A 269,995-nucleotide genomic window follows, 5' to 3' on the forward strand; every position below is an offset into this window, starting at 1 on the left:
ATTACCAAAACGGATAAATCATATAGCAAATGGAATCATATATTTCAAATGTTGGAAATGCAGTAACAAAGAAAGAACATTTTATCATATGTGGTAGTTATGTAAACCCCCTCCTCCCCAAAGTACTGGAAAGAAATACACCAAAGTATCCCAAAAGTTCTGAAAATAAAATTTGAATTAAAACCATAAATATTTGTATTAAGTATGGACCCAGAGAGCCTAAATGATAAGCATCTTAATTTATTAAGATATATGGTGACAGTGGCAAGAATCAATCTGATACATTAGAAAAGAGAAACCTTGCCATCAATGCAGGATTGGGAGAGTAAAATTGAAGAATATGTGGCAATGGAAAAACAGACATTCACAGCAGAAGTCTAACCAAATTCAAGCAGGAATGGTTCCCTTATATACAACATATCATACGGCAAGACAACCTGAGACACAGAATATGGTTTTTGAAGAAAAAGATACTGTTTTTAATAATAAAAATGATTCAAACACACGCACACACAGAGGTCAGTACTGACCCTGGGGACTGCATGGAACAGTCCCTGTGATTTTCTTTTGGGAGTGGTTTGCCCTTGCCTTCTTCCCAGGGCTGACAGAGAGGGACTGGCCCAAGGTCACCCAGCTGGCTTCATGCCCAAGGCAGGACTAGAACTCAGGGTCTCCCAGATTCTAGCCCAGTGCCTTGAACCACTATATGTTTCTTTCTGGTCTGTTTTGCTTTTTTGAACCAATAAAAAAGGTTAAAAAAAAAGACCAAACAATTTCAATAGATTTTTAGATTACATCCTTTTAAGCAAACAGTATTTCAGAAATGACCATATTGCATTTACAGTATGTTGTTAGAGATGCAGTAAACCTAACACTTTATTTAGATATATTGTTCCATTTCAGTAAGAAGCAATTACATGTATAATTCAACCTGAGGTTTATTTCAATCACCTGGGAAAATTAACACATAATCAAAAGACTTATTGTTCAGCATTGGAAACACAAACACATGGCTCCAACTATTTAATGGTTTGCAGAATTGATTAATATAGATCAGCCATGGATGACTGTAATGAGTCAATTTATCTGTATATGTGTGTCTGCAAATATACATTTTGTATGTTTCCTTTCATTTTTTCTTCTTTTATAATTGTACTCTTTTCCTTTGCTTTTTGTATTTAGTTAATTAGAAAAAAGACAATAGTAAGTTCTCAGCCATCTTCAAAGTGTGCCTTAAAACTGATAAGAGGATGTATAATGCAGTTTTTCTACCTGATTAATATATTTTCAGCTTATGGGTATATAAACCTAGTTCATTCACAGTATCTATATATTTTGTGAAGTAGGTGGGAAAAGTGCTAATGAAAGTTTATACCACAAAAGATCACAGTACATCTTGTACCCTCTAAAGTATCTCCATACAGATATTTTACATTTATCACAATTTTGCTCTTTACAAAACCCAAGAACTTTCACTTTTGTCAAATAAAGTGAAGTTCAGCTGGAGAAGCATTAGCAATGCACATCAGCTGGGAAGGTCATGACTGGAGCCAGGAAAACAAGAAAGCAAATGGGAGAACCTTGAGAAGGTTTGGCAGATAGGTAGGAGTTAAGGCAAAGAGCAGGCAAGGCTTCAATTGACTAGATTGCTGTTGTCATAAACCAAACTTAATTAAATCACCTTGTAATGTATAAATCCAGCCAGTTGTGATTTATTCAATAAAAAATGGCTAGACAGATTATGTCTTAGATTGATGCATGAACCTGGTCAAAATGCTGCAATAGGTTATGCTCCTGCTAAGGGCTTCTTCGAATCCCTGCTCTTTCCCAGGATACTTGATTCAATTTGCTCTTTTTCCTAATCATTTTCTAATAGCTTGCAAACCTTGATTTGGCAAAGGTTCTGATTCTTCTGTGTACGGATGGTGATATTCTGGCAATACTGTAGAAGGAGCCTCACTCAAAGAATGATTTCACTGTTACAATAAACTTGCTTCTTATTAATGCAGAAGCATGCCTTACAAGTTTGAAGCAATGAATCAGTGAGGGATTTTTCACTCATTGCTCTAGCGTATATGAAACCATATATGCTATGCTTAACTATACACTGTAGTTTGTAAACCATGGTTTATGCCTCCATGTGTTGTGCAAATGCAGCTATACTTTATTTGGTAAAATATAATTAAAGTTTTGCACGATATGTGAACCAGGTCATTGCTTGCCTGCAGGCTTATAATTTGATAGTCATTATTTTAACAAAACCCATGAGAAGGGTCAGAAAGAGAACAGGAAAATCAGCCAATTGAGTATCAAGTGACAATGGTACATGTACATTTCCCAGAAGCAGCAAAGGAAGCTGAAATGCACTATATTTCTACAAAAATGTGTTTCAGTCTTATAGATCTGCCCTCCAGTCCCCAGCCTCATGCCCTGCAGATAATTTTCCAAATACCACATTGGACTTTTGGTCCAAGATTCAAAGGTGCATGGGTGGGGAAAGCGGCTGTAGCCCAGACTGATACGCTTACAGCATCTTTTTGCAGCACTGCTATACACAAAAGACTGCTCACAGCAGGAGGCTTTGCCGGGAAAGAAGAGAAAGGCACAAAACTAGAGAGATGATAATGTGATTGAGATGATGCGATTGAGAACTTTTGCAGTATGGAGTTTAGCTTCTGCTCTGGACAACCTGCTCTAAAGACACAACCCACGTTCCCCAAGATAGATATTTCTCTCTTCTGCTTCCAATGTTTCCCCTGTTGGGATGGAAATCCTGGTTGTAAATCCAGAAGAAGAAAGAAAGATGACTGATTGATACAAATAGATGACAAGAACTGTTACAAACTGTATGAATCACCATGACCATCGGTCTTTTTCTGCATGTTAATAATTAGCAAGCAAGGGGGTTTCATGCACAGAATCTGACTAGAAACCTGCTTGGTGTCAAGAGCGTGAAAGGATTTATCAGTGTGGACAGGCAAAACCAGAATGTTGTCATTTAGTGAATTACAAGGTTCATAAACTTTATTTGGTAAAATAAGCTCAACCAATCTAAAGCAATTTTCAGACAGTGTTTAGAGCACATCAGGATAGTATACAGATACTTTACATTGCAGAAAACCTGGATCAATAAGCAAATGTCCTTGGCTCCACCATGCTGTTAGGCAATACATATACAGAGCAGCTAATTAGATCTGTACTTTATGTGACCTGGGCTATTATACAAATGAAGGCTCTGAGCATAAATTTGCCATTAATTTTTACTTGGGTTGATCTCCAACCATCAGTATTCCAAGAGTTTCTTTCAGAAAGTTTTCCCATTCTCCACCTGCTGCCAATATGGGAAACCTACCAATTCGCTTTACTTACATCAATGGGGGAATCTTTCTTTAACAAAATGATCCTTTTCGTTGAGCCTGGTTCTCTGTGTCAGGCACAGTCTAGTCCTGTTGGGTAAGGCAATATTCATAATATTATAGTTGGACATTATTGAAATGCTGTTTTGGGAGGCTCAGATTAAATGTATACCCTGGACAACAACAAAAATTATAGAGGATTTAAGTTTCAAATGACCATGTAAAGCTCACCCATAATGTAATTTGAATATTTTTGATGCATGCTTTCTTCTCCAGTCACCAGTACACAAGGCCTTTTCACCTGGGCCTGGATATTAATATTTCTGACTTGGCTCCCTGCCTTGCACTCATGTGCTATATTTATCAGTGTCTGTTTCTTCATTCTCACTCTCTGTGCCTTAAAAAGATTATGCTGGATTCACACATTACACAAATCATTGTTTAATAATGGTTTGTTGATAAACCAAACCAAGTTTATACATTCTGCAAAGCCATTAACCAGAAGTGGGCAACTGGAGCCCCCAAAAGTACATATGCCTCTGAACCTTTTTTTTTGCAGTCCCAAGAGCTATCCCTGACCATAGTTGCTGAAAACTGGTGGCTTTATTTCTATCATTTTGAGCTGCAAAACTAACCGACAATAACATATGGTCCTAAACTAGTTAATATAGCTAGTTTAAAAAACATAAAACTCCCCAAAGTGAGGAAAAATTAAAAATCCCGCCTCTACCTATTGCAGCTCCCAGCAACCTAAAAACGTTAAGTGCAGCTCCTGTCCCTACTGCCTACCTGTGTTATAAACCATGGTTTATCAACCAAAAGGTCTGGGTTGCTATATGCTGAGTGCCATGAATTCATCCGACTGCTCTTTTTCAGGCTCAGAAACTAAGAAGTCTCCATCCACATGCAGCACCATCGGTGGAAGAATCTGGAACTCTTGGAACTCCTCAGGAGAGCTCTGCTGGCGTCTGCAGGTACAGGTTAGCAACAGCCTCCATCCTCCTCGAAGCAGGCTGGAAGAAACATTTCAGAAAGACTCTGAAATGGCTTTTGAGTTTCTTTGGCTCTTTAAGTTTTGGTCTATTTTCTTACGCTTTGACTCAGCTTTGCTATTTCAGCGTAACATCTGGGTTACTGATTTTTTATCTTGATTTATTTCTTTAACTGTACCTTCAGCTCTCATTTTCACATAATGTGTGAGATTGCCTGATTTGATTCCAGACTGTTTACAGAATGCCACGAGTTGATTGTTCTTCCAACTTTGTTAGCTCCTACAGAGTTTTCAGCCTTAGACTGATCAGTAATCCACAATCAATGAAACCATTGCTTAGCATGCTATGTGAATTCTATTAATTGTGGTTAGTTTAAGAAATGGAGTCAACTGTGGGGTAATGGATGATCAGTGGATGATCAGCCCTAGTGTAAGGCACAGGGATGGATCTCAAGCTTGTAGTGGCCAGATTCCAGTGAATTGGTTCTCTTAGGTCACCCACATTCAAGTATTCAGGTCAGGCACTGCAGCATTATTGATCAAAGGCTGCAGTTCCAGTTTGAAAGGAGTTAGCGTATGGTACACACTTTAATAATGTTAGACAATCTGAATCCATCAGGCCTCATACAACTCATAAGGCCAACATAGCTGATTAGTTTTATTTCCATGAACCAATTTGTTTCTATGAACATGTTCATATGATGTACTAAGCCAAGGCTGTGCTATCTATAGCCAAGGCACTGCCCATTTTTTGCCAGATGCATGGCTTTCTAGTTGCCCTTTATGATTGATCCAAAGTTACCCAGTAAGCTTCTGTAATGGAGGATGGACTTGAACTTAGGCCTTCCTGTTCCTAGTCCAACACATTCACTTCTATACCAATAGCGATGACTGTCACCTAAGGCATCAAAAGACTTACATTTCCCTTTAGGACCGATGGATACACAGTTAGAAAAGAGTCATAGAAGATTATTTCAATATATGATTACTGCAGTGAGATTATTATGTGCACAAAGATGGAAAGATTTAGCATTACCCACCATGGAGGAACGGTTGGTGAAATTGACAGAACTTATTGAGATGACCAAACTGACTTCTTTGATTAGAGAAAGGTTATTGTTGACATTCATCAGTGACTGCAAACCCCTTATGGACATTTTGTTTGCATAAAAAAGAAAATGATTTTGTGACTTATGGTTTTGATGATTAGGAAGAATGGGTTATAGAAAAAAGGGAATTATGATGTAATCTGTAATTATGACAGGGAGCGAGAGGTCCCATCCTCAGCCCCTCCTTTGTGGGGTGCTGCAGGGTTCGGTTCTCTTTCCTCCCCTTTTCAACATCTACATGAAACCGCTGGGTGAGATCATCCGTCATCAGGGGATGAGGTATCATCAGTACGCTGATGATACTCCATTATACATCTCCATCCCAGGTGAGGTAAGTGTTGCCGTGACTACCCTCTCGCGGTGCCTGGAGGCTGTAAGGGTCTGGATGGGGAACAACAGGCTTCAGCTGAACCCTGGTAAGACAGAGTGGCTGTGGGTTAATGGCTCCTCTGTATCCGGGACTTTGTCATCCTTGGTGCTGGATGGGGTGGCACTGCCCCAGACAGACCCAGTGCATAATCTGGGGGTCCTCCTGGACTCATGGCTCCTGTTCGAACAGCAGGTGGCAGCCCTGGCCAGGAGGGCTTTTGCACAACTTCGGGTCGTGCACCAGTTATGCCCTTTCCTGGATCAGGATGCCTTTCGAACGGTCACTCATGCCCTTGTTATCTCCCAGATAGACTACTGCAATCCACTCTACATGGGGCTACCCTTGAAGTGTATCTGGAAGCTTCAGCTGGTCCAGAATGCAGCCGCGCGAGCTATTTTTGGGGCCTGAAGAAGGACCCATATAACACCACTGCTTCGCGAGCTGCATTGGGTACCGGTTTGCTTCCAGGTCCAATTTAAGGTGTAGGTTATCACCTTTAAAGCCCTACAAGGCATGGGACCAGGTTACCTGAGGGACCACCTCTCCCCCATGAGTTCATCCCATCCCACCCGATCACACAGAGAGGGCATGCTCCGGACCCCTTCAGCAAAAGAACTCCGACTAGCGGGGTCCAGAAGACGGGCCTTCTCTGCTGTAGCCCCGCCCTTTGGAATATCTTGCCCCTGGAGGTGAGATTGGCCCCCTCACTCTTGGCCTTTCGGAGGGATCTGAAGACCTGGCTCTGCCATCTGGCCTGGGGTGAGGAGGGGGATCATCAAGTGTGGGGTTGGCTAGTCCCTTAGCGGCCTGGAGTTGCTGCCTTGAACCATCGGCCTCCTGGATTTTTTCCCCTTTCATTTTTGTGAATCTGTATTGTTATAGGTTTTAATTATACATTTATTTATTGTTTTAACGTGTTGTGAGCCACCCAGAGTCCCCCATTGGGGGGAGATGGGTGGGGGACAAATTTAATAAATAAATTAAATAAATAAATCTTAGAGAGGTTTGATTAGAATTTATGTATAGCTGCCTAGAGGAAGATCAGAAGCCACTTCTTTATATATTTTTTTCATGTTTTCTGTCCTTTTATTTTCTTTTTTCTATCTCCTTTTTTCCTTGTTTCTTCTTTTCCTTTTTTTCTTTTTCACATTTACTATATTTTTCTTTGAATGTATTTCGTATTATATATGTAAAATCTTTTAATAACTATTTTAAAAAGACTTGAATTTATCTGAGCTGGGCAAAGATTGGATTCTCACATAGCTGAGTGTGGAGGCTTTTGGAACAATAGGGAGATGAGATGGATAAAAATGTGATATAGTCCAACAACACTGGAGAAAGATCTTTGTGGGATTTCTATATTTCTGCAATCTCTGCAGATTGCTCCCTCTGGACTGATGGTCAATCCATTCTCTGTTTAAACAAAATTAAGCTAATGCCTAGTAAGTTGAACTCACAGTAATTGCATTTCTGCTGTGCTGTTAACACAGTCTTAAACTGTTTTATAAAGACAGAAGTAAAACAAGCTGTTTAACAGCCCAAAAAACCTGAGGATGATGAAGGAAATTAAATGCAGGATGTTGCAAACGCGGCAATGTCTGAGTTCAGGGCTTGCATATAGGAGCCAAGGAACCAAAGCCTCTTATCCAGGATCCTGGTTCAACTACAAAGTGGCTCATCCATTTGAAAAATTACAGTATTAACATAACATTTAACATTATTTTAAAATGTTTATTGATGTAAAATAACCTTCAACAATGTTTTAAAATTCATATTAAATAAATCCTGCTGTTAATATTACAGGACAGTTGTTAAAAGGCATGCCATAGAGTTCTCCCTCAGTTGCAGCTTCTGAACCATCCACAAAGGAATTGTATATAAATGCAACAAATAAAGTGTGCAGTATTTTCATTCAAATATTGCACCTTTGTATATCTGCACTTGGATACAATGGGGGTTGACCTGGAGATTGTCCCAAGTGGATTATGCCCTGTGTTCCAGTTCCTTCTGTTTTTCATTGTATCTAATTATTGAAATTTTGTCTTGCTTCTTCCTTCTTTGAATGAATAGGTAGGGTAGCTCCTCTTCTTTATCCTTCAGAATGAAATAGAACGCAAACTTTATGCGCTGACCAGGCCAAAATGATAGACTTATGTAGTGAGCTAAATCTCAACATGCAACTGTTTGAATGTGTTGCAGATAAAAATGTTGGAATAAAGGGAAACAAATATTGGACAAAGGCAGGATGTACAGGATATTAAATGATACATTCTGCCTTGAGGGGTTGGCTATGGCTACACTTTGTGAAGTGGGTCCAAGAGGCCTGATTTCCAATTTAAAATAGGCAAGTGATAGGCTCCAGCTTTTCACTTACTCATGGCCTTGCTTTTCCTGGTTTTGCTTCAAACAATAGATGTTTCAACTCCATGTTTCCAGTGTTTAATACATATTTGGAATGTGGTTTGATGGCAGAGGAAGTAAGCCAGAAAACGTTAAATGCCCATGTTTCATTTCTCTAGTGGAAGTCAAACCATCATTTGGCAAAGGAAAAGCGGCATCCAAAAAGATTCACAGTGGAGACACAGTGTGTAATGTCATTGTGCAGACTGAACAAATTAAATGTTTTTTTTTCTTAATGTTATTTAGCTAAACAAGATTTCATAAATCCTGCATTTCTATAGGGCAGCTATGATTTCTTGTTATATTTCTTGTTAATTCAGTTTACCAATTGCAGCCTTCATGGGGAAATGGAAATATAAGGCCAGTCTCCATTTTTAGAGAAGCTTCTACAAATAATAAAGATTATTTATTTATTTATGTTTTATTTAAAGATTGATGTAGCTACCCAGCTTGCAGAAATGTGGCTCTGGGCAGTGTACAACCATAAAATAAATTACAATATCCCAATGACAACAACAAATAACAAACAAATAACGAATAACCCATTAACAAAAACAAATCACACAATTGGGGCATAGCCATGTAGGCTTAACCTTGTAGGATGAGCCCATCTAACATCTTGGTCCCAAAGCCTGAGGGAATGCAAAGGTCTTCAAAGCCTTCTTGAAGGCCAACAGGGTCAGGGCCAGTCAGTACTCAGGGGCTTGACTACTGTGTCATCCTCTACATGGGGCTGCCTTTGAACACCACCTGGAAGTTTCAACTGGTCCAGAATGTTGCCGTGCAGGCAGTGATGGGCGTGCCTCACTATGCCCATGTAACACCTCTGCTTCATGAACTGCACTGGTTGCCAGTTTGCTTCTGGGTACTATTCAAGGTGCTGGTTGTTACCTATAAAGCCCTTCATGGCACAGGGCCTGGTTACTTGAGGGACTGCCTGTCTCCCATAGTATGTGCCCAGATTGATTCAGTCTGGTAGGGTTGGTGCACTCCAGGTTCTTTTGATTAAACAATACCATCAATTGGGACCCCTGGAAGTGTGCCTTCTCTGAAGCAGCATCTGCCCTCTGGAATGAGGTTCCCCACAAGATCCAGATGGCCCTCATCCTGTGTTTCAAAAGGGCTTGAAGACCTGGGCCTTCACTAACACCTTTGGTGAGGATGAGCGAATCCCCCTTGGATTGTGTGTTTTTTTCCTTTTTCATTCCTGTCCAGTTCTTGTCATCTTTGCTATCTTTCTTTTATTTTTGTCCCTCTCTTTTTAAAAATGTCTTTACTACTGAGCCTCCAGAGTCATTAGAAGTTGGGCAGCATACAAATGTAATAACTCATAACCATCATTCCACAGGCAAGTTCTATATCCAAAAAGGCACAACTTCTAGATCCTGACTGATGGCATTGTTTCAGGGAAGGAACCTGGAGCATGCCCACCCTGCTGGAACATCTGGGATGGGCAGAAACAATCAGAGATAGGTGGTCCCACAGTTAATCTGGTGCTACTGCATGAAGAGCTTTAGAGGTGATAATCAGCACCTTAAATTGCACCTGGAAGCCTATTGGGAGCCAATGCTGTTCACAAAGTAGAGGCATTACACGAAGCCATCTTCAGTCCACCATTTCTTCCTCTGGATGTCTTAATAATTAAAAGGGATATGCAAGCAATAAATCAAGAGAGTGACTTGGATAATTTTCCTATATTGGATTTACAAAAGAGACTTGTTAAAATTTTGAAGAATCTTATGAGAAAGGACAAAGAAAAAATGAAAAATCAATTCTACGACACCGTTTGAATGGACTAAAGATTAAGATTGTTAGAAGTAAAAGGAAGGAATATAAAGTTGCCTAAATTGATCAAGGTTAAAATAGATAGGTTGTCATCTATCTATTTGGTATGCCTTAATGGACTTTTGCTGACACCAGAACTGAAATAACGATGCTTTATGGATTTGTTTATAGATAAGGGATGGGATATGGGAAGGAGAGATAATTTGTTGTATTTTAAGAGGTAATAAGTTATTAAAATTGTTTATAGTTGTGATGAAGGTGGGAAGTCACTTCTCTCTCTCTCTCTCTCTCTCTCTATACACACACACACACACACACACATACAGTGGTATCTCGGGTCATGAACGCTTCTGTTCACGACTAGTTCGGGTCACGAACAGCACCGTTGGCAAAATTTTGCTTCCGTTTGCAAACTCCGCATCAGGTGACGAACAGGATCCGCGGCCATTTTTCCTGCTGTGACACGTGGTCATGGCTTCCTGTAGGGAGGGGGACTCTCCCGCCAAACAATAACCACCTCCCCACCCGCCTTCCTGTCCTCCACGGCTCAAGCAAGGTTAGCGTTCTCTCTCTTCATAGTGTACTGTACTGTACTTTGTGTCATATTTTTGTGGTTTAAAAAAAAAATACATATGGTTCAGAACGGATTAACCATATTTACATTGAACCTTATGGGAAAATTTGATTCAGGTCGTGAGCAAAATCGGTTGGCGACCAAATTCATAGGGGTCAGAACGGATTAATCATATTTACATTGAACTTTATGGGAAAATTTGATTTGGGTCGCGACCAATTCGCGTTGCGACCAGAGTCACAGAACGAATTAAGTTCGTGACCCGAGGTACCACTGTATATATATATTCTTTTCTATTTCTCTTTCTAGTTTTTCCTTTTTTAATCTTTAATAAGTGTGTGTATGTGTGTGTGTAAAAGAGGTAGAAGCATTATGTGGGTGTATCAGGGTGCGCCCATAGCTACCTATACCACTGGATTCTGAACCAATTGTAGCTTCTGGATGGTGTTCAAGGGAAGTCCCATGTATTTCAATGGTCCAAAAGCTGACTAAGGCATGAGTGACTGTGAGCAGGGCCTCCTGGTCCAGGAATGGATGCAGCTGGGAAGCTAAGGGACTTGCAAATCCAAGAGGACCTCTGAATTGTGCATTGGATCTGAGTGGGTGAATGTTACCTCCAAGCCAAAGATGGAAGATTTCCATTCCAGGATGAGGGGTCCCCCAAATCAATAGCTCGTGGTCTTGCCAGGGCTGAGCCAAAGCCTGTTCTTCCCCATCTGGGCCCCAATGGCCTCCAGATGCTGGGACAGCACTTTGACAGCATAAGACTCTTATGTAACCCAGAATCTATTTGGGGAATACTTTAGACACATCTTCTCTAGTGAGATTGTGGATGGATTCATACATCATACTATAGCATTATTTTGTACACACATCAGTCTTTCGACCACATAATCAAATAATAAAATACCAATTAAAGCTATAATCAGTATCAATATAGGTGAAATAATTTTATCACCCCTACAATCAAATCCAACCTATGCTAGGTGTTCTTTCCTTGTCTATATTATGTTATACAGCATATAAAGTGGTGATTCTTTTAGTGACCATATACCATTATTTTAATTAAATTTCCTTGAATAAGCCACAATGGCTGAGTATGTGAAGTCCTTAAATGTGGTTTATAAACTACAGTGGCTGAATTCACAGAATAAATTAAGCTGGTGTCAAATAAAGCACTTTTTGGCTTGATACAATGTGTGAACCTGGTCCTCCTTTCATTTGGGTTTACTTACATGGATATTTACCCATTTAAATGTGAGAAGGATCAACTGTTGCAACCACCAGTTGTACAGAGCAAATGTATAGTTTGGATATACAGGTAGTCCTCAACTTACAACCATCTGTTTAATGACAGTTCAAAGTTACAACAGTGCTGAAAAAAGTGACTTATGACCGGTTCTTGCACTTATGACCATCACAGCATTCCCATGATTACATGATCAAAATTTGGGCACTTGGCAACCGGCATGTATTTATGATAGTTGCAGTATCCTAGAGTCACATGATCACCATTTGCGACCTTCCCAGGGGGCTTCCAACAAGCAAAGTCAATGGAGGAAGCCAGATTCACTTAATGACTGTGTGATTCACTTAATGACTGTGGCGAAAAGGTCAGAAAATTGGGTGCAACTCACTTACCAACCACACCACTTAGCAACAGAAGTTCCGGTCCCAATTATGGTCATAAGTCAAGGCCTACCTGTAGTCAAATGTCTTGACTACAAAAGACTAAATCTTTTGATACCATAGGGGAAATTTTGGTATTGTATAAAAACCAGAAAGGATTATGATGATGTTATCATATTGAATTACAATTTCAACCAATGTCAGTCTAAATTATACGGTATTACATAAAGATAAGCCTTATTACCATGAGAACCCTTTCCTAATTGAAACAGTGTAAGCAATTTAAAGGGACCATACTCTGGCATATAGATTCACCTCATAGTCCCAAACTATTTCTTCTGGCATAGATTTTTAGAGTCAGTGTCTCAGACCCAATCTTTTACCACATCTTTTACTGCAATATTGGATTGCCTTCCTTTTCCTCCTTAAACAAGTGTGTGCCCTCTTTTTCCAGGGATCTAATTAGGGGGATAAGGGGAAAAAGAAGAGGCTTGTAATAATTGTATATATGGAGGTTTTCTTTTTTTAGATATATCTGGTCATGAAAGATTGAAAAGGCTGTACAGTACTTTCAAAGTATTTCCTTTTACACAACTCTATTCCCCTTCACCTCGGATAGCCCTTTCTTGCCATTCTCCACATTTTTCCTTCTTTTAAAAATAAAGACACAGGTAAAAGAGGAATTCACATGGCAACTCCAGCCCATCACTCAACATTTGACAAGATCCATTCGTTGGGTTAAATCAAGGTTGAGAAACATAAGCTTCTGGGTCACACGTTTAAAGAAGATATTGAGAAAGTAATTCTCTGCCTCCTCTGATTCATTCATTGCTCCACGTGTATGAGTAGAAACAAAGCTATTTAGAGTATCTTGAGAGAGGTGATGAAGGTCCAAAGACAAATGTTTATTAAGGAAGAGTTATGCTTTTATAAAACGTACTGTACACACATTTGAGCTTTCTGGCCTTACGGTGAGGGAAAGGAGAAGGCAGGATGTATTCTTCTTATAGGAAACATGCTAAAAGTGAGGGCCTAAGAGTATTGCTCTTCCAGTTGGGAAAACAGAGCAAAGGGAAAAACAAATAGGGTGCTCTTTGGTTGTAGTCTGTATTTCTAATGCCTCTACTTTTCAATAGGATAAAAGATGCAGTCAGTCTTTCTGGAGCTGCATCTCCAAGAACAGCCCTTTCCTACCACTCCCCATCCAACCATAGTTGCTAAATCTTATTGGCAGGTTTCCCATTATTCTGAGGGAAGGGATCCTCAAAAAAAGTAAGGTAATCCCTAAAGTGGCCTTAAGCAAAAATCACAGCCTTCCCCCAGAACACCTTAATAGGAAATAAGCCCCTACTCACTTTGTATCAAACTTTCAGTCTAGCTTTTTTGCCACCAAAAGAATACTGTATCCCCAAAAGGATATCAGTTATGGCGATATATATATATTACTTTTAACTCAGCCAGTGTTGTTTGCAGAACATGATATGTGAACCATAACTTAGAGATGAATATAAGCTTGCCACAAGCAAGGCCCCAAACCTGACAGTTCTAAGTTTTCTAGAACAGGGAACTGTGTGTGTGTGTGAGAGAGAGAGAGAGAGAGAGAGACATTCAGAAGCCTTCTGATGGAATTGCTTTGGGGACTCAGACAGGATTTCTCTCATTTGGTAAAAGCTAGTTCACTGAAGACCTGATCTACCTGTTGGCTTTGATGGAATGGGGGATTTTGGAATAAAGAAACATTATGCTTGTCCCAGAATTGACCTTAACTAGTTGCTAAGGTCAATGTGGGAATAATGTTAACAAGGAATCCCCTATTCCATCAGCATGGGCATGACACTTTAATTCCATTCATTTACCATATCTTCCTTCCTTCCTTCCTTCCTTCCTTCCTTCCTTCCTTCCTTCCTTCCTTCCTTCCTTCCTTCCTTCCTTCCTTCCTTCCTTCCTTCCTTCCACTGAGAAATTGCTTTCTACATCTTGAGAGTTAAGAGTGAACCAAAACAGAAAAATTGCAATTGATCCAATTATCACTTTGAGAAAGTCCAATCTCACTTCACAGAAAATGAGCCTTTAATAAAATAGCTTATTGCCTAAACCAAAAATCAATACAATTAAAGGATTACTGAACATAATTACAGATTTTCTGAAGCATGCAGAAAGCAAAAGGACAGTGAATCTTCAACAAACTCCCTGTGGTTATTCATTTAAACCGTTCAAGACTCAGGGAATGTCTCTCTCTTTGATTATTCATCATGCAGTAACTAATGTGCCCAGATCTGAGTAATGGTAAAGACCAGTCCCTCCAGGCTGAGAGAGCCAAGAATGCAGAATAGAGGCATCATGAGACAGACAGCTTCCCTTGCTGGAAGCATGGAAGGAATACATTTTAACTAACATTGAAAACAAATGATTCACGCTAGAGTAGCTGGATGGAGATGGAGGCATATACTATAGCAGAGAATGCCATGCTAGACTCAAATATTTGGAGGTCTTCATGATGAGTATTTTGCAGTCTACAGCAGTAATCTTCATTTTTTGTCTTCAAAGAATGCTTCTCTTTTGCCCCATCCTGGGATCTCTATTTATTTTCATTACAGTATTATATGACTAGATTCACCTGAGCTAAGCCAAACAAATCACATTTTGGCTTAGTGCTATGTATGAACCTCTCTTTTTTCCTCTCCCCCCTTCCCCTTTCCATATTCTAGTTCCCCTCTGTATTTGTTTCCCTCTCTGGTTAAAAACAGTAACACCCTTCAAAAACAGTTTAAAAACTGATGTCAGCAGTTCAGTCTACCTAAGACCAAGACATGACCAGTTGTGCAGCCTTGTTCTGTATGCCCCCATCAGTACTGATTTTATGTTATTTTACAGGTGTGCATTGGGTTTTTCGTGGTACTTTGTGTGCTTTGTAACAGACAGGCACTAAATACAGTTAATATATTTTCAGCAGAGTAGAAATGTTTCTTTTTCTCTCTTGGATTTTCAGATAATGCTATTTTAGACTGTAGAAATGAAACGAGAATACATCTTTTTTCAATCATCATTTCATTCCTCTTTGTTTCATCAAAATCTAGCTTCACACGTGTGTGCAATATTAAATTAAACCGTCAGATACAAGATATAATCCTTCTTGCCCCTCTCCAGGATCTTAAATCATCTTGCTGCTCTCTTGTCACAGCATCCAGCTTTTTCTGCTCTAAATAGATTAAATGCTTTGTCAAAAGGCCAGCCTTGTCCTTAACCGAGACAGAAAGGAGATGTTTTCTGTTTCTGTACCAGACAGGCCTTCTTCTTATCCAGCATCTCAATTATGAGTCAAAAAAGGGTTATAAAAAATTGAAGTGGTAAGAAAGGCATCTCCTACTTTGTTTACTATTGGCCAGATGGGAAAAAAATACCATATGAAAAAGTTGTTAAGAATCCAATGAATATATTGGGTTAATAAAGTTGTCCAATTGTTATGCGAGACATGGCTGCAAAATGTCCTACATATACAGTATAACATCGATTTATTCCAAGCAGTTTTCACTAACCCTGTCTTGACAGCTTGGCTCTACATATTATGAGTTAGTCTCCTTATTCAAAGGTTTTGTTTTTAAAAAATGAAAAATATAACCTGTTTAACATTGTTTTGATCTTCTGTTGATCTGTTCCAACAGCAAAAGCTGCTGGACAGAAGTGACCCCAACCTGAGTTTAAAATCTTGCTCTTAATGTGGCACTGGAATCAGTCCACATACCTTCAGGTCTACCTTTGGCAGAAACACCATCTTATGTCACAGCTTTGCTAGCATGTATGGCACACCCATGAAATCCTCAAAACTCAAGCTCAACTTGAAGAAGACTTTACTGTTTCATTGTGAATAATGTGATGTACCTATACAGTTCTGAAATTGTAGAGAAAACATTATTTTTCTGTAGGGATAAACGTAGCAAAATCCTAGCCTTGCTTAGCCTTGCTCAGAGTATGGGTCATGGCCCCCCAGAAATGTTGTTAGACAATGGATGGAGGACTACCAGAGTGTCTTCCTTGCAAATTCTTTCTGAGCAAGCTTGTTGGTTTGATGCAAAAGTACATGGAATGGAAGTGCTGTATGAAATCTGAGTGTTCTTTTTTGCTTTTTGCAAAACACTGTGAGTGCTGCCTTTCAGAGGAGGAGTAATTACACCCCAAAGTCACAAAGCTTCTGTGCAAAACTCTATAATCATCTGGCCTGATGTTCATTCTGCAGAGGGAATTATGAGGGAGAGTAAGGGAGAAGAGCTGTCTGGCTGCACTGAGGAGGAAATTGCAAAAGATGAGGGAGGGATTTATAAGTACCAAACACAAGGATGGAGAAAAAAAAGAAGATAACTGATTAACTCAGTGTAGCCACCCTGGGAAAGCATCAGCAGCAATCAGTGGCAGAAGCTAGCCAGTCTTGGCAAATCCTCCCAAATAATTAGGATCAGAGCTTGGATGGGGCACTACCAGGAAATCAGAGGGCTACAGGCTAAATTGGGAAATTGTAAAGTATACCTAGAAAAAGGCAGCTACAAACTCTTGTCTAGAAAACTACATGGATGTAATCATGAAGTCACCAGGAGTTGAACCCCTCCAGTGAGTTGTACCTTTTTACCCTTTTAGAGCTGTGGCTAGAATTCAGCACTCTTAAACTTGAACCAGAGAAAGAATTCTATTGAACTCTCAAAGCCACTATTGTTCTACAAAATTATACTTCTCTTTTACTCTTTTTGGCTTTTAGAGTATAGCAAACATACTAATAAAGAGGTAAACTAAACGAGAACCCAAAATGAGTAAAGAGGAGGGTCAGCATTCATACAATGGGCTTGTGAATCATGCTAAGCTATATAGTGATTTATTTTATATTTTAGCATACAGTACTGTATTAACCCACTCAATGTCATTTGTAAACCATGGTTTATAGCTTGCATAGGAACCTAGCTGTTTGGTTTACTCAATAAATCCTGGTAAAACAAACTAGTGTGCAATCCAATTCATGGACTCTGTTCAATCTCATAATTCTGAATTCTGTGTGAACTCAAATTACTGTATGTACTTTGTAAATTAACATAGGCGCCTTGTGGGGTAAGTATGGTATCATGTATGAAACTACCAGCTTTAGAATAAGGCCAAGTGGTTCCCTCAGAGTCACCATGGATATCCAGGGTTTTCACCCACAGCCATTGTAGAGCAGGATGTCTTAGCACCTGGTATGAATAGCTTTCAACAAGATCTGCCAGATGGGTTTTGATTTTCATCTTCATCAGCAGCTATTTTATAACATGCATTGTTTCAATTCATCAACCACAGAGTATATTAATAAAAGATAATTCATTGCTTGCTTGCCTGCAGAGAAGATTTGTTCCTATTCCCATGAAGCTTTAAAGTGCTAGTGCTTTCAGTTTAAGTAGTGTAACAAATCCTTTTGAACAGAGTTAAAAAAAAAAAAATCTAAAGACTCTGGTACTTGAACATTTCACGGGAACAACAATTTTACAATGTTCCTTTGTAAATAGACCTTGCACTGAAATTACATTGTAAACTACAGTTAAGAAGCACAATCCTAAACCTACATTTCACTGAGTTCAAGGGCAGTTGCTTTTAGGGAACTAATAACAAGATCACATCCCAAGACTGTAACTGATAGTACAGGGTACACTTCACGGATCTTGCTTACACAGCTTACACAGTGCAGATGCAATACTTTCCTGTTTACAGAACTATGTTGCAGAGCAACATTTTGTACAGGTTTTCCATCTGTGTCAATATCAACTCCCCAGAGCCTGGCAATGAGAATGGGGGCTGGAAATGATGTGAGTTGAAGTCGACTGGACCGTGGAATGTGCAGGTTAGGGGAGGTCATTCTTGACGATTCTCAGTGGCTGCCCATTACCTGTTCAACAACTATGAAATTAATTAGCATCCTTTTAATTAATTCCTAATTATCCTAAAATGGACACAGCAGCAAAGCAGGAAACCTCAAATCCTAAATTATTATCAGGTCTATAGATTGCTGGCCCCACTTTTTAATTCCATGAGTTCCAGTTCAAATATAGTTTAGCACTGGATTCATTTGGTACCCGTGGCCAGTTCATCTGTCTTCATTTGTTACCTATAAAACAGCAAACTACGTGTGGATAAGGATAAATGATAGTCCCTCCTAACGATGGGGTGCTACTTTAATTTAATATGGACTATTTATTTATTAAATTTATAGGCCACCCCAATATGTACAGCTAGATCCTTATGCATCAGCCTTTAGCCAGAAGTGTTCCTGCTATTCTCTGACTGGCTTCATACATCACACTTAATGTACTTATTTTGGTTAAACGTGTTACACAGATCTACCCAACTGTAGTTTACTATGTAAGCAGTGATGAAACAAATGATGATTTAACGTAATGTGTGAGACTAGGCACTGTAACTGCAATGGCAATTGGGCTACAACTCCTATCATCTCAATTTGCGAGCTAACATTGATTGGACTTTAACTAAGGGGTGGCTGCAACAGCATATTATTTTACATGTCTTGCCCCCTCATGCAAGCATTCACTTTAGTTTTGACAAAGGTATAGTTATATTTTAGTTTAAGATCTCCATTTAATTTTCTAGTCAAGTTACATGCTCCCCTTTTTGTATTCCTTAAAAAGGTAAAATCTTCTTTAAACTGAGTTCAACCAGCATCTTTATGGACACAACCATGGAAACATTTTGCCTTCTGTCCACACTTCCTATATTAGATATTTGATCATGACTTGTAGCTAATATAACACATGAAGGGTACATGTATTTAATATGACTCACTGATTACTGATTATAAATCTGTTTTTCCTAAGGAAAGGAAGAAATGCTGTTGTAACTGGAGCACAAAAGATCAAAATTGCTTTGATTAGGAATGTGTGTAGATGAAAAGGAAATACAGATTTACGTATAAAGTGTGTAAGCAATGTCCTTCAAAGGCCCACCTTCAGCCCTTACAGAACTTGAAGGTACAATATAAGTCCCTCTTAAAAAAAAAGAAATGCTTGGCCATCAAGGTGGAATGGCAGGAATTAATTTAGATTTTAAAAAAATGGATTTCTTCTGGCAAATTACAGCCAGGGGGCTGAGTAAATCTCCACCCTTACCAGTTAACCAGCATCCAAGCATTGGGTAAGGTCCAAGCACTGGTTGTGGTCCAAGCATTGTTAGGAGCATTTCAGAGTTTTGTATGCTGATTCTGATATAACTGTAAATAATAGTGACATAAATTCCAATGAAATGGACAGCTGGCCTCCAGTTTTGGTGTCAGAGGTAGTTCAATTCAAGATTCCTTGAAGGTGGGTAAGGCCCCAGGCTTTGACTATGTCCTACCCAAGATGCTTAAAATGAACTCAAACTAGAGGGTGCCTCTGCTTGCATCCCTATTTACGTTTATCAATCAAACTGGTCATGTTTGAAAAGACTGGGGGCACGCAATAAATTGTACGAATTTATAAAAAAGGCAGCAAGACTGACCTGGTTAACTATAGCTCCATTAGCCTTCTGAGTGTGGTTAGCAAATTCTATGCTAAACACTCATATAAAAGCTATAAGACTGGATAGAAACAGAAGGTATAATCAGGGATGAGCAGGCAGGATTTAGAGAAGGAAGGTCAAGGATAGACAACATTTTTGTTCATCTTATACAAAAGTACATTAAGGAAATGAAATCCTCCCTCTATATGTGGCTTTTTTAGATTTTATATCCATGTTTAATATTGAGAAATGTCCTTTGGGAAAAACTAAAAAAATATGGCTATTAATAGGAGCCTCCTTTTTTGTTGCAGAATTTATATTTATATTGAATTTATATTCAAACACTTCTCTAAGCGTAATGTGTGAGAAGGCATAACTTACTTGGATCCCACTCCGGTACCATACGTCCGCAAAGAGAAGATTATCAGGGATATATCCTCACCCCATCTTTGTTTAATACATACTGTGTCTTAATTCTATGGTGGATATTCTATATAATCTCAATTTTTGTGCTCCTAAAGTAGTACTGCATAAGATTCCCATACTTCCTTATGCAAATGATACTATTACAACACAGATTCCCACTGGACTTAAAAGAGTAATAATTTTTTTTGTATTTAATTTTTATATTTATGATGTAATTGTTTTTATTCTATTTGTTACTGTTTGCTGCCAGAGTCACATTGAAATGGGTAGCTTTACAAACTGATTAAATAAATAAATAACAGCTATACTTCACTGTACCAAGCAAAACCACGTGGCGTTTAATTTCAAAAATGTCCAAAAACTGGGTTTTGCCAAGAGAACAAAACAACAAACCTGGATAATAGAGAGGAACAGGATTGACCAGGACCTTCAAATATTTTGGGGTGGTCTTCCATTCCAAAGGACCTGGAGCATGCTAGCCTTAAGATCAACTGCTATTAAGTGTTTCTTCTTTATTAAAGGTAGACAATTAATACCAGCTGCATTAAACTTTTTTGAGACCAAATCCTATATTGCACGTAGGTGGGAACTTACGCCAAGAAGGATGCACTGGACCTGGTACAAACAAAATTCTTGAGAATTATAGGGCACAGCAAATGTCCAGGTTAGATTGGAGACAGGAATGCCCAACATTGTTACAAGCTTGGAGGCTGATGGCTAATTATTGGCTTAAAACTCAGTTCTTTCCAATAGGTTTGCCACCTTTAGTTTTTGCTGAAGACTTCCCCTCTCTATCTACTGCTACTTTCTTTTCCTGCTTGAAATGTTTTGGGGCCAGGGTTATAGCTTTGCACTTTCTACTTGTCTTTTTGTTTACTTTGTGGTTGACCATTGTTTTCTGGAATGTTTTTTCAATGTTCACATCCAGCCTACAACTTTGATATTCCATAACATTATACCTCCCCCCCCCCCTTTTCTTCTCTTTAGGAAATCATGCAAAGTGATGCCTTAATTTGCAAGGTATCCAGGTTTAACATTACTTTTCCCCAGTAAAAGATGTCCCATATTTGGTTGATGTCTAATCTAGTGATCTAAGAGGATCCAAAATCTGCTATGTATGAATAATTACAGTTTGAAGATATGCTTCCTTACATTTTTTATGTTATGTTCTTGATATATATTAATGCTGTCCAGGTAAGGCTACATGATTTCCCTAAATCATGTTGCTGTAACAGGACAGTATGACTTTTTATTTTTGCTAAATTAAGCGAGCCTTTTACTTGGTGAAAGGGATGTATGGAATGGGTGGGGGATAAGTTGAAGGTGTATATTCCCCTATTAACTGAGCTTTTTGTTAACATATTGCAGAAGCTGCATCATAGAATTTAATGAGGCAAGATTGAACAGGCATGTTCTGCTTGGAACAGTCGAACAGTTTCTTACTGCTTCTCCACAGTAGGACAACAAATTTACACCATGGATGGAGTCAAAGTAACACTCTAAGTATGCCAACTCATGAGTTGCATTAGAATCAGAATCATCTTTATTACGGTCACAGACCAGAACCACAAACAAAAAATACATTGAGAAATTCATTAAAATGAATTAAAATACTTTAAAATAAAATAAAACTAAACATAATATCTTTGCAGATTGGTGGGATCATCAATGGGCAGTCAACGTCTGCCTCATTTTACAAACAGTGCAACAAAATTTAGCTACATTCAGGGAAACTAAATCATTCTGATCAGGTAGCAACAACCGCACATAAAAAGGATCAGAATTTCCAGGATATTTTACCAGATGAGGAGTGATTAAATGGGTCCGTGAATCCTTGTAGAAAATACAGTATAGCAGGACATGTACTGTAGTTTCAATAGCCCGTTGTCCACAGGGGCACAATCTCAGCTCATATGGGACTTTTTTGTATCGGCCCTCCAAAACTGCAGTACAACGTAATGCTACAGTTAGTGCCCTCCAAAGTTTGGGGATGGTTATGTAATTTAGGTATCTCGCTGGCATATAAGAAAAGACTTGACTGCTCAAAAAAACATTCTTAGGAAGAGCAGACTGGTCCTGCTGGACTTCCAGGTCTTTGATACGCTGTTTGAATTCACTGAGTGCACGCTCATAACCCATCCTTAGCAACGCCTCCCTAGAAAAGCCAAGATGTTGGAGTTTTTGTAAAATAGTCCTGGCCCATACTGATTGATAATTGTCCTTAATAAGGAAAGAACCCAAACCTGTAGGAAAAAATAGTAGTATCAGCCAATGTGCTACAATACAAATCCATGCACCTGTTTCAACTTTGGGCAGCCCTGCCTCCCTCCTTAATACATTTGGAGTGCAGGGGGGTACCTGAAATATGGCCCTTAGGAATTTGGATTGAACCCTTTCCAGAGGAGTGAAGGAAGAATAAGGTCCTAGCTGTGCGCCAAAGAGTAATTGTGTACGAGCCTTAGCTGAATATAACTTCAGTGCTGCTGGGATATACTGTGCTCCTCTGCATGAGTTGCATTATAGCATAAAATATAACTGGCAGGGTTCGCACAATGCATAAAATCAGAAGCCCTGGTTCCAATTTACATTTAGGATCATAGCACACTAAATCACAAAAGTTGCACAGCATTTGGTGGGAACCCAACTGCTGCAGTTTGTGTAAGAAGGGAGGAACTCAGTTTATATGAGAAAAGACAGCCGAGGTGTGGTGGAAACTAAAGACTCTGCCTTAATGCACTATAAGCCTGCCTGTGAATTTACTCTTATAGTTTTCAAGATTGTTTTTATTTCTGTCTAGCAATAAAAGTGACTTTCTTAATATAGTTCACATTTCTTTGGTTTGTCAGTAATGTGGGGCACAACAATTAGAAATCAGAGCATATGGCTTAATCCACTGTACAAAACCCAACCATGGTGTATTCAATAAACCATGATTAGCAAACCACAGTTTAATGTAATGTGCAAGCCCAGTCCACGAAGACTGAGTAGTTGATAGCATTCTTAATCATTTTTATTTGTAAACAAATTAAACATGGGGCTCGACAGTTTGGAAACCAGAGCTTATGACTTAATCCACTGTGCAAACCCAACCATGGTATATTCAATAAATCATGATTAGTAAACCACAGCTTAATGCGATGTGCATGCCCAGCCCATGGAGACTGCGAAAGAGCAGACAGGATTCTTCACCATTCTTATTTGTAAACAAATTAAACATACGCAACAAATATAACTCTTAACTGCAAGCTTCCTTATGAAGCTCTCAGAACTGCCGGCTACTTTTCTTTTAGAAAACAGAAAATCCACAGTTCTGCTCCGAGACCAATCAGAAGCGGGATAGCCGAACGGTCAAAGGAATTTTCTTCTGCGACGGGGATCGCGGCCGTGACCGAAAAATCTTGCCAAAGACGGGAAGCAACTGCAGAAACTCCCGACGCAATTCGGTTTCCTTGAGACAGAAGCCTCGCCCTTCGGCCGCTGTCACCCCGCTGTGGGGGAAGATTCGAGGAAACGCGGACGGAAACTGGCCGGCACCACCCTCAGTCCGCGCGCCCTCGCCTTTACGCTGTGGGAGAAGCCACGCCCCTGCCGCGCTCGCGGAGGCCGGTGATTCCGGTAGTGACGTAGAGAGGAAGCAGATCTCCGAGCGAGAGACGCGAAGGTGGCGGCGCTCGCCCGAAGTCGTGGGAGCGGCAGGAGCAGCGGCATGGTGGATTACAGCATCTGGGATCATATCGAAGTGTCCGACGATGAGGACGACACTCACCCCAATATCGACACCCCCAGCCTCTTCCGATGGCGGCACCAAGTAAGGGACGGAGGCCCCGCGCCCCAGCCCCTTGCCGGGGGCGGGGGACAAAAATTGGAGAGAGATTCGTAGAGCTTCTGGGCGGCTGGAGGGTCTTCTGAAGGGTTGGGTCGTAGGGGAATTTCGGCGGTGGCCGCTTTCTCACAGACGACGTGCTATATAAGCTGCGGGGCCTTCCTCCCGCTAGGCCCAAACGGGGCGGGGCGGGGCGGGCGCTGCTCCCCGGAGCCTTCGCCTGTGAAATCTGCTCCTCCGCTGGCCAGCCAAGCAGCTCGCTGCGAGCAGGCCTTCCGTTTCTTCCAGAGGCACCGCCCCTGCCTCGCTGCGGCTGGCGTGTGGGAGCTCCTTTTCAGAGCAGCTCCTGCGAAGGGATTTCTGCAGTTTCCTTCAGCGCCCGCCTTTCCTTGGCCCAAGCCTCCCTCTGTCTAATTTACAGTGGGGCAAAAAAGTATTTAGTCAGCCACCAATTGTGCAAGTTCTCCCACTTAAAAAGATGAGAGAGGCCTGTAATTTTCATCATAGGTATACCTCAACTATGAGAGACAAAATGGGGGGAAAAATCCAGAAAATCACATTGTCTGATTTTTAAAGAATTTATTTGCAAATCATGGTGGAAAATAAGTATTTGGTCACCTACAAACAAGCAAGATGTCTGGCTCTCACAGACCTGTAACTACTTCTTTAAGAGGCTCCTCTGTCCTCCACTCGTAACCTGTAGTAATGGCACCTGTTTGACCTTGTTATCAGTATAAAAGACACCTGTCCACAACCTCAAACAGTCACACTCCAAACTCCACTATGGCCAAGACCAAAGAGCTGTTGAAGGACACCAGAAACAAAATTGCAGACCTGCACCAGGCTGGGAAGACTGAATCTGCAATAGGCAAGCAGCTTGGTGTGAAGAAATCAACTGTGGGAGCAGTAATTAGAAAATGGAAGACATACAAGACATACACTGATAATCTCCTTCGATCTGGGGCTCCATGCAAGATCTCACCCTGTGGGGTCAAAATGATCACAAGAATGGTGAGCAAAAATCCCAGAACCACACGGGGGACCTAGTGAATGACCTGCAGAGAGCTGGGACCAAAGTAACAAAGGCTACCATCAGTAACACACTACGCTGCCAGGGACTCAAATCCTGCAGTGCCAGACGTGTCCCCCTGCTTAAGCCAGTACATGTCCGGGCCCATCTGAAGTTTGCTAGAGAGCATTTGGATGATCCAGAAGAGGATTGGGAGAATGTCATATGGTCAGATGAAACCAAAGTAGAACATTTTGGTCTAAACTCAACTTGTCGTGTTTGGAGGAGAGAGAATGCTGAGTTGCATCCAAAGAACACCATACCTACTGTGAAGCATGGGGGTGGAAACATCATGCTTTGGGGCTGTTTTTCTGCAAAGGGAGCAGGACGACTGATCCGTGTAAAGGAAATAATGAATGGGGCCATGTATCGTGAAATTTTGAGTGAACACCTCCTTCCATCAGCAAGGGCACTGAAGATGAAACGTGGCTGGGTCTTTCAGCATGACAATGATCCCAAACACACCGCCCGGACAACGGAGGAGTGGCTTCGTAAGAAGCATTTCAAGGTCCTGGAGTGGCCTAGCCAGTCTCCAGATCTCAACCCCATGGAAAACCTTTGGAGGGAGTTGAAAGTCCGTGTTGCCCAGTGACAGCCCCAAAACATCACTGCTCTAGAGGAGATCTGCATGGAGGAATGGGCCAAAATACCAGCAACAGTGTGTGAAAACCTTGTGAAGACTTACAGAAAACGTTTGACCTCTGTCATTGCCAACAAAGGATATATAACAAAGTATTGGGATGAACTTTTGATATTGACCAAATACTTATTTTCCACCATGATTTGCAAATAAATTCTTTAAAAATCAGACAATGTGATTTTCTGGATTCCCCCCCCCCCATTTTGTCTCTCATAGTTGAGGTATACCTATGATGAAAATTACAGGCCTCTCTCATCTTTTTAAGTGGGAGAACTTGCACAATTGGTGGCTGACTAAATACTTTTTTGCCCCACTGTATATAGCCTTTAACTTTCGTTTCAGAAAGGCTCAAGGACCGAGTGCATTTGCATTTTCTCTCTTAAATCTCCTGTGTTCCCTAAAATTTCTGTCAAATTTTAGATTTTAAGTACTGTGGGAAAAAGGATTGTCACCAATCCTTGGGCATCTGTTGTAGCATGTAACTGTTATTATTGAACCGTTGGTTCAAAATGCGGCTGCACAGACAATCTTGGGTGCCCCAAGAACGGCACATATAACACCTTTGCTGCAGGAGCTGCACTGGGGGCCAGTCTGCTTCTGCATCTAATTCAAAGTGTTGGTTATTACCTTTAAAGCCCTACATGGCATGAGTCCAGGTTACCTGAAGGACCGTCTCACTCCCGTCACATCAATCTGTCCCAGCCAGTCAGCAAGAGAATGTCAGCTGGTGGGGACCAGGAGGACAGCCTTCTCTGCCATTGCCCCCACCCTTTGGAATATTCTCCCCCCAGAGGTGCAGCAAGCCCCTACCCTCCTGGCCTTCTGGAAAGGATTAAAGACCTGGCTCTGCCAGCTTGCGTGGGGTAATAACAATCTTACACAATCCTGGGGGTGGCTGGCGCTTTGATGACACTTCCTGAGTGACTGCCAATTTTATATCTATTCTTGGATCTATTTATTTTCTATTAAGAGTATTGTATATTGTAATTTTAATAGATTTTAACTGTTTTGTAAACTGCTCAGAGTCGTTTCAGTGAGATGGGCGGTGACAAATTTGACATGTAAATAAATAAATTAGTCCCTGCAATAGTTTACTATCATTCCTAGTATATGAAGCACTGGAGGTAGTCATACTTACTTTGGCCACTTGCTATGGTTAATTTAACCATAGTTTACTCTTTAATCCAATTTTTGGATTGGTTTAGCATACTAAATCATAAACTAGTCACATAAGCTGAGTTTGAATAGTTCACTAGGCTAAAATGTGGTTGGCTAAATTGTGGATCAGTGTATTGAGCAAACCCAGCCAGTACCTTGTGTGTCAGAGATATGCCTGCTAAGGGTAAGGCAATTATTGCCATTTTGTAAAGGGGAGTGTTCTGCCCAGTATCGTTAGTAGTAGTATTCATACAACACAGTTAACAATCGTAGTATACTCAATCCGGTTTTCTGGTTCCCATGACCCAGCAAATCATTAACTACACAGAACTTAGCACCGCATATTAAGTAAAATGTATTGGCTTGTTTGTGGTTCAGTGTATCATGCACACACAGCCACTGAAAGTATACTGGATGGGAGCTTAAAAAAAGGCTGGCTCTTCAATGGCTTTAATGCCTGAAGTGCTATTACAGGTAGTTCTCACTTATTGACCACAACTGGGACTAGCAACTCCATCACCAAGCAACACAGCCATAGTCACATGACTGCATCTGACTTATGATGCCAGTTCGAGCTGTGGTTGTTAAATGAGTCACCTCAGATCATTAAGCACACCATCGCACAACCATGACTTGTGACATGGAAAAATAGGAGTCCTATTCAACATTTTCAGAAGTAACAGAAAGAGGTAACTCAAACAGGCCCGGTGCATATATGTTCAAGTGAAGTCAGCCAACATGATTTTCAGTTCTTTATCTGGTGGAAAACCAGCATGTCGTTCAGAAAAGAGAGGAGCAAGCAGTTTCAGGAGGAAGATTCTTATTATATGTAACTACTTGTGAGATATTTCAGAGAAGGCAAAATATATACATATGTATCATATGCTTTTAAAAGGCTTCCATGTTTCTAATGGAATATTAAACATTAATTCTTTATAATTTATGCAAACCAGTGAATGGCATGCTTTATTAAACTAGAGCAATGGGTGATTCAGTCTGTAGCACCAAGTACACTACACACATAGCCAGTCACTGAATGTATGGTGCCATTTTCCTCACCCCCCAAAAGCACTCTTTCACTGAGGTTTCAAGCTTACCATATCACTGAAATGTGAAATAAGCCAACATTTTTATCTGTTTAACTTGCATCCCTTGATGTAAGTAAACAAGTTCAAACTTGTAACAAACTCTCACAAACACTATTTGGGTTGAAGCAATCTAAGATGGTAGCTATTTCAAATTCAAAGAATACCATAAGCTAGAAACTCAGTTAAAAAGTAGTATGTAATAAGAAAGGAACTTTTTCTTTTTGGTAAATTTCAATGTTACATTATTCTGTTAACCAAATTAATGGATTTTTTTCATCCTATTTAGTTTGATTCGACTTTTAAAAGGAACAGTTCTAACCTAGTGTTCCCAGCAATGTGCAAATATCCAAAAGCCAATATCCAAAATGATATGGAATAATTTAGCATGGATAATAACTGTGCAACTGTGGCATGTTTTCACCAAAAGTGTACTGTGCAGCCAACTACAAGGACTACATACTAGCCCATCTCCCTTCCTCTGTAACTCCCTGGAATTGAGTTATTTATAAAAATAATAAAGGCGGGATAAAAAAATCTAAAAAAATGCCTCAGTATCTTAGACTCTGCTTTAGTTTCAATGATTTCAGAAGACAACAACTCTCTATACAACAAAAGATTCATACATGTTTGCTGGTTTCTAAAATATAAGCTGAAGAAATAAAAACAGCAAGAATAAACAGTTTTCAGAGCAACATGATCTCTAAAATGCTTATGTCCTAAGTATAAACTATTCATAGTCCATGAGCTAAGAAAAGATATAATCTATTCCGACCTTGTATGTAGGCTGTGGCTTAGCCTAAATTGTATTAGGGCATATATCTTTTACTGGATGCAAGAACCTGTATTAAAAATCTTGCAAGCATGAACTCAGTGTAAAAGCCAGTGATTCTGGAAGGCTAAATCGCAGAAGGTTATATTACGATAAAAAGAAGTTGCTTTTCGCATAGCAAATACTTAATATTCTTCATCTAAATGATTACTTCCTGCTGCTCTTGAATTTAGTTTGACTAATTTAGTTGTAATATTTTTTCTCTTGTACTTAGGAATAATAGTCCTCCTATCTTGCAGATGTACAGTGTTAACAGATCGTTTAGATGTAATTAATCTTGCATTACTGTGATCTACAATGTGATCTGACCTTGATCTAAGTCCTATTAATACATAAAGAGGTTCTGTTAAACAAATAAACAAAAACCATGCAGGTATGTTGAATTATGTCTTAAATGAATATATTGAGCCAACTTTCAGTGTCTTTGTTGGCAAAAGTACACTATGTGAAACTTTAGATTTAGTAACAAGTGCTACCTCCTTTAGCAGCAGTGACTTCAATCAAATATTTCCTCTGCCTGTTGATCAATCCCAACACATTAGCTTGGAGATTTCGGGCCATTCCTCTTTTACAGAACTGCTTCATTTCATTAATATTTTGGGACTGTTTTGCATGAACTGCTTGCTTCAAGCCATATCTCAACATTTCTAATAGATTAAGCTCAGGGCTTGGTGTAGGCCATTTCAAAATGTGAAATTTCTTCAGCTTAAGCTGTCCTATTGTTGATTTAGTAGTGTTTTTAGGATCATTGTATTGCATGACCTAAATTCATTTAAGCTTCAGCGAGATTGATTCTCTGATATACTGCTGTAGAATTTCCTACAACCCAGAATTCATTATTCTGTCAGTGATTTTGAGTGTCTTAGGTTTTGGGGCTGTATACTCCCACTGCCATGCTTCACAGTTGAGATGAGATTCTTTTGTTGTAGTGCAGTGTTTCATTTTCTGCAATCATAACATTTCTTATCAATGTCAGAAAGTTCCACTTCCATCTCATCTGTCTACAGAACTTTGGTCCAATAGCTGTTAGATCATCTACTGGCCTTTGGCAAACCTCAGGTGGGCAGCCATGTGTGTTCTGAAGGATAGTGATTTTCATCCTTAGTATCCTCCCACTCTTGTTCAATATTTTCCTTATGACAGATGCATGAATGCTGATATTAGACAATGCAAGAGTGGCTAGCAGATTCTTTGCTATTACTGTATTGTACTCAGGTTCTTTTCAAACTCTTAGAATATTGTATAACTTGCCGTTGAGGTGACACTTGGACAATAATTCCTGGGGAGAATAATAGTGGTGTTGCATTTTCTCCACTTGTACACTATCTCCTTGACCATGGATTGCCAAAATCTTTGCCAATGATTTTTTATTTCTTTCCAGTTTCATGAGCTTTCACACCCATTCTTCTTAAGTCTGTGAATCTGTCTTTTAATCTGGATATAATTCCCTTCCAAAAACTCTGTTGTGAGGACAGAGTCCAATAGTGGCAAACTGTGTGTGTTTTATAGGGGAGGGCTCCTCAAATTCAACATAATTGTCATATGTTGGATTGGGACATTTGATTCAACTAAAGGAGTTGATTAGTTAATGGCTTCACATAACATTTTCTAACAAAGTTAGTGAATGTTGGCTCAGTACATTCAATGGAGTCATGACCTATTACACTGTTTTACGTGTGTGTTTAACCAGAAGTTCTTTTTCTGTCAGTAAGATTTAGATGAAGTTCAAATCACACTGTTAGGCATAGTACTGCAGGAATACAGATAGTTCTTAAGGGTGCACAAACTTTCTTTTATTATTCTAAAAGGAATTTGTCAAATGGCAGCATTTATTAAATGCATAACTGTCCTTTCGATCAACTGATGCCCATGAATAAAATATAATTAAAATCAATAATACATAACAACATGCAATATAGACAGCACTGTAAGACAAGATAAAAGAGGTGAAACATAAATCAAAGCAACATTTTAAAAGGTAACTGTAATATATAGTTATATTCTCTCTCCCTCCCTCTCCCCAGAGAGATAGATTTAAAAATCCAAATCTTAAATGCTGGAATTACTGTTATTTTGAGAAGCTAGCTATGCATGGTATTTGTTAATGTAAGGTCTTTTTTTTAAGATGAGCCCAGAGGCATTTATAAGAGAACAAGAAAAGTAGTCTTAAAGAAAACCACTATAGTAAAATTAACAATTCTTCATACTTCAAATTAATAAATATATTTAATTACATTATAGGCTCAGAAACATATTCTTGAATACATCCTAAGTGGGTCCTGCAAGGGAATATAAATAATTCTGAGCTGGAAACAGATTTAGTTTATGAGCTGTTGATTTCATTGTGACCACTGTAAATGTAGAGCCAGTTCTTTTTTGAGAACAAGATACTTGGCTAGCAACTCAAACAGGGTAAAAGCTCCTTTTTACAGGCATGTGTGTCTTGTTAAAAAATAAAGATTCTGCAATTAGATCATTTACTAATGTAAAGACTAGTGGTTTATATGTAGTGGTTTATATGTAGTGTAAGTATTCATGAAACCCATTGTATGTTGGCAGATAACGGATGGACGTAGATAGGATACAGTATGTAGCAGTAGGTTCAGGACATGTTTAATGTACTTTTTAAAAACATAATTGTGTTAAGCTTAATGAAAAAGCTATTAGTTTAAAATGTATATAAACTACAGGCCTTCTTTAATACACTTAATGTACTGAAGTTTCAAAGATCATAAGATGTCAAATAATGTACATAATAAATGTTTTAAACATAAGTATTCATGAAACCCATTGTATGTTGGCAGATAACGGACGGGCGTAGATAGGATACAGTAGGTAGCAGTAGGTTCAGGACATGTTTAATGTACTTTTTAAAAACATAATTGTGTTAAGCTTAATGAAAAAGCTATTAGTTTAAAATGTATATAAACTACAGGCCTTCTTTAATATACTTAATGTACTGAAGTTTCAAAGACCATAAGATGTCAAATAATGTACATAATAAATGTTTTAACTTGTATTGTCATTCAGCCTTTCTAGGTAAATTGTACTACTTTTGTAAAATCCCAAAGTTTTAAAAGTATCTTTATTGAGTAGCTGATTAAAGGTAATGATGCAGTTATGATCTCTTATTTCCCCCCCCCCAAATATTACTAGTAATTTTAAAATAAGAATTGCTCTAAAGCATCAATTTCTCATGAGGAAAAATAAAATTTAAATTTCTTATTTTTTAAATTACATTTCTTATTTTTTATTTTTCCAATAAGGTCTAAATATGTCTAATTACCTTTAATGCTGGAAAAGTAACTGATATATTAGAACCAACAGCTTACTAACATTAAAAAGTTGCTAAATAATAACTTTCAAGCTGACCCCACAATGATACATACCCAATATCATTTCCATTCTAATATCTAACTGAGATTAATTAATAAGCCTATGGTATTATTGAAAATCAGGTAAATTAAAACCACCATCAGCATAAGACATAACTTGAACAATGGTCTGATATATTAGTAATTTAGTACATAATTTAGTATAATATATATAATTTGGGCAAACTTTGCCCTATGTAAATCTCATCAACTTTGGCTCTCTTCATCACAGTGAAGTTCGTACTTTCACAATTACTCCTTGTTCAATAGAAATTTCTGAAGACTTCAGTTAAAAGCCATTGATGCTTGCCAGTCTGGAAAAAGTTGCAAACCATTTCTAAAGTTCTGGGACTGCATGATCTGCAGTTGGAGACTTAGTCTTGAAATGGAGAAGATGTAGCTGTCCCATTAAAATCACTCCAAGAGTGGCTGTCCTGTCAAAGTCACTCCAAGAAGGCATCATACATTGTCCAGAAAGTCACAAAGAAGCCTAGAATAGAATCCAGGGATCTGCCTCAGGATCTAGAAAATTTATATTGTTGAAGCATGAATTATGCTTTGTATCAGAGAACATCACCTTGGTGGGATGGTCCAAAATTCATACATGATGTTGTGAAAGACTCATCACTAGTTACAGGAAGCGTCTGGTTTTAATTATTAAAGATAAAGGTTTGTAACCAGTCACTCAATCTAAGAGAGTGATTACTTTTTCATACTGGTACATCATATGTTGAATGACTTTGCTTACAAAATAAGTAAAACAAGTGCCAAGCTTTGGTGTTATTGGTTCACTTTTCTGTTTATGTATCAGTACAACCCACATAAAGTTCTAATAGATTCAACAGCAGAGTTGCAAAATATGAACAGGAGAATTTTTTTTTCCCCACAGAACTCTATATAAATATATCATGGTGTTCCTATTTATCTTCATCCTGTGCTAGAATTTGTGGACTGGTACTTTCATTAGTGGAATTTGTGTTTTAACAGTGGATCACGGAACTTTGAGATAGTAGGGTCAGTATGCTTTTTTTAGAAATTAAAAATGCTCCTTACTTATTAAAATGTGCCAGATGCTTTATTTTCATACTAATCTGGGTAGTAGTTGTCACAATATGAATATCAAAGTAAAGGATATTTTGATGTTAGGAAGATTTATTTAAACATTTAACGTGTTCTCCAGGCCCGAATTGAACGGATGGAACAGTTCCACAAGGAGAAAGAGGAAGTAGATAAAGGATCCCGGGATTGCAAACGCAAGCTAGCTGAGTGCCAGAAGAAGATAAAAGAACTTGAGTTGGCCAAGATAGAGAGTAGCAAAAGTGAGCTGCAGAGGTTACAGACTGAGGCACAGCAACTCAAGAAAGAAGAAAAGAGCTGGGAAGATAAAGTAGAGGAACTCAGGAAGAAGGAAAAGAACATGCCCTGGAATGTTGACACTCTTAGCAAAGATGGCTTCAGTAAGGTGGGTCTTCCTAATTTTTGGTTAAGTTATGTTTCTGTTTTGCTTCTGAACCTTAAAATGCAACTGAGGGGACTTGGTGTGACTGTCATGGAGGCTAAGATATATGGATCATATAGCTGTATATGCTGCCTGTGTTTGGTTATTTGGCAGTAGTGGAATAAAGATTGCTTTCCAGCTGTTCACATTCCCTAAATCCTAAGGTTTCCATGGATAATTTCAAAAGCAAATGTGAGGTTAAAGCAACAATAGTGTTATTTTATGGAGAATGAATGTAGCCATTTTATAAGAAAATATGCTTGGGCTGTCTGGAGCCAGCTGTGATGTAAGGGATTGTGTCTTACTGCATTGTTGCAAGGAAAAGGGACAGTGGGAGGGGAAGAAAGCAGTTTATTTCTTTGCTTTAAGGTAGAGGTGGGGGCTAATCTCTCTAGTTCCCATGGTGTAGGCCACATGAGTTTAGGGAGTGGGACTTTGTCCTCTTGAAACTTCTGCCCTCATCTTCTACTTTCTTTTTGCAGGTGAGGCATGGAGCCTTGAGGGGAAAAGGAAAGGCTCAGGTGACGTGGATCTGATCTTGTTGACACTTCTACAAGAGCACCAGCAGGATTAGCTGCATCTGTGCCTTTCCTTTCCACCCTTAAACATAGGGGGTACATGCAGAGCTGGTCCTGTAAGCTCTCCAACAAAAGAGAAGGAGGCATAGGTGAAGTAGAGGGACTTTGAAGAAAGTCAAACTTTGCTGAAATTCTGTGGGATTGGTGGGCAGAAGTCTATGTCTTCTGGCTGTAAATTTATTTATGTCAGGCAAACAGTCTGTTTTAATTTGATGGAAGCAAAAATGAGTTATGGAATGAAAAGATGAAGAAGCCTCAAGAGGTTTTTCAAAGAAAAGTAGGATATAAATTTAACAAATAAGTAAAATGGGTTGTGGCCAGGAATATTTTGAGTCAGATTACTTGCCAACTGTTTGATCAGGGTAGCAATAGGGTATAAGTTTAACCATTTGCTAAATCCTTTATAGGATTGGTTTAGCTGCCTTGAGAAAACTGGTTTGTTTTCTTAGTTATCCCTAAGACGTTTGAGCTGCTTCAGCTCTTTATTCTTTTGCTACTGCATTACTTTTCAGCTTAGATTGTTTTGGAAATAGTTTAATGATATTGAGATAGTGAGGATTTGACAACAGCGAGGAAACATTAATGTGCAGGAATGGGGAGCCAGTAGCTTGTCATACATTGTTGACTTTCATGGCTGATTTTTAACTCTTCAGCAGTAAGGCTGAAGCAACATCTAGAGGGCCATATGCTTCCCAATTATGCAGTTGTGTCACTAACATGGCTTCCTTTACTATTGTAGAGTGTCTTTAATGTCAAAGCTGAACAACAAGATGAGGAATCTGAAGAACAAAAAGAGAAGAAGCACAAAACATTTGTGGAAAAATATGAGAAACAAATCAAGCATTTCGGTAAATCCAAAACTAGCTTTTTCATTTTCTCTTTCAGAATTCATGAAATATTTCTGGATTGTGGTCTGTAGGAGTGTTTGCGTATATCAGCAAAGAATAATTGTAGGAGAAAAATGCAGTGGTCAGTTTTTTTCCTGGATTACAAACTTGTCTAACTATGACCAGTTGGGACCCATGTAGCCAACTGTACTTGGTTGAAAAAAAGCAATACACATTTTTGGGGGAAAAGTCGCTGCAAATTAGGCAATCTAAATATGTTCAGATTGCATTGGAAAATTATCATAGGGAGTCAGCTGAGTCAGATATTCCAGTCAGTGAGATGACATCCACCATTAAAAGCAAAATATAATGACAACATGTTGATTGCCACTGTAGGAGTTGGTTGTACATGACACAGGCTTGTAGATCATGCCAAGATTAAAAGAGAACTCTCGTGTTCTAGAGAGAAAATTTAACATCATTGTTATTTACTTAACTTACTTACTTAATGGGACATAAAAGCCACTCAGATCCACTCAACAGAGCTGTGAGCAGCTTACATTCCCTTCTACAAACAACAGTATAATAAAATGAAATAATAACAAAAATTGATTGCTCTTTAAATGGTGTATTGTTTTTTCTTCGATTGTTTCTATTTATCTGGTGGTGGTTCCTGCTTATCTGGGTATTAGTTAATAGGTATGTAAATAAGAAGGATGTGCTTAGCACTGTTTGCCCTTTTTAGTTATTTATTTGTCACATTTATATAGCTGCCCATCCCACACAAAGCGACTCTGGGTCACGTACAACAATTAAGGAAACAGCAAATAGATAAAAAACTATCATCATAAAAAGACAAAAAGGAATTATTAAAATGAAATATTATTAAAAAATTTAAAATATACAAACCCCACGAAGAGAGCAGAATATCAAACATAGTGGAACCATCTAAGAATGTCTCCAGTTCCCAAAGACCCCCAGGACTGACGACATTACAAGGACTTGAGGGATTTCCTAAATGATAACAGGGAGGGACTTCCTGAACAACAGCAGGGAAGGGGCGAGCCTCACTTCAGGGAGCCACGGCAGAGAAGGCCCACCTCCTGGGACCCACCAGATGCAAGTCCCTGACCATTGGAACATGTAGCATACTTTCCCTGTCAGACCTAATGGGACAGGCTGATGTAATCAGGGAGAGGCGGCTCCTCAGATAACCTTTTTCTTGACCTGTGCTTGCTACAGCAAACAGCCCTAAGCGCATCCTTCCCCGTCAGGCTCAGAGAACACCATGAACCCAAAAAGCTACATATATTCTCCATTAGTGCATGTCACCTTTTGGTACAAGTCCTGGCTGGGAAAATTATCCACTTTATAGGCTGTAGAAAGAATTGGATTTGATATTGCTACTTTCCTGTTCTAAAGGAATGCTGCGGCGCTGGGATGATAGTCAGAAGTACCTATCTGATAACTCACATCTTGTATGTGAAGAGACAGCCAATTATTTAGTCATCTGGTGTATCGATCTGGAAGTAGAAGAGGTGAGTGTGAAACTGATGAAGCTTGTCCAGAAGTTTCAGATGAAAATGATAAGGTTTGTCTATCAAAAATGGATCTGGATCACTGAAGTGTATGGAGGGCAACAAATTCTTCTAGTGTCAGAGGATTCTGTCTGATCACCAAATAATTTCTGTATAGTGGCTACAAACTTCTGTGAAATTACTTTTTCTGTTACAGAAACCGAAAGCTTTTATGACTTATGATTTCAAAATGAATGAAAAATCATTGAAAAATATTGGTTACTGTTAAGGCAAGCTTTTAAGGATCTTATTCTAATCTGTTCTTCATCTTATGTCCAAATAGCATTTACACACTTAATATTATTTGGATACCAATAATTGCCAGCGTTCTTTTTTCTTGAACCTGCAACTATTGCTTATGGTTACCTAATAAATGGCTAGGGCAATTGTTTATTAAACATAATCTGATTCTGCTTCAAAAGATTAACTTCTTCTGGCAGTAGAATTATTTCAGTTTTGACTTTGTGTCTGGTAGCATAGCAGATGTGCCTTGCTGAGTCACTTGTTGCTGTCTTGCAGCCAGATTACATGCCCAGAAGAAAATACTTGCTTTAGAGATGCCCTCATCGATTTGTTGAAATCAAAAACTGACATATGATAATAGTCTGGCAGTAAAAATTAGGAGGAAACAATGACGACAGTACGTCATGAGCGTAATAATCATAATTTTGGGCCAGCTAGTATCCTATGTCTGGAGTCTGAGAAGGAGATTTGAAACTATTTTGTTTTAATTATTGAAATATTTAATAATGTTTTGATCCAAATGGAATGAAATACAGTGCTCTCTTCCAGTAGTGGATGAGGTAATACCTTTCCCCTTTCCATTTCTCCACATAAAGTCAAAATTTGCTCCAGAAGGTTGGACCTTTGGGAACAAATTTTGGGTGCTGATGATGCAGGAAGCTGCAGTTGCATTTCAAGAACGTATTTTACTTGAGCTCTTAGAGCAGTGAATAAGAAAACACTAAAAGAAATTCAAAACCATTAACATTTCAGAGAGAATTAACTCTATATTTAAATACTGAAGAGAGTTAAAATATCTCCACTGACAGCATAAAACTGAGTGAAAATAACACTGATATTGATTACGTTGAAATGTTTTTTTGTGGGCAGGAAATGCCATAGAAAGATTCCCACATTCCTAACAATTTTAGTCACAAGGTATAATATAAATATGCCAAGCTGGCACAAATCTGATTTTTAAGAATACGGTATAGATGCCTTTAAATACGAGGTTTGTAATCTGGGAGTTCTCCTGGACCCAGCCTTGTTACCAGATACTTGGGTAACTACAAATTAAAAGGAATGCTTTGCCCAGCTGCAACTGGTGTGCCAGTTTATATCTATATGATAAGCAGTGGTTTTACATTATATAAGTCATCTTCTGACTGCAGTACTGTGTGAAGTCTCAAATCACTTGAAATTAAAAGCAGTGTAAAAATATTGCAGCTAGAAGCTTTACTGAGGCATGGGACACCTTTATTGTCTGTTCTGGTTACCAGTTCATTTTCAAATGCAAGGATTATTGCAACACGCTCTACACATGGCTGTCCTTGAAGACCGCCTGGAAGATATACAGTGGGGCAAAAAAGTATTTAGTCAGCCACCAATTGTGCAAGTTCTCCCACTTAAAAAGATGAGAGAGGCCTGTAATTTTCATCATAGGAATACCTCAACTATGAGAGACAAAATGGGGGGAAAAATCCAGAAAATCACATTGTCTGATTTTTAAAGAATTTATTTGTAAATCATGGTGGAAAATAAGTATTTGGTCAATATCAAAAGTTCATCCCAATACTTTGTTATATATCCTTTGTTGGCAATGACAGAGGTCAAACGTTTTCTGTAAGTCTTCACAAGGTTTTCACACACTGTTGCTGGTATTTTGGCCCATTCCTCCATGCAGATCTCCTCTAGAGCAGTGATGTTTTGGGGCTGTCACTGGGCAACACGGACTTTCAACTCCCTCCAAAGGTTTTCCACGGGGTAAAGATCTGGAGACTGGCTAGGCCATTCCAGGACCTTGAAATGCTTCTTACGAAGCCACTCCTCCGTTGTCCGGGCGGTGTGTTTGGGATCATTGTCATGCTGAAAGACCCAGCCACGTTTCATCTTCAGTGCCCTTGCTGATGGAAGGAGGTGTTCCCTCAAAATCTCACGATACATGGCCCCATTCATTCTTTCCTTTACACGGATCAGTCATCCTGGTCCCTTTGCAGAAAAACAGCCCCAAAGCATGATGTTTCCACCCCCATGCTTCAGAGTAGGTATGGTGTTCTTTGGATGCAACTCAGCATTCTCTCTCCTCCAAACACGACAAGTTGAGTTTAGACCAAAATGTTCTACTTTGGTTTCATCTGACCATATGACATTCTCCCAATCCTCTTCTGGATCATCCAAATGCTCTCTAGCAAACTTCAGACAGGCCCGGACATGTACTGGCTTAAGCAGGGGGACACATCTGGCACTGCAGGATTTGAGTCCCTGGCAGCGTAGTGTGTTACTGATGGTAGCCTTTGTTACTTTGGTCCCAGCTCTCTGCAGGTCATTCACTAGGTCCCCCCATGTGGTTCTGGGATTTTTGCTCACCATTCTTGTGATCATTTTGACCCCATGGGGTGAGATCTTGCATGGAGCCCCAGATCAAGGGAGATTATCAGTGGTCTTGTATGTCTTCCATTTTCTAATGATTGCTCCCACAGTTGATTTCTTCACACCAAGCTGCTTGCCTATTGCAGATTCAGTCTTCCCAGCCTGGTGCAGGTCTGCAATTTTGTTTCTGGTGTCCTTCGACAGCTCTTTGGTCTTGGCCATAGTGGAGTTTGGAGTGTGACTGTTTGAGGTTGTGGACAGGTGTCTTTTATACTGATAACAAGGTCAAACAGGTGCCATTACTACAGGTAACGAGTGGAGGACAGAGGAGCCTCTTAAGTAGTTACAGGACTGTGAGAGCCAGACATCCTGCTTGTTTGTAGGTGACCAAATACTTATTTTCCACCATGATTTGCAAATAAATTCTTTAAAAATCAGACAATGTGATTTTCTGGATTTTTCCCCTCATTTTGTCTCTCATAGTTGAGGTATACCTATGATGAAAATTACAGGCCTCTCTCATCTTTTTAAGTGGGAGAACTTGCACAATTGGTGGCTGACTAAATACTTCTTTGCCCCACTGTAGTTGGTTCAAAATGCAGTGGCACAAGCAGTAACAAACACCTCTGAGTGTACCCATGTGTCACCACTGCTATGCAAGCTGCATTGATTGCCAGTCAGCTTCTGAATGCAATTCAGGGTGCTGGTTATTACCTCTAAAGCCCTGTATGGCATAGGGCTTGGATATCTGGGGGACTGCTTATCTCCAGTCAATTCTGCCCGCCCAATACGGTCCAGCAGAGTGGGTGCACTCCAGGTGCCTTCCATTAAATGTTGACATCTTGTGGGACCAAGGAAGCATGCCTTCCCTGTTGCAGCCCCCACCCTCTGGAATGGCATCCCTCCGGAGATAAGGACAGCACCCTCTCTCTTAGAGTTTCAGGAAGCTTTGAATATACAGCCTGTGGTTGATGTTTATTTTTTGTCTAAGGCCCTTTGTTGATTTTGTTGTTTATTAGACCATTTTAGTCTGGGCCCATCTGTCTGATTTAATGTATTCAGCTGTTTTTATGTTGTTTCTAGTTTTGTATGCCACCCAGAGTCCATTGGAGTTGGCCGGCTAATACATTTAAATAAATAAATAAGGTGATGGTTAATACATTTAACTCTTAAGTGGTTTGGGATTTGGCTATTTGATGGACCATTTCAACCATGTAACATTGTCTTTGAAAATAAAACCATTGTACCACTCTTAGGATATGCTTTGCCTTTGAGTCACAACTGTTGGCAGCATGCAAGAGCATGTTTTAGTAATATCACATTGGTAGAACATCCTACAGTAGAATTAGTTCAGTGTTTGCAAGCAGAATAGAATTAATTTCTTTAGATTAGCATTTCATTTAGTTCTCTTTTTTTAAGCCATTGCACTCTTGGTTTTCTTTTTAGCTCTTAAAAACATGATAAAGAAATCCTATCCCTCAAAGAGTTCCAGTGTCAGAGGTTATGGGAATCCAGCATAGTCCTGGGCTCATGATGGAAGGAGGGGATTGGTATTCATGCTGTTTTGGGCATTGGGGCCAGTTTTTCTCCCAGTGAAAGGGACATTTTTTAAAGCAGGTAACCCCATAGTGAAAGATTTTTAGTCCTGCAGATCCAGAATGCTCTCAACCTACTTATTCCATACTCCTTTTTTCCTGTCCTGAAATTGCAGCTGTGTTGTCAGAATGGAGAGTTCCAGATATTTTTCACAGAGTCCAGAAAGAGGAACAAAGATCTGATTTCCTTCCTCTGAAGTCCAAAGTTTTTTCTCTAACCTCCTTAAAGGGAAATCTGACAAGTTCTATGATGCTTGGATGCTCTTCTAAAAACCATGGAATACCATCCACAATGATTTTTGGCATACTTGTGTATCTTGTAAACTGCCTAGAACAACTCCTTTGGGGAAGGGAAAATATGTACATTTATTTTAAATAATTAAAGTTGAAATATTTATTTTTTTCTCAGAAACATGCCCTGATGGAGCAGGTAGCCCATCAGACCATAGTGATGCAATTCATTCTTGAGCTGGCCAAGAGTCTGAAGGTTGACCCTAGAGCTTGTTTCAGACAATTTTTTGCTAAAATCAAGGTGAGTCTTTTGTCCAGGTAGGTGAGAGAAAGTATACTGTTATAAACACAAAGGCAATACAGTAAAACTAAGCATACTTTCTATCATAGCAAAACCTTGCTCACAGCAAGTGACTTCTGATTATGGATGTCCAAAAGTCTTATTGTTTGATACTGTGCAGTCTTGGTGAATGAATCACCTGTTCTTTTTCCAAACTCCATTCAGACAGCTGACCAGCAGTATATGGAAGGTTTTAATGATGAACTGGAATCCTTCAAAGTCCGAGTGCAGGACCGGGCTAAGGCACGTATTGAGAGAGCTATGAAAGAATATGAAGAAGAAGAGCGGCAGAAACGGCTGGGCCCAGGAGGCCTTGATCCTGTGGATGTGTATGAATCCCTCCCATCAGTGAGTAATGCAAGGAAGCTGGTGCTTCTACCAAAATTACTTGATCCTTTTGTTTCATTATGTGTTCATATCTGCATATTTTGTAACTAACAAATACAAAACATTTAAAGCAAATTGCTTTGCCTTCTGCCTTCTTTAACTGCTGTGATGTGAAGTAAAAATACATTATAGTTTGTGTGGCAATCACAAAACTGATTTTCATTTAGTTATGTATTTGTGTGGCAGAGTTAGTTCCATCTCAGATCAAATTTGCTGCATAATTTTTTTTTTGTGGAGCACTGTTCATCATTTTAAAATTAAATTAAAACAATGATTACAAATGCACAGCATACAATACAAGCAGAAACAGTAGATAGCAAAAAGCAGTAACATGATAAAAGGCCTGGGAGAATAAAAATATGTTTGCCTGGTACATGAAGCTGAATAAAGTCCTCACAGCTCAATGGAAGGAACATTCCAAAGCAGTGATGAGGGGGGCTACCACTGAATAGGCCCATTCTCAGGTAGGGATGAATTTAGAGTATTTGTACAAACATTAAAAAAAAAAAGTATCCTTTAGATATTATAATCTTATGAAGAGTTTTATAAAGTTAGCACATCTTGACTTATGGGTGGAAATGAAGTGGGAATCAGTGAAAATTGCATACAATTAGCATAATAGCATTAATTTTCTTATATTTGGTCCATCTGCTTCATTACTTATTGTTCTTCAATTATATATTGTTTTTCCTTCAAAAGCAGTACATAGTATGTGTGCAAGCATTTACAACAATATCATTTAAAACATTCAGCCATAACCCACAAAAATAATATGATCCTACATATTGCCCATAATGTCCAACAGTAATGTTCAAAGGCTAAATTACCCCCAAAATATTCAGGTGGGAAAAAAAATTTTTCAGGTGAACTTATCTGATTTGAATTGTTAATTGAGTTTTACCAGACCTGAGAACGAGTCATAACTCCTTCTTGAAGGAATTTCATAATTGTTGACACTCATCCATAAGAAGACCTTCAGAGGCAGTTCTAGGTTGGATAGTATTGCAGGTTCTCTATTTAAAACACCTTTTTATTTTTAAAAATTTATATGGCTGCCCAACTCACAAAACTGCAACTCTGGCCGGCATACAACCATAAAAACAAATCACAATTTCCCAACAAAAAATCTGCAACAAGAACAGAAGACATATTTGGGGTATACCAATACGTACATCCTCCCAGGATGAGCTTACCTAACATCCTGGCTCCAATGCCTAAGGGAAGATCTGGGGTCTTTAAAAAACTTTTGAAATGCAAAATGTCAAAGTTCAGGAATTTTACTTGTCTGCTCACCCAAGACAAATAAAAACTCTTGGGTGGTAAATAAAAATGAATGGGTGTATTGAGCAGGGCAAGGTGGTCAATATTACCTGGATCTCTGCCCCTGCCACGGTTTTCTTTTCTTCTGATTTGTTCTTAATATTCTAACCCTCCTTTTGAGTATATTGCTAAGATTATGTTTACCCACAGTTTTCTTCCTGTTCCTACACTGTCTACCACATATGTGTATAAACACCCCACTTATCCTGTGTGTCAGCTGGATGAAGACAGTTGGACAAAGACAATATATGTGTACTTGAAAGCATTCTTAGCTATTCTGTGGCTGTCGATAGGAAGGAAACAAAGGGGAAAGAATTACTAGTAAAGGCTATTTGGGGATTTATGCAGCATGCATGGTTTCTTGTTTTCTCCCACCTGCTTGAGAGAGGGAACAGATACCCAGAGATTTTTGTTGTTGGCTTATTTTGAAGGAGTAGGGAGAAGGAGAAAATGACCAGAATGCTGTGCATTTTCCTGAGGTTACTGAAATCATCTTCCGCTTGGCTCACTTTGCAGGGTTATGTGCTAAAATTAAGGGCAGAAATTTCTATTGGTAACAATAGGAATAATCTAAAGGTCCATAAAACATAATAGGGGCTGAGAATAACAAAGGACACAATGGTAATTACATATAAATCAAAGAATGGATTCTGAAAGTGAATGTACTGGCTTACAACAATAAAAATGAGATCTTTTTACATTTTTAGGAACTGCAATTAGAATTTATGATTCATAGTAATTTAATGTGAATTCTGTATTAATACAAGCAGTTCATCCTAATTTATTTACTATTTTTTTGGCATTGACTAAATAGAGCATTGACAAATAGTTATTCTAGTGCTGTTTTGCATTTGGAACATTTATCCTCAGCATTATTATGTAAACAGTTTATTTCTCTCCTGTTTCATGGTGGAAGGTCATGCTGAACCTGAAAAAAAATCTTACCTATGATTTCTTTTGTTGATGCATTTCCTTTCCAATAATATGTAGAGTTCCATTTTCTGTCTGGTTAGTAATGTGAGCCAACATGACTTATGTAACCAGTAAGCCATATAATACCAATTTTTTTTTTAATCCAAGTTTTTTCTTTCTCCGGGCTTCCCAAGAGTGGGGTAATGACTTCCAGTCACCTTTTCTGGAATGTTCCATCTTAGCTATTCACTGCTTTTTTATCCTAGGATGGATTTCACATTTATGATGACTGGACAAAGTATCTCCATGGTTTCCAAAGAGGTTATGCTACTTATGATCCTCTCTCAGCTAGCATGAAAATCACACAGAATAAAATTCAGCCATAGCTACTCTGGCCTAGCACTACACACAATTCTCTCCAGCCATAGAGTTGCCTGTCTTAATTTGTGGTACCTTTTTGGGATCAAAGGATTAGGATGTCCTGTTCTCCTGGCTGCCATTTTCCCTGACACTCTGTTTTTGCATTGCAGCAGATTATGCTGGTTTTTTCCTTCTTCCCAGTTATAGAAGCCATTTAATGTGTCTCACAGCAACTGCCCAAGTTCTTGATTAGGAGCCTTTTCTAGCTTTATTATCTGGAGATATTTTTTAACTAGATGTTCTAGTTAACTTTCCCTGTCTTGTATTTTTGGAGAAGGTTTTTCTTCTGTAAAACGTTGGGTTTAATGCAAAAGTTTTTCCACCAGACTGGAAAAAATTATTTCCTTACAATTGCTTTTTCTCATGCTTCAGAAGAAACTTCATTGTTGTCTTGAATTTTTAATGGAATGATGAAGTAGTATTAAGAATGTAGTGCTTGCCTATGCGGATTCTTTCCTTTGCTTGCTACAATATTTCTTTCTTTTGTCAGGAACTTCAGAAGTGCTTTGATGTGAAAGATGTGCAGATGCTTCAGGATGCTATCAGCAAAATGGAACCCGCTGTGAGTATCCTTGGAACTGGTTTAAGAATTAGGTTCTACATTTCCTCTATGCTACAAAATTTTATTTCCAGATAACTTCAAAGAAATACTAGTTCCTCTTCTTATATACTTGCGTATCTGTGTGCACTCTCTTGTCTGACCAGTGGCTTGGAGATACTTAGGCACCATTGTCAATTATTATTTAACTCTCCCTGTGCCTTGCAAATTTGAAGAGCCTGCAACATCCTTGATTATCCTTACTCCTCTCAATTTCTGGTATGCATCTATGCAAATTAAATACTGTATTCCCTGATTGTTAAGAACCCAGTAATGGAAACAGCAGTTTTTTCTGGTTAATCTTTCTTTGGCAGACGGCATCCTCAGTTCAGGTATTCTTCCACTTGGGTAGATATGGTATTGACTGTGCTTCCAGTTTTCTGTTCATTAGTGCACAATTTGTTGATTTAAAATTGTTCATAGTTCAAAGATACCGAAAGTGTTAAGACATGCAAAGATTGAACCTTGGTAAATTTCTGTATTAGTAATTTCTGTATTAGTAATTGGACTTGATATGTTTGTTGATTACTGACTGTGCATACTCAGAATGATACCTAATGTCCTAAGCTAGAGAAGAAATGTGGGAAAAACAGTAGTTGAACTTCATGAGTTGGACTGGTGTGTTTACTGAAATCAGGAATTTCAGTAAATTTTGGCACTATCACTTGTCTGCCTGTCATATGTTCCTCTTTGAAGATATACATGCTGTTTTTAAAAGATACTACCGCTACTTAGTGTTTTGTTTGAATTGTTAGGATTTCTAATGTGCAATATGTACCTTCAACAGTATATATTTTGTATCCCTTACAGGAAGCAAAATACCATATGCAGCGGTGTATTGATTCTGGCCTTTGGGTACCTAATGCACAAACAGCAGAAGGAGCGGGAAAGAGTGACAGATCGGAAGGTGTCTATGAGGAGGTTAAGAAGGAGAGCTCTGAGGAAGAGAAAGGAAACCCCTGAAGCCTTGGCTACATGTCTGTAAAGCAGATTGCCCCATTATCTTCTGCCCATTCTTTCACATCAAACTGTTTAATGATGATGTGCTTTACACATTTAGACACTTCATGATTGTATGAGCTGCTTCTTGACTGGCTTTCTTGCTCACCCTATGAGAACAGTTTCCAGCTTGTACAGCGTTGTTATCTATTGGAAGCCAACATTTCAAGGGAGTCCATGCAGCATAATGCAGGTCCAAAGGGCTTGGCATAGCAGTTCCACCTTCTGTCTTGCTGTGGTGATGCAAGTCAGTGTCCTAGTTACAAATGTGCTATTAATATCTATCTTTTTGTTTGACAACCAGTGAAAGCTATTGAGCAAATAAAAAGGTTGAAATAGGTGAGATTGATATGGTGTCAATGAGCTGTTGTATTTGTCTCCTAAGGATTCAAACTATTTATTTGGTTTAGTTCCAGTTCAGGTTGTTTGAAAAGAGTGTGGACCTGGGTGTGGTGTGTAATTTCAAGATACAGCCCTAAGCATCTCAGGTTTTCTTGACAAATAGAACTGAAAAAATGTGTCTTTTTGAAACCTTATGAATGTAGCTGGACAACCCTGACTATGGTAGACTGTCTTGGGTTGAGTGTGACAGTGAACAACCAATCAAGGCAGTTTCTTGCATACATCTTGAGAGCTGTTTGGGAACTTGGTAACCACTGTGTGGCATATTTTTAATGTATGGCTTTTTACTGTAATTGTCTAAATCTGCAAGGACGATCTACAGTCTTGGGTGTTTGCTTTCCCTTGCCTTGCCTTACAGGAACTCCCACTTAGGCTTGTCTGAAAGAGAAGTTTCTCTTAGCCTACCTTTTTACTAGTCAGCTGTTAGAAAGATAATGCTGCAATGCTATTTTAAGAGCAACAGAGAGTAGCTGAGTATAGCAACTGCAAACACCAGTATATTGCCTACCACACTAGAACCTTAAAGAACGAAGCTATGAGCCTACTTGCTCTTTCCCAAAATCCACTGATTCCCTGAGTTGTAGTTCATGTGCTTGTAATTCATTCTAATTGAGACTGACAGATACAATACCACATCAGTGTTTTGATTGGACTTTTATTTTATCTATCTATCTGTCCATACACGTTTTGAATAGAACAATAAAAAATAATATCCAAGAGAAAAAAAGAGAGGAAAAAATGAATAAAAAATAACCCCCCTTCCCTCCCAAGAAAGTGACGTTCCACCCTCATCATGAAAGTAAAAACAATTTCCTGATCTCTTCACCTCCTCTTAGCTAACAAATAAAAAACTCTTCATCCCTTAACTTAACAATAGGCAAATCAGATAAGTAATGTCTTCTTCAATCTAGTTACCAGCAAAAGTTCCAAACAGAGCTCAACAAAATCCCATTTAAAAGGCATAAAATGGTTCCAATATCCTGATATAAACAACCCCCCCAAGTTTAACGTAACAAAGACAACATTTCTCCTTTACAAAAGACAAGCTCCCAACACAACATTCCAAATAGCAACTTATCCCGTTCAAATATATATTCCATATCTCCACTCTAAAACTATAAGCAAATGTAAAATTATCCTGGTATCCTAATATAAACAAAGGACTAAAATTTAACTAAGAAAAATAATTTCTCCAAAAATAATTTCTCCAAACTTCCTTATTTGGAATAAAAAGGAACAGTTAAATGCTAAGTCAGTTTAAATACTATAAAGTTAAGATTAATATGATCTTTGATTTGATATAAAGTTAAGATTAAATAAAGTAACTATAGGGGAAAAGTTTTACATCATATTAAATGTAAGTAAAGCCGGTATACCACATTTTTTCTAATTAAGATATCAATAAATCAGAAAGAACAATCCAAAATAACATATCCCATTTTATCCCTGGTCGAATAAACTGACTTTGTAGTCCTTTTTTCTTCTGTACAGGACAGACTTTCTCTGTAATCCATTCAGATGGTTGTTGATCCTTGTTACAGATTTCTTTGGCACTTTAAACAGTCTCTTTTGTAAATCCAACAAAAGGAAATTATTCCAGTTCTCTGGGATTTTCGTTTTTATTTCCTTCTTGATTTTTAAAACCTCATCCAGTTTTCTCTCTATATCTGGCGACAAATTCTTATTCAGAGTCTCGTTCATATTTTCCTCAAATAAATTTTGCTGCATATCCCATTCTGTTACATCTTTGTCTGGGAACAAACTGTTCTCAAGAAGACACAAACATAGTTGACATGAGTGAATCAAATTCATGATGCAGGTCCCTGTGCAGCTCCTCAAAGATGTCTCTAAATGCCATTATAAGTTGCTTGTCTTATATAGGTAGTCCTTGCTTAATGACCATTTGTTTAGCAACTGTCCAAAGTTACAATGGCACTGAAAATAGTGGCTTACAACTGTTGCAGTGCCCCCGCAGTCACGTGATTGTGATCTGGGCACTTGGCAACCAGCTTGCACTTACAAAGGTTGCAGCATCCTGCAGTCATGTGATCACAATTTGTGACCTTCCCAGCTGGCTTCTGGCAAACCAAATTAATGGGGAACCACGTGATTCACTTAATGACCATGTGATTTGCTTAACAACTGCTGCAAAAAAGGTAAAATTGGGTGTGGTCGTGTGATGTTTCGCTTAACAACCTCCCTGCTTAACAACAAATTTTCCGGTCCCTATTGTTGGCTAAGTGAGGACTACTTGTAACTCCAATCTCAAAACAATTTTTCTTTCTCACAAACATACATTTATTCTTTAAAAAATAATGTCAAAGTCTTAATATTCAAAGTCCAAAACTCCATTTTCTGAGTCCTTAAAACTCTGTAGCCAAAACCTTGTCTTGCTTTTTGCTGTTTATTTTAAGTTTTTAAAAAGGTTATAAAAAGAAATCTTCATATTCTTATATTGAGGAATGTTGGCACTCACCTGTTATTTCCAGCCTTGTTACTTTGCAGGTGTCTAACTTCTTTGAAATAATTAATAGGCAATTTCAAAAAATAATTAGCCAGGGCAGTGCACGAACATAGTGTCCTTTGAAGGGCTCCATTTGCAGCTGGAGCAAATATAGTGAATTCCCTCATCTGATTTCCTCCCCCACCTGACATTGCTGTTTTGCGGTATCTTCATGAGGAAGAGGATCAACCATAAGGAGAAACAGCTTAGGCGATCTTGCGTCCGTCTCTTTGATCCAGAGAGAATTGTAGGAGCCGATCTGCTTCAGCTCCCTTGCAAAATGCTGCAAATGTCAGCTCTGCTTGTCCACAGAGCTGTCTACAGTCTGCCATCTTCCCCAGGAAGTGATTGGACTCTTATTCTGAACAGGTGAGTGAGCATTATTTCCTGCTTTTTTCAGTTTTATGTGTTGGACTGGTACTTTTGAATAATATATCCTCCAGCTTGGGGAAGATGAAGCAAAAGTTCAGTACAGTTCTTGATACAGGTTGAGTTCTACTTGCATATTTCCAATTTTGCATGACTAATTGATTAGCTCAACCTCATTCATTGAAATAAATTACAGTTTTTCCTAAAGAAGTTGTAAATACATGTTTAGCATTTTACAGAACTTCTTGTAAACATAAATTCCTACTGCCTCCTCCCCCAAGGAACTGGTTTCCATTCATTAAGTACGATAGACCATTGTACAGCATGCAGACCAATCAATGAAGAATTTGTAACTTTTTTTCCTGGGGCCTAATGAGTGTGTTTATAATCACATCAATCTGAAAGTTTTGTTTTAATTTTTAAAGGTCAGTTACAGATCTCAATCACACTTCAGCTCACAACTTTTCCTGTAAAATTTGCTGAACTTTACTAGACATGTTAAATGTTGCACTCAGATAGAAAGACCTCTAAAACAGTGAGACACTTTATATAGGAAATTTTAAGACTGAGTTTTGAGAGGCAGTGAGGTGTGCGTTTGAACTTAATGCCTAAAAACTGCTAGTATATCCTGTTCACAGAAGGAAGAATAGGCAAAGATAAGTAGGCAGAAAGTGAAACAGGTCTTCTGGGAGAGTTGCCTCAAAGTGGGAGGGTTACAGGATCTTCCACCAAGCCCCTATGTACTGTACCTTCAAAATCTGCTTGGAGATTTTGAGCCTGCACAGAGGAAGCAGTAATTTTCTCTCCTAGTTTATGCTGATGGAAGCAGTTTTATCAGGAAGAGGATTGCATCAGTATTTGCTGAAACTGTCCTTCAAAACAGAGACACTGAGATTTTAGTGATGGGAGCCAGTGCTTCTCAGATGATTAGCAGCAGAACTTTCCCAACCAATTTTGGCACTTTTAGCCAACATCTGGTACGTGCCAGGTTGGTGAATGCTTTTCTTCAAGCATTATCAAGAAACATAAAAAAAAAGAATAAAACAGTTTTACCTTATAGAACACACATTAGTATTAAAATATGAAGCAGAAGAATATAGGGAACAGGAATCAAAATACAAGCAACAAGTTAAAACTACATAACATGTTAAATACCAAAGGATATTAGTAGCTTTCAGAAAGTCCCTGAATGAAGAAGTAAGACAAATGTCTCTTCAGGACAAGGAAGTGAGGATAACTAAGCTGTCAGGTCAAGGAAAGTATATGTTCTAGCTGCTACCTCTTTTTAAAAAATTTTGTATGTATGTAGGATTGGGTAAATAGAATTTGAATGTCAGGGTTCGGGAAGGGTTGGTGTAGTGAATGGGTGATGGATCTGGTGTTGGAGGGATGAAATTAATGATTGGGAAAGGAGGTGACAAATATAACCTTCCTCTAGAATCAATTCTCAAATATATATTTATTTACTTAAAGATTTATAAGGCTGCCCAACACAGATAGTGTGATTCTGGGTGATGTACAATAAATCAAAAAGAAGAAAACCATTGTTCAACAAACAGGCAGTATGTAAATGTAAAATGGCAACCAAGCACACAACAAAACAACCACAGGGAGGACTCCCACTCAACCTGTCCCTAATGCCTGGGGGAAGAACCAAGTCTTAAGGGCTTTCCTAAAGTTGAGAAGAGTTGAGACCTGTTGGGGGGGAGGGGGAGAGAGATCATTCCAGAGAGTAGGGACAACCACAGAAAAGGCACGTTTCCTAGGTCCCATAAGATGACAAGATTTAAAAGAAGGAACCTGGAGCATGCCTTCCTGTGGGAGTGTGTGGGGCAGGCAGATATTCTTGGGAGAATGCGGTCCCTCGTGTAACCTGATCCTATGCCATGTAGGGCTTTAAAGGTAATCACCAGCAGCTTGAATTGCCCCTGGAAGCCTATCAGAAGCCAGTGTGGTTTATGGAGTAGTGGTGTTATGTGGGCATAAGGTGATCTGCCCGTAACTACCGGCGCTACTGTGTTCTAGACCAATTGAAGCTTCCAGATGGTTTTCAAGGACAGTGCCATGTAGAGTGCATTGCAAAAGTCCAATCAGGAGTTGACTAAGATGTGAGTGACCAAGAGCAGGGCCTCCCAGTCCAGGAATGAATGAAACTGGCACACAAGACATAGTTGTGCAAAGGCTACCCTAGCCACAACTACCGTTTGCTTTTGAGCAGGAGCTGTGAGTCCAGGAGAGCCCCCAGATTGTATACCAAGTCTGAATGGGGTAGTGCCACCCCATCCAAAACCAAAGATGGAAACCCTGCAACTGCTAGATCTGGGGGACCCGAAACTGATGGCCACTCAGCTGCAACCTGTTCTCCATCCAGACCATCAGCCTCCAGAGACTGGGAAAGAACCTTGACAGCTTCGTTTGGATGGCCAGGGACATCTGTACAGAGATCTGTAGCTGGATATCATTGGCATATTGATGATACCTGATCCCAAACCGACAGATGACCTCCCCCAGTGGCTTCATGTAGATATTAAAAAGGAGGGAGGGGGCAGAGCCTTGAGGCATCCTACAGAGCAAGGGCCTAGGGCTCGACCGCTCCCCTCCCACTAACACTGACTGAAACGCCTTGGAGGAAGGAGAAGAATCACCGAGGAACTGTTGTTATGGCTGAAATAAAGAGAATGTATTTTTAGGACATCTCCTTTTGCCCCTGTGAAAGTGACAGAGACCCAATCCAGTTCTCTGTTTACATAATCCCACCAGACCTAAGGAAACTACTCCCTTCCCAGGACAAAGCCCCTTAATTGTTTCCTTATAAAAAAAATAAAATAGTACTTATCTTAACAAAGGTGGAATGAAACTGACTCAAGGCAGAGGAGATCCTGCTCCATGTAACTGTCCGAGGCAAACCTATTACAGGAAAAGTCAACAATGTAACTTGGGAAAACTACAAAGATTCTCTGTAAATTGGAGATATGCGTCAAATCCCATCAAGTTCTACCACTTATTAGCAAGGATACAATAGATATTTCCAATGCTGCTGCCACTTCTAAAAAGTGTGTTTCTTCTTAACAATAAAGCAGCTTTCCTTACATAGACAAAACATAATCCTGTTTTCCTTCTATGTTCCCAAAATCCTGATAGGAAATTAGAGCCCTAGAAATTCTCACTCCAAAATTCCTATAAAAGATCTCAACTTTGTGTTTCATTCCTCTTCTTTTGTAAGTTGCTTCAATAAAGGGTGATCTTTCTCCTGAGAGTTGTGTTCCATTTTTTGCCATCCATGAAAGTTGTGTAATTTATAAGTTTCTGGGGAGAAAAAACCCAGTAACTAAATGGACATTGTGACCAAAGACAGTAACATGTATAAATTGGATTGCATTATAATCTAGAAGTAATTCAATTAATATAATTGAATAATTTGGATATAATTTAATATGGTGGAGTACATCCATTTTTATAATTCTTGATGCCTCGCTGAAATAGATTTTAACTGAATTTAATAAATCTAAAATTCTTCCTGTCTTTTAATTGAGGCTTATTAACACAGTGGGAATGGATGCTGTCATCTTAAGGGAAAGTTAGTACTATAGCACACAACCTTACACTCTTGTATAGTTGTGTACAGGACAGGAAATCTCTTACTCTGTATTTTAATATATTTTCACTTATTCGCTCCTTATAGCCTTGGCCTTTCTTCATCTCGGTTGTCTATTGTCTGTCTAGATTATGAATTTCACTAGTGAAGCTTCTAATCTTGAGTATGTGTGGTCTGAGAAAGAATCTGTCCATAATCCCTGCTAGCCTGCTACTATTTGATTTACCATTTTATCTTCCCCTTTGGCAGAATATAATCTATGTTAAAACACTTAATAGTACACTCTGGTTTTCTTTAAATGTCATAGAGTGAAATTTGAAACAAATCCTCTAAATGCTAGTGTCCATGAAAAAAAGTGAAGTAATAAATGCAGGGAGAATGCTAAAAAATAGTAAGGCTGCAGGTCTAGGTAGTATAACTGGGAAATGTTAAAATATGGATATGATTTGCTTATGGAGTGGCAAAATAACCTTGTTTCACACGTGAAGACTGCATCAGTGCCTGATGATTGAAAAAATGTCGTTATTGTTCTGTATAAAAGGAAAGCTACCAAAAGTGAATGCAAAAACTAAAGGGTTTTTATTAAGTGTACCTAGGAAGATGTTTGGGAGAATTCTGATTGAAAGGGTACAATGGTATCAAATCAAATCAGATCTTTATTACATTCAATGAATGTAGAGCCATGGAGGTGACCTTGGGGAAACTAGGCAAACACAAGGATGGTTTCATAAACAAAAGCATGCTTTAAGCTTGGGAAAGAGCAAAAGTGTGAGAAAAAAAGCTCAGATTTCTCCTTCCTAATTCACTATAGCATAAGAGGGAGGGGAAAACTTAGGCTGTCAAGATTCTGCTACTATTGCCTATATCAATAAGTCAGATTTGCGGAGTCTGTTTCCTGACCTGCACTACTTCAGTGGTCTGACAGTGAACAGAAATGTGTACAATTCCAAAAATAATTGAAGCAAATGAATTTAAATACATAAAAATGGGAAGTAAACTTTTAGAATTTAATTTAATTATTCAATTCAGGCACTGCCCAACTCTAGAATGACTCTGGGCGGCTCACAATATAATAAAAGAAAATATGAATAAGAAAAAACAAGATAATGAAGAAAAATAAAGAGCAAGATGCTGAATCCAGTCAACAACATAAAACATATCCCACAAGAAGCTCCAGCTCCCCTAGTTCAAAGCCTGGGAGAACAGCCAGGTTTTTAAGCCTTCCAGAATGCCATCAGGGCGGGATCTCAGGGGGAACCTCATTCCAGAGGGCAGGTGTCACAACACAGGAGGCACACTTCAGTCTCAAAGGATCATGGTGTTTAATTGAAGGGACCCAGAGCACACCAATCCTGTTGGCTCATGTTGGCCAGGCAGACACCACAGGAGATAACTGGTCCCTCAGGCAGCCAGGCCCTATGCCATGTAGGGCTTTGTAGGTTATAACCAGCACTCTGAATTGCACCCAGAAGCAAACTGGTAGCCAGTGCAGCTTACAGAAAAGGGGTGTCAGATGGCCATACCTAGGCATGCCCATAACTCCCCACACCACTGCTTTCTGGATCAGCTGGTACTTCTGAGTGGTCTTCAAGGGCAGCCACTTGTAGAGTACATTGCAGTAGTCAAGTTGTTCTGTTTAAAGGACAGAAACTGATTTGGTATGCTACAGAGATTATTAAGCAGACTGACATTACTAGAACTTCTATGAGAAACAGATGCTAAAATATTTGAATTCTTTTTCCTTATTGGAATGTGGAATTATTTAAATGATAACTCAAGGCATAAATAAATTATGAAAAAAATGGCACTGGGAATAGATGCGAGTAAATTTATTTACTTTCAATGACCATTCTTAAATTTGCTAATCATAAGATAATAAATTGGAGATTCTGTACAGCAGGAACTTTACTAACATTGAGCAGTGATGGTGATTGCGCAAAATATAGCTACTTTCCTAGAGGTTGTTTCTGCGATGTTTACTAAAAGGGAGAGAACAGGATCATCTGTTTTGTGATACCTAGATATTTGGAGTAGAATAATTAAACTTTACATCGATTTGAATAGAAGAGACAACAGAGAACAATTGAACAATTGATTCAATTTCTCCCAGTGGATTGGCCAAAGTTGTGTATGTGTGTCACTGAACCTCGCTTCCAGTAGTGTGGAAGGCAGGACATTGAATCTGATAAAAGTAAAAACTCTGTGTTGGGCAGTAGATGTTACAGAGATACTCCCTAATGTGCCTAGGCTGTAAATTTGGGGAATGGAAAATTCTGTTGTAGATCCAGGTCCAAAGCTCTAAAAGACCTTGCTTATGGCCAGAATCAAAATTAGATTTTATGTGGAGATGTCATAGAATCTTTAGCAGAATTTATTTTGGTAAGCCATGAGGGGTGAAGTTATGCTGCAGAGGCAGGAAGGTCAGGAGGCTTTTGGAAAGAACTAATTTGAGCTAATGTCCTGCGAGACAGGACTACAATCGGGCCTATAGTGAAATTAGCCTGACCTCTAGTCTTATTAAAAGTTGGAGACATCTTAAGGCATGTAAACTAGCACACTAAAGAATTTAGCTTGCATGACTTCTATATGATAACCATACATTTGTGCATCATAGATCAGATAGTTCAGAACCTTGGTTTTGAAGATTTTAATCAAGAGTGACAATGAGTGAAACTTGAAAACTGCAATATGGCTTTATGCTAGGCATAGGATATATAGAAGTGAGAAATGTAGGAACGTATGAATGTTTATCATACTTTATCATAAAGACTATGAAAGAGTGAAAAGTATCCAATTATGGAATGCTTTGCACAAACATGGAGTTTAAGTTTGGTTGCTAAATGCGATAAGAGCAGAATATGAGGGAAGTAAAGCATGCCTGAGAATAAATTGAATGCTTAAATGGTTTAGCATTGAGCAAGGAGTGACAAGGATGTATAATTTCTCTTCTATTTCATGTATTTATGGGTATATAAGGAATGCTTCTAGTAACTTTAGAGGTATGTTGGCTGGGGATATGGATGTAAGTGTCTTTTTGTATACAGATGGTGCCAAGTTGTTAGTGGAGAACCTAAATGATTTGCAGCAAATATTAGATAGATTGTACAATGCAAATCTGAGCATTAATGTATCAAAGGCCAAGTTACTTTTATTTCACAGAGTAAATGCAGTGAACAACTGTATGATATATACAAATGGTGAAAACTAGAACAGGGAGTTGACTTTGTGTACCTTGATAGAATGTTTGCTAATAATTGGAATACTGATGGAAAAATTTTAAGAATTGCAAAACAAACATATGAAGGAAGAGCGAATGGGTTAGGAGGAATAGGAAAACTGAGAAAGTTGTGATTGGATGGAACTGTATTGTGAAAACGAGGTGAAAAATTTAAAGGCAATATATGAAAAGTTGTATGGGCAAGGATGGTTTGCAGATATAGTGAGTGGTGATAGCGTAAAGTAGTTTTACCTTTGTTTCCTTTCTCCTATCTCACGCTTTTAATTTCTTTAGCTTACTATTTCTTACTGTTTTTCTGTGGCTTACATAATGTTGCTTACCCCAAAATGGAATAATTTGATGGGTATATATGTATGTTAAAAACAGTGCCTCCTCTTTGGAATATTTATAATTTATATCAAGGATTAATGGCTGCCTTCGGAGTAATATCTTTCTCACGGTCTAACTATGCAACACAATCTCTTTGGGTGCCTAGGAAGATTATTTAGCTATGTGGGGGTCATAATCCTTTTCCAAGTTTGTGTTTGCTTTGTTTTCAGTCATTTTGGCTTACGGTCATCTCTGCTATGATCTTGTTCTCTTGACTACATTCCCAGTGTTTTTATTAAGTTTCCCACACAAATGCCCTCTATTGGCTGTTCTGTGTTCCTTTTCCATCCATGTGCATTGTATGATGCAGAGTAATATGTAATAAGTAAAAATGATTTCTCCAAAACCTGACAGCATCTGAGCTCAGTAACTAGGTGCATGAGCTATAAACAAAGAACTAATCAAGGTTCTTCTTGCCCTGGCTTTCATTTTCTGGGGTAGCTTTAAGCCAACTGTTACCTCTTGGCCTCAGATCCTTTCATCTGCAAAGTTTCTTTTCTTTAAAAGGGTTGTTTGTAAGGATTACTAAACAAATGTATAGGAAGGGTTATGACTACTGAATTGCTATATAAACAGTTACTGATTGTTGGCAAGATTTTCAGTTTGGCCTAACCTACTCCACCCAAAATGAAGGCAATTGTCACACCAGTTTTATTCAAGGAGTTGTGCATGGCAGTTTATTTATTTAATGGTTGCCCATCTCACAGTCTTGTTTGCCAATCTTAATGGCTGTCAAAGCATAAATAGAACAAAATTCTGTTTATCTTCTTTATGTTGGTGTAACATTTTTATTGCACCTGTGCTCCTATTCAGCATTTGTATTGTCCACAGCCAAGCAGCACTGAAAACTGTCATTGCACAGGTGCATTATTTATTTATTTATTTATTTATTAACCTTGTCCCCCCCATCTCCCCCCAATGGGGGACTTTGGGCGGCTCACAACATATTAAAACAATAAATAGATATACAATTAAAATGTATGTGTTGTTATTAATTGTATAGACAAGTTCTTTTTCTCTAGGAATAGATGACCAGAGTTACGATCACATTGTCTTCGTGTTGTTAGGTTTCTGTGGCTTGCACTCAATATTATTTTGAGATGTGGGATCACCTTAAGTCTAAATACTGATTAGGATTGGGTACATCAGATTTCATTTTGGGGAGAGATTCCAGCTTGTCCTAAAAATATGATTACTTAGGTTTCTGTCACTGAACTAATTCTATCCCGTCATCCTCCTGTACATCGATTTCGGGGTTGGGTCCTCTGACTTGACCATTCAAATAGTTTGACAACCAACGCTGGAATGTAAACTGGAGGATTCAACTCCATCCGGTCACGTTAAAAAAAGAAGCTCCATTTCTGAGCTATTTTCGAGAAGTGTAGCGTATTCTAGACATCAGCACTGGTGCTCTCGGACTACTATTTACATAATTAGTGCATATGCGAATCTATGTCTAAAGATGGCTAATTAAAATTGTATGTAACGTATTAAACCACAGTCATTAAGACTGATAATTGTAGCGTAAATACATGGAAATACATAACGTGAAGCTTCTTTCGGATCGCCACGTAGTTCTCGGGGCTAGTCCGGCTGCTCTTCAGACTGCACTGATGGACGTGCTCTTTCTTTATCGACGCCGCAACTCAGGCGCCGCAAACCATCTGACAGGACTGGGTAGACAGCAGCACGCAGCTACGGCGGGGGCCAAATCCTGACTCGTTCGCGCGCCTCGGAAAGCCAATCATCTTTAAAGGTTCCAACCAGGAGCCTCCAAGGTCGACCGAGTTTTCCTCTGGTAGCCAATGACGAGCCACACACGCCCCGTTCACGGCGTAGCCTGATAGGGAAAAGGAGGAAGCGGGGCAGAACACCAACCAATGAGAGAAGTCGTCTCATGGAGCCAATAATAAGCTTTGTCTCGGTTTGACAATCCAGGCAGAGAGTGAGGGCGGGGGCTGGAGCTGCTTCTCTGGCTTCTTGAGGCTGTTTTGGCCGCGGCGGCTTGAACGTAGGGGAGGGCTTCTCCTTCTCCTGCCTCCGAGGTAGGTAACGTTTGGGACGGAGGAATTGGCGGGTGGGGACTGTACGGTCCCAGTCGAGGGTCCGGGAGAGTAGAGGAACTGGCTGATGGCTCTGGAGGAAATGGCGCACCGAGGGTGCGGGAAGCCCGGAATGACAGGGGCGCCGAGAGAAGCTAAGACTGAAACGGCTTTAGAAAATAGGGGTTTGAACCAAATGCATGGGGAGCCGGGGTGTGGCGAGAGGAGGTCTGTCAAGTTTCTGTCAGTCGTTATTGCTGATAACGGAGCCTCCATGTACTGTATGGAGGGCATGTTCCTTTTAACTCTTTAAATGTTGAGGGGGGGCGGCGGTTCAAAACCGTGACTACTGTAGAAAAATCGTTGAAGGCGGTGTGTTAACTGTAACGAAAATATTACCACAAAACCTGTGGGGATGGCGAGGAAGCCAACCGTTCTTTAAATGTATAGATGTCTTAAAAATCCCAACATCTGTCAAAAGAATGGATACCTAACTCCCTTTCAATGATGCTGTCAACCACACTGATTCTTTACAGCTTTAGGACATTCCTCTGTAGCATAGTAATCGGACAAATGGACCTGTAAAATAAATATTTAGATATTTAATAAGTTACAAAACATACATACATACATACATACATGTATATATATATACATACATACATACATACATACATACATACTGAATTAAGCAACTGGATTTGGTCTGTAAGAAAAATAATTAATAAAGAGAGTAATGTAAATATTGAAAGAAATGTTACTTGTGACACAATTTTAAATTTACTTTTAATGATGGTCAGTTATACAAAAAAAATATATAATTTATAATTATGTGATATGCCATCCAGTTGGTGTTTATGCTTAACAACCACATAGACAGACTTCCAGGGTGATGGATATTAATTTGAATAGATTATTATGTTTTTCTTTTAGCTTTAATTTCTAAATTTTAAAAAGTAGGAAAAGAAGGCAAGATCAAATCTGTGATAGATATCTATCAATGACTATAAATTGTCAAACCCAATCTATATGTAAAGCAATACCTGATATGGTCTTTTAAAAAAAAATAGACCTGTTTGTGAGCTTTGGAGAAAGATGTTGCTGGCTAGTGTTGGAACCCAATATTCTCTCATATGGGTTTTTGGATTGATCCAGCAAAGCAGCCTTTATGAGGGAAGCAGAAAAAGAGATTATGAAAAACTAAAAGTGGGAAGCATCCAAAGGTTAGAAATGATAGAATATATAGGCTTGAAACAGGTGGTAGAGGTGCATTTACCTTAATATTATATTCAGATGACTATTATTTTATAGAGTATCTCAAGTGTCACAAGCAGCCAACAATCTCTATAGACAGTTTTATCTCTGTACTGCAGACAAAATAGTGAGCTCACTGAAAGACTACATTTTAATGGGGGACATCTGGACTTACTTCCTTAGCCAGTATTCTGCCTCAGATTGGGAATGCCAGGTGGATAGGGATGATGAAATAAAACAAGTTCAAACTTTTAAAAAAATCTTATATAGTTAAATACATTTACAAAGTGACTTACAGAAAATAAATATAGAATAGGCTTAATTATTTATACTAATTATCATTAGGTAACATTTCTGTTCTTCAGGAGGCTTAGCCAGCAGGCTTCTCTGGAAGATAGCAAAATTCAGAGCCAGCTGCAGTCTCTTTTAAGAGTCCAGTGGAATGGCTTGCTGTAAAATGTCAGTGATGAGGTAGGTTTATCAGTCTGAGTCAGAGTAGATCTAACTGTACAAAACATTGTATTAGGTGCTTATATTTTTAAGAAATATATATACAGGCTATAATTGTTAACTCAGGATAGATACACCTATGTCACTTGGATTAAGCAGGATAGAAAGTGTTACCTTAAATCAGTACTTGATCCCAAATCAGGAAAGCTAGAAAATGCTTGGTAGCTGGATACGGAAGGATCAGTCTAATAATCCCTGAGTTTAATAACTCCTAGTTAACATCAGTTTCTTGGAAGATATTTATTACTTATTTAGGAATCTTGTTGTAATATATTTCAATTAATATTTATTCTGTTTTAATTAATATTTATTCTTTTTACTGTAAACTGCCCAGAGTTGCTCTGCAGTGAGATGGGTGGTGGCAAATTTGAAATATAAATAAATAAATAGTAATGTACGATCTCCTTAAGCTTAACTTGATGACAGTTGACTATCTTAGTTATCATTTGCTAGGTAGTTGCCAGAATTCCTGCAGTTAGAGAAGATGCTATGTGATCAAGTATGTGATCAGTATGCAGATAATACTCAGTTATACATCACCACTTGGGCCATCCGAGTGATGTTGTAGAGATCTTGTCTTGGTGCCTGGAGGCTGTGGGGGTCTGGATGGGAAACAACAGGCTTCAGCTCAACCCTAGTAAGACTGGGTGGCTTTGGGATTCAGAACCCCCTTGTTCTGGGGACCTCCCATCTCTTCTTCTGGATAGGGTTGTACTGCCCCAGACAGATCCTGTACACAATTTGGGGGTCCTCCTGGACTTGCACCTCCTGCTCAATGAGCAGGTAGCAGCAATGGCCAGGAGGGGGTTTGCACAGCTTTGTGTTGTGCATCCGTTGTGCCTGTTCCTGGACTACGAGGCCCTGCTCAGTCACTCATGCCTTAGTCACCTCCCAATTGGATTATTGCAGCGTGCTCTGCATGGGGCTGCCCTTGAAAAGTATTCAGAAGCTTCAGCTGGTGCAAAATGCGGCAGCACAGTCAAAGGTACTAGTTGTTTGGCACATGACACCTCTGCTCTGTGAGCTGTATTGGCTACCAGTATGCTTCAGGGTGCAATTCAAGGTGCTGGTAGTTATTATTAAAGGCCTTCATGGCTTGGTGCCAGGTTACTTACAGGACTGTCTCTCCCCAGTGGTGCCTACCTGTCCTGATAGTTCTGGCAGGAGGGGCATGCTTTGGGTCCCATCCATGAGAGAGTGTCACTTGTTGGGACCCAGGAGGAGAATCTTTTCTGCCATGTATCTGCCCTTTGGAACATCATCCTCCCAGAAATCAGACTTGCCCCAACCCTGCTGGCCTTTCACTAGGCACTAAAAACTTGGCTTTGCTATCAAGCTTGGGGCCCTGATAGTATGAAAGAGCCCATTTCATCGTTGGTTTGAGTGTTCATGAGTGTTCTCGACTGCTATTTTTATGCTATTTCTGTGGTTTTTAATTTTGGTTGTTTTTATTGTTTTTGCTCTGTTTTAATTGTTAGCTGCCCAAAGTCATGTATATGAGATGGGTGGCCTATAAATTTATTCAATAAATAAATAAGTAACTGTGGCCATCAGTATTCTGTTATTTTGTGTCTGATTCTGAAATCTCATGTTGGGAACATTGAAATCTCTTTGGCCAACTGGTGATGCTGGAGAATGTACAGAAGTGGAGATTACCTTGACAGTTTGTAGAAAGTTAAAAAAGATAGTGTCTGAAAATTAGGAGGGATTTCTAGCTGTAGAATTGAATGGACAATACAAGAGCTGGAATTATCTAGAGGAAAAGTAGGCAACATATGGCCCACCACATTTTATAGACTGCAGTTATCATCTCTCACCATTGGCCATTGTGGCTTGGATTGATGGAAGACCTTATGTTGATTTTGAATGTTATCTTGGAAACAATACCTGTAAGTCTGGATTGACCACTGAACTGGTTAAGAGAGAGAATTGCCTGGAATAGGTTCCCAATCCAGATCTTGCTTCTATCATGACCTCATTCGATCGTCACTTATTTGTTTTGGCTTCAGGCTTTATTTCCATCTCGGGCTGCTATATGGTGATACTAGTTTTGACCTGCTTTACAGGATTATTTGAAGGATTACAACAAAATAATGCAGTGTAAAATATTATAATATAATAAAATGTTAGGTGAGCAGACCTCTGGCCATATCTAGTTCCAGGCCCATTTTTTGTAGCCCTTAAAAATTGAAAAGATATCTGTTTTTTTGTTTTTGTGGGAAAATAGGCTTATTGAAACTTTTAAAAGTTCTAATACAATGTAGAAAAGGAAAAACTAGCTCCAGTGAGTTCATAGTATCCTAACAGCTATTCTCACAATTGCCTGCAATAGCAAAGAAAAAGAAAAGAAGGTGCAGTTTTATCCCTGGCTGCAAAGAAGCTGCCCAACCCTAAATTAAGTGAGAAAAACTTAGTTGTGGGAAGTAGGAGATTTGGGGGCTGGATAGACATTTAGGCAAAGAACCAGTGGTTTGCTTCTGCAAATGTTGACTTGATTTTCTGTGAAGAATAAATAATTGTGTGATGCAGGGTAAAAAACTGGAGGCCTGAGAATTGTCTGCTGTTGGCATTTAAGGAAGCTGCCTACAATTACTCTAATGATTGAGGTGACCTATAAATTGAAGGAATACATTTTGAAAACATTTTTTGAAATCAGTAGAACTTGACAAAAGTATCATGACACAGAATATTTCTGTTAAGGAAGAGGTGGGAAATTTATGGCCCTCCAATATTCAGAAGAGCCATATACTTGAATTGTTGCTGAACTGAAACTCCCAGCATCCCTTACTATTGTCCATGCTAAGGTGGGGCTGCTAGGTATTGCAATTCTGCAAAATCTGATAACCACATGATTATGTATCCTTACTGAGTTGTTAGGAAGAAAAGGTGTGCAGATTAAGTAACATATTTGTTCATGATGCCACAGTGGTACACTTGTGGTATGATGAAAGGAATGTCTAAACATTATATAGGGTTTGAAGAGAGAATAGGAGATTGCATGGGGGGGCTGGACACGTGAAGCTTTTGTTTCACATTTTTTAGTGTTGCTGTTTAAATTGTTTATGAAGAGACTTAACCAGCCCAGTCTGGTCTGTCCTGTAGTTTGTTGCTTTTAGTATGCTAGTATGTTTTTTACTTCTTGTTTTTTTCCTTTAACAAGTACTTGGGTCACCACATTGCAATATTGAGGTTGTCTTTTTATTATTTGGAGAGCATGCTTAGTTTGAAGAGCTGCTCGCTTTCAGAAAATGCCAAGCAAATACCTGCTTTTGTAAGATGATTTTCATTGCCAAAATACAGATTAAGTAATTGCTTGACTTTTCAAATAAACAAGTATGCTGCTAGCAAACATATTGGGAAAGTATAGAAAGTTGGACATTTTGTAGTATTCTGCATGTTTGACAGAGTACTGTCACCTCTTAGAGGGATCAGGATGTAATTAATATCTTTTGCTTATTAGGCAAATGACACTTGGGAGTCTCAGGCCATATAGAACTAATGGTTTGAATTCCTTCCAACAAACTGTAATAGAGAGGGGGGAAAAATCAATTAAGTCCCTTTTAAAGAGGAAAATTACACAGGAGGCTAGCTAGCAGAAATTTGACCAAATTATTAAATAAAAAGATTATGCAGTGTTCTGGCGCTTCATGTCCCCTGATTTTTCAAAAGCCCCTTCCCTCTATTCTGATGCAGTATGCCCAAAGGCAGATATGGGGCAACTAACTCAATTTAGACATAAATTCAGCTCCTAATATAAACCAGTTTTTTGCACAAAACACTTAGTAAGTTGGGCTTCAGTTTCTCATTCTGAGATTGCTAAATTTACTGTGCAGCTGAAGCGAGGCAAACCCTCAAAGGATGATCTAGTCTCTGTTGAATTGCTGAAGGCCAGTGCTAACTGGTAGGTCCCAGTTCTGGCAAATATGTTTACAAATATAGATGGTATGGCTTTGATTTCAACAGAATGGAATAGATCTGTCATTGTCCTATTAAACAAAAAAGACATAAACCACTGTTTTATATTACTGCCCCATCAGCCTGTTTAGCATCATAAACATGTACATGGGAAATTGGCTGAATGGCTGTAGCAGAATATGGCAGAGGAAAAAGCTGGCTTCAGCAAAGGAGGTTCAGCATTGGCCTAATCTTAACATTTAGTTGAAAAGTACAAAGCTTGTCCATATGTAAAACCTACATGACCTTTATAGATCTGAAGACAGTATTTAACTCAATCCCAAGAAGTAGATTATGGGAAAAACTGTGTCATTTGTCAATCGCTGTCTTCTCATGTCAATTATGAAATTGCAGAAGAACAACTGTGATGGAATGGACTTATGAAGGCCAGGCTCAGGGAGATAAGCGTGTTCCTAGCCCCCAACAGGAGCGTGGGAAGTTCAAGATGAGGCTGGCACCTCCCTAAGGAATTCACGGTGTTGTAGCTGGCTGGCTTGGGAACTAGGGTTCAGTCTGGGGAGATTTCTGTCTGGAGGTTGAAGCTAATAAACGCAACAGAACTGTATTTGCATTGTCTCTTGGAGTTCTTTGGGCTGAACCTGACAACAACATCACACAAGTCTGTTGGATTCTTTAGAGTTTCCTGTACTCTTCCCACCAATATCCACCCCAAAAGGGATGAAACAGAGATATGTCCTACTCATGTTATTCTTCTATATTAATTCTTTGATAAACTATTCATCAAGAAAGGAACACCACTTGCTTGCATTGGCCAATAAACCAATCTCAGTTATTTTGCCATTCTTTCTACTACCCAAGTGGGCATGAAGTGATTTCTTTGGGAAATACAATATGAATAAGCTTACCACTAACTGAAAAAACTAAAGTATTCTCAAGAGGTTCCTTTATATCAGTGGTCCCCAACCTTTTCTATGCCCCACATCTCTAGGAAATGTTTGATTAAAGTTTGTACCCCCTACAGAAGTAATATCACATTTGAAGATGTGGTCTCAAGGTACCCTGGCAGCTGGCTGAGTGATGACTCATGACTCATCACTAAGGGACACAAGCTAGTCTTTGTTGCACTCCCTGAAATTCCATCTCGCATCCCCTGGGGTGTGGGCATCCCAGGTTGGGAACCCCTACTTTATATGTTGTCACTCCTGAAAAATTGACATTAGCATAAAAAAGGTCATTTACATATCTAAGAATTCTATTTCAAGCCTTAGTGTCCTGGTCTGAACAACTGATAACCATATATTACGCTTTACTGAATTTTTAACTGTGGCTTTAGGATAATTGTATGCTGCTGTGTTTATTTTTTACTGTTTCTGTTGTTTTAATTGTTGTGAGATGCTCAGAATCACACTTGTGAAATGGAGAGCTATATAAATTAAATAAATAAATAAATACCCCTACAAGCTTAGCATAAGAGTTGCTTCCCACTCAGAGATAAAATAGTGAGTTAAGTGCATTCTTTCCTCAATCAGGAAATAAAATAGTGAGAAAGTTGCTCCCTTTCCTCAGTCAGGAGGCCCTTCAGTTACTAATGTGCTGGTTACCTCACAACTGGATTATTGCAATGTGCTATACATGAGGCTGCCCTTGAAGACTACCCAGAAGCTACATCTGGTTCTCAGTGCAGCGGCATGAGCAGTAATGGGCACCTGTCAGCATGCTCATGAGTCACCACCGCTACACAAGCTATATTGATTGCCAGTTGACTTCCAAGTGTAATTCAAGGTACTGGCTAATCTATAAAGCCCTGTATGGCATTGGGCTGGATATCTGAGGGACTGCTTACCTCCTATCTTTTCTGTCTGCCTGGTACTTTCCAGCAGAGTGGAGTGTGCTCCAGGTCTCCTCTATTAAATGTTGTCGTCTTGTGGGACTGAGAAAGTATGCCTTCTCTGTCACAGCCCCCACCCTCTTGAACAGGATTGCCCTAGAGATAAGCACAGTACCCTTTCTCTTAAGGGTTCTGGAAAGCTCTTAAAAACTGGCTTTGGTCCCACGTCTTAGGTTAATGTATTATATTTTGGGGGGCCTGTTTTGTTTTGTTTGATTTGTTTTGAATTTAGATTGTTTTAGTCTGGGCTGTCTGTGTGGTTTTAGGTTTTACCTGGATTTTATTAAAAAAAAATTGTTTCATATGCCACCCAGAGTCCATTGGGGTTGGCAGCTATAAGAAATTTAATAAATAAATAAAGGTGATCACACAGACCTATAGCTGTTACAATGTGGTCCATATAGAAGCTGTCCAACTAAAAGCAAAATAAAGGGGGGGGTGGAAGATATATAGATATGTATCTATATATAGATATAGATATATGCCATCAAATTTATAGGAATTGATATAATTTATATGATTGTGGAAAGTAAAGGCCAAAGGAGTCCCAGTGGTGATAGGAAGATTTGGGGCTGTGACTCCTAAGCTAGAAGAATGGCTCCAACAGATCCCAGGAACAACATCAGAGCTCTCTGTCCAGAAGAGTGCAGTGCTAGGAACACCTTAGATACTGCACAGAACCCTCAAACTCCCAGGCCTCTGGTAGAGGACCCGAGATTGAGGAAGACACATACCACTTATAGGGGTGAGAGGGGATTTTTGTTTAAAATGTATAGGTGATATATTGGGGACAGATCTATAGTTATCACAACATGGTCCCTATTGGAATTGTCTGACCAAAATTTCTAAAGGTCCTACTTTACATGCCCAATTCTTTATTAAAGCTTGACTTCATTAGAGGCTGAATGCAATTCTACCAGCTGAGATATTAGCTTAAACTAGTCCTTTTTGAAAAACCTCTGGTTTCCTTGACTTTGCAATATAATTTTATTCCCTCATGGCTAACTGAAATAAAGTTCAATTTCATACTACAGATTTTCCACACAATATCTGGTCTTGATGGTCTCTGAGAAAGCTCTGTTGGAAATAAAACAATGGGTTATCAACTAGACTTACAAAAAGACCTAAGCTACTTCAAACATTTACAATTTAGGCATGCCAAGGAGACCATTTGCAACAGTCAAATACCATACCAACATTTTGTGCCCCACACAAAGAAAAGCTTTTATATATACTAGACTTGTTAAAGTCTCTTCTGGAAGGGAGTTTAGTGGCACAATCTATACAAGAACATTTATGTTCATGTCCTTTGGAGGAAATTGAATAAGTTAACTTTTCCTTTTTATTTAAATTAGGTAATAATATAATTACAACTCTTTTAACAACCCAGCACAGCTCTTAATTCTTTCCTTCTTAGCAGATCGTTCAGAAATGACTTCCAGAAGAGTAGCTAAAATCGGCTTAATTGGCATTGCTATTAATTACAAGATCATTTAGTTTCTCCTGTTTATGATTGTATGGAACCTCAGGGCAGAATTTTAAAATTGTAATTTTTGACTTTACAGTGTTAAGTAATTAGTAGTAATAGTTAAATTCATATTTATTCATGTTTCTCCTCCTAAACTATCACTTAAGTAGCTTAAAATCTTAGTCACTGCTGAATTAAAATGTAAATTTACATTGCTCTTTTTTAGTAATTGGTAATCTGTTTAATAGTTTTAGGAAATTCATTAAATTAGTTCTGTCTTTTAGATTTTTAAAATTTATGTTTTATGAGGCTTTCTTTTATTTTGTCGTAAAATTGTACTGAACTTTGGTTACTAACCATAATAATAAAGTACTTATCAATCATAGATGCAGAGTTGAAAGATAAAATGCTTTTGGAATGTGCTGGACTCCAGCATAGATACTCTGATCTGAAACATAGGGAATACTCTCAAGAGAATGAGAAGGATTCCCACCAAGTAATATCTTTTTGACAGGTACTGTTTAAATTATTTTATTTGTACACTGTCTGTTTTAAAATATTTTTAATGAAATCAAGGGGTATTTTTTGGTAGTTTTGGGGTAAGCAGGAATCTATCCTGTTTTATATCATTTGAAGGAAATACATTTTCACTGACAAAATGTCATTATATATGAATAAAACACAAGAGAGGGCTCTTTCAGGTGTTAATGTTAGAATGCAGAAAAATATGCTGTCATAAAATGTGCTGCCCCTATTGCTTATCCTTGTTCTGCAATAACAAAGAAGCTAGTGAAGGGATTGGTGGAGTCTTTCAACTTTATTTCCTCTCCCACCAAGTGTCACTTGCCAGCAGAAAAATAGCCACCATTCATTCTCCCTAACTTGGGGTTAGGTGGGACTGGATGATCACAGGCAGGCGCTCAAAATAGTAGACTTAATCACAAGTAAGATTGCCCAAGTAGCAGGTTGTAGGTGCAGAAGTGCTTTGTGTCTGTGATCAGAATGACTGGCTACTTCTGAACATAGGTCTGACATTCTTCTGAAAGAGCATGTGTATGAAGGTAGTCTGATCAACAGATCTCAGATGCAAAGTAGGGGTTGCACAGAGTTAAGAGCATTGGGAAAGCTATGAGACAAGACAAAGAAATATAACAAGAATGCAGCTTGAATAAAGGAGGTTGATAAGAATAAAAAAGCAAATGCTGCCTCTACAAAAAAGCTGAAGAAACAGTGGACCACCTAGTTAGCTGCTTCAAGAAGATTGCATGGACTGACTACCAACAACGGCATGACAAAGTAGCAACAATGGTATAGTGGAATATCTGCAAGAAATACCATTTGCCTGCAAGCAAGAACTGGTGGACCACAAAACAGACAAAGTAATAGAAAATGAAGAAGCTAAAGTGTTCTGGGACATCAGAATTCAAACAGACAAGCACCTGCCACATAACACCCCAGACTTAACAATTGTTGATAAGAAAGTAAAAAAAGTCTGGATATTGGACATTGCAATACCTGGAGACAAATTAGAAGAGAAAGAATTGAGAAAATCACAAAGTACAAAGACCTGCAAATAGAAATAGAACGAGTGTGGCAAAAGAAAGCAAAGATAGTACAATAGTAATAGGTGCCTTGGGTGCAATTTGAAAACATCTGGAGCACCACTTTAAGACCATCAGTATTGGGAGGGCGGAGCTGGCGTCGCGGCGATACGGCGGGCGATCCTGGGCTCCCAGGACCGCAGCCGATATCTCCTCCCCTGGACGGTCCCGATGGACCTAAGCCGTCCCGTAGAGATGGCGATCGCAAAGGGCGCGTCCCGCGGATCTCAGGGACGCCGCAAGTCCCAGATTGATCCCGGGAGAAGCTCTTGAAGCCGGCGGAGGAGAGGCAGCGAAAATGGCTGCGAAAGCCGGGACAGCTCCAAAGGAAGAAGGAAGAGAGGGGTGTCAACTGGGTGAGATGGACTTTTACTATTCAACTATTCTTAGAGAACACCTTAAGTAACTTAAAGAGATTTTTAAAAGTGAAGAAAAGTGGATTAAGCGGCGAGATTGAGCCTTATAAAAAAGGGGGAAATTTTTTTCTTTTCAACTTTCCCTTTTTAGTGGAATTGGCAAGATGTTTTTCTCTTAAAAAAATATATTTTTAACTGGATTGGCTTTTTCTTTTTAATACTCAATAACTCTTTATCTTAAGCCTTTTTTTTTGACTAAGATTTCTTTATCGTTATAAGAAATTTATACTTTTTGATTTTGAAATGGGGAAAGTGGAGTTAAGAGAAAGTAAATGAAAGAAAGTTGCACTGCCATCCAGAGGCTCGACATAGTGCTTTTTTCTTCTATTGTGACGCATGCTCAAGGACCCTGTGCTTTCTAAAAGATAGTGGGATGTGCATGTTTATACAGGTGCCATCCGTAACTATAAACAAGAAAGCGGAGTTGAAAGCGATTTTGAAAATATCAAGATGGAAAGTTTGAGCTAGTCACAAGAGCCCTGATTAGTGGCAGTAGCTCTTCTTTCTGCTAGAAGCTCTGCTTTGCTCTCCATTCCCCCCTCAGTTGGATTTTTTTAAAGAGACTTAGTCTTTTCCCTCCTCTTCTTTTTTTTTTTCACCTCTTGCTTTTTTTTTTTATTTTTGGCAAGAACAAAGATAAAGAATCCTTTGACTCAATAAAGGTTTATCAAGATAATAAATTATACGAGAAACACAATGCAGAAAAAGATCTTTAAACTATTGAGGATGACTATAAAAAACTGGAAGAAGAGCTGCAGAAATTCCCGCAAAAAAAAAAAAAAAAGATATTAAAGCTAAAATGGACTTAATTAAACATAAAACGGGATCAATGGAAAAGGAAGAGATAGTACAAGAAATCAGAAACATTAAACAGAATTATTGTGAGGCCTATAAACTGAGAATTAAAAGGGTTAATCAACTGATAAATGAAGAGGGACAGACTTGTTCTTGGCACTGAGGGTGAGAAAAAGATTATACAAGATTATAATGGAAAATCGTACTAAGAGAATGCACAAAAAGAAGAAGTAAAACAATATTGAAAGAAACTACTTCAGATGTTTAAAGAAAAAATGAGGGGAATACAACAATGATGGAACTGACAGAAGCTTCAAAAGCAGAATGTTTGAAAGGACATTTATTATTGCTTTCTCTTATCCAATAATATAGAAAAAGGAATAAACAGCTAGATATTTTGGGATATTGAATGAAAAGGGTGAACTCAAAATTATGCAAGCGCTGGAATAAAGTATAAATCTGAGATATATAGTTAAAAATTGTATTTGATTGTAAATGTTTCAAGAGATTAGACTAAAATTTATACATGGTTGAATATAGTAACATATAGATTTTAAACTAGAGACATTTTTGTTGAAACGTGTAGTGAAGAATCTGGTTAGAACTGTAACCCGGTTAGAACTGTAACTGATATTGTAACTGATACTGGTTAGAACTGTAACTTTTAAGAATTGGAAAAATTAAAAAGTACTTATGCAGGAGGAAGTTATTGAAAATTATGGAATGTGCAGAGATGAGTTAAACTGAGATTTGAAATTAGAGTAAGAAGATAAGTAATTTTATATGACACTGAGAAAATATAGTAATGTAATGGATTAGGAAATTTTATAATAGAAATTTGATATTATTATATATATACACATATAATCGATAGATGAAAATGTATTACTAATCCTATTGAAAGTTAAAATTTCTTGTAAAAAATGATTCTATAGATTAGCTATGAATGATTAATAATTGTTAATTGATAAGTATACAAGTATATTTTGAATAGATGATATGAGAATTTAAGATTATGAAAGGGGCACCAACGAGTTGGTAACTGGTTGACACACGGTATAAAATGGAAGATGCTTTTTTTATGCCTTTCTATGTTTTTGTTTGTTCATGTATGTTTTGTGTTTGTTGTAAAAATAAAAAAATATTAAAAAAAAAAAAAAGACCATCAGTATTGACAAAATCACCATCAGTCAATTGCAAAAGCCAGCTTTACTTGGAACAGCTTACATCCTGCGACAATACCTTTAACACCATCAAACAACAACATCTGCCTATCCCACTCATTGAGAAGAACTCAATAGGTGGATAAAAATGCCAAATCCAGTCTAAACATCTGGCTGACTATGCGAACAACAACAACAACAGTAACAACATAGTATCACAAAGTATCAAAATCTGGAAATTGAAGTTGAAAGATTATGGCATAAAGCAGCAGTGGTTGTCCCATTGTTATTGGCACACAGGATACCATACCATACCAAAAAAAAAAAAAAACCTTGGGCACTTAGAAAATCTGCACATTGACAAACTTTCCATCTGTCAGTTACAAAAGGCCACACTGCTTGGATCTGCACATATACTATGCTGATATATTACGGCATCCTAGGTTCTAGGAATTAAGGCCAACACCAGCTAAAGAACTGGCAGCTGTGATTTCACATTGTTGTGTATATAATAATAGAGCCATGCGGGTCCCATCTCAGCAGAAGCAGTGGAAAAGCTGTACTGCACCCTTTTGTGACAAAACTAGCAACATACAGTTGGCAGAACTCAGCTCTTTTTTCCAACTGAAATTGACCTACTATGCAGAATAAGACTACAGTCGTGTCCACTGGAGAATTAGCATTCTTTCAAAAGTGCACTAAACCTGTCTTCATAAAGAATCTTCATAAGACCTGACAAACATTTTCAAAAGTGCCCTCAGGTATTACATGGTAGGCTTCTGTGGAATCCAGGTGTCCAGTCTCTTCTGCAGCCCAAGTCAAAGTGGCCATAGAGGGCAGATCCCAGCAACCAGAGGATAGCAGCCTAAAGTGGCCAGTAAGATTTGGCCAGATTCAGTCCCCTGACTCCTTCAGCATTCGCATCATGGGTGAAGCAAGTCAGATTGGATTCAGGGCAAAAGTTGTATTAGGACAAGAGGAAAACACTACTTAAAACCTGGAATAGCTAAGGATAACTTTAAGCTGCCTTAGCTGATAGAGTGAGGATGTGATGAAAGCAGTCTCATGAGGACAAGGCAGAAATAATCTGTTATTGAGGCACGATTGTGTTGTAGTTAGAGAGAAGTGAAAACAAGCACATAGGCAGTTCTAAACTGAATCATGTGGCAGAAAATATAGCAAATGACTATTTCCTGTTTCACTTAGTATAAAGTTGGTTCTTTGCAGTTTGCTGCAGAACATGTAGAAAAAATTACTGCCTAATCATTGTAGAAAACTCATGTTATGATTAATACATGAAGAAGAAATTGCACAGCAGTAGGACATTTTTTTAAGTATTTGCAGACATGTTGTACTTGCATAAGGGACATCTAATAGTAGATAGAGGGGGAGAAATAAAGCTGCAGGTATTATATATGAACATGTAGAGAATTTGTGGCCCATAAGATGTTGTTGGACTTCGGCTCCTATCATTTCTTTTCATTAGTGAGCTGGAAGAGGCTGATGGTACTTTAAACCCAATGACAACTAAGGGCTACATATTCCCACCCCTCTTAAAAGAACTTGATTTTACAGGTGTATTGGGCTTCTTGTGGATACATTTCTAGCTGGCAAATGAAACAAACATTGGTTACTTAATAGAATCAGCTATGAGAACAACTTGATTAAGGAACTGAATTTTATATACCTCTATACCCTAAAAAAAAGCTTTGGTTCACTGCATATCATTTTTGACCAGGACAGAGAATAGTTCCTTTCAGAAGGACAAGCATTTTCTACAAGCCAAAATTTGACTGTGAATAGTATGATGATCTTCTGCTAAATAGACAAGTAAGAAACCAAATACATTTGAGGCCAAAATACTATTTGAACTCAACTGAAGTGAGTTTTATTAACCTAGTCAAAGTTTCCTTTTGGTACAAGATGCTATTTGTCAAAATATACAGAATTGAACAAGGAATTGGGGTGTGCACTCTAAGCAAAGTTTTGAAGCACTCTAAATCATAATTCCCCATATTCCAGAAGTTATCTGAAAGGCACCTTAGAATCTCATAGTGTTTCTCATTTCTTGTAATAGCACTTGATAGGATCTTATGCCAAAAAGAAACATTATGTTAGGGGATTTCATATATAACGCCTGGAGATTTCCTCCTTGCCTGGCTAGGTGGTAGTAACTAGCTGACCTTAGGTGACCTAAGGGTATACCATTTCTCATTTGTACATGGAGAGAAAACTATCTGGGAAGTTCAGGGCTGTAGGCTAGACTGGAAAGCTGAAAAGACATCTCAGGAAAAGGCAGTGGTAAACTGCTTCCCTATCATGCCACAAGATGGGCATGTATGTCTCCATTTAGATTACCAGGAATTGAGCTTGGCTGAAAAATGACTTTATAGTATTTATTTTATTCCAGATCCTTATGGATGCTCAGACAACTGACAATTAGTAATAGCTTTCAAGGTATATTTCATAGAATCACAGAATTATAGGATTGGAAAGGATCTTGGAGGTCTTCTAGAACAGGAATCTTCAGAGCATCCCAGACAAATGGCAGTCCAATCTTTGTTTGAAAACTTCCAATGATACAGCACCCAGAACATCAGGAGGCAGGTTCTTCCACTGCTCAATAGCTCTACAGTCAGGAAATCACTCCTTATTTTGGGCACATTTGAAACTTGGAAAGCTGAAGTGTTTTGCTGTCTTATCTCCCCAGGTGATCTGACAGCTAATTTGTACTTTCCCTTCCTTTTCTCTGTGTCCTTCATTGTTGCTCTGTGATGGAAGACCTGAGCGAGGAGCTCCAAGGTCATAGGGAGGGGGAGAGGAATCCCTAGCATCTCCTCAGCCCTCAACCAGAGAGTGTGAAAGTGAAGAGAACGAGACTGGCACCACCCTAAGGAATAAGGAGTGTTTAGTTGCTGTCGTTGGGGGTTAGAGTGAGTCTGGCGAGACTGATGTCAGGTTCAGCCCAAGAAACTCAGCGGGACAATTCAGGAACAGTTCAGTTACTTTATTAGCTTACACATATTAAACAGAATCTCTCCAGACTCACTCTAACCCTCAACAACAGCAACTAAACACTCTGAATTCCTTAGGGTGGTGCCAGTCTCGTTCTCCTCACTTTCACACTCTCTGGTTGAGGGCTGAGGAGATGCTTGGGATTCCTCTCCCCCTCCCCCTCCCTATGACCTTGGACCTCCTCGCTCATGTCTTCTATCACATCCTCTCCTTTAATAATTGTAGGTGTGAAATTCTAAAAACCTAATATAGGTAATCCTCGACTTACCACAATTGGGACCGGAACTTCCATCGCTAAGTGATGTGGTTATTAAGGGAGTCATACGTGATTTTATGACCTTTTTTGCCATGTCATTAAGCAAATCACCATGGTTGTTCAGCAAATCATGTGATCGTTAAGTGAATCCGGCTTCCCCCATTGATTGTTGGAAGCCCCCGGGAAGGTCGCAAATGGCAATCATGTGACTCTGGGATGATGCAACTGTTGTAAATACATATTAGTTGCCAAGTGCCTGAATTTTGATCATGTGATCATGGGGATGCTGCGACGGTTATAAGTGCAAGGACCGGTTGTAAGTCACTTTTGTCAGCACTGTTGTATCTTCAAACAGTCATTAAATGAATGGTCGTAAGTTGAGGATTACCTGTATTTTTAAAACACTTGAACTTCTTTGTTTTCCATTTGTAGCCTGTCTTTTATATAGTATCCCAGGGTAAATAACAGAAAACAATATAGAGCAAAACATCAATAAAGCATAATAATAATAATAATGATGCTGATGATGCTGATGTAAAATTGGCAACAAAGAAAAAGGCAAACTGCAAATTTCACCATCTTACAGTAATCTTGGACCCTAACTATTTACAAATGTATGCCCACAAAGCGCATAAAAATAATTCAGATGAGAGTACCTGAGTAAGTCACTGTAGCTAGACTATCTCTTATACACCAGGCAGTGCTGTATAAAAACATTTGGGTGCCACTAAGGCCACTTAGACCTCAACTGTCAAAGCTACATCAAAGAATACACCCAAATTCTCCTCTTTATGAAGCCATACAACCCTCACTACAATGAGCTACAGATGCAATTCCTTAGCCTATGAACTAGTCAACAAAAGATCTCTTGCCTGTCAAGATTAATTCAGAATTGATTGGTCCATATCCAACATATCGTTGCCTCCAGTCATGATCATCTGGAGAATACAGATTCTTACTAACTCAAATGAAAGGAGAAGTAGAACTACCTGTCACTGTAATTTGCGATTCTTTTGCCTCTGAAATCCTGCCTCTATTAAGGTTAATAATTGGAACTTAGAGATATTTTCAGTCAATGTTGTTTGGTACAAGGGTAGATAACTTGTGGGTCACATATGCCCCCACTCCAGTGCTCCATTTGAGTCTTCCAGCGCACTCAACCCTGAGTGAGCAGGATCAAAACTTCCAGTGAGTTTGTGACACAGGTGATTTTAGGGGTAATATGAGTGCCTTCAGCATTTATAAGTCTATCTACACACTTTCTTCTCAAGTTTACCATGAGTTTCAGTCCTCATTACAGTTTCTTCCGATGAAAAAAGTTTGAATAAAACTTGTACATTCAAGAAAGCCAGTGCCGTGTGGATATATCAATTCTTTTTAATGTTGTTTCATTGCTGCCCTAAGAATATCTAAAGGGAGGAAAGTCTCAGCAGATAGCAAATCTGGCTGACCATATCTGGGCTTGGAAGCTAAACAAGGTTTGGACTGGTTTGCATTTGATGAGAGGAATACAACAAGGGCTGTTAGCAAGACTTGGAAGAAAAAATGCCTGAAGAAAATAGTAATGAACCACTTCTATATTACTGCCAAGAAAATGACCTGGATAGGTCCATGAAGTCCATAGAAGAAAATTCAATAAATAATAATAGTGTTGGGTCAAATATGTGCCCTTCGTCAACAGGAAATCAATTATTCTAACTTTTTTCCTTGTAATTTTCAGTAGCAAGAATGAGTTTTTCTATGTAACTCCTAAATTAGGGTGTTACAACAGCCTCCTTTAAGAAGCAGTTCAAACAGTCTAGGGTTATTTTGATGTGGGGGGGGGGGGAGCAGGAGCAGAGAGAAACAGCTGAGTGGACCGAATTCTGCTCTTCCCACCTACTAATTATTAATGAAGAGTTTAGTTAGCAGTGGCATTTTCAAATTGGTGTGTTTGTTTATTTAAATAATTATATTTTATTGCTGGCTTATATAACTGACAGGGAGATTTAACATTCATTAAGATTCCTTGTTTTTATTTAGTGTGAGTACTATAATGGCTTGAGTGATTGGATGCTTGAGCTAATATTATATTGGTAACTGTTTATACTGGCTTCAGAAATATGTTTTTACTGGAAAAATTGGAATCCAAAATTTATGCTTCTGTTCACTTTTAGAATCTCAGCTAAAAAATACTGAATGGAAGCTATAGACCTATTGTTTGGTAAAGATTTCTTAATTTTAACCACATTGCTTAGTCTACCAGCATGATTCTTCTGGATTTTTAAGTAAGAGTCTACAAATATAGTATCTGGTTGCCATTAGCAACAAGCTATTTCATTCTGGTGACATACAAGAACATTTTCTGGTAAGCTTAATTTAGAAATAATATCTCTAAAAGGAGCCATCAGTAGCACAAGAAGATGGCATGCCTTTTTAGAATTATGCCATCTTGCATCTTGAGATAGCAAAGAGAATAATTTCTTTAGAGAGGAGAGAAATATCCATTCCACCCATTTTTTTCTCTGTAAGTTCTTGTTCTGCACACATTAAAAAAGAGAGAGAGATTTGTTTTTTTGTGCAGAACAGAAAATGTGAAAGACTTACCATGCTGGCCACCAGAGTGTGTATTTAGGAAATCCACCCAAATGTATGGACCCTTGGACTTGAGTTGCCTCTATAAACTATACTGGAGTAAGAACATTTTTGATGACCGGCTGGTTCATTTAATATTTTGGGGGTGGTTGGGACCTGGAGTGGATATGGTTTTCTTATGATTTACTCTTGTAAATGTTTTAGATTTTCTAAATGACTTTTTTCCCATTTTCTGTAGCTAAGGACTGAACGTTCGCACGATGCCACTCTGCCACTGTGCAGTAAAACACAGTGAATCAGGCATGGAGAGGTGCCATTTTTTACCTGCTGGAGGCCTGAGGGTATTCTTGCATTGGAAGGGTGAGGCAGAGGAGCAATATCAGACTTACATGAAAGGGACTCGTTGTGCTGAAGAGATCTGCATTGATATTGCACAGAAGATAGGTAAGAAGCAATAGGTTTTGGCTTGTCTAAATATCTATTGTGGTAGACATGTGTAGCCCCTGTTCTTCTGATAAATACCCTTTCAGTTTATAATTTAGAAAACTATGGAGATTGCCTGTTTCACATAAGGAAGAATAGGAGCCACCTTCTTTAAATCCAAGCTTTTGTTGTAATTAATGTGCATTCAACCCTACTGTCTCAACTAATCTCTCTTAAATTTCCCATTAAACTGTATGGAACTATGTCCTATAGACAGGGATTTTAACTTCCCTAAAACAATATGGGACCAATGCTTGCTTTATTTTCTCAGTTTTTTCCCTCTTGGATTATGTCAGTCACCTTGAGTCCACAGGCAGGGACTGTCTTCTCTTTTAACAATTATACAGTGCTCATAAAATTTGTTTTATAAAGATTTGGTTATTACAGTGGCCTTAGCTGGGATCTTCCTAATACTTAATGAATAGGTCTTCTCTTTTAATATTGTTGAAGAAACTTCCCCTTTCTCTTAAATCTTTGGCCTACCTTATTTATATCTCAGTGGTAGGTCATGATAGTAATGTAGAAAAATGATCAGGGGACTGAAGCAATTTTTAGCAGGGTTTGGGGATATTCAGTGTAGAAAAAAAAGGTGAGCTAGAGATGTGTATAAAGTTATATATGGTATAGAAAAAGTGGTCAGGAATAGGTTTTTCTCCTCTTTCTTGCTAGAACCCAAGATAATCCAATGCAGCTGAGTGGCAGGAGATTCAAAACAGAGGAAAAGCAAACATTCTATTTGACAGAGTACCAGGTTAAGTTATGGTGTTTGCTTCCACAGGATGAAGCAATGAGCACCAACTTGGGCAGCTCCAATCAAAGAAATTAGTTTTATCCTCCATGACTTCATTAATCAGTGGCTAGTAGTCAGTAATCAGAAAGTTACAAAGAGAGGACTGCTGTGCTCATGTCCTGCTTTGGGGTTGCTGATAGGTTTCTGGTTGATTACTATGGGAAGCAGGATCCTGGACTAGGTAGGCCTTTGATGTCAGCCAATAAAATTAAAGAGTGACTTCTAAGATTATGCCCAGTATGATTTGATGACAATTCTGGAAGGTTTCTCATTTCTCAGTATCTTTTCTATCTTTTATAGGAATCACACCAATCTGCTTCAGTTTGTTTGCACTCTATGACCCACAGACCAAACTGTGGTTTCCTCCCAACTATGTCTTTGATGTTGATAGTGGCATCAAGATGACTTTGCATTTTCGTATGAGGTAAAAATATTCTTTGTTTCCATGTGTGTTCCACTTTTGTTTGCTTGCAAGTATGGGGTTAACAGCATAGATAACTGATAAGTGAACAGAATTGTCATGGAACAGTATACTGTAATATAAAATTTAATTAGAATGTGGAATTGAGAAGCTTTAAGTACCAAAAAAACAAAGAGCTTATTTGTGTTTTTGATTATCCTCTGAAGACACCTTTGACTTGTGTTGATTATTATACACCTAGAAATTAATTGGAATGCTAGCAAGGTTAAAATAAGGAAATGGGCTTATTTTGAAGGGTCTGAGATTTTTAACTTAACCATTTCACCTTGAAATGATTCTTATATCATTAAATATGTAGTGCTGAATTTATTGCAGATATTTGTAATCTGCAGATACCTATTACATATGACAGTGATGTAATCCACCAAAGTGTTGCATCAGTCATTTTTTGACAACCTGCAAACAACAGTTTTGATGAGAATTTTGTTTTGGTCAGATTATTATATCATCAACATATGAATAGAAAGAGAAGAACATTTTTGCAGAGTAGATTAACTCCCTTGAAGACTTATGGAAGTGACTCTGGAAGTGACATCCTTTTGCTTTCCTGATTTTGAAGGGTTGTGGAGTTTAGCTACACAGGTAGTCCTTGATTTATGACAGCAGTTGGAACTGGAATTTCCATCGCTAAGCGATGTTATAAAGTGCAACTGCATTGCTTAGTGACAGCAATCCCTGCAGTCCTGGTTGCTGTTGTTAACTGAATCCCACAGTCATTAGACGAGGCAACTTCCTGCCAGCTTCCTACAATCAAAGTCAGTGGGGAAGCCGGCATGAAGTTGCAAGTCTCAAGCCAGCAGGCAAGTAAGTAAGGGAGGGTCAGGGAGGGCATGAGGGGGTGCATGTTAGGTGCTGCATGGGTCGGGGAGGGTCGGAGAGGGTGCATGAGGGGGTGAGGGTGTGTGAGAGAGGTGCTGTGCGGGTCAGGGAGGATGCATAAGGGTGCAAGGGGACACATGAGAGGCACTACATGGCTCAGGGAAGGTGTGAAGGGGTGGGTGAGAGGCACTGCGCTGGTCAGGGAGGATGCACAAGGATATGAGGGGATGTGTGAGGGGGTGTGCGAGGGGCACTGCACAAGTCAGGAGGGTGCGCAAGTGGCCAGCGCAGTGCAAGCACAGACGGGCTGGGGGAGCTGCACTTGTGGGGGAGACTTAACCCCAGTGACTTGTGACCTTCCCTGCCAGCTTCGCAAATTGACTTTTGGGGAAGCTGGCAGGGAAGGCTGCAAATGGGGATCATGTCGTGGGGCGTTTGGCAACCTGTCATAAGTGCGAATTGGTTGCCAAGCACCCAGATCACATTCACATGACCGCAGGGGTGCTGGGACAGCTAGAACTCCAAATAATGGTCATAACTACAATTTGTTCAGCACTGTTGTAACTTGGAATGGTCACTTACTGAATGGTCGTAAATCAAGGACTACCTGTAGATTGAGAACACAAGTAATGGGTGCCTTATGCCAAATCTGATAAAATATTCCATCATGCCTATTCCCAGGCATAGTAAATGGCATTGATACTGCTGGTGGTGGTAAGTTTTTGTCCTGCAGCAATTGAATAGTGTTTAAGAAATCTATTTAGGATGATGAAAGAGCCAGCATTCCACCTAAGTTCATAGCTGCAGTGTAGCCTTTACAGACAATAAAATCAGCTGAACCTCATTCTTAGCCACATTTGGAATTAATTGTTCTACAAATTAAGAGAGATTTTCTTCTATGGCAGATAAGATTCCTCTTGGTGAGTTTCGTTTCTTTCTGGACTACAAAATTAGAAGAAGATTTAAAGTTCTAAAGACTAAAGAATACTTGGCAAAAAGCTTAACAAGGGATGATTTAAGAAAGCTTAAAATGGATTAAAGAGATAGTTAATTTTAAATGGTTAATTTTTCTATGAAAGCGCATGGGCAAAGCTGTAATTGAATTAGGCAATTGACTCAGACTATCCATGGGAATGTTTTTTGCTTATTACTAAAGACTGTAGACAATTGGTGGAATTTACAAAATAAAAGGTAAGGGTAATATGAGTAGACTGAGTGCCTGACTGTAACCATGGAGATGTAGAGTTGACATTTGCCTGCAATTACAGCATCAAAGGCACAGGAAGATAAAAGAGGAAGAAAGGGGGGAGGAGTTTGTCTTTCCCTTTTTCCTTGTTTGAGACTTTCACTTTTGGATTGTAACAATTGTAACAACTTGAAAGGCTGCACGAATGGAAGGGAGGTCGCTAGAACAGCCTCCAGAGAAAGCAGTTCCATTAGATTTACTTCAGAAATGTTTGCTCAACTCAGCAACAAACTGGCTAAGTCACTTGAGACTAAATTTACAGCTTTTGAAAAAAAAAAAAATAGATGAAAGACTTAAATAGATAGAAAATTCTGTAAAATAAATGTCTGGAGATATAAAACAAGTCAATGATAAAGTGGAAATTTTGGAGAATAAAACAGAAGTTATGGATAGAGAGTTGGAGAGAAAGCTTTAATAAATTTGGCTTTATTGGAATTGAGAGAGAAATAATTTTGTCTGAGATTTAGAGCTATCCCAGAGAATTCTGATGAAAATATTAGAGAAAAAATTATACAAGCTTTGACAAATTTTTGAGATTGGGAAGAGGAAGACACAGAGGCAGAGATAAAGTTTATAGAATAAATTCAAGATTTGTGAGAATAAGAAATGTTCCAAGGGATGTTTTGGTGCATTTTGTGAGGAAGAACACAAGGGATCAAGTTCTGCAACAGCATTTTAATAGAAGATTAAAAATTGATAATGCAGATATAATTGTCCTAAAAGAAATTCCTATTAGTCTCCTACTTAAGAGAAAAGAATACTCCTTCTTGACTGAAATATTAAAGTGGAAAAAGATTCCATTTTGCTGGGACAAATTAGAGAGTGTGATTTTTACTTTTAAGCAGCAGAGATTTCAGCTGAATTCTGTTCAAAAGGTGAGAGAATTTTTAGAAAAATTTAAAGGAGAACTGGAAGAGGCCGAAATGGAGGTCGCAGAGGAGACTAGACAAAAACCACAGTAGTTGCGGAGGGTGGAGCTGGCGTCGCGGTGATACGGCGGGCGATCCGGGGCTCCCAGGATGGCAGCCGATATCTCCTCGCCCGGACGGTCCCGATGGACCTAAGCCGTCCCGTAGAGATGGCGAACGCAAAGGGCGCGTCCCGCGGATCTCAGGGACGCCGCAAGTCCCAGATCGATCCGGGGAGAAGCTCTTGAAGCCGGTGGAGGAGAGGCAGCCAAAAATGGCTGCGAAAGCCGGGACAGCTCCAAAGGAAGATGGAAGAGAAGGGTGTCAACTGGGTGAGATGGACTTTTACTATTCAACTATTCTTAGAGAACACCTTAAGTAACTTAAAGAGATTTTTAAAAGTGAAGAAAAGTGGATTAAGCGGCGAGATTGAACCCTATTAAAAAAAAGAAGGGGGAGAAAATTTTTCTTTTCAACTTTCCCTTTTTAGTGGAATTGACAATATGTTTTTCTTTTAAAAAAAATATATTTTTAACTGGATTGGCTTTCTCTTTTTAATACTCAATAACTTTTTATTTTAAGCCTTTTTTTTACTAAGATTTTTTTATTGTTATAAGAAATTTATATCTTTTTGACTTTGAAATGGGGAAAGTGGAGTTAAGAGAAAGTAAATGAAAGAAAGTTGCACTGCCATTTAGAGGCGCGAATTAGTGCTTTTTTTTTCATTGTGACGCACGCTCAAAGACCCTGTGCTTTCTAAAAAGATAGTGGGATGTGCATGTTTATACAGGTGCCATCCGTAACTATAAACAAGAAAGTGGAGTTGAAAGCGACTTTGAAAACATTAAGATGGAAAGTTTGAGCCAGTCACAAGAGCCTTGATTAGTGGCAGTAGCTCTTTTTTCTGCTAGAAGCTCTGCTTTGCTTTCTATTCCCCCTCCCAGATGGATTTTTTTTTTTAAAGAGGCTTAGCCTTTTCCTTCTTTTCCTTTTCTTTTTATTTTTCCTTCTTTTTTTTCTCTCCTTTTGCTTCTTTTTTTCTCTTATTTTTGGCAAGAACAAAGATAAAGAATCCTTTGACTCAATGAAGGTTTATCAAGATAATAGACTATACGAGAAACACAATGCAGAAAAAGATCTTTAAACTATTGAGGATGACTATAAAAAATTGGAAGAAGAGCTGCAGAAATTCTCAAAAAAAAAAAAAAAAAAAGATATTAAAGCTAAAATGGACTTAATTAAACATAAAACGGGATCATTGGAAAAGGAAGAAATAGTACAAGAAATCAGAAACATTAAACGGAATTATTGTGAGGCCTATAAACTGAGAATTAAAAGGGTTAATCAACTGATAAATGAAGAGAGACAGATTTGTTCTTGGCACTGAGGGTGAGAAAAAGATTATACAAGATTATAATGGAAAATCGTACTAAGAGAATGTACAAAAAGAAGAAGTAAAACAATATTGAAAGAAACTATTGCAGATGTTTAAAGAGAAAATCAGGGGAATACAACAATGATGGAACTGACAGAAGCTTCCAAAAGCAGAATGTTCAAAAGGACACTTATTATTGCTTTCTCTTATCCAATAATATAGAAAAAAGGAATGAACAGCCAGATATTTTGGGACATTGAATGAAAAGGGTGAACTCAAAATTATGCAAGCGCTGGAATAAAGTATAAATCTGAGATATATAGTTAAAAATTGTATAACATGTAGTGAAATCTGGTTAGAACTGTAACTTGGTTAGAATTGTAATTGATACTGTAACTGATATTGGTTAGAATTGTAACTCTTAAGAATTGGAAAAATTAAAAAGTACTTATGCAGGAGGAAGTTATTCAAAATTATGGAATGTGCAGAGATGAGTTAAATTGAGATTTGAAATTAGAGTAAGAAGATAAGCAATTTTATATGACACGGGATTTGTTTTTATTAATGATTAGATGAGAAAATATAGTAATGTAATAGATTAGGAAATTTTATAATAGAAATTTGATATTAATTATTATATATATACACATATAATAGATAGATGGAGATGTATTACTAATCCTATTGAAAGTTAAAATTTTTTGTAATATATGATTTTATAGATTAGCTATGAATGATTAATAATTGTTAATTGATAAGTATACAAGTATATTTTTGAATAGATGATATGAGAATTTAAGATTATGAAAGGGGCACCAACGAGTTTAACTGGTTGACACACGGTATAAAATGGAAGATGCTTTTTTATGCCTTTTTATGTTTTTGTTTGTTCATGTTTGTTTTGTGTTTGTTGTAAAAATAAAAAAAACATTATTAAAAAAAAAAAAAAACCACAGTAGTTGCAAAAGGAATCTGGAAGAGATAATTCTGAATTAGGTGCTATGGGTATTGACTTTTTAAAAATTTTGGCCTGATTATGGATTACAAACATCTAATGTGGAATATAAATGGAGCAAATGCTCCTCAAAAGATATTTTTTTTCCACTACTTCACTACTTCACTACTCAATCTACCTGAGTATAACCCTTCAGGCTTTCCTGAAGAGCACAAGAGCACAATAAATGGCTTTCTTCAAAACATGTTTATGAGGTCTGAGACATTCTAGTAGCCTGAGGTATTGTTTTGATTTGTAATATAGTGAAATGACTGGGGTTTGAAAACTGTATTGAATAATTTTTTTAATACAGTACTTTGATATACAGAGAGTTTTATTTGCTTTGTGTATTCTGAGTGGCAAGAATATTATGCAGTTGTATTCAAAATCCATAATTCTCCTTTCTTCTAGAAGCATCAGGTACATACTTCTTGATCAGTAGTATTAATTTTCGTTCTTACTATTGTACTGAATAATAAAGTTTTGTGTAAAATTATAATATTCAGTGGCTCAGAAACTAGGCCATTGGTTTAATAATGAAAACCTCTCCATCAAATGTTATTGGAGCTTTAGTTTCATAGCAGTCTTCCTCTCTTAAATTGCATCTGTGTGTTTCTTGGTCAGTGTGGTTTGACCATATGTTTTGACAGAGTTAGTTATTTCTGCCTGAAAGGATTGTACAGAATTAAAAATAGCTTCCTGTTTGCTCTTCTGAATCAAGGACATAGTGGTTCTCAGCTTGGCTTTCTTTCAGTATACCTCTAGCCTACTTTCCACAAGTATCTGCTATACTGAGAGTGTATTTTGTGCCAGAAAACCCTTTTAAGAGGAGCATAATAGAGATGCAATAAGTCTTCCCTCCCTTCTCTCGCCCCTCATCCGAATTTAAATCCTATATCAGTTTAGCCATGCATCTGATAAAGTGAGCTTAAGTTCATGAAAGTTTATGCCTTTTAATAAATTTGTTGATCTGGAAAAAGCAATGTCAGACTCCTTCACATTCTCAAGATGTGTGCTATTATGGTTAGAAGGAAGAGGAAAATCTGCTTCAGTTTGATTTTTTGGGGGGCGGTAGTTGGTCTGGGGTGTAAATCTGAGTTACTGGTATGATTTTTCTGTATTGTAAGATGCAGATAACTAGCAGTTACCGATTTAAAACCAGAGCAGGGTTTTTGGATTTTTTTGACAGAGCCATGCTCTTGATAAAAGCTTTCATTCACGTTTTCTCTTTTCTCATACTTTAGTTTAAAACTCATCAGATTTTCCCTGATTAATTAATAAATCTTATTTTTATACTGCTTTGAAATCATTTTTGTAAGGCTAATATATACATTCCCTAATAAACATTTACTTATTTTTCCTTTGGTTCTAGGTATCATTCTCTTTCCCTGAAGCTATTTAATAAAATTAAATAGACCTTACTGTTTAATATGTGAAGGTAGAATATTAACTAGAATATGTTATATGATTAGGTGAATGGCTAAATGGTCTCATATGTTACTAGCAGAGTGAGTAATTCAGCAGGCAAGTAATGTTGACTTAATGAATCACTAAGCATCATTAGCTCATCTAGTCCTTTGCAGCTGATACTGAGCAGCTGTTAGGGGGATGCTGCTGCTTACTGACTTTCAAATAATCCTACAAATTCCTCATGCTGGAGATGCTTTCCAGTGTCTTTTGCTAATGGGCAGTTAAGGAGTGACTTTTCCTGTGAAGTTGTAGAAAAGCTGATTTATTATGTGCAAGCTCTCTTATAAGGAAGAGAGTAGTGGGTAGATGGCCAGCTCCTGCTGGACTGTTGTCTTTCAGTATGGCCAGTACCACCAATTCTCTAGTAAAGTTTGTGATCTCAGTCTTAACACACAGTAATTTATGTTAATGCTTTTTATATAGCTTGTAAACTTCTTTAGAAGGATTTGTATTTAGAAAGGAGCTATTTTATATACATACTTACATACATATATGTCCTTATAGGTGGTTTGTCCCACATTCAGAACCTTTCATCACTCTTCATTAATTCTCAGAATCTTTCAGCTTAAACAACTGAATTATCATACTACGTATTTCAAACAAACAGGCCTAATTCTAAACAGTTGCTGATCAGACACTACTGTCATTTATTCTTGGGTCTCCGAATAGCCCATTTTTTCTACATATTCTCATCATGTTCTCTTCTATCCATTCATGACAGAATTATTTTTTGCCCTGGATCATATTTATTTAGAATGTTGCACAGTTTTTTCCCCCTAAAACTCAACCTTGTATCTTCCACTATTCATTAGAATGGATATGCAGCTATCACCAACCTATAGATTCCTATTTTCTTATGTATCCATAATAACCTAGATCCCACCAATTCATACTTTCTGACGTACATTTTAGCCCTTTCATTCATAATGAAACCTACACCTACATATCTGAGCTTCACCCTGGGCTCAGAGTTATTTGATTAATAACTCTAGAATGAGGTTCCCTCTGAAATTTGAACAGCTCCCACCCTAAAAGAACCCTAAAGACCTGGCTCTTTCTTCCTTCTTGTTTCCTTCTGGGTTTGCTTTCTTTCCATCATTGTTCTTTTGTCTTGTGCTGTTTTTGTGTTTTTTGTATGTTTTTTTTAACTCTCAAATGTTTTTAACAATTGTAAATCACCAAGAATCTCTGGGAGTCAGTGGCATATAAATGTAATAAATTACCATTAATAATAATAAGATGGGTGGCCACCAGCTCTGTATCTCTTTACTTCCATCTAGCGGTTGTCCAAAATTTTGCAGTCTAATAGCTTCAGCTTAGTGCACTCAGTTAACATACAGTATGTGATGTTAGTGACTTGTGAAGGTAAGCCTTGAAAGAGTAAAGGCATACTGCTTGCCTTATGCCTACTGAAGTTATGTTTAAAGGCAAGCTACTCAGAAAAATAATTGTTGCAGCACTGGGGATGCTAGCAGAATGAGTCATTGACATTGCTCTCTTGCTCTGCTTGGAGACAACTCAACTAAAATCAATGGATATCAGTTTGCCAGAACTACAATATTTCACTCCAATAGCTATGAGAAGTAGCTAAGAGAGTTATTAGGAAGCATTGTCTACTTAGACCTGTGTGCTGTCTTAGGTTTCCCTAGTACATATGTATACGGGCAGCATACTGGTTTCTTTAAATCAGTCTTGTCAAGCAGCCTTAGTTAATCTCTTAGAAGAGCATCAATATTGTTTGCTTGTTCAGGTGCAACAATATATTGTTAAGATAGCTTTGATCAGAACTTTTGAGAAAATGCATTGTTGTTGTTGTTGTTCAGTCATTAAGTCGTGTCTGATTCTTCGTGACCCCATGAACCATATCACACCAGGCCTTCCTGTCCTTCACTGCCTCCCTGAGTTTGCTCAGTTTCATGCTCATTGCTTCAGTGATGCTATCTAACCATCTCATCCTCTGCCATCCCCTTCTCCTTTTGCCTTCAATCTTTCCCAGCATCAGGGTCTTCTCCAAAGAGTTCTCTCTTCGCATTAGGTGACCAAAGTATCTGAGCTTGAGCTTCATTATCAATCCTTCCAATGAGCAATCAGGGTTGATTTCCTTTAAGATTGACTGGTTTGACCTCCTAGCAGTCCAGGGGACTCTTAAGAGCCTTCTCCAGCACCACGGTTCAAAGGCATCAATTCTTCAGCGCTCAGCCTTCTTTACGGTCCAGCTCTCACAGCCATACATTACTACTGAAAAACCATAGCTTTGACTATGTGGATCTTTGTCAGCAAGGTGATGTCTCTGCTTTTTAATATGCAGTCTAGGTTTGCCATAGCTTTCCTCCCAAGGAGCAAGTGTCAGTTTACCTTCCAATTCCAAAGAAGGGCAATGCCAAAGAATGCTCAAACTATCGCACAATTGCACTCATTTCACATGCTAGCAAGGTTATGCTCAAAATCCTACAAGCTAGGCTTCAGCAGTATGTGAACCGAGAACTACCGGATGTACAAGCTGGGTTTCGAAGAGGCAGAGGAACTAGAGATCAAATTGCAAACATTCGCTGGATCATGGAGAAAGCTTGAGAGTTCCAGAAAAACATCTACTTCTGCTTCATTGACTGTACATTTGATTGTGTGGATCACAACAAATTGTGGCAAATTCTTAAAAAGTTGGGGGTACCAGACCATCTTACCTGTCTCCTGAGAAATCTGTATGCGGGCCAAGAAGCAACAGTTAGAACCGGTCATGGAACAACCGATTGGTTCAAAGTAGGGAAAGGAGTACGACAAGGCTGTATACTGTCACCCTGCTTATTTAACCTATATGCAGAGTACATCATGAGATATGCCAGGCTGGAAGAATCATAAGCTGGAATTAAGATTGCAGGGAGAAACATCAACAACCTCAGATATGCAGATGATACCACCCTAATGGCAGAAAGTGAAGAAGAACTAAACAGCCTCTTGATGAGGGTGAAAGAGGAGAGTGCGAAAGCTGGCTTGAAGCTCAACATTAAAAAAACTAAGATCATGGCATCTGGACCCATCAATTCCTGGCAAATAGAAGGGGTAGAAATGGAAGCAGTAACGGACTTCATTTATTTGGACTCCAAGATCACTGCAGACAGAGAAAATGCATATTACCTGTCAACTGAGTTAACCCTTCAGAGCTGTGACACTGTTCCTTTGCTACTACTTAGAATGTTAATTGAAGCAGCAATATTAGTATTCATAAGTATTATTAGTATTCGCCACTGTTTTTAAGTGCTCAAATTTAGATATGATATCCCCTGTTATTCTAGCAAATCTATTCAGTAGACCATTTTAATCTAATATTATTGTTAGGGGTCTAACTGAGACTGCCTGAAGTTGCAAATGAGTTCATGGCTAAGTTGAGTCATACTGTTTATCACTTTGGTAAATAATCTCTCTTGATACTACTTTAAAGTGGTTACATTTAAAATCTTTTGCAAAAAATAAAGGAAGGTAGCATTATAAATTTGTAATGTAGTACAGATCCTGTTAAAGTTATTATTAATGTTTAGATGTATATGATTGCCAAATGAGAAAGACTCAAGGGGGTTTTGAGCTGCAAAAGTTGCAAAAGTATGCTTGGTCTTGTCTGTAACTGGTGCCAAGCATTGTCCTAGACCCTAAGGGAGCTTTGTCCCTGTATCCAAAGTTTCTGGGGAGGCCAGTCAGTTTTGGGTGACAGTTCTTGCTTCCCAGCTACCTTTTTAATTCAATAGGCTTGTGACTATACTGCATGACTTCTTTGGGTTCCTTGTGTTCCCCTGCATTTCAGGACTAACTGTAATCAACCATGTACATATACTTCTTCCAGGTTTCCTTCTTCACTGGATCAGTTGGCCCCAGTGCTCTTTTATATTTGTATCTGAGCAGTCAACCCCTTCCCCATTTTGAAACTTTGAACCATTTTTGTCAGCTGATGTACTCAGTTTATAGATGCTTGTTTCAGTAAGTTAGAAGTAGTGCTGCAACTATTGCTTGCCCTGTTACAGTTTGCTCTATAAAGAATGAGCGCTTTATATTTTCTTGGGACAAGACAAGTTCAGACATGCTGAATTTTCTTGCACATTAAGATATTGCAGTTTTCTTTGACTCCTAAACCAAGTTCACATAACCTCAGTGGTAATTTGGATACCATATATCCAAGTATATTTTAAAATAGTAATCCATAATTCAATGCAATTTCAACATCATAAATGCTCTTCAAATGAGAAGTATTTGTAACAGTTCTTGGATCTCATTCAACATGTTGGATAGCAATCTATTGAGGATGGTGTAGTGAATCCTGCAACTTGCAGGTGGTTGGACTTGACATCTTAAGTCCCTTCCAACTCTATGATTTTGCCCAGGGCTGTTGAGAGTCAGGCAGCATACAAGTTTATGAGTGAGTGAGTAAGTAAATAAACTATGATTTTATGTATGTCTATCAATATGACATGCAGATGGCTCCTCATTTGTAATAATGACTGATTTCTCATATTAAATGCCGTAGACTTCTTTCTAGAACCATTGGACTGATCACACTATTGTTGCTTATACAGATATTATTTCCGAAACTGGCATGGGACAAATGACAAGGAGCCAGCCGTATATCGCAGTATTCCTCGCTCAACTGATTCAGAGGACAAGTCATATAGAAGTGAGCAAGGCAGTGCTCTTCTGGATAAATCATCATTTGCCTATCTCTTTGAGCAAGTATGAAGCTTTTTTTGCTATTTGATCTGTTTGGATTAAATCTGATGTATGGCTGGAGCATCCTATCAGACTTGGTTGTAGTTCAGGAGAAAGTAATTGGAAGAAAGACTCCATGAAATGTAGGAATGGCAGGACTGTACAAATGAGAATGAATGAAAATGGTGGAGGTTATTGGTGAGTTCCACAGATTCAAAAGATGCTTCCACACAGAAGGCTCCTGACATTACCAGTCAAAGGTTACTGTGCAACTGCTTGGTCTCCATCATTAATTGGCTTTCTTTGATGGCTTTTTGTAAAGATTAAAGAATTTGTGGAAAACATAAGAAGGGATGCAAAGGAAAGAGGATATCTGTCTGTTCTGGAATTTCTATGAATGAGCCAGGATATTGCACAGTGAAAACCAAGCCCTCTGAAATAGCATTGAAACAGGTTGTGGTGAAACAGGTCATCTGTCAAACTAGAGCCAGGAAAGTAAGCAAAATGAGCTACATTTTATACAGAGAGTAAAACCTAAATAATCTGATCCTCCCTGAGATACAGTATTATTTCATATTGTAAATATGAAGAATATCTGTCCAATATGAGTGTCTTATTAAAATCCAGTTCAATTGCTTAGTAAATAGTTTGAGCATTCATGTGACCAGATTATTCTTTTCCTGTTAACTCTTCGACCTAGTAGATATGTTGAATACAAGTGAGAAAAGGATTGGAAATAATGTTTGTTTGCACTTGCATCAAAATGGTTCTTCTTAACAATGAAATGGGAAATTGTAGAGATGAAAAATTCCATTGGTGCAAAGAAAGATCTTTACTGAGATGGTATTTGGCAGCTTTAGATTGGGGCAGATATTGCTAGGAAACAGCTGAAACTGATCAGGATTGGATTCCAAATATGTGGCCAAACAGTCATGACTTCTACAGGAGCTTTCTTGTTTGTCTTTGCTGTTGTACATCTATTAATAGTTTCTACAAACTTACATATATCTATCACTCTGTTCCCTTTTAGGGCAGGCTATGATATAGAGTCAGTCCAAGAATTCATTTCCATTGTTGTACTGAACATATCACTACCATTCCCATACAAATCTCTGAAACAGCATTAGTGCAGCATTCACTCACTTCAGTTTTATCTCAACATTTCCATCAACATCTCTGTTCATTTTCTTTGCCCTCTTCTTAACTATTCCTTGCTCTTTTTGGCTACATTCCTAGAAATTTTTTCTCTATACCCTATACACATTATGCAATATCTTTCTATCATGTATTGTCGAAGGCTTTCACGGCCGGCATACTACAACACCAACAGCCACTATACCAGGCTATACCGGGAAGCCACTGAGATTCACAAACACCAGCACAGTTTCAATAAAAAAGAGGAGAGTCTAAAAATCAACAAAACCTGGCTACCAATCCTGAAAAATACAGCCTGCAAAAGGTCAATGAACTCAGCTCAACCACCAGGACATGTGAACAGTTCACACAATGAACTTGCTAATCACCCCCAGCAGCCCCTCGTTAACAATTCAATAGAAGAAAAAACCCTGCCTAATCCCCAGGAAGATACACACAGATTCTGACACGAAAACAAGCAGCCACTTAGTAACCCAACCCCCCCCCCACACACCCAATCCCCCCCTTTCCCCCCCAGATCTCTATAAATACCCACAAAAGGGTCACATCACCCTGGGCACAGAGAGAACTGCTCCTGTCTGTGCTCCTGCACTCTGAAGATGCCGGTCACAGGTGCTGGCGAAATGTTAGGAAACAAAACTTCCAGAACACGGCCACACAGCCCGGAAGACCCACACCAGCCATCTTTCTATCATCCTTATTTTTTGCAGCATTATGTGAAAGCTTAGTAGTTTGTATAAGAGAGAATGCTTTGCCTATGTAAGATTGCTATGCCAATCTGGCAATATTTTAGTTTGATCCCCAGTAATAGAACAGGAATAGTTCCCAAGGAGATAGATCTGAGAACTATTATTCTGGAGAATTCTTTTCCTCAGATTCTTTTGGGTGATTCTTTTTCAGGGGAAATATGACTTCATTAATGATATTGCCTCCCTAAAAGACCTGCACACTGAGCAGGAAATCCACCAGTTTAAAAATGAGAGCCTGGGAATGGCTGTCCTCCACCTGTGTCATCTTGCACTTAAGAAAGGCATCTCCCTTGAGGAAGTGGCAGAGAGAACAAGGTATTATAATTGTTTATGGAACTGCAGCTCTGTATGATGTGCTTTTCAGCCATGTAGCACAAAATTTCTTTTTAGGGAATTGTGTATATTATTTATTGAATTAAAAACATTATCATAAATCCTACATCTGTTGGAATTTTTTCACTTTTGGACTGCTACTGATAAGTGTTTCATGTGTGTTGGTCAATTCAACAAGGAGCCTTATCATGCAACTCCAAACTATGATTCCATTAGAACCTTATCTATCACATGTTTTCTAACAATAGAGAATATCCTGGACAGAAAAATAGCAATTGCATGTATCAGTTGGTGATTTATTTATGATTACAGGCAAAATCTTAGGATAAAGGATGCTCATTTCTCTTAATAAAAATAGGATTTGGAGACAGATCAGGAGAAAGAGAAGAAAAGAAAGGAAGAGCAAACTTGTTTACTTTATTCAGAGAAGGATGAAAACACAGGTTCATTTATTTAAATGTGTAGAATAATTTAAAAATTAATGGAGGGCAACAACTACCTCAGTTTCTACAGTTTGTAGTAATTAGTTGATGTTGGGGGATTTGGGGATGGAATCTGGCTGTCTGGCTGTCTGTCTATCTATCTAATTTTGCCATTTGTTTTACTGAAGAAAGATATTAATGCATATGAGAGCTGCTCTTGGTAACAGTTTGTCTGTGTCCCTTGCAGTTTCAAAGAGTGCATCCCACGGTCCTTTTGCCGACAGATCCAGCAGAACAATTATTTGACCAAGTTTCGCATGAAGAATGTTTTCAAGAAATTCTTGCAGCGTTTCCAGCAACACACAGTGAGCGCTGGCAAGCTTACAGAACAGGATCTCATGCACAAGTACCTAGCTACCTTGGAAAACTTGGCTCCACGTTTTGGGACTGAGCTCTTTGCAGCTGTTTCACTGGAAACAGTTTTGGAGGGTGAGAAGATGCCACTTTACATCAATGGTGGTCATACACATCTGGAGAACTCCTATGCCTCTCCTCCTGGTAGCAGGCCTGTCACCCATGAAGTCTTGGTCACAGGCATTAATGGGATTCAGTGGCGACCCATCCCTGCTGAGGTAGGATCATCTGTGGGTTCATCTTCATGTATTTCTGGAGATCTCAGTGTACTATTCCTGGACACTGTGGGGTACCCAGAGGCATACACAGGAGCGGGGGTTAACAATATCAAAATGGTAGATGTGACCAGGTGATTAAAGCCTTCCCCCACACACACTTTAAAGGGGAGAAGTTTTGGTCATACTGTCCACTTTGCCATCATTGACATACAAACATACGGATACCCTGGGAAGGCCCACAAAGATGCTTAATTTTATTCATTCCAATTAAAAGTCCAAATTTCCAAAGATTTTGTCAGGAAGCTGGGTCACATACAACTTGAATCTTAATTAGTGTAGAATTCTTAATAACAGCCAAAGTCCTGGTTACCAGTTCAAAATAAAGCTTTAAGCAAATGCAATTTAACATTCACTATTAATCATGGGGACTAAAGTATAAAAGGTATTTCTTGAGAAATCTTTTCTTTGAAAGCAATGTGTTCATCCACCGAAATGAGGGTTTGCTGCCCACCCTGTGCGTTTTTTGATTTTGACTGAGGATGGTCCCTTGACATTGTGCCGAGCTTCAGAGGTATTTGGAAAACAATCTGAAAAACATATGCTGAACAGCCTTCCTGAACCTAATGTCCTTTAGATGTGTTGGACTACAGCTCAGAGTTATAACTGCATTAAAAGATTTACTTGCCAGGAACAAAAGGACTTACTGTAGTTGACTTTCAAAAACATAGCTAGGTAGTATAACTCTAGAAGAGAATATATGTAGCTCAGGATTTAACTGTGGAGTCTCTGAGCTTGATTGTTTAATTGCAGACATTTCATTACCCAACGAGGTAACATCATCAGTGCTAGTGGGTGTGGGGTTTGCTCCCTGTCTATATACAGTAGCTTGCCCTGCCAGTGTTGGTGGGGGTGTGGTTTTCTTCTTGGTAGTTCCTTGATTAGGATATTGTTTTCTGCTTGATTGTTTTCTGCTTGATTAGAGTATTGTTTTCTGCTTGATTATTTGTCTGGTGTTAATCCCTGCTTATCTGGGTGTAGGCTCCTGGAGAGGATGTGTTCTGGGCTTTTTGTTTCCTTCTTAGCTTTCTTATTGTCTCTTGAATGGTGTGTAAATGTGGTTTATCTCTGTGTGTCTATTGATGGCTGATGTGTCTGAGTGTCAATCTTCCAGGAATTCCCTAGCATTTGTTTAATGTTTAACCTGGATTTTTTTTTTAAAGATAGAGAATATGAGAAACAGAACAGACTATGCATAACATAGATTGCATATTTGATATTGCTGATAGGCTATTGAAGACTGGAATTTTTCATGGGACTCGTAAGCATCCTTTTCTCTCCTTCCTTTTGCTTGTCTTCTGACAAATATTCAGGCTAAAGACTTGGTGAACTCAAAAACATGCTTATTAGTGTTTTCTAATTTGCTTTTATAAAGGTTTTATGCTACTATTGCTGTTTTGAATTATTCTCCCCCATAATAGGTTAACATTATCACCTGCATTTTTGTTTCTTAATAGTAAAAGTTCAGCAATAGCCCAATGGACAGCTTAGTTTCCAACTTCTAGAAAATGCAGATCCAGCTCACCTTGAGGGCCCAATTTGTAGTGTGTCTTAAGTTTCTGCAAGTGAAGAATAAAGTGAAATTACTCAAATTCTGTAATATACTAGTGGAGTGTATATGCAAGGGAGTGGGTATCTTGATCCTGCGACTAATTGTCTTTGGAAGATGGCATATTATGTGTTAATTTATAGGAAGCATGTTACTATATAGTATCACACAATTATTTTGGAATCCATGCCAAAGATTCCATAACTCACCTTAACATTCTGTCTTGCAGAAATCACAAAGTCAGCCCCATAAAGTTTATTTGGGGAGGAAAGTCAAGACTAAAAACCACAAGTCCAAGCAGTCCTACCAACCAGTGGAGCAAGATGAAGCCAAATGGGCACACTTTTGTGACTTCCAGGAGATCACACATATTGTTATCAAAGACTGCAACGTCAGTATCCATCGGCAAGACAATAAGTGTCTGGTAGGTGTGAGTGTGTCATACTACTATCTTCTTACAGTTTTCGTCTGGAGTCATGACATGCGTTTCTGGTGAATGTTGGAGGTAATTAAAGAACAAAACATCACTATTGAGAGTTAAATGTGGTTCAGATTATTTTTACTGTGATTGTATTGCTTGGCACCATCTGTTAAAATAGAAAAATAAAACAGAAAAATCAGTGATACCCTCAGCTACCAGATACTGGAGCTTGTCACTCTTTTTACCTATGTTAAATTTGATGGCTCTGTATAAGGCAGTGAATGTGATATTAACTGGATTAGAGGTGGGGGGATGTCTAAGCAAAAACATTGGTAACAAATAGCAACACATTTGTATAGGCCCCCTGAGTAAAATGTTATACAGCTTCTCATAGGCATTTATTTTGGCCCTGTAGCTCAGGACTAACAACGGGGTTTCCCCCCGCTTTTTTTTAATACAGGATTTGACTCTTTCATCCCATGAGTGTGCTCTCTCCTTGATTTCGCTAGTAGATGGTTACTTCAGATTAACAGCTGATTCTAGCCATTATCTGTGTCATGAAGTTGCCCCACCACGACTGGTTATGAGTATCCAGAATGGTATTCATGGACCCATGCAGTAAGCACCAAAGCCTCCTGTCACTGTTCCCTCCCGCCCCCAAAAACTGGTTTGGGATGAGGGAGCTTCCACATCATGTCTAAAAGTTTTCTCTTCCTAGGGAAGAGTTCATTTTGGCTAAGCTGAAGCGGGAAGAGCAGGAAGACGGGCTGTATGTCCTCCGTTGGAGTGTCCTTGATTTCAATAGATTGATCCTATCAGTACTAAAGAAAGGCCAGGTAAGAGATGGGAGAATGGCAGTGGGCTTTTTTGATTCTATAGATTAGCCTTCCTAAGCAGGTATCCTCCAGATGTGTACTTTAGTTTCAGAATTCCCAGCCAACAAATATTGCTGAGAATTCTGGGAATCATTGTCCATGCATCTATAGGGTGGCCAGCTGAGGAAAAGCTACTATAGGCTTTCTTTCTAAAAGTGTTGTTTTGATCTTAATGCTCTGTAGATTTTTTTTTAGATGAGTAAATAAAACATATTTTAGACAACTTCCTAGTTGGCAACATGTTTCTAAAACAGAAGTGCAAAAATCTTCAGTTAATGAAACTATAGGGTCAGACAGTTAGTTTTTATAAAACCCAGAATTGTTGGCATAAATTCACAGTAGTTCTCCAGGCTTTCAGGCAGCAGTTTATCTAGCACCATGTAGAAACTTCTGCTTCCATAGCGTGTGCTCTACCACTAACACTGACGAAATTAGAAGTGCGTGACAAGCATTGTCTTGTTTGGGACTCATCAGGCATATGTAGCCACAGAGCTTTCTGTAGGGTTCAGTTGAATTCAATTTCTGGTAGCAGGCTTGAAGATACAAGATACAAGATACAAAATACTTTAATGACCAAGTATAAAATATATACAAGGAATTTGTCTTTGGTGACAAACAGCAAGATCAACAGTGTGTTTGGATAGCAACAGAAAAATAATAAACAGTAACAATAACACTTGAACCCCATAGAAAGTATGCCTGATATTACCTCTGATGAATCCCAAATAGAATGAAAGGTGTCCTGTACTGCCTCTTTGTGGCCAATATAAATAAAAAAACACACAGGATATACACTGTGTAAAAAATAGAGAAACCCTCTCCTTCTCCACTGAGAGTGAAAGTAGAAGTTACGTAAAACCTTGTACATGAGGGCATAATAAAATGTAGCATCTATAACTCTCTGATCTGAGAGCTTCAGAAAAGGAAGGTGGACTACATATTACCATTCTAAAAATCGATACTATCCACTAAGTTAAAGCCCCCAACTATGCATGGAAATGATTGCTTTTTAGAAACGTGGTATGCTGCTTCCACAACTTGCTACTAGCTGACCTATAAATAGGGTATCCATCTCTTACTTTTTCCTTTACTGTTTGTTTTCACCAGAGTGTCAGTACTCAAGGTGCTGCAAGCTACAGACAGTTCCGGATCCAGAAGAAAGGAAATTCCTTTGTACTTGAAGGCTGGGAGCAAGAGTTTCCTAGTGTTCTAGAACTGATGAATGCTCTCAAAGGCTGTACTCTAAAATCTGGAAATGACATCTTCAGTTTGAAGAGATGCTGTGTCCCAAAACCAGGAGGTACATACCATATCACCTTTAAAGAATTGTCTTCCCCCACTGTGTAGGCTAATAGTGAAATTTGTCCAGTGAAGAAGATGGATCAGGTCATAGGGATGTAATAGGAAGAGGTGACATCAGCCTGCTACCAAGCATGGTGCATTTTTTCTACCACAAGCCCTATAATTGCTTAGTGTTGGACTGCAAAAGTTGGTCAAGATATAATAATACAATTCAAATGTGGTGAATCTAAACATATAACTTAGGTAGACTGAAAACCCCTCATCAGGAATTCCATGGAATTGCATGAAGGGTTATTAACTGAATAAGAACATACCCACAGCTCTTCCCATTTCCAGATGTACACACTCATCACTCTCCCATGTAACTTGTCTTACAAGATGTTCAGTGGATGGCCCTATTTTGTGTTCAGAATCTTACACAATCAGGTACATTTGTAGGCCAAAATCCTCACTGTGGAATTCAGTGAATGGAATTCTGTTTTTATCACAAGAGGCTAAGACACCACAACTGGACTATGATACGTTAAATGAAAGGGCTATATAGTTTCAATGACAGGACAGTACCTGGCTCATTAACCTCAGATTAAGTAATCGACAGAGTATTTTGGATAGCAGTGGACATAGCAGCTATAGTATGTTGTCCTTACTGTGGATTCAGTATAAATTTAAACCTTTAGCACATGTAACTGTATTTGCCTTGATTTAGGGAAATACTTGTTTATTAAATAAACCAAAGAAATGTAATCTCTGTCTAGGGTGCTGTTGCTGTCCTTTGTGCATGAAAGGAGGAAAATAAAGCCTCTGGTTTTAGATAATTTTTAAATACAGTTTTTCATTTCTTGAAAAATAATTTCTATAAACTCTAGCTGAAAATATCAAATTTAGGAGGGAATTATATTTGTATCTTGGTTGCATAGCTATGGTTTACAGAAACAACTGTTCCTCCAGGCAGAAGCTATTAGTTATTATCTTTGTGTAAATATGTAGCAAGAATTGCCTCTATTCTTTCTTGCTTTGAAGTTTCATAGTAAGAAAACATCTGTGTTCAGGCAAGTGGCATAGAAGGCCTCTAGATGTGTGCAAAATCTTCAATTTTGAAATATTTTTGAGGATAAAAATTCACAAAATATCCTCCTTTGATTATGAAAGGGAATGTTTCGACCCATAGATTTAAAAAAAGTATTCTGGGCTTCAGACACTCTGTTTCAAGCTCAACATGGGAAAATCTGTGACGTTATTTCAGGATGGGATGTTTTGCACAACCCTATAAGACACCATCTAAAGATCTCACATTGTCTGTCATAGCACAATATCCTGTAAGGAAAGCTTTTAACTGTTTCTTTGTAATACAGTTTTCTCTGCCCATTTATTCTTATTTCATAGGAGAGACACACTCTTTTTTTTTTTAATTTAAGTTTCTGCTGAGGTTTATTTCAGGTGTTTTTCTGTTTGCTTATTTATTTATTTGTTAATCTGCCCAAAATGGTTCTCAAGGGGACTTATAGAGCTCTTTAAAATAGTGACTGAGAAAGTCAATTCCCTTGTAGCCAGACATACCCCCATAGCTTCATTTGCAATGTCAGTTGGAGAAGAAACTTTGAGGTCTGGATTGCCTTGGCAAGCACATATGCTATGAGGGAGGGCAAAGTTGCTAATTCCCAGAACTAGTATCCAGCAAGATGTACTGTTGGACATTAAAATGTTGACAGAAATAGTGAGTTTCAGGAAGAAGTGTTGGTTGAATTCATTTCTGGAACAACTTTTAAAACATCTGCATAATACATTTTTAAACTTATTAAGTGCAGTTTCTAGGGACACATATTTTCCCTAGTAGCGTTAAACAGTTGTTTATGCGTGCTATTTTCTGGGAATGAATAAAATTGCTAAATGTTTCCTTATGTTAAATGTTATGTTAAAATGTCCTTAAATGTTCAGGTTCTGTGCTACTGTTTTACTGTAATTTACTTGATCAGAACTTTTGGACTATTTGTGTTCTGCAGAGGTCTCAGACCTGCTCATCACACGAAAAGTGAAGGACAGCACAAGACAGATTCTGAATTTGACTCAGCTGAGTTTTCATCAGATTCGGAAGAATGAGATTACACAGGTCAGCAGAGTTGTCTTGTATACACTGGAAGGTGAAAGGTTAAGTTTGTACAGGTATCACCCAAAAAGGATCTAGCTTTCTCTGCCAGTTTCAGAAGTGATACCAACTAATATAAATCATGGCTTAGAAGCTACCAATAGATCCAATTTGGTTTTCCTGTGTTTCTGGGGGACTGGAAGTAGACTTTATTTGAGTAAAGCAAGATGAATGCTTGACAGTGGGGATTACTGTCTTCTTTTTTCACCTTTGTCAGACACAGATAGGATTTGAATGTATTGATTTTCAAATAATTATGAATCCAGTTCTTGGCTCTGTGTGGAATTAAAGGATTAAGTAGCTCCTGTGTTGTAAAGGAAAGTGGTTTAACTAAACACTGGTGTATTGTTCTCCAACAGAGAGCACACTTGGGACAAGGAACACGCACCAATATTTATGATGGTGTACTTCATGTATGTGGTGGGGTCAACAGTGATGATGAGACAGACTATTTTTCTACTGAGCAGAATAACAATAGCCGTGACATGCATGTAGTGCTCAAGATGTTGGACCCAAGCCATAGGGACATTGCTCTGGTGAGTAGACATATAGAAACATATGTTTGAAAGGGGACATTAGTAAATATTGTAGGAGTATACTATTTCACCTGTTTATCTGCTCTCTACTGAAGAGTAATAATGAGCTTGCTCCAGAGACTGTTGGCAGTGATGACCATGTACCACTTCCAAGATTAAAAAACACCACATTTTTGACTGCCAATAAGCAGTAATAGGAAAGAGTTGTATGTCCTATTTTAGGTTTACCATAGACAGATGGTTGGAGACTGTGGGAGACAGGACCCTGCCTGATACAGGCTTTTGGTTTTGATCCAGCTTGTCATGAGACAACTTCTGAGCAGCAGCCTTCTTTGTGATGGTGTTGATACTACTCATGCCTTTTTCAGTTTGCAGCTTAATTCAGGCCAATGGTGGAAAACAAGTTCTACATTCTTAAGATATATCTCATTTTTAACTAAACCAACAGTAACTTTTGATTATTTAATTGCAAAATTGTTTATTACCAGCATTTCTAGCCTATCTTATTCCCCCATATTTAAACAGTAACAGTGCCTGTAAATATTGTTTTAAAAATAAGCAAGAGAAATTAAAATACAACTAAACAAGGACTCATGTTGAGAAAGCTGCTTTTATTTTTAAAAAGTTAATAAAGCTTATTTAGCCTAGCTCCTAAAATGAACCTACTGTTCTGTTGTGGAGAAAAACAAAACAGTGAATAAGAAATTAACTCTTGCTTTATAGCAGTAGGTGTCCTGTGCTTCAGCATTAAGCTGAGGACTAATTAGTAGTTTAGGAGCCTGTGGCTGGATTAGGCTGCCCCTGCTCTGTTCCTTGGCCAGTGGCCTGGATGTGATGCCTCTCCTTTCTTCTCTGCAGGCATTCTTTGAAACAGCCAGCCTGATGAGCCAGGTGTCCCATATCCACTTGGCCTTTGTTCATGGGGTTTGTGTATGGGGTTCAGAGAGTGAGTATGAATTGTATCCTTTGAAAGGTTCATCCCTGTCTTGTCTGCTTCTTTCAAATATTTTTCTCTTGCTTCCTCAGCTACCCCACAAGATTCAAGATTATATTCTTGCATGCTTTTTGATTCTTACTTGCTTAATACTGTTTTATCTTTTTTTGTATCTAACAAAAAAGGGTGTTAAACTGACACCACTTACCCATACCCAATTGTGTCTTGACATGGTTGTCTTTTATCTTCAGTTTCTAACCAATAGATCATCTTTCTTTTGGGGGCTACTTTTTGATGGCCAAGAAATGCACTTAATATCTCTGAGATATTCAGGAGCCACAGGGAACTGGATTATTGTGCTAAATGAGTGGGGCTGTTTCCCCCCCCCTTTTTTTTGCAGTAGGAAGTTCTTAATTTTAAACAATTGTTAAGTTTTTGTAGGTCTTACATCAATGATTTGACTTATTTTATGGTGAGAAATAGTGGTTTGAAGGCTGGAAAAATGAGGCTTCAGATGCATTGGCCCTGAGTTTTGAGCATATGCACCTCTGTCTTAGATCTACCTTAGGTATGTCAGAACAATGAAAATAGCCTATTCCCATTTCTGCTCATGTTTTTTGGCCAGTATTACACCTGTTGCTACAGAGCAAAGATGCTAATTCCTTTGTCTGTTTGTTTGTTTCATATTTTTCACCCCTTCTTCTGGTTTGAATTTCAGATATAATGGTGGAAGAATTCATTGAGCATGGCCCCCTGGATGTTTTTTTGCGGAATAACAAAGGACGGATAACAGTAGGCTGGAAATTCACTATTGCAACACAATTAGCTAGTGCCCTGAGTTACCTTGTAAGTCTCTTGGTGGGGATTTACAGTGGGTAGGTCTCCCTAAAAAGTTTGGATGTCATTTTGGCTGATCTCTATTCTGGAGATGATTTAATTTGAATTCCTGCACTGAGCAGGGGTTATACACAGTGGCCCAAAGGACCTCTTACAATTAATGTAGGATTCTGTTTCTTATATATCATTCAATTACTAGTCCTTCACCCCAGAAATCTTTGGAAATGTAGTTCGGTATAGATATTGATCAGAAGGGCTATGCAGTACTTTGGATTTGATTCTGAAAAGGTGCTTTATACCCCGTGATTCCAGGAAAAGACACAACTGCATTAAAGGTTGCGGAAAAGTGCTATATATATATACACAAACACACGTCCATGCACTTCAAAGCATCTTTTTGGAATTAAATCTGAAGTTGCATAGCTATATTGATTTGAACCTTCCCTCAGTTCAAAGAACTGTTTTTCTTTTGGGTGAAGAATGAACAATGAAATAGTTTACATCTGCTTTGTAAGTTGGAAACAAGCATGGGAGATACAAAAAGGTCAGAAGTACACTCTAGAATCTTCAAGTCTCATAAGAAGAAAAATAAACATCATTGGAACTGAAGGTAGTTATCCATTGTGAAACAGTTTAAGACTGCAACTCCTTGTTTCCAGAGATGTGGTATTCTGTCTTGAGGGACAGAACTGAGATGTGGGTGCCTGTGATTCTCAGCTTGAAGAGACAAAAGGGAGCCACACCTATAGGACAGGTGTGACATTATTTTCCCTGATGTATAGAAAAGAAGAGGAATAGACAGTAAATAGGGCTTTAATATTTTGGGGACCACCTTTCTCCCATTGTTTTTGCCCATCTAGCAAGATCTGATAGAGTAGACATACTTCAGGTTCCATCCTTAAAACAGTATCATCTGATGGGACTCAGGTGGCACATGTTCTCTGTTGTAGCACTTGCTCTCTGGAACAGTATTTCCCTAGAGGTTCAAGTTGCTCCAACCCTCTTACCTTTTAAACAATCCTTGAAGGCTTGGCTCCTTCCCCAGGTGCTAAATAGTATGTACCCTTGAGGGTGGGGGGTGGATTTTATCAGTGTGTTAGTGTTTTTCCCCCCAGGTTTTTACCTTCTTTCAGTTTTTATTGTATTGAATGTTGCTTTTAAGTTGTATGCTGCTCATAGTTTTAATGAGTTGGGTGGTTTATAAATGTGATAAATAAATGATGTAGTTACAGGGAGTTTATGTTAAGGAATTCTAAATGTGTTCTTTGGCATAATGCAAGAAAGACCAGATTTGCTTATACAGGAAGCTAGAGATGGAAGCTCACTCTTCTTTTTTCTAAGGAGCAGAACTTTTTTTTCCCCGACACACATCAGATATAGTATTTCACAATCTACCATTGTGTTTGTTTATGTAGGAAGATAAAAACCTAGTGCATGGCAATGTATGTGCCAAAAACATCCTGTTGGCCAGGAAAGGTTTGGAAGATGGCTTGCTTCCCTTCATTAAGCTCAGCGACCCAGGAGTCAGCTTCACTGTGCTCTCCCGAGAAGGTAAACCATTAATATTTGGAAACTAGTTTCCTCTTCACATTTGTGGTCATTGGGGTGCATAGAGGTAATCAAGCTGAATATACTATATAGCAAGGTTGAATGGAACAATTCTGTGAAAGCATATCAGATCAGTAGGGGGAATCAGTATAAATGTTTTTCATACACTATTGTATGGTGTGAGTGCTTGTATGTGTTTGGACATTTTTGGACAAGTATTTTTTAATAGATGATCTTGTATTTGTAGTGATAGTAACTGCCTTATTCTATCAGAAGCAAAGTGGTTTCAAAGGGACCCCTTGGTGCATTCCAAATCTTCTGCAAAGCCAAAGTGAGCATTAGAAAAGTCTGTATTGGTTTTATAGTATCTTTAGCTAACTTTTCATAGGGCATAGTCCTCCGGGAACATTTTTAGCACAACCTCTCATTCATGTTAATAATATTTCCCTTGGAAAATATCCTCTTGGTTATGAACCATGAATTAGATTATACTTCTTTAATGTTTTCTAACTTGACCTTCTCCCTACTATGCTAATTTTTGTGAGCATTAAATCATTTTTCTATGGAAAAACATATGACCCTCTTATGTACAGTTGAAACAGGCATTCACCTCTTCGGGAGATATAGGTGAAAGTCCTGCTTTGGGGAGAAGGCTACCTCAGTTTGCTGCCTCAGTCAGGTCAGCCAATATCATAAAGCAGAGATGGGCAACCAGCAATGTCTGAGTCTCATTTTTGTGGTTCTCAAAACTATCTCTGACCAGCATTTCTGAGAATTGATGAGAGACTTTCCTATCATTTTGAAATTGGCAATAGATAAAAATCACACTTAAAGCCCTAAAATATGCATATAATAATTGAAAAATAAAGAAAACCACCAAACTCCAACTCAGAAACCTAGTTCCCCCACCTACCCCAATATATGATGTGACCCCATTTGTTTTATGGCCTTTAGTCTTCCAAAGAACATTAAGGATGGCCTTTGGGTACCCAACCTGCTATAAAGTTTTATGAGTGCAGTTATTTTCTCTGCTGGTGAAATGATTCAGCAGATCCCAGCCCTTGCCAACAACTCAGTAATTCCACCTTTAAAAGTAGCATGGATTATTTAAGGAGGGATACATTTGTTTGCTGGTTTGTTTAAAGGGACCATACTTGTAAAAAATCAAGTTCAAGCACTTTTTATGCCCATATTTTTACAAAGGAAGAATTGCAGACAGATCTTTATGTGTCATGCTCACATTGCATATTACATGCAAAGGAGGCCTACATGAAACTGCCTGCATGTCACTGTCTGGGTAAATATTTGAACTGTCTTTCTTAACTTGACTGAAATCAATATGTGTACCAGATTTTGCATATTTTCTCTGTTCATTACTATGTTCTCTGCCAGCAGTCCCTAATCCTTGATTTCTTTCTCTGCTTATAAAGAACGAGTTGACCGGATCCCGTGGATAGCTCCAGAGTGTGTCAAAGATGTAAGCAACCTTAGCACAGCAGCTGACAAATGGAGCTTTGGGACCACACTGCTGGAAATATGTTTTGATGCAGATGTGCCACTAAAAGAACGCACTCCTTCTGAGGTAGTGTCTCCCTCTACTTTTCTTTTGCAGTACCATTATATTGCTGCAGACTTTGAGGTAGGTTTCTTACAGAAAGGGGTGGACCTAGTTCTAGCCTGTAAAGAGTGTCACAACTGGAAACTTCTTCTGTAGGAATATTTGGCTGCTCTGCTATTAGTCTAGATAACTTTGTTTATAAATACATAACTAAGTTCTAGATTATTGCATTAAATAATACATTCTGTGTTAAGAATACATACAGTATATTACCTATGGAACTAATATATTATGGTTGGAAGCCATAAAGATCTCCAGGCGTGAACTCATTTTAATATGAGAAGTATATAAAAATTACACTTTAAACCCTAAAAAATGCACATCACCGTTAAAAAATAAGTAGCATTAGATAGTGACTTATTCTCACAATTTCATCTACAAATACAGAAAGATCTACTCTATGTTATAAGATTGGTGAAATTAAAGTGCTTGAATAGAACTGTCTACACAAAAATATTCCACTGAGTTTCACTGAACATATTTCCAGATAAAGGATGTAGGATTTCTGCTTTAAATATGTTGTAGCTATTAGGCAGACGTAATGCAGAAGAAGGAGAAATAGAAATTTGAATTAAAATTGCTGGGAAGCATCAACAGCCTCAGATATGCTGATGATACCATTTTGATGGCTGAAAGTAATGGAAGACTTAAGGAATTTCTTGTTGAAGATGAAAGAAGTGCACAAACTGTAGTAAAAAAACTAATAAAAACCAAGTTTATGTCAGCAGGAAATCCCAGTTTAATGCTAATAGCCAGAGAAGTTGAAGTACTAACAGACTTTATTTCTTAGACTCAAAAATTTACAAGGATTGTGACTGTAGCCATGAAATGAAGAAACATCTGTTACTTTGGAGAAAGACTATGATAGAGCTAGACAAAATATTAAAATGCAGATACATTACTGTGATGTCATAGGTACATATTATCCAGGCCATGGTTTTCTCTGTTGTAACATGTAGCTATGAAAACTCGACCATCAGAAAGGCTAAACAAAGAAAATTAATGCCTTTGTATAATGGTGTTGGAAAAAATTGTTGAAACTATCTTGGACTGCAAAACGAACAAATTATTCAGTACTAGACTGCATACAGAAGCACTGATAATGAAGCTGAAGCTTAAATATTTTGGGCACATAATGCAAAGACAAGAATTATTGGAGAAGAGCCCGATGCTTGAAAAACTGAAGGCAATCACAAAAGAGACTGGCAGAGGACAAGGAGGCTAGGTGCAGTCATTGATGGCACAATCATGAGCTTAGAAGAAATTTAAAAATAAGCAACTGATAGACCATTCTGGAGAAATTACGTTCATTGGATCTTGAAAAGTCAGAAATGAGTTGAGCATTTGACTGAGAGTGAGCAACAATAACATCACTTAATTTGCACCCCATTTCCAGGTAATTTAATAGGAATGGAATAGCTTCCTTAAGGTATTCTTATAACGCAGTGATTTTGTTCAGGAACTGAAATAATGGAAGAGAAGTAAGAGAAATAGGATTCCTGGACTGGATACCAGGCAGATTTTTATGGCCACCTTTAAGACTTAGCTGTAGTTATTAGGCATCTAGATCCCATTTTAAAGCTGGTTGGCCTACAGTGAAGACCAGAGATACCTTGTTAAAAAAGAAATATCAGTGGGTTCTCTATGTATAACCTGATTTCATTTAGCAATATGGAACCCTTCAACCTTAAGCCTCTATTTTTATTGCAGAAAGAACGCTTTTATGAGAAAAAACATCATCTTCCAGAGCCATCCTTCAAAGAACTAGCTACCCTAATCAGCCAGTGCCTAAACTATGCTCCTGGAGAGCGACCCTCCTTCCGGACTATCTTACGAGACCTCACTCAACTGCAGCCACATAGTAAGAATCCAAAGGAGCTCTTGGATAGCAGCATTTTGGTAGCCATATGACAGCAACCTTTTTGTATCCCAAGGCCACGCTAAAAATTAATGGGATCCATAGGACTCATGATACTGCATTTCAGAGGAGGTGGGCTCAAACTTGGGGGGGGGGGTTCCACTCAGTTTGGGGGGGTGATTTTTGAAAAGGAAAAATAGATCCATCATGGTTAGCAGAAACTCAGTGTATACATGTTGTTTCTTTGTTCATTAAAACAAGAATAAATGTGTCACTGAATTTTGACAACTGGATGGGGGGTGCTCCAATGTTTGCAAAAATGGGAGCAATCTCTGTCTTGTGTAATATAATAGTGTTCCCTCACTCCTTTCTAGATCACAGTGGATACAAGAGGCCAATTGTAAAGAGGCCTGATTAAGATGCAGTGAGGATAAGCAGAGACTCAGTTTGTGGCCTGGTGACAACTACTTAAATTATAATACCAGTGGGAGGAAAATAGATGTTAGCCTTAAAACAACAAAAACTAGAAGAAAGAGAGTGTTTTAGGCAAGCCTAGAAATTTGTTTGGCTCAAATAGAGAATAGAAAGTTACGAGGCTATGAAAATTTAGTTCTTCGGCACTAAACTCCAATAAAAGTCACTTCTGATATGTATGGTGTAGGCTTCTGGAGAGTATTTAGTGCTTTGTAACTTGAATTTCTTCCCTTCTGGCCATTGTGCATTCTCTACATCTTCCCTCTTGTTTTCCAGACCCTCTCGACATTAGCTCTGTGAATCCTGCATTCCTTGTATCAGACCCTACTGTCTTTCAGAAGCGCTACCTGAAAAAGATTCGAGATCTGGGTGAGGTAAATTGCCTTTGTTAGGAATAATAACTCATTTTCTTCCTCTGTTCTTAAAAAGTAAGAGCTGAAACAGATGATTCAAATCCCTTTGTGATTTTTTAAATCTGTTCCTGTGATTAACTTTTTCTATTTGCACATTGAGGATCAAATGTCTCACACACCTCCATTATGAGAACCAGACATATTGTCTCCTATCTTTTAAGAAGCAATAAAACAAAGATGTATTCAGTGAACATACAATAGGAAGCAGAATTGTGCTCAGCATTAGTTACAATTGTATCAGTGTAGTCATATGATCAATGTTAAGAATGGGGCTATACATTTATAAATGTACATATTTAGGATTCTTTTATTTCAGCACCCCTGTTGTATTAAAACTGAATGTGCAGTTGCTGATAAGGCATTATAGCACCATGGAATATTTGTCTTTGATTGTCAGATACAGTCTACTCTCCCATCACATGCATGATAGAGTGTTGGTTTCTTAATGTTCTCATCATAAAAGTGAAAAGGGATGTATTCTGCAACACTGATGCTACTATTAGTGGTAATCTTGTTTAGAAACAAGCCAGTTTTATTTCCCAGCACTCTAGTAAGACATGATTTAGAGCTTCTTGGGTGCTATAATACTTTTTCTTTTTTGTCTAGTTCAGTACAGTGAAATCTCAGTTGTACAGATCTCAGTGCAATGGACTTTGCATGCAATGGGCCAAAGTCTGTTGTAATTTACATTATTTGTCTACAGGTAATGCCATAGTTTCCCAAAGGATGTAATTGTGAATGATGCAAATTACATCATTTGCATCAATTTTTGACATTTATGTGATGATGTCATCACACCAACGATGCAAAGATGTAATTGGTGTCATTTGTGTTGCCACAATGATGTATCCTTTGCATTATTGGATTCTGGAGCATAATAGACACTTCCCCCCAACAGTTAATCTGTTAAAATGAGGTTTTACTGTGGTCTTATCTTGTAGGGCTAGCTCTCTCTAGAAGCAGTGCAGCAGTTGTACTTACAGTTCATCAGACATGAAGCTGACCTGTAGTTCACAAACCCATTACAGATCCTGGCTTTTGCTTTTTTACTTGTTAATCACTAGCCATAATTTTGTTACTTTAGTTATCATGCCAAACTGTAGTTTTCAATATCATTATTCAACCTAAGTTGAACCTGAAACTATATTTTCACTTTTAACAAGCCATAAAATATCTTGTTTAGAACAGATGTGCAACATGTCCATTCAGTTGTCCTTTCACCTTTGCTTCAGTTCAACATTTGCTCCATAGTTTTGCTAATTTCATATAATAATCTTACTTTGCTGATTGAACCATGAGAGAAGCCTATTCTGCTTACATATCAGCTACTTGAACTATGAAATAGGATCACAAATAGAGATCCTTCAGTCTGAATCATAGAAAGATTCAAGAATGGAGAAAGATAAACATCATTCAGACTTGATGATGAAAGTCAGTGTTTGATTTTCACAGCATGTCAACAACATTGAGTGAAATAATGGGCAAGCATTACTCATTGACTTGTATATAGCAGGGGATTGTTCTGAGAACATTATTGATATTAGTTCTCCTTCTGAAAAAAGTTCTGTACATCCAGACATTTGCAGTGAATGTTCCCAAAGAAATATAGTTAAGGACATTTGGCTTTTGAAATTCAAAATCCTTACCTTGTTTGTTTCTCTCTCATTCTGTTAGGGCCACTTTGGTAAAGTGAGCCTGTATTGTTATGATCCCACCAATGATGGCACTGGTGAGATGGTAGCAGTGAAGTCATTGAAATCGGGTTGCAGCCAGCAGCTCTTGACTAGTTGGAAAAAGGAGATTGAGATCTTGAAGACACTTTACCATGAGAATATTGTAAAATACAAAGGCTGCTGCAGCGAACAAGGTATGGAATCTGCTGAGTTGATCCCTCAGGAGCAAAACGGTGGCTAGCTTAGCATATGCTACTTCCAGAATTAGGCCCAAGAGCTCCAAGTTCATATCCTAGCTTCATCATAGGCATAATTTTTGAATTAGCCTCTATAATTCTAAATTACATATTGCAAATTTGGGCAACTTTTTCAGGGTGGTGTTCCCATATGAGCAGACAATATGGTCCCTGCATGCACACTGCCTTTTCTTCCCATTTATTCAGCCATTCATTCTCACCCTCACTCAGGTTATAGTTTCTCCTTCAACCACACTATATTCCTATTCCATTGGGTTTTTTCCCACTAATAGCTAGGTCATCTATATACTCTTATATGATTTCTACAGTAAGATCAATCAACTGATTTGTGGGTCAGGCAAGACTCTGCTTCATTTCTGCCATCCTTCTAGAAGCGCATTACCTCTGAGATTATAAGTTCAGTTAAACTCAGCAGCCTAGCTGTAGACCATTGAACATTTGACCTTCTGGGTGCTCTTGAAAACACGTTAGTATCCGTATTCAGAAAGACAGTTGCTGAATCTACCAACTTATTATAGGTTCTCTGGAGTGTGTCAGCTACATTGGCAGCAGGACAGGTTCCATTAACATGGCAAGATAAAGTATGCAAAGTCAGCAGAGGAGAGAAATGGGTATGGCAAGTGGGTCTGATGAACTGCACAAAAGATACCTGAGGATCAAATGTGAACTGCAGGCTCTATATGTGTGCTTTATTTATGCCAGGAGCTTTGAAGACCAAGTAAATTAGGGCAAGCAATGACACTTCTTTTTAAGGTAATATTTCTTGCATTTTTCAATTCCAGGGGAAAAGATTGTGCAGCTTATCATGGAATATGTGCCTCTGGGAAGTCTGAGGGAATATCTTCCCAAGCACAATGTCAGCTTGGCCCACATTCTCCTCTTTGCCCAGCAGATTTGTGAGGTAAAGTTGTATCAGTGTTAGATATAGAATTTGTGTGGTTCTTGACTGAGGGAATACCTTTTTCTTGGGTTATAGTTCCTGTTCTGAAAGAGGAATTGATTCTTATAGTTAAAGGAGGATGGAGAAAGTTGTTTATGTGATTGTTCCTTAGTACTGGGGAAAGATTTTATTTTTATAAATGGAATAGGATATGTGAAATTCAGGATTGCTAGCTCTGCCTTTGGGTACTATATAGACAGAGCTATTGATTGCTTTGGCTTCTCTGATTGCAGAACGCCAGGTAACCTTATTTTCTTTGCAGGGAATGGCTTATCTCCACTCCTTGCGCTACATCCATAGAGATCTAGCAGCTAGAAATGTGCTCCTAGAGAATGAGAATGTAGTAAAGATTGGAGACTTTGGTCTTGCCAAAGCCATCCCCGAAGGACATGAATATTACCGTGTCTGTGAAGATGGAGACAGCCCTGTCTTCTGGTATGTAAACAGTTGCAGTGGTTTATGGATTTTAGATACTTGAGAGATATAACTGCTTTATAACTCATTTATACAGGCATTATACCATGTGGAAAGCAAAATCTTAATCATGATCATGGAGAAAAGGTAGTAGCTGTAAAACAGTTTCTTCCTGTTTAAGTGCTGAGAGAGCAAAGATAAAATCTAAAATAAAGATTTCAAACAGAGTTCAGTGCCCTTCAACTCTGATATTCTTTTTTTGGGGGGTGGGCTTAATGTTCCCAGCTTTTCTGGAAACGAGTGACTATCTTGTTTTCAATAACTCGAGTGAATGATGACAATTGTGTGCTTTTATATAGAAAAGTGCTTTGGAAAAGAAGGATTGCAGTCTTACAAACTTATATAAAAAGTCAGTTGTAAATACCTTATTTGGCAACTTTCAAAGCCATTTGACTGCTATTGGATAATAAAAAGGGAGCTAGATGTACTTTGCTCTAATTAAGGTGCAGTTTATCAGCTCTCTGTTGCTGTTTCTACAGGTATGCTGTGGAATGCCTCAAGGAATGTAAATTCTATTATGCTTCTGATGTCTGGTCCTTTGGAGTGACTTTATATGAACTGTTGACACGATGTGATTCGAGTCAGAGCCCTCCAGCAGTGAGTGAAATTATTATTCATAACATTTATTTAGCAGCACTGGGAATAAGTCAAAAAATTCAATATAACTGTTGCTTGGATGCATTTAAATGACTCAGCCATAGACAGCATAGTGCCCATGTTCTGTGGCACCTTCCTGGGTACCCATCAGCTCCTTCTGATAAAAAATAAAGCAAAGCATCAGATTCTAGCATTATATCTAACAGCAGTACCTTTAAACCTTACTGGATGTCAAAATGTAGATAACATTTTAGAGAGCTCATTTGCTTTCTGCTAAATAGATGTTTGGACCTGGACAGGCTGCCACAGTAGCCATTTTGTAAATGCACCCACTGCATGCTTTCAAAATTCTAAGTGTATTCCTGGCCCAAAAAGATTGCCTATTACAGTGTCTGTACTTCAGAGGACTGCCTGTGCTGTTTTAGTTGTAGTCCATTGTCCAGCATGCTGTAGTCCATGTTGGCCTAGAGGTTGATGGCTGTCAGCACAGCGCTCTTGCATATATCGTTCAGTTCCCATGGTGTCCAGGAATGTATAACATGATACAACATCATCTTGGTATGCTTTTAGATCCTTCTGACTGACTGAATGCTCCATTGTTCAGTATGTCTATAGTATAATTATTTTTCTGAAACAATTTTTCTCAAACCTCTGCTACCTCTGAGAAAAATGCATAGAAGTTCATTGTAAAGTCTTTTGAAGAGAGAGGAACTTTTGGCAAGTGGCATCTTCCTGTTTCCTAGTGAAGACCCCAACTGACTGATTTCCCCATGTTGCTTTAGCGATTTATTGAGATGATTGGCATGACTCAGGGTCAGATGACAGTGCTGCGGCTGATAGAACTGCTGGACAGAGGGATGAGGCTGCCCAGTCCAAAGGACTGCCCTTGTGAGGTAAGTCTGTTCTCCTTTGCCTTTGACTGCCTTTTTATTTTAGAAGCTGTAGTCTAGGGATCTCACTATTTTGCTGCATCCGGAGCTCCCAAACAGAATTAAGGTAACTGTGTTTCTCATCTTCGTGGCATCTGCTGAAGGTCCAGAAAATAGCGTATTAATTGGAAATTATGGGATCATGGATTACTCTAGGATACTTCCCATTCTAAGCTTAAATAGCCAAAAGTAATCAACAGTAAGTAATGCTAATTCATGTCTGATAGCTAAATATGAGATCAGGATTGTTGATTCATGTTTAAATGGATAAAGGATCAGTTGCTAGAGCCAGGGATGCATTTATGCTTTTTGGAAGATAACGATATACAGTAGTAAGCAAAGGAAATGTCTGTGACACTTTAGAAGCATGTTAAGAGTATTTTATAAATGCTCTTGCTACAGTGCTGCATTACTTACTGTGCAGTTCTGTACCTACCTACGTAGAAGTCCCATTGATTCAGTGGGTCTTAATCCCAGGTAAATGGTATTGCACTGCATTCTTATATTCATATTCCTGCACCAATAATAACAGGGCACAATTCAGGTAAGCCTTCCAGTGATTTATAGTATTAGCCAAAATCTGAACGTCACTAATCCATCAGAAGGTCTTATTTGAGGGTGCTTCCTGATATAAATAAAAACAATTCCTAAGTATTAAGGCCTTCATGTTAAATATATCTCAATTTTCTACAAATAACTATGTGAATAAATATGATTCTCACAAGCCACAAAGGCTTTGTATTCTGAAGCAGTGAATGCTGCAGATAATCTGAGTTTGGAAGTTTAAGAGAAATCTAGTATCTCCTGAGGATCACCATTTTACCCATTAGTGATGGCTTTTAGAGCAGAAATTACAGAACAGTATAACTGTGAGACAGTGTCTTCTCTGTCATATATTGATTTGATGTATGATTTTCCTTTTCTTTAGCTAGCTTGGAATCTAGAAAACAAATTCATGGGAACAGAGCTGCTTATGTTTACCAGCAAAGCGATGCCACGTAGTATTGGACAATTTTCTGAGCTACTTTTCTTTTTTTCCCACAGATTTATCGTCTGATGAAAAACTGTTGGGAAACAGAAGCTTCATTCCGCCCAGCTTTTACAAACCTAGTGCCCATTCTCAAAGCTTTCCATGAAAAATACAGGACCCAGGCCCCTTCAGTTTTCAGTGTGTGTTGATGAGAATGAAGAGATTTTGTACCAAAGACCAAAGTCTTATTTACACTCTGTGTCCTAGTGCGCTATATGTCTGGAAAGCCACAGTGCCATGAAAGTTGCTTCCAAGCAACAACATCTTGGATTCTGACTTTTGCTGTTTTGCTGTCCAGAGCAGTGCAGTGTTCCTGCCTCATCTGGGTTTTTTTGCACTTAACAAATGCGATGGGGCATAAGGAAAAGCCCACCCAGTTTCTCTGTCTAGATGAAAGGCAGAAGCTGCTTATAAAACTTTGTCCTTTGCTACATCCAACTGGGACGCAAGTCATCTGTAAAGTCTCATTATGGGATGTCCTGGTACAGGAAAGCGAGTTGCTGTCTTTAATGCATTTAATGGACTGTTGAGCTTATGGTCCAATGCAGAGTGTGCAGCTCTAATTCAAAGAACCCTGGAAATGAAGCCAACGTACTGAAATGCAATATTTGGACTTGCTATTTGAGAAACCCGTTGTATCATATAGAACTGCTTACCAAACAGAATGAAAGGCATCTGGCCTTTATCTGCAGCATCTTTGCAAGGAAATATGCTTTTTCTAACCTGGTATTTGTTCCCATTCACTCTTTTTACATCTCTTTATCACCCATAGTATAGCATTATTTGCACTTCCGCTTGGTAAGGGTCACTCATCTGCCTATATGGAGCCAGAAGCACTCTTAGCTGACTCAGTACTGGAGAAGTAAATATCTGATCACATCTATTTCTACAGAGGTTTTTGTTCCCAAAGAGCAATCCTTACTGTCTCCCAGATTGCTGAAGAAAGGATTCCCACTAATGCGGATTTGCAGCAGCTGCCATGTTTCCCTTTGAACTTTCTAAGAGCTCACCATGCTTTTTAAATGACATAAAACAACTGCATCTTTTCTTGGGCTGAGAACCATTCCCCAAACCATTATTGGTTTGAAATGACCAACCAAAAAAGTTCACCACCACCTATCCCCTGCTGTTTGCCAGTCAAAAACTTTGAATTTGAAGGGAGGGTGGAAAGAAACTGCAGGCCTTAAATAGTACTGAAAATGAAGACAAGAAATGCCTTTTGGCCACTAACTAGTTGCTACCCTCTGACATGCAAGCTTAATGTAGCACAGTAAAGATGGCCTGAGCTGGTAATCCTACATCCTGGGAAAAAACCAGCTGCCATATAACCTCAGAAGGATTGTGATGCCTCTTCTCTGTTGTACTGTTTAAAATGCCATTTTGCTTCCTAAGTGATTGGAGCAATTGTTTTTATTGTGCATCTTCAGGTTATTTTCCCCAAATGATCTTTCAGATGAAGTCCTGCTTTCATAGATGTGTATCAGAACTTGTTGGGAGTGGGACTGCAGGCTCTAGGGTGTGTAGATCTTCATGAAACACCGCAGTCAGTACACCCAATGCCTTCAGTACTGATTTCTTGCTAACTGGTATTCTTGGGTTCCTGACTTGTTGTAAGTGGGATTGATTTTTATCATATTCTGCCAATCTGAGATTGCAGAAAGTTGATGTCACCTTAGAGCAATCGTGAGTCCTCACCCCTGCCTTAGAGAATGGGAGAGATCCAGTCATGGTCACATTGGCTGTATGTAGCTCTCCATCTCTGAAGAATATTGTCAGAATTAAATATTTCTGGGATTATAACAAGCAGAGTGATTTAAAACAACAGTTCATTTATTAGCTGTGCCTTGCCACCAGCCAGAGACTTGGAGGTATGAATTAATTTGAGGTTACTGCTTATCCTTGAGCATTCTATCACCATTCTGCTTCTCTAAGATTAAAAGCAATCACTTCTTTCAGGTTGCTATTTAATTTGAAGTATACTATCAAGAAAGTGATGAAGAGGAAAGGTATAGAAAAAGAACCAGGATTCCTAGAAGTTATTGCCCATTTTTGCCTAGAAAGGTTTAATTAACTGGGGTCCATATATGTTCTAATTCTCATTTGCCTGAAGTTGAAGATGGGAAGAGTGTTTTAAGATACTTAATGTTGGATCTTTATTATTGAGCTTATTTGTATGAGAAAAAAATACAATTGTGCATAATTTTTAATATTATTTATATTGGGGATTTATTTATTCAAGTTGTTTGTTCACCCAACTCATAATGTGACTTTAGGTGGCTGAGGAAGCTGGCAGTCTGAAAGTAATCCTAGATACAAATGGACAAAAACAACCTTTTCTGAAGCCATCTTGATTGTACTCTCAGTTGTACAATAGGGTCTGGTAGGATATAGCTTTGAATGACTAGTCTTTGGCTTGAGGGCCAAATACCTATCAGGTTAATTGAAAGAATACAAATGGGGCACTGGAAATTTTTGTGGAAGTGGGGGGGGGGGGACTTAAGACTTGGAAAAAGCCAATCAAATATACATATCATGACTGCCAGAGGGAAGATAAAAACAGTTTAATTGTTGATCCCTCCCATCTCTAGCAGACGTAAATGTTGAAAGAAGCTGAGTGGCATGCTTTCTTGGAAATGAGCCTTACTGATTTAATGAGCTAAATATATGTGTATACAATTGCAGCTATAGTTTTGTATTTATTGAACAGCATTCCCTCTCTTCCCTATGGTGCATGGGAAACTGCTTTTGATGTTAAAAAAACAAACAAACCTTTGCAATGTGTTGGATTACTTTCAAAGAAAATAACTAAAATATTCTAGTCCACTAGCATATTCAGTCTCTTCAGTGGACCCATTCAGATCTTTGGATCCTGATATGTTAAAAAGTGTTTGTGGCACAAAGAGGTTTTTATCACTTACACTGTGATTCTTTAAAGATATGTATTTTAGTTTTCAAGTCTTTAGGACTACTTGACATAAAAGACAAAAGTGTTTACAAAGATCATAGAGGCAATCAGTTTATTCTTTTGAAGGCTGGCAGGCATGCAGAAACATTAATAAACTTGGAGTGCTGGCCTTAAAACTATTCTTATCTCCCCTGCTTTATACACTTTATTTTGGGGTACAACCTCAACCTGTATTGCCAGCTCTAAGCTCTGAAGTATGGAATAATGTCACATTCTTATCTGGGAAATTATCTTTGGCCTACACAGTAAACTGGGAAACTTCACAGCATTGTGCCTTTTGCATCTGGAACTGCACTGAAAATTTGGAAGGACCCCTCCTTCAATAAAAGCATGGGCAAGCTTCAGCTCAGTGTCCCTTGCTTTTTCTGTGTCTAAAGCTGCTGTGTGCATGCATATGTGAGTTCAGAAAGTGTGTGTGTGACAGTATGAGTGTTCTGTATTGGAACCTTGCTCTGATGTGAATGTATTCTGTCCTAGTCTAGTAGCAGCTAGAATAATATTATACTATCCTGGTAATGTCTTTCACTTTTTCTTCAAATAAATATCACGTAACTTTCAAATTGCTGTAGAGTGTTTCTTCAAAATCTCTTGATTCTAGAATATATAGCTAGAATATGGTGTTACCAAAGCATAGATTTTAAGAATTTAGAGTTGATTTTACTTACAGTTAATGGGCCAATTTATGAAAAAAGCAATTATAGCTATTCCCTACTATGTCTTTTTTTTTTCCACCTGGAAGAGTTCCTGAGGCCTTTACCAGCTTGTCCACTCATCTGAGGCTGAATTTCAATCAGTCCAAAATAACATCTATGATGTAATTGAGGGGACCAATTTAGTATACATAGCCAATATCTTCATTTTATTGTGGAATGTCACTCAGTTGGACTTTTTGGGGTGGAGTGAGATAAGAGATCTATAATTTGAAAAAAACACACGATACTTTTGGTAACAATGCTGTCAAAGTTTAAATGGCTTACTCAAATTATTTGCATTGTCAATAGTTAGATTCCCATTTAAGACAATGCAGAAATTGTGGTGACAAAACACTAAGGATGAACATGAAGTAGAAAATGTGTTTTGTTTCATGATCAGAATACTTTCCAAGCATGTTGCTTTGTACCTGGAACAGTCATAATGGTTGTTTTGAGATAGAAATGGTTTGCAGTTGCATATTCAAATATATGTCTCCCAAGATAGCCAACTTTTGTTTCACACTTGGAACAAAGTTTTTTTAAAAATTGTTTCATGCTTGGAACCCAAAAAGGCTGTGCTGATCTTAGAATGGTTCATGGTCAAAGGATTTCGCATGTTCCTTCAAAATCCACCTAGTTCAGTTAGTTGAGTTTCAGTTTTGAAGCCCAAGGACATAGATGAGATGTTTGGACACATTCAGCTGGCTTTTGGATGCTTGTCCCTCTTGCTTAATTGCATGTCATGGTGTGTGTGTGTGGGTGTGTGTGTGTGGGTGTGTGTGAGAGAGAGAGATATCCAATCTAAAATTAGGAGGTTGTAAGGATCTCTTTGAGACAAGGAGCAGCACCAATCTTTGCCAAAGGGGAAGTGATTGGGCTGCCTCTAAAGAAATGTAATTTGGATCCAAAAAGCTATAACCTGATTGCTAGCATTCCCTTCATGGGTATTGCTTTGTTACTGATATACTTAAAATACTTTTGGGTAAAATTTGATATAGTTCCTTCAGGCTGTTTTGGCTTCTATGAGATGTTCTGCACTGTGAGAGGGGAAAGTGAAATTCATCCAACCTAGCTGGTTGTCTTGAATTTCTCACCACTTTCTGATAATATTAATCATGTCATTCTTCCTTCTGGAGATGCTTTCTGAGGTGGGATATGTGAGTATGGTATTGATGATCCCCCTCCTGTTTGAATAATCAATTTTAGAATGTAATACTGGGGAATTGTACTTGCTTTGACTGCACATATACTGACATTGAAACAATACAGAAAGTTTATCATGGCCCCTGTGCAAGAATGATACATGCATTCATGAAGCATTCAATTATTGATTGATTGATTGATCGATCAATTGATTGAGAGCCAGTTTGGTCTAGTGGGTAAGGACCTGGACCAGGAGTAAGGAAACTTGAGTTTTAGTCCTGCCTTGAGCACAGAAGTCAACTGGATGACTTTGAGCCAGTTACTCTTTCAACCAAGGAAGAAGGCAATGACAAATCACTTCTGCAAATATGGCCAAGAAAATCGCATGGAGACTGACTCAAAGACATGCATGCACACACATACCAAAAACCAACCCTGAGGTATTATTGCTCTGCCTCGTGCAATTTCATTATGTATTCTTTGGGAATTATTTTATTATCTTAACATTTTTAGTAATGTTTTTAATTAAGGTTTTATGTATTTATATATTTTATGTTTTTAATGTTTGTTGTGAATCGCCCAGAGTTCCCCCATTGGGGAGAGATGGGTGGTTGAAAAATTCAATAAATAAATAAATAAAATAAAATCTGTGCCATTATCTGGAAGATTAGAACTGCAGTCTAAGGTGTCATCATCTAACATAGTTCTAACTTCCCTTTTTATTAAAGGCATATTAGATGTGTGCCCAGTCTAGATCACCAACTGAAATGTAATCCACCAAGAGAACAAAATGGTTTGGAGAGGGTTAAACAGTTTGTTTTTTGAATTCATTATCACTAGAACTCCAAGTGACCTGATTAGCTCAGGGTACTTTATATCAGCCCAAGCTGATATGCTACTTTATGATCTTATCTAGATGTTTATGTAACTTTATTTCAGTACCACTCTTCCTCCTAGGGAACCCAAGGTGGTTAAAAAAAAATCTGAAAACCATAAATACTGTAGTTGTGACTTAATCTTGAATTTAAATTATGATGTGCAAAAATTGAAACAAAGTTCAAGTAAATTACATTATTCTCTGAGTCTAGCCCACTTCCTAGTGACTTTATCAGGAGTAAGGGATGGGACGTACCTACTCTCAGATCTGGGCTGCAAAAATCGAGACCGCTAGATATTTTCTCTTTGCTGCCACCTAGTTGGGGTCCGGATTTTTTGCAGCTCTACATAATCGGGCTGTTAAATGCCATTATCTCAAGGCATGCTTACATCTTGATATGCCTAAGATGTGATGTTATTATTTCCTTTCCATAATTAATAGTCTTATTGCATATTACAGCAGTCACTTAAGTGTCACGAACCTCGATGTTTTTCCTGCAAAAAAACGAATACGGCTGACCTTTCAGGTAACTTAGATGATGCGCAAACCTGTCCTGGCCCGAGTTGCTATGTTCCCCTTTTCACTTTCGCCCAACCCTCCCACACTTTTATTTCTCTGACAACTTTTGCTGCTGCCCAGATTTCAACCAAGATCTGCTAAGCAGCAAACACACCCCCGAAGCGCGCGGGATCGACCGCGGCGATCTTTACACCGTTCCGTGAAGAGTTAATTCACACTCGAGCTTCTCATTGGACAACCCATCTAACGGCTGTCCGGGGGGTGGGCGGGGACCTCCTGGACCAATTGGGGGGCTGGCATGGCGCTGACGCCATTCTTTTCCACCTCCCTCTATCGCTGGTATTAGCTTGTAGGGGGGAGGAGGAGGAGGAAGGGGGCAGTTGCTTCCCAAGATGGCGGCAGTAGCGGCTTTTGGTGGGGTAGTTGGTGGGGCAGCCGCCGCTGCTGGGTCGCTTCCAGGCCCAGAGCCAGGCTCGGGCAACGCCCCTGAAGAAGTATTGCAGCTGTTGGAGCCGGCCGAGATAGCGAGTCGCCTGGAAAGAAGCGCCCGACAGTTCCGTAACCGACGCAAGGTGCTCATTCGCGGGCTGCCTGCCGACGTCGCCAACCAGGTAACCGAAGGGAAGGTGAAATGGGGCGTGGAGGGATGTTTGAGGGGGACCCTAGCAAACAGGCAGGTGAGAAGGTAAGGAAGCACAGTGGCTGCCGGCACTGATTCCCATTGGTATGTGCTCCCCCGACGTTGACGGAAAAAAATGCAATAATTTTCTGCGTTTTGTTTTTCCTTCTTTCTTCGAGAACAGTTGTTGTGAACTCTGAAGCTCATTTTACTGTACTTAATGTCCAGCACGTGATAAGATGGGGTCTAGTCTTTGAAAGATTACGCCGCAGTAAATGTATGATTTTAAGCAAGTTGCAAATGTGTTTTGTTGCTTTTACTATACTGGGTTTACTTAGGCATGGTGGTGGATGCATGTGTGCGTGAGTGCTGCTTTCTTTTCAGTTTGGTTTTAATAAAAACCTTTTAGTGTTTCCTGTAATTGACATTTCTATGATAAAATCAGTGAGCCACAAATCTTATGATTGGGGGATTTCTTAGTTTTTTCCAGTATTATCTTCTGTTGCAAATCATGTCTGTACTACTGCACACATGTAAACATATCTACAAAGAGTTGTAAACAATGCAATGCAAAATGTATTTGTGATTTGTTGCATATGACATTTTAGAGTCCAAAGATATATGAATTTATAGAAACTTGATTACAGTTATAGTTACTAATAATAATCACTATGATCAGTGGTTGCAGCTACGAATGGTTCACTTTTATATCTAGTTGGACTTTGTATTGAACCATGACACACCCACTGACACCCGCTGCTGCTTCATTGTACTTGGTAGTATTTATTTTTTTCCAGTTCACGTTTCTTTTCTATAGCTCTCCGTCCTCTAATTAAATACCATGTGATGTATCTTCTGTGTGACCTTTTGTCCATGAAACCTTGTATAATAATAAATCTGCTGGCTTTTAAGCTAACAATAGACTTTTTTTTTACTTTTTGGCAGGAGACAAACTGATACATATCTGTTTTACTGCTGCAATCCAGAGAGTGGTAGAGAAATGTACTGTATTGCTTTTCATAGATACTTGAATGAGCTGAGATCACACAGTGAAGTTAAGTTGGGAACAAAAGGAAGAAAAGAATTTACTTAGACAAATGCTTATGCAACACACTATATTATATGTTGCTGAAGGCTTTTCTGTTTGTACAGAAAAGTTGCAACAATCTTTTAACAAAAGACATGAAAGTACTTACTATACAGTAGTAGAAAATCATACAGAGGGATGAGGAAAATAGAATACTGTAGAAGGAAGCAGTACATTTGTAACTGATCATTTTGACAAAAGAGCCAAAGAACTTAAATGGCGCTTCAGTGGCCAGGAAATAAAGTGAATATGCTCTTTTTTTATATCTTTTCTTATACCTGGTTATGTATTTCAGTATACAGTTTATGTGGAGTTCTCACAAGTAGCCAGTTAAAATTTTATTCTGTAATGCAGTATAAACAACTGTGGGGGGGGGTTTCCTTCCAGGTAAGGACAGTTGATAGAACTTGTACTAAAAATCTATATAAGGAGAGCTGTAACCCAAATATTGTATGGGTTAGAGTTTTGAGAAATAGACAACAGCAAGATTCTTGAGATTCTACACAGTTGTGTCAGAAGATTCCTAGCCCTTTCATTGAACTGAAGCATGAACTGAAATTATAGTGTCAGGTGCTAGGACATCACTTATCTGCTATCAGGAACAGCTGAGACCAAGAAGATGTCCTCAGTCTTGTCAAGGAAGAGCAAATGTAAAATGTAAAAAAAAAAAAAAAATGTTTTACATATCCTGCTAATCAGTAATATGGCTTGTTTGGTTTGGGCTTAGAATATATGTGAACCCAGACATTGTGATTTGTAGTTTATGACTTAGGGTATATTAAGAAATGATTTAGTCAGTAAAATTAGTAAGCAAACTGGGGCTTAAGATGAGCAAACCCAATCGCAGTATTCCCTTGCTAGAGGAGATCACAGCTTGCAGGAAGAAGGTGTATCATGAAGCTCACATATCTGGAAAGTGTCCACACGAGGAAGGCTAATTTATATTTTCCATCAGATAGTAAGCATTTGAAACAACTATTCTAAAGAACCATGTGGTGTGCTTAAAGCTGAAAAAACTGGTGACTGTCTTTCAAACAAATATAAGTCTGTTCAAGACCTAGCAAAGTACAGGTAAACTTAACCCAAAATGCCTTGTCTATCATTTGAAACACATAAAGGAGATAGCCACTGTGAGTCTTCTGAGTAGACTTCCTTGGCAGAGAAGGATTTCTTCCAAGTTCCATTCAAACAAACCTCCAGTAATAATAGGACGTGTTGATATCAGTTCTGGATCTCATGATCCACAGAATCACACAGTAGGAGATGGTCCTTCAAATAAGGTGGTTTTAAATTATTAGCATCTTAAATTTTGCTTGGAACCAAACCAAACCAGGAGCCAGTATGTAGTATTTATTAAAATCCTTTGCACCAAAAACCTTGCTGTTTTTAAAACTTGAGTTATTACATTCCCAGTCAACTGGAAATTCCAAATGCTCTTCCAAGTTGTCCTCTCCTATAGTGCATTGCTGTGAACAAGTATTAGTACTCTTGATTGTAATCAGTTCCCATTTTACAAGCATTTTAAATTATTAGCATCTTAAATTTTGCATGGAGTGTAGTATACGTGATGCATGTCTAAACTGTTCAAAACCATGACTGTAGCCATAATTAAAGCTGAATTCATGAGGCCTCCCAGAAGAGAGTGCATCTAGAACAGACTGTATCCCTACCCTGGGATAGATTGTTGTATGAACAGTGGAGCATCTGTTTGTGTGAATTCAGTCCCTGTTCCTTAGCCTATATCCAATTCATTACTATTTTCAGACAGTGTTCAAGATCTCAGTAACCTCTCTGGAATATAGTGAGAAGAAAGTATATTGTTGACACCATCCTACAAATTTGGATAGTCTCCAGTAGTTTCATGTCGACACTGAATAGCATAAGGAACAGTAGTGAACTGGTAAGACCCTAACAATAGTAGTCCTTTATGGTTGTTGTTTAGCATTTTTAAAACTTACCATCAAGGGAAGAACAGGATTACAGCAAATATGTGCCTCCAACATGGTGGCGCAGCGGCTTAATGGCGCTGAAAGTTGCTGGCCAGAAATGGTCGACACTTCAGTGGTTCAAGCCCAGCTTTGCGCAGCAAAGTGAGCTCCTGCTTCCTCCCCAGCTCCTGTCAGCCCAGCAGCTCGAAAACTTACGAGAGTAGATAAATGGGTACTCTCACCCTGGTGGGAGGAAAAATGCTGGTGGCGACTTGCAAAGGAGACGGGAGCAGTTGCCGATAATGCGGAAGCCGTGCACGCCCGAAAAAGGCGCAAAGCAACAGAAACCCCGCCTCTTGGGCTCGCCAGCTGGGCTCTTCTCTAGGAAGGAGGCATTGGCAAACCACTTCTGAAACACCTTGCCTTGAAAACTGCAGGGACTCGTCCAGGCAGTCACCGCAGAATCAGTCACGATTGAATGAGGATAAAAAAATAAAATAAATCACAATCTGACCAAGTCATGATTGTCCACAGTGGAAGGGGTCAGTTCCCCCCTCTGGTAAACCATAATCCCCACAATTCCAGGATTCTAGCCCTTTCTAAAAGCTGAGATTCAAGGCAACATGTTGCAATTCTGCCTATTTTGTAAGAAAGGTCTATTTCTACTTTTCAGTATTTTTAGCCAACAAGCAATCCTAGTAATTATTAATATACACACTGTCTGTAGAAGAAATTCCTAGAAGTTCTTTTTGATTTTTTTCCCCCTAGTGCGACAGTACTGCTACTTTATAAAACACTCCAGAAATCCAGGCTTTCAGTGAAGCTGTTATTGGATAGTGGTGTATTTACTGAAAAAGAAAAAGTAAGAGCAGAGAAAGACAGGAATTTCCATAATTCTGAACTTAGATCAGGTCCAGATGTTTTAAAAAGTTATGCTGTAAATGCCTGCAAGATTCTCATTGTTACATGCATGTTACAAAAACCAAGCCAAGATGGCTGAGAGATAGTGAGGTATATCAGTTCTGTACAGTAACCCAGGACTGTTAGGTTCATTTGGAAAAGGGGAGAGTTGTATATAATAACCCTGCGGAATACATCCACCGTTGTTGCTTAGTCTCTTAATGTTTGAAGCTTTTTCTTTGGGGTAAAGGAGGATTGCAGTTGATTGCCGTTGTAGTGCAGTTTATCAGTGATTGGAGAGGCCTGTGGTATATTAATGTACTGTATAGTATTAAGAAAGACTTTCCCTTTCTGTTCCTTCTGGGTGAGCTCTATTTCCCTCTCTTAGAGAAGCCTTGATGCTGAGGCAGATTAATATGGGGCTGCTCAGAAATTAGTTTTTTCTCACATACTGTAAAAAACTCTATTGTACAAATATTTACTTAACAAGCAGAGCCTGGAGGAGATTGCATACTAGATCAGTTGTCATGTAGTTGAAGGGAGCCAGGAAAACTACTAATTTATTTATTAGACTTATACCTATATTTTCCTTCAGAATGGCACTTAAGGCAGCTAGCCTTGTTTAATCTGCCTTTGATTAATCAAAAGCATATCTTTCTCATCGAGATAAGGCATCAGTTTATTTTCCTTCATCCAGTCTGTTTTTGATACCAGGTGCTGCTGTAGGACTTGAACAGTTTTCCTGGACTTCAACCTTTGAGGATTATAACCACAGGTAGAAATGTAATGTTTGGATTCTAGGTTTACTGATTGAAATATAAATGATAGGGTCCTGTCAGTTTTTTAGTCAGGTCTGTTTATCTCTGAATAGCCCGGTTAGCAGGTTACAATCACCAGAAAGATGAGAAATTATGGCATTGCTCTTTGTTGCTACCAGACCTTTATTTTAATTTTTTAAAATAAATGTACAACTGGACACAAAATTTGCAGTTTAAGGAGCAAATATTAGAAGAGATGATAAAACGCAGGTACTATGGAAGTAGTATAAAAATATTGCTCAGAGGTAAAATGAACAAATTTGATCAAGTACAGTATTTCCATTTCTCTCCATTCCCATGCAGTAGATAATCCCAACACTGCTGCTTTCTAAAGAATGATTACTGATGTTCCCAGGATAAGGGGAAAGGTACAGCTTGGGGATACAGACTCTGCTTTGTGCCCAGAAGATCCAGTGCTTAATATCTGGCTTCTTGGGTCAAACTGCAGAGATTTCAGTCTGAAATTCTCAAAAGAGTTGTTAGTATAGATGGACCAGTAGTCTGTCTTGTTTATAAGATATTACAAATGTTACTATTTTAGAAGATCAAACTTTTTTCTGACAAATCATGTAAAGTTATCAGTTCTATGAAAAATGTGGTACTACCAAAAGATATGCAGTATAAGATCACTTTACTGTATTTCTGTCACAGAATATGACACTGAGAAACAAAAATTGCATGCAGGAAATAAAGGACAAATGTGTTGTAGCAGCATGTAAGCAAATTGTAATCACATCCTACATTGTAGCTTTATGCTTCCTCCCAGAAAAAAAAAATTACCCAGATGGTTTTGGTATAGATAGTTTAGAATAATACTACAGTTGATGGGGACAAACCATGTTAGATGCTTTTCTGCCTGATTTAATTTTAAAACTTAAAAGTTTGTTTACATCAGTTTTTAAGATATATGCAACTAATTACACTCTCAGATGTGTTATAGATTCAGTTGTATGCCACCTGTTCATGGTACTTGGATTTGCTCTGTAAAATGTGTTGGTAACCACATTAAATAATGTGTTCAGCATAGCAGCAAATTAATCTCTGACTTCCTTAAAAAGTCTGTTTGGGTTGCTATTGCTTATAGCACTTAAGTTTATGTGACATCACAGGCATGCTTATGAACTGCCTGTCTCTTTTGTGGAATAAAACAGAAATCGCCATAATTTTAGAAGAATCATTGAAAAGTGTGAGGAAACCATATTGCTCTGGGGAATGTTAGAAAACAATGCAAACTCTGGTTTGATCAAGAAGAGACTATCCTCAGCTTTAGTCTAGGACTATATATTAGTAAATATTATTTTGTGGTAAGTGTTCACTAAATTGATGAGGAAACTGAGCAGGATTTAACTAATACTGGGATGAAGTTGGTTCAGTATTCTCATCAATATGCATAAATAAGAACAGAAATCAAAGTAAGGGGAGAAAAATCCTACCCAGGCAGGCTTAGGTTTGTTAAAGTGAGGAAAGGGGTGGGTGGATGTATGTGAGTATTTTAGGAACTAAGTGGTCTAAAAGACAGTGGAAAATGGATGTCTGGTCAAAGCCACGTTGCTAAGTAAGGAAGTAGCAAGACTCAAGAATGGAGACAAAATAATGAATTGAATAGATATGAAATAGGTACCTCCCCTATATGTTTGGTTAAAGTCAAGATAATTTCTTGCTCCCAGATATTGGTTTGGAGGAAGGGTATTGAAAAAGTGAAGGGAACATAATTTGATGAGAACCTTTATAAAGAAGATTATCTTCTGTGGTTATGTAATAGAATGCAGAATTCTGTGTGTGTTTGCCTTAAGATGTTGGAAAAGGACAAGTAAACTAAGCTATGTGGATAATGACTAGTGAAATTTTGGGGAAAAAATACAGGGAAAAACAAAATATAGGGAATGCAAACTTAATTTGCATAATGTGAGCAAGTTTTTAAAAAGGTATTCCTCTTTGGTGCAAAATATAGGTTACCTTGGCTCAGAGTCTGCTTCAAATGCAGGAATTTTTTGTCCACTTAAAGCCAACAAGTCAGTCTTTAAATGGAAAGTGTGCAAATGTGTTGCTTTCCACACATGGCTTTAATTCTTCTGCATTTTCTTTGCATTCTGAATGTCAAGGTTTAATTAAGTGGCCAAGGGAGGACATTTACAGGTACTGCAGGCATTTGACAGAGATTGTTTTTCTTTATATCAGAAAGAATTTTGTTTTCCAAGAAAGTAATAATTAAGAGTCTCCTACAGGAAGTCACTTTTATGGAAAGCTCTATCAGTTCATTACAGTTTAAAAAAACAAACCTTGTGACACTTGAAAAGACTAACAGTTTTGTTTCCTTATGGTATAAGGTTTCATGAAATGGACTCTTATGCCTTAATAAAGCTGTGCAGTCATTCCTTTTCCCCAGTGTTAATTATTGCTGCATAAGACAGTATCTCAGAGGATTTGATGGTTCTGCATACTTTCTGAATGCTGTCTTTTATCCCCTTTCTATGATTAGATTTTCTACCTTAATTCTTATATCTCTCTTAAAATATAGAATCCACTATTTACTACAAATTTTTCTGTGAATTTTGTGCAGTTCAGGATACAGATACTATTGTGGGATGATCCTTCCTAAAAAGAAAATCTAAACTGAAAGTGAACTTTTTTTAATGTTGCAGACAGAAAATGTATAGTTCCCAGAAAAATTACAAATGTCTAAAATAATTGTAATTTCAAAGTGCAGAAATATTATGTAAAAGTTGAGCTAACATTTGATATAAAATGTGTATCCTGATAGTATGAATGGGGAAAGGTTGTCCTAGAACTTGAACTTCTCATTTAGAGTCCTCATATACTCTTTTTGTCAGAAGCATTCGTTAGACTCATGTTTTCATAATGTTTATCAGTACTTCCAATACAAAGAGAGAACATTTAAACTGGAATGTGAGGACCACTTTCTTGTTAAATTATCAGTGTTCTGATTTTGTGATAATGTAAATAATGTCAAATATATTGCTGGAGTGCAACTGTAGTAGGCCATATTCTTTGCATGCCAATGGTTGCAGCTTTGACCCTATTTTTTCCCAGGAAGAGCTGTGGGAAAAAAATCATTTGGAAGCCTTGGATAGCTACTGCCATGTTAACAGTGTTGGGCTCAAAAGATCAGTAATCTGACTGAATATATGGCAACATTCTGTGTTCCTCCTTCTGTACATCTGTTTAATTTCCTTTGTTCTCAGTTGCTTTAATAGCCCTCACTCAAAGCTTTGTAGGGGTTCTTGATAGCTCATTAGTTATTGCCAAATACCCAGAATTTTCTTCCATTGTAAAAGCTTCTAAATGTCATTGAATGTCCCATAACATTATAGGGAAGAACAGCAACGAAATAGCATAGGCGTGTTTTAGTGTACAATCAATGCACAAAATACAAACACGCTATTCTGCATTTCAAAATTAAAGAGCCCTGATTTTTTTTTAAAAAAATGTTTTTTTGTTTGTTTATATTTAACAGTAACTGTTCTGTTTGAAATACTGTGTAGTATCCAAGTATGCATGTTTGTCTTTTAGAACTTGATAATATTACACAGCTGTGAATGGGAACTGCTTAGTTGTGACCAAAGATTAGAAGTACATTAAACTTGTACCTTCTGCTTGTTGGATTGGCTAATAGCCTCCTGCTTCAAGATTGAAGTTTCCTGTGGCACTCCTAAGAGAACCAGCTCAGTGGGAGAAGGTACAACATTTCTGCATATTGTAAAAGTTCTGTCCTTTGGTCTCCTCTTTAAGTAGTTTCTGTAGCTGTTAAAAGTAGTTCGAAGTACTCCTCTTCTAACCTTTGAACCTTAAACAAATAAGCTAAAAACAGCTTCCATAACAGTCATACTGAAGTAGAAGTATTTACAATTCCAGACAATGCAGTGAAGCAGTTTTTGATTTTAAAGCAGATCACCCCCAGGAGATGGGGGAGGGGAAATATATTTGGGGAGCAAGAGTGTCCTCATTAAAACTTTAGGTAATCAGATATTTTACACTTTACAGTTTCACTGTTTGATTATGTTGAGGTTATTCTACATGCACATATAAATGTATTAACTAATATTAAGAAAAAGATACAATATTAATCACATGGGTTGGTCAGATATGCTGAACATTTATTAGTATGAATGACCAGACTAGACCTAACCTGAACAGTTTTACCTATAATCTTGAAATTAAAGCTGAACTAAAACTTTTCAGGATTTGACTCTTTAATCCTAATTCTTCAGAATGTAAACAAACTGAAATGAAAGTAGGTGGATTTAGAATTGTCTGGTATTGTGTAACAATTTCTAATTTAAATCAGAAACATTACTTAGAATTTTTAAAATTTTTAAAGTGTCAAAAGATACTCTATTGTAAAAAGTCTTACTTTAATTTCTGCTCAGCCTTAAGGATTGCATTTATATCTGTATAACATAGTGGTTCTAATTGTCTGACCAGAAAAGAGAATCAAATGTTATAGGAAATCCTCATTTTATATATTGTCCAGTATTCCATTTCAACAACCAGAAGGTAAAATTTGACGCTGTGATGGGTCTTCACTGTTTGGTTGGAATCTCTTAATTTCCAAGTTCTATTGCTTTCTGCTGTAGTGTCACAGGGATGCTTCTAGAATTGCCTTTAATTGTAGAATTTGTTTTTCCAAGAGCACAAATAACACTGTGTCCCACAGGGTTGGGCTAGGCTTATGCTGGAGGAGTGCACTGTGGTGTTGTTTCAGATTGTCTATAGGAGGCATATTTCAATCAGGTTTCTCATTTGTCCACTTATGGAGTAGACTTCTGTTTGAAGAATGTTGCCCCATGTCTAGGATATGGAAAAGAATCAACTGTTTTTCAGAAATATGGGCAGTATGACCTTGAGTGAGCCTGACTTATTTATCTGGATTGTCCCATTTGGTATGCGCTTGAATTGTGCAGTTTAAACTTCATAAATTATTACCTGCCTGAGCAGAAAAGTGTAGCAACTGAAAATATGGCAAAGGACCCACTGACTGGTTATTCTTGATGACCTGTGCTGATTGTATAATTTAGTAAATAAATGCAGATTGCAAGATCATCTACAGATGAATGCTTAATTAGTTCTGACTATATTCTTGTTTCAAATATTGTGTCACAATTAGTAACTTGTGTGTGTGCTTATTTTTCACCAAAAACTGAATTATAGTTCCTAACACTTGATGACTATAGTCAAATCTCCCATTTCCCCAAATCACCAACCTTAGTTTGAACTGTATAGGACACAGGATTTTGCTGTGAATCAGTGGAAAATGAAATATTTACATTTGCAGTGTCATTGCATCTATAAGTGGTTTATCAGATCCGGGCTGAAAAAATAAGGGCCATTAGATGACAGCAAAGAGATATAGGAAACAACAACTGTTTGCTAGTGGTTGCTGAATTTCTGTAGTACTAAAGTAGAATATACAAAGGTGCGTGCTAACTACAATGGCCAATTGTTAAAAAAAACCCTCAATGCTTTGAAGGCTGAAGAAATCTAAGGTGATTGTGTATAGGTACTACATTGTGATGTCCTTGTTCACACTCAAAGTTATACTTTTTGTAAGGAATTCATGTACCCTTTTGCTTATCTTCCTTAAGTTTTCCTCATTTAGTACAGAACTCTATATCTGTATCTGCTCTAGAAGTTAACAAATTTGGATTTGTTTCATATCAAAAGTAAACTCCAGTTTCTTGATGATGATACAGAAGTGGTTTGTGATTTCCTTTTATACCTCTACTGTAAAAATAAGCTTGAAACAATTGGCCCCTGTGTGTTTACTTGTGATAAATTGCATTTTATTTGTTTAGTGTTTAGTGTCAAAGTGTAGCATTAACAAAATATTGGTCAGTTTTGAACCTAATATTTAGTTAGGCTACTTTACAATACAGTACAGTAATTAAAACAACTTTCTTAATAACACATTTGCTTTAGGCATTGAGAATCCTAAGAACAAATGTATATGTGATGGCTGAGTCAGTAGTAAAGTGCAGTCATAATTTCAACTTTGATCCAGGGAGATAAAAGTGTATTTCCCACAGGTGTAGTGTTCTCTTTAACAAGAGGTAGTTGTTCATAACACATTTATGACAACCTGAAATGTTGTGTTGTTTGCTCAGTTAATCGTTGTTTATTCAAACCTGTATGTGTTTGGAAGTGTTCGTTGTTCAAAGCACTGATTATGCTTTCACATAATTTCTGCCAAGATTGTGGACATCCCTCTCTTATGTTTGCTATAAATGAGATATGTTATAAATTCTAGCAATAGTGCTCTGACTGGTTTTTTCCCCTAGGCATTGTTCTGTAGACTATTGAAAGGGGAATGGAGTGATGACAGGGAGTCATTTAATTGGAAAAAAGTAATTATTTTATGTTTTTACCTCAGTGTGATTTCTTTTGTTAAATTTATGCAGGAAATTCATGATCTTTTGAGTGACTATGAACTTAAGTACTGCTTTGTGGACAAATACAAAGGAACTGGTAAGTAAAATTGCATTTATAAAGTGCTTTACTATGAATGGTGGGTGGACCTTGTTTAACTCTTGATGGACATGAAATAATCTACTCGATGGACCCACTCCCACTTCCTGAAATAAAAAAAGACATTTCCAGCTAAAGCTCAATGCTAATGGGGAGAGGCTTGTCTAATATTTCATTTTTTTGGCTTGCTTACACTAGTGCAATCATCTTGTGCTGGTGGTGTGTCTTAGTCTTACTGTCTTTGTGTGATCTTTCTTCAGTTTTGAACATTGGAGCCTATTTGAGGTGGCAGTTGGAAAATTAGGAGCCAAGGAGAGTAAATGCTTTGAGGTCTTGTATGCTCAGCATGGAAAGTATTTATTTGTCCTTGTGTGGAAACAAACCCATTGCCTGTGCCTGTTCACTGTTAAGCATGTTTTAACTTTCTGCTGATTGGGCAAGGCTACATTTTATTTGCTACATCATGTAAAGAGTCTAGTATCCTTATGCATTAGAAAGTTTTCATGGACAGGGCTTCTGGTGTGCCCAAGAATTGATTCTAATATTGGGCCATTCATTCCATCAGTCCTAACATTGGATTGGAATGTCATGAATAATGTAGTTGGATCTTCTCACCCTAAGGCAGAATACTCTGTTCTTGAAATGCCCTTAATAAATATCCTTCCTGTTTTTCCATGGAAAATATCCAAAGATTAAATAGCTTTTCGAGGTCATATTTACTTTGGAGGGTTTTAACTGCAGTTGTGTTGTGTTAGGAGTAAGTTAATGGCAGGGGAAGAATATTTTTAAATATTGCCTGCTATGCCCTCCCTAAAATTGAAAAAAAAAATGACTGAGGCCAAGGTATTCTGTACTCTGCATGAGTTTATATCACTAAATTTAAAAAACATTGTTCTGCCTCTCCCTCCCTCTCTGAAGCTGAGTTTTTTCAACACATTAATACATCAGATCATTGTAAAGCATGAATGCATGCACTTCCTGATAAAAAGTTTTCCTTGGTTGTAACAAGCATTAACTGTGGTTAATGCTTTATTGAGATCCAGGGTAAGAACAAGCTGTAGGTAGTCCACAGTTGCTACTCTTTTTATCTAATTGTATTGCACTGGGATGCAGTTTCTGAGGTTAGTATTCTAAAGAGTCTGTCTTTTGCCTTTTCATAGATAGATTTAAAGTTGCTTGATTAATATTTTCTTCCAAAAATAACAAAATATATAGTTCTGAGAAAAGTATCATAAATCCTCAAATTAAGATTGTGTCCTAATTTGTTGCTGTCCATAATAGTGTATCAATCAGAAAACAGAATGTCATATATGAAATGTGCTTCAGATATGTTTAATATGGCAAATGCATTACTGAAAAGTGCATAGAAAGATGAGCAGAGCCTTGTCTCAGTCCACTTTGGTGACCCTTGAGACTTTGCTTTCAAGTGCCTTTAAAATCCAATATGATTATAAACAATAGAAGGGGGAAATGTATTTCTGACTATATTAAAAAAGCCTTTGATAGACTATCTTGTAGGAAGTGAAGAATTTGACATCTGTGAAGTAAAAAATAGATCCTCTTATAGATTGGCATTTTTCTTTTTTGAAAACTAGGGAAACAAGGGCCATGGAAGAGGAAAAGAAAATATTCTCTAAAGTTCTGTGCCCAGATTAATACAATGCTGACAGTTTATATATGTTGTTATGTGCCTTTATTTTACAAAATAACAAGTGTTAGGAAAAGTCTTTACAAGAAGGTAAAGTTTGAGTTTGAGTTGACAAAAGGGAGGCTGCAGATGAAAGTCCCCTAACACAGTTGTCTTCTTGAAATGAACATGATCCTGATCTGATCAGTATCTGGATCCTTTACATTACCCTCACTTTCATTATCATGAAGAAATGAATACAAGTTTGTGTGTAAATAAAGAACCAGGGGGAGGAAAGTGAAAAAAGCAGCCATGCTTGAGAACTTTCTGAAGGTATTTATTGTCCAGCCACTATTAGAAACACAAGGTGAACTTTTTCTGACTAGTTCACCAAGACCCCCTTTTTTAATTGTGTAAATGTTCTGTCAGAAATCTATAAAAAAAAGCTTTGCTTATATGTTTGCTGTGGAGTGTTTTGTCAATTGCCTTTATATCCCCCTTTTCTTGCAGCTTTTGTCACCCTATTGAATGGGGAACAGGCAGAATCAGCCATTAAGAAATTCCACTTGAGCAGGCTGCGAGACAAGGAGATTACAGTGCAGCTACAACCCACAGATGCCCTCCTATGCATTGCCAACTTACCCCAGCTTTACACACAGCAGCAGTTTGAAGACCTGGTTCGACCATTTGGGAACTTAGAGCGTTGCTTCTTGGTGTACAGTGAGAAACAGGGACACTCCAAAGGTTATGGGTTTGTGGAGTACATGAAAAAGGATTCAGCAGCCAGAGCAAAGTCTGATCTGTTGGGCAAACAGCTGGGAACACGGACTCTGTATGTTCATTGGACAGATGTCAACCAGTTGACTCTAGACCTTATTCACTCAAAATGCTTATGTGTAGATAAATTGCCCCACAGTTACAGTGATGTTGAAGAACTGAGGCAGACCTTCTCTGCCATCTCTCCTCCAACATTCTGTCAGGTAAGGATCTTAGTCCTCTGGGAAATGGCTGCTCTTTTGGGGTCCATGTAGTATTCCAACAACTACACATGACTAGCTGACTCTTCCTATGTCAATTCCTTTTACCAAGATGCTAAGTGAGAATAGGTTGTGTTGCTTATCCCTTGTCAAGCTGTAAGCAAATATGTATTGCTCTTATGAATGCAACAGAATGTACACCAGCATGCCCTGTTCAAAAAGGAAGCTTGTTCTCCTTGCCCCAATCTCTTAAAAATCTGGAATTTTCCCAGCTTGAAGAAAATTGTCAGTTATTTTATATTTTATAAATATAAATATTATTTATTTGTCAGTATTAATAATTGAAGCTCTTGCTACAAAAATGGTGGGAACATTCAGCTTCTGGACTTTTTTGCTGTTTGTGAAACCTTTGCATTGTCAAATTTTGGCAGCACAGTACTCAAGAATCAACAAAGAAACGTGCACAGTTTTCATGGAGAAAATCTAGCTATGTGGTCACTAAGAGTTGACAACGGTTTGATGGCACATAATTTAATCAATGCACAGTTTACAGAGTAACACGAAAACAGGCCTAATATAATTTAAAGATCCCCTCCCAAAAATTGGGAACTTCCATATCTCAGCCCTGCCATGTATATAATGCAGCTTTGCCTCACTTTTCACTGTTAAGAGCAGCCCGCCAAAAATCACATGCCCCTGTGGTCCAATAGAGCATACTGCTATATGGGCAAGAGAGGCACACGTTGATGGATGGGGTATTTCACAGAAGCCTAATCCAGTGATTGTAGAAATTCTCATTCTCTATAACTTCTAATTCTTAGCATTTCCCTCCCTTTTTTATGACGTTCACCAAACAGCAGACTTAGAAATTAATCCTTAAATAGATTCATTTTTGCAGGATGCAATGGATTCTGCAGTTGTTTCCCTGTAGTTGGTTTATGTTTGCCAAGCAACTCTGACTGAGGTTACCAACACTTTCTTTTAAACAGAAAATGTTATTGGAGTTACCCTTATGGCCACCTAATAATAATGATAAGGACAGAGTCTACTATATGAGTAACCAGACTAGGGACGAACTTATATGTCATGCTGTCATAAACCATGGTTACATGCCACATACTGAGTTGGAATGAAACAAACCACATTGTTTGAGTGACTGATGAACATAGCATGTTGGTTGCATTATTCTTGGTGTGAATATTCAACAAGGAACTATCAAAGGTTTTGCTTAGGCAATTACATACAAAAAAGATGAGCATTTTGTTTATGTGCATAATGCTTCTGTTGACACAGCAGTTAATTTAGTTGTAGCCCTTGTTGTAATTTCAGTGGCAAAGGTTGAAAAAAACAGGGTTGAAAAGGCTGAAAGACACAATAGCTGTAGTTCAGATGCAATTTCATCTCCTTGAAATATTTTTCTTTAATATTTTATTTAAACAAAATAAATATCTTCCTGGGAATGTTTTGATTGCACTGGAGAGAATTTTGCAGCAAGGGAAGAAGTAGAAGTCAGTTGCAAAATCCAAAAGACAAAAAGAAGATACATTAAGCCAGGAAAGTCTGGAGCTGTTCTCTCTCTAGCCTCCATCTTTCAGAACATGTTTCTTTGAAATTCGTTCTATTCAGGGAGCCAACTATCTGATCCTTTGGCTGAGTGCAAACAGTGTGCTTAGCCAAAAACAAAGTCATATAAACAATATTATAGCTTATGGCGTATGTAAAGTCAGCCTGTTTATCTGTATATACATCCCAAGTAAATTCAGGGAGATTTACTGATTCTATTAAAAACCTGAAGTAACTGGGTCATTTTCAAGGTGCCTTTTTCTTCCCCTTTCACACAGCTGGCATGTGGTCAGGATGGGCAGCTGAAAGGCTTTGCAGTCGTGGAATATGAGTCAGCTGAGATAGCAGAGATGGTTCAACAGGCTACCAATGGCTTTCTTCTTGCTGGGAACCATATCAGAGTCTCTTTCTGTGCTCCAGGCCCTCCTGGGCGAAGTATGCTAGCTGCTCTGATAGCTGCCCAAGCAACAGTAAGGCTCAACTTCCGGTACTGACTCTGCGTATAATTTGTCTCTTGTTGATTGATGCAGTATGCTCATGCTTTGTTATTTTAAGAATTTTATTTTGGCCTAGAGCAGGTGGTGGAATGACATAGGCCTCTTTACTTTCATTGTAGTTTAACAAACACTCTTTTCATCTGTTGTCTTATAGTCATGATTTACTCTTTATAGATGTCACCTGTATTATTCAATATCTTGATGGTGATAATCAGATTTCCAGCCCACCCCTCAAGAGGTAGCACAAAATACATCCTGCAGGAACGAGAAGTCCTTTTCAGTGGTTGAAATAGCTGAAAAATTGCCTAGTGTTTGACATTGCTGTAGTATAAATTAAATCTTCAGTTTGCACATGGATGCCCTCTTCCTGCATATAGGAGTGTGAATGTTACATTTCTTTCTCTGTCAAAGAATCCAGTTACCTTTTTGATTCTGCTGTTATCTTTTCAGGCACTTAACCGTGGGAAAGGACTTCTACCTGAGCCCAATCTTCTTCAGATTCTGAACAGCTTAGGGAATCCTTCATCTCTCCAGCTCTTACTCAACCCCCTTCTTCATGGAGCCATTGGAGGAAAGCAAGGCAAGTCCACATAAAGGATTCTGGGTCTGAAAGCTAGTTTGGGGCGTGACCTATGCGATATTTAGAAACTTCCAGCTTATAAATCCATTGAGAATACTGGATTTCCTCTCACTGTCTGAGTTAGAAAAGCAGTACCGTATGAATGCTTCATACTTAGGAGCTAGGCTTGGTTTCTGATCTTGGTTGCCATCAAGCTAGCTAGTAACATAGCTTAGAAAAGTGAAGCATGGCTTATTATGCCATACAGCACTTTCCCTCAAATTTTGAAGCACTTCAGTCCTTCCTAGCTATACCCAATAGGTTAAGACGTGCCTTCTACTAATGTATAAATTTCTCATTTTTATCAAAGCTAAAACTTTATACTAAACCTCCTTGTTAGGCCACCGAATGTGAGGGCTTAAAACTGACTATCAAGCAATAACATTAAGAGAAAATTTTTTAAAAAAAACAAAAACTTCAAATTCAGTCATCAAAAGCCAAACTGAGTAAAATATTATGAGCCTTCAGTGATGAAGTATGAGCTAAACCAATTTTGGTTTAGTTCATACTTTTTGCAATATTAGGTAGGTTGCCTTGCCATTTTTTTCCCTAATAGGATGAATTAAAAAAGACTCTATATTGGTTTCCTTTCAGGAATCCTTGGAGCACCACCAACAGTATCTCTTTTAACCAACCCAGCTCTGTTCACAGCTCAACTTCAGCTGGCACTTCAGAATCAAACACAAGCACAGCAGGTAACTGTTCTCCAAGGCTACAAGTGGAAAAAGGGTGTTAATTTTTGGTCAAGGAATGGGTTGTTGTACATAGCTTATGAGCTTATCTTTCTCTCAATCCCCCACCATTCACATAAAACAAAATCAGGCACACAGTATATCCCTTCCTTGTCTAAAGTACTCATGCAGATGTATGACTCAGGTCTTTCTCAGAGTTACTTTTGCAGTTGGAAATAAGTACTCTGTGTGTGTGTAACAAGCTTCACAGTGGTCATTGAGCCTTTCAATCAAAGCAGCCTAGTTGTATGTTCAGCAACTGCAGCTAGCTTTGCTGGTTCTGTGGTTTGCAGAATTGCATCTGGTGATAGAAATGTCCTTAGGCACTTGCTTATATGCATAGAAAAAGTACAATGTAAGCTTTGCTTTCCAACTGTCTCTTTCTCAATAGCTTTCCTAGCTTTTAGTGACTTTATTTCTGGTCTTTCTTTGCTTTCTGCTCCAGAAGGCATTTCTTGGAAACTTGCTCTTAGTCCAAAACCAGGTCTGGGCACAGCTCCTGCAGAACAAGGAAAACCAGGCCATATTTCATGTGAGTGCTAGGCTTGGTCTCTGCGTGGAAATATGCTGGTTGTGTGCAGATGTGTGTAGTGTTTGTGCTCAGTGAAAGGTGCACTGCAGTGCCCGTTTTCCAGCTTTTCCCACATTGTGGTCTCAGGGAAGATATTCAATGTAGTAGTGAATTTTTTAACCCTATAATTTCAGAGGGTACAGCCTAGGAATGTAATGGTCAGGGTAGAATTAAGTAACTAGCATGTTTTCTTGCCATAGCCTTTTGCATGTCTTTGTTACAAGTTCACTATGGAGGCTCAGGAAGTAAAGGAATGCTAAGGAGGTCTTAATTTAATATGTAGGTTTACTTTATTATCCGTGTATCTCTTCAAGTACAGCTTTCTGTAGTCAGGAGTATGGTACTTTGTGATTCCATAGATGAAGGATTCTATCCTATCAGCTGGGCTACTGAGGACACATTGTGCATTATATAAATCATATATAGATAAGAGGTCTAACTTCTGTATATTTTGATCCTTCATGGGCTGCTGTTTCAGAAAAATGTAGTATTAGTCCCCCATTTGTGTTAAGGGATGCGAGGTTGTTGTTTTTAGTTTCAGACACAAAAATATCAGACTTGTTTAATTCATTTCCATTTCACAAAAGCCTCCTGGTAGTATTACATCCAATAGGATTGATCTGGTTCCATTGGATTCAAGTAGAACAAACTTTTTTTTCTTGATGCAACCCTGTGTTTTTAATTTGTATTCCAGCTTCCCTAGAAATTACTGCCTTTGTGGTTTCAGTATTCTGTGCTCAACACTTGGATTTTCAGAACAGGACTTTCTAGGTTTTGCCTGCAACTATAAACAGAAGAAACCAGGGCAAATGCCTGATAAAACATGCAGTAGTTTGAGATGAAATTGTAAGGGAGTTGATTAGCCTTTCATCTTGTGGCTTTACATATGGCTAATACTCTTGATATTGTAGCTCAGTTGCAAGAGAATTGGAAGGATCTAGATATAGCTTAACAGTTTGGATTTGAGATACAAGGCACCTTCCTGTTTATTACAGCAGTAGAAGGAAACGGGCAATCAGAACTTTTGGAACTAACTTTGAAATGCCAACATGCTTGTGAAAAACCTGACTGGTGCTGCAGTTCACCCCTTCAAAGTAGTGAAGAAAGTGAGATGCTGGAGTTTTAAGCTAAATACTTGTGCTGTGGAATCCTGTCTGTGTTACATTTAGACTATTTGTGGCAGCTAAACTCAATCAAGGTCTTTCCCTCCACAAAGGGGTTAAAATTTTAAACTGATCTATCAGTCACCAGGATACTTCCTTCCTCCAAATATTCTATTTTTCAAAACATGTAAAGGGGTATTAGCACTGTTCTGCCAGATGTTTTACATAGTATCTAAGTTTACAAGATCCAGTTTCTGACTCTCATAGAGCATCACAGGTCACCCGAGGTATATGTGGCTTTATTTCTTTCTGCTTAGTTCACTTTTGGCATTGCCTTGCTTGACATTAGCTGCTTGTAGCAGGCTTATAGTTTGGTCTTGCTTGATCTTTTTATGTGTATACATATCCTTGCCTTTAATCCGATTTGTTGAAGCCTCTCACTTGTTTGCAGAAACCTGGAATCTTGGGAGAGTCTCCTCTTGGTTCCTTGCAGCACAATGCTCTGGGGATGTCAAACACTCCAGCTTCTCAGGCAGGAAGTCAGTTATTAGGTGAGATGTCCTCAGGTAAGTGCTTAGTTGTGGTTGTCCTATTAAGAAAGCATCCAATCTGTAGTCTTTAAGCAAGAGCTTCTACTAGAAGTTGGGGAACTTTTGTTGGTTTGTCAAGAAACAGAAATGCATGGAAGAAAAATATAGACTGCAGAAGATTCCTGCTGCTTTCTAGAATTAGAAATAGCAAACTAGCTCTTGGAATGGTTCATTTTTTCAGTTAAGTTTTGATTTGCTTTGTTCAATTCAGGAGCTTTTCTGTCTTAAATGAAAGGAGACTTACTTGAGTAGACAGTGGTAGGCTGTCCTTTGGATTGAAGTTAAGATATTTTTTGTTTTGATTTTGCCTTGGATTTTAGTATAATTTTTGCTGCTCTTCTCAGTAACTTAGGTGAGAGTTCTATCGAGTTCTATAGTTCTCTGCCCTTCCCGCCTCCTGAGTGTCTGAAAAAGAATATTGTGCTTTCTGAGTCCAATGTGTAGACTATGAATACAAACAAAATTTTATGTTACTGATTTTTATCCTTAAAAAAGTAAAATAGTAGGTGAATAGATTGTGACTAGAACTATACTGCTTTATCTGTGGCCATGTAGAACTGAGGGTTTTTTAAAATAAATTTGATTAAAAGTTTTAAAAAGAAGATAACTAACAAAAACTAATATAAAGGTAAAAAGAAAAGAAAGAAAAAAGGGAAAGGAAGGAAAGGACAAAGATGCAAAAAGAAAAGATAAAAAGAAATAGAAAGAAGCTTCCAATTTCCTTTGCAGCAAATACAAGTACAGGTAGTCCTCAACTTATGACCATTCATTTAATGACTGTTTGAAGTTACGACGGCGCTGAAAAAAGTGACTTACAACTGGTCCTTGCACTTATGACTGCCACAGCAACCCCTGCAGTCACATGATCAAAATGCGGTTGCTTGGCAACCAGCATGCATTTACAATCGAAGCATCCCAGGGTCACGTGATTGCCATGTGTTACTTTCCCAGGGGGCTTCTGACAAGCAACGTCAATGGGGGAATCTGGATTCATTTAACAACCTCAGCAAAAAAAGGTCATAAAATTGAGTGTGGCTCACTTAATAACTCTATTGCTTAGCGATGGAAGTTCTGGTCCCAATTGTGATTGTACATCAAGGACTACCTATATGATTACAAAATTATCTTACTCTATGGTTACAAAAAAAAGCTCTTTTTTCTATTATCTAATATTTTCTAATCACCAAAACCACAAATCAAAAGTTCATTTTTTTCTGTTTCAAGCAAAACATCTATAAGGGGTTTACAGTCAGCAAGAAGTGTAGATGTTGTCTTTTCTCTAATCAAAGAAGTCAATTTAGCCATCTCTGCAAGTTCCATCATCATCGTCAACCATTCCTCCATTTTGGGTAGTGTTGTACCTTTCCACTTTTGAGCATAAAATATAAAACCTCAAAAACTGAGGTTTTTTAAAAATTACTTATATATCTATATTGGTAAGCTGCCAAGGAGTTCGTGAATAGCCTGTGGAGCCTTTACTTCTAAACATGTTTATTAAGGCTGGAGGATATCAAGGTTTGCCATTAAATGCTCCTCAAAATGCTACCTCCACAAAATAACAACTATGGAATATTCTCTTCTTGTCAGTCAGTAATGTATGACAGCCAATAGCATGGGTTGAGGAAGAGGCAAAGAAAATTATTTGAGAAGATTTGTAACCAAATTAGTTTACAAATTAAAACCAATCAATCAATCAATCCCCAATGCCCTTTTTTTGTCCATTTTCATCAATATTATTCATGAGATTTTGGATCTGAAAACATGTTCGGAAACTCCACTATTCAGTCCTATTAATAAAGAGGGTTTCACATGTTTTAGGATGCTGGGTACCAAAATAAGAGGAGTTGGATGAGCTTTTGTATGCTGGGAGATACCCGTCTCTAAAGAAGCCTACTTTTGCTTTCTCAAACATCCAGAGGTAACATTTTCATGCCAACTTCCTTTTATTTTGCAACATTTGCAGCACACAGATGTTAGAACTCGAGTTTTGCTGCAAGACAAATAGCATTTGGTTAGTTAACCCATGAGTTTAAGGGCAGGTTTCTCTTTTGATCAGTCCTGCACATGTTCCCATAATGGCTTCAGCAACCTTTCAGACAAAGCAAATCCATTGTGCCTCCAAGCTGTTACGTGTTTGCTTCACCATCCAGTAGCATTTTTCAGCTAGTCTACCATCTTCCCCCTAAAACCCATCATTCCAGGGGTTTGATAGTTGTTTCTTTATACAGGGAACAAAGTTGAGATGTCTTTTTCTAAAACATATAAAGTCTTGCTTCCAGGGGGATTCATCCAAAGGGGTGGGGTGAAGGTTTGAGGAAAGCCCTTCTTAGTTGGATCAGGAATATGTTTACCTGAACACTAATGCTAATCATACTACATTGCTTTCAGTGGAATAAGCTTTTGAATTCCTATTGGGATGTGCATTAATACTGTTGAAACTCTAGTTCAGTGTTAATGCTCAGAAATTATGGGTGCCTTGCCCAAAAAAAAAAAGCTAAAAATACTTTAAATATTTTCAAAACTTTCAATAAATTAGATATTTGGCTATGGGTGCAAATTTTGTCATACATTCTAATTTATATTTACTACCACTCCTTATCTAGTTGAAAAGGATGTTTGCAAGTCTCTTTTCTTCCATGGATATCCATAGGTGGAATGAGGTAAGGAACTGGGAGGAAGAGTAAAAATATGGATGTCTTCCAACCTCCCTTGTGTGAAATGTTTTCATAGATCAATGTTGCCTTGTTTTTAATAAAAGTAGGGGAATTGCTGTTGTTTAATTCTGTGAAATTGATTTTTTTCCATTTTATGTTTGAGGACAATGCAAATCAAGATAAAGTGAAGGGTTCTCACCAAATAGAAGGCACATCTTTGCAATAGAAAGAAGTGCTTTGGAAAGCCCTACTTTTAGGTGATTTTGTCCCAAACTTCTTAAAGTAAAAAGGCTACACGTGGTTTGTAGGTTGCCAATAACTACTCCATAGTCGAGTAATCCCATAAACATCTCTCTGACTAGCAGCTCCTTGACTGACAAGTTTGGCAGAAATATTTCGTTTGCTAGATAAAATCAGTATGAAGTTAATATGGAACTCTTTTTCAGAAAATGTGGCTGCTTTGGTTTTGGTTGATTTCTGTTAAAAATTGGATCTGATCAGAGAGGATGTTCTTTGTTGCCCTTTTGAGCATGTATATAACTGTGTGGCTTAGACAGTTTGGGAGGAAAGAGAAGACATAAAAACTGCACTAATAGTGCAGGAACAGCAGGTAATCTCATGGCTTTATGTAGTGCAAATATAGTGAGGGATGCTCCCTCACCACACTGTTTCAAGGAGATTGCTTTTTCCCCTATTTAAATGTGATTGGGAAAGTAAAAATTATGGCTTCAGAACTAATATAATTTGACTTATCTTGGTTTTTTGTGGGAAGATTTAATAATTCTAATGTGTTCCTCTGCACATCTTATCAGCTCTTACCAGGAGGAAGGCCACCAGGTACATAGAGACTCTTAACTTTGTGTATGAATGGTTTTGTTTCACAGACTTTACTCCTTATATGCCACAGAGGTTGATATTAAAAGAAACCATCTATATGTGGAAGGTCTGTGGTTTATGGAATATTTTAACAGTGATGAAATGAGGTGATCATTTGTTCAGTAAATAGACTGATGTCTTAACCCCTGTCATCTAAATCCCATAGCTATCATTTGGATATACTCTTAACTGGATTCATGTTTTCTCCCCAGGTGGCTCTTTGCCAGCTGATGTGTCCCCAGGACCTATGAAGTCTACTGTTCTGCCTTCTGCAAACTTGTCCTTGCCATCTTTTCTGGGACCACTGGCAATGGAGAGGGAAAATGCTGTGATTGGAACACAGGCATCTCAGCTGACTTCACCTGGCCTACAGGGTCTCACTACCTCCATTTTGGGATCTATGATCAGTGGGCTTCAGAAACCCTCTGATAACAGATCAGACAATGGTCCTCAGTTAGCTGGTGTAAGTAGGGCCATCAGATCTAATATTCAGCACATATCTGCATTAGTGAAAATCTGAGCATTTATTTAATGGTATAATTTTATCATTAATTACTGTAGTAATTTAGAAGTATGAGAAACAGGAAACTGTTGTTTTCTGTGAATGGGCTCTTTGTCCTGCATAATGGCTGTTTTCCAATAATGCTCCCCTTTCCCTATATCCCCAGTGCTTGCCTCTCTAATTTCATTAAGGGTTTTTTGTTTTGTTTTGCTTTTATAGTTAAGATACTTGCAGACATTAAAATCTGAGTGAATGAAAATAACTGCTTTCTTAGGGTTATTTATAGAGCAGAGCTGGAATTAAAAATAACTGCCTAGTCTTAATTCTTAATAAGAATTCAGAGTTTTTATCTGTTGCTACTTAAGGCAGTTAAGCCAGAGCCAGACTTATGTGGCTTGCCTTAATTGGAGTAAAACCTATCCAGCAGTCCAGGAAATGGTGATTATTGCAGTTTTCCTTTCAGGTTTCTCTCCTAGGAGAGCCACCAAAAGACTTCAAGATTCCACTCAATCCATATCTAAATCTGCACAGCCTTCTCCCTAGAAGCAAGGTTGGAGGTAAGCAGAAATAGTGCAGGGAGGGTAATAGGAGAAAATATTTGCTCTTTGCCCCTCAATGTAAAATCATGTTTGGCCAATATTTAAAAAAAAAAATTGGGAATTTTGGATGTTACCATTCCCAAACATCTGAAAGATGTCAAGTTGGAAAAGGCTGCGCTGGAATAATAAATATCTTTCAGCAAAGGTTTTTGCATTTACTCTTTGGTCTTCTGTTTTTTCCTTAGCTGTTGTCCTCCCATCCTGGCAAGTAGCTTTCTTTGCAAAGTTTGGGATTACATAACTTATTTATTTAGTTCAATTTTTACTAGGTTTATATGCCGCTGCAATCATCAACTGACTCTGAGTGGCTTATCCTACCATACATAAACAAGATTAAACAACATAAATGATCAACAACTAAATATAACTATGCTGAGGAACGACTTTGGAAATGATGTTGCAGAAATTGGAATCACTGCATAATTCAAAAGGCTGTTTAAGCTATGTAGTAGTTCTTTAGCAAATATTTAAATTTTTTATTTGGATTGTGAAAATCAGATTTGCAGATGATTCAAAGCTGGGAGGAAATTGGCTTACACCTTAGAGTAGGGATTCACAAACATTGTGATACCATGACCGCCTAAAATATTGGATGAATTGTGTGGACTCCCATTTGATAAAGCTACTAATTTCATTAGGGTCATGGCTAGGCAAGAAATAAATATACCACTGAGCAGGACTGCAGAGCCCATAGAGTAGAAGGGCTGGAGATTTCAAACCACCTCTCTCAGAAGCCCTCTGGTTTGACACACGCTAGTCATGCCTCCACCTCCTGCTTTGCATTAGTGACTTAATAATTCTTGCTGCCACCACATAAGCTTCCTGCTGTAGAGAGGAAAATCACAATCTAAAATTACCTTGAGGAGTTTGAACATTGGGACAAGCCCAACAAGAAGAAGCCCAGTTGCAGTATGATATCCTTCATTTGGGTAGGGAAAATCAAATGCTTAATACAGGATTGAAGAGACTTGGGCTGGTGGAAATGTGGATGAGAACAATCTAGTAATATTAGTAAAACACCAGCTGAACATGAACAAGTAATATAATGCAGCAGCTAAAAAGCCAGTGCAATCTAAGGCTGCCTTAACAAAAACATTATATCTAGATCATGAGGTAATCTGGTGTGTGCGAGTGCACATGGGAAAAAATCTGTGCTTATCTTACATAATATGGACATTCTCCCATGTAGTCCTGCATTTAATCTAAAGGAATTCTACTCCCATCACTGCATATTCATGGTTCACTTTCCTTGCAGGTGGAACTAATAAAACATTCAGCCCGAAGACTCGTGTGCTTGGCAATGCTTCCAATCCCAGAATGCCACAGGCGTCCATGGCTGATCTTCTGCTGCCCTCATCTAGCCTATCAGAAGATAATTCTGCATTTGACTATCAACCTGTGAGTATTCGCAAATTACTTATGACTGACAATCTCAGCTGCAACAACTGTGATTATTTATATTTGTCTTCATATACATAAGATGATTTATGTGGGCGAAAACATGCAGGCATGCACAGGTTTTTGCTTTTCATTGGTGAGCATATAAAATATTAGGTGAATGTTTCAGGACCATGTTTGTCTTTAATGGAAGCAATGTTTTCTTGAAAAGATCTGTTCTCTCTTTTATTTCAAAAGGACTTGGTATCACGAATATATCCCCAGGCCAGAGAGACAGCATCCCAGCTAGGTGTATTTGCACATAAGAAGCAAAAGGTAAACATTAATTGAATAAAATCTCTGCAGCAGCTAAAATGGACCAGACATTAGGGAGCTGCTGAGAAGCTGCCCATTTCTGTGTCTGTTCCTTCTACTTTTGATATTCAGTCCATAAATATTGTTGCTTGTGTAGCCAAATGGCACTGTTCTGTGTATGAAGGGACAATAGCAGCAAGATTGGCCAGGGATGTACATGGATCTATTACCAAAATGTGCAGAATGATATATTTTTAGGAAACATTTAAGAGGAGGCCATCATTGGCCAGAATGTAGGAGGAGGATAGAAATGGGTGAGAAGGGAAGTGTAAGGAGTATCTTGGAGAAGGTATTGATCAGGAATGCAGCAGATTACAAGAAGGTTCCACTTCTTGATTTCTACAGTGTCATATGTGGATTTCAAAGTCATACTATAAAGCTCATAGTCATGGTATAAAATCCAGATGCTACGTGCCTGTTTCTGACTGCAGTCAATGAAAAGCAGCAAGTTTACACTTGTATGATTCCTAAATAATAAGAGAGTTTGCATGCAAGCAATTAATATGAACCCAACTTCTCTTTCAGGTCTCATCTCCTGCGTTTGAGCAGAATCATCTAGGAACTCCATTGCCCCCATTCTATGCGGGGTCTCCAACCTCGTATTTCACAAGCGGCCTTCAAGCTGGACTCAGACAGAGCCACCTGAACAAAGTAAATTTCTTATTTTTATCATTAAAGTAGTTTGAAGTTCATGTCACAAATTAACTTTGGATAGTTTTCAATATTACACTGCAGTTGCTTGCACATTGCTCTAAGGTTACTTCAAAATATCAGTGCCACCACCCAGAGTTTTTGTCTTCTGTGATACTATGCAGTTGTTTCTCTGGACTGGGCAATTTTTGGCAACCAGTTGTCTGGTTTGACAATAGCCTGCTTGCTTTTGTATTTATACCTGAAGACAGGGGGTCAAGGTATCTTACCAAAACAGTTCCAGATACAACCAGTAAGGGATACGGTTCTTGTAAAAAGAAAGTATTCCCACGGTGGAATATTTGATATTCAGATTTAAGGAAATGAAAAGTTCGGTAGGCTATTCTCAGTTTGTGCGTGATAGCTGGGATCCAGGATACACATTTACTCATTTCTGTGTGCCTCCAGGAGTCTTTCAGGGTATGTTCTCCAATAACGTCCATGCCCCTCTCCTCAAATTATACATGGTATACCTGAGCAAGTATCAGAAACCTTTCAATTAAATCTGATGTTGGTTTGACTCTTTCCTTATGTTCCAGGCTGTTGGGATGCCACCAGTGGGCACAGGAGAAAGTATCCTGGGATTAGGACCAACCAGTCCGCCCCACAGTAGCTACTCAAAGGTGAGATGATTCAATCCAAAAGGAATTCTGAAACTTGGAGGTCCTCCTGAACTTGTCATTCCCCTGCCCTGCATCTTTCTTTCCTCACCTCGTTTGTCCTTCTTTTGCAGACTCCCATTGGAGGCCAGAAGCGAGCCTTTTCTCACCTGCTACCCTCTCCAGAGCCTAGTCCAGAAGGCAGCTATATTGGCCAGCATTCTCAGGGCCTGGGAGGGCACTACGCAGACTCCTATTTAAAGCGAAAGAGGATATTTTAATCCATTTCTTAGTGAAGCACTCTTCTTATCCTCCCTAGCCCCAGTGTGTACATTGTTTGTAAAAATGTTTTTACTGTTTTAATTTAGGTTTTTTTAAAAAATGCTTCTGTGTAAAAAAACATACTTTCATATTTCTAAGATCAGCTACAGGTCTGTTGTGGACATTGAAGATGGGCATTGGATGTTTGCTCCCAAAGAGCACCACTTTTTCCCAGGTGAAGCTATGTGAGCAATCCTGAGCAGCTTTACCAAGCTCTAGTCAGCTGGACCAAAATCAAACAGAGTGTCTTTTTTCCACGTGGACTCCTTCCTCAGCAATTCCAATTGGAGTCTCCTTCCTGAAAGAGCCATGCCTTCTAAAGAGATAAACGTTCCTGCCTTAAAACTCCTAGAGGAGGCATGTGCCTTCTGGATGCATCACAGTACAGTGGAGTGAATGGTGATGAGGAAGGTGGTGGTGTGATGCCTTTTGTCCACTGGGAAAAGAGTTCCAAACAACTGCAGACTGTCACAATCACACTCCTGGAGTATTCAGATTGAACTGAGTCTTCACCTTCTCTACAAACTTTCTTTTCTTTGGTTTACTTTTAAAGTATGGGTCTATTTTGCTTTTTTAATTATTTGTAAATTCCCTTTTTAAAAAAAAAATCTGGACTTTTAGTTGCTTCTTTTTAATAATAGCTTAGGAACATGGGATCTTGGAGTTGCATCCAAGTCAACTTGAATAATATTTGTTTTAAAGTTTCTGTCCTCTTAGGTGTAATAGTTTCTAGTCTAGACCAATTTCTTTTTGGGATACAAACCATTTTCTTCTGAGTGTGTTTTTTTTCTATTTTGACCATTGTCTTAATGCTAATCCTGTGGTCTGATACCTTTTAGACCAAACTTTTGTGGCTGGGACAATCTTTGGGCATTGCTTTCTAGGGTGACTTGTTTTCTTGCAGTTATGCTCCTTAGTGGCACATCTGACTTTTTGAGAGAACCCAGCTTTCATACTGTGCCAAGCAGTTGGGCAGAACTGCCAAAGTAGGTTCCACTGAATTGGCAGTTGGAAGGGTTATCTTACCCTTTATGCTATGTTAAGGGAGAATAGATAGAAAGCACAACCTCCTCCAACCAGAGTAGTTTGGGCAAGAACCAGGTTTAAACTATTAACAAAGAAGAAGAGCTCAATTAGTTCCTTAAGCCAGTTTAGATTCAGGATAGGCAATATTGTCCATTCTCAGAGGAGACCTATAGGGTTCGTTTTGAGAGAGTGGGAGTCTGTGGCTTTCTCCCCAAGGGATTTAGAGTTCTGCCTTGATATGATGAACTTTTTCTGTTTCATAAACATGCTACAATATTTCTAATGTAGATACTAGCTGGGTTACTCTATTTGTCGCTGGATTTGAAATCTGTCAGCAGCTGGATACCAACTTTCTAAAGTAAAGCTATATTTATACCAAACTTCACCATACTGTTGTATTATTCATTGACAATGTGCTTCAAACTAATGCTTGGTTGGAAGACACTTCTGCCCCATATGCGTACCTGGGCCTAGAACTGCCTTATGTGAAAAGTAATTCCATATGAGTAGAGTTCTGTCATGAATTCTGAAGTTCTCTCACTGGTGTGGTTTAGAGGCACACACACACACACACACAAAATTAAGCAGTTGACCTCCTTTTTTCATCCCAGAGGTTGAAAAGAATATTAAATATCACTGGAGGAGGTCTTTTGCTTCCAGGTGGGTTTCCCTTGCAGTTTCGTCTGGTGGATGAAATTTCATAATTCTCAAAATAACAGTAGTATTTCTGTTGTTGGGGTACCTTTTGAGGTCATTGTTGTTAAAAATCAATAAGATGTTTTAAGCTGCAGGACAGCAGCATACCCTGGCATTTCTTTCCTGCAATGAATTGAGCGTACTCTACAAAGTATGTTGCCTGATATCATTCCCCTCCTATGTAAATTTTGCAAGAGGAGAATTGTGTTAATCTATAGTGGGAAAATAATCAGGAGGACTGGTAGCAACTTTTCCAACAAATGAATTTTATTAAGAGGTATAAGAATTTGTGAGCCACAGCTCACTTCACTCATTGTTTGGCCTCTACGTAACAGAAATCCTAGTGGCAATGCCTTGGGTGAATTCTATTGAACCTCCAGCCATGCCTGGCTATCGTCGTCTTCCTTTTAAAATCAGGCCATTTCTGTACACGTCTCTTGGCTCAGTTGAGCACCAGGTAGCACCAAGCACTGATCAGAGCCTGCAAAACCTCAACAAAGTTTCTGCTCATTCACAGTTCTGCTTTCTTACTATCCACCCTCACCAGAAAAGAGGTCCAAATGTCTCTCCTTCACTCTAATGCTGAATGGTCTGCAATGTTGGATCAGTCAATTGCTGATTAAAGTAAACAGAATTGTCACTTTAACAAAAATTTGTTTGGTCAGCAATCACCTCATTTTTGTGAGACAAACAGGAGGGTTTATTTCTCCAAATCTTCATCTCCTAAACACCCAATGGCAGGAATATTAACTAAGAAGTCTAAATTCTTAACATACTAAATGGTTTAAATATAACTCTCAAACAGCATAATACCATACAGATGAGTGGAACCTGAAGTAGTGTTCAGTGATTTAGATTATTTCTGAATTCCAGAGGTCAACTTTTTTTTTGATTCTCCAAGAATCCCGCATTACCTTGCTGCTTTTTTCACTTTCAAACCCTGGCTGCCCTTCTCACCCAAATGCTGACAGGATTCCTCTCTGCCATCTCTGCTGAGGTTGCTGAAGAAAATCTGGTCTTAGGCAGCCAGAGCGATCCCGGTTGCACTGTGGCTGCGCTGACTACATTTCTTGGAAATCCATAGTCTAATATCTCCTGCAGTTTACCCTCTACATAACAAAAATCCTAGTGGCAACTGCCTATCTATATAGTAGAGTCCTGTTTGCTATCTCAATGCAGTTAGCAACTTGGCTATTGCAAAGGTATCATACATACACTTGGATTACCCCAATCCAGTAATCACAACTATTTTTTCTTCCAAAAAGTGTTCTGTTGATGGAATTTATTACACTACATGGAAAGGCTTTATTTCTTTGTGCTGTAGGAAAAGCAAGTATTGTAAGACTGCTGGACAATTAACAGGTACTTCCCTTTTTACAACATGGAATAGAGAGTTGCCAACCACATAGTTTGTGTTGGCAAAGCTTGGAGCTCTCCTTGACTTCACCTTAACAGAACATTCTATCGGATCTCATTCGACACCAAACAGGACCTGAAAGGGACCGCTCTATAATCCAACTCTGCTATATACAGTCAGGTCCAGAAATATTGGGACATCGACACAATTCTAACATCTTTGGCTCTATACACCACCACAATGGATTTGGAATGAAACAAACACAATGTGTGTTAACTGCAGACTGTCAGCTTTAATTTGAGGGTATGTACATCCAACTCAGGTGAACGGTGTAGGAATTACAACAGTTTGCATATGTGCCTCCCACTTGTTAAGGGACTAAAAGTAATGGGACAATTGGCTTCTCAGCTGTTCCATGGCCAGCTGTGTGATATCCCCTCAGTACCCCAATTACAATGTGCAGATAAAAGGCCCAGAGTTCATTTCAAGTGTGCTATCTGCATTTGGAATCTGTTGCTGTCAACTTTCAAGATGAGATCCAAAGAGCTGTCACTATCAGTGAAGCAAGCCATCATTAAGCTGAAGAAACAAAACAAACCCATCAGAGATAGCAAGAACATTAGGCGTGGCCAAAACAACTGTTTGGAACATTCTCAAAAAGAAGGAACGCACCGGTGAGCTCAGCAACACCAAAAGACCCAGGAGACAACGGAAAACAAGTGTGGTGGATGACCGAAGAATTCGTTCCCTGGTGAAGAAAACACCCTTCACAACAGTTGGCCAGATCAAGAACACTCTCCAGGAGGTAGGTGTATGTCTGTCAAAGTCAACAATCAAAAGAAGACTTCACCAGAGTGAATACAGAGGGTTCACCACAAGATGTAAACCATTGGTGAGCCTCAAAAACAGGAAGGCCAGATTAGTGTTTGCCAAACGACATCTCAAAAAGCCTTCACAGTTCTGGAACAACATCCTATGGACAGATGAGACCAAGATCAACTTGTACCAGAGTGATGGAAAGAGAAGAGTATGGAGAAGGAAAGGAACTGCTCATGATCCTAAGCATACCACCTCATCAGTGAAGCATGGTGGTGGTAGTGTCATGGCGTGGGCATGTATGGCTGCCAATGGAACTGGTTCTCTTGTATTTATTGATGATGTGACTGCTGACAAAAGCAGCAGGATGAATTCTGCAGTGTTTCAGGCAATATTATCTGCTCACATTCAGCCAAATGCTGGAGAACTCATTGGATGGCGCTTCACAGTACAGATGGACAATGACCCAAAGCATATGGCAAAAGCAACCAAAGAGTTTTTGAAGGGACAGAAGTGGAATGTTATGCAATGGCCAAGTCAATCACCTGACCTGAATCCCATTGAGCATGCATTTCACTTGCTGAAGACAAAACTGAAGGGAAAATGCCCCAAGAACAAGCAGGAACTGAAGACAGTTGCAGTAGAGGCCTGGCAGAGCATCACCAGGGATGAAACCCAGCATCTGGTGATGTCTATGCGTTCCAGACTTCAGGCTGTGATTGACTGCAACGGATTTGCAACCAAGTATTAAAAAGGGAAAGTTTGATGTATGATTATTATTCTGTCCCATTACTTTTGGTCCCTTAACAAGTGGGAGGCACATATGCAAACTGTTGTAATTCCTACACTGTTCACCTGAGTTGGATGTACATACCCTCAAATTAAAGCTGACAGTCTGCAGTTAAAGCACATTGTGTTTGTTTCATTCCAAATCCATTGTGGTGGTGTATAGAGCCAAAGATGTTAGAATTGTGTCGATGTCCCAATATTTCTGGACCTGACTGTATGTTTCTATTGTGTACCTACATGTTATTTTCAAAGTCCTGACTGCCACGCCATTCCAACCTCTCTCACATTGCTTTCCCTGCAGGTTCTGTTTCACAGCCATCATTTCAGCAAGAAGGATCTCTGAATTAATGCTCCTTCATTCTCCAGGAACCATCCCTATTAATTGATAGAGTAACTAGGAAGGAAAACACTCAGTGGATTCATACAACAACTTAGGCTAGTAACAAACTGACTTTTTCAAAAATCTGACTATTTTGTACATATGGGCCTGAAGACACAAACGCAAACCCACTCAATGCCCCCACTCTTAGGGACCACCTGCAAATCACGCCCATTCTTACTTCCATGCTTCCAGCACACAAAATCCAGTGATCATAGTAGCTAATTTAAATGTGATCAATAAATAAATAAGCACAGAAGATGTTGCCTAGTCGGGTAACAAAACATTTGCAAGAAAACAACCAAACTCAGAGAACCCCAAAGACTCCACAAATAAATAATTTTCATTTCAGGATCTCTCTACCCACACAAATATGCTCATACTATACTCAAAATACACAGATCTCTTCCTGTTTACTATCTACCTCATCATACTATCTACATTAAATGTAAACACATTTAAATTGCCACTTAGGGCTCCGTGGGTATCTGGAGGCTGTCAGAAACCTGGATAGGGCAAAACAAGTTCAAACTAAATGCTTCCAAGACCAAGTTACTTTTAGCCATCAGGCAAGGCACATTTGCCAGTTTCCACCCATTTGATTTAGATATCTGGAGAAGCCCTGCAGAAATTCTCTTCTTGTGAGTTTAGTAGGAATTGGATGAGGCAGTGGGTCTAGGGCAACCCCCATATTTATCAAATATATTACCCCCAGATGCTAGGAAGAGACCTTCCTTTCATGTATTCTGGAAGATGGTGAAAACCTTCCTTTTTCAGTGAGTGAGTGTTCCAGCTGATTGGTGCATGGGAGTTCCTTCATACACAGACAGTTCTGTTGTATCTTTATTCTTGTTTTATATTTCTATATGTTTAATTTGTTTTTACTTTGTTATACTACCCAGAGTCATAAGATTGGGGTAGTTAACAAATGAGAGTCAACGGGAACTAACAGTGGGAGAAAGTTATTTCCTTTTCCATCTGTAACTGTTTAACAATGGCTGTATTCATGCAACTTGCACAAGGTTAGTCATAAATATAGCAGCTGCAAGTGCCCAACATGCTAAGCATGGTTATTTTTAACCTGTTCCAGGGAGGCAGGGTGAGAGGTTTGGTGTATTGTGTAAGCCCAACTTGCAGTCAGTTTATGGTATGTCATCTCAGAAAATGGATTAATTCTGTGACTTCATTAAACCTGCTGTGGGAACAGATCTTCTCAAATCATATTCTCTTCCAATGCGATAAGACTTTAAGAAAACCTCCACTGATATCACAGTTCTCTGTTACTTGTCAATTAAGTTTTAAAATATTCTCCGGTGGTTTTCAAAATAGGGAAGTTGTTCTTGCATCTCCGGATGGAATGTGTGTATCTGTGTGAGTGGAGAGAGTATGCATAATTGTGCACACCTGCCTGAATGAAGTTTAGGTGAGTACACAAATGGAGAAGGGGGTGTTGTGTATGTGTGAATGAATGCACGTGAACAATTGTGTGTGTGAATGTGTTGAGATTCAGAGATGGAATAGAAGCATTACAAGGAATATTGCATTCCTATAGGAAAGCTATAGGAACTTCCACTGCACCAACCACCACAATCAAGCAGGCCTGTCTTGTGTGCATCAGTAATCCTTTTACTATGTTGGACTCTGACAACCCATTCTTCAGGGACTCCTTCCTCATCCTATAGCTTACCACAGCACTAGTAATAAAGAGTGGAAATATTAGAATGGCATACTCTGAAAAAGAGTGTGTGTGTGTGTAGTACCTGCACATGAATAGATAGGTTATATATGTGTAGGTCCCCTTCATGGATCACTGCCTTGTCATGGCAAAGGGGCTTGCATAACTCAGTGAAGCCATGAGCTATACCATGCAGGGCCACCCAAGACGGACAGGTCATGACAGAGAGTTCTGACAAAATATGGTCCACTGGAGAAGGAAATAGCAACCCACTCCAGTATCCTTGCCAAGAAAACCCCATGGACAATGTCAAAAGGCTAAAAGATATGACTCCGGAAGATGAGCCCCTCAGGTCGGAAGCTGTCCAATATGCTACTGGGGAAGAGTGGAGGGCAATTCCAAGTAGCTCCAGAAAGAGTGAAGCAGCTGGGCAAAAGCCGAGAGGACATTCAGCTGTGGATGTATCTGGAAGCGAAAAGAAGGTCTGATGCTGTAAAGAACAATATTGTACAGATACCTGGAATGTAAGATCTATGAACCAAGGGAAGCTGGATGTGGTCAAACATGAGATGACAAGATTGAACATCAACATCTTGGGAATCAGCGAATTAAAATGGATGGGAATGGGTGAATTTAATTCAGGTGACCATTATATCTACAGTGGGGCAAAGAAGTATTTAGTCAGCCACCAATTGTGCAAGTTCTCCCACTTAAAAAGATGAGAGAGGCCTGTAATTTTCATCATAGGTATACCTCAACCATGAGAGACAAAATGGGGGAAAAAATCCAGAAAATCACATTGTCTGATTTTTAAAGAATTTATTTGCAAATCATGGTGGAAAATAAGTATTTGGTCACCTACAAACAAGCAAGATGTCTGGCTCTCACAGACCTGTAACTAATTCTTTAAGAGGCTCCTCTGTCCTCCACTCGTTACCTGTAGTAATGGCACCTGTTTGACCTTGTTATCAGTATAAAAGACACCTGTCCACAACCTCAAACAGTCACACTCCAAACTCCACTATGGCCAAGACCAAAGAGCTGTCAAAAGACACCAGAAACAAAATTGTAGACCTGCACCAGGCTGGGAAGACTGAATCTGCAATAGGCAAGCAGCTTGGTGTGAAGAAATCAACTGTGGGAGCAATAATTAGAAAATGGAAGACATACAAGACCACTGATAATCTCCCTCGATCTGGGGCTCCACACAAGATCTCACCCTGTGGGGTCAAAATGATCACAAGAACGGTGAGCAAAAATCCCAGAACCACACGTGGGGACCTAGTGAATGACCTGCAGAGAGCTGGGACCAAAGTAACAAAGGCTACCATCAGTAACACACTACGCCGCCAGGGACTCAAATCCTGCAGTGCCAGATGTGTCCCCCTGCTTAAGCCAGTACATGTCTGGGCCCGTCTGAAGTTTGCTAGAGAGCATTTGGATGATCCAGAAGAGGATTGGGAGAATGTCATATGGTCAGATGAAACCAAAGTAGAACATTTTGGTCTAAACTCAACTTGTTGTGTTTGGAGGAGAGAGAATGCTGAGTTGCATCCAAAGAAAACCATACCTACTGTGAAGCATGGGGGTGGAAACATCATGCTTTGGGGCTGTTTCTCTGCCAAGGAACCACGACGACTGATCCATGTAAAGGAAAGAATGAATGGGGCCATGTATCGTGAGATTTTGAGGGAACACCTCCTTCCATCAGCAAGGGCATTGAAGATGAAATGTGGCTGGGTCTTTCAGCATGACAATGATCCCAAACACACCACCCGGGCAATGAAGAAGTGGCTTCGTAAGAAGCATTTCAAGGTCCTGGAGTGGCCTAGCCAGTCTCCAGATCTCAACCCCATGGAAAACCTTTGGAGGGAGTTGAAAGTCCGTGTTGCCCACCGACAGCCCCAAAACATCACTGCTCTAGAGGAGATCTGCATGGAGGAATGGGCCAAAATACCAGCAACAGTGTGTGAAAACCTTGTGAAGACTTACAGAAAATGTTTGACCTCTGTCATTGCCAACACAGGATATATAACAAAGTATTGAGATGAACTTTTGATATTGACCAAATACTTATTTTCCACCATGATTTGCAAACAAATTCTTTAAAAATCAGACAATGTGATTTTCTGGATGTTTTTTCCCATTTTTCCCATTTCATAGTTGAGGTATACCTATGATGAAAATTACAGGCCTCTCTCATCTTTTTAAGTGGGAGAACCTGCACAATTGGTGGCTGACTAAATACTTTTTTGCCCCACTGTATCAAAGGAACGTTTAGTGCAAAGATGGGCATGATAAAGGACAAAAAAGGCAGGGACCTAACAGAAGCAGAAGAGATTAAGAAGAGGTGGCAAGAATACACAGAAGAACTATACAAGAAAGATCTTAATGTCCCTGATGTCCATGCTGGTGTGATCACTGACCTTGAGCTGGACATCCTAGAGAGCAAAGTCAAGTGGGCCTTAGGAAGTATTACTAACAACAAAGCTAGCGGAGATGACAGTATTCCAGCTGAGTTATTTAAAATACTAAAAGATGATGCTGTTAAAGTGCTGCACTCAATATGCCAGCAACTTTGGAAAATGCAACAGTGGCCATGGGATTGGAAAAGGTCAGTTTACATTCCAATTCCAAAGAAGGGCAATGCCAACAAATGCTCAAACTATTGCACAATTGTGCTCATTTCACATGCTAGCAAGGTTATGCTCAAAATCCTACAAGCTAGGCTTCAGCAGTATGTGAACCGAGAATTACCAGATGTACAAGCTGGGTTTCAAAGAGGCAGATGAACTAGAGATCAAATTGCCAACATTTGCTGGATCATGGAGAAAGCACGAGAGTTCCAGAAAAACATCTACTTCTGCTTCATTGACTGTACATTTGATTGTGTGGATCAAAACAAACTCTGGCAAATTCTTAAAGAGATGGGGGTACCAGACCACCTTACCTGTCTCCTGAGAAATCTGTATGCGGGCCAAGAAGCAACAGTTAGAACCGGTCATGGAACAACCGATTGTTTCAAAATAGGGAAAGGAATACAACAAAGCTGTATACTGTCACCCTGGTTATTTAACATATATGCAGAGTACATCATGAGAAATGCCAGGCTGGAAGAATCACAAGCCGGAATTAAGACTGCAGGGAGAAACATCAACAACCTCAGATATGCAGATGATACCATCCTAATGGCAGAAAGTGAAGAAGAACTAAAGAGCCTCCTGATGAGGGTGAAAGAGGAGAGTGTGAAAGCTGGCTTGAAACTCAACATTAAAAAAATTAAGATCATGGCATCTGGACCCATTAATTCCTGGCAAATAGAAGGGATAGAAATGGAAGCAGTAACAGACTTCATTTATTTGGGCTCCAAGATCACCGCAGATGGAGACTGTAGCCATGAAATTAAAAGACACTTGCTCCTTGGGAGGAAAGCTGTGGCAAACCTAGACAGCATATTAAAAAGCAGAGACATCACCTTGCTGACAAAGATCCGCATAATCAAAGCTATGGTTTTCCCAGTAGTAATGTATGGCTGTGAGAGCTGGACCATAAAGAAGGCTGAGCGCCGAAGAATTGATGCCTTTGAATTGTGGTGCTGGAGAAGACTCTTGAGAGTCCCCTGGACTGCTAGGAGGTCAAACCAGTCAATCCTAAAGGAAATCAACCCTGCTTGCTCATTGGAAGGATTGATAATGAAGCTCAAGCTCAGATACTTTGGTCACCTAATGCGAAGAGAGGAGTCTTTGGAAAAGACCCTGATGCTGGGAAAGATTGAAGGCAAAAGGAGAAGGGGATGGCAGAGGATGAGATGGTTAGATAGCATCACTGAAGCAATGAGCATGAAACTGAGCAAACTCAGGGAGGCAGTGAAGGACAGGAAGGCCTGGTGTGATATGGTTCATGGGGTCACGAAGAGTTGGATGGACATGACTTAACGACTGAACAACAAAAATATGTGTAGGTAGAGAATGTTTGTGAAATGCATATTAAGGGAGATTGTGTGTGAATGAACAGATACACAACAATTAATTTGTCAGCATCTCTTTCTAAAAGGAAGCTTTTCATCCCTATCAATGATAAAACAATACCTCTTGATTGATCAGACCCAGCTATGCAGTCTTCTGTTTCCAACAAGAGCCAGTGAGATTTAAATTTTTGAACAGATGTAAAATGAAAAAGAATTTTAAAAAACAAGCAGCGGAAAGAGGTAAGGCAGGAAAAGCACTTGACAAAAGTTACTGTGGCCAGATTCCCAGGATTACTGAAATGAAACTAGCGAGCTTTAGAATCTGCCAATGATTTTTCTTCGTCGATCCCAAGATAACAGACTTCCAGTAGACTCAAGTATTCACGCAGCTGCCTGTGAGCTGCACAAACATTCAGAGAACCGAACTCCTTCGCCTAGAGTTGGTGTCCCCGCGACTGAACTTTGAATCCACAGCGGTGGGCTCCAATTTCATCTCTGCCACAAACTCACTAGGTGGTTGCAAGCAAGTCACTTTCTCTCAGCCCCAACACCCTCTTTCGTCGTTAGTTCCAACTATGGTCTGCCTACCGTGCAAGGCATAGGAGTCAGCGTATGCGAACTGTTCTCAGCACTAAGGATCAGCCTGCTCAGACCTCGTGCTCTCCCGTCCGACGAAAGCAGAGGAGGTCAGGTTAAAGAAGCCTGCTCCGAGCGTCGATCGTAACGGATTCAGCCCCGGTTAGGAATCGCTTCCCAGCCCCGCCCTTTCTTTACTCCGCCCTCCGCGTTTTGTCTCCCTGGAAACCGTTGCCGACCTCTGACCCCGCCAGGCAGTCACGTGGAGCATGTAATGGCGGCCTCCTGGGCTGCGGGTGGCGGCGTGAGTGTGACCCTGGGCTGGGGGTGGCGTCGCCTCCAGTTGCTCCTCGGAACCACCGGGCGATTTCTGTTTCGGGGCTTTCGTACTGCAGGTGGGAAGGCGGCTGCCGGCGGGGGCTTTTTTCTCTGACCTCAAAGAATAGCGGAGGGAGGGAAGAGGTTTCTCCGACAAGCGTAGTTCGTTTCTCCTTGTTTTGGGTTTTGAGAGGTTTTGAACTCCCGATGAAAAGAAGGGTAGCGCAATAACTCTCTTGCTTTCTTTCACGTTTCTTCCTCCCCTCCCCGCCCCAGTCTTCCCTTCCAAATGTTGTCTCCATTTGACTGTGCTTTGCTTAGACTTTTATCTTTTTTTTCCGTTGGAGAATTCAGATTACTGTTAATCTGTATCGTTTCTACCCTCCCCACTCCCACCGCGATTGCTTCCGCAGGTAATCTACACCTTTATTATTCTCCCTTATTGCTTGTTACTGTGATTCTATGAGGTACTTTAGGCTAAAAAATTACAGTAGTTCAAGGTCACTAATAAGACTCTGTAACCGATTTGAGATTTTGAGTTTGAATCTCCCTCTCCAACATATGGGTTACATCAGCTTTTAAGTACATTGAAGGCTAACAAATACATTGTTGAAATATTTGAGAGCCTGAGTAGTAGTCACTATATGAAAAACTGGCTATGTTTGCATAACACACTGAACCACAATAAATCTCATTTTATCCTAGCATACTACAGTATGAGAACCCAGGTTATGATGCTGTAGGTCATGCCCCAGGGAGTTGAGAGGGTGAATCTTTTAAGGATGTTATGTGTATCATGCAAATGTAGTCACTATTTATTATTTTTGGTGCTAGATGAGGACATCTTCCAGTCATTTTGGATTGTAGAAATAATCTCTTTGGAGATACATAATGTTCTCTGTGGAATGGCTGTTTTAATGGGATCTTCTGTATCTTACTCTGTTTTCTGAATTTACTGTTGGATTTTGGTTTTGGTTTTTCTTTTATTCTTTATTATTTTTATATAATATATCCAGGTACTTTTTCATATTAGGTGGATGAAAATATACAGTTAATATTTTTCATTAATGAGAGGGTTTGCATGTACTCACATCCTATTTTGGGGGGTCCAAATATAACAGCTTCTGCTTCTTGTACTTATTCCTGTTTTTTTTCCTCCTCATTGTTTTAGTGTTATGTCACTAAAACCCCAGAACCAACCAGTATGGTAATTGCAAAATTCAGATCTAGCCAGAGTTAAATTACTCCTGTGAATCTTATTTTAAAAGTGTTAGCTGTTGTTTCAGACTCCCAAATTTCACAGAACAGATACCTCTCATTTCTCAGAAGACCACAGTAGGGCAGCTATACTGCTGGCCCTATTGTAATCCTTCTGTTTTAATTTTTTCATTGGACTTCACTGATAAAATTCTAAGAATTAATTTAGCAAGGTTCCAGAATTTATAAAAATGCCCATTTCTTCCTAGGAGAAAACAAAGTATCCATTTAATTTTTTAAGCACATATTTAAGGCAAAAAGGTTCCCACACTATGAACCAGCCAATGAAAACCCTGTCTTATCTTTATGTTTATGGCATAGCAGGAAAGTGGAGTGGAGTGGAGGAGGAGGAAGAAAGGGGAAAAAAGAAATATAGGCCCAATTCTTAAAGTTCAATATTAGCTCTTAAATAATGCTAGATCCATACAGTTCTGGTGGAAAAAAGCCTGTTGAATAATCCTACATTCTGTCTTACCTCCCTGCAGTTACAGGAGGAGCCTGACAAATACTGTATGATATTTCACAAAACTTTATGGATTCCGAGTGTATAATGAAATTGGCAAACAGCCTTCTTAAGCCTGGCAAATTAGATTACTTTTACATGCTATGTCTTTTTGTTCATCTTTTTCATCCCTCTTCCAATCAACTGTGTGTGACATGATAAGCCATTTAAAGGAGCCTAGGCAAATATGCTTTAGGCAGAGTGCCATAAACACACTTTGTAGTCAGGGCTAATAATTGGGGAACAAATACTTACCCTGGGTTCATTTTGTCATCTTGATGTAGAAGAGAACATTACTTTGAAATTAGTGTTCATTTCTGGCCTCTGTATTGCCAGATACAAGTGGTACCTTGGTTCACGAACGTAATTTGTTCCACAGTTCTGGTCGCGAGCCGAATTGATCGCGAGCCGAATCAAATTTCCCCATAAGGTTCAATGTAAATAAGGTTAATCCGTTCTGAACCATATGTATTTTTTTTTAACCACAAAAATATGAAACAAAGTACAATACAGTATGAAGAGAGAGAACATTAACCTTGCTTGAGGCGACACCAAAAAGCTTCACAGCAAGTGTCTGTCTGCGACCGCGATCTCGCCTAGAGGAAGCCACAACCACATGTCAGAGCAGGGAAGATGACCGCGGGTCGTGTTCGTCACCCAATGCGGAGTTCACGAACAGAAGCAAAATTTTGCGAATGCTGCTGTTCGTGAACCAAATTGTTCATGAACAGAAGCGTTCATGAACCGAGGTATTACTATAGTTATGCACCTGTGGTTCATGGCATTTTAATTAACCATATTATGCGATTCTGTCCATTGACTAGGTTCACTAGGCCATAATGGGCATGCTTGGTTTAATTCTAGTGTATTGTGTGAATCCAGCCATTGTTGTCTATAAATCATGCATTTTGAACCCAGCCATTGGATTAACATAATCAAATTAGCCTTAATTTGGGGGGAGGGGGTGTTTGGTGTGTTTAAAACATGGTTTATGGTTTAGAATTACAAGTAAATCCAAGCAATTCTGGTTTCTTCAGTAAAAATATGTTTTATTAATCAAAATTATGTTCCACCATAATCACAAAAGACTCTCAGCAATTCACAAAGGCAAAAAAACAATAATATATAAGAACATCTTATAAATATTGTTGAAACTCCCCAAACAATACATGGTGTCAGATCCCAAAAACCCTCAGGAAAAGCTTTATTTTCAACATTTACCAGTAGACAGCTAATGGTGGAGATAAATCTGTCTTCCACAGGACGCCATTCCAAAGGGCCAACCCCATCACTGAAAAATAACACTTCTGAGCTTTGACCCCCCGACTTCCCCAAAATGGGGAACAACCATCTGGTTTTCTTGGCATGATGAAAATTATCAGGCCAACTCTAATGGGGAGATCCAGTCCTGTAGATAACCTGGTGCCAAGCCATAAAGGGCTTTATAGGTTAAAAACAGCAATTTAAAAATATAGTTTAAAAATATAGTTAACTTATGGCATAATGTGATATGTAAACCTAATCTGTGTGGCTTATTCAGTTATACATAAGTCATGGCTTAAGATAATATATGAAACCAGTCACTATATATTACCCGAAACAGTGATTATACCTTATGTTCCCTGAAAGGATAAGCAGACCCTATGTGAGTTTCTTTAACAGTTATCTATTTGCTCACAAACGTGTCCAGTGACATCTTAATCATATATTCATTTTTACAGTAGTTCTGTGAGAGGTCAGCATTATTTATTACCCTCAAAATGCTGAAGTACTGAGCAAATAGGGTTGTCAGATATCAGTTTAACCCAGGCAAGTGCTAAACTAGTTTCTTGCTTCCGTCTTGGGCTCTTTAGAGATACTCTTTAAATAAACCGAGTACTTCAGTATTTGCTCAGAGATTCTAGTTTAAATCTTGCATTTTCATGAACTTTTTTTCATGTTTCAAAATATAAATTTTTTCCCGCAGGCAGCACAAAAGCTGTTCTTCCACAGTGAATTTTTAGTCTTGCTAGGATAATAGTAGAAAAGCAGGTATTTTGAGTATCTGGTAAGGCAACAGTTAAATTCTCCAGAATAGCAAATTGCATCTTCCAACAGACTAAGCTGTGGAGTATTTGCAAGACACCAAACCACCAACACAGTATGGGAGAGCCATCGAGCAGCCTTTCTTGATTTGCTTGTTGCCACTGGAGCCTGAGTATCACTCTTAAGAGTTTGTAAAAAAAAGTTTGGGGAAGGAGTGCAGAGTGGTAGGCCAGTTGTTTGTATTCTTTCTGGCTTATAGAAGCATTTCTTAGTATTTGTTGAAAATATTTCTACTGTCATTTTATTATGCTGGATTGTTGTTAGTTGTGAAAATAAATCTTGTTGAAAACTGCTTCACTGAAGTGCACAAGTGATAATATTGCACCTGAGTATTAAAAATTCAGAAAACTGACAATAGCGAACAGGTCTTCAGTACAATTACTGACTGTGAGTCCAGATGTTCTGTGCTAAGCAGCACTGTGATCTTGCACGAACAACCCTAAAACGAAGGTGCAAATATACAGTGATGGTTATCTAAAAATGAGACTTCATTAGGCTGAAGACCCATTTGTCCTAGCCCTTTCTGTATTTTGTGTTACAAAATTTTGTCAGATGATCCCATGAAGCTAAGACTTACTGTTAGATGGCATAGGATACATAAAATAATGCAAGTAGTAAACACCAGGCCTGTTTGTAATAAGGCCTTGGTCATCCTTGACTTAGAGGGTGATGAAGAGGTGGATCTAGTATGTATTATCAAAATATGGTTGGGTAAGATTCCTGTTGAAGATCTGTCCTCCTTGATTGCAGGTCCTTCATCAGCCTCACCACCAAGGGCAGGGATGGAAGGTGGCATTGAAGGATTTGCACTTTCCTAATTAATAATGGAATTTTGTTGTTGCTTTTCCAGTGGCTTTTCAGACTGAAGATGAGAGCTGTACAGCAGAAGTGTGAGTATTAGGATGCACGTGCACATAGATGGTGAAAGTAGAGGAAGAAGAAGTGGAGCAACTGAAGTGGGCCCATTTTGTTGCCACTCCAATTTCTTGACATTTTGTTTTCTGTTAGAAGAAACAAATAACTTCAAGTACCGCTCCCTTCTGGGTCTGGCTGATATGGAAGCTAAGTTCAGAAAAGTTAGCCCATAGAAGATTATTTTAGGGATATATTTGAACCGGAGACCAGGACACATAACATGGAAGCATAAATTGGTTTAATGACAATGGTGGCAGCAAACAGAGGCTTGAGGGGTGGGGTTACAGCCCCTCTGTATTGACTTATGCAAATTAGAATATACATGCCATTGGATAGAGCAACTGGGTATACCACATTGTATAATAACTAGGTTTGAGGCCATTAGTGTGTGATTATGAGGTAATGGGTCAAGACTACAAAGACAATGGGGTTTTGAAAGAACAAAGAGGCATTCCATGAACAGAGTTTCTTTCTAGGGAATTATTTTTGTTTGCTTTCCCTGAGCTCTGCTCAACCTCCCAGTATCCTTTCACAAATTAATGTTCTTAAAAGTTCTATGGCTAAGCAGACAGTGCAGTTTTCCTGGGAAAGTGTTTTTGTAATGAGGTAGTTGCCCAGTTTGAACCTATATAGCTGAGCCTATGCTTTGTTTTCTCTGGGAAGATCTATTTGGATTAGGGACTTTAACTTGGCCCTACAAAGTCACCTACAAATCTAAATCAACCTAGGATGAAAGTTATGGTATTTTATCTTAATCATAGTTTGATCCAAGTTAGTGGTTCATATAGCATGCCAGATCTAAAAGTAATCTAGTTTAGCATGTCATGTAAAGCACTCTTATCATTGGTGTCTTTTGTTTCAGATTAAAAATCTGTGTCAGCTATTAGAATAACCATCCCCATATGTTCCCCATGTATGTTAGGATTCTCATCCAGCATAGGGGGAGTCAGGATAGGCAAGGCTATTTTAAATGTTGCTTGCAATTCTACATAAAGGCAGAAATTGCCAGAAAACATTTAGTTGTGCTCGTAGCATTTGAGCATATGACACATACTGGAGGGTCCTGAATTGAGAGCATTTCCATGTTCTTTCTTCTGTCTCAGAGTCAATGTAGTGTTCATAGACCGTTCTGGGCAAAAAATCCCAGTGCAAGGCAAAGTTGGGGATGATGTGCTGCACTTGGCTCAGAGACATGGCATCGACCTAGAAGGTATGTCATAAGTATCTATATAAAGCTCTCCTGGATCAGAGCAAAGGCCTATTTAAGCTAGCATCCTGCTTCCAACACTGGGTCACATGTTCTGGGAAACCCACACCACAAGCAGGATATGAGTACAATTTATTTATTTATTTGATTTATATAGCTGCCCATCTCAGCAGTGACTCTGGGTGGCCTACAATAAAATAGATAAAACAAATAAAATACATAATATAAAATAAAAGCACAAAGCATCTGAACTTCATAAAATAACCTTCAACAAAGCCAGGAGATTGGGGGGCATGGCTAGCCACTGACAAGGATGATGTGGTGAGCTTTTTGCTGTTCCCCTGATCCAGCTATTTAATATAGCCAGTTTACCCTAATTTACTATCTGATAAGATATTTAATAAGTTAAGCAGGATGTTAAGGAAGGAGACTCTGCACAAAGGAAAGGGGGTCAAAGCTTATTTGGAAGACCCAAAGGAGATTGAGGAGGCACCCCTTCCCAGCAATGAAGTAGTAATGGAGGATGAAAGCACTGCCCACAGGCAAGAACAGACGTCTGATATGGAGGTAATTGGACAATTAATAAAACAACTTAAAAAAGAACTGAAGACAGAATGGGACAAACATACAGTGGGAGTATCTAAAGACTTGGCAGGTATGTCTGAGCAAATGAATAAACAATTTAAGGAAATGTCACGGCAAATAGCAGATATCGCTCAGGTAGCCAGCAAAGCTAATGACATGACTACAAATAACACTCGAGATAGGTAAGGTTCAAAAGAGTATTTCTGAAATAAAGATTGAGTTGGCAGATTTACAGGATCGTAGCAGAAGAAATAATTTAAGGATCAAAGGAGTGTCAGAGAAAACTGGAACAACAATCTGATTACTTATCTCATCTCTAAAATTAATGACCTGAGCTCTGATATGAACTTATCAAAGATATTGAACATCCTCACCAGTTTACTCTGCTAGGAATACACAGAAATCTAGAGACATTTTGGTCAGGTTTGTAAATTCAAATGTAAAAGATAAAATTATAAGAAAAGTACATGAACTGGAGGAGATTAAATGGGATGGTGAGAGAATATTTTTTCCCAAGATATCAGCGTAGCTACATTGCAGCGAAGAACAGAATTCAAACCACTAACAAAAGAACTTATGTAGAATGAGATTCGATACAAATGGGGATTTCCTTTCAAGTTAATTGTTTTTATGCCAAAGGGATGAAAAGTTATTTCAGCTTTAACTGAGATGCAGAACTTGTTGGCAGAGCTCTCCAACAAGGGGTGAAGGAAGCTATCCACGACTTGTCCTTGGAATTGTGGAAACCAAGCTCAACCATAAGCTGAAGATTAGATAAGAAAAACACTGCATTGAGCTGCGGCGTAACAAATTATATTGAGTGTTTTACTCTTTTTGAATCTTTAGGTTTAGAGGAAAGGGGAAAAGGGAGTCAAATAAGGGAAAAGAACTATATAAAATAATAATGTAGGTAAAACTATGGCTGAGAAACTATTGTAGTTGAATCTGGGAGTTTATTGGCTGGTGAGAGGAAAAGGAATCTTAGTAGGTCACACCCCCCCCCCCTTAGACCATATAGAGGATCCTTAAAGGATCCTCTGCACATTTTTTGCTATCAATCTAAGTAGGACTGGAGGGCAGGGAGGTTGGATATGATGATATGGTTTAGTGTGGGGGATGGACAAGGGAGGAGGGCAATTTCCAAAGGCAGGAGGGAGAATGGGAGGAGGCTATCTATGCAGTAAACAGAACACTAATGCTCTTTATAATATCAAGCCACATATTGATAAATTTTGTGAGTAATAAGCTTTCAAAAATTTCCTGGATGCATGATTATTTTCATTGCATAGAGAAAATAGAGACACTCTAAAAAATGTAAGTAATGGGAGAACAATGTAAAATCATTTCCCTAAATGTTAGAGGTCTGGGAGATCCTATTAAGAGGAAAAGGATTGTTAATTATATTAGATCATTTAAATCTCCTGTGTTTATGTTACAAGAAACATATATCACAAATAGGTTGAATGATAGGTACTTTGAGAAACAATTTTTTGCACAATGGTCTAATAAATCGAGGAGTAGCCATTCTTTTTAAATTTCAAGGTTCAAAAGGTTTTGAAAGATAGGGAAGGTAGATATATATTTATAGAAAGGGAATTTGACAATAAAACATTAACTCCAGCATCTGTATACATTCCTAATCAGGGTCAGATTGGTTTCCTACAAAAGATTATGAACAGTAAAAAAAGTAACACAGGTTATTTTATAATAGGACAGGACTTTAATATAGATGCATTAAAACCTCAGATTGGAATATATAGGAGACTTCAAAATTTAATGCATAGTCATGGATTCATAGATATATGGACAATTATGAACCCTGCAACAAAAGCACATATGTTTTATTCAGGCAGACAAATTTCATACTAGGATAGACTACATTTGGATATCTAAAACATTTTCAGATTTCCTGCAACAAGTTAAAATTGCACCAATTCTTATATCAGATCACACTCCAGTAATTATTACACTTAAATTAGAAGAGATTATTCTATTTACTTATAACTGGCGTTTTAGTCCTATATTACCATATAAAGTGGCAGCAAAGCAATGACTAACTCAGACTTTGAGAATTTTTTTTTTCAAAAAAAATAATACAAACAGTAAGGTGGAATGCTATGAAAGCAGTATTAAGAGGAGAGTGTATAAGTCAGATGAGTATGATAAAAATATCAGCACAAAAGGCAAGTAAGCTTTATTTAGAAACTATATTACATAATTTATTATCAATTAGTATATATACAGATTTATTATCAAACTATAATAGAACTGGATTAGATAGTATTTACAAACAGCTAGTAAATGAAAGGAGAGAGATAATTTGGATACAGATAAAATCTGGTTGTTTTTGCTAAGCAAAGATATTATGAACACTACAATAAAAATTCTAGAATACTGGCAAATTGAAAAAAGCTAAGGAAAAAAAAATATTAGTGCAATTAAAACAGCAACAGTCAAATTGTGACCAAAACCAAAGGTATAAGTGAACAATTAACTTTTTTTCAACAATTGTATTCTTCAAATAATCCATCACCAATAAAATTTTTTAAATAGATTAACATTCCCAGAATTGGCTTCAGAAGATATCCAATTTATGGAATCTTTTTCTATTTCAGAAATCTCTGATGTTTTTAATACTATTCAAAATGGAAAATCTCCTGGCCCTGATGGATTGTCAGGGGAATTTTATAAAGAATTTAAAGAGATTTTAATACCTGAATTTTTATTTTTATGCAATACTTTGCACTAAGGGGACCCTTTATCAGAGTCTTGGAAACAGTCTAAGATAATTTTGATCCTTAAATCGGGTAAAAATTCTCAAGACTTGGCATCTTATAGGCCCATTTCAGTTCTCAACATGGACTATAAACTCTACACTAAACTGTTAGCTAATCGACTAAAAGTGATTATAGGTAAAATTATTCATATGGATCAATCAGGTTTTATTCCAAATCGAAATATATCTACCCCTATCAGGAAATTATTAAATACAGTGGTACCTCGGGTTACGAATTTAATCCGTTCCGTGACTCTGGTCGCAACCCGATTTGTTCGCAACCCGAAGCAAATTTTCCCATAAGTTTCAATATAATTACCGTTAATCCGTTCCGGCGTCCGCGGACCATGCGTCAAGGGCGGAAAAACGGCCGCGGACCATGCGGCAGGGCGGAAAAACGGCCGCGGACCGCGTGGCAAGGGCGGAAAAATGGCCGCGGACCACGTGGCCCGGGTGGAAAATGGCTGCGGACCACATGGAACGGCGGAAAACGGCTGCAGATCCGGTTCGTACCCCGAGGCGGAGTTCGCAAACCAAGGTAAATTTTTGCGGCCGGAGCTGGTCGCATCCCGAAAAGTTCGTAAGCAGAGGCGTTCATAACCCGAGGTACCACTGTATTATACAATTTCATAAAATTAATCTTCTGTAGCCATTTGTTCTTTAGATATATTTAAAGCTTTTGAAAATCTGGAAATACAATTTTTAAAACAAATATTAATTAAATTTAAATTTGGGGCTGGTTTTCGTAAGATGATTGAACATATTTATGGACCAACTATAGCTCAGATAAGACTTAACAGTTATGATTCAGATCCCATCACAATTTTAAGAGGTACCAAGCAGGGTTGCCCTTTATCACCTTTACTATTCAGCCTAGTTATAGAAGCATTAGATCCAACAATCAGATTTGTGGGGTGAAAATGGGAGATAAGACTTATCTTTTAAATCTATTTACAGATGATATGATATTGTCTCTCTCAAATGCTTCTTATTCAGCTAGTTATATTAAGGAATTAGAGGAATTTGCAGAGGTATCAGGACTATCAATTAATTTTCATAAATCACATCTGATGTTTTTTCACATTCCCCCAAAAACTCAAAAGGAAATTTCCAATTTTAGTGCTTCCAATAGTATATAAATCTTTAAAATATTTAGGTATTACTATTACTAAAAATATTAATAAAATCTTTACAAATAACTGTATACCAACATGGAAGAAATAAGGAAATACAATATTGGGCTTTAAAACATTTCAATATTTTAGGGTGAATTGCAGCAGTAAAGATGAAAATTCTTGTGTGGCTTAACATCAGTGCCTCCCAGTGGTAATTCCAGAACATGCTTTAAGATGTTGGCAAAAAAAAAAGCTGCTGCTTTTATGCAAAAAAAAAAATTGAGAGTAAATAAAACTCTGGGCAATTTACAATAAAAACAAGAATAAATACTAATTAAAATACAAGAAAACAGTGTTGTTAAACAAATAATGCATTCCAGGGAATAGATGGTAAATGAAAAGTTATTAGTCAATGGGAGCTTCTTCAGGGTACTAACACCCCCGGGGTTGGTTGCCTCTCCTTACGCACCATGCAAATTGGCAGAGCCAGGTCTTCACCCTTTCCGGAAAGCCGGGAGAATGGGGGCTGCCTCACCTCTGGGGAGAGGGTATTCCATAATATACTGCCTCCAAATTGAAGGTTCTGTTTATAGCCCTATAGCAGCATAGGAGTAATCTTCTACATCACATTCACTAGCAAAGATTATAAGTTAGAGCTGTTCATATCACAGATTGTGAGTTAAAAAGATCTCCTATATAAAAATATAAGGTTCTGGACAGACCACAAGATGATGGTCTGCTTCTAATTTTAAAAAGACAAAACATTTTGCTCTCCAGGAGGAAAGGGGTTGGGAAGATCTGCCTGTTGTATATGCCTGGGGAAAAAATATCTGTGAATGATGTGGATTTAAACCCAGATGCTGGCTTTCTGCTGGTTAGCAGAATCATCTGAGATCATGGAAGCTGGGCTGAATCAATCTGCCTTTTGCCTTGACAGGTGCCTGTGAAGCCTCCTTAGCCTGCTCCACTTGCCACGTTTATGTGAGCCAAGATTTTGTGGATAAGCTCCCCACGCCTGATGAACAGTAAGAGTTACTTTGGCTTTCTTCTTATAGAAGCTGTGGCTAACTTTCGGACTGTCAGTAGGCTAACGTTTCTTGATTTGGGCTTTATGCTGATGTTTTTCCCAATCGCTTTGGAGCAAAGTGACTGGGTATGATCCAGTGCTTTCAGGATGAATAATTTGGGAGCAGTAGTCCCGCTTTAAAAGGGCATCCTTCGTTTTTACTTTGGTAAGGCCCCACAACACCTTTGCAGTTCTTCTGGGCTGCTTCTGACTTGGACAGTACTAAAAGCCAAGCAATGGCCTAGTGAAAAAAGTACTTACATGCTAATGGCATTACACACGTGCAGTATATATAGCAAGCAAGGGCTTCTTCTTTTTCTTAAGGTTGCTTTTTACCTGTAACAAAGGACCATTTGGGTATTTAAGTATATACCCCCCATTCATGCTTGAAAAATTCTCATCAGTTGCATTAATAATTCCCAGTATGTGCTGAAGCTTCACCAGGAGAAATCCCCATAGAACATTTGTGTGTTGAGTCAGTTTGATATTATATATATCTCCATTGTGTGGAGATATTATGAGAAGAATTGAGTATGTGGAGCTCCGGATACAGAAGATAGCACACATGACTTATTTGATTGCCAGTTACATATGCCTCAGCAGGGGCCTGGTATTTAGAACCTTAATTTGACACAACAGCCTATTGAGACCTCAACAACAGATTGTCCTACTTCCTTCAGGGCACTAATAAGTATGTGGCCAACAGAACTGCCAAATTTATAGTCAACGCTGTTCAGCTGAAAGCCTGTTATATAGAACAGGCTCATGCAAAGGTGATGCCCTGATTTGAATATACTTTGTTTTGTACCTATTTTATCTTTTTGTTACTTGATGCTGTGTTGTGTCTTGATAGGATCAATTGACTGATTAATAAATTATATGAAAACATAATTCAGTTATGTTAGAAAGGCATTTGAGCATCACTTAACAATTCAGTCTTAGAATCTCAAAAATCTCCAAACATTGCTGAATATACTAAAATCAAAAATTTTGTTGTATGAGGAAATATAAATTACAAAATATAAATTACAAAGACAAAAAGCATTTGTAAAGTCTACAACGCTGTATGAATTGGAATATGCATTTAAAACCTATATACAGTGGTACCTCGGGATACGAACGCCTCTACTAACGAACTTTTCGGGTTACGACCAGCTCCGGCCGCAAAAATTTACCTCAATGTGCGAACTCCGCCTCGGGGTATGGTCATTTTTCCACCCTGACACGTGGTCCGCGGCCATTTTTCCGCCCTGACACGTGGTCTGCGGGCATTTTCCCGCCGTGCGGCGCCCGGCTGTTTTCCCACCGTGCCGTGCAGCCCCCGGCCGTTTTCCCGCCCCTGATGCGTGGTCCGCGGAGGCCAGAACGGATTAACAGTAATTACATTGAACCTTATGGGAAAATTTGCTTCGGGGTGCAACCAAATTCGGAGGGTAGAACAGATTAACTGGATTTACATTGAACCCTATGGGGAAATTTGCGTCGGGTTACAACCAAATCGGGATACGCCCAGAGTCACAGAACGGATTAAGTGTGTATCCTGAGGTACCACTGTGTGTGTGTGTGTGTGTGTGTGTGTATACACACACACACACATACATACATACATATACATACAGTGGGGCAAAAAAGTATTTAGTCAGCCACCAATTGTACAAGTTCTCCCACTTAAAAAGATGAGAAAGGCCTGTAACTTTCATCATAGGTATACCTCAACTATGAGAGACAAAATGGAGAAAAAAATCCAGAAAATCACATTGTCTGATTTTTAAAGAATTTATTTGCAAATCATGGTGGAAAATAAGTATTTGGTCACCTACAAACAAGCAAGATGTCTGGCTCTCACAGACCTGTAACTAATTCTTTAAGAGGCTCCTCTGTCCTCCACTCATTACCTGTAGTAATGGCACCTGTTTGACCTTGTTATCAGTATAAAAGACACCTGTCCACAACCTCAAACAGTCACACTCCAAACTCCACTATGGCCAAGACCAAAGAGCTGTTGAAGGACACCAGAAACAAAATTGTAGACCTGCACCAGGCTGGGAAGACTGAATCTGCAATAGGCAAGCAGCTTGGTGTGAAGAAATCAACTGTGGGAGCAATAATTAGAAAATGGAAGACATACAAGACCACTGATAATCTCCCTCGATCTGGGGCTCCAGGCAAGATCTCACCCTGTGGGGTCAAAATGATCACAAGAATGGTGAGCAAAAATCCCAGAACCACACGTGGGGACCTAGTGAATGACCTGCAGAGAGCTGGGACCAAAGTAACAAAGGCTACCATCAGTAACACACTACGCTGCCAGGGACTCAAATCCTGCAGTGCCAGATGTGTCCCCCTGCTTAAGCCAGTACCTGTCCGGGCCCATCTGAAGTTTGCTAGAGAGCATTTGGATGATCCAGAAGAGGATTGGGAGAATGCCATATGGTCAGATGAAACTAAAGTAGAACGTTTTGGTCTAAACTCAACTTGTTGTGTTTGGAGGAGAGAGAATGCTGAGTTGCATCCAAAGAAAACCATACCTACTGTGAAGCATGGGGGTGGAAACATCATGCTTTGGGGCTGTTTTTCTGCAAAGGGACCAGGATGACTGATCCGTGTAAAGGAAAGAATGAATGGGGCCATGTATCGTGAGATTTTGAGGGAATACCTCCTTCCATCAGCAAGGGCATTGAAGATGAAACGTGGCTGGGTCTTTCAGCATGACAATGATCCCAAACACACCGCCCAGGCAACGAAGGAGTGGGTTCGTAAGAAGCATTTCAAGGTCCTGGAGTGGCCTAGCCAGTCTCCAGATCTCAACCCCATGGAAAACCTTTGGAGGGAGTTGAAAGTCCGTGTTGCCCAGTGACAGCCCCAAAACATCACTGCTCTAGAGGAGATCTGCATGGAGGAATGGGCCAAAATACCAGCAACAGTCTGTGAAAACCTTGTGAAGACTTACAGAAAACGTTTGACCTCTGTCATTGCCAACAAAGGATATATAACAAAGTATTGAGATGAACTTTTGATATTGACCAAATACTTATTTTCCACCATGATTTGCAAATAAATTCTTTAAAAATCAGACAATGTGATTTTCTGGATTTTTCCCCCCATTTTGTCTCTCATAGTTGAGGTATACCTATGATGAAAATTACAGGCCTCTCTCATCTTTTTAAGTGGGAGAACCTGCACAATTGGTGGCTGACTAAATACTTTTTTGCCCCACTGTATAGAGAGAGAGAGAGAGCCAGTTTGGTGTAGTGGTTAAGGCACCAGGCTAGAAACTGGGAGACCATGAGTTCTAGTCCCACCCAGGCACAAAGCCAGCGTCTCTCAGCCCTAGGAAATAGGCAGTGGCAAACCACTTCTGAAATCTTGCCAAGACATGCTTTTATATTGCTATTATTTGGATCTACTTGCTTTTCTTTTTCATCTTTTTCAGGTTTTTAAAATTGTTATCTCCCATGAATGTTGTAAGTGCAAAGTCAGGATGTTAATTGCAATAATAAATAATTCCTGACACTCTTGTCCTCCTAGGGAGGAGGATATGTTGGATATGGCACCGCTGCTTCAGGAGAACTCTCGACTGGGCTGCCAAATTATCCTTAGCAAAGAACTGGAAGGAGCAGAGTTCACCCTTCCCAAGATCACCAGGAACTTTTATGTGGATGGGCATGTCCCCAAACCTCATTGAGAGCCACAGACTCCATTGCTGGATCTGTCCCCATTGTTAAGGTGATAAAGGCTTCAGAGAGCACAGCATGGTTGTGGCCAAAGCTGGAAACATTTAAAGAAAAGAAAGAGGAGATGGCTCGATGAGTAAGAAGTTGCTGCTATGGAAGGAACTGAATGAAATAAGGAGTAAGGTTCAAGCATTTGGCAACTATCTCACCTGCCTGTGCCTTCTTCAGAAAGCCAAATCTGGGTTAAGCATAGCCTCATCCATGGCACAAAGGGGTGCTGGTAGAAGGATATTTCCATACTTAATAGTTTTTCCCCCACATCCTGGAGAAAACCAAAACATTTCATGGAGAGGCAAGATGTTCCTATGCAGTAGCCATTGTCTTTTAGCAGAGAAATATAAAGTTTTATGTCGTGTTAATTGTGTGAAGAAGGAAAAAAATGTAATTCCCATAAGCACTTTCTTTGTACGCTTTCCAGCTTGTTCTCTCTTGTTCTTCAGGCACTGTTTTGATCTACATTGGATCTTCCTTATCTGTTGTCTGCATTTAACTGTAGAACAGTATATTGAATCTTTGGTCATCTCTATAACCAAAAAACCAAGGAATTGGCTTCTTCCAGTAAAGAAAAAGCAGGCTGTTGCTAATGTTTTTGACTTCATTCCCCATACACATGAACAAATATGTTTGGAATGATATGTGTATGTAAGGCGGGGACTGTGCAGCACTTCAGATTCAGACGCAGGTACTTTGAAGAGTTCAGGAGCACAACCGTAGCACCTGTCTGCAATACTTTTAAGTGGTTGCCTTTTTTTTCCTGGAATTGCACAGCCACTTAGAAGTGTTATAGACAAGAGTTCTAAAGCAGATTTTTGGAGGCTTTTCCAATACCTAAGTTCAAAAGTGTCATTGTTATTTCTATCCTGCTTCTTCAAAGTCCAACTTTCACTTCCATAGAATGTCACAAGGAATACCTTTTCCTGCACTATTCAGAACTTTGTAGGTATAGACATAGCATGGCATCTGAATATCTTTTCCAAAGCCTTCACGGCTGTTCTGCAAAATGTTAATCTGCAGCTTGTTCCTTTACTGTTGATGGTTGATCCTAAAAGGTAGAAGTTATTTACCACTTCACTATGGCTGGCTGTTGTACCTGTTGCCATTAGTTTGTTGTTCTTTATATTTAATTTTAGTACCATTAATTGACTGTGCTCCTTGACTTTTTTTATTAAGGCTTGTGGATCCTTTGCATTTTTGGCTATCAGAGTAGTGTCATCAGCAGAATTACAACAAACCTGGTGGGCATACAGCATGCTATTTTCCAGATTAATTTGTAGGGGGAAAAAAACATTTTCAGAAAAGAATCAGTTTTGTATGTAGATAATGTCTGTGTATTATTATTGTCTACATACTTTCAGTGCAAGGAAAATAGATACTCTTCCCACCAGATCTGGTACAGCATTGGTATAGATGATGGATCTGCTTTTGTTTATTTAACAAGTAGTTGGGAGAGGCTTAATCTACAATTCAGATGAGTTTTATGCTGTTAAATTGGTTTGAGCAACCTATGCTCCTCCAAAGGTTGACTACAACGCCTATAATCTTTGACCAGTGCCCGTGCTGATTGAGATTGATTGGAACTGAACATCACCCAGAGGACCACAAGTTTTCCAATCTTGCTATAGCCCTTTCGGGTACAGTGGGAATTTCTCTCAGCAAAACCATTTTTTTCATTCTGTGCAGCAGTCTTCGTAGATTATCATATTTAGGTTTCTCTTCCATTGCAGCAGCTAAAATGTTCATAAATATGTAGTAAAAGGCAAATATGTGTACAATATGAAAAGTATACAGTGATGCTTAAAAGTTTGTGAACCCTTTTGAATTTTCAATATTTCTGCATAAATATGACCTAAAATGTGATCTGTTCTAGATAAAGAGAACCTAATTAAACAAATGAGTCAAAACATTATACTTGTTCATTGATTTATTGAGGAAAATGATCCAAAGCTACATATTTGTCTGTGGCAAAAGTATGTGAACCTTTGCTTTCAGTAACTGGTGTGCCCCCCTTGGGCAGCAGTAACTGCAATTAACATTTCTGATAACTGATCAGTCCTGCACATCAGCTTGGAGGAATTTTAGCCCATTCCTCCTTTTAACTCAGGAATGTTGGTGGGCTTCCTTGCATAAATTGCCCCCTTCAGGTCCTTCCACAACATTTCTATAGGATTAAAGTCAGGATTTTGACTTGGCTATTCCAAAACATTAAATTTCTTCTGCTTTAATCATTCTTTGGTAGTATGACCCGTGGGTTTTCAGTCATTATCTTGCTGCATGACCCACTTTCTCTTGAGCTTCAGGTCACGGACAGATACCCTGACATGTTCCTGTAAAATTTGCTGCTACAGTTCAGAATTCCTAGTTCATTTGGTGATGGTAAGCTGCCTTGCTCCAGAGACAGCAAAGCAACCCCAGACCATGATACTGCCATCACGTTTCACAGCTGGAATAAAGTTCTTACGCTGGAATGCAGTGTTTGCCTTTCGCCAAAGAGAATGCTTTTCATTTGAGCTGTAATGTTATGCTTTGGTCTCATCCATCCACAGAACATTGTTCCAATAGCCTTCTGGCTTATCCACATGGTCTTTCACAAACTGTAGATGGGCAGCAATGTTCTTTTTGAAGAGTAGTGACTTTTCTCCTTGCAACTCTGCCATGTACACCACTGTTGTTCACTGTTCTCCTGATGGTGGTCTCATAAACACTGACATTCACTGATACAAGAGACATGTTTAGTTCCCCAGACATTATCCTGGGGTTGAGACTTCCCAGAGTATTATATACTTTGCTCTTGGTGTGATCTTGGCTGCTTGACCACTCCTGGGGAGGGTAACAATGGTGTTGAACTGCCTCCATTTGTACACAATCTACCTGACAGTGGACTGGTGGAGTCCAAGATCATTGGAAATTGTTTTGTAATCTTTCCAGAGTGGTAAGCATCAACAACTTGTTTTTTGGAGGTCTTCAGGAATCTCCTTTGAGCCATGACACACTTCCACATACCTGTGTGAAGATCAGACTTGATAGTGAATACCCAAAATTCTCTTCTTTAAATAAATTCTCTTCCCACACTCACACCTGATTATCACCCCATTGATTGAAATGCCTCGCTCTAATTTCCACTTCAAATGAACTGATAATCCACACACAAATATGTAGCTTTTGATAATTTTCCTCAATAAATCAATGAACAAGTATGTTTTTGACTCATTTGTTTAACTGGGTTCTCTTTAGCTGTAGGACCTGTGTGAAGAAATCATATTTTAGGACATATTTGTGTAGAAATAATTGAAAATACAAAAGGGTTCACAAACTTTTAAGCTCCACTGTAAATATGTGGTGTGTCCACAAGAACTCAAGCAAGAGGTAGAGAGAAATGTATTCATACCTGTGGTAATTTACGAATACATCTGTGGTTATTTGTTAGAACAATTATCTCATTCAGACCCGTGCTTTAAAATGTTGCACCAGTCAGATACCAGTTCTTGCTTTCACTCTCACTTCCCTTCCTGATGCCGCCTGAAACAGGTTGCTTCATCCTATTCCAAAACAGCAGACTCAGCCCCAAGTTTGAGAAACTTCAGTTTTTGACAAATGTGATTGACACCTGTAGATGTGGGACAGCCTTTTGTTTTTCACTAAAAAGGACATAATTCCAGCAATTTAAGATACTGAACAATACAGATGGATTAGTCCCAAATGAAGTTGTATCCATAAGCCCAAGAGGTCATCTATGAACATGATACCTAGAGTCAGTTGGCATCAAATAAATACAATAAGGAAACTGCTTCATGATAAGCAGATTTAATAACTCAGAAATTATAATTTATCTAAAAGTAATATTTTGATCAAAAGATACAGTTTGAGGAAACCAATGCTAGGAATAGTGCAAAGGAAGTCAAGTGTATCTATTTCCATTGGTGCTTATATGAGAATCCAGTTCTGTGAAAAAACTCACTGCCAAGTAAGATCTGAGACCACAAATACCAACCTTCCACCACCCCTTTAAAAAGAGAAGAATTTTGGGCAGGGAAGGGTATCTGAGGGTTTTTAAAAAAATCATTTATGTCCCCAATCTCAGGGAATTTTCAAAATTGATATACAACCCTTAGACTTGGAAGGGATTATGTTAGCTCAAAACCAGAAAAGTTTCCTTTAGGCTGACAAACTCTTATAAGTTTTTGCTCTTAAATAATCCTGCTGAAATGAGCAGCTTAAGCAGGGGGTGGGCATTGGCCAAATTCTGAAATGTGCTGTCCCAACACCTTTTCTGTAGCCCTCCTGCAGACTGTGCTGCTGAAATTTCACATTAAAAAAACAAAAACAAAATACACAGCAGTTTCTCCATTAAGCTTAATGCACCTATTTAATTTCTTAAAAACCCAAAGTAAAGCAAACAAACCAATCACCCCTATTAATGTACCTAGAGCCATTGTCACACCCCAAAGCTACAAAAAGCTTGCCCTGACCTAAAATAGCCTCCATATTTTGGGTGGACATCATAGATGTTGGTAGCCCATAGTCCAAGAGCTTAGAAAAGGGCAGCCTAAGTGGAGGACCGATGAAGCTCAGCCTGCACAGCCAGAACCACTGGAAGCTGGCATATTATCCTCTCAATAAGCTTAAAAAGCAGGTTCAGCTGAGAAGGATTTGGGTCTGAATGTGTGAATGTGGATCTGTACCTGAGTTCTTCATATCCAACCTCAGCAGAAAAGTGAAGTTACTTTCCAGTCAGATCGAATTCCTGCAACTCAGTGGGTGCATCCATATAATTTTCTTACAAGTCAGAAATTGTTTGCCACTGCCAACTTCTAAGACCCTTTCTTCTCCTTGCAGTCTAGCCTACAGTCCTGGGTCTTCCATCCACATGCTAACCTTTTGAGTTAACAGTTTGGGGCTTTGTTCTCAGGTGAGATTAGCCAGGTGTTACCACTTGCTGTAGACATACTTAGAAGGAAGTAGATTGCTTCCAAATGTGACCCCAGTTCCTTATTTTAAAAACTAAGCAAATGCATACTACATCCGATAATTTTTAATCAGATATATTTCAAGCAAAGAGTATCTTGCTCAGAACTTTTAGGTGGCTGAATGTACATTGGTTCAAACCCACTTAGTTGAACAATGTTTTCAGTAGTAACCAATTGGATGGCTCTTGAAAGCTGAGCAACCAAAGTTCAGCTAAAGCACACAGCTAAAAGCTAAAGCAAAGCACGCAGTGATATCTCCTCCATCTTTTAACATGGAGGCTCCACTTAACTAACTCAATGAAGCCGCTTACCCTAATTTCTCAAATTCATTTTCCTCCTCTGTAAAAAAAAAAAAAAAAGTCATGACAGACTCTAGGAAAGACACCCAGCATCTTACTTTACAGAAGATGCCCTCACTTCGGTACGGTAAGGGAACCTGCTTTTGGTCCGTTCTCCGTTTCGGGGATATCCTTGACCTCGTGCACATTTTTGCTCCGCTCCAATCTCTACCTTCTCCTCTTCGGATCGACATCGCCTAAAGCTGGTTGGCGGGTTGGGACAGAGGAGGGGAGAGTCGAATCCCCTTTTATAGGTGCCGGCCCTGCGCTCCCAGGTGTGCCCAATTTAGCACCTTCGTTGTAAGGTTGAATCTTGCGCCGTTGAAGGTGGTGATCGGCGTCAGTTTTTCCCTCCGGACTGCCGGTCATGGAGGGGGAGCTTTTCTTGGAAGGGCAACCCCCAGATTTTTCTGTCCTGCAGGAGCTGCTCTGCCCACCTTGCCTGGAATCCGAGCCTATCAGCAGCCCGCCCTCCACCTCAGGGGGCATCGGGTCAGAAACAGCCGCCGGTAGAGAATTCAGGTTAGCTGCTCTGACTGACATCTATAATCTGCTCCTGGGAAGGAGAGGCTCCAGATCAGTTCGCAGCCGAAGAAGATCCGGAAAAGCTTCTGGGTGATTGCGCCCACTCAGCTGGGGGATCCGAATTAGCGTTTTGGACCTCTCAGAATCAAACGGGGGCTTAATCCCGCGGACGATAAGTTTAGGAGTAACCCTCACTAAACGCAGTGGGACTTGCTTCTGAGTAAATCTGCAAAGGACCTGGGCTACCGGCTCATTTGTTTTAATTCTATGTAATCTTATTGGGATTTATTTCCGAGCAAGGTGTGGTTTAGGATGGGTCTTTAGAGCGAAACCCTTTCCCCGTTTACTCGGAAATAACCGCGGCGTGTGTAGAGGGGGGCTGCATCTTCCCCGCACGCTCTAGCCAGATTAGCCTTTGGGTGGTGAGCGGCGCGAGCCCAAGCAGGGTTGGTTACTATTGGTCAAGAAGTTGCAAGCGGGAACCCCGCGCGGGGGCTTGCACATGTGGGCAGCTGAGGGGGCGGGAAACTTTATACGGGCGCCTTGTGGGTTTTCCTTGAGGGGCGGTGAGCCCAGGAGGAGGGTGCCTCTTGTTTAGCCAGCCTGGAGTAACTTGTCCGGATATGGGAAAGAGCAGCCTCCAGAGCAGGAGGAGGAATTAGTGAGCAAGACTGTTGGGGAAAGCGGGGGGGCTGGAACTCACCTCAGTCTCGCGTGGAGGGGAAAGGGGATGTATCAATGATTGGTGCCTCCCTTGAGATGGCAGACGGGCGTCTCTTTCAGGGAAGTGCCTCCTTGGGCCGTTCCCACGAAGTCCTGCACTGTATTAGACTGGGGAGCTGAGGGAACCTAAGGAGTCGTGTTCAAAGGATGGGATATTCGAAGCAGGGCGATCCCCGGTCCCGTAGGTCGATTTTCAAAGCTACAGGTGATGAGCTCGCACGGCAGAAGCGAGCCAGGAGGTGCGCCACCCACCGGGGCTCTGATTTGCTTCAGGCAAAGAACGCGTTGATAACTTGGCTCCAAATTCCAAACTCTTCATTTCAAAAACTCCCTCTGCTAAGGGTAGATCTCTTAGATTAAGGTTAGAATAATCATGCTGAAGTTATGGGGGGGAGGGGAATATACAAAGCCTTATGGATTATGGAAGGATACATGGAAAAAGGGTAATGAATTATGTAAGAAAGTGAAGCTTTATTTATTTAGGGAAGTTTCCAACAGGATGGTCTCTGTAATAATTCATTGTGCAAGCAACAGTTCTGTGGTATCCTGAAGATTTAGGACACAAACTTTTGTGGACTACAGTCCTATAATCAATCTGTCAGTTTGTGAGACTTATTGCCAAACGTATTCATTAACAAGCCATGGTCGCTAAAATGCCTATAGATGTTTGAGGAGATGAGTCCCAGTTATTACTGAACTTCTTTTCTTTTGAAACCCATTTGAGCAGTACATTTACTTGGAAATAAGTCATATGGTTCATAAAATTTTAGAGCACCTATATTTATATCTAGTCAGCTCACTGACATTAAATTGTGTTACAGCAATTGTTGATCACTTGTTTCAATATTTTCTCTAGATGCTACAACAGATTTATAGGGCCTTTAGTTGTGTATACCGGCTAAAGCATAAATAATAAAATAGATAACTGTTCATGATAAAGTCACAGATAATTTTTCAGTATAAAAAGTCTGAATGTTTTCATATGTGTTGAACCCTTGGTTAGGATTTTTTTTTAAAAAGTTCTTTTAATAAATTAGAAAAATATTTTTAATTAAATTTGGATGGGTGCCAGGAGAACCTCTCATACAGAAATTATACTAGCACATAGTAGAGATAGAGAATGATTACAGAACTATTTGGGGCTGGAAGTCCTCTAAAAAGCAGCCCAAGATAACCTCCTTATGGGGACATTATTAAAAACAGTTTTTAGAAGAGCCATTTGTAAATTTTAAAAATAGTATGGAAATGTTAGTATTTCTTATGTGGGGGCAGCCCTTAGTTGGTGCACGTGGAAGAAGGAGAGTTTGGTGTAAGTGCCCCACCCTTTTATAAGCACACGTGACAATCTCCTCCTTCACCTTGGCTCACTCAGTGCTTTTTGCTTATTCCCTCTCACCTGCAGGTTTGAGCCTTTCAGTGACATGGCTTGTTGCCTTCAGATGCCGGACAGCAAAGCCCTCAGCTTCCTGCAGGAGAGTGCGCAGCTGCTGTCCCAGGCAAAGCCAATCAGCAGTAACCCAGGAAAGCCTCTGTGGCAGCTGGGTCGGGCCATGCATTCGGTCCACGGTGTCTGTGCGCCCCAGTGCAACTGTTTCCCCTCCCCCCTAGTGTCTTTTGCTCCCGCGGATGCTCTGAGCCTCATCAGCCTCCATTGCTCCAGCCTTGAGTCGGAACCTCTAGATCAGGTCAAGCCCCCAGAAGCTGGGGAGGTTGCTCATGAGAGGTCTCCCATTACTCACGCTAAAGACCATGGTAGCCACCTGCTGTGGACAGCGTGTGTGGAAGAGCCCAGACTGGCACAACTCTCTGAGTCACAGAGAGGTAGGAGGAGAGTCTTCCGCAAGCAGCCTAGACCCAGGAGGAGCTATGATGCTCTGGACCCAAATTTCCAAGGGGTGACACTCCACATGAAACTCTGTCTGTGTCAAAGCAGCTCAGAGGGCTGTCGCCTTCTCATTAACCCCCAATTCAGCAGGTACAGTTGCTGCAGGACACATCAGTGAACCTGTGGCTCCAAATTCCCAGATATGCTAAAAAAGCTGCTCTGTAAGACTAAAGAATAATTTTCCATTTAATAATTTAATAATAATTTTCTTAATTAACTTGTCTAATATGCATACTGTGTCCCACAAGTAATGATTGGAAAAAATGTCAAAGACTCCACAAAGATTTAAACATTCTCCCCTGTGTAGTGCCCCAATTCCTAGAAGCTGCATTTTGCCTTAAAAGAGAGATACCTATCAAGCTTTCCCATCATTTTGGGTTAGTCAAACTTTGAAAGAACACTCAGATATTGAAAGCAGTTGAGTTTGGGAGCCCACCCCAGTGTCTGTAGACCCTAAAGAACCAGTTGCTATCTCACCATGTTCCCAAGCCCACCTTGCAAAGCCTCCAGCATCATTTTTACTTTCAAAAATGACGCATGGATCTCATAACTTTTCTTGGAAAATAAAAATGATAGGTGGCTGTACCTTCTTGCCTAACAAAAGGACCAAGGTAAGCCACAACAGCAGTATCAAAAATTGTGCAAGAACTGGGGAGGCTAGAGGGGTTGGGTGGAAGTATTTTGGTAAATAGATGTTTTGGAAGGGCAATGTCTCCCTGGAGGCCATTTTATGAATGGACATTTGTTCTCACCTCCACCACCCCTTATAGCAGCCATTTTATGAGAGTCCATAACATGTTTTCAGAATTCCAAATGCCCCTGCTGTGCTCTCCACGGAAGAATAAGCCATTGAGCCTTGTTTTCCAGATGACAAGAGACAATGTCAGTTCCTAACATAGTAAGGCACCATGTTGATAAAGATTGCAACAGAGTTATAATTCTTGGCCAGTCTTCCTTCTGTTCCTTTCTGTTTTTGTTGAGTCAGTCTGGTCACCTATGGAGATAAGGTGTCGAGGAAGTGATAATCTGTAACTTCTTCCTGGAATTCCAGCTAGGCAAGTACTGACTGGTAGATACAAAGCAGTACTCTCAGAAGTTCAGTACTGTATTGCTGGGGAAAAACCAGTCTCAGAACTGCGGTTGTAAGTCACTTCCCAGCCACCCAAAGGCTGTGTTGTCTTCTAGTCACTCTTATCTCCGTGATAAGGGACTTCATGCCTTTCAGAAATTATGGATTAGATCACTCATAATTCCTGGCCATTGATCATTCTGGTTGGAACTGTAGTTCCTAATATATAAAGGTCACCAGAGTTGAACATTTTATTTTGGGAGTAAATTCTACAGAAAGGAGACCCCACTATACTATTTATTCTTCACATGACCTATTCTCCTCTTGCCTTGATCACTTTCCATACCGTTGCCATGCCAAACATGTGATAACCAGCAAAAAAAAAAAAAAAAAAAAAGAAGAAAAAGGAGGGGCACCTTTTTTATTATTTTCATTTTGTAACACACTGTGATTTAGATGAAGTAAAATAATCCTAAGGAAGGTAAGATATGAGGAACTGTATTTTCTACTTTGTTATCTGTTCTCTACCTGCCCCTTTTAAGCCTCAACTGTTTTTTAGGCTTAGCTGCAGAATTGTATTTATAAACTACGGTACCTATGAACTATTTGTTAGAGGTTTCTATATTTTCTTTATGATCAGCATGGCTATTACTGAGTTTATATTTCTATATTACACTTGTTGAGCTGTTCAGTCTTGACTCCTACTGATCCAGGAATAACTCCTATGAACCATAGAACTTTTTTCTGCGTAGACATATATAGGACAGATCTGTAAATGTGGGAGCTTACATTTAGAAGACACATTTTAACAGATATAAGATCCTTTTTGTATTTAGATGCATCTTGGATCAAGTCTGATTTGAGTAAGTTTCTTACTGCTTTGGTTGAAAATTAATTAAACTGTCTTGAACTTCATTGTACCAGGTATTGCTCACAAAGCTGCAGAGTTAATTCACATTTGGTAAACAATCTTTTAGTAAAAACTCTCCTATAAACAGTTTGTGATCAATTATGTTCTTTTGTTTGGCCTCTGCCATTAGGGTGGATAATTGTATAGTTAATGTGATCCTGCTGTCCTCAGGGAAAACAATAACAAGAACCAGCTTGGCCATAGAATGCTCTTGGGTGTCTAATTTATGCCTTTCCCTTCCTCTTCAATCTCTAAAATGAGACTCATGGCATATATATCAGAGATGCTGTAAAGAAATGTGAGAGAAGCATTAAAGATTGTTGGTTATATTCAGCTTTCAGTATAGGTCAGGGTACAAAGTGAAATCAAGTGACTTGGGAAATGGTTTTGTTTAAAAGCACACTTAAAATGCTAAACATCTAATCTCTGCTCAGTGGAAAACTTAGGAAAAGAAGCGGAGTCCCTTTAGCAGGAGAAGAGTGCAAAGCTGGCAGTTCAGAAGAGGAAGGATTCCTCTCTACTCACAGTACGTTAATTCTTTTGTCAGTAAACACTTGTAATACTAACTAGTAATGTTTAAAGTGTCAATGACAAAAACATGCTGCGATTTATCTTTTTTTTCAGGAAAAGATTGGGTCTTATAATCTAGTATGAATATTGCAATCTAGTAAGAACATTAGAACCCAAAGGCAGAGCTATTAAACAGTTGATTAAGCAATTAACTGCTTTGGTTTGGCTCCAACCAATGCTACTGTTATCCTGATGTCACAATTTGTCATCATGTATTCCTTGCTTTATAAGCCAAGCTGCAGTATTGTTCTGGCAGAGCATAGTTGGGAGATCAGTTTGTTACATCATCGATAGATACTAATGTATGTTTGCACAAGAATGTACTAACCTTGAGGCACAACATTAGTTGGAAAGGGAGCATTAGTTGGAAATGGGAGACTCATTTTCATGGTGTTCTGAAGTCAAATATACTAATAAGTTGACAACCTGGAGTTATTTTAACATATAATAAACAGCCTCTAATAATTATCGTAGTTTGATAGGCAACACAGTATGGGAGGGAATCACTTTCCACTTGTCAAAGAGATTTTTCCCCTAGTAACTACTATACACTATTTTTAAGGCTAGTATGTTTTAATAATTAATTAATTAAACGAATTCCATCCCTATTTAAAACTCAGCAGCTTAGAAGCATCTCATGTGATGAATAAGATTCATTGGTATTTACAGTCATTTGTTTTAAATATCTTAAACTGTATGAACTGTATTTTCTTTGTTTTAAATATATACTGTGTTTTTGGCTAAATTTTTGTTAGCCACTTTGAGGTTTTAAATAAAAATTGGGGAGAAGTATTTTAAAATAATCAAACATTAAATGAAACATTGTATAAGGTATTTTAAATAATCACACACCAAGGCAAAAAGTACATCTCTAAATATTGAGGAACCCTTCCTGGGGTTGTAACTGGCAGGCTTTAAATAAGGCCATCTCCTCTAAAGATTTCATGGAGTTGCTGTTCAAAATACTAATAAGATGTGGTTACTCTACAGGGATCCCCAAGAGTCACTTGTAGCAATTTCTAGTATAATCCAAACATAATTTGGGTAATATGGCTCCATCACTAGTGATGGTTGGATGACTGTAGAAGATACTATGAGCACAGGTGTATTGGACAGGCAAGACTGGCAAGTGATGAAATATACACCATGCAGACCTCAGTGTTTCATAACTGCCTCCTGATGTCGCAGCACAAGTATGTAAGTTACGAGGTTTGTGTTGTAATATCACAACTCATGCTTCATCATTTTCGTGACATCATGGTCTATACTGGATTCCTATGGCTATAAGTCACTAGTAAGCATCCCCCAAATTAATGTTAGAAAAAATCCTAACAGTAACAGTAGTTCAACAGTAAATCCAGTTATACAGAGAGCTGGTGGGATCTGTTCAAGGAAGGATAGACAGTCATCTGTCTGGGATACTTTAATTTGGATTTCTGCACTGACTGGAGGTGGGGGTGGGGTTGACTCAATGACCTAAATGGCCCCTTCCAACTCAATCGTGATTCTGTGCTATAGTCTGAATCATCATTTCTTTCTGATTATAAGCCAGCTGTACAGAAGGATTGGCAGATAGCACTTAAGTGCTAAATTGCAATTTTAAATTATACTTTATAGTGCAGTCAAGTAGTTTAAACTATGAGTTGAGAACTCTCCATTTAAGAATTGTCCTAGCAAAAAAATCACTACTGTAAGTGATTTGGTTCCCAGTTATGATTATCACCAGACTATTTGTAGGATTATTGAAATAAGATAGGGAGACAATTTGAAAATTATAGATACTAAGTATTGTATAAATGACGTACATTAACCTATTAAAGGCCATTCATTCTGAATTTTCTTTACAAAGTCTTCAATGATGAGCACGTATGACATATTTCATGTCAACAGGATTTTTCCCAAAAATTCAGAGCAGCCAAAAAACCAAAACAAAAGCTAAACACCATATATCTAGTCCTGAAACTGTCCAAGTTAGAAGAAAATTACAAGACATGCTTTCAGCAAATTTTAATTGCTCAGATATATTACTTGACCTAATTGCTCTTTGATTTCAAGGGAATAAGCGTTGTGCTTCTTGCAAGACTAGGAAAACACCACTGTGGAGAGATGCTGAAGATGGGACCCCTCTCTGTAATGCTTGCGGCATTAGGTATCTAGCATCCTATGCTATTATAGTTCAATAATGATATTTGATAAGGTCTAGGAGTTGCTACAGAACTGGCTAAACACAGAACTGCTTCTGATTTATATACTAAAGGTACAATAACGCATAGAAAGGAGAAAGGTGATTTGAACTATGACTAAGATGCTGCCCTTGAAATAAGTTGGAAAACAGTTCCAATAATCCCTAATACTATTGGCCCTATTGTCCACAGGAAATATTTTTCTTATATCCCACAAATATTTCATGCACCCCCAAGACAAGACATTTTCATTTCATTTCATGCAAATGAGAAGATACAGCAACATGGGAAGAAGGTTGGTATAGCTTACAAAATTCAGCTTAGTCAGTGAACGGAGATATGGAATGACCAGTGACATGGTCATCTTATTAAACTTCTTTCTCCTCAGGTACAAAAAGTACAGAATTAGATGTTTTCACTGCTGGAGTATTCCAAAGCACGGTGGGAAACCTTACTCACATTGTTCCAACTGTGGAGGAAAGTTGGGTGTAGTAGCTGTCCAGCAGAAACCTGGAAAAAGGTAAAAGGGGCAAGGGAGAAGGAAAGGTTTGGTTGCTCAGAATAGGTCATGATTGTGCTGAACTGAACAGCCACTGCTCACCTGAGATTGTTTTGTGAAGCCACCCATAAGAAATGTAGGCTGTACTACAACATTTGATTTAGGTTCTGATTTGATTATTTGAAAAACAGACCAGTTCATCTGGATTAATTAACAGACCACTTGATAAGTAAGAACAGCTGTGCCTGTAGGTGAGTTCTAATGCCCAGATTACCAGTTTTCATTAAAAACCAACAAATGAGCAACAACACCCCATCTCTAGCCCTTCCAGGTGATGTAAAAAGCAAACCATGTGGTCACTATTCACTAAAATAAATATCTTTGTAATAAAGGTCTGTCCCTACTTTTCAGTGTCCCAACTAATTAATGAACAGTTTTAGCAATTGGAGAATGAAATTATCAGTTCCCTTTTTAAAATCTTTTCCATTGGGAAGGGATTAGTGACTCATTTAAAAAAAATCCAGGCTTTTGGCACAATTGAATTGTATTTGCGTACCAAAAGAAAAATCAACACCCCCAAAGATTAAGAACAGAAACAGGAGTTTGAAATATTTCTAATATGAGCATTTATTTTAAAAATTAGCAATTTTCGATATTCAAAAAGTTATCCTGCCAAAGAATACAGATAAATTATATCATAGATTTGCCTAAAGATAAATCCATTTTAGATTATAGTGTGTGTGTGTGCATTATGCTAACTCTCCAGAGTAATCCAGTATTGTTTTCACATGAGGATAAATAAGAAGAAAGATGTATGAGCCCCCTGCAGTCCAATGTTGCAAATATTTTTAAAGGAAAATGAAGTGAGAGATGGGATAAAAGTTGATTTCCACAGCAATACAATGTATTAAGAGCTGGAGGTAACTTTAACATATGAATACAGAATGTTATACCCAGCTGCATATTTTCCTTTCTGTTTTTTTCCCTGGATAAAGTTGCTTCTTGTCTTTCATCTTTTATCTGGGCTGAGAGAGAATGGTATGTGCTTGTTCAGAAATCAATCTTTTAAAAAAAAATCTATTGAAAGCTTTAGTGAAGATAAAGTTGCTTAAGTGTTACTTAGGGCTTAGCTAGACAAAGTGACATTACATAGCTGAAGAAAGCCACATATATTTTTTATCCACAATAGTGCCCAAAATATGTAGCAGTTCCTTAGCCACCTTTTGATGAATCCAGAACAGCTGTCTCATTTGGATTATGCATCACTTTGTTTTTCTTCATTCACCCCATAACTGATAGCAGACCCTGCTTATGAGTTGAGAATTTACATTCATTTACATTACATCCTTGAGGATTTTAATTACAGGTGGAAATATATTACTTGGATCCCAGGTTTGTGTACTGCAAAGGAAAGGAGGTCAGTTTCTCAAGGTTAGCCCTATCTATTTGGATGGGTGCTCAGTCACCAGAACTCTCAGGAATCATAGACCTACTTTCTGATATTGTCAGCCTTCTTTAAGAATGAATGAATGAATGAATGAATGAATGAATGAATGAATGAATGAATGAATGAATGAATCCCTAGACTCAGAATCTCCAGTTTGAGGAACAAGCATGTGAGTTCATGCACAGACAACATTTGTACTGGGACCACCAGTGTGAAAGTACACAAGTACAACATTTGTACTTGTGACCACCACAAGTTCCAAAATGTGGCTGATCAGTAGTGTGAAAGTAAAGTGAATTCCAAACTCTGATGAAGTATATCCCTATGTCTCAGCTCACTGTCAAGGTCATTCCTCACAGACCCCTCTGTAACTCTCAGTCTAGAGACTCCTCCCAATATTTTCAAGATGAAAGTTAGAACAATAGCTTGGTATTAAATTCTCTGCTTTATAGAAACACCATGTTATATATTCATAGACAACTGCTTTCTTCCCTGGTGGTCCCAGTACAAATGTTGTCTGTGCACGAACTCACATATACAGAGAACATGAGAAAGCCAGTGGCTGTAGTAATTAAAGGGCTGAAGTGGTACTGGAGACACTCAGGTTCAAGTCCACTTTTGACCATGGAAGCTCACTGGGTGACTCTATGTCAGTCACTGTCTCTCACCCCAACCTACCTCACAGGGCTGTTGCATAGAAAAATGGGAGGAGGGAATGCTATTTGGGATGTAAATCAAACAAATAAATGAACCAGAAAACACCCTTGAAGTACTTGGGCAGAACCTTCTGAAGGATGCTGCTGCTTTAATGCTGCAGAAAGGAGTGCTTTGCTTGACCGATTATGCTTCTTGAAGTGATATTTTTAGGTGATTTCCACAACCCTAGCCTAAATAATATTAATAGTATTAATAGATTATTCATAGCTTAAATAGTATTAATAGATTATTTTAATTGTACTCTGAAGAATGAACATAAAATTGAGAATGTAGTATCATATTACAAATTTAAGGGATTCCTTTCCTTCTGTTTTGTAGATGTGGCAATTTTGTAAAATTTTGCAATTAGCTGGAGAGGAAAAGTTCTTTGAGGAATTTGAGCTACTTGCCTGAGACCCTTGGATGGATACCTAGGTGGATGATTATTAGATATACTAACCACATTTCCATTGACATAGACTTTTATTTTGTTGTCGTATTTTGTTTCTTCCTGGATATTACTCTGATATGAAACTGCAGATATGCCATATGTTGAATATTTAGTTTAAATGAATATGGAAGAAGGTAGAAAAGAAGCATGAAATGTTTATGAAAAAGAGGTGTTTCACTTGAAATTTCAGTCATCTACACAACTGAGGACAAAATGCTGAAATAGTTTCAAACAGTTATCCTTCCTAATCACATGGAAATTCCTTTAGGGTACTTTGGGTTTAATATTTCTGTTGCTATCACCACCCACTTATAGCATTTGGGGTTAAAGCTATATTAATTGCAGTGCTATTTAATACTTTCTAGAGAAGAATTATAAAGTGCAAAGCAGCATTTTCACAAGTTGTAGTGTTTGGGACAAGTAGGAGAGGGATATTATTTAAAACATGTAATACTAGTCTGCCATCTTAAAAGTAGGGCTTTTAAGAGATCCAGATTTTTAAAAAGAAATAATCCCATGTGATTAAGCACTTTTCTCCTGATAATATTTGTTAATTTCACAAAAAATAATTAGTATAAATATACAAGGTGTATGCTATGAAATATTTATATATTTCTAGTAAACTGTCATGCATTATTCAATATGCAGCAACATGATAGTTTCTGAATAATATTGATGCATTCACCAGTATATGATATGTTTCAAAAGGTATGTCGCTCTCCAGGACGAATTGTGTTATGTGATAGTGTCCAGGCTTCGTTTTGAAGTATATTTGTTTTTGTAAATAGCGTTTATATTAGAAGTATGAAATTCCTATATTCTCTTGTCACAGCAGTACTAAAATGAAAAGAAACAGCTCTGTATCATGAACTAATCAAACCAAATACCTTGATTTTTCTGTAATTTACTAAAATTCTTTAATTTACTAAAATTCAAAATTTTGTTGAAAGTGAGATTCTTAATGGTTATTTCATAACTAAATAGCTGCCAAGCATCTGCAATAAATACTGTTTATTGTTATGTACTACAGAACACTGTCTGATTAATTCTTGCAAAGACTTGGAAGGGGAAGGGGGAATACTACTATGCCTTATACTAATGTCATTGCTATGCTCTTAAAAGATTCAGAGTCAGATCCTAGAACAAAATATGTAGACAGACAGTAGATATATTATTTACATTTAGAAACAGTTAAATAAATGGGTCATTAGTTACTGAGATAGTTCTCATTTAAATTTTGTAGAATGTAAAGCTAGCCAATTAATTTATCCTTCAAATCACACCAAATAAACTAAATTGTTTAATTTTGACTCTAGCTTCTTCTGTATCATCCCGGATCAGTAGTTCCTTTTCAAATTACAAATGATTTCCAGTTACTAAGGATAAGTGTGATTGAAAGCATGCTTGCTATGTTATGTCTGAAAATGCTCATGACAAAACTTAAGAATGGTAACTCTTACACCTAAATGTACCTTGACAGAGTGCCAATCAAAAAACAAGCCAAGGGTGAATTATGAAGGACGTTCCCTAATTAATTTCCCAGTTCTCATCAGGTCCTGTTTCAAAACTGAATAAACTTCCATATCCAATCTCTATTAATGTGTTGTGGAATTTTTGCCAAAGACAGGAACACAACACTGAGGAGAAGAACCATGTTTATTGCAATGATCATTGGGTGCCTGCTTTCCAATAAAGAGGGACCCTGAACAAGAGAAAAGCATACAATTTATACACTTTTGAGGTTGAGAGGCAGGAAATCTGAGGGATCTGATTTGAGGATAGGTTTGGATAGGTGTTAAATGGGAGATAAATGGTTTTTCTATTGTGAGATAAGAACCATGGCAAATCCTTAAGCAGACGGGTTATGGCCCTCCCATTGTTTCAGTATGATAGTGTTAAGAGGGCTATTTTTGGCAGTGGAACATGGTCACTCTTGGGTCATGCAATAGCTTGGAGCTGATCCTGTTTTGCATGAGCAAAGAATGGCAGAAGGAAGTGAAGAAAAGAGATTGCAGGAGCGGGGGGCAGAAAGAGAGGCAAGGGGAGGAGTAAAGAGTTTGCTGCAGGAGAGGCAAGGGGGAGGGGAGAGAGTTTCCAGCTTTATTATTTTTCCATCACAAATGATTACTTTCATACATTAATTTTAAAATAATTTAAAGTTGTCCTCTGCTCTCTCAAGGATGGAGGGGCAGGGAATGGTGGGGGAATAGAACTCTGCCTGTGCAACTTTCTGGACATGAGAGACAGACAGACAGAAAGGTGACCATTGACTTGTCCATAGACCATGCTTGGATTTCTCTCTCTTTCTGCCTAGCCAGACAGGTCCTTCTCATGTTCTCCTTTGCAAAGTAGGAAAAAAGTTCTGTGCATGATTCTCTCCTGTTCGAAATGTCAAACTTTGCAAAAAAGGATAGCTAGTAGAATGTTTATTAAAGATGAGAAAATAGAGAAATTTTAAGACATGGAAAGCTGATAGAAAGGTAGTAGTCTAGGAGAATGTTAGGAGTTCATTTTGGAGTGGAGACTAGCATGCAGTTCCAATGAAACACAGATTGGTTTATTTGGTACTGGAGGTGATAGATAAACCTCAAGTAGGCAGGGATACACGCCCTTAATATACAGTAGATTTATGCAAACTATAATGCACATTTAATCAGTACAGCAAAAATATTGACTGGTTTATGGCAGGTGTGCATTAATAATGTCAGGATGATAAGCTAATGGGGTAAATACAATGGCCTTTTGAGAAGAACAAAGGGGTCTGAGAATGTATCTGTTGAGATGTTGCTTTTCCCTAGATGTTATCAAACGCCCTTGTTTCCCAGTGCTGCTTCTATCTGAGTTAGCATTCCTTTGTGTCTAAGTGTTTTATGGCTGAGCTGATAGTTTATTTTCTCCTGGAAAAAATCATTTGGGTAATTTACATGTCTGTTCTAACACCATGTTTTACTCTTCATTTATATGTGATATTTTAGTCCCCAAATGCTGTCTCTATGATCCAATCTATTAGTGCCTCAGTGTTGCCTTCTGTATCTCTTCCTCATCAGGATGATATTTATCTTAATCAGGGTGCATGCCTTAAAATATCACATTATACATTTTGGCACCCTTTTTTCTAAATCTATAGCTAATGCAAATTCTGATAATAATTTAATTTCTCTTGATACTTGGGCCAGGCATTTCCAAGGTCTATTTACATCTTCTCAAGACAGTACCACTTATATTCAGCTATTAGATGATCTCCTTCCAGAGTGACTGCCACTTCTTCTGAAATTGTCCAAGTGAATTGTTGAACAAAAACATGATAAAGTTCCTGGCAAAGATTTAATTCCACCTGAATTTTTAAAGTTAAATCCAACCTGGTGGGGATCAGTATTAGCGCGTCTTTTCACTGCCATAAAAAAGTCTATATGTATAAGTATAGCCATAATAATGGCTTAATACCATTATACTTCCAAGATATAAAAAAGGAGATAGGTGTGACTCTGCCAATTATCACCCCATTAGTCTTATTTCAAGAGTTATAAACTTTATGGCATGTTTTATGTCATGAACTTTTAGATTAGCTGCATTCTGAGAATATCTAAGTGCCTGAGCAGGTTGGTTTCAGATCTGAATATTCAACAATGAGGATTTAACTTCCAGTGAGGCTGGAGAACTGACACCCGTGCTTTGCGGGGACATTGTGGCCAAAAGGCAGCTGGATGCGGGATCCTGGATGCCTGTAACTCTCTTTGGATGAAAGAGATGTTTTGAGATTACCCTCATGCATTCTGGACAGCTAGTTCTTTTTTGTGAGTCGGTAGCAGAAACTGCCGTTTTCGCAGCTGCTTGTGATCAGCTGGGAGCCGTGGGTTTCATCATGCTCTGAGCCGTTAATGTGGTCTTTTTAAGGACTTAAAGTTTGTCCAAACCTCATCTTTTTAATCACCTTGGTGTTTAGTATTTTTTTTCCTTACTGTTCTATTAAGATTGAAAAACCTTCAAAGCTGCAAGTTGGAGATTTCCTGGGTGAATTCTCTTCAGTTGGTTTAAAAAGAAAGATAATTATGTGTTTCCAGCTTTGTAAGGTCTTTATTTTTTGTAATATATAAGAAAAGGGGAATTATAGTGTTGTTTTTTGGGACATTTTTAAATGCTAAGGATTTAGATGAAATTTATATCATCTTACATCTAAAGAAAGACTTGGAAGTTAATTAAAAAGAACCTCTAGTGTGGGAAAGAATTTTATGTTTACATTTTGACCTGATAACAAAGCCTTGAAGGTTAATCACCAGAGAGCATCAGATGGCCACCTTAAAGGAAACATTTTATAAATTGGTTCAAGAAATCCTAGGGATATTTAACCCTATATTGGAACCAAAAGTTGCTACTGAAGAGAATAAAGTTTCTTGGAAAATAACTGAAATGGATTTTAAAGTGGACTTAAAAATTACAATCTATAAGAAAAAGATGGAAATATTGGATTTACAAACGGAATTGGAAGATCATTCGAAAATTAAAAATTAAAAAAAGATATAAAATATATCCCTATCTCCAGGCTAAGGATATATATATATAGAGAGATATAGATATATATATTGAATACAAATAAATATGTTTGATTTTTGTATTAGTTGTATCTGTTTTATATAATCTTCAATAAAAATTATTTAAAAAATGAATATTCAACAATGAAACAGAATATAATTCTGCACCATTTAGTAGAGAAACATTATAATCTTCCAAATGGAGCCCTCTATGACATTTTCATAGACCTAAAGGCAGCATTTGATTCTCTATCTTGAGAGAAACTCTGGAGAAAATTAGCAACCTTAACCATTAGCAACACCATTTCCTTAAATTGATTATACAGTTACACCAAAGGACTATCATACAGGTCGAGGGTAATAGCAATGGGGATCTAATGGAGCCTATTTCTACCTGTAAAGGGGTCAAGGAAGGATGGGTATGTGACCCTTGCTGTTCAACCTTTATATTAATGACATTGTTGAGGTTTTTGTCAACCCAGAGTTTCATCCTCCCTCTCTTGCTAGTTGCCCCATATGCAGATGATGCAGCCATTTTCTCTGTATCAAAAATTGGGCTACATAGGTATCTTAGAACATTATTGGCTTCTTGTGATATAGCATGCCTTGAGATAAATCATTCAAAACCAAAACTCCTCAAGAAAAGATTTCAACCCCTTGGCTAGATGATCAATAAATGGAAGGACTGTTGAGAAGGTGAAATGTTTCAAAGACTTAGGCATCTATTTCCAATCTTCTAACTGCTGGGGCAACCAAGTTAGGGTACTAGCAGTAATGGCTCAAAGAACATCTCTAGGAATTTCAGAATTTACAAACCATCATGGAAATAATTTTGTCCCGGCTGCCATGAAGCTATTCAAGGCTAAAGTTTTGGGTATATAGTTCTGTGGTATCCAGGTGGGTGCTTTAATAAGAGCTCAGTCTTTGACTTTATACCAACTAAGCTTCTAAAAAACAAGAACATGCACCCCTTACTCGACCTCTAATGCTATAATGCAATTAGAATTAGGCTGTACCTCTTTTGGGACCAAGACTGTGCCACTTAAGGTTTTGGGCAAAGTACAACCTCCTTGGTTCATCTTACCCTGAATGATAGATTGTATCCACCCTGTGAAGACAAATTAATAAAAATCTATCAGCTTTATTTACTTTAGGCCTCAATAAAACTTTAGCAGAACTCAAACAGAGGATCTGAGACTTAGATATTCAGTCAAGATAGAGCCAGAATCTCCCAGGTCTATTAGTAGAATTGCCCCATCCTCCAGAACTGTCTCTAGCTATTTTTCAAAGATCACACATGCTCTATATAGGAGGCTTTTGTTTCTGGCCTGAACTGATGCCCTACCTAGAGGATATTTCAGCCTCCCATACAAAAGTCATATTTGTATATGTTCAAATATGGAGGTTAAATCCATATCCCATGTTCTTTTAAAATGTCTATTCTATACACAATGGCAATTAAAACTTCTAACACTAGTTAATACCAAATTTAATTTCCATTATGGTGAGGAGTTCACTGCTTTCTGTTTAAGTGATCAATTTTTAAAAGTATCAAGGTTGGTGGCAAACATTTTCTTGGTAGTTTTAGCCTGTAGCAATTGGCTGGTGCCTTCCTCACAGTTTTGACTGCTTTGGAATATTTTAACTGTTGTACATATTTTAATGTTTGTTGGTTTGTTTTTGGGCCCTAAATTAATAAATTTGGAATCTCTGGTTTTTTGCAAAGGATGAAAAGTTGTCAAAAGAGATGAAAATGGCTTTGTATAATATGTGTTTCCACCCATGTTATTTTCTGGAAGTGGAGTTGCGGAGTAGTATTGGTGTTTGTAAAAAACAAAATCCTATGTGCCTCACCAGCAATTGCTACACTGCATTTACATGCTTTGAAAGTGTATTAACACCCTATTGGCAGTTTTACCACCTCGTGTTTTTCCCAATATTTCTATCCATGGGTTGCTTGTGGCTGTAGTGGGGAGATAAGTCCAAAACAATGCAGACAGGCTGAACAAATTCCATTTTAATGGCAGCCAGGGTTGATCTGGATTATTTGATTGTTTGCAGGTAGTTGCAGGTCTTCCCACCCCAGATGAACTGAGCAGGGATGAAATGGAAATATTCTTCCATCTTTTCATGTGCAAAACTCCAGGCTGCTTGTGTTTTTAGAGCAATATGCCTTGAAACAGGGTCACTCACTTACTTTGAACTGGTAGAAAGTCCTCATATGGAATTGTCTTGGCATTTCTTCTAAAAAAGTTGTAAATAACGTTAAGCAGATATGTTCACCTCTGAAGCAAATGCTACTGCCTTTATTCTCTTAAACATGATTTCCCCCCACAGAACTTTAGTAGGGAACATCTTGGGGGGGGGCTGTTAATTAACAATCCAGAAAAAAAGAGACCTTGGAAAGTAATAAAGTATTTGTTTGTCACAGAAATTATGAACAAATGATGGGAAAATAGGGCAGCAACAGCTATAGGAAGTTCTCATATGAGTCACTGCCATAAGACTTCTGAAATTAAATGCTTTCACAGCCAGAGATGGTCAGTGTACGGTCAAATTCTTCAAGGTCCTCGCATAATTGTTGATACTTTTTTTCCTGGCATTCTTCCTGATTGGGCCATTTCTCAATCCAGGTATGTTGACTGATTAAGTAATAGTATCTGGCAAAATAAAAGAAAGTTTGGGCTTTTAGATGGGACAAGCCACCTGATTAATCTGGATATTGAGGGAAAATTGACTGATATCCCCAGCACATTGTCAGTAATATTTCTCATTATATGATGACCATTCAATTAAAGGAGATTAAATACTTTCTAATCTCAGCCATAATATCTCAAGGTTGGCCAACTACTTGTCCATGCAATGGTCAAGTTGTGCTGTCAACTTGGTGATAGATTCAGGCCATCCAAAATAAAGTAGAATGAAAAGAGATATTTAAGAGAGAGAGAAAAAATGAGGGTAGAGCAAGAAACAAAGCTTTATATAGTTTTGGTTCTACAAGTAGTCCTTGAGTTATGACCACTCATTCGGCAACCATTCAAAATTACAGCAGTACTGAATGAGGGGGACTCATGACCGGTCCACGAAGTTGCAGCCATTGCAGCATCCCCAGTGTCATGTGATTGTCATTTGTGACCTTCCCTGCCAGTTTCCTATAAGCAAAGTTAATGGGAAAGCCGGAAGGGAAGGTCGCAAGTCGTTCCCATAAATCATTCCTGGTGCTTCTTCTCCTAAGGAGCCCCACTACAGAATATGAGATCCCATAGCCCCTTCTCCACCTACCTGCACTCCATAGCATGAGCCCACCTGCAGCACTCCCTGCCCACCCGCACTTTGTAGCTTGCACCTGTGGCCCTTGCCAGCCCACCTGTGCTCCCTAGAGCTTGCCTGCAGCCCCTGATGGCCCACCTGCAGCCCTTGCTGACTTACCCACACTCCCTAGCACCTGCCTGTGGCCCTTGCTGGCCTGCTCACACTCCCTAGCACCCGCCTGTAACCCCTGCCAGCCACCCGCGTTCCCTAGCAAATAAAATAAATAAATAAGCAAAGAAAGTTAATGGAAGGAAATAAGGAGAATTTAAGAACTTTCTGAGTAATATGTAGGGTCATGGTAGGTGTCTTCTAACAGGATAATGGGAAATAAAATGAAATACATACTGCCTTGTGAACCATACATCAGTTTTGAGACTCCAAATCAGATAATCTGTGTTCTTCTCCAGCTCCAAAGTCTTATTGCATTTTGGGTGAGCAATAAAAATACGGGTCTGGTGTACTGCCTGTTCGTCAGACCCTGGAGAAAGCAGATGGCCTTAAGGGATTGTTTAAAAAAAACAGTACTTTGCTTCAACATTTTTTCAGAGCAATCCTACAGTAGATAACTTCCAGCCCAAAGAACCTGAAGCCCTGCCAGGCTTGCACTGGCAAAATAGAAAGGAAGAAGGAATGGCATTTCCACTCTTTTACATTTGCTACTTTTGCTTTTGCTATGTATGTATTGAAGAATTCCCTGTGACTCAAAGGAAATAAGAAGTAATTAATCTGCTCAAGTTCCAAGACATAGATTAGAAATCAGTCCAAAGTATATCTGAGGCTAATGACCTTTCTTGCATGGCCATCAAGTACTCAGAAGCCCATCCTCATTTCCTTCTTTTCTCCCATATCAGATATTGAAGAGATGAGTTGTAAAACTTCCTAGGGAGTCTCAGAGGGCCTTTGAAATTGGTTCTCCCACCCAAGTTCAAGTTCCTCCATACACAGATGAGGAGACCCAATCTATCCTATGGAGACTTGGAACCCAGAAACTAAGCAGTGCAGAATTAACTGGCAGATGTGTTGAAAAGATTCTTGAGGAAAGCAGTATTTATCAATAGTGGTAGGACTTTCATTCCTTTGAAGTCCATTTGCTCCATCTAACTTTAATTTGAAGTTTACTTATAGTACAGACAGTCCTCTACTTATGAATGTGTTAAGTTCCAAGAGGCTGTTCATAAGTCTATTTTGTTCATACGTTCAACCATGGCACACCACATATGTATGCCCGGAAGTTTACAGCACCGCATACATACACATGCGTGCCATAAACTTCCAGGTGTAATATACACTACACTGGTTTAACTAGTCCATTTTGATTCCCCATACCTGCCCTGAACCATTATGCCAAGTTTGATTTTTAGCATCTTCATTTATTGTTATAAATATAACAACAAATGTTATAATAATATATAATGTAGTACTATTATAGTGTTAATACTTTTTTGGGGTGCATTCTTGCTGGGTCTTTAGTCAGATGCAATAAAGTTTGATTGACCAACTGACAGTGAAGATTAAGGGGTTCCTCCCTATGGAATGTTAGGGGGACATGGACAAGAAGGCAGGAACTTCTGGTTGTGCCCTTCATGCTGTGGAACTCTTTACCCCTGGAGATCTGAGATGGCATTTTGGAAGACGGTCAAAGCAATTCTGTTCTGCTATTGTTTCAATCTGAATAGACTGCCACTTGGTATGCCATTGTTTGTTTTAAATTTATTTTTATTTATTTATTTATTAAATTTCTCCCCCGCCCATCTCCCCCCAGTGGGGGACTCTGGGCGACTCACACAAAACATTAAAATCATAAATATATAAAACATCAAAATTTAAAAACATTACTAAAAAAGAGGAAAAGGAGGTTCCAAGAAGATGAAGAATCTGGGACTGAAGACAGCAGGCCTCTATGGGGGCCAATATAAATTATATTGTTATTACTCTGTTGCATGCCACCCAGATTGGAGCAGGCTACAAAAACTATAAATGAATGAATAAACCATCCACAATGTTTCTGATGGAATTTAGCTTTCCATGCATTGGCTTTTTACATGTATAACCCAACTGACCTCTAGGCCCAATAGTTAGCAGAAGGGCTATCTATATGCGCGCACACACACGTGCACACATGCTCATACATACATATCTACTACAATGGTTGGGGGTGTTAGGAGTTGTAGTTTATCTACAGCCAGTAGCATTAGGTTCTCCACATCAGTTTTTAAAAAGTGGCCACTTTATAATGAAGAATTTATTAGCATATGGACATGCATCAAAGGGAAAAACAACTGAAATGCTCCACAGATAGTTCAAAGTCTATTTCCCCCACATCAGATTTCTAAAGATGCAGGCAACCAAGATCTCAATAGTTCTATAATTTTGTTTGAATCTCATTTGCACATTATCTGTTGTACTTTGCAAATATGCCTCAATTACCTTTTCTTTAGAAAGAAGAAATTCTGTTCCCCTTTTCTGGTTGAGTTTCATTCCCATGATATTCCCTTCATAATTTCATTAAAAACCAGGGCCAGGGTGACAGGTATCACCAGTTTAGCAATCTATCTTTTCTCTAACCTCCCTCCTATATACTGTAGGTCATCTCTGATGTTCAACACTACTGTCAGACATCAGCTTGAGACCTCTCCCTTTCCTCTTTCCATGCTGTTACGAACTTTGAAAAGGTTTTCTCAAACCTTCTAGGTTTAATGAAATGTTTCAGTATCAGTTTGTCTACTAGCAACCTGCGTATTATAAAAAGTCACAGGCTGCCTAGTGCTCTCAGCACTTGCCGTATATAGGATAGATAAGATGTCTTTCAAAAAAAGGTTTGCCTGCCCCAATAAGAATTTAAATCACCCCTTAAAAAGAACTTTTCCTTTTATATTCTCATTCTCTCTCTTTCTTCAGGAAGTGAATTTTACCTTGTTTAAGTATATTCAGAATTTCCATGGTGTAGTAGAAATAATGTTGTATTTCTTCTGTTTTAATCAGCCTGGTTTTGTACACTTAAGAGACATAGAAAAGTTATTAGCAAAGAGGACTGAAGTTTATCCCTGTAAAAGCTCAGATGCTCAGCAAGTTGTAAGACTTTCAGAACAATCTGCTCCCCACTTTTGTAGGAATAAGTTCCTCTTACACTCAGTTTTGTTTGGTTTACATAAAATTTATGACAACTTCAGCTGACAATAAGAATATAGTATTGTGTTCAAATGTGTCAATCAACTGAAAGAAAATTGATCCAAGGACTGAATACAACCTCTAGGTGGGCTACAATTTCTCTTGATTGAAATGTCTTGTACTTTCTGAGATACAATTGATGAGCAAATCTACCACTTTCAATGTTCCAGAAAACCAGTGTTCTATGGACACTGGTCTGTTAATGGACTTAGGACCTGTATAACGGTTGTACTGAAGGCAATTAAAAATAGCTGAGTCAATTGATGCCTCCATCAGTTGAGAGTTAGGGAGATAAAGAATAGCAGCTGCTGGAGTATGTAGACTACCAGGCAAAGAGCAGCAGAAGATCTGGAAGAAAAGTACACGGGAATAGAAAGAACAAATTTTGAGGAAATAAAAGCTGAAATCATTGACTTCAGAAGGATATTATATGGCTTAGAGATGGAAAAGCTGGGACAGAATCCTGAAGGTTCTATCTCCTCTGGGCTAGTTTTCTCTTTTTTGCAAAGACTCCTGTTGAGAAGCTGGACTTCATATGGGTGGTTTAATGTGCATGGTCCTCTTAACATGAGTTGGGGCATGTTGAGGCACATTGTCTGACTAACAGGGCAAGGAAGCTTTGCAGTAACACTAAACATCTCACCTGGCTGGGCATGGGCATGGAGAAGGGATGCAGGATGAAGCAGGAGAGAGCTCTCCCAATGCCTTTGCTTGGTGCATCAGGCAGCTGCCTCCTGTCTCCTGTTACTTTCACCTTCCATGCCTGTGAGTGCAAAGGAGGGACACAGATGAAGTGGGAAAGAGCAAATAATAATCAAGTGGCTGTATCTGGGACTAGGGCTGCAAGAGAATGGCAGCACTTGCAGGGAATGGATGAGGCTGGCAACACTGAGAAGTCGTCTGTGGCGTCAGCAAAAAGGCACTGCTCCACCTCATCCAAAGTAATAAATTTAGCAGAAAGTTCAGCCAGACTAAACGCTTTGTTGGCAGAAGCAATGGAAAACCTGTAACACCCCCTCTTGGGATAGAACCAGCAACACACAGCTGGCAGAACCTCTTTCCCAATATAAATCAGCTAGCAGTGCACCCAGGACTAGGGTTCTCTGAGGAGAGCGAGCATTGGTCCTTATTTTTAAACACCATCTAGTGCACTTCCAAAAGGAATCCATGTAAGACCTGGCAAGAGCTTTGGAAAGCACCAGCCAGCAATTATAGACAGCTGCCTGTGCTAAAGACAGGTACCTGGCCTCTCCTGCTGCCCATGGACCAGCGGGGAGAAGGCATCCTTGCAGCTGCCTAAAGTGGGCAATCTATATGGAAAACTTTAATTCTTGGGTTCTGTGTATTGGAAATACATTTTTTGTAGCTAAAAAGGCTTGTTCAGAGACTGAATCCCACTGTTTTCTATGGCCAAACTATTTATTTATTCAATTTGTATGTGGCTGAATCCAAACAGCTTACAGCTGTCCGTAATACGGTTAAAATACAATGAAATCAGTAAAATATAAAAGTAAGCATCAACTAATAAACAGTAATATAGAGCCAGTTTGGTGTAGTGGTTAAGGCACCAGGCTAGAAACCAGGAGACCCTGAGTTCTAGTCCTGCCTTAGGCACAAAGCCAGCTAGGGACCTTGGGGTAATCACCCTCTTTCGGCCCTGGGAAGAAGCAGGCAAGGGAAAACCACTTCCGAAATCTTGCCAAGAAAACTGCAGGGATTCGTTTACATACTTGCCAATATGATAGTATAACATCCAGAATAACATAACATCCAAAACCTTTTCTGAACTCAGAATAGACAGGGAGTTCTGGATCTTGTTTGGTGTGGGTAGTGATGGTAGAATATAGCAGCATCCATTTTCCTCAGAAGCCTAACTACTACCATATATACTCATTACACACTGCGGGGCTTATTTTTAAGCAACACGAATAACAGAATTCTGCAGTGCTGCTGGGATCCCCACTGTTAGACAGGCTGAATATCTCACCTTATGTTGGCACTTAAGTGTTCTTTATGGAGAACTTAAATGTTGTTGCAAATTTAATTTCTGAATGGCTAGGTTGATGTGATTCGTTTAAGTGCCACATATCCCAGCATCTATGATATAATAATCACGGAAACAAGTTTCCAATGATGAGTTTAGGTAATAATGGTTTACCATGTGACTTTAAGAGGCAATCGTAAGAGACAATATCGTAAATATTGTCAACCGTTCACAATGCAAATGCTTCAGTTGGACTGGCTAAACAAACAGCTTTCCTAACTTACATGATTCAGCAGTCTGCTATACTTACCATATCCCACTTCAAGGCTACAGGCTCTAACAATTCGTTCCCGTATGCTAATAGATCTCTTCTCCACATTCTGCAAATCACAGTTTTCTTTGGAACAGAAGAAGATAGAATGAGGGCATAGAATCTCTTTGTAGAATTCCCTCATTGTTTCTGGGAGTACTATTGACTGAATTTGCTGGTCTGGTAATTGGGATAGTTAAGATATGGATCCCAATTCCCTTCAAGTGCTAAAATATTGCCTTCTGATAATACAAAATATAACAGAATATCCATCCCACCAAAGCCAAGGCAAGTGTTGACAAGGCAAAATCTGATGGTTCAGTGTTGGAGGATGGTAGACTCTAATCTTTGCTGTTTTCTGCCCTCAAATGTGCTCACTACATATTTGTTTGGATCAGATCACTCTGGTTCCTATGAAAGCCAGATGGCTGATCTGGTACCTGCCATGCTGATTACACAGGCACAAAGTCTCTGATCCTTCTGGTTGCTAGTATATGAATCAGAATAGGAGATCCAATTTGGATTCAAAGGAATACTGATACTGAATTCAGTGGTTTTCTTTCTTTCCCCATTCACTTATTTCTAAGTTTTCTAAACACAGGAACAATCTTAACAGTATCCCATTACTGCAGTCTTCTCTTCGTATTAACAGGTTTGTCTCAACCCGTGTTTGTGCCTAACTAAGGACAAGTAATTTGTTTTAAAAATAACTAATAAGTGGTTCTACACAATTGTAATGCATACCGGTACTATCTTATTTAACTTTCCCACTATGGTAAGAGAAGGAATTATACACGATAACAACCAGATTGGAATAGTTAAATAGTAGTAGTAGTAATAGTAATAATAATAATAATATAAAAATGCCAAATCCAGTCTAAATGTCTGGCTGACTTTGCGATCAACCATATTTATATGCTGCCCAACTCCCAGCAATGAGTGATTTCCAATATAATTAAAAGAATAAAACAGTGCAGCCAGGTTCTCAGAATTGTACTTATATCCAGGTGAACATTTGATGCTTTGTTCAAGTTAGGCAATGTTCAGATGTTGAAAGGTTACCAAAGGTTACAGATATCTCCTTGATTAAGCTCAGCAGAACTAGGGACTGGAGATTCCGCAATGCAGTACAGTACAAGAATCTCTGCCTTAATTCCCTCCTAATCTGATTGTGGATAAATAAAAGCTCCACCTCAACTTACCTTCCATGCACTGGCAAACACTATTGTGGCATACTTTATTGAGGAGGCCATCTGCATAAGATGTGTGGTAGAACATGATACAGTAGTGATCTAAAGGAGGAATGAAAAGACATGTCCTGATTCAAACTGACAAGCCTGTGTGAATGTTCAGGAAGACTGCTGCCCTGGAGTTTTTACCTGCAGCTGTGAATTCTTATTACTTCTTTTTCATTGTTATTTATAGACAACACCCTGTGTTGTGAAGTTTTAATTCTTGGTTAGAATTTTATTTAGGATGGTGGATTTATATTGTGAACTGGGATATAAATACAATGCATGCATGAATCAATAAATCAATGAATGAATCAATGAATGAATCAATGATTTATTTATCCAATTTATATCCAACCTTTCCATTCATTAAATGTTCAAGGCAGCTAACAGTTTTCAAACTACAGAAATATAAGAAAATACAAGAACCTTCAAATTACGTATTAACAATATCAAAATGTCAAGCCCTGATGATTAAAATGACCAGTCTTTCTTGCTCTTCTGAAGACAGAGAAAATGAAGGCCAGACACAAAGCCCAAAGGAACACATTCCGTCATTTGATGCAGGAGAAAGCTCAATCCCATGTGCCCAATAAATGGCAATCTTCAAATGGATTCTCCTGCAGAATGTAATGTCCTGACAAGTTCATAACAGGAGATACCATCCTGTAGGGTGTTGGAGCCTGTGCAATTATTTGATTTGTACCAAATAAAACCTCCATGTGATTACAAGAGTAGCTCACACAGAGCACATTGCAACAGACAAGCTGCAATGTCATCTACGTATAACTATTTCCAAAACTTATCTGCTCAGGGAAGGATGAAAGAGATCTCCCAGGCTAAGAACCTAACTTAACACCACTTCTATTTTATTTGAATTTCAGTTTAGCTTTTTTAGACCAGCTACACTAAAGCTACTTATAGCTAAAGTATGTGCCCAGCTCTTACAGTGGGGCAAAAAAGTATATAGTCAGCCACCAATTATGCAAGTTCTCCCACTTAAAAAGATGAGAGAGGCCTGTAATTTTCATCATAGGTATACCTCAACTATGAGAGACAAAATGGGGGAAAAAATCCAGAAAATCACATTGTCTGATTTTTAAAGAATTTATTTGCAAATCATGGTGAAAATAAGTATTTGGTCAATATCAAAAGTTCATCTCAATACTTTGTTACATATCCTTCATTGGCAATGACAGAGGTCAAATGTTTTCTGTAAGTCTTCACAAGGTTTTCACACACTGTTGCTGGTATTTTGGCCCATTCCTCCATGCAGATCTCCTCTAGAGCAGTGATGTTTTGGGGCTGTCACTGGGCAACACGGACTTTCAACTCCCTCCAAAGGTTTTCCATGGGGTTGAGATCTGGAGACTGGCTAGGCCACTCCAGGACCTTGAAATGCTTCTTACGAACCCACTCCTTCGTTGCCTGGGCGGTGTGTTTGGGATCATTGTCATGCTGAAAGACCCAGCCACGTCTCATCTTCAATGTCCTTGCTGATGGAAGGAGGTGTTCACTCAAAATCTCACGATACATGGCCCCATTCATTCTTTCCTTTACACGGATCAGTCGTCCTGCTCCCTTTGCAGAAAAACAGCCCCAAAGCATGATGTTTCCACCCCCATGCTTCACAGTAGGTATGGTGTTCTTTGGGTGCAACTCAACATTCTCTCTCCTCCAAACACAACGAGTTGAGTTTAGACCAAAATGTTCTACTTTGGTTTCATCTGACCATATGGCATTCTCCCAATCCTCTTCTGGATCATCCAAATGCTCTCTAGCAAACTTCAGACGGGCCCGGACATGTACTGGCTTAAGCAGGGGGACACGTCTGGCACTGCAGGATTTGAGTCCCTGGCAGCATAGTGTGTTACTGATGGTAGCCTTTGTTACTTTGGTCCCAGCTCTCTGCAGGTCATTCACTAGGTCCCCCGTGTGGTTCTGGGATTTTTGCTCACCATTCTTGTGATCATTTTGACCCCACAGGGTGAGATCTTGCATGGAGCCCCAGATCGAGGGAGATTATCAGTGGTCTTGTATGTCCTCCATTTTCTAATTATTGTTCCCACAGTTGATTTCTTCACACCAAGCTGCTTGCCTATTGCAGATTCAGTCTTCCCAGCCTGGTGCAGGTCTACAATTTTGTTTCTGGTGTCCTTCAACAGCTCTTTGGTCTTGGCCATAGTGGAGTTTGGAGTGTGACTGTTTGAGGTTGTGGACAGGTGTCTTTTATACTGATAACAAGGTCAAACAGGTGCCATTACTACAGGTAACGAGTGGAGGACAGAGGAGCCTCTTAAAGAAGTAGTTACAGGTCTGTGAGAGCCAGACATCTTGCTTGTTTGTAGGTGACCAAATACTTATTTTCCACCATGATTTGCAAATAAATTCTTTAAAAATCAGACAATGTGATTTTCTGGATTTTTTCCCCCATTTTGTCTCTCATAGTTGAGGTATACCTATGATGAAAATTACAGGCCTCTCTCATCTTTTTAAGTGGGAGAACTTGCACAATTGGTGGCTGACTAAATACTTTTTTGCCCCACTGTATATGGTACACAGCTTTACCCTTATGGTAATAATTCAGAATTAGAAATTGTGCAATCCAAATTCTTAAGAAATATCTCCAAGTACCATGCTGTGTCTCTAATGTTACTCTCCACTGCACAACAGGATCAATTAAGATTGAGACAAAAATTTGGCTCATTTTTTTCACATACTGGCTGAAGTTAATTTTTTCCCCCATAGGATTGACACCCCCCCCCCTTTATCTCCTGGATAAATTGCACTTTTATGGCTTTTCACAAGAGGCTGTCCTTTGTTTGGGATAAGAACAAGCCAAGAGAATTTTAATACAATGTATTCTGGTTGTGGAAAGATAACAAGATGAGGCTTTATTGTCCAGGAACATTTTCCTGAGCAGCCAACCTTATATGTTCAGAGTGGCGAGATACTTAAATAATATTACAGCATCCAAGCTAAGAAGGGCTTCAACACTGGCTCGATTTAATGCTCTTCCTTCAGCCATCTTGGAAGGCAGATACAAAAAAATTCCACATGCTGCTCGATTATTTCCATGTGCTACAGGCACTGTAGAATCTATTGCCCACATTTTACTGTACTGCTGCTTTTATACAGATATTAGAATCTGTTTTATTTCCCCTTACCTGCTGAAATACCCAAGCCACTCTGATACTTTCTACATACAAATTCTGCTCAAAGGGACTCTCCCTCTCTTGATATTGTGGAGTCTCAAAGGGACTCTACTTTCTGGATGTTGCCAAATTCTGTTATGCTGCTAGTAAGACAAGATTCAAGCTGACTAATCCCCATCCCTCAACACAGTATAACCATGCCTAATACTAGACAGACAGACAGACAGACAGACAGATAGATGTCACTATATTTTATTTTAACCTATCTTAGAATTTTAGCTTTATGTCTTAGTTTTAAACAAATATTCTGGTTTTTTTAGTCCTAGAGACGTAGATTATAATGGTAACAATAGTGACAATAATATTCTGTATTATTCTTTTAGCTGTGTTTGGTCCTCCTCTTTTACTTTTAAACAGTTTGTTAATTGTTTCATTCTATACTGGTTTTTGACCATAATAAAGTTTGACTGGCTGACTAACTTTAGTTTGTCCTTTCTCACCCAGCTCATTAAGGAACATAGGCAACATGGAAGTGCAATGATTCCTTCCCTGGAGTTAGAAGGCAAATAGAAATAGAAGTAGGTCCGATCAATGGTAACTACCTCCAGTGCTCCAAATGGTTTCATAAAATACAATTTTCAGGACACCTTAGGTGAGGAAGGGGAGATCTTTTGGTCTGAGGGGCCCATGATGTCTTTCTGCCCTGCCTGATAATTACAGAGAGGTAGACAGGGACGTTGTGACATGACTGGAGTGAATGAGATGCATTTTCCATACCTTATCTTCTTTTGGGAGGGGGCAGATGTGGGGATTATGAAGGAACATTTATTTTTTATATAAATTTATAAAATTTATATAAAATTATATATAACTTTTAATTTAATAATTTAATTTAATAATTATATATAAATTTGGAAACATTTAATATTACTATTTCTTACAGTTTTGCTTTGCCTACAGTTTTGCTTAGATGAAAGCAGTTTTACCCCACTCCGATTTGAATTTGGCAAGGCTTCCAGGGCTAAATAGAATTGATTTGGGAGCAAAATGGAACCTATGTGACACTAGTTTGGTCTCTGAAAGCCTGAAAACTGCAAGGTGTAATAGTGACACATTAGTCTGATGAAGCTGCAAAACTGATTATAGTGTGAAAATACTTCGGGCCACACATTCTGTTCACCAAATCATACTGACATTTTTTCTTAACAGCAGACCAAAGTTTGCATATTGTAGAAAATGTTTACATAATTACCCTCTGTTCAACAGTATTGTGATCCATTGTAATTGTCTTTTGTGGCTGTAAAATACTATAATGGAAGGAGTTTGGGTTCTTGTTCCTTTTTTGCTCACCAGTGAGTTTTGTGCACCAGTTGATTACATTCGCTTATTTCAGCTCTCGTGCTTTTCTCCCCACCAGATGAATTAGGGTTTGGGTTATCAATCAATTGATACAGTTACTTCTGCAAATTTATGTACCCATACAACAATCACAAGGATTTTGCACCATCAATTACATTTGTGGCTGGCAAAAATTTTATGGACATATGATTTTAATGCTAGTGGCTGGCAAAAAAAGAAACAAGAGCTTTTTCTTTTCCAGCTGTGTTCATAAAATTGAGACTACCCCCTCTCCCCCCACCCCAAGTGGATTCAATGTATTAAAGATGGTATTTGTTCCTATTCTGCAGAATTGATAGGGAGACTGTAGTTACCATTACCTGGAGCATCATAGGTATAGATCTTGACTGATCCTGGCTGAATGAAATTGTCTGCCAATTTAGGACCAACAGCTCTGAGTTGCAAACATGTATCTGTTATGTGAGAGACCTAAGGATAAAGAGAGAAAGGACAGATTAAGTCTTTGGGTGCCAAGTAAAGAAAATTTGGAAGTGGTGTGAGTTCCTTTTGCTTTGCAAGCAATGTCTTCTATTCTTAGTCCCTTTCAGTGGAAGGAGTTGTAACTTTGGCCAATTTGGCATCACTTTATTTACTGCCCCATCAGTGGCTCAGTTATTAAACCTAATACTTGCTCCGAATCATTGAGAAGGAGTGGGTTAGGTGATATTAGTCTGGTAAGTGGGAGGTAATATGTGTGTGCATGTGTAGATAAACTTGCATATTAAATAAGCCCTAATCCCAGTTCCCTTCAGTGCTAAAATGTTGCCTTCTGATAATACAAAATATAACAGAATATTAGCTTCTCAATATACATACAGTACATGACTTTAGATATGGCTTGTAGAGTTAAAGATTCTTGGAACAGTTCAAGGTGATATACACATCCCATTCTTCTTGAACTGGATAGACTCTGCTTTAATACACATGAACCTCTTTTCTTTAGATTCCTCACCAGGTTTAAGTAGATGAGAAGTTTCCCTTTTCCAAACACCACATTGCTGATGACTTCTTCATAAAGCTACACATGGAGACAAAACAAGGGAAACACAGTTGATACCATAAGGAAGCAATCCCTCAGGATCAAAGCTGTCTCTCTTTTGCCTGCAGTAAATTGGTTAAAAAAAAATTGAGCGCGCATGCTCAGGAAAGGCTTCTAAGAAATTTCAAGAGTTTCAGGAAGATTAAGCTTAAGGAAGTATTCCAAGAAAACTATCCATATCCTTAGATTGCAGTTCAGTTCCTTTCAAGGCCACCTTTATTTATTTTAAATATTATTAGATTTATGTCCCACCTCCATTTTGTATAATTCAAGGCAGCTACATAATGCTTCCACAATAACCACCCTATGAGGTGAGTTTGGCTGAGAGAGAGTGACTGGCCGAAAGTCACCCAGCAGGCTTTCATTACTAAGATGGGACTAGAACTCACAATCTCCTAATTTCTACTCTAGCACCTCAATCACTATACCAAATGGGCTCTCATTTATTTTGCATTCCATAATTAATGAGTTGTTCACACATCTGATCCTTATTCAGTGTTTTTTAAAAAACAATCTCTTTGCCATAGCAGAGCAGCCTATTTCAAAATCAGCATCGTATTAATACCGATCACAGTAGATCACCATATCTACTATTGCCTGAAAATTTGGTAAGCCATTACAGGGCTGTAGCCTAAATATGGATATTTGCAATGAAGTCTACATATACATACATACATATGTGCATGTGCAGGTACATATGTATTATCTCTGTGAGAGAATATATACCTGACAGAAGCCATATTTAGAAAAAAAGGGGTGGGGAGAGATACTAATTGAGTTAAAAACTACTGATTAAAATGAACTCCCTGTCAAATATCATATTGTTTGTCAATTATAAAATTAATTGATCCCCATTTGATATACCAACTGTCCTCTCTCATGCACACAGAAGTACACATACTCACACCCTTTCCCCTCCCTCTATCTAGAAAAACTTCAAGAAGGAAGGAAAAAAAAGGAGATGGAGGAGGAATCAGGGGAAGAAGGAATTTTACTGCAAAGAGGAGGGAGGGAGGGAAGGAAGGAGGGAAGAAGAAAGAGAAAGAAAAAGGGAGGGAGGGAGGAAAACAAAACTGAATGAGGGACACTTGACTAGAAAGCAGAGAAAAGAGAAAGAAAACTTGTCCAGTGGCAGGACTAAATGCTCCCTTTTTCTACAGAATGGTAGTAAGCGTCCTTAGTAGAGGTATTTGAAGCCATTTCTATCTTTCCCCCTACTTGGTTTCAACTGTGTTTTCTAACCTCAGCAAATGCAAAACAAGCTCCATTAGTACCGCATTCCCTGATACTTATCTGGGGGAAAACTTGTCCTCCTATTGGGTAAGCAGGAAGTAAATATCCCTTGTTCCAGCCAGCTGATACCCCAATGAATAGGCGCCAGCCTGTGATGGGTCACATTCAGAATTAGCCAGAACCCATCTGTAGGAAAACACCGTAAAAGCAACCACTTCCAACATCACTTACTTTCTTAAGCTCTTCAATGTCAGGTTGAAACCCGGAGAGCATAGAAATATCAATGATAGTATTTTCTGCACCAGTAACACCAAGGTACCTGGAATTGGAGAAAACGTCCTGATAGTAAGGACTGCCACCCTTCCTGCAAATAATTCCCAATACATTTTAAAAGCAACAGCCTCTCCCTCACGTCATCCTCATGCTCACCATCATGCTATAGCAGAAGCATGGAATAATTGTGATAGCTGTCAGCTGATATCACCACTTAGAAAGGAAGTGTGCTTCAATTTAACTAGTTCATTACATTCCTATCATCATCATTTCAAATGTATAGAGCCACTCAACTCAACTGTTTCTGGCAGTTTACAAGAAAATAATAATAATAATAATAATAATAATAATAATAATAATACCACCACCTTTAACCATCAGACAACAACATCTGTCTGACCCAGGTCCTTGGGAAGGACTCAATACATGGATAAAAATGCCAAATCCAGTCTAAACAACCAACCACAACAACAACAACATCTGGAGCACCACTTGAACGTTATTGGCATTGACAAAATCACCATCAGTCAATTGCAAAAGGCAGCTTCACTTGGAATAGCTTATATCCTACAATGATACCTTTAACACGATCAAACAACAGCATCTGCCTATCCCAGGTCCTTGGGAAGGACTTGATAGCTGGATAAAAATACCATATTCATTCTAAACATCTGGCTGACTATGCGACAAACCATAATAAAAACTGTAAGATGGCACGGCCTGATAAAACTAATAAAAACCAAAGAAGAACAATTTCCGATAATACAGGACAGCCAAAGGCTCTCCTCATCCTCATCCTCATCCTTGTCCCAAGCCTGGGGAAACAGCCAGGTCTTCAAGGCTTGCTTAAAAGATGGCATTGGGGCAGCACAAACCTCCACAGGGATACCATTCCAAGGGCAGCCACCCCCATAGGGAAAGCACACTTCCTGGAACCACAAGATGACATTGTTTCAAGGATGGGAAATGGGGCATGCTCACTCTGCTGGATTTTAAAGGGCAGGCTGAAATAATGGGAGAAAGGAGGTTGTAATGGTATGTGGGAATGACTTTGGGAGACAGGAGGAAGAGCCACAGCCAGGGCAACGGTCAGATAAGAGCCAAGATTCTTTTCATGTAACCTTACAATGAAGATAGAGCTAGTTCTCCTGGATATGCTTCTTGTCTGGACTACCTCAAAAGGCTGACATCAATCTTGCAAGTCTGAAAGTACATTTCTTCCCTGTTGCCTTTACAGCCCAAGAAACTAGGGAGGGTCCCTTCTGAGATGTTTGCCATGCCCACATTCCTGCTGTGGGCTCAGCTGCCTCTTATCAGACCGTTGCCCTGGCTGAGGCTCTTCCCCCAGTCTCCCAAGGTCGTTCCCACATACCATTACAGAGGTCCCTCAAGTAAACCAGCTGCAGGCCAGAAAGGGCTTTTAGAGATCACAGCCAGTATCTTTAATTGCACCTGGAAACTCACCCGGAACCAGCAGAGGTGCCACATGGGTATTGAGGCATATCCCTCACTGCCAATGCTGCTGCATTATGGCCTAGCAGCAGGTTCTGAGTGGTCTTCAAGGACAGCCCATATAGAGTGCATTGCAATAGTCTAAACATGAGGTGATAGTAAGCTAGTTCTGTGGTTGTAGAAAATTTACTAAAAATGGGGAAATAGTAATTCAATTTCTTAGTTTTTTGGTTGTCTGTGAGAATAGCTGTATTTGTGCAGTTCCCTTAATATATGCATTTTTGTACAAAGTTTTTCCTCAAATACACATTTCTACTTACAGTTTTTCCAAATACATGCATTTGCACAAGTATTTCTCCTCAGCTGACGTGGTAATCTTTAACGTCTCACATGCTTACCTGGCACAGATTTTAATATTGATTGCTCTTGGAAGTGCTTTATCTGGTTCCTCTTTCCCTAGAAATTATATGATGCAAAACCAAAATGAAAATTTACAATAGTAGTCTATTCACGAAACAGTTCTTTCTATAAGGTTTTGAGTTTTTGTCTTTCTAAAAGAGAGCCATAGCTAGGGATGTACAAGATATGCACCACAGATTCTGTTGGAGCAATTTTATACAACCTTTTGCCAGCAGATTTCACAGTAGCACATAACATGCCTGTCTGTCTGTCTGTCAGGATTTTTTTTTTTTCTGGAAGCATAGAAGCTGAGATAATAACTTAAAAGAAAAGCTAACATATAATAAATAAAACTAACATAAATAAAAGCCTATATTAAAGAAATTAAAGTGACAAAGAAGATAAGAAGACATTTTTCAGGTAATTATATTAACCACATACATTAGAGGAAGTTTTCTACAAAGGGTCAAACTCTAATGAAGGACAAGCATGTTTATAAGAATATCAATAAGAAATAGCAGGAAGTATCTTAAATTCCATGGTAAATGATGGGAGCTAAGAATGACCTCATGATTTTACTGAAGTCAGTGTAAGCTACACATGAGCTGCTTAGAATAAATACCAGAAGGGAAGGGAAGACATAGAAATATCATGAAAAAAAAAATAGCACGTGCAGCTTTTTTATGTTGAATTATTTAAATGCTAATTGTTATTAAATGAATGCATTAACATTTTAAATAATATTAAAACTTCATAACTTTAAATATTCTGTCAGATGTAGAATGATCTGCATTCCACCCCTTACATATTGGTGTAAGATGTCACAATGCAAGTACAAAAGGACAGAGCTTACATCATACCATCACAACATACTTTTGTCATTTTGGTGCCATCATAGCTACTATCCGTGGATACCTCTGAGAAGGTTCACAATATCTTACCTACTTCCTAGCATAAAGGAAACTTAATAACTATGCTACATTCCAGGGTGTTCATGTAATGTGGGAATTCTTGATTTTAAGGGAAACTAAAACTGAGTGTAACCTGTCATCTAAGAGGGCCTGCTGAAAATCCCCCCTCCTACAAGGTAGATGTGTTATGGACAAGTCAGAAGACCTTCTCTGTGGTAGACCCCAATTTGTGGAATAGCCTCCCCCAGAAATATGTGCAACCAATTCCTCAAGCAAGTTAAATCTGTAATATTTAAACATGGCTTCAGTGCCAACTGACTGAACATGGGTTTTGATTTAGTTTTATTGTCATGTTTTCTTTTCATTCTGATGTATATTATCCAGAGTCTTCTGGGGTTGGGGCAGGTTATAACTACTGTAAAAGAGAGAGAGAGAGAATGAGGATCACACCTCAATTCTTCAGTGGAGCTCGGAAATAAATAATAAACTCTGGTGCATACTGGCCAGAGTTTTGGCCAGGAGAAGTAAGGAAGTTAAATTGGGTTGAAGGATCTGTAGCTGGGAAAAAAGATCAGAAGTAGGGGAAATAGGATCCTCAGAGTTGCTACATTAAATAGAGGCAAAGCTAAAGGGAAGAGATGAAGGGCTTATCACATAAAGAGGCAAGAAACTAAACTTAGAGCTTGGGAAAGGCATAACATCTATGGAGCTATGGGTGACAGACGCACATAGGCATGGGAGGAGGAGAAAGGAAAAAAGCAGAAGCTTAGCCTGGGAGCATGGTTCATAAATAGAGGAAAGAGAGAAGGAACTGCCTAGCTCAGAGAAAGGCAACATTTCATAATACAGGGAATAAGTTAAGGGAAAGAGAAAGACACTTGTGAGCAGTTTGACCAACTGGGGTTCCAATTCCTGCAGCTAACAAGAGGAGAGGGGCAGCTTGGGGTAAGCAAAGGAGAGGTGTATCAGCTGGGGAGAGAGAGGCTGGCCTTTTCACCAGCTAGAAAATTGCCCATTGAAATGGTTGCGGGAGATTGATGCTTGGAACTGAGTGGAGGAGAACTGGATTTGGGAACTGACTAAGCAGCCAAGAAAGTGAGAGAAGCTGCTGCACAGAAATGTCTGTTGCTGTGGGCATTTTGCAAAGGAAGGGAGAGAGATGGATTAACTACACACAGCACTGGGTCCCTTTAAGGAGACAGCTCTATTATTTGTGAGAGAGGACAGAGGACTAACCTGGACACAGAGAGATTCATCCTGTTGAGTTCAATAGCTTATTATTATTTCATATTATTCCTGTACCTGGATAATACTGTCTGTATATCTATATGATTATTGTTTTTCTAATGCAAATGGAACATGTTGGCTATTTTTCATACTGGATGCCCCAGTGGGGTGGGGGGAAATTGCCCCTTAGAGCCTTCCCACCTGGTTGAAAACTTGGCAGTAGGCTTGTTGGAAGTAAACCCAATAGGAGCTGGAAGGACAATCACAACACTCCAGGACAGGAGGAGTTGCATGATCTCGTGGAAGAACAACTGTGGGTCTAACCTAAATAGGAGTTGAGTAGCATGGCCTTTCCTTTGTTACCTGTTAGCATTTGGCCATCTTTACTGAGTAGTGGGTAAACTGATTCTTTTCCTTTTACTGTGAAGGCAGCTAAAGAAGGCCTCTTGTTACTCTTAGCAGCCTTCATTTTCCTCAGCTCATTTTGAAATTTGAGCTTTCCCTTTCCTGACTTACTTACTTACTTACTTATTTATTTTTCAAATTTGTCACCACCCAGCTCAGGCAGATGTGTGGTGAATTATAGTAGTGGACCACTAAGAACTGAGAAGTGGCTGAGAACTGTTTCCTAGATGAAAGCAGACAGTGAACTTGAAGGAGGGAACAGACAGAAGGAGTTCCTACATTCTGGCAGATGAGCCTCGCTTTACTGGACATTGGTGGAGATTTGTTCAATGTGTCGATACCCCCATGCCTTCAAATAGGGAAGAAAAATTACGTTAATAAAAAGGTTTGCCTGGAATGAGAATAATGTTCCTGGACAGGAATGATGGTTCCCTCAGGGCAGGGACTGGAAAGATGTTCCCAGTGAGGAGAATGGCAGGATCCTAGGAGTAGAAATACTTCATGCTAGTTTCTGGCCTATGAACTGCTTTCAGTGTCCCAGTTTATCAGCAAAGTGGATTGTTTTCTCACAAAATGCACAGCTGCAAACACTGTACAAAGATTTTCAATGTTTAAAACTTGAGATGTTGGCTTTGTGGCTGTAATAAATAGAAATATATTTAGTTTTAAAGCTGTAGCACAATTCTCCAAGGAGGCACATATGGTTTCTATAGTACTACACTGAGATTTTAAAAAATGCTAAAATCCTCAGGAAATTCATTACTGAACAACATCCAGTCTTTTCAGGAAAGTTAGAAACTGAAAGTAAATCTAACCTCAGTGTTTAGACTTACCCAGCTTGATTTCTTCCACAGAAACCTGCAAATTAAAATTCTTGCACTGAGCTTTCTCATTCTGCACCTTTTTATGATATTTCATTGTGATGGTCAAAGTCACATGTCCTTTTCCTGATGCTTCCACAGTAAAATCTTCATTAAAATGGGTCTGAAAAACAACCGTGTAAAAGTACAAATGAATGATAAGAATTAATTCTACAAACAGGAAGAATGAATATTTAGTTATTAATACATATTAATACATATTTATGCATGAACAAAATTTTACAGTTTGGACAGAATGATTTGATTAGGTTTGAAAATTTATGGTTGAAGAACTGTTGTAGGTCAGATCTTGGCTTGAGTCTCCTTTTTTGCATTATGCTCATTTGCCATTCTTTATGGTCATCATCACAATCTTATCCCCTTTTTTGTTTTTCCAAATGTTATATATTAAAAGTTTGGCATCCTGAATGATCTCCCTTGTGAAATTAATGTGAACTGCTGAGTTCTGGGACAGTCTCCTGGCTTTGAAAGAGTGTGATATATCATCATGCTACATATGGCATCTGAAATAGGCAAGTGAACATAGCTGACTATAATGTAAGATTCCCCTAATCTTAAAGAACGTGACTTTTCAGGCTTATCTGTATAGGCACAGTCAATTCTATTTTAAGGTTGCTTCTCCCCTGACCTTAAAAGAATGCTGAGAATGGTTCTGTGATCCAAAAATAATTTTTAGATATATTTTTATTTTATTTATTTATTTATTAAATTTTTCAACTGCCCATCTCCCCCCAATGGGGGAACTCTGGGCGATTCACAATAAACATTAGAACATAAAATATATAAACACATAAAACCATAAATTAAAACATAACTAAAAAGAAGGAGGAGAGACCAAGGGGATGAAAACCTGAGGCTGAAGGACGAGGCCTCTATGGGGCTAGCCATCCCCATGCTTGAGGTATTCTCACCCCACCCCAGGCCAGGTGGCAGAACCAGGTCTTCAAAGCCTTACGGAAGGCCAGGAGTGTGGGAGATAAACGCACCTCCGGGGGCAGGACGTTCCAAAGAGCGGGGGCTACCGCAGAGAAGGCCCGCCTTTTGGACCCCGCCAGTCGAAGTACTTTCACTGAGGGGGTCCGAAGCATGCCCTCTCTGTGTGATATTTCCTAGACTTTCTCACTTCCTTCTTGTGAATGGACACCAAATATGAAACATCGCCAGGATTTTGAGGAAGAGTTAGGTCTGTTTCACACTGCCACCATTTCTGCTCCCCAAACTTTCAGCAACTGTGTCAAGCTGATTCATAACCATCTTCCTGACAGCTGATCTCAAAACGCAGAGAATACAGAAAGTAATGATCAACTGGAGGGTGCAGAAAAAGGCATCCTCACACACTCCCCATTTTTTGCTCATGCTGGTTCGGCACTTTTTGATTAGGAAAAAGTCTGAGTGTGGGGAGCTGCAAATGTAAAACAGAGACAATGGGGGGCTTCATAAGGACACAGCCAATGTAAGCATGGAGCAAATACCGCATATGAAGGTATCCTTATTTTGGAGTTTACTTTTAATGAGTAAGGCACTTTTTTAGTTATTTGCTTGTATGTTTGCAGAGAAGGGAGGCTTTTCAAAAAACAGCAGGAACAATAATTTAGCATTTCAGTGATATTTAATGGCACCATTTTTACTGAGATTTAAATAATTGTCCCACCTTGGGCATCTGGGAAATGACAAAATGTGCATCACAATATTGTAATGCAAACACCACCTTTTTATACATGTATTGTGCCATTGCATGCATGTATATAAGGGAGACAGCTTGGGTCGTGACATTATAAGGTATGAGTCTTCATTCCGACGAAACCTCCAGATTCAAAGGGTTCTCTAGCTTGAGCCTTCTCAATCTACACAAAGAATAATGCATAATGCACAATATTGGTAATACATAATATTGGACAAGGAAATAACATACCTCTAATGACCTAGAAATGATCATATTCTCATCAAATTTGTACCTCACTGGAGTTCTGTGTGGCAGAAAAACAGAAACAAACATATTCTGGTCCTGAGAGGCTGTCATGTCCAGATGGTACTGGGTAAAAGCTTGCAGAATCATGGTGGTTGACTGGAATGACAGGAAGAAAAATGGAGTTAGACAGGAGATGCTACAGTGAAAGAACTGAAGTTCTACTGAAGAAAAATACCAGGGTATTTAACACTGCCGCACTTTCTACAGGAAGCATGTTCGTAGTAGTGAGTGGGATATGGAGGGCTTCAGATTAAAAAATGAAAAGCTGCTTCAGAGCTGCAAAGGTGATGAATGGAGCACCTGTCTGCAACTGCTTAAACCAAATGTCCCTTCCCAGGTTCAGATAAAAGCTGCACAGGGCAGCTGTATGATCTCCCCAAAGGTATGGCTTACTTGACCCTGTACAGGATGAAGCATCTTGTTGCCTTCAAATCCTAACATTTTTCAATGTTCCCAGTGGTTTTGCTCTTAAATCTGCAATTGCAAATATTTTTTTCCAGTAAGACATCAAGATAAAGATTTTTTTTTAAAATGCCCTATTAATGCTATTTTCAAGGTTTTTCCTATGCTTTTCCTGCAAGGGAAATAGCAGCTGATGGCAATGACGGTAGAGATTTAAAAACAAATTTGGAAAACGGCATAGAAGGAAAGGGCAACCTCCATTCCCCATCTCCAATGCTGTCTCAACTTTCATCTGAAGAAAATTTTAAAAGACAAACATGTCTTTTAATTCATACATCTCTGTTATCACACATAATTTGCCTAGGTGTAATATTTTGATTAACCCCAACAAAGTCATCCATCAGCACAGCAGATAATTATTGGTTTGAGCTAGACTAAGAAGTAATATGGTTCAGCATGCCACTTGAGGTTTGTTAATAGCACCCCGGCCTTGTCTAACATTATAAACTCCAGATAAGCCTGGATAAACTAAGGAAGAAATGTCATAATTATTGTCTTGAATGCCTCAGAGACAACTGATAGAAGATTGTGCAAGAATGATTCTTGTTTTTGATTGCAACATTTTGCAATATCTGGAGGAGCAAGAAAAAGCCACATGTGAAGAACAATAAAGCCTGCATAGGGGCTGGCTTAGCATCATTTGCTAAAATGGGTAGGCAATGCGAGATCCATAGCCACGGGAAGCCTTCCAGTTCCTTTATGGCAGGTCTCAGAAGATGCAGCCAGAGGGCCATGTTAAAATGCTATATAGTACCTCAATCCTTGAAGCAGCAGGGAAGTCAGCATAAAATAAATATTGTATCCATAGCAAAAGGGGGGAAACATTACTTTAAAACGGGTACAGTTAAAGAATTGCTGCAGCTGTGGGGTAGGGATGAGGCAAAGCCAACATCATGAGGACTAGGCCTAAACAGCAGGCTTGGGCCATGGTCACGCCATGGTTGGGAACACAAGGATTTGTCCAAGGAGCCTCTGATGATGCCTGAAAGGCAGTACAGGAAACAAAGTGCATGCCCCAAAAATCTAGGAATGTACAACTCTTCATGGATTTATCCCTGAAGTGGAAGGACAAGTCGCTCATGCTTGCCAGTTTTGATCCTTTTTAGAACAGGGCAAAACTCTCTGAAATCGTTCCAGTTTATGTGTTGGAAGCCTGCAGGTACAGCCTGCCTTGGATTATCCTGCATATACTACATAGCCTTTTCATGTACTTTCAAAACATTAAATTAATAATATGATAGTTCAGCCAATAATGAAAGCAAATTCATTTATTCCACACATGCTAATTACTTCAGGCTGAGGTGGCCAGCACCTTCAGCCATAAGCTGTTGCAGATCTCATGGTAGCAAAGTCTCTCTCTATCAGTTCTCCCCTGACAGTTTTGCACAGACCGCAAGTATGCTTTCAGCAGCTCTGCTTGTTCTTCAGAAACCCACTGTCTGTAGTCTGCAAGCAAGGAACAATACCTGATCACTCACCTGGGTATTTTCATATATGTTCCCAATATAGTTTTGCCACATCAGCCACATGATAACTGCCTCAATATACTCAAATTTCTTCATTCTCAGCAAGGCTAGCAGAGCGTAGGATGTACCTTCAACAGTAACATTATGATTGTTCTGATCTTCCCAATGACTTCTTTCTAAATCCCAGCAGAGAATGAAATGTTTAGGGCAGCGGTCTCAAGCGTCCTGGGCCAAGAACATATTATGGCCACTCTCATAAAATGGTGACTATTGTGAGCATGGCCAGTCTCAAAATATCCATTGAATTGAATTGTAACCCTGATCTGAGATTTAAAAAAAAATGAAAATGTAGGATATAGACTTTTCCATACAATCGGTCTATGAAAAACCTGCCCACACTTGCAGCTCACTGCATCAGCTGCAAAGGTGAGGCTATGCTCTGAAGTCCTCTGCAGCATGAAGAATGGCTTTGAGGAGACTCCACCAAGCTTTTTCCAATCAAACTGAAGAGTGGTGGCTATCCTGGTTAAGTAATGGAAGGGAAGGGGGACATTTCCTAGACCTTGGAGTAGGGAGCTTGTAAAGCTCCTGGTGGGTGTGTTGTATGGTATATGGAATGTGGTTTGTCCAAACGCGTAGGGTTTTCTGTTTATTGTTTCTATTTTTTAAGTGTAAGCTGCCCAAAGCCAGTCTGGAGTCAGGTGGCCTCTAAATCTAAACAACAGCAACATTTGCTATCCAAGCAGAAGTCCTGGACTCCAGCATCACTTTATTTAACCCAGATATCAACCCTAACACCTATTTATTTGACCGTGCTTGTTGCATTCCTCTTTCATTCTTTACTGTCTCTCTCCCTCTCCCCCCAGCACTTTTCTTCTCTTCAGGAAGCTTCCAATTAATACCTGTGGAAGCTGTCATGAGTACTGTCTCATCAGTCAGCCCCCCTGCCAGGGCTAAAGCATAGGAAACAACAGCCACAGTATAAGGTTGTGTCAGTGATTCATATCTTTCAGATAAATAGTTTTTGGCTTTGGTGATACTGTTCTCCAAACCCTGGAGTAAAACAATAACAACAGTGTTTGTTAGGAGTGTTGGGAGAAAATGGGAGACATTATTCATTTAATTTCAAATAGTAATTCTGTCAAGAAATAAATAGCCTGTGCTACAGAGTAACAAAAATTAAAGGTAATGAAAAAACAAGATTCTTTTTCTTTCACTGTGGCTGGAATTATCATATACCACAAATGGGAAAGAAAGCAGTTCCAAGAGGTCCGTTCCATTTTTATACTTTTCTGTGGAATGAATGACAGGCGCAATGGGAATATGACCAAAAAAAGTAGTAAAAACATCCATTGGTTCAAAAATACTTACGCTAAATCCTTCAATGCATATTTCTTTGGACTCCACTATTGAAATCAGGACAAAAGCTGTTAACAATACACTTGGTTCACCATGTTCAAGGCCTCCCTAGAAGAAAGTAAAATGATATAATTTAATCGCAGTGCTGATGAAAAAGTTTTTCCAAGGATTTGCCAGTCACAGTCTCAGATGCTGCCGAGAAACAAAAATATGAAAATGTGGGCAAAGTTTGGTGAAAGCCAGCTTAAAGGTCACAGCAAGAAATAACATAAATGACTGCAAGGGAAAGGGAACATACCACTGAGTAGTTTCTCTATGGAGAGACATCACAAATTCATGCAAATTGCTTTCATTGCTATCCACTGTTTGGATAGTGAGAACAGAATAAAATATAATGGATTATTTAGCTTTGATGCTTACTAACTCCAGTTTTTGCTCAGACGCTCTAATCACTAAGTTCCCTTTCCATCCAAAGTTAATTTTAGTGCTAACCATGAACAGTGTCTTTTAAGTAAGAACAAGCTTATGAATATAATACTCAGAGCATTTCTTATGTCAAGTAGCAACAACAGCAGGAAAATGCACTTTTACTCCCTATTTTGTTTTAGCTTCAAAACCTGCAATTATCATCAGACAAAAAATAATAACTGATTCACCAACTGGCTTCAAGACATCCTGTAATTAATTAATGTATTGTATTCTTCTAAGTTAGTAATTAGATTGTAAAGTTGTAAAAATTGTAAAAATCCACTGATCACTCAAGTGAAATACCATTAACAACAGGAAAAAATATAATACCATGATTGCTGGAAAATGTGGAGGTGCTTCTTCATGGAAAATTCCTTCTGGTTTTTGCCTCTCCTGAATTAGCCACTGTATAGCTCCACAAATGACTGGGCTATTATTAATAACCACCACTTTGAAAGCCATGGTAAAGACTTTTGCAATGAATGCAGTTAGCCTATGAAGAACAGAGTGCGTCAGCATTTTTAATTTCGTTAGTTACTTACCTTTACTATGTAAAATTGGTGGCTTTTTCAAAATATCACATATTATACTCACTTGATAATTTAATTTACCCTGAGGATTACATTATGAGGAAAGCATTCTGCAATGTGGAGCAGTGGTGCCCTTTCCCATCCTACTCGTCATAACTTTGTCTTTACAATCCATTGTGGTGATTTATGCCATAAAGAGAGATATTATCTTACTGTTTGAAGTGCTCTTGAATAGGATAAAGTGCAGAAGTCTAGACTATGTCAGTATGCACTTAGAGAGTGGCAGCCCAAAGTTCAAGATTTGTGGCTCAGAACAAGTAAAATGCTTTAGCATATTATTCTCTTTTGGAGTAAGCAACCCTAATAGAATGTGGAAAAGGAATAAGTAAGCAGGAAAGAAAAGAGAGGAAGTAGAATCTCTGTTTGCAACCCCTACTCTACATCAGCAATGACCCAGAATAAGGGTTCTGCCTCCACCAGAAATGGGAGGAAGAGATAGGCAAGGTGGGGAACACCTTGTTTGGTGTCAGTTAGGTCTTCTGCTGGCAGTTCTCTGATCCCATGGAAGACTGCCACCAAAGGAGCCATTCTCTGCTGCTTCTTTTCCCAGTGTTTCCCCCTAGAAGAGACCCATTCCCCCTTCTCCTTCCATCCCTTATTCTTGCTGCCCTGGACTGCAGAGGGAAAGAAGGAGGGAAATAGGTCTTCAGCTGCCAGTTTCCCAATTCGCACCATGGGATTGGAGATCTGGTAGCAAAGAAATGCTCTCTGGCTCTTAAAGAGCCAGTGTTGCATCCCTTCCCCAAGAAGTCATCCTGGGATTCAATGGTAATGAATATTTTATATCCAGTCTCCAACCTTCCCTTTTTAGGGAAGGTTGTTGAGAAAGTAATCAATTTACAGCTCCAGAGGACTTTGGAGAAAATGGAGAACCCTTTTCAGTCAGGCTTCAGATCAGACTGAGATGGCATTAATCTCACTTCATAAGACTGGGATGGGAATAGTGCATCCATACTGGTCCTCCTTGATTTCTCAGAAGCTGAGAAATCCATGGTATGCTCATGGTATGCTTCTGGACCAGCTTCAAAGTTTAGGAGTGGGAGACATGATACTGCAATGGTCTCCTCCTTCCTCCAAAGCTAGTTCCAGTTGGGGGGTGGGGGTAGGGAGAGATTACAAGCCTGACACCATTTCTTTGTGGGGTTCTTCAGGGGTCTTATCTGGTTCTTCAGGTATTATCTCCCTACTTCTATCTGATATCTGGATGAAACTGCTGGGTGAGATCATTCATTGGTACAGGATCAGCTATCATGAATATGAGCAAGTGATGTTGTCAAGGTTCTTTACCAGTGTCTGAAGGCTGTGGGGGTTTGGATGGGGAAGAACAGTTCAACCCAAGCAAGATCAGGTGGTTGTGGTTTGAGGTCCCTGGTTCTGGGGACTCTTCTTTAGCTCTGGATGGGATTGCAATCTCCCAGACAGAACTGTTACACTATCTGGGAGTCCTCTTGAACTCTCAGTTTCTGCTAAAACATCATGTAGTGGATGAAATATGGGTTTATAAATAGAAAGATATCAGAGAAACAGGAAAAAGCAGCGTGTGGAGGGGTGGGAGAGAACACTCTAGGAAATCAATCCTTAAACAGAATTTATAAGAGAGGGATGATAATTCATAATAAAAAGGCATGACTATGTAAGCACTGCACTTACCAAGTGCTAGATTTGGTGCCCCTATGGGGATAATAGGAGTAGTCCACTTGCATGAAACTCAGCTGCAGTCTGTAGCCTAAAACATGGAGCAAGATGGGGAGAGAAAGAGGAGTGTGAAATGTTAGATCAGCTTGATCAACATGGAAAGATGCCTTCCTCTTCACCCTTCTCTCAACTGCCCAGTTTCATCTCATCTCATGGATTCTGCATTCTCTTTGTGTGTTCATTCCATCCCACATTCTTTTCACCCATTGCCTTCGGGGTTCTCAGCATGGAGATTCAAGCAGCTAAGATACCAGCTGGAATCTTGAAAGGAAGCAAGGACAATTCTGAAATTGCTGATGTAGCAATTTAATAGATTAACAAAAACTGGCTGAGCAGAGGATCAGAGAACTCTGCATAGTGTCCCAAAGCAACTTCATACACTTTGAACCACAATTTCCAGCTGGTTGCACCTGGAGGTCTTCATGTCTGAAAGAATGGAAGAATGCCCTGACATAATATTCACAGTCCTCTCTGATCAACTTAGAGTGCCTAAAGAAGCTATCAACGGATATAGAAAACAGCTCAGAGAGAGGCCTGTTTGCCTTACCGTGCATGATTTTCTGGATCGCATCAGACCTATCATCAGTTCCAATCTTGTCCCATTGCCCAGTATTGTCGAAATAGTGGGTAACACTAGTTAGTGGTGTCATGGCAATTATGTTCGTCTCTTCATCACCATCAGGGGTTATGAAGAATCCATGCACTTTGTCCATATTTATATAAGTTTCAATAAATTCAGCACGGGGATTTCCTGGTGACAAAATTTAATTTAATTTAGTTTAATTTAATTTAATTTAATTTAATTTAATCTAATCTAATCAATTTATTAGGATTGTCTACTCCAGAAGATTCTGGGTAGCTTACAAAATCCATAAAAAGAGTAAAACAATTAAAACCTATATAAACAGGCAGCCTAGACTAAAACAACTTGAACAACAAACACTACAGATAATACAAAATAACAATACGATAGGGGCCTGAGCAATAGCACACACCCACATTAACCCCAGGTCTTAAGGGCTTTCTGGAATCCTAGGAGAGTGGATGCATTCCATGACTCTGGGGGGATGGTGTTCTAGAAGGTTGGGGTTGTGGCAGAGAAGGCACACTTCCTCGGTCTTAAAAAATGGGAAAGTTTAATAGAAGGAACCTGGAGTGCACCCATTCCTGGTGACTTTATCTGCCAACTATCATGGAAATTCCTTATCATGGTCCTGTGGGTGGTCCCACAACCTGACTCACCCTAATGGAGCTAGTGATTTAAAACAGGGCTGCTGGAGGGTTATTGGCAGATGCAATAAGAGTGGAGAAATAACGATGTTTTGCTGCCCTTATTGCCATGATGCAGGCCCGAATATTCCCCATTTTCTCTGGGGAAACAGGAGCTATGGCAATTAGCTATGGGATCCAGTTCAGGGGCTAGTAGTATGGAACCATTATATCCATGGGAATATTGGAGGACAGAAGGAGAAAATGGCTTTTCAGTTCTTTCAGTTTTGACCCTGGAATTTCATACCATGACAAAACTTACGTGCAAGGGTAATTCTGGTCACTAATGGAGACAAAGGTACAATATCTGTTAATTCATAGGCAGGGATCCTTATTACCTGCACTCCTAAAAATATGAGAAATGAAGGAACATTACAAGGAGACACAAATTCCTCAGACTTTGGACTCATGTTTCTTTACATGATAACAGCAGCAAGACTTCTATATGTGCAAAAATGGAAAGATTTACGAATATTTACAGCAGAAGAATGGATATTGAAATTAATGAAACTCATGGAGATGGCAATATTGACTTTTTTCGTCAAGGAAAAGACACTGTCTAGCTTTGTTTCTACTTGGAAACCACTCTTGTACTTTTTACTTGAGACTCAAAAAAATGAAATATTGATTTGATGGGTTTGATGAATGATTTATTTTGTAATTTGAGAGATACTTTGTAGTGAACTGTTTTATATTATTTATTGATATAGATGTGTATTGTAGTCTTTTAAATATTAGAGTAAGAGGTGAATGTATTTTATATTTACATCTGTACCAAAGAAAGTCAGAAGTCACTTTCTTTATTCTCTTTTCTGCTGTATTTTTTTCCCTTTGTTATTTTCTTTTTTCTTCTTGTCTTTTTATCTTATACTGAAAATTAATAAAGTTCTTTAAAAAAAAAGACTTTGAACTCAAGTCTCTCTAACCATTAACTCTAACCATGAACAAGATTTCCCTTGAACTGTCTTTAAAGGGCGTGCCTTGTCCCTGGGCCATAGTTGCATTCAGCTGTGCCAGTTTTAAAGTTGCCTTTTCTCTCTTCTAACCCAACTGGGACCATGTACACGATCTAGGATGCTTTATCAATGATGTGATTGATGACAAATCTGCCCGGCTTCTAGTGTCCCATTTAGGCTGCTTCAGGCATGCCTCTTTCTCCCTCTGGTTGTTGCTGTCCATAACTATTTTGGCTCCAGCTGCACAACCGGCTACTGCAAATGCATTTGCCCATGTAAGGCTTGATGGATGTCTTGGAAAGTGTGCCTTTTATACAAAGGGGATTAGCGCTCTTTTGAAGTAGCACTAGACCTGTTTTTTAAACATGAGTTTAATACTCTTTGATCTGAGCTTAAAATACAGGAATAGCACTTGGTTGTTAGTCTTGTGCTGCACAGAAGGTCTATTTGAGGCAGAAAAGAACTAGTTTATATGGCTGGATGAGGGTCAATAAACTGAGGTGAATCTCATGTTGCTCTATGGAGGGTAGTTATCCTATCTGAATGTTCAGCCAGATGGGTTTACATTTTCCCTGAAAGACCAGATGTGCCCTTTTTTATCCACTTAAGTTCCAGCTAATCTTGGTCATGAGGAGTTCAATTTACTAAAGTTATCTGCTCACATCACTTTTTATACTTTTTGGTACCAGATCAAAATTTATACATTTGCCCAGATATTTTAATTTAAGAAAATGTATTAAATTGAATGCAATTGCCTCTGTATTGTATGGTTGCATATTGATGTAATATTAAGAGGGTGGTTGGGATGTTTTTGTTTGTTTGTGTTTGGTAAATTGCCTTGGCATTGTATGAGGAAGGCCAGTATAAAAATATTTTAAATAAATGAATAAAACATTAAAAGATTATCTATTAATAATAACATAATTAGTGTCCAATTTTTTCCTGGAGAACAAAACTACTCATTGATTTTTATAGTATAGGTAGTCCTTGACTTATGACCATTATTTAATGACTGTTCAAAGTTGCGACAGTGCTGAAAAAAGTGACTTATGACTGGTCCTCGCACATATGACCATTGCAGCATCCCCACGGCCATGTGATCAAAATTTGGCTAGTTGGCAACCAGCATGTATTTATGATGGTTGCAGCATACTGGGGGTCACATGATTGCCATTTGTGACATTCCCAGGGGCTTCCAACTAGCAAAGTCAATGGGGGAAGCTGGATTCACTTAACAACTGCATGATTCACTTAATGACTGCAGCAAAAGTTGTAAAATTAGGTGTGACTCACTTAACGACCACAATGCTTAGCGACTGAAGTTCTGGTCCCAATTGTGGTCATAAGTTGAGAACTTCCTGTATGTGCTTCATCTGACTGGCCTAGCATTGAACAAATAGATATGTTCAAAACTTAGAGAAGTGGGATTTTTTTTTTTTTTAGGATTACTGTGTGACAAAGAGGTATTTACAAAATTCAGCCAAAACTGCACAGAACTCATTGCTAGCCAAAAGCAGTAATATGCCAATGAGTTTCAACAACCTCTCTGTTGTAAAAGCATGACTACCAAAAAATTGAAAAATTGGAAATATTAATTGGATATATTAAACTGAATTTACTTTTTTGACACAAATATAGGCATTCACATGATTTAAAACAGTGGAAAGGGGAGCTTTGAACAATAACCAACTGTTACTCACCATTTCTACTCTGAGCTGGATGCAAGTCAACAATTTTTACAATCTCCTGGGGCATCCCTTCTGGCTGGTGAGGAAGAAAGAAGAGGAATTGTCTTTTAGCAAGCTCTCACTGCAAACAAGGTAGCCATCGCAACTCAAAGCAGCAACACAGAATGGAAGCCAGTCCATGAGTTCTCATTTTTGAGACAAAATGCAGGATAGCTTACTTATATTTGGCTATAACTTGGGAGAAATGTTAGGATATTTTCATGTATTCCTAACTAGGATTACAATCTGATGTAGGCAGAGTGGAATTTCTTTCAGAATAAACTTGCATAGGGCTGGGGAACCCTTTACATTTTCCACAGGGGCTTTAACCTTGAGTCAACCTAGGGCACTGATTCCTTGGAATACCACCTCTGTAGTTGGGCAAGCCACAAGAGGCCACTGATGAAGGAGGTCAACCCACCCAAGAATACTTTGCCTGCAGGCCTTGGCCCTGTTAGAGCTGAAGCTGACTCTGTTAGACGTAAAATAATTTAGGTAACATTTGCATTATCTATGATGTCTTTCAAATAGATTTTCTGATCTCCTTTTAACAGGAGATGATAGGACTGAGATACCAGGAACTTCTATATGAAAATCATATTTTAAATGCATCCTTTCTTCAACACTGTTTTACACTTACAGGTCATTCTCATGCCCTGCTAATAGCAACAAGTTTTTGTAGGTTATGTCCTCATGACATCACCTTCATCTTATCCCTAGCCCATTGTTGGAGGCAGCATGCATTTGAATATTGCTGTCTCATTAATGTTTCATTTCTTATCTTAACACAAGTCTTGTTATACAAGCACCTCCACAACGATGCTGGTGATGACCCAGTCAGCCCAGCTGCTATTGGCCATCAGAGGCTGCTGCAAACATGTCCCTTCCCCTCCCTTAACTCCCTTGCCTATGGTTCCCAGGGCAAAGTTTTCCAGCACTATTCTGGTCTTGCCCAGCAGGGCTCCCACTGTTCCAAAAAGCATTATTTCCTACTTTTTCTATCACCTCTGCCAGCCTAGGGAGCAGATCCTCAGTTCTCCATTCTCCACAAAGTGATCAGAAAACTGGTCACCAAAGAGTGATCGGGGGCAACAAAGCAATGGCAAAGGTTCTTTCCCTGCTATGTTTCCCAGTGCATGCAGCTGATCTGTGTAATCCAACACCTGGCAGGAAGGGGCAGCCCCCCACTACCCTTATTCTTAATCGCTCACTTCCTCCTGCTCCATCCTCCACTTCTCCAAAGTGTCAGCTGAGGCATTTTCTTTGTTTGTTTCATTTTGATGCAGGTATATCAGTCTTCTGGAAGACCAATATTTCTGCATCAAAAGCCAAAAACAACCACCAACCCTGACTGACAAATCTGTGGGGAGGATGAGAGGATGAAGAGGGATAGTGAATGCATTCTGATCCATGTGGGATGGTTAAGTATGTTCTGCTTGGGAAAGCAGAGCCCCTCCCCTGCACCTGATCTGTAGACATGATCTGTGGGATCAGAGAACTGTCAAGAGAAGTGGGATTGATCTGTGATCTGTGGGAATGGGGAACTGGTGGCTGAAGAACCACTGCTCTGGTTCCCTTGCCAGTTACTGCCAAAAAAGTAGGGGTTGAACAGCCAGGAAGAAAGGATTTTTGAGAATGGAAGAACAAGCAGGGATTTAAAAACCTAAGTATGATAAAGCCCAGCAACCTTCTGCCATTTCCCCAAGGAACCCAAGATATGTTTTAATACTAGTGTGTGGATAGCATGAGAAGTTAGGCTAAGTAACTGAGCCAAGATCACCTAGGTGTATTTCATGGAAGAACTGGGGTTCAAACCTCATCTCCTCAAGCCAAGTCTGACATTCCACCTGCTATAGCACACAGACTCTCAAGGAAAGAAGGCCTCAAGAATGGCTCCTTCAGTTCTCCAAGGAGTAACAAATGAAAATAAAAAAGCATGGGAGAGACAGGAGGGGCACAATGAACCTGATATCAAGAATCCAAGTATCTCTGAAATTTCCTTCTCCCAAAGAAGTTAAAGGATCCAACTCATTACATACCACAACTGTAAATCTCTTTTGTACACCATCACCCAGAAACTCGTTCCAGATGGCTGCCGTAACCTCCACGTTCTGCTCCCCCAAGTTCAGGGGGACTATGACAAATGGCAGTACTATGAAGGACTGGGATTTAACAATGACCACTTGCTGATAGCTTGCTTTGGCAGTGGAGGCACTGCAGAAATTGTCCTTATACAGCCAATGAACTCTCACCTGAGGAAAAAGAGAGAAGGTAGAATGGGATGCCTAAGAGACCTACAGAGGATGTAGCAAGCCAGACAAGGGAGGAGACAAGGAGATTCTTGAGTCAAAAGGAGGGGGAAATGTGAGAAAGAGACTCAGAGTAACTCTGCCTTAATTACCCTAAGTGTAGGTTGTTGGAGAATTGCTTTGAGAGTCTTTCAAGATTCTGTTACATTACCCTACTAGCAATAAAGATTTTTCCAGAAATCCAAGAGGTTCTTGTTTCCTGGACTTGTCAGCCTTGCTTGGCAGGAGATAATCTTGGTCATGTATATTTCTGGTCAAAGAGGGAAGGAGTGCTCATATCTGACATAGTACATGCATTATAAATAGCAAAAATAAATAAAAATACTATAAATTCTACAAAGAGAGTTCTGGGATACTGTTGTTTTCCAGCTTCTGGCAACTTACACTACTGATTACTGCTAGAGAACAAATATGTTGATCTGTGTAAAGAAAGTTTATTTTATTATCCACATTAGTAATACAGTATTTCAGTATCAGGGCTTTTTAATGGATTTCTGCTTTACAAAAGGTTAAAAATTAGACAAACCCTTCCAAAAACATATGCTAAAAATCTTTTCTCTGCTATGGAGCTTTCATGTGCAATTTCTCTTTATTTAGCTTTTAAAATTTTCTTAGTAGAAACATTTTGCAGTCTTAAACTCATTCTTTATTATATAATTTTTCCTAATGCAGGCTTTAAACTGCTCCCCCCGCCCCCGCACATTTATATACAACTTTATATGGTGGAGGGTGTTTTTTTTTCAGAGATACATTTCATAAACGAATGAGGTTTTTGTTATTCGAAATAACAATAACAAATAATAATAGCAAAGGTTAGACGCCTTATTCCAGTCAAGGCTGAATTACTCACCTGCATTTTAGTTCTGCAAAATTACAGAACAAACAGCTACTGCATTCAAACACTTAAATGGGAAGGAAGAGGTATTATCATAGCAACTCCTTTCGCCACTGATCCTACTGTAAAGGATGAAAGGATGTAAAGTATGAACAGGGGCAAATGCAAGAGGGGTCCAAAAAGTCAAGATGGCATTTGCAACCACAAGATCAAAGCCTCGCTCCTTTTTAATGTGTGTCATATGGCACACATAAAAAAGGGGCAAGTTTGGACCCCCACCTGTCCATAATAAACATTTTAAAAGAAGATGCATAATTTATTTTACACAGATGGTCCCATTTGAAAAGTATGAATATTGCATACTGATACTGTATGTATCATGATATGATATGTTATTATGTATTTGTCTAGATATTAGAAGAAAAAATCAGAGAAGGATAATTTTTTATAATGACAAAAAAGAAGGAAAACATCTTAAGGGTAGCTAAAAGATCTTAACTGGCTACATTCTACCTACCACTTGCTGTAAATAGTGTACTAAGTAATCATCATTAGTATTACAGAATGAACTTGTCTAGGTGATGCCCAATTCACTGTCCCTCAGTTAAGGGGATGTGCTGCATGACTGGGGATCTCTGAATTTCTTGCAGTGGCCCACAGAAAGTTATGGCAAAACATTTGAAAGATTTATGGGGCTGCATGATCCAAGTGTTGCATTCCAGCGAATTTCTAGCATCATAATGTCTCACTTCTAACTGAATCATCTTGTCAACATTTACCGTGATGTCCTTTTCCTGATAGTTGTAGAGAATGGCCTGAATTTCAGTCTGTTCATTCCTCACTACTGAATTGGGCAGCTGTAGATCGATGAAGAAATTTTTCCATGTTGTTATTGGATAAGGTTCAGATACACAGATTCCTGCAAGGAGGGTCAAACGAAAAGGAAGCAGATTGAGAATTAAAAGCTTTGTGCATCCAGTTTGCCTTTTCCAAATAACTGGCCTCATCACCTCAGCGGCCTTTAACCCTTCACCCTGCCTTCTCTGGAGACTGCTTTACCTGTTTCCTTTGAAATGCCCACAGCAACTGTCTCCCAGGTGGTAATGGTATCCTTCAGAAACAATCGTATTTCAGAAGAACCCCTGGATATAAAACAAATCCATCTCATGTCACACTTCAGAACATGTTATAGAGCTGCAGTCTAAGATGGGATGTCAGTATGCATGTGGGAGAGATACAGAACTGTCTTCTGTTTCTGTAACATTAGAAACAACTTAACTAGGCCCTGATGATGACACAGTACTGTTTATTTCAGTATTCCCCACAGCAACACCCAAAGATATGGGTGAAATATGCATAATGCTATGACCTCAGGACATCTGTTTGATCAATGTTCTAAGCTTTATAAATAAAGATACCGCAAACAGCTATGTCAATACAGGAGTTGTTTTAAATTTTGACCTCTACAACAGGTACCTTCCAGCTGACCAAACCTACAGACAACTGATGTTTTGGCATTTTGTTCAGCTTCTTGTTGCTTACTATGAAAATCCTCCCTTCTTGAGCTTGTAAGGCCTTTTGCCAAACAACACTTTGAAGACGTTTCATTAATGGCTTTCAAACATAAAATGGAACAGCACAAGCAACAGTTAAGAAGGTGCTGCATAAGAAGTACTGAGCTGAATGGAGTCTACCCAGTTCCTTTTGGGACCCTCTTAATAACACTGTAGCATCATGCACCCAAAGAGACTATAGATATTCTCTAGAAGCTTCATACCCTTCAGGATATGTATACAGCTGCAGTGATTGCCACAACCAGCTCTCTGGAAATAGAGACCTGATGATTATATCTTCATTCAACATGAACTCATCCATAAAAACCTCTGGGAAGGAAATAGATCATATTATAGATTTAATAATGATGAAGTTATTTCTGTGATTTCTTCAAAAGGTAGAAAAATTGGTCCAAAGTTTCATCCCTGGAATCTTTCTCCTTAAGGACAGAGAAAATGCATTCTAGGCCAAACAATGAAGTTGTTATATCTCCATGTTTATTGCCCATTGTTCTTTCTACATCTTCTCAATTGAGAAGAGGATGATGCTGGATGACCAAGGGTTTCCAGAATGTTAACATCATTTGTAACATTGACATTTGCCACTCATGGTAAATAGACTACTGCATTCCTCAGCATGGCTGAGCTAAAGGATATGTGGATTCTGCCAATTCTATAAGTTCAAATTCAAAAGTAAACATGGAAAGTACATGGAAAGTATAGAAAGTTAATGATTTAATACTCTACATCATGATGCAGTTTCTGTTGACATCAGTAGTGTTGCAGGTGGTGGGTGTGGCTATAGGTCCTGCCCCAGCCATTATACAAGTGCTCATTAGCTCAAATAAGTAATTTACTTTCCTATAGATAACTGGGCAGCGCTTGTCTCAAAAATAATTTGGAAAAACTGTTTCAAACTATGCCCAGCTCATCTCCGCTATTCATGAAAGCCGTCTGTCATTTTTCAGGCTTCTGTGTTTCAGACCCATTAAGAGTTTATTTCACTTGAATGTCTGGGTTCCAGCCACAACTTTTTTTCTATGCTCACACAGAAGTCTAAATGACAGACTGCTTTGCCAGGCTTGCATTTGCTCAAGCTCTGAAACGCTTTTTGAATTATTTCATAACATGCCATACGAAGCCCTAATTCATAATGCTTATAAGATAAAGTTTACATTCTTTTTGGCCAGATATATTTTGGCCAGATATACAGTATTTTTGGCCAGATATATACAAATATATTCTTTTTGGCCAGATAGACATATGATGTTCAGAAAAAGAAATGTCTATTCTACTATTCTACTCAGAAATAACAAAAAATACATTTATATTACATTATAAACCTTTATGTCCTCTCTGGCTCCTTTGCCTAGAAGCCCATTCCCAGGTGGTACCACTTCTGTCTTCCTCCTTGAAGTACTGTTTCAAAACCAGTTTTGTCTTTGAACTGCTGGTTTAACTCCATAGGCTTTTCTCCCATCACCAAAATAAAGACAAGGGACGTACCACATTTTAAAATTCCCCTTCAATTTCCCAGTCCTTTGCCTTCTACTCTGCAAAATCAAGAGAGTAACCTTCGGACGACTTCTTTTTTTAAAATGAAGTACCATATTAACTTTTTTTGTTTGTTTGGTGGCCTTCGAGTCTCCTGGCAACTGCCTGGACTAGTCCCTACAGTTTTCTTGGCAAGATTTTGGGAAGTGGTTTGCCCTTGCCTGCTTCCTAGGGCTGAGAGAGAGTGACTGGCCCAAGGTCACCCAGCTGGCTTTGTGCCTAAGGCAGAACGAGAACTCATGGCCTCCCATTTTCTAGCTTGGTGCCTTAACCACTACTCCAAACTGACTCTCATATGAACTATTAGTCCTGTATAAATAACAAAGAACAATCCATCATTTCCTTGCATTCAGAAAGATGAGCTAGTCAAGCCTTCTGTGACCTACATTTCTCTGTTCCTGACCTTGTTCCTTCAGACAGTCTCTCAAGATCTCTCTACCTGCCTGTTGATCGTTTATCTCGTTGCTTCACATTCTGGATGTTCTTGTGGAAGCGGCAGCATTCAAGGAAGATATTCTTGCAGGCATTCTGACCTGGCATGAATCCTACTTGCTTTTCACAGTCATGACAGAGCATGCCATATTCACAGCACTTTTGCAGGGTCCAGTCCTGACCCTGATCCTCATCCTGGGCCACTGAAACATAGAAAACATATGAAGAATTTGAAACCTCTGCTCCTGATTCTACTTTTGCCCTGCAACCCAAACAGGAAGCCAAAAAAGGTGACACTTTTGTCCTTCCTGCCTCTATAAACATATGAACATATGTTGTGTGCTTCCAGTTTTAAAAATTATCCTTAATTTTTAATTGTTAGAGAACATGGAAGCCCTGGCTAAGGGGTATGTGATGAATTGAAGAGTAAGAAATTGGAAGTTGGGCCACATATATTGTCTACCCAAATTGGCTAGAGCAGTGTTTCTCAACCTCAGCAACTTTAAGATGGGTGGACTTCAACTTCCAGAATTCCCCAGCCAACTTGCTGGCTGGGCAATTCTGGGTGTTGAAATCCACCCATCTTAAATTTACCAAGGTTGAGAAACACTGATCTAGAGTGTCTGAGGGCACGAGGCAAAATTGTTCAGGTTTAAATATGATTAATGACATATTTTTAATTACTGGTGCTGCTATTTAATCTGCCATTTTACTTGGTAACTTTATGATAATTTATTTTCTTGTAATACTTTAATTCAATCCAAATCACTTTGGAATTGAGATATGAATTGTGTTATATAACTATAAACCTTAACCCTAACCTTAACCTTAACCAGCACTAGTTATCCAGAATCTTTTAACTGAAGATGCCAAGATTTAAATTAGAGCCCTTCTTCATGCAAAGCATATGCTCTAACAAAAATTTCCAGCAAGATGCGTATCCCTTCATCCTATTTTGAAGGGAATCTGTATCTGATATTTACAAGTTCTTAAGAGAGTTAGGAAACAGAAGCCAGCTTGCAGAAAGAAAGTTCCTCAACAAAGGAGACATGCAAGAAGGACAGTGATCAGTCTTTAAGGTTTCTCTTCAGCGGTGGTATAGAACACTTTCTGCATTTTGCCCCATACCTGTGCTTGCTTTATAGAGCTGTATAGAGCGGCGATGGCGTTTTGTATGCTGAGGACACCTTCGATCTGGGGAGAAGAACAGTCAAGGTTTTTGGTTATCAAAGCAGATGCTGTTGAATTCCAGGTTTTTAAAATGTATTTGAAAGATTTGTATAGCTGCTCGTCTTAGAGCACAACTTTGGGCAGGTCATGACAATCGAACTACAAAGTCATAAAGCCATAAAACAAAAACTAAAAACCTGGCATCTTATTCTCCTAGGATGCCCCAACAACCAACCCAAAATATTCTCATTCTACTCCAGTGCCTGGGTAAAAAGTCAGGTCTTGATGGCCCTCCAGAAGGCTAGAAGGGTGGGGGCCTGCCGAATCATTGGAGAGAGGGCGTTCCACAGGGCAGGGGCAGCCGTGGAAAAGGCATGCTTCCGAGGTCCCACTAGATGGCAAGATTTCAGGGAAGGGTCCTGGAGCATGCCTACTCGATCCGATCTAGTGGGATGGGCACTTTTCTTAGCTTCACTCATACATGTCCACTAGGTTCCCCAAACCCCAAGCCACTGATACCTAATCTTATCAATGTGGAAAGCTTTATGTTGGTCTCAAGGGCCAGTCCAGCATCTGTAAACACGGCGAGGTTGTTCCTGCCACCACCAGGGGTACATCCAATATCATTCTCTTCCACACTTTCCCATATCTAATATGGAATATATGAAAATGGAAAGAAAAACAGGTGTATCTCCATATCTTTTCCTGTACTGGGGGAGAAGCAGTATTTGATTTATTGAACCCATAAGGGAGCAAAGTGTTTTTTTAATCAATAGGAAACTACATGTAAAACAGTATAACCTCCCCTGCAATTAACCTTAATTGCCATGCCAGGTTAAGGGGCAGAAGAAATGTCTTGGAGAGGAATGTTAACTTCTCCTGACCTTCTTTTGGGTAATCCTGTGCACATTGACTCTTTTGTCCATGATCACAACACCAACACGAGAACCTGCATCTCCTTCCAGTTTTATTTTCATTGCTGCGGATGGCTGAAGGTAGTTTTCTTTTTTGCTAGATTCTCCTTTCAGGACCAACTATTGGAACACAGACAACGAAGGAGCCAAATGTGAGAAAAGGAAAGTGCCTGGCTGACTCTTTTTTTGGGAAAACAGGTTCTTCTATTGATCACTGAAATAGTTGAGGATAATTCAGTCTCTCCTCTTCCATTTTTGGAACCAAGTGAGGATGCAGCTTGAAGGCTTTTTTTCCTGACCTTAGGGTTTCATCTGTGTTGTTCAGCTGGAAACATAGGTACCATTCCTTGAAAAAACAAATAGCTACGCCTTGGGACATAAAGGCTATATCCAAACCGGCTTTTTAACACCATACATACACTTCATTTATAGTAGTTTTACAGAGCCACCAGATTATACTGTCATTCCAAAGTGATCAGTCACCTTCATCTTTTTAAAAATTATTATTATTAAACAGAAATCATCGGTGTAGACACAAAACTCCTAATCAGAAGTGTGTCTCTGAAATAGTTGATGCTCAAGGATATTTCATTGCACAAAGCTTTGCTAGGGATGGCTACATCATTAATAGTGACAGCTTTTGACCCTTATTGGTTCCACTCTTTTCTCCTTAAGAAAAAAAGAGAGTTTTTTTTAAAGAGTTGGCAATCAGCAGTCCACGTGTACCTCCCCGACGCTCCATTTGTGGCCCCCGCACCCACTAAGACTCTTGCCAAAATTCAGCAGTAAAACGGTTGATTTTTGGCAGTACAGTTGTTTTTCACAGATAAGGATGGGTGGGAATTAGAAGAGGAGACCTCAGGGTGGCAAACTGCTCCTGTTTCCATCCTTAAAGCACTACAACACACATATACAATCACCTAAATTGGCGCTGCCAGGAATGGGATCTGTACAGGTCTAACATGGGTGCATGAACGACTGGCAGTGGTTGCACATATTGTGATATGAAACCTTGCAGTGAAAAAAAAAAAAAAGCAGGTTGTTTGCCTGTAACTGTGGTTCCTTAAATGGTCATTTGCACTTTTCAGCACACCCTTCCTGTCCCCTCTGTAGGTAGTTACCATGGAAGATGATCCTAATGCTAGGACTGCTACATTTGGGAAGAGCAAGGGCCTCACCTGGTGGGGTGGGGGCTTCCCGTTTCAAATTGCCTAAGGCTTAGACGGTTCCTAGCAAGGCTCGGAGTGGGTGCCAAACCCATAAGGGTGACTGCACAGAGATCACACAACCATTACTTTAAGCAACCTGTTCTTATCTCTTTTTTTTAAAAAGCCCAATTTTACATGGGAAACATTTATTCAGACAAGAAAAAATATAAATTATGATTAATTTTAAAACAACAACGTGTTAATTTCTTTCTTTGCAGCCATTTGCCTGTAACTTTTCTTTCAGCATCTAACTGGAAGCATGCGCAGGGGGGGAGGGAGAATGATGAGGAAGGGAGTCCCACTTGGAGCAATGCAGAGACCCAGAGGTAGGTCCAGATCCAAAGTTTGAGCAACTGGTGCTGTGAGTTTATATTGAGGATAATGATGGAAGATAAATCATGCAATGACACGGGTGCGTGCAATGATTCTCTCCATTATTCAAGGCTATACTAGATGTCTTATTATTTCTGTGTTTCCATTGGGCCTTATTTAAAAATAATAATAATAATAATAATCCCAAGTATGGTAGAAATCTAGTTTGAAGCAAGATGACAACCACAACTTATCACCTTGACCACTGTCCCTATTTGCAGAAGCAGATGGAACTGAAATGCAGCAATAGCTAAAGACCCATAGATTACCTACTCTCCCTGTGACCCCCTGCTTCCATGCTGGTACTGAACTGAATTGTGGGGGGCAGGGGATATCACCCTGTCATTTAAATAAATGAGTATTCCTGCAAGAGTAAGAAGCAGGCATAAACTCAAAAGCTATGATCAACCTCATGCCAAGTTTTTCTGTTCAGTTTGTCTCCTCCTGGACCTGTTTTTTATTTAATTATTTTAAAAAGTGAGTGCCTTGATATCCTTGAGAAGTCACACATGCAAAATGAATCTTAAAAAGCCAAAAAAGCAAAACCAACACACAACCAGGAGTGTGTTTCCCAGATATAAACTGGAATAACTTTTTTTTTAAGTCAGGAAAAAAAAATCTAGAAGAGGTTGCTAGCCTGCCTAATAGAAATGCTACTGTTTATGTACTTATAGAAGAGATCAGTGCGAGTTGTGGCTGCTGGCATAGTGGTGCTCACCACTGCCTCTCCAGACATCTCTTCCATGAACAGACCCACGCGAGGCTCCCTCCTCCCCCTCCAAAGAGATCAGTGCTTACAGACTCTGACATGAAGTGGGTCAGAATGATAACCTACTGTTCCTATGCAGGTATCCTTCACATCCACCCAGACTGAATCAGCCACAATCTCTTTGCTTCCTATTAGGCAGTAAGTCACAATCCGGAAGGAAGGGATGAAATTGGGAGTGATGTGCAGAAACAGAGTCACCTCATTCTGTCCGTTTGGCCTCGGCTGCCTCTGAGCAGTTAACACCTTTCCTTTATTCAAAATCTGATGGCAGAAAGAGATAACAACTGGTTAAATTACTGAAATGTAACAAACCTGGATCCTGGCCATCCCCAAGCCATCCGTGGGGAGGATGGAGGCCCTGCTTGTGAGTTACATTCACATTTCATTGATATTAATGAAGAGTAAATATAGATGACATGGCTCAAGTTTACCAGTGTCCCCATTTTCTCACATTAAAAGTTAAAATTTTATAGTAACTGCTAGAGGTCTCTGGAAGCTGTACCCAAGACCATCTCTGGTTTTGGACAATGTTGGCTTCATACCTGAAAAAGATTTGTGGAAGTTTAAACATATCTATTGTTCACTTTCTTAGCACACAAACAAAAGTGTAACAGAAGTAGTGGTTTTGCTGTCGAACCAATGATGCTCTCTGGGGCCTGAGAAATGGGAATAGGGGCCATACTTGGTCCATGCAGCAGCTACTTTAAGCATTATAGTATGAGCTAATTCTTTAAAGAAACCTGAAAAAGACACCGCTTCAATGAATAAGAGACTTTAATGAATAAGAGAAACTTGGGTGGCTTGCATGAGATCCAAAGCACATGTTCCAAATAATTTTTAAAGTCTGTACACTCCTATTATACAACACTCTTTCAGTCCTATGTGCAATATGAGGTAAAATCAATGGATAACAACACACAGTTGTTGTAAACCAGTTCAGCTTTCAATCTGCAAGAGGAGCCATTTACAATTTACAATGCAATGCCTGGATGGGGAAAGCCACTGTATGGGCAAACAGGCAGAGAAATGAGAGATTGCATCCATGAACATCAGCTGGCAAGATCCAGTAAAATCTCCTTAACTTCAGAACACACTAAGCAGGTCAACCACATTTTCAGTCAGAAAACTGTAAACATTTTAGACTAAATCACATCCAAAAAGGCACGAGAATTCCTCCAGGCATGGCACTGAGGCATACCGGCCATTAACAGATACACTGAGATAAGCTTCTCTCTGTCAGCCATTCCTCAGTCTCCTCATCATGAATGGAGCTGATCAGATTCAAGAGCGGGTGTATCAGCCCTGAGTGCTAATGCGAGTACAGTGGGCACTTTCAAAGGATGTGTGAAACAGACTCCAATGCCTTCGATGCATTGTTAATTTTATAGGGTTTCTTCCTTTTATATATGTATGTAGTGTTATGTATGTATGAATTAATGGTATACTGTATTTTTACACTGTGTGACTTCGTCCCAGACCATAATTTAAACAAATAAAATAAATAAGACAAACCATTCAAGAAAGGAAGCAACAGACCTAAACCCATCCTTTCTTACTGCACATCTAGTAACCAACACTCAGATAAGCTGGAACCAGTTCTGGAACAGTCAAAGAAGAAAATACCCCACCCAAAAAAAGCAATCCAGGAAAAAACAATAGCCAGGATCAAGGCTGTAAGACAAGCTACCACAAATAAACAGCCAGCAAACTTCACACACCCCTACACTGATGATGCTACCTAGCCTGGTAATGAAACAACTTCAGGGGGAAAAAAATCATGTTCAGAGAACATCCAGCAATTCAGCCCTGAGCTATATTTATTCTCCACTATGACATCCTAGCTTCTTTCTACTACTAGCCCAGGTCAAGGAGCTTGGGGAGGGAACTAGATGGCTCAGTACATCCTCAAAAAACTCAGCTTGTCCCTGGCTCTCAATTTCACATGCAGGATCTTGCATCCAATTTCCTGAAGACTTGGTCACCATCAGGCTCTAACAGAATATCAGCACCATCCTTTCACAGTTGGTGTATGCATTATCTGAAATTCAAACCTGAGGTTTTGTTCATTACTGTCATTTTATTTTCCAGTAAGGGATTGGTAGCTGACAGTCCTTCTGCATAGTGCAAAAATGATAAATGATAGATGGATGGATAGAACACTGAATTTCCATTCTTTTTTATAACATTACTACTTACTAGATAGGTAAAATACTCAGTCTGTAAATTTGGGTTTATGATGAACTTGACTTGTAGATTGTCCCCAACTTTGACACCAGTATTTAGAACTTGTACGTGAAGGTAGTTTCCAGATCCCTCTTGGGTTTCATAGGCTGTTGTCACTATTGTTTTGCTGGCTTGATTTTCAGCTGGGAGGCTTTGATCGTTGGTTTTTACCTGGAGAGGACGAGGAGCAGTAAATGGATTTGGAAGAAATTATGAAGCGTTTCTCAAAACACAGGACTGTGCTTGTAGAATCCCATAGAGAGAAGAGATCTTTCTCTGAGAGTTCAAGGAGACTCATCACTCCCCCCTCCCCACAGTCTGTGAGTCAGAATAATGGTGGTGGCACTTAGGGAATTTGAAAATCAACACCCAAAGGGCAAAAGGCTTTTCCATGGCTCCCATCACTAGGTTGAGTTACAGAGCAGAGCTGCCTTGACTTGGCAAAACTCAGGGAAGGAGAGGCTTTTGTGACAGGCTCACCAGTGCCCACTTCATTCATTTGTTTGTTTAATCTACACTGTCATCTGAATTTGCTGGGTGAATGATGAAACTTTACAGGATGAAAAAAGATCTCTGGAAAAGCTCCAGGTTTTTTTTTAAGAGGTTATAGACGGGTATTGTATTTATGCTCCTATATGCCGTGAATCACTTTTTGGAGACTGCATCCAGAGCTTTGCAGAGCCCTAGAAGATCTTAACTACAGTCTGTGAGAATAGAATTCAGCACATGCTCTGAGGATGACTCACACGAATACTTATCTCTTTCTTGCCTTGAGGAACGTTTAGGATCAGTAGGGCAGCTCCATCACTGTTGGTAACTGCAGTCTGCCATTCGGTAGTATCTAGGAGCTCTGCCACTACAGAGACTTTAGGAGCTGGAGAGCCATCTGGGTTGGAAACATACACCTGAGAAAGAAAGAGATGAAGGAATGTGGAATGCCACAATATTGGCTGAATCTAAACCATTCTTCTCCTTCCATTTAACTGTTATTTCCATTGTAAGTAGATTGAAGAGAACATGAAGACTTCTGGGCCCTGGGAGGCCAAGAGACTGATATTACCATCAGATCATAGGGCATCCCTGGCTTGAAGTGCTGGGATGTTTTTGTTAAGTTAATCTCATAGGGAATTGCCACAATGTTGAAGGAAGCTTCTTCAGTCACTATTAAGTAGGGTCCTGGAGGAATAAGAAATGAAAAAAGAGCTGTGGATGAAATATACATGAAATAATTTGGGCAGGCAATGGCAATGGTGGAGGGGTGAGAGATGATTTCAAAGCAAGTTTTATGTATTCCAAATCTAGCTTTTTTTCTTTTCTATTGTTAGAAATCTATTCAACCTTGCCTTCATTAGTGAAGATCCTGGGACACTGACAAAGCCATAGACACTTTGCTTATCATATAATCATACTCAGAAATAGTATCTAGTGTGTACAAAACAATATCTAGATCAGTTTAGTCTATGAATACAAATCTGCTAAAAAAGTGAACCTATTATTAATGGAGGAAATGAGATCTCTTTATTGGAGGTGTTGCAACAGAGGGAAGATTGCTATTTATTGGAAATGTGTACTGGATTTATTGTATTAAAAATGGAGTTGGATTTCCTGGTCTAAACAATCCCTTCCTACTCTTGATTCTATGATGAAATAAACTTTGGCTCCTTCTAACAGCTGCAGAATCAAAATCAGAAACACTAGTCCCAAACTGATTCTCTGACCCACACCAGATCATTCATATTATGTTTTCCTGTGTATGGATTACTTAATATCTGAGCTGAAGACAAAACCATTGCTTACCAGATTCGGTCGACACTGTTGCAGAGACGTAGAGAAAATGCCCAATGAGTTCAGTAAGGTTGTGAAATCTGTTCTGCATCATAGCTGTTGTTAGGATTGCTTCTCCTCTTCCATCATTTATCTGAAAAATAAAAAGACATTGTCATCTCACCTACAGCAGGCCTGGAGGAAAAGTCAGCCTGCTTCATGTATAAATGTTTTTCTGCCCTTATGCAACATGGCAGAAAAACTTCAGAAAAGCCTGCATCCCTTATACCTGATGAAGCCTGTATCATGGCAGGCTTCAGTTGTCAAGCCAATATTGCTTCTTCGGTTATTTTGAGACTGCTGCATGTTTAAGATAAAAAGCAGCTTTGCGGTGGGAAAGGTGGACAGGTGGAGAGATTCCTTGGAGTCCACATTATAGGCAAGCCACTTCATTTTCACTTTTGCATGCTCTGTGCCAGCACACATACAAGAGTAACAAGCTGACCAGTCAGAGGTGGGAGCAGTCCTGTTCTTCAGATGTTTTATGAAAGGTCCAGTAGCAATTACTCTGTGTCCCTCTAGGTGCGACATACTATCTTCTGGCAAATATTCATGAGCACAATACAGTAGTGATATGCATGCCGAAATTAAAGTATCAAAGACAGAGACAATGTGAAAGGCTGGAACTTGAGAAATTAATATTTGATCTCTTTTGTGTAATGGCTCCCAAGAGAGGTAATAAGTCTAACAATAATGATGATGATAATGATGACGATGATGATGATGATGTCTAGAGCCCAAGCAAGTACAGAGATTACTGGAAGTCCACAATACGTGTGCTACCCACGTTAAGACCACCTCAAAGTTATCCCTAAACTCAGGGAAATTGAGAACTGAGGAAAACATAGTTCAGCCATGGAATTCACCACCAGTTGTCATAGCAACCAATTTGGATGTTTTAAAAAGGGACTGGAGAGGCTCATGGAGGATAAGACTATCCAAGGTTACCATTTGTTTATCAGCTCCTCAATTGTAGGAGGCATGCTTGAAATATTTGATGCTGGGAATCAACAGTGAAAGGAAGCTATCACTCTTCTGTCCAGCTGGCTTCTGTGTGACACCCAGTTCTAGACTAGAGGGGCTCATGGCCTGATCCAACAGAGCTTTTATTGGTTAGGTACATGGATGATCCTAAGCCAGGTAATATTTCCAGATTGACCAAGCAGCAAAGAATGATTTGGGTCAGGCATCAGAATTATTCTTACAGAAGTCATATGCCCAAGAACTGGGTCTAAACTGCAAGACTGCAGAGTCACAGAACCTAGCTTGATAGCAGGACTGGTGATGTCCATGTACCAAAATATATCCATATGGAAAAAGTGTGTGCAGCAAGAGAAAAAGTGTCTGCTTTGCAAACGGCATCAATGTGCCATTCAGCAAGGTTAATCTACCAACCATATCAAGGACACTAATCATCAGCTTCAAACTAGGAATCAATGGAATCAGAATTATTAAAAGTATTCCATCTCTCTATATAGGGTATTTTACAAATCAATGGGACAAGGCCACATAGAATGGTTTGTATTATTCTGGTCATTACATCTCAAAAAGAAATCATAGCACTCCTACAATGTTCAGGAGAGAGTAGACTTGGGTCCTACCTTGAATTTTATCTCTGCAGAGAAATGACTTTTCTACACTTCAGATTTCCCCCCCCCCCCCCAAAAGCTACAATTTGTTATATATGTTAAATGCCCAAATACCACTATGAACATCCAAAGTTATATTGTCTTCCTGTCCCACATGCATATAATATATGGCTCCTACCAAAATTTTTTTCAGCGAGCCTGCAATAGTATTTTTTGTATTATCCATCTGTACTCCATAGTGGACAAAGGCCACACCGTTTACTCCTTTCCCCCAGAGGAACCTAGAAGGAGAAATGAGATGGCAAAATATGTATTTTATGAAAGTTAGGTAAGCAAACTTTTAAAATTTGTTAATTAAGAGAATTAGCAGGAAAGAATAACATAAGCTATTAGAGTGGGCAGAAGGGATGTTTGCGCCATCCAAGACCCAACAACTTCCTGAAAAAGCGTAGTTCTTGTGCTTCACAGAATATTCTCCATTCAAACAGTTGCTATGCTGAAGCCACAAAAAGCAAAAGTTCTAGGTTAGGATCTAGAGCAATTTGGGGAGATCCTCCTTCTTTGTCACGACTGCACATAACAGGCATTGTAACTGCGGATGTAAAAATCTCTTGAAACCATGCTTAACTCTAAGGACACTTTCATACAACCACCACTAACCCCTCTGTCTTACTTCCTGCAGCAGGTTCATGCTGCTGTGCAAGGGTTATCAAAGTCCAAGCTCTCTCATTCCTAGCACACCCTCAAGAAGGAAATAGAAGCCACCAATGAAGCTGGTGTTCCTTTCATTGGAGCCACTTGCTAAATATGCTGGTGGGCTCAGGCCTGGCCAGGCTTCAGAAAACATGGATGATGTTTCCAGAGTCCTATGGGATTGCTATGCATAACTACATTATAATTTGCATGTAGATAAAATATTGTTTTTGAAAGAAGCGCATTTTTTCTCTTTTTTGAAGACAGTGTACAAGTGAAATGAGAAGTGTCATTTCAGAAGAGACGTTCTCTTTTATATGAAAGAAAGAGAATGTATAAAATGTTTATTAATCACATTCACCTATTTAAAAGAGTTCTGAAGCTGAGGAAAAGGTATTTACCCTATACTTTTTTGGCAAAGATGTGTGACAGTAACACCTCACATGGAAGCAATGCTTCCAGGAAACAGTATATTGAACCAAGGTCTGATTATTGATTATTTCAAATGATTAATAAAAGTTGATCAGAATCTAGAGGATTTGTACCAGTTCTTCTCTTGCTTTCCAGAATTACATCTACCTGGCAATGATGGAAACTTTGAACTCCTTCTCGTTAATATAAAAATATTTCTTAGAAGGTTCCACTCTGACTTCGAAGCCTGGCAACTCTGGAAGGAAAGCAAAGGAAGAGATGAATATGAATGTTTATGAAAGGTAAGAGATAAGAAAATTGTGAATATTCTGACCCTGTCTTACCAGCCCTCTGGACTTCAAATTCAGCACTGAAGGTTGTCTGTGGGGTATTTTCATAGTTGGCCTCTATTTTCCATGTACCCAAGCTAGAAAATAAAAATAAAAAGAAAAAGAAAAAGAAAAAGAAAAAGAAAAAGAAAAGAAAAGAAAAAGAAAAAGAAAAAGAAAAAGAAAAAGAAGGGGGTTGGCTCTTTTTTGTGCTTTATGAGAACACGAGACTGAATGCAAAATAATGATGGGTGTTTCCAGCACAGGAGAAAAACTACATGAAAGGAACACTTTTCCCCCCCAAATAATGTATTGTATCTTTAAAGGGGGTGGGGAGGATCATCCTAGATTAGTGTTTCTCAACCTCAGCAACTTTAAGCTGTGCTGGCTGGGGAATTCTGGGAGTAGAAGTCCACATGGCTTAAAGTTGCTGAGGTTGTGAAATACTGTCCTAGATTCTATTAGAATACAATAATGGAGATAGTGAGAAGGGTGTCTCATTGTCCCTGGAATTAGCAGTATTCTAGATTATGTCAGATGTATTCTGTACTCCTTTTACTAATACTTGGAATGTAACTTAAATTTGGACCAGAGTAATTGATCCCAAAGATTCTGGACCTGGAAATGAGAAATATAGAAGCTTGCTTTTCTGTGCCCCTCTCTCTGTGACCTTAAATCAAATCCCCATTCAGCTAGAGTTGACTGGATAGCTCTGAGCAAGTCATTGTCTCCACCTCTTACACCACGCAAAGCCTATGGGTTTTGTTGCTGTTCAGTCACTCCCTACTCTTCTTGAATGAATGAATGAATGAATGAATGAATGAATGAATGAATGAATGGGCATCATACATACTCATCACACTATTCTCTTTCAGAGGAAGCAATGCTATGCAACAGGCATTAAGCAAAATGGAAGCAGGTGATAAGAAAAGGGAGCCTAATCTACACCAACTTTCCTGTCTTTGCAAATCACTTTTGCTTCTACCATCTTTTTACTGATTCATACATTGCCCTTTGTTCTATAAACATCTACTTCTCTCTTTTGGGGGATTCACCAACTCCATCTAACCACAGTTTTCTCTGTGAAATACAATCCCTTGCCCTTTGATACATTCCTTTTTAAACCCATATGCCTTGTTGGATCGTGCAGTCTACCTAACGTCTGTTGCCAATCACACATTCATATCCCTGACTGACACACCTCTAATATCACCACAAGCGTTCTTCGGACATTTATCTTCAAATACATTGAACAATCAAGGAGACACATCACACACACACATTCTTGTCTGTTTCCCTGTTCAGTCTTGAACCATTCACAAAGCATTCTCTTTATTCTCACATGTGCTTTACTATGACTTTTCTCTCTTCTGAGTAAAGTAACCAACCTTGAACTCCATATCTGTGTCAAAGCTCCATACTGTAATTCAAGCCTCTTTTACTTTGCCATAGGCTTCTTCTAAATCAACAAAATTGAAATAAGCTTGCTTTGTCACATTCATACATTTCTCAATGACTTGCTGCAGAGCACAGATTTGGCCTAAACACCCTCTTCTGAGATAAAGATGAACTGCATCTCCCCAGTTTTTTTCTTGTTACCTCTTATCTCCTTCTGATCAGAATTCTGCCAAATGCCTTCTCAGGCCATGCTAAACAAATTGATCTTCCTGCCATTTCTCATTGTCTTTTGTTACCTTTCACTTTAGTTAAGGAACGAACAGGGATGCCATTCCTTCAGTCATCAGGCAGAGATGTAATCCTCACAAACAAATTGCACAGCCAGTATATAAACACACCCTAGACATAATTTAACAATTGTGGAGTCCTTGGGGTTCTCTGAGCTTGGTTGTTTTCTTGCAGACATTTCATTACCTGGCTAGGTAACATCTTCAGTGCTATTAACTAACTGTTAACAGTTGAACAATTCTCCAGGTACAACATCTTCACTTACAGCCTACATTTTTCAACATTTTCACAGTGTTTACGATGTCCGTTTCATCACTTTTTTCTTGAATGCTAACGTCTGTTTATTTATTTATAGATTTTTATCTTAGCCTTTGTTCAGGAGCTCAAGGGAGTGTACGAAACGTCCCCTCATCCCATTTTCCTCACAGCAACAATCCTGTGAGATAGGTTGGGCTGAGGGAGAGCAATTAGCCCATTTCTATACCATTCATTGACAGGCGCTATCTCTGCCATCCAAATTTTTACAATGCTCTTTCCAGCATTATCATTACTTTTATGCTTAACCCAGTTCACTCTGCTGGGGATCCCTTGTTTAGCAATTTTATGAGAATGAAATGGAATACCAACCATGTTTGCTGCCCCAAGCTCCTTGGAGGAAAAGCAAGATATTTATTTATTTATTCAATTTATATAGTCACTCATCTCATATACATGACTCTGGGTATCACCCAATTAAATAACAAAAAACAATAAACAGCTACAAATAAACAATTAGAAAAACCATTAAAAACCAATTAAAACAATTTAAAACCATAAAACATCATCTGTGGGAGAGTATAATCCAGACAATTACTAGCAGCATAACCAACTCACAGGCTCCATGCCATCACTGGATCTCCAGGCGTGTTGACAAAACCATATAAATTTGATGAATAAATATATAATAATCATTTGAAAGGTGTGCAAAACCTTTTAAATTTGAAAAGTATCAAGCTAAAAACACCATATTTTTAGTTTGAAACAATCAGTTTGAGCTCAAAATGGGCTGGCCACTTTTGAAGTCCAAGTTTGGAATAGCTCTGTTTTGAGCTCAAAATACCCGTTTCAAACTTGAATCAGAGTTGTTTCAAGCTGAAAACAGTTCAAAAATGGTTGGAACAACCCATTTCAAACTCAAAAACAATGGCTTCAAATTAAAACTCATTTTGCGTACCCCTACTAATAATAGTATAAAACTAGTGATAAAGAAGGCTGAGCACCGAAGAATTGATGCCTTTGAACTGTGGTGCTGGAAAAGACTCTTGAGAGTCCCCTGGACTGCTAGGAGGTCAAACCAGTCAATCTTAAAGGAAATCAATCCTGATTGCTCATTGGAAGGACTGATAATGAAGCTCAAGCTCAGATACTTTGGTCACCTAATGCGAAGAGAGGAGTCTTTGGAAAAGACCCTGATGCTGGGAAAGATTGAAGGCAAAAGGAGAAGAGGACGGCAGAGGATGAGATGGTTAGATAGCATCACTGAAGCAATGAGCATGAAACTGAGCAAACTCAGGGAGGCAGTGAAGGACAGGAAGGCCTGGCGCAATATGGTTCATGAGGTCACGAAGAGTCGGACACGGCTTAACAACTGAACAACAACAACAACAACAAAGTGATAATCCTGGTTCAATTTCAAACCAGATCTGCAAGATAGAGATCATCATACACATATACTATGCATTTGAGCTTTCTTCTATAACTGCTGTTTGATGTAGTTTCCTGGAGAACAGCTACATTATAATATTCATACTGACTTACCTGGCATCCTCAGGTAAGTTGAAAGGTCGGCTGAAGTCGTGTTGAAGCACTCTTTTCTGGTGGATAACAATCCCTTCAGGTGCCTAGAAGAAAATTTTTTTGCTAGTGCTGAATAACAAGATAAGGCTGTGTACTAGTGAAGAATATCAACTCAGCCTCTGATTTTGTGTCTATAACAAAATGCCCAGCAATTACATCACCGGAATATCAAATCATTCTGTTCCCCAGAGTGGACCACTGCTCTTTACCTGAACTAGTGCCCTGCATTGGTTGAGAAATACAATGCAAGTTTAATCTAACAAAGAGCCAGACTTTGTTGAATTATATGATCTGTTAATTTATAGTCCTGCAGATAGGCAGACATACCATAGATGAACTTTGGTAGAATTGTGGTAATGTCAGATAGGAATGAAGAGAAAAGTTAAGGATTTAAAATAACCTTTAGAGAAGACATTAGAAAACTGTGGGCCCCTCCAGTTTGAAATGAAATTGGTAATGCAACCCCACACGAGTCTGATGTCTTTGGTCACTACATCTCAAAAAGTCTATCATGGAACCGAGGAAGGTACAAGAAAGCGAACCCAATGCAATCCGGAGGTTAAGGGAACTATTCCCCATGGAACGATTATGAGAGCTGGGCTTTTTAGCCTTAGAAAAAGGCAACCGGGAGGGGATAGAGTAAATGTGTGTAAAATTATATATGGTAGGAGAAAGGAAAAAAGGAAGATGCCTTCATCACACTTGAACCCAGGGTAATTCAATGAGCTGAATGATGGAAGATTCAGGGCAGATAAAACAAAATACTTTTTCATTGTGAAATTAAGGAGAAGATACAGCTATGACTCAACAGCATTAAAAGGAAATTATGTTATCTCCTGTATTAGAGGCAATATGTCTCTGAATATCAGTTTCTGGGGAATAAGATTAAGAGATGAAAATCTAGAAGTCTGGCGTATTATCCAAGGTATCTTTTATGAAATTTATTTTATTTTGGGGTGTGGAAGGTGAGGTGCATTTCTAATTTTAAAAAGGTTCCAGAGCAGTATAAAATATAGATTTACAATACTGAAACATATGAGTTTGTGTTGGGACTGTTACTCTTTCTATTTCTAGCCATCATGGTCACAAAACCCAACCTTTCTGACATAGAAAGCTGTAGCCTGAAGAAACTTTCATGAAACACTTATCAATTCCTGCTTATACCCACCTACATTATAGATGATTTTATCCACCCACTTATTCAATGTCAGTATAGATAATTTAACAGTTATTTTAACTGTTGGATTTTTCCAGATGACCAACCTTTTCATCTCCCAAAATGCATGAGGGCTTCCTATATTACAGAGAAAGAAATCAGTGGCAACATTTAGAGCATCTGTGATATTGATGCTTTTGGTGAGAATCTGTTTGATAAATTTCCAATTATTTTATATGTTTCATCTTTTATTTCTATTGGTCTGAATTGTTAATCTCTTTTCTAATGGAGCAGCTCATCAATGTAGAAACATATTAGAAAGAAATGATCTTTTGATTTGTCATCCATCTGCAAGAAATATAAAGTTGATTGTGGAATCTACTTCTGTCTCATTCAGGAAGCAAACTTTTACTGGTCTAAAACCTACATGAATAAGGTTATTTTCTACCTTCAAAGAACTAGATCTTCTGCTTGTTTCTATATATTCTCTAAAGCCCAAGGTTGCTGCCAACAGCCAGCTCAGAATATTTCAGAGCATTCAGTCACTGGCATTGTGGCAGAGTTGGCAGGGGAAATTTGCTAACACTTTGAAAGTGTGAAAATTATTTTCATCTGCAGGATGTTATTTTTCAGTTGGCGTGACCATTTTGTGATGTTGCTCTTATTAATTTGAATTTATATTTTTGTTCATCTCACATACATGAGCGGGGCAGCTAGCCATAGCCAATGGAATCCCATGTTCTTCCGGGAGGCTCTTTGATGCAGATCTGATCATAAAAAAATAACCACAATTGCTAGATACAGGCCACATCCCTATGTTGTGACTGAAGTGTTACATACTGTACATGTACTGTCACCATGATCTCACCTGAAGTCGGACAGCTACAACTTTATCCAGTGACATCAGGTTATGATCCGAAGAAAATATATGTGTATGCACTATAAAAGTAATGAATATGAAGCACGTTGTGAATTAGCATGCAATGGGTATACGTTTATTGCGATAAACTATTCACCCAGGAAAAATCCTCTGCCCAGGGGCCATACAATTTCATGATAAGTGAAGTTTCCAGATCATTTTCAAAGGCAGTATCAGATACAACATACCATAAGAATTGTCTGAGCAGGAAAACTGCCCCCTGGCTATTTCTTTCTGGATAGGCTCTCAGTTGCCCATCCGCCAAACCCAATAACATGTTGTCTGACCTATAGGGGTGAAGCACATGCTAGATTAAATGTCCACAAATTAGAGACCTCCAGAAGAACTCTATCCCTTTCTTATGGGGTTAAATTCCACTCACTCAATAATATCTCTTTTGTAATAATATTTTGTCTAGACTGGGTCTAAGTTTGTGAATCTTAACTTATCCATTATCATTCCCAGGCACTGATTCAGAAAGCTCGTGATTTTACCAGTTTTTGATGAGAAATATACTAACACCACCTCTAAGTAAGTTTCCAGAGGACTCTCTGTCTGATTTTATGTATTGAATCATACGGTTGCAAGATGCCATCTGGACCACGCTGAGATGTCAAAGCAGAATCCAGTAGGGCCACAAAGCATAGCATGCAAGGGCACCCTCTGGAATTGGCCACCACAGTGAATCACTTACAAGCCACCCCTCCAACTGTGTTCCCAAAAGCAACTGGAGTTTAGCAAGAGTGCTGGTCTTAGCAACTGGGAAATCCTACACAGAGGAAATATAGTAGCAGGTACAAGCTGTGATCTGAATTAAACCAACAAAACACCAGTCAGAAGAATATAGCTAAGCACCCCTTCTTCCTTGGTGCTCTTCCAATTCCTGTCATACCTTTCTGAAATGTGTTCAGTTTCTCTCACCAAAGGAATATTAAGCTGGAATGCCACAAAGAAAAGAATTATGTACTGTAACTTTTTTTTCCCCTGAGGCACCGATATGAATTACTTTTGTTTTGTTTTGGCTTTTATGTTTTCATGTATTACAAGGTATGGAAGTCGACACATTCAAAAAGTTGTAAAAGTAGCCCTAAAGGTCTTAATAAAGTGTGTGTGTGTGTGGGGGGGTGAGGTTAGCAATGAAGGAAATGGAACTATTAAAACGCCTGAGGACTACCAGAGATATTGTCAGAGCCCACCATGGAAAAGGCTGTCATTTGAGTGAGCAAAGTTCCATAGTGAGGCTGGCACATTGCCCGTCTGTGGCACTACAAGAGGGCCCCAAACAAAGCAGTCAAAGACCGAGCTGGCACATGCTAAAGAAAGGGCCTAAACAAATACACAGGGTCCAAGTGCTATAGGTCAACCACAATATTCTGAAATTGGGCTAGGCAGAAGTAGAGAGCCAGTGCAGTTCGCAGAAACACTTATTCAAGAACAGTTACATGCACTGAATCACGGCATATTGTGTCAGCCCTCTATGGTCAAAGTAGCCATCAAAAAGTCCAAAGCCACCCCTCCTAAAAAAAAAAACCCAGCAAGGAGTGAAATCCCATAAGACATAATCTGAGGGCATGCGACCACAGCACACAAGGGCATCTCCTTTCCAGCTTTGATAGGAAGATAAACTGGCAATGGGATGGTGTGGTGGTGGTGGAACAAATTAGCACGATGCTCTTTTGTTCTTGGCTACCACTAAGGACAAACAGAATTTGCTCCTAGACAAATCCATTTCCTAGTCTGAGAAACAGAATTCCCATGGACTGCTGCAATGTCTTCTACCAACCCGTTCTCCTGTGTTGATACTGCATTGAATATTCCAAGGGGCAAGAATAAGTAAACTCAGCAGCTCCTTGTCTCTAGTTCATTCAGCTGGGTCTCCATAATATTCATAAGCAAGACCGTTCCTCCATGATCACTGGTAGATTGATTTGGCAACAACAGCATAACTAAGAAGGAGGACAAAAAGTTGCCAGGATTGTCCATGTCTTGTAGGTTGGGATGGGACCAGAAAAGGAAATAACCGTCAACTGATTAAAATAAATGGCCAGGTTATTTGCTGGACTGTCTCTACCTGAGGGTATCTGCAGGTTGTACAGGGTGGGTGCACTCCAGGTCCCTTCCCTTAAATGTTGGCATCTGGTGGGACCTTGGAGGTGTGTCGTTTCTGTAGTTGTCCTGACCCTTTGGAACGGCCTCCCCACTGAGATTTGGAGGGTCCCCACCCTATTAGCCTTCCAGAGAGCTGTGAAGACCTGGCTCTTCACCCAGGCATTGGGCTGGATGGAAGTGAGTCTAGCAAATGCAAATGTCAATGTGCAGTTGATGGGATGGTGTCCTGCTGTAATGGGTAATGTGATGTTGTTGTGGGATTTTGTGGGTTTTATTTATTCTGATTTGATGAACGTTATTGAGAGCTGCCTAGGATTGTCATGTACAAGAGAGGTGGCCATTTAAATTTTCTGAACAAAATAAATAAATAACCCCCCCCCCTTCTTGTATTAGTCATTCTAAAGCTAGCAGCACATCTGTCACTTTCTACCATCCATATACCACTAAGGGCACCCCAACCACTCCCTCCTAATCCAGGAGCATGTCAGATCTGCTCCTCCTTGAGAAGCACATGTCTACAGGGTGGCTCCAAGCCCATGGAGAGACAAAATAATCCTGATCATGCCAACTGCAACAAACAAAATGTAAAATAAATGCAATAACTCTATAACCACTAAAATGCAATTGCAGAAATATAAGTGTAAGTATAAAATATAAACTGATACCGTGATCAGAAGAGGTATCAGTGCCCGAATATTAATTTCAACCCCTTATCCAATTCAGTGTCATTTCAATTACTTAACGAGGAATAACACATAAAAGAAGGTTTAAAAAAATACAACCCAAATGTATTAAACCAGGCTTTCAGCCAGTTGCATACACTATCATCCACTCACTTCCTACTCTAAGGATGAGAGCCAGAGTGGTGTAGCAGTTCAGGGATGGGTCTGATATCAGAGAGACCCAGGTTCAAGTCCACCTGTGGCTGCAGATGCTCCCTAGGTAACTTGGGGCTGGTCACATCCTTGGTGCCCAATCTACCTCAAGGGGTTGTTATGGGGAAGAATGGGAGAAGGGAGCAGTATGTACACTGCCTTGAGCTCCTGAATGAAAACAGGCAATAAATCAAATAAATAAGGCTTTCATAAGCTTCCTTCCATCTCATTCCACAACTGAAAGTGTCTCCCTCCAGACTTCCCAGTTCTCACCTGGGAATTCTTCCTAACCCTATAAACAAAACAATGGCAATGATAATGATGAAATCAGGCTGGATGACACTAATCCCTAAGGAGATTCCATGTCAATGTCCATTCAGGGACAACTGAACACAGAATGTTTTACCGAAAGAGCCAGGCCTGTAGATGTCTTTGTCTGTCTTGATGAAGATGTAGCCACTGTGCAAGGCAGTTAGAACAACTTTATGCAGTATGAACTGAGTACATCTGGCTTCTACAAGCACATACTGGTTTTGCTTTGATTCTCGGTTCATCTGTGAAGCAGCAATCTAGAAGGGGAGAGGAGAGGTTAGAGAAATAACCTGTTTATTTGATAGGAAGACAATACCTGAACTTAAGATAACAATCCTGCACAAAAAAACAAACAACAACAACAAAAACCCACAATCACAATAATCACAGATTAAAAAATCTTGTGCAAATCACCACTTTCCCTTTCTTGCTGACCCAAGAGTGTCATCTCCCTAAATGGTTGTGAATGTTTGTGACACACTTGTATGTGTGTAGCCATATATCTCTCTTGTTTATGTTATGTAGAGTCACCCATTGGGGGGAGATGGGTGGCATACAAATTTAATAATAAATAAATAAATATATATCAGAAGCCCCATTCCCCCCAAAGGCCAAATATTATATATGTACAGTACATACATTCACACACACACAATTAAAGTTTACTGCCCATAAAGTTGTCAGCCCTTCAAGGTAGTCTAGACAAGAAACCAAACCATGAGTACTAACACTATCTTTATTGTCAGGTTACAGTAACAGAATCTTGCAAGCACATCTCTTCCTTACAGGTAGTCCTCACTAAACATCCACAATTGGGACCAGAAACTCGATCACTAAGCAACACAGTTGTTAAGTGAGACGTCACATGACCATGCCTGACTTATGATGTTGCTTTTCGACACTGTCATTAAGTGAACCACTGTGGTTGTTAAGTGAGACATCACATGACCACGACTTGTGATTTCACTACCAGCTTCCCCATTGACTTTGCTTGTCAGAAGCTGGCAGTGAAAGTTGCAAATGGTGATCATGTGACTGCAGGATGCTGTGACCATCATAAAAGCATGCCGGTTGCAAAGTGCCCAAATGGCAATCATGTGACCATGGAGATGCTGTGACAGCTGCAAGTTCAAGGACCGATCATAACTTTACTTTTTCAGCACTGTTGTAACTTCAAACAGTCGCTGAACAAAAGGTCAGTAAGCGAGGACTACCTGTACTTTCCAGGGAACTAGGGAGGGTCTCTTCTGAGATGTTTACCATGCTTCCATTCCTTCTGCAGGCTGAGATGTCTCTTATCTGACCATTGCCCTGGCTGTGGCTCTTCCTCCTCCTATCTCACAAGGAGATTCCCATAGACCATTACAAAAATAAAGTACTCCATACATAAAATTCATTAATAAGCAGCTGCAGAACCAGCACATAAATGCTCATCTCTAATTCTAGACAAAGATACCACCTGTTTACTAAATCTTTGCTTGGATCACTTAGGCTGCCATGACAGGATGGTTGCTAGCAAGGAACTGACTGACGTTTAGTCAACTAACTGACAAGGGACTTCTCAGCAACTCTTCTTTAATAAGATTTATTGAAACAGAATGGAACATGTCCCAGACATTTCAGCAACTGGATTACTTTCACTTTAGAACCCAATATATCTTTGTTAGGGCAAAGACTTCAGCTTCTCAGCCGGTTCTTCCTGGGAACTGGGGAGCTGGCTGCTCCTGTCCCAGAAAACTGAAGATTTTCAAGTGGTAATTGTTTTCCCAGCCAACTTCAGATTACTTACTAGGCTGTGAACAGACCATTACATGTGGACATTACAGAGGACCCAGAAGCATATCTTTAATATCATCTAGTGAAACCTGAGGAAATAAGCTATAGCAAGGGTAAGAAATGAATAAAAAATACCCCATATTTTATCTTTAACTCTTTTGTTCTCTGCCTTTCTTTCTGATTATTAGTTCTTGTTTGCTTTCACCTGTATGCTTTTTAGAACTTAATAAAGTTCTAATAAAAAAGTACCCCATATGGATAGAGGTGTACTATAACTGTATATGTTGATCTCATTACTATTCCTTTCCAGATTTTGCGTGCCCATAAAAACCGAAGAGCATAATTCTGCTTTAGTTACTGAGTGGCGGGGTACATCCTTGATTTCACTTGTATTTGGTTGCAGTCCCCTCCTTTTTTGTATTTTATTCTTACAAGCCTCTTTACTGCTTTTAGTGATATGGCCTTGAAGACTATGATTACAGATTTACCTTGATGACAGCAGTAGCCATCATGCCGTTTGCGGGATCCAAAATAACCCTGGTTTTGTATAGTTCAAGAGACTTCTCTGGGAAGTTGAAAACAGTGATTATGACATTTACTGGGATGTTGAGCCCATGAGCTTCCAGTACGATCTTTTCTTCACAGTCGGTCCACAGAACGTTAGGCAAGATGAGGGAGTACCTGGGACAACAAAGATGCCATGCACTGAAACGGTTGGCTCTGAAAGAGCAGCCCACACCTCCATGCTGTCTTTCTGAACTTCCATGCTTTCGCAAAGCCAAGAAAGAAGCATCGCATAGAATGGCAATGCTCACCTTCATCAACGCAACAAGATATGAGAAAACATGCTAGCCAGTGTCTAAGGGAGCAAGTGGTTCAACCCCAATTTGACCACACACCTCAGTGGGTGACTTTGACTAACCACTCTCTCTCAATGCATCTTGTCTCACAAGGTTATTATTCTGGGGATAAAATGTGGGGAGGCATCCATGTAAGCTGCCTTGAGCTTCCAACACAAATGTCATAAAATAATGTGGGACATATTGTGGCAGACATTATGCTGGTTCATGAGAATAATAAAGATTGGCTTGATTTTGATTTGAAGGTAGCAGGTACAGTTTCTAGAGAAACTTCTCAAATTTATTTTTGCTAAGGGAATATGGATGCAGAGCTAAAAGATCATATGTACAGAAGAACGGACATAAGTGGATGGGATGCTTAAACACTTTCTGGCCCCATGGATGTTCTCCTGAAACTGACCCTGTTCAGGCTCCAATGGTGTTAAAAAAAACCTGGGGGTTATTACAAGGAAGAATTATTGGACAGGTGGCAAAAAGGTAAGCTATTTTCTATCAGCAAATGCTTCCTAATTTGTCATTCTAGACAAATAAACTGGTCCTATGCACAGGAGAGAAATGATTCCAATACTATCAAGATATATTCCAGCTATTTCAAATATGAAAGAGGAACAGGACTGGATTTTTTAAAAAGTATCCAAAAATGAAATTAAGCTGTGTGTAGGATGTATTTTTTTTTACTTAATTTTTATTTTCTATCTTTTGTTCTCCCTCTCCTTTTAATTCTTTCAGCTTTATCTTCCTCCATCATTTCACTGTCTAAATTACTCATAATTTGCCCTGTGCAAACTAGGGGCAAGGTAAAAGCTTTAGATGAGAGACAATGTTGGTCATAGAAATAGCTCTCATAGGGCCACCCTGTAATCCAATTGGCTAACTCTCTTGATGGTTACTTTTAACATTAAAAAGAGAAACCAGGGGAGGGAGACAGAATCATAGTCTAGCTCTCAGTAGTAATGGATGAGGATGGCATTCTCTTTGGTAAACAGATCCCTGTTGAGAGGGTTCTGTGTGCAAACACTGAGAAACACCCATTCGTTGCAGGATCCCAACCTCTGTACATCCAGAAAAATCAACACATATTTAGTAGCTGATATAGATGCTAATTAAATAATAGCTATGGAATTCACCAATATGGCTAAATGAAACTTTTGAGAAAAACAACGCCTCTGTATACCAGATTCAGGGAAAGACTTTCTCCATCCAGTCTGCTTTTAGAGTTTTTCAAAAGCAACTGTTTTGAGACAGAAGGCTGGACAAGGGGCAGGTCCTCCTCCCACTCTCATCCCATTGCAATGCATCCTGCACCCATGTTTCCAGATTCAAAATGGCTGTTTTCTGACCTGAACTGTCTTAAGCCCTTTAGAGCAGATGGTCTCCATCACTTTGCAATCTTCATTCTATCCTAGTCGCAACCCCAGCTCTGGTTGGCCACAGTGCCTGGCCCTTCCCTCCAATATCTGAAAAGGCAGACATTGGTAGACTAGCCATACCAGTGAGGCTTGTCTTCCTTGCATGGAAGGGAAGGGCAAGAAGTGGGGGAATAACCAACCAGGTTTTGCCATGGCTGTAATCCAGATTGAGCACCAGCACAGTCCCATTGCCATCCTCCTGCAATCCAGACTGGAATTTCTGAAAATTCCACTGGTTTAAGAAACAGCAGGGAGGAACATGGGAGACAAGGAGTTTAGGCTGCAGTGCGGAATTGCCCTAGGTGGCCCCCTGTACCAGCAGAACGTCTAGTCTTATGTATTAGTCCACCTTGTTCAAAAAATACAGAATTGCTCTCCACAGTGGTAATGTATTCGTGAGAATGTATATAAGCTTTGGGAGGAAAAAAAGAAAAGAAAGAAAACTGAATTTGATGGACCCCCTCAGCAATGAGAAGTTAGGGTAAATTAGCTTTTCTGGTCAGTGGGCAGATCTCTAGTCCTAATCTTTCCATGCTGGAATGTTCTTATACTTACAGCTGGCTGTAGGATGTAGCTGGGAAGCAGAACATCAGAGCAGCTATTAAATAGAGAGCAGTCCCCTCCATGATGACCTGGAGGGTCTTGAGGACAGATTGTGATATTTTTCCTGTGAGCCTCTCTTTTTAAGCCAAGTCCTTGTGCAAACAATTCATTAGTTAATCAGTAAAATGGGGAAAGGGAGAGAGTTACAGAGCCTCTGGGAGGCAACTTAAAAGAATGCCACTGTGGTTGGGTGGAAATGAAAATCTGACAAGTGACCCATTGAGTTGCTAAATTTGGGTTAAAAACAAACGAACAAACAACAAGGCAAGTTCTTAAGGCCACCCACAAAGCCGTTTTCATTTAAAAGTGGTTTGAGATAAATATTTCAGGTAACTAAACAGGGATAGCTGGGATTAAGTATAGTTTTATCAGCAAGAACATTGACTGGGTCTTTTGCTTGGCAGAAGGACTTACTCAGGGTCACCTCTGAGTAATCTCTAGAACAGATGATGGTAATGCATTTTACAAAAGGATGCTTCTGGGAAGTATTCAGCAATGATAGTACATCATGCTACAGAACTGTGGTTCATAAATGTCACTGGACTACAGCTACCATCATTCTAGAACAATCATAGCTGGGCAGCAAAAATCTGGTAGGGGTTGAAAGATGCCTAAATCTTGGAGATCATACTGAACCAAATAAATCTGACACATCAGATCACTGTTATGACTATAAGCAACTTTTCATGTCCGATATATCTCTGCAGAAAGAAAAGCAGTCTACAACAAAGCAGGACAAGGTATGACAACCTCTGCACTGCAGTGACATCACTGCTGGGTGGTAGGATGGGAGGGGGCTTGTGTAGTGACATTACTGCAGATGCTCAGAAAACATGAAACATGAAATCATGAAAACAAATCTTGGTCCTTGCTTGCCAGCAAAAAACAGGTTAGCTGGCTTGTTTTTGGCTGGTAATTGCTAGTTGGTAATGTGCTGCTGTTTGCCTGTTTTTTGTTCTTTTGCCCATGAGGTTAATTCAAGAGTAATTTAAGCTTTTTTGTTGCTGTGGCTGCCACTTTCTGCTTGGATTTATTTATTTATTTATTTTACATTTTCTGGGAATCAAGCTATGTTAATTGATTTCACTGGCTATAGCGCAGAAGCTCCTGAATTGTTTATATGAACCAGTTCCTCTAAGATTTGGGGACAAAGTAATAAAGACCCAGTGGGAATATATTGTATTCTCTTTCCAATGCTATCACCGAGGGTGGAAGGAAACCTTGGAAGACCAGAAGTTCTGCTCCTCTTTTGCTCCTCACTTGCTCCCTGCAAATAGATTAAATGTCAGTTTGTATTTAAAAGTACTGTCCTTGAGCTCTGCTAAAGCCTGGAAATTAACTTCACAGAAAGATTGTTTGACAGACTTATGCAATCTGCTTTTCAAATAAACTTTCTCAAATTCCTGACCATAAGTAATATAAATGTATTGCAACTGTATATCTTTCAATGTCTAGATTCCATTTCTGTTCAGGAAACCTTGCCAGAAAACCAAGTATTTCGCTGCAAGCAAATGTATTATCATTCTTTCCTAATTAACTCTTCATTCTGAAGGAGTGGATTGATTTTGCAAGCTATAATTATTTATGTGCAGTTCATATGGTGAAAGTTATATCCCGACCATGTGTCGTTTTTGCCTGTTTTCATTCCTGAGACCCATGTAGAGGAACAGCTCAGCAGTGGCAGAATCTATCACTTTTTCTGAGCCTTGAATAAATAACTATCTCTTGCAATCTTGGTGGAAGCCCCAGGTGACATACTGTACTTCTGCCTATCTTATTTATTTGTTTCTTTATTACTTCAGCTTGTATACCATTCCTTTCTGAATTAAAATATTTAAAAAATCAATAAGGTAACAGCAAAAGGGTCTTGATATGAGACCATTTGGGATGTGAGATCTTCAAGTATATTTTCAGAGCTCTGCAAAAGGATAGTAGAGATGGGGTTGTCTGAATATCTGAGAGTAGGCTGTTCCAGAGGGGGAGAGGAGGAGTCATTGCTGAGAAAGTTCAACCATGGGGACCCTGAAGATGGCATTCCCTTGGTTTTGGAACTCAGCAAGCTCTCTAGACTAGAGTTAACCGCACAGGCAGATTCAACTTGGAGAAGGAGGGGTTTGAATTACATCTAGAGAGCTAGTGCGGCTCCTGTGATATTGATGTTGCTTGAGTGCTGCCTGCTAAATCAGCTGAAGCTTCCAAGTGTTCTCTGGGGGCAGCCCCATGTCCTGTGAATTGCAGTAGTTCAGTCATAAGGTGACCAGGGCAAGAGTGACCAAGAGCAAAGTTTCCTGTTCTGCAAATGGTTGCAACTGGAGAACAAGATGCCATTGTGCAAAGGCCGTCCTGGTCACATGTTCAGGCAGGAACTGGGTATCAGGAGGATCCCCAAACTGTGAGCCAGCTCTGTCTGGAGGAAGTTCAACCCCATCAAGAGTGAAGGATGGACTATCTCTGGGAGCAGAGGGCTTCCTTGGATCACTTAAATGGCCTGGAGAAATTGTAAGAGGAAGAATGCAAGGATGTGGTGCCTCTTGGTGGTTGATGTAATTGAAAATACCCCACAGGATATTCTGTACACTGTGTAAAAGTAGAGAAATTCCTCCCACACTGGAGGGGGTGGTGGTGGTGGTGGTAGAAGTCATGTAAACCTTGTGTGTGGGGTCATGACATGATGTAACATCTGTATTTCTCTGCTCTGAGAACTTAAGGGAAAGAGGACTGTATATACCAGTGTTTCTCAAACTTAGCAACTTTAAGCTGTGTGGACTTCAACTCCCAGAATTCCCCAGCCAGCTTGGGAGTTGAAGTCCACACAGCTTAAAGTTGCTAAGGTTGAGAAACACTGGTATATACCATTCTAATAACCAAGAAATAGAGTCAGAATCACAAAGAGAGAAGACTGGAAAAAAAGGAAGAGGATGAAATAGTTCCATATAAGAGAACTGAGACAAAGAAAGGAGAATTAGGAAGATGGACAAAATTTAATTTGCAAACTATTCATATAGCTATTATTTTTTAGTATTGGTTAAATGGTGTTCTGACACTCCATTCCTTCTGGAGGTTGTTGAGCCCCCTGCAACAGATGTGTTTCCTATCCAGCTAGAGTTTCTTTTTCTGGATACATATGAACAAGCAAAAGAAATGATAGTATGTTTATTTGGGCGACTTCTTTGAAACTGCATAATAAAATTGGCCGATCAAGACCACTTTCTCCAAAAGCAGAAGCATTGTACAGATGTGCTGGCAGAGACTGCTTCAGAATAAGAGATACACTCCAAAAAGCCTATATTCTATTAGATTTCCTCCTCTTTAAGGAGTGCCTACAAGGTAATTCAGACGTTATAAAAAAACCACATTCTTGTTTTTACATTCCTACCCTGCAATGTTTGAAAGAACTAGTTATCTTTTCTCCACTCCAGTTTGGAGGGAGGAGTTAGAATCTGCCTTGCCTCCGAATGGGCCTGCAGCCTACTGCGTATGTGTGCTGATAAGCAGAACAAACAACAGCAACATAAAAAGATATGTAGCCAGTTTGAAATACTGTAAATTTAAGCAAAGATTAAAGGTGAAAGTTCTGATATTATAACATATATTATGTAGTAAAAGAAAGCTAGTATATGGGCCAGAACACTTTTAGGGTTAGGGCAATATATCCTCAAGGTGCTCTGATGGTTAACTGCAAAATATTTCATAACATTTATTTTTTTTAACAAAAATGTTTAACTGGCCTGGAATGCTTCCAAGTGAAATATTGACATTCTGTGACTGGCTAAAAAATGGGTGAAGTAGCTCTTTTGAGAGAAGTGATCCCGAACAAGAGATAGAACGTACGGCTGGGAGACGTAGACCTCGCCACTACCGTGCCTTCAGATTCTTGGCAAATTACTTGCAATTTAGCTTCATTTGTTTCCCCTTTTTGTTAAATGGATGTATTGTGACTGGCCATGTCCACAACTGGGACCATTCTGTGAAAGGGCACCTTAGTGGTATCCATCTTGTGAGGGCATCGTTGGCACTCTCTCAAAATTCAGAATGACCCCACTGACTCCTAAAATGTTGAAAAATTCTTGAGTAAGAGAATCCAACTATAACTGTGGACACCTGAGTTCTAATCCTCGATTATCCATGCTACTTAGTGCTACCAACATCATACTGGAGTGGGCACAATGTTGTCCTCCCCCTTGCCCCTGGGTAACTTAAAAAACCAGGGTATATTGCACAAACAGTTGTGGCATTGCAGCTCCATAAGACTGGTCCTAAGAGCAATGACCATTTAGGACAACAGTTGTTGTATTCTTCTGTGAGTCCTCAGAGATAATAAAAGTAATAAAAATAGTAACCAATATGGCCATGCAAAAATTCAGCAGAAGCAGCAGAAAACCTGTAATGTATGGGTGGGGGGGGGGCAGTGGGGAAGTGAACCCTTGCAAGTCTCTCAATTTCATTCAGAGTTGGATTCTGGCTAAGCAGATCCAGTGGAAGTGACACATCCTAGCTTGTTATCTGGGAAGAGTTTGAGCAGGGCAATCCTGAGAAAGTGGACAGGGTCCTTACAGCTGTGAGCTCTGCCACCTCTAGTCTGGACCCATGGCCCTCCTGGTTGGTGAAGGCTTCCTGGGAGGTGGCATGTGGTTGGGTCCAAGTGGTAGTAAATGCCCCCTCTTCAAGATGCCATCCTTGGACCCCATGGTTTTGCCTACCTTCCTCCCTGAGGGGTGGCAGTGCCCTGCCTGAGCTGCTTGATTCTGTGGTGGAGTTGGTGGGGGAGTTCCCCAGACTGTTGGTGCTGGGGGACTTCAACCTGCCTTCTCTGGCCTCAGAGTTAGAGGTGGCCTGGGAGTTCATGGCCTCCATGGCAGCCATGGACCTGGTCCAGCTTACTGATGGCCCAACTCATGGATGTGTGAGTGTCATGCATTGGATTTGGATCTTGGGTGGGCAAGGTGATCTGGGGTTGGGGGACATTAACATCAGTCCCTTGCCATGAACAGATCACTCTCTCTTAGCGCTGGAGTTCTCTGCAGCTGTCCCCCACTGCAGGGAAGTTGGGCCTATTTGATCAGTCCACCCCAGGTGACTTATCCACCCAGAGGATGTGGTTATTCCTGAGGCTCTGATGCACAGTTCAGCTGAGGTTTTAATTGTGGCCTGGAATGAGCATGGGATGAGGATCTTAGATCACAGCTGTGTGGACTCTCTTTGATTGCAGGTCCTGTAGGCCCCCCTGGTGAGACTCCTGGTTATTAAAATAACAATAACAACAACAACAACAACAACAACAACAATAATAATAATAATAATAATAATAATAATAATAATAATATATGCTGTGTGTGTGTGTGTCTAAATTTATTTATGTTTTTGTCACCTTAACTGAATAACTGAATGGTATATTTTACATTTTAAGCCACCTTGCAAAAACTGTGGCCTTGAAAGGCAGCTAAAAATTCAATGGTGAGGAGGATGAGAATGTTTCTGCTTTCATTAAATGAAGCTGATGATGAAAAAAAACTAATGATGATGATAAGGAACCAAAGAGAATGTGAAATAGGCTTATGTACTATTTGAAATGTTTATTTTAGTTGAAATGGTCCTTTTCCAGTTAGTAGGGTTTTACTTTTAGTTTACTGGATTTTTATTTTCTGCTTTACTCTCCTTTTATTCTTCTTAAAAAAAAGGGGTGGGGGTGGGGAAGGAAGATCAAGCTTCTTACAGAACCAGTCTGATTTCAGTATCTGAAGAGAGGTTAGAACAAATCATAAGAGCTTGATCTGTAAACATCTTGAAAACAGTGACATAATTACCAGAATGAATTTATCAAGAACACATCTTCCCAGACTAAAGTTGGAATAGTAGTTGACTGCAAATGGAATACGAAGTAGAAGTGTGATATGGCTGCAAAAAAAGGCAATTTTATTTTAGGCTGCATCAGTAAAAGCATCATTTCCAAATCACAGGAAGTAATCATTCGGCTTTATTCTGGTTTAGTCGAAGTCCACTGAATAGCATGTCCAGCTCTGGACAGCACACTTTAAGAAGGCTTCAGAGAAACTGGAACAGATTCTCAGTAAAGAAGGACAGTGAGGATGATCAGAAAACTAGGAGCTGGTATAACTAGCCTTGAGAAAAAAATGACTATATGGGACTGTGTTAGCACTCTTGAAATAACTAAAAGCTTTTCATATAAAATAATGTCAAAGCCCTTTCCCTCTTATTCCAGACTGCATAATACGGAATAATGACTTTAAATAACAGGAAAGGAGACTCCCAGGTAAGGTTAGAAAAAAAAAATTCTAACAGTAAGAGCAGTTTAACCGGTGGAACCAATTATTCAGAAATGAGGTAGGCTTCTAGTCATGGGACATGTCCAGGTGAAGGCTAGGTAGCTTTCTGTTTGGAGTGCTTTAAATTAGAATTTTGCACAAAGGCAGGGGGTAGGCTCAATGGCCTTTTATGGTGGTGGAAGTACCTGCACCCGTTTTTCTACCTGGACCCTTTTAGGGCCCTGTCCTTCAGGAAATGAGGAGCCAGCCCTTTAAGGAGGGACTTGGCTGCCTTAGAAGAACAGTGGCAGTAGCCATGATGCAGAACAGCAAAGGGTGAAGTGCAGCTGGAAGGCAGCACTGGAACAGAATAAGGGGGAAGGAAGAGAGAAAGAAGTACTTGAGATCTGAAGTCTTGAAGGGGAGAGCAGAAGAACTTGGTGGCTGCAGAGAAAGCAGGAGAGCACCTAATGAAGTAGGCAGTGATGGCAACAGAAGGCCAAGGTTGAGTGCTACCTGGATGGTGTTGATGAAGAGCATCCAAAGAGACCAAGAAGATGCCACCCAGACCCTGCTGAGAAAAGGCCCAAGTGCCTCCCCATCTCAGAGGGCTGCCCTGAGACTCAGAATGCTGGACTTGCTACACTGAAGCCCAGGATACTGAGAGCCCCGGCCCTGGCAGTTGTTTAATGTTGACCACCCCCACCCCTTAAAAGCCCAGAGTAGCAGCAACAACTTCTTGAATCTCTACCAACCCACTCAGTAGCAGACCCAGGCATCAGACTGCATGAGTTTCTTACACTTAGGAGGGTATGAAATAAAACTGTAGGCTACAGTATAGGTACTAAACAGTGAAAGGATGAGAATAAAGCAGCTTAGGAATGAAGACATGGTTCCAAAGGTTACGCTAGGAATAAACTAGAAAGTAGTATAAGAAATAGGACTATAGGAAATAAGAAAAATGTATTTAAAAACAAGTCTGGAACCTCCACTTTAAATGTAAAATCTTTATTAGGTATAACTCTGGATAATAAAAAACAAAAAACCCTGGCTACAGGAATTCTACCATCTTCTGCTCAAATCTGTCACCATCCCCAAAGTGAACTCATGAGAGACTTAAATGGTTCATTCCAACTCTGTGATTCTATGACACAGAAAGTGAGAAGGGTCATCAGTGTTACAGCCAGATAGGGGTGGGAAACGCATACCCCATAATTTCCTTTGTTTTCCACTTTCTTTGCCCCAGAATGCTTTAAGGGAGGCAGAACCCTCCTCCTTTTCCACGTACTTCTCCACTAGTGGCCGGCCGAGAGAGCTGAGCATAAAGGAGCAGAACACAATGAAGTAGTTTC

General features: G+C 39.0%; 6 protein-coding genes and 1 non-coding gene across 16 annotated transcripts; 6 read left to right on the plus strand and 1 right to left on the minus strand.

Annotated features, from left to right (window-relative positions):
* The first annotated feature begins 23,756 nt into the window (after positions 1 to 23,756).
* On the plus strand, positions 23,757 to 46,347 carry CDC37 (cell division cycle 37, HSP90 cochaperone). Its single transcript, XM_007431253.3, has 8 exons — positions 23,757 to 23,951; positions 33,305 to 33,586; positions 34,940 to 35,048; positions 36,450 to 36,565; positions 41,201 to 41,323; positions 41,528 to 41,710; positions 44,892 to 44,963; positions 45,810 to 46,347. Exons 1-8 carry the CDS (start codon positions 23,850 to 23,852, stop codon positions 45,960 to 45,962), a joined length of 1,140 nt encoding a protein of 379 aa, XP_007431315.1. The 5' UTR covers positions 23,757 to 23,849; the 3' UTR covers positions 45,963 to 46,347.
* Positions 46,348 to 58,389: 12,042 nt separating this feature from the next.
* Positions 58,390 to 116,913, plus strand: TYK2 (tyrosine kinase 2). Of its 2 annotated transcripts, none has more exons than XM_088137700.1 (24): positions 58,390 to 58,519; positions 77,610 to 77,815; positions 78,945 to 79,068; positions 90,497 to 90,650; positions 92,682 to 92,845; positions 93,533 to 93,917; positions 95,753 to 95,947; positions 96,405 to 96,562; positions 96,663 to 96,780; positions 97,927 to 98,119; positions 100,122 to 100,228; positions 100,624 to 100,800; positions 101,659 to 101,746; positions 102,453 to 102,580; positions 103,987 to 104,122; positions 105,550 to 105,701; positions 107,448 to 107,598; positions 108,346 to 108,443; positions 110,157 to 110,349; positions 111,195 to 111,313; positions 111,615 to 111,787; positions 112,306 to 112,423; positions 113,206 to 113,316; positions 114,397 to 116,913. In XM_088137700.1, exons 2-24 carry the CDS (start codon positions 77,632 to 77,634, stop codon positions 114,529 to 114,531), a joined length of 3,561 nt encoding a protein of 1,186 aa, XP_087993826.1. In that variant the 5' UTR covers positions 58,390 to 58,519; positions 77,610 to 77,631; the 3' UTR covers positions 114,532 to 116,913. The 2 variants fall into 2 exon arrangements, with proteins under 2 accessions (XP_087993826.1, XP_087993827.1); XM_088137701.1 differs by having other exon boundaries at positions 102,453 to 102,526.
* Positions 116,914 to 119,264: 2,351 nt separating this feature from the next.
* Positions 119,265 to 119,370, plus strand: LOC112542375 (U6 spliceosomal RNA). Its single transcript, XR_003086148.1, has one exon. It is a non-coding gene; the product is annotated as a U6 spliceosomal RNA (small nuclear RNA).
* A 1,561-nt stretch (positions 119,371 to 120,931) lies between these two features.
* RAVER1 (ribonucleoprotein, PTB binding 1) lies at positions 120,932 to 150,090 on the plus strand. 5 transcript variants are annotated; one of them, XM_088137704.1, is made up of 15 exons: positions 120,932 to 121,189; positions 132,347 to 132,413; positions 134,551 to 135,020; positions 136,859 to 137,050; positions 137,528 to 137,657; positions 138,291 to 138,391; positions 138,873 to 138,959; positions 140,553 to 140,652; positions 144,434 to 144,684; positions 145,187 to 145,280; positions 146,578 to 146,720; positions 146,958 to 147,035; positions 147,600 to 147,725; positions 148,304 to 148,387; positions 148,498 to 150,090. In XM_088137704.1, exons 1-15 carry the CDS (start codon positions 120,971 to 120,973, stop codon positions 148,642 to 148,644), a joined length of 2,289 nt encoding a protein of 762 aa, XP_087993830.1. In that variant the 5' UTR covers positions 120,932 to 120,970; the 3' UTR covers positions 148,645 to 150,090. The 5 variants fall into 5 exon arrangements, with proteins under 5 accessions (XP_087993830.1, XP_087993828.1, XP_087993829.1 ...); XM_088137702.1 differs by having other exon boundaries at positions 120,933 to 121,189; positions 140,553 to 140,667; XM_088137703.1 differs by having other exon boundaries at positions 120,933 to 121,189; positions 138,876 to 138,959; positions 140,553 to 140,667.
* Positions 150,091 to 160,172: 10,082 nt separating this feature from the next.
* Positions 160,173 to 176,104, plus strand: FDX2 (ferredoxin 2). 3 transcript variants are annotated; one of them, XM_025171043.2, is made up of 6 exons: positions 160,173 to 160,360; positions 160,631 to 160,696; positions 164,978 to 165,017; positions 166,146 to 166,252; positions 171,663 to 171,750; positions 175,225 to 175,461. In XM_025171043.2, exons 1-6 carry the CDS (start codon positions 160,240 to 160,242, stop codon positions 175,277 to 175,279), a joined length of 477 nt encoding a protein of 158 aa, XP_025026811.2. In that variant the 5' UTR covers positions 160,173 to 160,239; the 3' UTR covers positions 175,280 to 175,461. The 3 variants fall into 3 exon arrangements, with proteins under 3 accessions (XP_025026811.2, XP_087993831.1, XP_007435049.1); XM_088137705.1 differs by having other exon boundaries at positions 160,196 to 160,360; positions 175,320 to 176,104; XM_007434987.3 differs by lacking the exon at positions 160,631 to 160,696 and having other exon boundaries at positions 160,204 to 160,360; positions 175,320 to 176,104.
* Positions 176,105 to 176,256: 152 nt separating this feature from the next.
* Positions 176,257 to 197,314, plus strand: ZGLP1 (zinc finger GATA like protein 1). Its single transcript, XM_088137706.1, has 6 exons — positions 176,257 to 181,349; positions 183,478 to 184,050; positions 186,374 to 186,465; positions 188,565 to 188,658; positions 189,081 to 189,212; positions 191,674 to 197,314. The coding sequence occupies exons 1-6, from the start codon at positions 181,195 to 181,197 to the stop codon at positions 191,702 to 191,704; spliced, it is 1,077 nt and encodes a 358-aa protein (XP_087993832.1). The 5' UTR covers positions 176,257 to 181,194; the 3' UTR covers positions 191,705 to 197,314.
* A 1,284-nt stretch (positions 197,315 to 198,598) lies between these two features.
* LOC103066229 (complement C3-like) lies at positions 198,599 to 262,417 on the minus strand. Of its 3 annotated transcripts, XM_025171036.1 has the most exons (40): positions 262,333 to 262,417; positions 259,997 to 260,189; positions 257,827 to 257,989; positions 254,386 to 254,456; positions 252,323 to 252,405; positions 248,855 to 248,937; positions 248,679 to 248,766; positions 247,585 to 247,687; positions 245,791 to 245,911; positions 245,054 to 245,169; positions 244,740 to 244,898; positions 243,967 to 244,164; positions 241,837 to 242,031; positions 239,392 to 239,541; positions 239,027 to 239,156; positions 238,466 to 238,531; positions 237,349 to 237,540; positions 235,576 to 235,681; positions 234,858 to 234,940; positions 234,578 to 234,717; positions 232,694 to 232,906; positions 230,628 to 230,691; positions 228,234 to 228,317; positions 227,250 to 227,453; positions 226,658 to 226,733; positions 224,748 to 224,910; positions 223,962 to 224,057; positions 223,493 to 223,643; positions 222,603 to 222,766; positions 220,606 to 220,758; positions 218,646 to 218,796; positions 215,269 to 215,326; positions 213,377 to 213,464; positions 211,826 to 211,891; positions 211,194 to 211,302; positions 206,291 to 206,380; positions 205,089 to 205,175; positions 202,539 to 202,622; positions 199,972 to 200,104; positions 198,599 to 198,974 (listed from the first exon to the last, which is right to left on the minus strand). In XM_025171036.1, the coding sequence occupies exons 1-40, from the start codon at positions 262,401 to 262,403 to the stop codon at positions 198,830 to 198,832; spliced, it is 4,890 nt and encodes a 1,629-aa protein (XP_025026804.1). In that variant the 5' UTR covers positions 262,404 to 262,417; the 3' UTR covers positions 198,599 to 198,829. The 3 variants fall into 3 exon arrangements, with proteins under 3 accessions (XP_025026804.1, XP_025026805.1, XP_025026806.1); XM_025171037.1 differs by lacking the exon at positions 235,576 to 235,681 and having other exon boundaries at positions 237,345 to 237,540; XM_025171038.2 differs by lacking the exons at positions 198,599 to 198,974; positions 199,972 to 200,104; positions 202,539 to 202,622 and adding an exon at positions 203,310 to 203,557.
* Between the last annotated feature and the right edge of the window lie 7,578 nt (positions 262,418 to 269,995).

The sequence above is a fragment of the Python bivittatus genome, unplaced genomic scaffold (genome assembly GCF_059951505.1).
Source record: "Python bivittatus isolate LINGU-HERP-01145 unplaced genomic scaffold, Pbiv_v1 ctg000220_np1212, whole genome shotgun sequence".
Lineage (NCBI taxonomy): Eukaryota > Metazoa > Chordata > Lepidosauria > Squamata > Pythonidae > Python > Python bivittatus.

Coding starts and splice junctions, on each gene's coding strand:
- CDC37 (XM_007431253.3), top strand. CDS start 23,850: ATGGTGGATTACAGCATCTGGGATCATATCGAAGTGTCCGACGATGAG. Junction 33,587..34,939: donor GCAAAGATGGCTTCAGTAAG/GTGGGTCTTCCT, acceptor TTACTATTGTAG/AGTGTCTTTAATGTCAAAGC. Junction 41,711..44,891: donor TGTATGAATCCCTCCCATCA/GTGAGTAATGCA, acceptor TTCTTTTGTCAG/GAACTTCAGAAGTGCTTTGA.
- TYK2 (XM_088137700.1), top strand. CDS start 77,632: ATGCCACTCTGCCACTGTGCAGTAAAACACAGTGAATCAGGCATGGAG. Junction 79,069..90,496: donor ACTTTGCATTTTCGTATGAG/GTAAAAATATTC, acceptor TTGCTTATACAG/ATATTATTTCCGAAACTGGC. Junction 93,918..95,752: donor GGCGACCCATCCCTGCTGAG/GTAGGATCATCT, acceptor TCTGTCTTGCAG/AAATCACAAAGTCAGCCCCA.
- RAVER1 (XM_088137702.1), top strand. CDS start 120,971: ATGGCGGCAGTAGCGGCTTTTGGTGGGGTAGTTGGTGGGGCAGCCGCC. Junction 137,658..138,290: donor AGCCATTGGAGGAAAGCAAG/GCAAGTCCACAT, acceptor GTTTCCTTTCAG/GAATCCTTGGAGCACCACCA. Junction 148,388..148,497: donor CCCACAGTAGCTACTCAAAG/GTGAGATGATTC, acceptor CTTCTTTTGCAG/ACTCCCATTGGAGGCCAGAA.
- FDX2 (XM_088137705.1), top strand. CDS start 160,240: ATGGCGGCCTCCTGGGCTGCGGGTGGCGGCGTGAGTGTGACCCTGGGC. Junction 166,253..171,662: donor ACATGGCATCGACCTAGAAG/GTATGTCATAAG, acceptor TTGCCTTGACAG/GTGCCTGTGAAGCCTCCTTA. Junction 171,751..175,319: donor CTCCCCACGCCTGATGAACA/GTAAGAGTTACT, acceptor TTGTCCTCCTAG/GGAGGAGGATATGTTGGATA.
- ZGLP1 (XM_088137706.1), top strand. CDS start 181,195: ATGGAGGGGGAGCTTTTCTTGGAAGGGCAACCCCCAGATTTTTCTGTC. Junction 184,051..186,373: donor ATTAACCCCCAATTCAGCAG/GTACAGTTGCTG, acceptor ATCTCTGCTCAG/TGGAAAACTTAGGAAAAGAA. Junction 186,466..188,564: donor AGGATTCCTCTCTACTCACA/GTACGTTAATTC, acceptor TTTGATTTCAAG/GGAATAAGCGTTGTGCTTCT.
- LOC103066229 (XM_025171036.1), bottom strand. CDS start 262,403: ATGGAGGGGACTGCTCTCTATTTAATAGCTGCTCTGATGTTCTGCTTC. Junction 260,190..262,332: donor GCTACATCCTACAGCCAGCT/GTAAGTATAAGA, acceptor TTGTTGTCCCAG/GTACTCCCTCATCTTGCCTA. Junction 244,165..244,739: donor AGAAAGAGATAAGTATTCGT/GTGAGTCATCCT, acceptor CGTCCTCTCCAG/GTAAAAACCAACGATCAAAG.